At 43.7% G+C, this 247,898-nt stretch overlaps 6 protein-coding genes and 6 long non-coding RNA genes across 16 annotated transcripts; 11 read left to right on the plus strand and 1 right to left on the minus strand.

The window, feature by feature from the left end:
• Positions 1-38,003: 38,003 nt before the first annotated feature.
• On the plus strand, positions 38,004-65,261 carry LOC114431389 (NACHT, LRR and PYD domains-containing protein 12-like; the record flags this gene model as incomplete). The annotated part of the gene is made up of 18 exons (XM_028399015.1): positions 38,004-38,110; positions 42,380-42,518; positions 45,581-45,636; positions 48,428-48,493; positions 48,693-48,821; positions 48,994-49,072; positions 49,199-49,409; positions 49,571-51,016; positions 51,071-51,410; positions 51,907-52,083; positions 53,229-53,402; positions 55,536-55,709; positions 57,875-58,048; positions 60,598-60,771; positions 62,361-62,534; positions 64,576-64,749; positions 65,171-65,211; positions 65,251-65,261. Coding segments are annotated over exons 4-18 (3,486 nt in total), but the record flags the coding sequence as incomplete, so codon positions are not given.
• Positions 65,262-65,288: 27 nt separating this feature from the next.
• LOC114431387 (uncharacterized) lies at positions 65,289-65,803 on the plus strand. The gene is made up of 2 exons (XR_003670081.1): positions 65,289-65,344; positions 65,443-65,803. It is a non-coding gene; the product is annotated as an uncharacterized LOC114431387 (long non-coding RNA).
• Positions 65,804-79,115: 13,312 nt separating this feature from the next.
• Positions 79,116-95,707, plus strand: LOC114431379 (NACHT, LRR and PYD domains-containing protein 3-like). Its single transcript, XM_028399009.1, has 10 exons — positions 79,116-79,342; positions 79,470-79,592; positions 79,765-79,843; positions 79,970-80,180; positions 80,342-82,115; positions 82,601-82,777; positions 84,276-84,449; positions 90,469-90,642; positions 95,076-95,246; positions 95,350-95,707. Exons 1-10 carry the CDS (start codon positions 79,335-79,337, stop codon positions 95,357-95,359), a joined length of 2,901 nt encoding a protein of 966 aa, XP_028254810.1. The 5' UTR covers positions 79,116-79,334; the 3' UTR covers positions 95,360-95,707.
• Positions 95,708-106,558: 10,851 nt separating this feature from the next.
• LOC114431377 (NACHT, LRR and PYD domains-containing protein 3-like) lies at positions 106,559-221,218 on the plus strand. 2 transcript variants are annotated; one of them, XM_028399006.1, is made up of 15 exons: positions 106,559-106,863; positions 109,714-109,848; positions 180,945-181,073; positions 208,081-208,215; positions 210,198-210,326; positions 210,499-210,577; positions 210,704-210,914; positions 211,076-212,521; positions 212,576-212,915; positions 213,406-213,582; positions 216,664-216,837; positions 219,077-219,250; positions 219,989-220,162; positions 220,584-220,757; positions 220,858-221,218. In XM_028399006.1, the coding sequence occupies exons 1-15, from the start codon at positions 106,571-106,573 to the stop codon at positions 220,868-220,870; spliced, it is 3,783 nt and encodes a 1,260-aa protein (XP_028254807.1). In that variant the 5' UTR covers positions 106,559-106,570; the 3' UTR covers positions 220,871-221,218. The 2 variants fall into 2 exon arrangements, with proteins under 2 accessions (XP_028254807.1, XP_028254808.1); XM_028399007.1 differs by lacking the exons at positions 180,945-181,073; positions 208,081-208,215; positions 210,198-210,326; ... (5 more) ...; positions 216,664-216,837; positions 219,077-219,250 and adding exons at positions 129,002-129,124; positions 129,297-129,375; positions 152,185-152,395; ... (2 more) ...; positions 185,828-186,004; positions 189,080-189,253 and having other exon boundaries at positions 219,989-220,113; positions 220,709-220,757.
• Positions 119,694-120,185, plus strand: LOC114431388 (uncharacterized). The gene is made up of 2 exons (XR_003670082.1): positions 119,694-119,728; positions 119,829-120,185. It is a non-coding gene; the product is annotated as an uncharacterized LOC114431388 (long non-coding RNA).
• On the plus strand, positions 122,022-127,476 carry LOC114431382 (reticulon-1-A-like). Of its 3 annotated transcripts, none has more exons than XM_028399012.1 (4): positions 122,022-122,295; positions 126,089-126,227; positions 126,734-126,803; positions 126,924-127,476. In XM_028399012.1, exons 1-4 carry the CDS (start codon positions 122,102-122,104, stop codon positions 126,983-126,985), a joined length of 465 nt encoding a protein of 154 aa, XP_028254813.1. In that variant the 5' UTR covers positions 122,022-122,101; the 3' UTR covers positions 126,986-127,476. The 3 variants fall into 3 exon arrangements, 2 of the variants coding, with proteins under 2 accessions (XP_028254813.1, XP_028254814.1); XM_028399013.1 differs by having other exon boundaries at positions 122,095-122,295; positions 125,989-126,227; XR_003670076.1 differs by lacking the exon at positions 126,089-126,227 and having other exon boundaries at positions 122,103-122,295; positions 126,924-127,197.
• Positions 159,377-159,872, plus strand: LOC114431386 (uncharacterized). Its single transcript, XR_003670080.1, has 2 exons — positions 159,377-159,414; positions 159,515-159,872. It is a non-coding gene; the product is annotated as an uncharacterized LOC114431386 (long non-coding RNA).
• LOC114431380 (uncharacterized) lies at positions 163,291-165,952 on the minus strand. 2 transcript variants are annotated; one of them, XM_028399010.1, is made up of 5 exons: positions 165,735-165,952; positions 165,393-165,494; positions 164,449-164,548; positions 164,088-164,192; positions 163,291-163,826 (listed from the first exon to the last, which is right to left on the minus strand). In XM_028399010.1, the coding sequence occupies exons 1-5, from the start codon at positions 165,908-165,910 to the stop codon at positions 163,362-163,364; spliced, it is 948 nt and encodes a 315-aa protein (XP_028254811.1). In that variant the 5' UTR covers positions 165,911-165,952; the 3' UTR covers positions 163,291-163,361. The 2 variants fall into 2 exon arrangements, with proteins under 2 accessions (XP_028254811.1, XP_028254812.1); XM_028399011.1 differs by lacking the exon at positions 165,393-165,494.
• Positions 166,068-166,585, plus strand: LOC114431385 (uncharacterized). Its single transcript, XR_003670079.1, has 2 exons — positions 166,068-166,163; positions 166,474-166,585. It is a non-coding gene; the product is annotated as an uncharacterized LOC114431385 (long non-coding RNA).
• Positions 197,531-203,687, plus strand: LOC114431383 (uncharacterized). The gene is made up of 3 exons (XR_003670077.1): positions 197,531-197,639; positions 202,923-202,992; positions 203,113-203,687. It is a non-coding gene; the product is annotated as an uncharacterized LOC114431383 (long non-coding RNA).
• A 4,611-nt stretch (positions 221,219-225,829) lies between the features above and the next one.
• LOC114431384 (uncharacterized) lies at positions 225,830-231,315 on the plus strand. Its single transcript, XR_003670078.1, has 3 exons — positions 225,830-226,141; positions 230,490-230,559; positions 230,678-231,315. It is a non-coding gene; the product is annotated as an uncharacterized LOC114431384 (long non-coding RNA).
• A 3,033-nt stretch (positions 231,316-234,348) lies between these two features.
• On the plus strand, positions 234,349-246,431 carry LOC114431378 (NACHT, LRR and PYD domains-containing protein 12-like). Its single transcript, XM_028399008.1, has 12 exons — positions 234,349-234,775; positions 234,993-235,121; positions 235,294-235,372; positions 235,499-235,709; positions 235,871-237,316; positions 237,371-237,710; positions 238,201-238,377; positions 240,174-240,347; positions 242,231-242,404; positions 244,068-244,241; positions 245,896-246,069; positions 246,168-246,431. Exons 1-12 carry the CDS (start codon positions 234,768-234,770, stop codon positions 246,178-246,180), a joined length of 3,099 nt encoding a protein of 1,032 aa, XP_028254809.1. The 5' UTR covers positions 234,349-234,767; the 3' UTR covers positions 246,181-246,431.
• The last annotated feature ends 1,467 nt before the right edge of the window (positions 246,432-247,898 follow it).

Raw genomic sequence — 247,898 nt, forward strand, 5'->3', positions numbered from 1 at the left:
CTCAGAAATGGTCAAACTTTGAGGCCACGCCCCGGCCACACCGTCAGACTTTTGTAAGAGTTTTGGAATGCGTCTATTCCCTATGGTGTCCTGAGTGGGACACGGCGAATTTCAGCTCAATCCGATGACGTATGCGAGGCGTGAAAAGTTTGGCAGCAGGGTCACACATCGCCAAAAATGGCCACAAACCTTCAAATGGCGGACTTCCTGTTGGGTTTGGAGGGGGGGTCCAAGAGACTTTTTTGTGCGTCTTGAGGTGATACATATGTGTGCCAATTTTCATAATCCTGTGTCAAACCGGCCAGAGGGGCTACGCGTTGGGGGCGCTATAGAGCCATTTTTATATGTGCATTTCAAAAGTCAGCAAATTTCAAAATTTTTCGGGCGAATGAAGTTTTCTACCAAGTTTGGTGAGTTTTTGGGCATGTTAAGGCCCCCAAAAATGCGATCTCGGAGGGGGAAAAAAAAAAAAAAAAATTAAAACTGCAAGCAGCATTGCGGGCCCTCGCGCACCTTGCGATCCGCGGGGTCATCGCAGTCTTCTCTCCTATGCTCTCGTCTCCTATACTCTCCTGTCCTATGCTCTCCTCCTCTCATTTCCACAGATATACAACAAACACGTTTACAACCAAACTTTCCAGCTACCAGTAGGTGGCGTTATGACCATATCATCCTATTAGCATATATATCTGTTCAGACTCAGGTCCATAGCAGTACTGTAAGATTTTGTCCACATTGCATAAAGTATATGGGTAGTACTGCAGAAAACACAGCAAGTTCCTTTGTAATGGCGAATGGTCAACTTTGAGGCCACTCCCCTGCCACATGGTAATACTTTTGAAAGAGTTTTGGAATGCATCTATTCCCTATGGTGTCCTGAGTAGACACAGTGAATTTCAGCTCAATTGCATGAAGTATGTGAGGCGTGAAAAGTTTTGAAGCATGGGCAAAAATAGGCAAAAAATGGCCACAAAAGTCAAAATGGCGGACTTCCTGTTGGGTTTGGAGGCGGGGTCCAAGAGACTTTTTTGTGCGTCTTGGGGTGATACACATGTGTGCTAATTTTCATGAACCTGTGTCAAACTGGCCAGCGGGGCTACACATTAGGGCAAAAAATACAGGGAGCTCCTTTGTAATGGCGAATGGTCAACTTTGAGGCCACGCCCCCACCACACCGTAAGACTTTTGTAAGAGTTTTGGAATGCGTCTATTCCCTGTGGTGTCCTGAGTGGACACAGTGAATTTCAGCTCAATTGCATGAAGTATGTGAGGCGTGAAAAGTTTTGAAGCAGGGTTAAAATAGGCAAAAAATGGCCACAAAAGTCAAAATGGCGGACTTCCTGTTGGGTTTGGAGGGGGGGTCCAAGAGACTTTTTTGTGCGTCTTGGGGTGATACACATGTGTGCCAATTTTCATGATCCTGTGTCAAACTGGCCAGAGGGGCTACGCGTTAGGGCAAAAAATACAGGGAGTTCTTTTGTAATGGCGAATGGTCAACTTTGAGGCCACGCCCCCACCACACCGTAAGACTTTTGTAAGAGTTTTGGAATGCGTCTATTCCCTATAGTGTCCTGAGTGGACACACTGATTTTCAGCCTGATTGGATGAAGTATGCGAGGCGTGAAAAGTTTGTAGGAGGGTCACAAATCGCCAAAAATTAACAGAAATTTCAAAATTGCGGACTTCCTGTTGGGTTTGGAGGGGGGGGTCCAAGAGACTTTTTTGTGCATCTTGGGGTGATACACATGTGTACCAATTTTCATGACCCTACTCAAAACAGGCCAGGGGGGCAGGCAGAAAAACCTATGAAAACACAACATTTTGTGTAGCCAGTAGGTGGCGCTCTGTCAAAGCCTCAATATTGTTGTATAGATGTGTTTAGGGTCAGACTCTGATCATACATGTGACATTTGGTACAGATGGGACAGAAAACAAAGAAGTTATAGCGACTTCCTGTTTCCTCTGAAATGGTCAAACTTTGAGGCCACGCCCCGGCCACACCGTCAGACTTTTGTAAGAGTTTTGGAATGCGTCTATTCCCTATGGTGTCCTGAGTGGACACAGTGAGTTTCAGCTCAATTCTATGAAGTATGCGAGGCGTGAAAAGTTTGGCAGCAGGGTCACACATCGCCAAAAATGGCCACAAACCTTCAAATGGCGGACTTCCTGTTGGGTTTGGAGGGGGGGTCCAAGAGACTTTTTTGTGCGTCTTGAGGTGATACATATGTGTGCCAATTTTCATAATCCTGTGTCAAACTGGCCAGAGGGGCTACACGTTGGGGGCGCTATAGAGTCATTTTCCTATGTGCGTTTCAAACGTCAGCAAATTTCAAAATTTTTTCGGGCGAATGAATTTTTCTACCAAGTTTGGTGAGTTTTTGGGCATGTTAAGGCCCCCAAAAATGCGATCTAAGGGGGGGAAAGAAAAAAAAAAAAAAAAATTAAAGCTGCAAGCAGCATTGCGGGCCCTCGCGCACCTTGCGATCCGCGGGGTCATCGCAGTTTTTTCTCCTATGCTCTTGTCTCCTATACTCTCCTGTCCTATGCTCTCCTCTTATTTCCACAGAGATACAACGAACACACGTTTACAACCAAACTTTCCTGCTACCAGTAGGTGGCGCTATGACCGTATCATCCTATTAGCATATATATCTGTTCAGACTCAGGTCCATAGCAGTACTGTAAGATTTGTCCACATTGCATAAAGTATATGGGTAGTACTGCATAAAACACAGCGAGTTCCTTTGTAATGGCGAACGGTCAACTTTGAGGCCACTCCCCCGCCACACGGTAATACTTTTGAAAGAGTTTTGGAATGCATCTATTCCCTATGGTGTCCTGAGTAGACACAGTGAATTTCAGCTCAATTGCATGAAGTATGTGAGGCGTGAAAAGTTTTGAAGCAGGGTCAAAAATAGGCAAAAAATTGCCACAAAAGTCAAAATGGCGGACATCCTGTTGGGTTTGGAGGCGGGGTCCAAGAGACTTTTTTGTGCGTCTTGGGGTGATACACATGTGTGCTAATTTTCATGAACCTGTGTCAAACTGGCCAGCGGGGCTACGCATTAGGGCAATAAATACAGTGAGTTTCTTTGTAATGGCGAATGGTCAACTTTGAGGCCACGCCCCCGCCACACCGTCAGACTTTGTAAGAGTTTTTGAATGCGTCTATTCCCTATGGTGTCCTGAGTGGACACAGTGAGTTTTAGCTCATTTGGATGAAGTATGCGAGGCATGAAAAGTTTTGTAGGAGGGTCACAAATCGCCAAAAATTAACAGAAATTTCAAAATTGCGGACTTCCTGTTGGGTTTGGAGGGGGGGTCCAAGAGACTTTTTTGTGCATCTTGGGGTGATACACATGTGTACCAATTTTCATGCCCCTACTCAAAACAGGCCAGGGGGGCAGGCAGAAAAACCTATGAAAACACAACATTTTGTGTAGCCAGTAGGTGGCGCTCTGTCAAAGCCTCAATATTGTTGTATAGATGTGTTTAGGGTCAGACTCTGATCATACATGTGACATTTCGTACAGATCGGACAGAAAACGAAGAAGTTATAGAGACTTTCTGTGTCCTCAGAAATGGTCAAACTTTGAGGCCACGCCCCGGCCACACCGTCAGACTTTTGTAAGAGTTTTGGAATGCGTCTATTCCCTATGGTGTCCTGAGTGGACACGGCGAATTTCAGCTCAATCCGTTGAAGTATGCGAGGCGTGAAAAGTTTGGCAGCAGGGTCACACATCGCCAAAAATGGCCACAAACCTTCACATGGCGGACTTCCTGTTGGGTTTGGAGGGGGGGTCCAAGAGACTTTTTTGTGCGTCTTGAGGTGATACATATGTGTGCCAATTTTCATAATCCTGTGTCAAACCGGCCAGAGGGGCTACGCGTTGGGGGCGCTATAGAGCCATTTTTATATGTGCATTTCAAAAGTCAGCAAATTTCAAAATTTTTCGGGCGAATGAATTTTTCTACCAAGTTTGGTGAGTTTTTGGGCATGTTGAGGCCTCCAAAAATGCGATCTCGGAGGGGGAAAAAAAAAAAAAAAAAAAAAAATAATAATCCTAAGGGTTTCAATAGGTCTCTTGCACCATTCGGTGCTCGGGCCCTAATTAAAGCTGCAAGCAGCATTGCGGGCCCTCGCGCACCTTGCGATCCGCGGGGTCATCGCAGTCTTCTCTCCTATGCTCTTGTCTCCTATACTCTCCTGTCCTATGCTCTGTTTTCCTCCCATTTGCAGAGATGTACAACAAACACATGTTTACAACCAAACTTTCCTGCTACCAGTAGGTGGCGCTATGACCGTATCATCCTATTAGCATATATATCTGTTCAGACTCGGGTCCATAGCAGTAGTGTAAGATTTTGTCCACATTGCATGAAGTATATGGGTAGTACTACATAGAAAAGAGCAAGTTCCTTTGTAATGGCGAACGGTCAACTTTGAGGCCACTCCCCCGCCACACGGTAATACTTTTGAAAGAGTTTTGGAATGCATCTATTCCCTATGGTGTCCTGAGTAGACACAGTGAATTTCAGCTCAATTGCATGAAGTATGTGAGGCGTGAAAAGTTTTGAAGCAGGGTCACAAATAGGCAAAAAATGGCCACAAAAGTCAAAATGGCGGACTTCCTGTTGGGTTTGGAGGGGGGGTCCACGAGACTTTTTTGTGCGTCTTGGGGTGATACACATGTGTGCTAATTCTCATGATCCTGTGTCAACTGGCCAGCGGGGCTACACATTAGGGCAATAAATACAGTGAGTTCCTTTGTAATGGCGAATGGTCAACTTTGAGGCCACGCCCCCGCCACACCGTCAGACTTTTGTAAGAGTTTTTGAATGCGTCTATTCCCTATGGTGTCCTGAGTGGACACAGTGAGTTTTAGCTCATTTGGATGAAGTATGCGAGGCGTGAAAAGTTTTGTAGGAGGGTCACAAATCGCCAAAAATTAACAGAAATTTCAAAATTGCGGACTTCCTGTTGGGTTTGGAGGGGGGGTCCAAGAGACTTTTTTGTGCATCTTGGGGTGATACACATGTGTACCAATTTTCATGACCCTACTCAAAACAGGCCAGGGGGGCAGGCAGAAAAACCTATGAAAACACAACATTTTGTGTAGCCAGTAGGTGGCGCTCTGTCAAAGCCTCAATATTGTTTTATAGATGTGTTTAGGGTCAGACTCTGATCATACATGTGACATTTCGTACAGATCGGACAGAAAACGAAGAAGTTATAGAGACTTTCTGTGTCCTCAGAAATGGTCAAACTTTGAGGCCACGCCCGGCCACACCGTCAGACTTTTGTAAGAGTTTTGGAATGCGTCTATTCCCTATGGTGTCCTGAGTGGACACGGCGAATTTCAGCTCAATCCGATGACGTATGCGAGGCGTGAAAAGTTTGGCAGCAGGGTCACACATCGCCAAAAATGGCCACAAACCTTCAAATGGCGGACTTCCTGTTGGGTTTGGAGGGGGGGTCCAAGAGACTTTTTTGTGCGTCTTGAGGTGATACATATGTGTGCCAATTTTCATAATCCTGTGTCAAACTGGCCAGAGGGGCTACGCGTTGGGGGCGCTATAGAGCCATTTTTATATGTGCATTTCAAAAGTCAGCAAATTTCAAAATTTTTCGGGCGAATGAATTTTTCTACCAAGTTTGGTGAGTTTTTGGGCATGTTAAGGCCCCCAAAAATGCGATCTTAGGGGGGGAAGGAAAAAAAATGAAAAATAATAATCCTAAGGGTTTCAATAGGGCTCTTGCACCATTCGGTGCTCGGGCCCTAATAATAATCCTAAGGGTTTCAATAGGGCTCTTGCACCATTCGGTGCTCGGGCCCTAATTAAAGCTGCAAGCAGCATTGCGGTCCCTCGCGCACCTTGCGATCCGCGGGGTCATCGCAGTCTTCTCTCCTATGCTCTCGTCTCCTATACTCTCCTGTCCTATGCTCTCCTCTCATTTCCACAGATATACAACGAACACGTTTACAACCAAACTTTCCTGCTACCAGTAGGTGGCGTTATGACCATATCATCCTATTAGCATATATATCTGTTCAGACTCAGGTCCATAGCAGTACTGTAAGATTTTGTCCACATTGCATAAAGTATATGGGTAGTACTGCAGAAAACACAGCAAGTTCCTTTGTAATGGCGAATGGTCAACTTTGAGGCCACTCCCCTGCCACATGGTAATACTTTTGAAAGAGTTTTGGAATGCATCTATTCCCTATGGTGTCCTGAGTAGACACAGTGAATTTCAGCTCAATTGCATGAAGTATGTGAGGCGTGAAAAGTTTTGAAGCAGGGTCAAAAAAAAGCAAAAAATGGCCACAAAAGTCAAAATGGCGGACTTCCTGTTGGGTTTGGAGGGGGGGTCCAAGAGACTTTTTTGTGCGTCTTGGGGTGATACACATGTGTGCTAATTTTCATGAACCTGTGTCAAACTGGCCAGCGGGGCTACACATTAGGGCAAAAAATACAGGGAGTTCCTTTGTAATGGCGAATGGTCAACTTTGAGGCCACGCCCCCACCACACCGTAAGACTTTTGTAAGAGTTTTGGAATGCTTCTATTCCCTGTGGTGTCCTGAGTGGACACAGTGAATTTCAGCTCAATTGCATGAAGTATGTGAGGCGTGAAAAGTTTTGAAGCAGGGTCAAAAATAGGCAAAAAATGGCCACAAAAGTCAAAATGGCGGACTTCCTGTTGGGTTTGGAGGGGGGGTCCAAGAGACTTTTTTGTGCGTCTTGGGGTGATACACATGTGTGCTAATTCTCATGATCCTGTGTCAAACTGGCCAGCGGGGCTACGCATTAGGGCAATAAATACAGCGAGTTCCTTTGTAATGGCGAATGGTCAACTTTGAGGCCACGCCCCCACCACACCGTAAGACTTTTGTAAGAGTTTTGGAATGCGTCTATTCCCTATGGTGTCCTGAGTGGACACAGTGATTTTCAGCTTGATTGGATGAAGTATGCGAGGCGTGAAAAGTTTTGTAGCAGGGTCACAAATCGCCAAAAATTAACAGAAATTTCAAAATGGCGGACTTCCTGTTGGGTTTGGAGGGGGGGTCCAAGAGACTTTTTTTTGCATCTTGGGGTGATACACATGTGTGCCAATTTTCATGACCCTACTCAAATCAGGCCAGGGGGGCAGGCAGAAAAACCTATGAAAACACAACATTTTGTGTAGCCAGTAGGTGGCGCTCTGTCAAAGCCTCAATATTGTTGTATAGATGTGTTTAGGGTCAGACTCTGATCATACATGTGACATTTCGTACAGATCGGACAGAAAACGAAGAAGTTATTGAGACTTTCTGTGTCCTCAGAAATGGTCAAACTTTGAGGCCACGCCCCGGCCACACCGTCAGACTTTTGTAAGAGTTTTGGAATGCGTCTATTCCCTATGGTGTCCTGAGTGGACACGGCGAATTTCAGCTCAATCCAATGAAGTATGCGAGGCGTGAAAAGTTTGGCAGCAGGGTCACACATCGCCAAAAATGGCCACAAACCTTCAAATGGCGGACTTCCTGTTGGGTTTGGAGGGGGGGTCCAAGAGACTTTTTGTGCGTCTTGAGGTGATACATATGTGTGCCAATTTTCATAATCCTGTGTCAAACTGGCCAGAGGGGCTACACGTTGGGGGCGCTATAGAGTCATTTTCCTATGTGCGTTTCAAACGTCAGCAAATTTCAAAATTTTTCGGGCGAATGAATTTTTCTACCAAGTTTGGTGAGTTTTTGGGCATGTTAAGGCCCCCAAAAATGCGATCTAAGGGGGGGAAAGAAAAAAAAAAAAAATAATTAAAGCTGCAAGCAGCATTGCGGGCCCTCGCGCATCTTGCGATCCGCGGGGTCATCGCAGTCTTCTCTCCTATGCTCTCGTCTCCTATACTCTCCTGTGCTATGCTCTCCTCCTCTCATTTCCACAGATATACAACAAACACATGTTTACAACCAAACTTTCCTGCTACCAGTAGGTGGCGCTATGACCGTATCATCCTATTAGCATATATGTCTGTTCAGACTCGGGTCCATAGCAGTACTGTAAGATTTTGTCCACATTGCATAAAGTATATGGGTAGTACTGCATAAAACACAGCGAGTTCCTTTGTAATGGCGAACGGTCAACTTTGAGGCCACTCCCCCGCCACACGGTAATACTTTTGAAAGAGTTTTGGAATTCATCTATTCCCTATGGTGTCCTGAGTAGACACAGTGAATTTCAGCTCAATTGCATGAAGTATGTGAGGCGTGAAAAGTTTTGAAGCAGGGTCAAAAATAGGCAAACAATTGCCACAAAAGTCAAAATGGCGGACTTCCTGTTGGGTTTGGAGGCGGGGTCCAAGAGACTTTTTTGTGCGTCTTGGGGTGATACACGTGTGCTAATTTTCATGAACCTGTGTCAAACTGGCCAGCGGGGCTACACATTAGGGCAAAAAATACAGGGAGTTCCTTTGTAATGGCGAATGGTCAACTTTGAGGCCACGCCCCCACCACACCGTAAGACCTTTGTAAGAGTTTTGGAATGCGTCTATTCCCTGTGGTGTCCTGAGTGGACACAGTGAATTTCAGCTCAATTGCATGAAGTATGTGAGGCGTGAAAAGTTTTGAAGCAGGGTCACAAATAGGCAAAAAATGGCCAAAAAAGTCAAAATGGTGGACTTCCTGTTGGGTTTGGAGGGGGGGTCCAAGAGACTTTTTTATGCGTCTTGGGGTGATACACATGTGTGCTAATTCTCATGATCCTGTGTCAAACTGGCCAGCGGGGCTACACATTAGGGCAAAAAATACAGGGAGTTCCTTTGTAATGGCGAATGGTCAACTTTGAGGCCACGCCCCCACCACACCGTAAGACCTTTGTAAGAGTTTTGGAATGCGTCTATTCCCTGTGGTGTCCTGAGTGGACACAGTGAATTTCAGCTCAATTGCATGAAGTATGTGAGGCGTGAAAAGTTTTGAAGCAGGGTCACAAATAGGCAAAAAATGGCCACAAAAGTCAAAATGGTGGACTTCCTGTTGGGTTTGGAGGGGGGGTCCAAGAGACTTTTTTGTGCGTCTTGGGGTGATACACATGTGTGCTAATTCTCATGATCCTGTGTCAAACTGGCCAGCGGGGCTACGCATTAGGGCAATAAATACAGTGAGTTCCTTTGTAATGGCGAATGGTCAACTTTGAGGCCACGCCCCCGCCACACCGTCAGACTTTTGTAAGAGTTTTTGAATGCGTCTATTCCCTATGGTGTCCTGAGTGGACACAGTGAGTTTTAGCTCATTTGGATGAAGTATGCGAGGCGTGAAAAGTTTTGTAGGAGGGTCACAAATCGCCAAAAATTACCAGAAATTTCAAAATTGCGGACTTCCTGTTGGGTTTGGAGGGGTGGTCCAAGAGACTTTTTTGTGCATCTTGGGGTGATACACATGTGTTCCAATTTTCATGACCCTACTCAAAACAGGCCAGGGGGGCAGGCAGAAAAACCTATGAAAACACAACATTTTGTGTAGCCAGTAGGTGGCGCTCTGTCAAAGCCTCAATATTGTTGTATAGATGTGTTTAGGGTCAGACTCTGATCATACATGTGACATTTCGTACAGATCGGACAGAAAACGAAGAAGTTATAGAGACTTTCTGTGTCCTCAGAAATGGTCAAACTTTGAGGCCACGCCCCGGCCACACCGTCAGACTTTTGTAAGAGTTTTGGAATGCGTCTATTCCCTATGGTGTCCTGAGTGGACACGGCGAATTTCAGCTCAATCCGTTGAAGTATGCGAGGCGTGAAAAGTTTGGCAGCAGGGTCACACATCGCCAAAAATGGCCACAAACCTTCAAATGGCGGACTTCCTGTTGGGTTTGGAGGGGGGGTCCAAGAGACTTTTTTGTGCGTCTTGAGGTGATACATATGTGTGCCAATTTTCATAATCCTGTGTCAAACCGGCCAGAGGGGCTACGCGTTGGGGGCGCTATAGAGCCATTTTTATATGTGCATTTCAAAAGTCAGCAAATTTCAAAATTTTTCGGGCGAATGAATTTTTCTACCAAGTTTGGTGAGTTTTTGGGGATGTTAAGGCCTCCAAAAATGCGATCTCGGAGGGGGGAAAAAAAAAAAAAAAATTAAAGCTGCAAGCAGCATTGCGGGCCCTCGCGCACCTTGCGATCCGCGGGGCTATTGCTGTCTTCTCTCCTATGCTCTTGTCTCCTTTACTCTCCTGTCCTATGCTCTCTTTTCCTCTCATTTGCAGAGATGTACAACAAACACATGTTTACAACCAAACTTTCCTGCTACCAGTAGGTGGCGCTATGACCGTATCATCCTATTAGCATATATATCTGTTCAGACTCGGGTCCATAGCAGTACTGTAAGATTTTGTCCACATGGCATGAAGTATATGGGTAGTACTGCATAAAACACAGCGAGTTCCTTTGTAATGGCGAATGGTCAACTTTGAGGCCACTCCCCCACCACACAGTAATACTTTTGAAAGAGTTTTGGAATGCGTCTATTCCCTATGGTGTCCCGAGTGGACAAAGTGAATTTCAGCTCAATTGCATGAAGTATGCGAGGCATGAAAAGTTTTATAGCAGGGTCAGAAAACGGTAAAAATTACAAAAAAAAATCAAAATGGTGGACTTCCTGTTGGGTTTGGAGGGGGGGTCCAAGAGACTTTTTTGTGCGTCTTGGGGTGATACACATGTGTGCTAATTCTCATGATCCTGTGTCAAACTGGCCAGCGGGGCTACGCGTTAGGGCAATAAATACAGTGAGTTCCTTTGTAATGGCGAATGGTCAACTTTGAGGCCACGCCCCCGCCACACCGTCAGACTTTTGTAAGAGTTTTGGAATGCGTCTATTCCCTATGGTGTCCTGAGTGGACACAGTGAGTTTTAGGTCATTTGGATGAAGTATGCGAGGCGTGAAAAGTTTTGTAGGAGGGTCACAAATCGCCAAAAATTAACAGAAATTTCAAAATTGCGGACTTCCTGTTGGGTTTGGAGGGGGGGTCCAAGAGACTTTTTTGTGCATCTTGGGGTGATACACATGTGTACCAATTTTCATGACCCTACTCAAAACAGGCCAGGGGGGCAGGCAGAAAAACCTATGAAAACACAACATTTTGTGTAGCCAGTAGGTGGCGCTCTGTCAAAGCCTCAATATTGTTGTATAGATGTGTTTAGGGTCAGACTCTGATCATACATGTGACATTTCGTACAGATCGGACAGAAAACGAAGAAGTTATAGAGACTTTCTGTGTCCTCAGAAATGGTCAAACTTTGAGGCCACGCCCCGGCCACACCGTCAGACTTTTGTAAGAGTTTTGGAATGCGTCTATTCCCTATAGTGTCCTGAGTGGACACGGCGAATTTCAGCTCAATCCGATGACGTATGCGAGGCGTGAAAAGTTTGGCAGCAGGGTCACACATCGCCAAAAATGGCCACAAAAGGTAAAATGGCGGACTTCCTGTTGGGTTTGGAGGGGGGGTCCAAGAGACTTTTTTGTGCGTCTTGAGGTGATACATATGTGTGCTAATTTTCATAATCCTGTGTCAAACTGGCCAGAGGGGCTACGCGTTGGGGGCGCTATAGAGTCATTTTCCTATGTGCGTTTCAAACGTCAGCAAATTTCAAAATTTTTCGGGCGAATGAATTTTTCTACCAAGTTTGGTGAGTTTTTGGGCATGTTAAGGCCCCCAAAAATGCGATCTAAGGGGGGGAAGGAAGAAAAAAAAAAATTAAAGCTGCAAGCAGCATTGCGGGCCCTCGCGCACCTTGCGATCCGCGGGGTCATCGCAGTCTTCTCTCTTATGCTCTTGTCTCCTATACTCTCCTGTGCTATGCTCTCCTCCTCTCATTTCCACAGATATACAACAAACACATGTTTACAACCAAACTTTCCTGCTACCAGTAGGTGGCGCTATGACCGTATCATCCTATTAGCATATATATCTGTTTAGACTCGGCTCCATGGCAGTACTGTAAGATTTTGTCCACGTTGCATAAAGTATATGGGTAGTACTGCATAAAACACAGCGAGTTCCTTTGTAATGGCGAATGGTCAACTTTGAGGCCACTCCCCCACCACACGGTAATACTTTTGAAAGAGTTTTGGAATGCGTCTATTCCCTATGGTGTCCCGAGTGGACACAGTGAATTTCAGCTCAATTGCATGAAGTATGCGAGGCATGAAAAGTTTTATAGCAGGGTCAGAAAACGGTAAAAATTACAAAAAAAAATCAAAATGGTGGACTTCCTGTTGGGTTTGGAGGGGGGGTCCAAGAGACTTTTTTGTGCGTCTTGGGGTGATACACATGTGTGCTAATTGTCATGATCCTGTGTCAAACTGGCCAGCGGGGCTACGCATTAGGGCAATAAATACAGTGAGTTCCTTTGTAATGGCGAATGGTCAACTTTGAGGCCACGGCCCCTCCACACCGTCAGACTTTTGTAAGAGTTTTTGAATGCGTCTATTCCCTATGGTGTCCTGAGTGGACACAGTGAGTTTTAGCTCATTTGGATGAAGTATGCGAGGCGTGAAAAGTTTTGTAGGAGGGTCACAAATCGCCAAAAATTAACAGAAATTTCAAAATTGCGGACTTCCTGTTGGGTTTGGAGGGGGGGTCCAAGAGACTTTTTTGTGCATCTTGGGGTGATACACATGTGTATCAATTTTCATGACCCTACTCAAAACAGGCCAGGGGGGCAGGCAGAAAAACCTATGAAAACACAACATTTTGTGTAGCCAGTAGGTGGTGCTCTGTCAAAGCCTCAATATTGTTGTATAGATGTGTTTAGGGTCAGACTCTGATCATACATGTGACATTTTGTACAGATCGGACAGAAAACGAAGAAGTTATAGAGACTTTCTGTGTCCTCAGAAATGGTCAAACTTTGAGGCCACGCCCCGGCCACACCGTCAGACTTTTGTAAGAGTTTTGGAATGCGTCTATTCCCTATGGTGTCCTGAGTGGACACGGCGAATTTCAGCTCAATCCGTTGAAGTATGCGAGGCGTGAAAAGTTTGGCAGCAGGGTCACACATCGCCAAAAATGGCCACAAAAGGTAAAATGGCGGACTTCCTGTTGGGTTTGGAGGGGGGGTCCAAGAGACTTTTTTGTGCGTCTTGAGGTGATACATATGTGTGCCAATTTTCATAATCCTGTGTCAAAGCGGCCAGAGGGGCTACGCGTTGGGGGCGCTATAGAGCCATTTTTATATGTGCATTTCAAAAGTCAGCAAATTTCAAAATTTTTCGGGCGAATGAATTTTTCTACCAAGTTTGGTGAGTTTTTGGGCATGTTAAGGCCTCCAAAAATGCGATCTCGGAGGGGGAAAAAAAAAAAAAAAAAAAAAAATAATAATCCTAAGGGTTTCAATAGGGCTCTTGCACCATTCGGTGCTCGGGCCCTAAAAATGAAAAATAATAATCCTAAGGGTTTCAATAGGGCTCTTGCACCATTCGGTGCTCGGGCCCTAATTAAAGCTGCAAGCAGCATTGCGGGCCCTCGCGCACCTTGCGATCCGCGGGGCCATCGCTGTCTTCTCTCCTATGCTCTCGTCTCCTATACTCTCCTTTCCTATGCTCTCCTCCTCTTATTTCCACAGATATACAACGAACACATGTTTACAACCAAACTTTCCTGCTACCAGTAGGTGGCGCTATGACTGTATCATCCTATTAGCAGATATATCTGTTCAGACCCGGGTCCATAGCAGTACTGTAAGATTTTGTCCACATTGCATAAAGTATATGGGTAGTACTGCATAAAACACAGCGAGTTCCTTTGTAATGGCGAATGGTCAACTTTGAGGCCACTCCCCTGCCACACGGTAATACTTTTGAAAGAGTTTTGGAATGCGTCTATTCCCTATGGTGTCCTGAGTGGACACAGTGAATTTCAGCTCAATTGCATGAAGTATGTGAGGCGTGAAAAGTTTTGAAGCAGGGTCACAAATAGGCAAAAAATGGCCACAAAAGTCAAAATGGCGGACTTCCTGTTGGGTTTGGAGGGGGGGTCCAAGAGACTTTTTTGTGCGTCTTGGGGTGATACACATGTGTGCCAATTTTCATGATCCTGTGTCAAACTGGCCAGCGGGGCTACGCGTTAGGGCAACAAATACAGGGAGTTCCTTTGTAATGGCGAATGGTCAACTTTGAGGCCACGCCCCCACCACACCTTCAGACTTTTGTAAGAGTTTTGGAATGCGTCTATTCCCTATGGTGTCCTGAGTGGACACAGTGATTTTCAGCTTGATTGGATGAAGTATGCGAGGCGTGAAAAGTTTTGCAGCAGGGTCACAAATCGCCAAAAATTAACAGAAATTTAAAAATGGCGGACTTCCTGTTGGGTTTGGAGGGGGGGTCCAAGAGACTTTTTTGTGCATCTTGGGGTGATACACATGTGTGCCAATTTTCGTGACCCTACTCAAAACAGGCCACAGGGGCAGGCAGAAAAACCTATGAAAACACAACATTTTGTGTAGCCAGTAGGTGGCGCTCTGTCAAAGGCTCAATATTGTTGTATAGATGTGTTTAGGGTCAGACTCTGATCATACATGTGACATTTCGTACAGATCGGACAGAAAACAAAGAAGTTATAGAGACTTTCTGTGTCCTCAGAAATGGTCAAACTTTGAGGCCACGCCCCGGCCACACCGTCAGACTTTTGTAAGAGTTTTGGAATGCGTCTATTCCCTATGGTGTCCTGAGTGGACACGGCGAATTTTAGCTCAATCCGTTGAAGTATGCGAGGCGTGAAAAGTTTGGCAGCAGGGTCACACATCGCCAAAAATGGCCACAAACCTTCAAATGGCGGACTTCCTGTTGGGTTTGGAGGGGGGGTCCAAGAGACTTTTTTGTGCGTCTTGAGGTGATACATATGTGTGCCAATTTTCATAATCCTGTGTCAAACTGGCCAGAGGGGCTACGCGTTGGGGGCGCTATAGAGCCATTTTTATATGTGCATTTCAAAAGTCAGCAAATTTCAAAATTTTTCGGGCGAATGAATTTTTCTACCAAGTTTGGTGAGTTTTTGGGCATGTTAAGGCCTCCAAAAATGCGATCTCGGAGGGGGAAAAAAAAAAAAAAAAAATAATAATCCTAAGGGTTTCAATAGGGCTCTTGCACCATTCGGTGCTCGGGCCCTAATAATAATCCTAAGGGTTTCAATAGGGCTCTTGCACCATTCGGTGCTCGGGCCCTAATAAATAAATAAATAAATAAATAAATAAATAACAAAAAAATAAACATGCTACAAGCTACTGTTTGCTGGGGAGAATATGACTCAGCTGCCTAAGCATCAGGGTCAATGTCTATTTGAAGAGATCTGACATAGTCTAAAAAGGGTTGCCAGATTTTATGGAATTTCCATTCTGAGAAACGAAGGGAATATTTAATTTTCTCCAATCTCATAAAAGTGCATCCTTTATCCATTGAGAGTGAGAGGGTGGGCAAGAGCTTTTCCACCGCAACAGAATAGCACGCCTTGCTAACGTGAGAAAGGCAACAAGCTCGGCAAAATATGACGGCAGAGAGAGGCCAATGGGTAGAACCCCGAACAGGGCAGGTAATGGTGTGGGTTGAATGTGGGTAGATGTGATGGCTGAGAGGGAAACAAAAACTCCAGAAAGGAGAGAGGGTGGGGCAAGTCCAAAACATATGACTAAGATTGGCTGGTCCTTGATGACATTTATCACAGTTTGCATCAATGTCAGGGTAGATCCGAGCAAGTTTACTTTTAGACCAGTGAACTCTGTGAATAACTTTGCACTGTATAACCCCATGGCGAGCACACACAGACGATGAGTGGACCCATCTCAGGGCGTGTTGCCAGGCCGCTGGAGTGATATCCTCACCAAGCTCAGTAGACCAAGTGTTGCGCAAAGCATCAGAGGAGGTTGTCTGACCTTCATGAAGAGTGTTGTATAGTATTAAGATAGAACCTTTGAGGCCTGGGTTGACAGCAAGTATAGTATCTACGAGAGTGGGGGGAGGTGGGGCAGGGAAGCCAGGAAAATAATTACGCACAAAATCTCTGACTTGTAAATATCTAAAGAAATGAGTGGCTGGCAAGTCGAAAGCCCGGGTTAATTGGACAAAAGAGGCAAATGTGCCACTAATGTAAAGCTGCTTTATTGACACAATCCCTAGGTCTTTCCAAATCAAAAAAGCTTTGTCAATAACTGATGGAGAAAACAGAGGGTTAGAATATACTGGGGTCAAAATAGGTGTTACCTGTAGCCCAAAGTGCCGTCTGAACTGCTTCCAGATTTTAAGGCAATTTTTTACCACAACACTACTAGAGTGTGCAGTTGAGGGTGAAGTCAGGGGGAGGCACAACAGGGACAACAGAGAAGAAGGGCCACATGAGGCTTCCTCAACCTGCCGCCATGGTAAAGATTGGCTGTCAGTGTGGCACCAGTACAATAGTGTTCTAATGTTTGCAGCCCAATAATAAAGTAAAAAGTTAGGTAGAGCCATGCCGCCCATCTGTTTAGGTCTTTGTAAAATTTCTTTTTTGATTCTCGGGGTGCTTTTGTTCCAGATAAATTGTGAGATTAAACTATCAAGCGAATTAAAAAATGATTTAGAAAGAAAAATAGGGATACACTGAAAAAGATACAAGAACTTGGGCAGCACATTCATCTTAACACAATTTATCCGGCCGGCAAGAGACAGAGGCAAGAGCGACCACCGGTGAACGTCTTGGGATAGCCTGGTTAAGAGGGGGGAAAAGTTACATTTAAATAAATCTGAATAATTTTTAGTTACACAGATACCCAAATATTTAAAGTGCTCAGGAGAAGTTCTGAATGGTAATTTTGAAAGGGGGTAGGCTGTGGCCGCCGCATTAACTGGCATAAGTTCACTTTTATGCAGATTTAATTTGTACCCTGAGATGTGTCCAAATTCTTCCAACACACATACTACAAGGGGGATAGATTTATCTGGGCAGGAAAGGAAAATCAAGAGATCATCAGCATATAGAGATGGCTTGTGTTCCATACCACCTCTTGAAATGCCCTGCATCTGACTGGACCTGAGGGCTACCGCTAAAGGTTCAATAGCGATGGCAAATAGTAGAGGAGAGAGTGGGCAGCCCTGCCGGGTGCCACGTTTGAGGGAGAAATAGTCAGAGAAGTCATTATTTGTGCGGACACAAGCAAGTGGGGAAGTATACAAAAGCTTAATCCATGATATAAATGTATTGCCGAAGCCAAAACGTTTCAGCGTGTAAAACAGGTAGGGCCACTCCACGCGGTCAAATGCTTTTTCAGCATCCATGGAAATGACCAATTCAGGGTCATCAGAGGTTGTGGGTGAGTATAAAACATCAAACAGTCGTCTGACATTATGAAAAGAATGCCTGCTCTTTATAAACCCTGTTTGGTCTGTGTCAGTGACACTAGGAAGGATGCACTCCAGACGGTTGGCCAGCATTTTGGCCAGGATTTTAACATCTGAGCAAAGCAGAGAGATAGGACGATAATTACCACAAGACAGGGGGTCTCTATCCTTTTTCAAAATAAGAGAAATAGTAGCCTGACGTAACGTGAGAGGAAGTATGCCATGCTGCAGTGATTCATTAAACATGTTAAGTAGCAGTGGGGACAGTGAATCCGCAAATGTTTTATAAAATTCTGCTGGGAAACCGTCAGGGCCTGGGGATTTCCCATTCTGCATAAGCATTAAAGCATTCCTAAGGTCGTCCATTGTAAACGGCGCCTCCAGACTCGATGCCACTTCAGAGGTGATGGAAGGGATATCTAAAGAATTAAAAAAATTGTCGTATTGTATTTCACCATGTGGGCTCTCGGAGGAGTATAATGAAGCGTAAAAGTCCCTGAACTGATTGTTAATGGATTGTGGGTTAATGATCGTTCCAATATCTGTGTTAATCTGAGTAATATGCATTGATGAGGAAGACTGCCGAATCTGATGAGCGAGTAATTTGCTTGGTTTATCTCCAAACTCATAGTAATTATGACGTGTTTTTAAAAGGGACTCTGCCGTTTCGTTAGAGACCAAAATGTCATATTCTGCCTTCTTCGTAAGCAATTCTTTAAAAACATCAGCATCGGGTGCGTCCACACACTTTGACTGCAGCTCTGCAATATCCTTGGAGAGAGAAACTTTTTTTTCCTTATCGATCTTGTTGCGATAGGCAGAATAAGATATTATTTCACCTCTCAAATAAGCTTTACATGACTCCCATATAGTTGCTGCAGATACATCTGGATTGACATTGGTAGATATAAATAGATCAATACGACTGTTAATTGTACTAATAAAGTTAGTATCAGAAAGTAACAGTGAATTAAAGCGCCAGGGTGAACGGGAGAAAGACCTGCCTGGAAAGGAGATGTCCAAGATGACAGTAGCATGATCTGAAATTACAATGGGATTGTAAGAACACCACATGACCGAGGAAAGGAGCTTGTTATCGATGAGAAAGAAATCTATTCGTGAGAATGTGCCATGTACTGGAGAAAAGAATGAGAACTGCTTGGTGCTAGGATTAAAGAAACGCCAGGTGTCTGAGTCAGCATACTGTTCCATGAATAACTGGATAATTTTAGATGATTTCGATGGAGCTGAAGTCCTGTTAGAGGACCGGTCAAGAGAGTTATTGAGACAGCAGTTGAAGTCCCCGCCGAGGATGAGCTGATGAGAATTTAGGTCAGGAAGAGAGAAGAAAAATTTCTTAAAAAAGTCCTCATTATCCCAATTTGGGCCATACACATTTGCCAGTACCAGATTATTGGCTCCAATTCTGCCTGTAACAATCACAAAACGTCCATTAGGGTCTGAAACGACAGTGGACACTGAGAAGGGGATTGATTTATGAATAAGAATTGCCACCCCACGAGCCTTGCTTGAAAATGAGGAATTATAAAGTTGGCCCACCCAACCTCTGTGAAGTTTAACATGGTCCGATAGCTTAAGGTGAGTCTCTTGTAAAAAAGCTATTTTAGTATTAAGGGAGTTAAGATGGTTAAACACTTTATTACGTTTGACAGGAGAGTTCAGGCCTTTAACATTCCAACTGGTAAACCGAACGGCACCACTTGGTGCAGAGAAGGCTATGCTAGCCATTACACGATGAGACTGACTGTAAAAGTGAAAATGTTGTCTCTATGAGAGTCCCCATCCATCTCCAGCCACAGCTCAGTGGCAGGTGTAGGGAATAAAGCAGTAGTCTAGAACCAAGACTGTCAGTTAAAGCAGTAGCACAAACATAATAGAAAAAAATAACAAAAACAAAGACATTACTACTAACAAAACCCACAATAAAAAAAAACTTACAAATCAATGACAGACACATGTCATACTCCCCCCACATAAACCCCCCCCCAACACAGTCTCCCTCGCTGCCGCCAGGTACAGCAGCAGCATGAGACTCAACATTCTTTACTACTTCCTCAAATCTATCGCTCTGATCCCACGACTTAAACTTCAAAAAAAAAAAAAACATTGCATCTTTAAAGCCTCAGGAGAAACCTCAACTAGATCAATAGGCATTTGCAGACAATATTATGAACACAAAGTTATCGAAAATATACTTAAACTTAAACAGTGGAACATGAGTGTGTGCAGGAAACTCTAAAAAACTGTCTAATCCAGGTTAGCAGCATCACGTTTGGCTGTGTATAACTGGAGAGTGCACACCTCTTTTTCGAACACATATTAAAACTATTTAACGTTCAGTTTGCATAGTGTTATATAGGCTCGCTGGCTTACGTGTCTTGGTTCAGGTTCTGAATAAACTTATCAGCCTCTGGAGCAGACTGGAACCATGTCCTCTCGCCGCTGGGGAGGGTGACCCGGAGTCTGGCTGGATACAGGAGAGCCGGTTTGTATCCGCGCTTGTAAAGTTCCGCCATACATTGTTTGTACTCTGCTCGTTGCTTCAGGACGTCAGGACTGTAATCCTCCTAGAGTTGGATCTTGTGCTCATTGTAGAACCTCATACCGGAAGTCCCCAAATTGAAGGTAATATTAATCCATGTATAGATAGATATAATATTTATCTGAACAAAAAATGCCAGTTTATATGTTATTTTGATTTCAGTGTGCCGTCATTCATTTCCTCCATGTTGTAAACCTGAATTATGAAACACGTTAGTTCAGGGTCCGATATAAAAATATGTATTTTCAGAATAACAGCTTGTTTAATTATTTCTTTCACCTTGTTAATGTGAGTTCTGCTCTGGAACTTCACTGCACAGCGTATCGTATCCATTTCAGGGCTGTAAGACGTCACTTTGATTTTCACGAAGGACTGAGCTCTGATCTGTGAGGCTCGAGCGATGTTTACTTTTTTCATGATGGAAAACACCAGCTCGCACAAGTATGAGGATCAAAAGATCAACAGGACTCCAAATGCAAACTTTTCCGTGTTTATATAAGTATCGGGAATGTCATTCCATGTAGGCCGTCGAACACGAGTTTGTCCAGTGTCACAGGTGCTGCATACTATTACTATGAAAAAACTAAATGAATAAAATAAAATACATTTAAATTAAACGGCCATTATTTATTTACATTATTATTATTTTTTTCAAAAAATAAGCTTGCCCTGAGAGCCACAACAGAGGGATGAAAGAGCCCTCATGCGGTTCCGGAGCCGCAGGTTGCCGACCCCTGTCATAGATGATAACAATGGAAGTCCATTTTGTCTCAGACTGCACAGAGCACTGGTAGAGAAGGATCCACAGACAGTTTGACTGAAAGACCATCATCTTCTTCACACTGGTGTCCTTTGGACCTCTTCCTGTCCATTAACAGAAGCAGAATGATATATAAGTGAGAATATATGTGTGCACAGAGAGTGGTAGAAAAGGAGCCTGATGTAAAGGGATGGCAGAACAATCCTCCTCCTTTCTCCTCTCAGGTTTTAACAGCCTTTAAAACGTAGCTAGTGTCTGGAGTTCAGTACATACACTGTATAGAAATGATTCTAATGAAGTCCGGCCAGGACAGGCCTCTGAAATGCTCCTGTTAGTCAGGCCTGATTTATACGAATGTTTCACTGTCTGAATATCACATCAGAAGAAGAGCATGGTGCAGTTTCAGCCCCACCACACCTGAGTCTGCCTGGCACCCTGACAGAAACCTGGAGGAACTGGATTCAGGACTCTGTCTCTGTGCTGCCAGCAGTATGATGGAAAAGTCAGACAGTCCATCACAGGAGAAGAGCTGATCAGAGTTTGTAATAGTTTGATTTTGAGGACAACAAAAGAGATCAAAGAAAGGCGCTGAAGAGGACGTTTAAAGACTGATGTGGACCTGAAGAACCCAGCTCATATACAACACATGTTCTTCACCAGAGCCCAGAAACAGGAGGAAGCTCTCAGTGTTTACTGATTTAAAAGTAAAGATAAGGAGAGCTGGATGATTCTCATGACAGAACTGTATGTGTCATAACTAATGAGCAGGTGAGAGGCAGCAGATCTGACACCTGAGAAAGATGTTGATGTTTGATATCTGTCCAGATGAAGAACAACAAGTCAAAGCTGTGAGAGGAGAAGCAGAGGTGAAGAGGTCAGGAAGAGTCAGGACAGAAGATACCAAAAGTACAGCAGACACAGGAAAGACTGAACACCAAGAGGCAGCTCACAGCACATGTGGATTTAAGCCTGGAACAAACACTGTCCTGCAGGTGTTTCATGAGGACCAATGAAATCAGAGACATCAGACACACACTCAGTGCAGGCGCTCTGAAGCTGGATGAGGAGCAGTGAGAGCAGTGACACAGATACTCCCTCCACAGGAAGAACAGGAGCTGCTGAGGCTCATGGGTCTGATTCAGTAAGTCCATACCTAACATGTTGGACACCAGTGCAGCCTTAAGGACGCTGTTTGAAGGAGACACAGAGACACTGAGAGGAAGCACAGCTCCAACCCTGAAGTTACAACATCAACAAAGCAGACGTGTCATGTGTAGGTTTGAGCCCTGCCAGCACCTGTTGACCCTGTAGAGACAGACTGAGGTCAGCAGCATGTTATTGATCTGTGTGACATGGACAGGTGTGTGAATGTTGTGCTGCCATGTTGATGAGGACACAGTGATGTTGATCTGAACATCTCAAACATCTGATTGATCATCAATGATTTCATCTGTTTTTCTTTATTCAGATTGTGGAGATGCAGACTGTCAGAGATCAGCTGTGCTGCTCTTGCCTCAGCTCTGAAGTCCAACCCCTCCCATCTGACAGAGCTGGACCTGGGCTGGAACGACCTGCAGGATTCAGGAGTGGAGCAGCTGTGTGGGTTTCTGCAGAGTCCAGACTGCAGGCTGCAGACTCTGAGGTCAGTTCTCTGTTCCTGTTGTAGATGTTTGATGTTTAATGGATGTTCACACAGAGCTTCATCCATGAATCTGTAAATGATCTTTAGTTGTTCTAAATTCAGTCTGTGGTCACAAAGACCAGTGTTTGTTACAGAACATGTCCTCTGTTAGTCCTTAAAGGGAATGTTTGTCCTCTCTGATCCTCTGAACTCTGATTAGTTTCAGTGTTTACTTGATGAATACATGCAGCTGATTCAAGTATTGATCCAGTATTGACCCTGTAGAGACAGACTGAGGTCAGCAGCATGTTATTGATCTGTGTGACATGGACAGGTGTGTGAATGTTGTACTGACATGTTGATGAGGACACAGTGATGTTGATCTGAACACAGGGCTCTAGAGTGCGACCTAATTTCTCATGTTGCAACCAAAAAATATCTGAGGTGGCACCGGTGCGACCAGCTGTTAGAGGGAAACACATTCTCTGCGACTCTCTCCCTGTGGTCCAACAACAGACACACATCAGGCTCATATCGTGGTCTAAACCAATCAGAGACAGTGAAGGGTGGGACCCCCGTGTGTGTATGTTTGAAATTGTGTCTGCTGCAGTCAGACCGAGACCGCAGGAAATCCAGAGGAAGAAGACGAATCTCCGAAGAGCTGATGCTGTGTGCAGGTCTGAGGACAGTGTTATCTGACCTGTGTGGTTCATCCATGAAGGCTGATTCACTCTGACTGACAGCAGTCAGCTGGTTTTAAGGAGTTATACCATTTCAAAAGTATTGTTATTATCCTGCTATAGTGGACCATTGACTGCCAGGATGATATCTGCATAAAAGTGTTCCTCCTGTAACAGACAGAATGAAAAGGTTCTGTCAGCTGGAGCTCAGCTTTAGAAAGAGAGGAGACACTGAGGAAGAGGTGAGGAAGATGAGAGAGATACTGTAGCTACACTAGAAACGTGTTGAAGAAAACTAAATATATATCTCAATCACAAGTATGAAATAAATAAAGGTGTATATGATTTTAATATTATTTGAAGTCACAGTGGCAGATAGATAAGTGAGGAGCGACAGCCAGAAAATACAGAGAGAAAGCAAACAGTGAAATGAAGAGTGCTGTATGAACTCTTCTTCATCATGGATTTCTGACAGGCAGACTTGTTGGCTAGTTTGTCCATAATATGAATTATCAGTTTATTTATTTACTTATTTGTATTTTGCACAAGGTTTAGGTTTTTTCTCTTTCAAATTGCACACTGCTGTTCTTGTATATCATATCATTTCATCACTTCATACCAAATTGCACATTTTTGCTTCTGCACCTATGTTTATTTTTTACTTTGCTGTAAATAATGTTTATACTGTTTCATTTTTACCGTTAGAGGTATGTTTTTTAGTTTGCTTGAGTGACTGTATTTTGCTGCTGCAATAGTGAAATTTCCTGGCTTGGGATGAATAAAGTATTTTCTATTCTATTCTATTCTATTCTATTCTATTCTATTCTATTCTATTCTATTCCATTTAACTGTGTTCATTATACAAAGTCCAAATTCATTTTAGGATGATATGTATGGAGATCAATGTTTGGACCTCAGTGTTTCTAAAACTTTGGCTCCATCAGGTAAACAGTAGATATAGCTGTAGATGATGAGAGAAGAAAAGAACTTCTGTGTTAAGATAGATGTCAAGTTAAGGCCTGATCCATAAAATATATGGACAGAGATTGAAAAACAAACTACGATATTAAATGTGATGCGGTGCACCTAAGAAAAAAGTTAGTCTAGAGCCCTGGAACATCTCAAATAAAAAAAGAACATCTGATTGATCATCAATGATTTCATCTGTTTTTCTTTATTCAGATTGTGGTACTGCGGTCTGTCAGAGATCAGCTGTGCTGCTCTGGCCTCAGCTCTGAAGTCCAACCCCTCCCATCTGACAGAGCTGAACCTGGGAGGGAACAAGCTGCAGGATTCAGCAGTGGAGCAGCTGTGTGGGTTTCTGCAGAGTCCAGACTGCAGACTGCAGACTCTGGGGTCAGTTCTCTGTTCCTGTTGTAGATGTTTCATGTTTAATGGATGTTCACACAGAGCTTCATCCATGAATCTGTAAATGATCTTTAGTTGTTCTAAATTCAGTCTGTGGTCACAAAGACCAGTGTTTGTTACAGAACATGTCCTCTGTTAGTCCTTAAAGGGAATGTTTGTCCTCTCTGATCCTCTGAACTCTGATTAGTTTCAGTGTTTACTTGATGAATACATGCAGCTGATTCAAGTATTGATCCAGTATTGACCCTGTAGAGACAGACTGAGGTCAGCAGCATGTTATTGATCTGTGTGACATGGACAGGTGTGTGAATGTTGTGCTGACATGTTGATGAGGACACAGTGATGTTGATCTGAACACAGGGCTCTAGAGTGCGACCTAATTTCTCATGTTGCAACCAAAAAAGGGGAGACACATTCTCTGCGACTCTCTCCCTGTGGTCCAACAACAGACACACATCAGGCTCATATCGTGGTCTAAACCAATCAGAGACAGTGAGGGGTGGGACCCCTGTGTGTGTATGTTTGAAATTGTGTCTGCTGCAGTCAGACTGAGACCGCAGGAAATCCAGAAGAAGACAAATCTGCAAAGAGCTGATGCTGTGTGCTAAAGCTTGTTCCATACGCCACGAGAACAGAGAAATCTGTTGTGACGAGAACAAGAACAAAGAACAAAGTTCGTTTCGTCCCGGACTTTTTGAAACATGTGTGCAGAACTCATACGGCCCTCTGACTTCACCACACAGCAGCACACAGACAGACAGACAGACAGACAGGTATTAAAGATGTTTCACTGGTGAACAGCAGGAACCACAGTTCAGGTGAACATGTGGCGGAGGAGGAGGGTTTGTTGCTACTATGCTAATTTGCTGTTGACCTGAATGATGATAACGAGCCGGTCATGTTCAGGGAGGGGGCGTGACATGCTCGCAGCATTATGATAGAGTGAACAGCAGGTCTGAGGACAGTGTTATCTGACCTGTGTGGTTCATCCATGAAGGCTGATTCACTCTGACTGACAGCAGTCAGCTGGTTTTAAGGAGTTATACCATTTCAAAAGTATTGTTATTATCCTGCTATAGTGGACCATTGACTGCCAGGATGATATCTGCATAAAAGTGTTCCTCCTGTAACAGACAGAATGAAAAGGTTCTGTCAGCTGAAGCTCAGCTTTAGAAAGAGAGGAGACACTGAGGAAGAGGTGAGGAAGATGAGGAGAGATACTGTAGCTACACTAGAAACGTGTTGAAGAAAACTAAATATATATCTCAATCACAAGTATGAAATAAATAAAGGTGTATATGATTTGAATATTATTTGAAGTCACAGTGGCAGATAGATAAGTGAGGAGCGACAGCCAGAAAATACAGAGAGAAAGCAAACAGGGAAATGAAGAGTGCTGTATGAACTCTTCTTCATCATGGATTTCTGACAGGCAGACTTGTTGGCTAGTTTGTCCATAATATGAATTATCACTTTATTTATTTACTTATTTGTATTTTGCACAAGGTTTAGGTTTTTTCACTTTCAAATTGCACACTGCTGTTCTTGTATATCATATCATTTCATCACTTCATACCAAATTGCACATTTTTGCTTCTGCACCTATGTTTATTTTTTACTTTGCTGTAAATAATGTTTATACTGTTTCATTTTTACCGTTAGAGGTATGTTTTTTAGTTTGCTTGAGTGACTGTATTTTGCTGCTGTAATAGTGAAATTTCCTGGCTTGGGATGAATAAAGTATTTTCTATTCTATTCTATTCTATTCTATTCTATTCTATTCTATTTAACTGTGTTCATTATACAAAGTCCAAATTCATTTTAGGATGATTTGTATGGAGATCAATGTTTGGACCTCAGTGTTTCTAAAACTTTGGCTCCATCAGGTAAACAGTAGATATAGCTGTAGATGATGAGAGAAGAAAAGAACTTCTGTGTTAAGATAGATGTCAAGTTAAGGCCTGATCCATAAAATATATGGACAGAGATTGAAAAAACAAACTACGATATTAAATGTGATGCGGTGCACCTAAGAAAAAAGTTAGTCTAGAGCCCTGGAACATCTCAAATAAAGAAAGAACATCTGATTGATCATCAATGATTTCATCTGTTTTTCTTTATTCAGATTGTGGAGCTGCGGTCTGTCAGAGATCAACTGTGCTGCTCTGGTCTCAGCTCTGAAGTCCAACCCCTCCCATCTGACACAGCTGAACCTGAGCTGGAACAAGCTGCAGGATTCAGGAGTGGAGCAGCTGTGTGGGTTTCTGCAGAGTCCAGACTGCAGACTGCAGACTCTGGGGTCAGTTCTCTGTTTCTGTTGTAGATGTTTCATGTTTAATGGATGTTCACACAGAGCTTCATCCATGAATCTGTAAATGATCTTTAGTTGTTCTAAATTCAGTCTGTGGTCACAAAGACCAGTGTTTGTTACAGAACATGTCCTCTGTTAGTCCTTAAAGGGAATGTTTGTCCTCTCTGATCCTCTGAACTCTGATTAGTTTCAGTGTTTACTTGATGAATACATGCAGCTGATTCAAGTATTGATCCAGTATTGACCCTGTAGAGACAGACTGAGGTCAGCAGCATGTTATTGATCTGTGTGACATGGACAGGTGTGTGAATGTTGTGCTGACATGTTGATGAGGACACAGTGATGTTGATCTGAACACAGGGTTCTAGAGTGCGACCTAATTTCTCATGTGTTAGGGATGACCTTCTGGATCCTTTCGTTCATCTTCCCCGGTTCTTTGATTAAGAAGAAGTTGACAATATCTGGTCTCCTGTTTAAGGTTTAAGGATGAAGAATGCTGAACACCTATTGTCTATGATAGCCGCCTATCAGAAGTAGTTTTATATTTCTTGGCCATGGAGCTTTATTCTATAGCTTGATGTTTTGGATGAATGGCTAATGAAACATGTGGCACACATTTTTAGCCACTTAAACTATTCTGGTGTAAACTGTACATCAGCAACTACTCCTTCCCCAGCCACGAACAAATTATCTACTATGATGGACCAATTTCGTCCCTCTAGTAAGGAGGAGAACTCAGTAACCTCTCCTGGTAGAGAGATCCTCATGCCTGTCATAGAAGAGTGTAACATACAGAGGGTCTGTGGCAGCCTATAGGATCGGAGAGACGTTATCCAGGGTTTCCACTGCTGGAATAGACTTAGGAGACTGCCCCCTTGAGGAGACTCAGGCAGGAGGTGAGTCCAGTAGATATCTGCACAAGTCATCTGTATCTTAGTGGTGTCATCAGCCACTATCCAGTTACTCCAACACTCAGGGAGCATGCAAAGTTCTGTTCATCAGTGAATGTCACTGTTAGTCCGTCTGGGGAGCACATAATGGAGGTTCTAGTTTTGATCAACAAGTCTCTGCCCATCACATTCACTGGTGATGAGCTGGAGCAAATGAAACAATGTCTGTGCTGGTCTGCTAATGCAGTTTCACAAGTTCTGTGAATGGCAGATGTTGAAGTTCCCCAAAGAAGCCAACCGATGGAATGATGTGAGATATCACTGTGATCCTTGGATGCCATTTCCCTGGGGAGGATACCAGGGAGCCCCTTGTGGACAATGTAGGGGTTGCACTCTATAGGGACAGTCTCTTTCCCAGTGACCAGGTTCTCCACAAAAGTAACAGCTCCCAGACCTTCCCAACATGTTTCCACCCTGTCCACACCCCCCTCCCCATTCCACCCCTCTTCCTCCAGTTACCTCCTCTATTACTTTGGCACCACCCATCATGATAGTGGGGGGTTACCCAAGGTGGGGTTATATACATATCAGGATTTCCCACAACTGGGGACTGTGGCTGAGGTGGGGGAGCAGGCTGAGGCTGAACTGCCATCTGTGATGCAGGGGTGTATTTCTTCATTTTTCTCTGATATGCTGCTTCCTTTCTAGCTTGAGCTAACTGCAGCTTTAATAATTGTGTCTGCAACCCTTTCATCTCCATGGTCTCTTTGTCAGTGTTTTCTGTATGTAGATTCATATGGCTGTCTGTCTGTTACTTGTACCCTCCCATTAGTGATATCTATTATAGGGTACATCCCAGGAGGTGGGGTCTGAGTTGGGGCAGTGACCACAATGGAGGCGGGCGAATAGGAAGGCGGTATCTCCGCCTCCTGAGTTCCCTCGCTCTCCACTTCCTGTTCGTTGTCAGTTCTACTATCGGACTCCCTACAGTCCTCATCAAGAGAGCAAAAATATGCCTGGTACAAGGCTTGCTTCTTTCCTTCTGCTGCTTATGCTGCTTTCTTGAATTTATTTCTCTGGAATACTCCTGCTATCTTACTCTGTGTTTCCAACTCCTCTCGTTCCATCTTATATTTGCTCTCCGCTATTACAATTACACTCTTCAGCGGCTTCCTATCATATCCCTTAACTCCCTGTTCTGTCACCGCTTCACAAACTACTGCTTAAATTTTAGCAGCTGCCTTCTGCTTGTTGTCCGGACCTGCCTGTCCGCGACAATGGCTTAACATCCTACACATCTCTTCATCACTTGTCTTCAATTTAGACATGATTACCACTTGCAAATTCCCTCTATACGTTAAAATTTAACTTCCTATGTACCTTCTTCTGTCCCCCACTGTGGCTCTGGCAACAGAGTCACACACTTTCACATAGACACACTCTTACACAACCAACTTCCCACATACACTCCGCACAAACTCACTTCTCTACCGACGCAGAATCAGTTTTAAAAACAATAATTCTCTGACAGTGTGGAGTACATAAAACAACGAAGACAAGACCAACAAAAGAAAAAATAAGAATCCTGGAAAACAATTTTAGACAGTACTACAAGGCTTTACCCTTCATCTGTTTTTCTTCATTCAGGTTGAGGGACTGCGGTCTGTCAGAGATCAGCTGTGCTGCTCTGGCCTCAGCTCTGAAGTCCAACCCCTCCCATCTGAAACTGCTGGACCTGGGAGGGAACAAGCTGCAGGATTCAGGAGTGGAGCGGCTGTGTGGGTTTCTGCAGAGTCCAGACTGCAGACTGCAGACTCTGGGGTCAGTTCTCTGTTCCTGTTGTAGATGTTTGATGTTTAATGGATGTTCACACAGAGCTTCATCCATGAATCTGTAAATGATCTTTAGTTGTTCTAAATTCAGTCTGTGGTCACAAAGACCAGTGTTTGTTACAGAACATGTCCTCTGTTAGTCCTTAAAGGGAATGTTTGTCCTCTCTGATCCTCTGAACTCTGATTAGTTTCAGTGTTTACTTGATGAATACATGCAGCTGATTCAAGTATTGATCCAGTATTGACCCTGTAGAGACAGACTGAGGTCAGCAGCATGTTATTGATCTGTGTGACATGGACAGGTGTGTGAATGTTGTGCTGCCATGTTGATGAGGACACAGTGATGTTGATCTGAACACAGGGCTCTAGAGTGCGACCTAATTTCTCATGTTGCAACCAAAAAATATCTGAGGTGGCACCGGTGCGACCAGCTGTTAGAGGGAGACACATTCTCTGCGACTCTCTCCCTGTGGTCCAACAACAGACACACATCAGGCTCATATCGTGGTCTAAACCAATCAGAGACAGTGAAGGGTGGGACCCCCGTGTGTGTATGTTTGAAATTTCTTCAAACTGGCCATGTCCCACCATCCCTTAAAACTGCTCTTATCAGGCCTCACCTCAAAAAACCCACTCTAGACCCTGAGGTTCTTTCCAATTACAGACCAATCTCCAACCTTTCATTCCTTTCCAAGATCCTAGAAAAAGCTGTCTCTGCTCAATTACACAATCACCTCAAGACACAAAATTTATATGAAAAATTCCAATGTGGTTTTCGAACATCACACAGCACAGAAACTGCACTCATTAGAATCACTAATGATCTGTTAATGGCCTCTGACTCTGGACACCCATCTCTTCTCATCCTTCTCGACCTCACTGCTGCATTCGACACTGTCGACCACCACATCCTCCTCCACCGTCTCCAGCATTACATTGGACTCAATAACACAACTCTCAACTGGTTTCAATCATACCTCACAGGGCGGACTGAGTTTGTAGCCCTCGGGGCTGCAACATCCCGGCCCCACATTAAGACCAGTGGGGTCCCCCAGGGCTCAGTGCTCGGTCCGACCCTCTTCACGATATACATGCTCTCCCTTGGACGTGTCATCAGCAGGCATGGAATCTCATTCCACTGCTATGCTGATGACACACAGCTGTACATTAAGGTCACCCCCTCCACCCCATCTGCCAACACCACACGCCTCTCTTCCTGTCTGGAGGGGATAAAGGGGTGGATGAGTCAAAACTTCCTGCAGCTGAATAGCTCCAAAACCTCAGCCATTCAAATCAGCACCTCCCACCAACTTCGATCCTCCCCCATCACCTCCATATCAGTCTGTGGCCACTACATCCCCCTCAGCCCCTATGTCACAAACCTAGGAGTCAAATTTGATCCCCAGCTCACCTTTAAAACTCATATTAACCAAATATGCAAAACCTCCTTCTTCCACCTCCGTAATATCGCTACACTCCGCCCCTCCCTTTCACGCCCAGCTGCAGAGAGGCTTGTCCATGCCTTTGTCTCCTCCAGGCTGGACTACTGCAACGCACTCCTCATCGGGATTCCTGGCAAGAGCTTACAAAAGCTACAGTATGTACAAAACAGCGCTGCCAGGATCCTGATGAGGGTGCGAAAACATGAACACATTACCCCCGTTCTGCACACACTCCATTGGCTCACCGTTCACTCCCGTATAAAATACAAACTTCTCCTCCACACTCACCTCTGTCTCCACGCTAATGCCCCGGATTATCTCAGGGAACTCCTCACTCCACACACAAACCATAGAACCCGGTCAGGCAACAGTCACAGATTGCAGCCACCCAGGACTCATTTAAAAAATATGGGCAACAGGGCCTTTGCGGCTGCTGCTCCCCGTCCGTGGAACGCTCTGCCAGAACACCTTAGAGCTCCACAAATGGTGGATGCTTTTAAAAAAGGCTTAAAGACCTTCCTTTTCCTGGAAGCCTATTCCAGTTAGGACAGTTTTATGTTGGTTTTTATGCTGGTTTTCTTTCTGCTTTTTCTTCTTTTTTTCTTTTAACCCCTATTTATTGATTAGTTTTATAATTTTGCCTGCTAATTTTACTGACTAGTGTACACTGCTGCCTTGCTGATTTTATGTAGCACTTTGAGATTTGTTCACAAATGTAAAGTGCATTACAAATAAAATGTATTATTATTATTGACTGCCAGGATGATATCTGCATAAAAGTGTTCCTCCTGTAACAGACAGAATGAAAAGGTTCTGTCAGCTGGAGCTCAGCTTTAGAAAGAGAGGAGACACTGAGGAAGAGGTGAGGAAGATGAGGAGAGATACTGTAGCTACACTAGAAACGTGTTGAAGAAAACTAAATATATATCTCAATCACAAGTATGAAATAAATAAAGGTGTATATGATTTGAATATTATTTGAAGTCACAGTGGCAGATAGATAAGTGAGGAGCGACAGCCAGAAAATACAGAGAGAAAGCAAACAGGGAAATGAAGAGTGCTGTATGAACTCTTCTTCATCATGGATTTCTGACAGGCAGACTTGTTGGCTAGTTTGTCCATAATATGAATTATCAGTTTATTTATTTACTTATTTGTATTTTGCACAAGGTTTAGGTTTTTTCTCTTTCAAATTGCACACTGCTGTTCTTGTATATCATATCATTTCATCACTTCATACCAAATTGCACATTTTTGCTTCTGCACCTATGTTTATTTTTTACTTTGCTGTAAATAATGTTTATACTGTTTCATTTTTACCGTTAGAGGTATGTTTTTTAGTTTGCTTGAGTGACTGTATTTTGCTGCTGTAATAGTGAAATTTCCTGGCTTGGGATGAATAAAGTATTTTCTATTCTATTCTATTCTATTCTATTCTATTCTATTCTATTTAACTGTGTTCATTATACAAAGTCCAAATTCTTTTTAGGATGATATGTATGGAGATCAATTTTTGGACCTCAGTGTTTCTAAAACTTTGGCTCCATCAGGTAAACAGTAGATATAGCTGTAGATGATGAGAGAAGAAAAGAACTTCTGTGTTAAGATAGATGTCAAGTTAAGGCCTGATCCATAAAATATATGGACAGAGATTGAAAAACAAACTACGATATTAAATGTGATGCGGTGCACCTAAGAAAAAAGTTAGTCTAGAGCCCTGGAACATCTCAAATAAAAAAAAGAACATCTGATTGATCATCAATAATTTCATCTGTTTTTCTTTATTCAGATTGTTGGGCTGCGGTCTGTCAGAGATTAGCTGTGCTGCTCTGGCCTCAGCTCTGAAGTCCAACCCCTCCCATCTGACAGAGCTGAACCTGGGAGGGAACAAGCTGCAGGATTCAGGAGTGGAGCAGCTGTGTGGGTTTCTGCAGAGTCCAGACTGCAGACTGCAGACTCTGAGGTCAGTTCTCTGTTCCTGTTGTAGATGTTTGATGTTTAATGGATGTTCACACAGAGCTTCATCCATGAATCTGTAAATGATCTTTAGTTGTTCTAAATTCAGTCTGTGGTCACAAAGACCAGTGTTTGTTACAGAACATGTCCTCTGTTAGTCCTTAAAGGGAATGTTTGTCCTCTCTGATCCTCTGAACTCTGATTAGTTTCAGTGTTTACTTGATGAATACATGCAGCTGATTCAAGTATTGATCCAGTATTGACCCTGTAGAGACAGACTGAGGTCAGCAGCATGTTATTGATCTGTGTGACATGGACAGGTGTGTGAATGTTGTGCTGCCATGTTGATGAGGACACAGTGATGTTGATCTGAACACAGGGCTCTAGAGTGCGACCTAATTTCTCATGTTGCAACCAAGAAATATCTGAGGTGGCACCGGTGCGACCAGCTGTTAGAGGGAGACACATTCTCTGCGACTCTCTCCCTGTGGTCCAACAACAGACACACATCAGGCTCATATCGTGGTCTAAACCAATCAGAGACAGTGAAGGGTGGGACCCCCGTGTGTGTATGTTTCAAATTGTGTCTGCTGCAGTCAGACCGAGACCGCAGGAAATCCAGAAGAAGAAGACGAATCTGCGGAGAGCTGATGCTGTGTGCTAAAGCTTGTTCCATACGCCACGAGAACAGAGAAATCTGTTGTGATGAGAACAAGAACAAAGAACAAAGTTCGTTTCAGCCCGGACTTTTTGAAACGTGTGTGCAGAACTCATACGGGTTTGTTGCTACTATGCTAATTTGCTGTTGACCTGAATGATGATAAGGAGCCGGTCATGTTCAGGGAGGGGGCGTGACGTGCTCGCAGCATTATGATAGAGTGAACAGCAGGTCTGAGGACAGTGTTATCTGACCTGTGTGGTTCCATCCATGAAGGCTGATTCACTCTGACTGACAGCAGTCAGCTGGTTTTAAGGAGTTATACCATTTCAAAAGTATTGTTATTATCCTGCTATAGTGGACCATTGACTGCCAGGATGATATCTGCATAAAAGTGTTCCTCCTGTAACAGACAGAATGAAAAGGTTCTGTCAGCTGGAGCTCAGCTTTAGAAAGAGAGGAGACACTGAGGAAGAGGTGAGGAAGATGAGGAGAGATACTGTAGCTACACTAGAAACGTGTTGAAGAAAACTAAATATATATCTCAATCACAAGTATGAAATAAATAAAGGTGTATATGATTTGAATATTATTTGAAGTCACAGTGGCAGATAGATAAGTGAGGAGCGACAGCCAGAAAATACAGAGAGAAAGCAAACAGGGAAATGAAGAGTGCTGTATGAACTCTTCTTCATCATGGATTTCTGACAGGCAGACTTGTTGGCTAGTTTGTCCATAATATGAATTATCAGTTTATTTATTTACTTATTTGTATTTTGCGCAAGGTTTAGGTTTTTTCTCTTTCAAATTGCACACTGCTGTTCTTGTATATCATATCATTTCATCACTTCATACCAAATTGCACATTTTTGCTTCTTCACTTATGTTTATTTTTTACTTTGCTGTAAATAATGTTTATACTGTTTCATTTTTACCGTTAGAGGTATGTTTTTTAGTTTGCTTGAGTGACTGTATTTTGCTGCTGCAACAGTGAAATTCTATTCTATTCTATTCTATTCTATTCTATTCTATTCTATTCTATTCTATTTAACTGTGTTCATTATACAAAGTCCAAATTCATTTTAGGATGATATGTATGGAGATCAATGTTTGGACCTCAGTGTTTCTAAAACTTTGGCTCCATCAGGTAAACAGTAGATATAGCTGTAGATGATGAGAGAAGAAAAGAACTTCTGTGTTAAGATAGATGTCAAGTTAAGGCCTGATCCATAAAATATATGGACAGAGATTGAAAAACAAACTACGATATTAAATGTGATGCGGTGCACCTAAGAAAAAAGTTAGTCTAGAGCCCTGGAACATCTCAAATAAAGAAAGAACATCTGATTGATCATCAATGATTTCATCTGTTTTTCTTTATTCAGATTGTTGCGCTGCCGTCTGTCAGAGATTAGCTGTGCTGCTCTGGCCTCAGCTCTGAAGTCCAACCCCTCCCATCTGAGAGAGCTGGACCTGGAAGGGAACAACCTGCATGATTCAGGAGTGGAGCAGCTGTGTGGGTTTCTGCAGAGTCCAGACTGCAGACTGCAGACTCTGGGGTCAGTTCTCTGTTCCTGTTGTAGATGTTTGATGTTTAATGGATGTTCACACAGAGCTTCATCCATGAATCTGTAAATGATCTTTAGTTGTTCTAAATTCAGTCTGTGGTCACAAAGACCAGTGTTTGTTACAGAACATGTCCTCTGTTAGTCCTTAAAGGGAATGTTTGTCCTCTCTGATCCTCTGAATTCTGATTAGTTTCAGTGTTTACTTGATGAATACATGCAGCTGATTCAAGTATTGATCCAGTATTGACCCTGTAGAGACAGACTGAGGTCAGCAGCATGTTATTGATCTGTGTGACATGGACAGGTGTGTGAATGTTGTGCTGCCATGTTGATGAGGACACAGTGATGTTGATCTGAACATCTCAAACATCTGATTGATCATCAATGATTTCATCTGTTTTTCTTTATTCAGGTTGAGTTGGTGCAGACTGTCGGAGATCAGCTGTGCTGCTCTGGCCTCAGCTCTGAAGTCCAACCCCTCCCATCTGAGATATCTAGACCTGGGAGAAAACAACCTGCAGCGTTCAGGAGTGAAGCAGCTGCTGGATCTTGTGCAGAGTCCAGATTATAATCTGCAGACTGTGAGGTCAGTAGAAGGGTGGAGTCAGTCTGTGCTGCTTTGCTGCTGATGGAGTCTGTGTGAACACTCACTCACCTCCACACTGACTCTCTGATTCTCTCTGCAGGACATGAAGAGGACGGAGTGTGTGTCCCCATCCATTTTAATCTGATGGGAGTGGGACCAATCAGAAACCATTGGCAGGATGCTGGTGTGTTATGACCTTCAACTTTGAGGAAGGTTCCAGCTCCATCTCTCTTCCATCCTTCATTAGCTGCTCTGAGCTCATCAATCACAAGTTAATGATCTCTGAGCTCATGTCTGACATGATGTTTAATGTCCTGGACTGAATCAGCAGCATCTGTCTGTTTGAACACATGTTATTAAAGATTTGACAGCCATGTTTAAAGGTTTGCTCCTCTACTTATCATGCTGATGGTTTGTAGAACAGAAGTTCATCTGACCACCGTGGATCAGTGTTAGACAAACACAACCTCAGACCAACAACATGCAGCTTAGTGATGAAGGCAAAATGAATCAGAATATGTGTGGTCACAGGATCAGGAAGGAGATTGGTCAGATCTGTGAATTTATGTCCGGAACCTTTGTGTGTGAACCAATCGTCTGTGAGGTCAGAGGGGAAGAAGAAGAAGAGACTCGGTGGGAGACATATATAAAATAATGTCTTCCACATTGATGTTTCATCATATGTACAACATCAATGACTGTATCAATATTGATCATGTTCAGTATTGGGAAAGACACTGTGAAAAAGTCTTCAGTTACAGAACACAGATTAATGTCCTCAAATGTCATCTATAACTTATTCCGCAGATGGAGTAATGTACTCTGATTACTTGGATTACTCACACATTGAACTGCATTTGAAGTGAGTGAATGGCTCCATCAGAGCCTGCTGACTACAGAGGACGGTAAGAAACATCCAATACAACATGTCCAGACTGTTCCAGCTGACTGCATCACATTAGTGTTATTCTGAGGAGCTCACTTTATGGGCAGTCGTCTCTGTGGCTGGATAACAATCAGCACTTTACAGGGTGTACTGGCCCTTTAACAGCATTTCTATTGATAACATGACATATTACGGTTATTAAATTACAGCCTGTATTTAAATGAGGAAAGTCAGAGCAAGCACAGGACATGTTGTCCCCTTTATTCATACCCACATGAGTAAATATGATCAATAACAGCCTCTTCTGCTGCACAATACAAACATTTTATCAGACACAGCAGCCTCAGACAAACTGAAGCCTCCCAGCAGGACAAGCTGCAGCCTCTCCTGGACACTTGTGACCATTTCCGCTTCACAGACTTTACATTTCACAGAGTAACTGGTCTGCTATGACCGCAGACATGGAGCTACAGCATGAGTGCTGCAGGATGGATGAGACCAAGCAGCTGTAGCTCCGACTACAGACACTCGGAGAGGCAGCTTTAAGGCTTTAGGCTCACTTTTTGGCAGACGATGACTTTTTGGCACCACACCGGCCCAGCAGGAATCCTCCCGAATCTCCCGACAGCACTTAGGCGTTTTCATTCCTCCTGATAATAATGTGCTATAATCTGTGCTCAGTTTGATGTGATGTATAGTACATGTATATACATGGAGTGTCAGATTATATCTTGCATGTAATATGTGAGCAGTCTCTGAGCAGGTTGTCCCGCCTGTGCACCTGATGTCTTGTCTGATGTCTTGAAGACTTCACCTGTCTGCAGCTGAGAGTCCTGAGCACCAGGTATTAATGTCAGTGTCACAGTGTCAGATTTTGAACAACCACATTATTTCATGATGCCACTAAAATATCAGCTGCTGACAGAGCGTGCCCACGTGCAGCTGATGATTGATTCTGTTCTCCTCTTTGCTTTCTCCTCTGTGAGGACGTGGAAACTGAGCGACCCCTGAGTGACCCTGCAGCTGTTTAACTTTGAAGCTCTGTGTGGGACAAATGAAGGTTTCTTCATCTTAGAATCACGGTTATGATCTGTAACTGGACTTCATGCACAGCTCCACTTCTTCCTGAACAGAAACACACTCCTTCACTTCCTGTCTCATGATTGTCTGAATAACATGGATGCTGTTAACACTGAAAGCTGAAGATGCTGAAGGGTTTGGTTCCAGTAAATAAAAAGAAATATGATGTTCAATGTTTTCAAAGTCAGGGGACTTGTGTCTATTGTCCTGACCTACTGAACAGTGCAGTCAATGACGTGTCTGAACCAAAACAAGTGCTGAATGTACGTCCACAAAGCTCCAGGTGAAGTGGATCAGGTAGGTTGAGCACAAAAGTTATTTGTAATGATTGTGGACGTTTTGTGAGGTGTGTACTGTTACTGTGTTGTTTTGTGTTCAATGAGAAAGTATGAACGTTGTCATCAAGCGCTACATTTATGGGGAAAGTGGGGGCGGAACCTTTGTACACCTGTGAGTTGCCCCGGGGAACGATTAGGGGGGCGGAACGCCTGCTTCTCCTCAGGTGCGATCTGGAGCAGAGGGAAACATACAGACCTGCGTCCTCATTCCTCCTCTTTACCTGCTGAATACAGGTCGGTAACAGTGACTGTGCGCTGACATGTTAGTTCATATTGATTCAGAGTTGGAGCAGACAGTCGCTGCGCTGCTCTCATATGTTTTATCAACGTTTTCTATCATAACAATGGCTGTTAAGAGTTGGGCATGTTCCCGCGCAGATGCTGTTCTTTGTCCAGTGTGACGCCGGGTACACCTGTTGAAATGTTCCATGATGAAACTAAGTTCTGAATGTAACAAGCACTTTACCTCAGCACACATTTCAGTGCTCTTTGACATGAGCGGGACAAACACAGAGACAGAAGAGTGTTTGATGCACAAAGAGCAGAATGAAGATGCATGTTTGTAGCAGTTTACACTGAATGAGAGAGGGATGTATTTACAGGAGATGGTTGTGAATATGAACTATAGGAAAGATGCAGCTTGAAGATGAGATCAATTGTATTGTTGAAACTGAAGTATTGATTGAAGCCAGATGAGAGAATGAATTGTGGAAATGTGAACTTGTGCTATAGAAACCTGACATGAAGCAGGAACAGATGCTTTGTGCTTGTGTGACTGTTTGGACATATGTTCAGTCAATGAGTCAGATGTGATTAAGGATGGTCGTCTGACACCCGAGGCTCCGACACATGCGCGGTCGCTCATGAAGCAATTGTTTCGAACCACAGTGCCGAGTGACGTTTGAAGCACTTGAGTGACGTTTGAAGCACTTGAGTGACGTTTGAAGCACTTGAGTGACGTTTGAAGCAGTTGAGCGCTTCAAACGTTCGAGTCATGTGATCGGTTCGGTTTGTGAATCACTTGGTGGATCGAGTGTGTTCAGGGATTGGATTAATGTAGATTTATCAATATGAGGGGTGGGCGATATGGCAAAAATATTATATCATGATTTTTTAATGGCAAAAATTTTAACAGTAATGCAGGAGCTATTTTACCAATTTGTGTAGTTGAATAATTTGTTTATTTTTGGGTTAGATAATATTTAGCATGTTTATTTAATGTACATTCGTTATTGATTAGTTTACTTGGTTTAACTATTGTTGCCATTTAGCGTCACTAGGGGGCACCAAGGTTATTTAGGTAAGCACTTGACACAGGTAGACCAGCATGCACCTGGGTGGGTAAATGGTTTTTTACCAGCACAGGAGAGACAGCAGGGAAAAGGTTTGTCTGGTTGTCTGCCTGAACACGGACTAAATAAACCTGCCATCAAAATGATTTTTAAGAATAGTCACTACAAGTAAAGTTCATTTAGAACCAAACTATTCTCTGTGTAAAAACGTAACAAAATCAAGGCCAATATCTTCCTCAACAGATTTTAATGAACCGGCTTGTGCAAACATGTCAAGTAACATTTAAAAGAATGTAAACATACGTCTCTCAGTCTCCTCTTAAAAATGAACTGAACTTAGATTTAAAACAATACAACAACAAACAACACTCTTATAAATCTTCAGTTCACCTGGTTTTGGAGAGCTCAGTAATAGCAGCAAAGTGGAAAATAAAACAATTCTCAAACAGAATTTCAATGATGAAAGCCTGCTTCATGTAACACTCAATGCTTATTTAACAGTATATAAATAAAATAAATATGAAACGCTAAATGGCTTATTGAAAATGTCAAATCAAAATGTAAACTTAGCTACCTGAGGTTATCTCTTAAGGTGCATTTAGAACATTATCAATGTAAAAACCAGAAGAAAAACATCCAGCAGCTTTAGAACATATTTTTCATATACATATACATAATCTGGGCACTTTGATCTCTCCCTATGTAAAAATGAGACACAGTATGACAGATTAGAGTCACAGAGTTTTAGCTAGAAAAACCAACTTGTCACTTTATCTGGCTTGAGAGAAGCCCTTTGGCCTGTTACCATGTTGCCACTGGTGCTGAACACGCTCTGAGGGAGAACTTGTTGCTGGAATGCAGAGATACTTTGGAGCTAGTTGGCTAACCCTTGGAAAGTTTCCCTCATGGAGTCTCCACCATTCAAGAGGATCCATCTCACTGTCTGCATTTGGAGTGGACAGGTAGGCCTTCAGTTCCCCATCTGCTGCCTCTGAGAGATGGGGAAGCAGATGTGGCAGCTGCAGATACAGCACTTGAGATTTTTAGGAAGCTGGCCAGTGTTTTCTTTACTGTCTTTGCTGGGGTTTGTTCTTCTGCCTGAGGAGTCTGCGATGTGGATGGATGCTGACTGTGTGCTTGTGCTTTTAGCATGGACTCCAGCTCAGACGCACCTCTGGCGTGTACTGCCTCTTTCTTGTCACTGTCAATGTATTGGGGTTTGAACCTCGGATCAACAAGTGAAGCCACGTCCAGTAGGACTTCAGTGGCTGGATCCTGGTATTTTTCAGTGAGGTGGTTAAGGACAGTTGTCTTAATTGCTTTGGTTAGCTCACTGTCATCCTCATTCAGGTTAAGAAGGTTGGTTTTCAGCAGGTGCAGGACAGCTTGATATAAGACACACTCACATAGTCCTCCCCTGAAAGTCATCAGTGAAATCTCTCAATGGACCAAGGGCTTTCTTTAAGGATTCCATTACATCAAGATCTTGCCATGTTACCAAGTGCCTTGTCTTCTTGTCTGACTTCAGGACCTGAGAAATGGCCTTTTCTTGGTCCAACAGTCTCTCAATCATTGCAAGTTTTGGACCCCCATGGTGTTGGTGATGAGCTTTTGTTGTGGTAGTTTCATTTCTGTTTGAGCTTGACACAAATCCCTCTTCTTCCAGCTGAAGGGGAAAGCACTCACCACTTTCTTGCAGACAGATATTGTGCACGAGGGTCTTTGCCACTTTTTTTCTGTAAGAGGAAGAGCAGGATATATTAACCAGATTTAATAATTAAATTTGACCAAATCCAATCAGCACAAGGTAAATTTGAATCATTAATTGTGAATTATTGAGAGAAAAAATATTATTGGGGTGTATTCTTTATAAAATGACTTAATGAGATTATTCTGGAATCATTTTATTAAGAAAATTCTATAATAAATAAATTATAAATGATCATAAAATGATTTATGTTAGTCCCACTGTCTGTGGTCATGCAGGTCATGTGATCCTCTTTGAGTCCCCAGCATTCAAAGCGTCCCTCAGACCTTGCGCTATGAGTTCACCTGTGTGATCTTGTGGGAAGTATGTAGTTTGAAGTGTGGCACTGCAGAGCTTCCAGTTGTCAATATAACGAATTGTCAAAGTTAAATAAGGCTCTGAAGTTCGGCTGGACCACGAATGGCAGAGCTGGAGAAATATTTGCAGCTGGGCAGCTCGTACCACGGATCAATTTGAGCCGTCTTTTGAAACCGTAGTTTTCCACTGTTTTGCTAGGTAAAAAGTGACTGCGTCAGTCACCTCTTTCCACTGTTTGCTACTCCTTTCATATGCAGTGCTTTTATCAAAGGCTTGTGTTATAGTTGGCTGTTTCTGTGTCTTTTTTCGCCGTTACCACTGGCTGCTGTGTGGTTGGCCTCACTGTTTGGCCCTCAGCAAATAGTTTGGGATGCTGCCTCAGGTGCATCAGGTGGTTAAATAGGTTTGTTGTGTTGCCGTCCGAAGTACGAACCTTCTCTGTGCAAACTTTGCAAATTACAGTTGTTTGCACTTTGTCATGTGGAGAAAACCCAAACCAACTTTTAAAATTCATATCATAACACAAATTCATATAATTCATTGCGGACGGCCATTCATTTTTCTGCGGGCCGCCATTGGCCCACGGGACATTGAGAACCTATGGTCTACATTGTGGTGTTTTTAGATTTCACTGCAGCTGTCTGCAGCGGTCCGTGTTCTACGAGTGAAGTTCTCTGGCTTCTTACTGGTTGTAAAGGTTTAGCTAATTTCACTCAGTGTCAGATATGGACTGGAAACTCTGCAGAGGATTCAAATGGAGCCTCTTTAGGCTACAGTCTTAATACTCAGTCACTGTGTGGATGTGAGGAAGCAGCAGGAGGAAACTCTCTGCTTCTGTTTTCTGAAAACCAGTTTTTAAAGCTCTTCATTCAGTGATCAGAATGCTGCTCTGTGTTTTTGACACACACATCGTCAGCGTTCTGGTGGAAAGACCGTCGAGTTGTAACAGGAACATGGGTTAGATGAAGGTTGCTAGGCAACAGGAGCAGTGTGTAGAGATGCACCTTTAATAGCTAAAGTGCTAGCATGCTGAAGCTAACAGGTGGAGGTGTGACATGATGTTCCAGCACACCTGGACCCTGAACAGGCCGGACCTGCTCCACCCTCTGCTCAGACCTTTCTGTGTGTGTCTGTGTGTCCTCGCAGGCAGTACCTGGACCATGAGGTGGCGCTGTCTGAGGACATGGTCCACAAGAACAGTGACATGACCCTGGCCAAAATCAACAAGACCATCTGTGAATTAAGGCGCCTGTTCCTGGTCCAGGACCTGGTGGACTCCATCAAGGTGAGAGCTCCAGCTCAGATATTCACACACACACACACACACACACACACACACACACCTGCCACGGCCATGTTTTTATGTGGAGCTGCAGGCTGAACTCAGACCGACCTTTGATCCACAGGTGACTGATTTATTCTCTGGGACTCTCAGTATGTGGTGGATGAATCTCAGACACACACAGTCTGAGTGTGTTTTTACTGAGCGTGAAAGGGTTAAATGTTTTGCTGTGTGTCACTGACGTAATGAAACATGATCAGAACATGATGCTGTGTAATCAATAATCCACCATCATCATAACTCTGAAACAAACATGAGCAGTTGAAACGAACCTGAGTTTATGATCAATCAGCCTGATCAATAAGTTGATCATTAAATCAGTGTCAGGTGAGTCTGATGGTCACAGCTCCATCACTTTGAGCTTTCCAATGATAAATCAATGATACATTTTGCGTCTGTCTGTGATTTGTGGTCGTTCAGGGTGACGTCTGTTTGACTTTTTCTTCTTCTGTGGTGTCTGTGCAGTTCGCCGTGTTGATGTGGATTCTGACCTACGTCGGCGCCTTGTTCAACGTGTAACACTCGACCATCATTTTACAGCAAGGGTCTCAAAGTAGCGGCCCGTGGGCCATTTGCGGCCCGCGAGCCGATATTTTGTGGCCCCCCCACTTGACATCAAAGTTTAGTGTTAGTGCGGCCCGCACATTTTTCTCACACGCACTTATTTACTGAGGCTTGTCCTGTGCATTTCATTTTTATTATTAATTGCCCGTCAGTATTTCTCTGATATTTAGTTTGAATTTTTATGAGGAGTGGCAGCCTCCGTTCTGCTCAGTGTGTCGTTTCTGTCTCTGTATACTCGCACATTTCTCCGCTGCAGAGGAGTTCCGCCCCCCGACACACACACAGGCGTGCGCACACACATGTGAGCGTACTGCGCCGGAGGAATGAGAGCGCGCATTGAAAACTGTGTCAAGCGACCCGCTGTCTGTTGGACAGTTCTCAGCAGCCTATAGCCATGCTGGTATGTTGACGGTGTGTGTTTTCAGGTGCGGCGTGATCTCAGTGCGCATGTAGCAGTGCTCCGTCAGAATATAGTCCCAGAATGGATCAAAGTAGGAGACTGCCGTGTGATAATCTGCGTTTTCATTTGTGCTCGCTGTGAATACTCAGCTCACATGAAGTACTTGGAGTTTCTTTCTTTCTTTTTAATCAGGATGCTAGTTGAATGGACACATGTTCTCAGTAGCTGCCCTCACTGTAAACAAGCTGCACACACGCCTGACTCCTGACATGTGTCTGTGTGAGGAGCCAGTGAACAACTTCTTTCATGTTAAAGCAGCTGACATGTTTTATTTAATTTCTATTCACAATAGATTTTGTTTCTCTACATAAATGTCATTGTCTGTACTGTATCCCCAAAGGTACAGCAAATCACTCATTAAGGAATATGACATGCAGTTTATTTAGTAAACAATGTTTAGATTTTAGTCTTAGTGAAACTGAGGGAAATTCAGGCCCAGGAAAATCACCTCTTATCAATTCGATCGATAAGGTCATTCAATAACGATTATTGAATTAATCAATAATTTGCATCCCTATTCTGAGCTGTTATTAATAAAGACTGAGACGATTGGACCAGTTGTACTTTTTTTTAATGCGGCCTTAATGCGGCCCAGCCTCAACCAGGCTATACCCCCAGCGGCCCCCCGGGTAAGTTGACTTTGAGACCCCTGTTTTACAGTCAACGTTACCACAAAAAACAAACTATGGACGTTACCAATTTCAATTGTTTAATAAAAGGAAAATACCAACTTGGATAACTTAAATCTCACTGTGAACCACAGTGTCCTGTTAAAGGGCTTGCCCCGCAAAACAATACACTCCCCAAAGGAAACAAAGGTTTTTTCCAATCTAAGTATTTCTCACCCAACCAAAATTCCACCCCTTTCCCCCAAAACTTTCCCCACAACAGGCAGTCCAAAAGGAGGTCGGGGGGGGGGTGGGGGGGGGGGGGGGTGGGGGTGAAGGAAGGCTGGGGGGGGGGGGTGGGGGTGAAGGAAGGCTGGGGGGGGGGGGGGGTGGGGGTGAAGGAAGGCTGGGGGGGGGGGGGTGGTTCCGGCGTGGACGCGGCCCCTCTGTAACTGTCTGAATAATAAAAGTCAAAGTCAATAAAGTCAGAATTCCTTTTTGTGTTTTCTGGAAGGTTCCGTTCTGAGTGTTTGTTTCTGTTCGTCCTCGCACAAAAACACGTTTTTACTCCCCTCCCCCCGCCCAGTGCATTGTGGGAGGCTGGGTGTGTTTGATTTCTATCTTTCCCTGCCTGCCTTCGCCTCGAGCGGAGCAGCTCGTGTCCTTCGTCTTGTTGCTGCTGTTGACGAAGACGAGCGGCCCTCGCCTGTTTTTTCTTTTGTTGTTTTCGGTCTGATCCAGATCCTAGCTGCATTCTGTCTCTGTCAGGTCCCCGCTGGATGAAAATATGTCCTCAGAGACGATGGACTCACAAACTCTGCTGCTGCTTCCTGTGTGGATGACTCAGCACAGGGTTGATGCAGGGGTCCTGTGGTTAATCTCAATACCTTTTTAAGACTGTTTAAAACCTTTCAAAAAATGTTATAAAAATATTTTCGCCTCTTTAAGCTGTTGTTAGCAACAGATCTTTAACAGCAAATTGCAATTTAACAGAAATGAGTTCAGCTGAGAAGGAAGCTCGAAAGAACACATTAAAGTCAACACAGGTTTATCACCTGGCAATAAGGAATTCTACGTTCTGATTGGCTGAGAAATTCTGTTTTCTGATTGGTCAGCTATAGGAGTGCAAGTCAGCCTCTGACTCGTGTATATGTGAACCTGTTGACATGTGTGTCTCACTCTCAGTGCGTCAGACTCGAGAGCCCTGCAGCCGCCACTTAAGTGAAGAGAGATTCAAGAGGCGACGCTAAAAACGCAGTGATTTACGTAGGCCCGCCTCTCATGTGGGAGACAGAGAAGAGACGTTAAGACGTTTCAATACTTTTTAAGAGCCTTAATTTTCCCACATTTGATCAACTTTTAACACTTTTTAGGACCCTGCAGACACCCTGCAGCAGGAAGAGGAAGAAGAACAGGTCTGACTGCTCAGGTGAGTCTGATCAAAGTTTACTTTCACTTTGTCCTCTGGTTGTGGCGCAGCGTCTTTGTCTCTGTGACGGTGAGTCTGTCTGTGTGTCTCTGTGAGGACTCTTTGTCTTTCTGTGTGTCTCTGTGAGGACTCTCTGTCTGTGTCTCTGTGAGGACTCTGTATGTCTGTGTGTCTCTGTGAGGACTCTTTGTCTGTCTGCCTGTCTCTGTGAGGACTCTTGTCTCTGACTGTCTCTGTGTGGACGGTCAGCTCAGTGAGGTGGAACTTTTGTCCAGCAGCTCCCTGCTGCAGCCTGAATGAAGTCTGTCCTCTGTCTCGTCCCTCAGGTGTTGAAGTGTCCTTCATGTCTTCGTATTGATTTCTGTTTGAACTAAATTGATGACTTCATGGTGTCGGCAGCATTTCTGTGATTGTTGGAACCATGGGCGTAGCAGCCGCGGGGGATGTGGGGGATGTAACACCCACACTTTTTCTAAAATCACATTTCATCCTCAGTTTTTGGAGACGCAACAAAACTAAACAGTGGATGTGCACAGAATGACGTCTGTGAAAGAGAAGGAACGATCCCACAGAGCGGTAGAGAAGACTGTCTCTGTCTGATCCTACACACATAGGAGGCAACACATTGGTCAAGTTAGCTTGACTGTCAGACCTTACAGCCAATCATTGTGAACCAGCCAGTTAGCGGGTTAAGGGGCAAATGAATCGCTATGCTAACAGATTAGATATGTTATCTGTGAAGGAGCTAAAGTCTGAAGGTGAGGCAGTAAATGTGAAGAACGCTGCATCACAGTGAAGCCAGTCTCTCTGTCACAGTGGAAGTTAGATAGGGTATCCACATACCCTATCTAAATCCACATTCAGCACAGAGATCGGCCTATATGAGGCGCAGTCTTCAGAGCATTTCCCTTTTTGAGCATTAGTGAAATATTGGCTTCCCTTAGTGATGGTGGGAGGGTGCCACATTCAAAAGAATGATTAAACATATTCATCATAGGCTCCAATCAAATATTTAGAAATTCCTTCTAGAACTCACTACCAGCACCATCACTGCCTGGTGCTTTGCCTGATTCAATAAGCTGAACGGCCTCACGCAGGTCAGACACTGAGATCGGGGCATTTCATTTAGATTTCTGATCTTGTGATATAGTTGGAGATTAAGTTTGGAGAAAAAAGCTTCCATTAGAGTTTTAGCATTGTCGGAAATGGCGGTAATTTCCTTCAGCTTAGCTGCTGTAGGTTTCTTAATATATTCCCTTTGTGATAGACTGAACCTTTTTTCTACCAAGATTTGTTGTTCCATATTTTTCCGTCTTTTGGCAGCCGTATAGCACATGATCAACCCCCTGGCAGAAGCCTCGGAGGTTTCCCAGAGCAGGGACGAGTCGGTAGCCGAGGGAGAGTTAGTGGTGAAAACATGCTTGAATTCTGTAGTTAAAATATGATATGAATTTTTGATCTTTTAGAATTGAGGGGTCCATTCTCCAACTTGTGGGTCTCCTAAGGATTCTTTAATGTTAACATTCATATACACTGCTGCATGGTCTGATGTTATTATGCTTCCAACTGAACAGGAAACAGCTCATTCTGTCAGCTGTTTGGAGCAAAAAGTCAGTTCTTGTATGGCAATTATGAGGATTAGAAAAGAAGCTGGATTCCTTATCTGCTGGGTGAAGTGTCCTATAAACATCCACAGAACCAAAGTCCTCACAAAGACCAATGATCTGTTTTGACTGTTTTGATAGGGCCAAAGCACCAAGAGGAAACCTGTCCATCAGAGGGTTCACAAGGCAATTAAAGCCACTTGGCAAAAGCCTCTGTCAAAAAGTTAAGGGGATGACATGGAGGGCAGCAGACACTTAAGAGAGCAAAGTCCTCCCCGTGTAAGGAGGCAGAGATAAGGACAAACCGTCCATGTTTATCTTTATTGCATTTGGACTCTTGAACTGGTCCATTTCTCCTAATGAGTATTGCCACCCCTCTGCTTTTGGTGGAGAAAGATGAGAAATAAACTGGATCACAGCCGCACTGCTGCAGCTTTACATGTTCCTTATCATTCACATGTGTTTCTGGCATCGTAGCAATATCAATCATTTCTTTTTTAAATATGACAATATTTAATATGACAATCCCACTGTGTCCACTGTCTCACAGGTGTGTTCAGCCGCAGCAATCCTATTCTCTGCCTCAGTGCTTTTCTCCTCCATCTTTTTCAGCTGCTGGCCGTGTGCTTGTATCCTTTGGGATAAGGCCCGAGCTTTTCATCAATCACCGAGTTATATTTGCTGTTATTTCCTGAATAGTTTGAGGAACAGCCGGGTCAAGGACAGCCTCGGTGTCAGCTTGTGGGTGTTGCTGCTCCTCTTCCTCTGGAACAGATTCAGGCATGTTAGCAGTAGCTTCTGTCTCGCACGTCCTGGCCGGATTTCAAACTTCTTTTAGAGCTATCTTGTCCCGGGATCATGCTTGCAGAACATTTTCTATACATACTGCTGTTTTACATTTGGGAATGGTACGGGTGGAGGATCTCTCTAATAAGGGATCAATTACACAATTGCAGTCTCCAGCTAGTGTTAGTTGATGGGTGTCTGAATATGGGATGGTATGAATTTATGCTCATCCCAACTCTGTGGCTTTTCAGTCCTTTGTGTTGTTTTTGGCCTCTGAAATAAGTTTAGTAGATGCTTGTAGTTTTTATTGTGACGCCCTCTCTTATGTCACATGACCAGCGCAGCAAAGCGGCCATTTTGTGTCACAAACTGCAGCCTTTGTGTTGTGTTGTCCTCTGCAGGGCTCTGTGAGAATAAAGAGAGGAAGAAGCACATCTGTCACTGCAGCTGCTCAGCAACATGAACAGGTAACACACACACACACACAATAACACATACACATTAACTCACACACATAGTAACACACACAAACACAGTAACACACACACAGTAACACACACACACAGTAACACACACAGTAACACATGGCTCCTTTCTTCTGGTAGCTGCTTCTTCCTCCTGCAGTCACTGTGAAACATCAGCTGATGATTTTTATCTCTGTACCAGGAACAAGAAGAGACCAGACTCACCAGGACCAGGACCAGGACCAGGACCCAGCTGTGTGTCTCTGAGGAGTGATTGGTCAAAGGATGCCATCATTAACTTTAAAGGAGAAGTCCGGTCTTCCTTGAAGCAGTAAGATCTGAGTTGCTTCAAACAGCTGCAGGTTCAGAGCTGACGGCCTGTTTCAGAGCACAGCCGTGTGTGTTCAGCACAGAACACACACTCTGGAAGCAGCTGCTGTTTCTGCATGTGTGCTGACATCATGTGACATCATGTGGGCTAACTGTTCCTGATTGGTCCACAGAGTCCACCAGCAGAGCTCAGAGACTCCCGGTGGTCCGTCTGCCCAGCAGCATCAGACACAGCTGGACTCCATATTTCAGGTGTGTACATGTAGAACAGCTGCTGGTCCATGTGTTGTGTTGTTGTGTCTCCATGCTGCACTTTGTAGACCAGTGGACTGTCAGTCTGTCCAACATGGACCTGATGTTTGTGTCTCTCTGTTCCAGCTGCTGGAGGACAACATCCTCACTTTTGTGAAGGCCGAGCTGAAGAAGATCCAGAAGCTTCTGAGTCCAGATTACCCAGAATGCTGTGAGAGCCAGAGGGAGGATGAGGAGGATGAAGAGCGGAGGAGGAGCAGAGAGTCCTTTGTGCAGATCACGGTGGACTTCCTGAGGAGGATGGAGCAGGAGGAGCTGGCTGAGCGTCTGCAGAGCAGTAAGAGGATTTAAGAGCTTTAACATGATGGAAAGAGGAAATGAAGTTTACATCTACACACTCTGCTGTTAACATGATGCAGACATCTGCAGCACATCTGTCACTTCTGACTGAAGACTGTCAGGAAGTTCAGTCACTCATCACATTTACTGTTTGTTCAGGATCTGCAGCTGCAGAGTGTGGACGTAAACTCAAGTCTAATCTGAAGCAGAAGTTCCAGTGTGTGTTTGAGGGCATCGCTAAAGCAGGAGAGCCGACCCTTCTGAACCAAATCTACACAGAGCTCTACATCACAGAGGGGGGGACTGCAGGGGTCAACGAGGACCATGAGGTCAGACAGATTGAAGCAGCATCTAGGAAAGCACACAGACCAGAAACCCCCATCAGACCAGCAGACCTCTTCAAAGGCTCACCTGGAAGACAGGAACCAATCAGAACAGTGATGACACAGGGAGTGGCTGGCATCGGGAAAACAGTCCTAACACAGAAGTTCAGTCTGGACTGGGCTGAAGACAAAGACCACCAGGACGTCCACTTCACATTTCCATTCACTTTCAGAGAGCTGAATGTGCTGAGAGAGAAACGGTTCAGCTTGGTGGAGCTTGTTCATCACTTCTTCCCTGAAACCAAAGAGGCAGGAATCTGCAGCTTCCAGCACCTCCAGGTGCTCTTCATCTTTGACGGTCTGGATGAGTGTCGACTTCCTCTGGACTTCCACAACACTCGGGTCCTGACTGATGTCACAGAGTCCACCTCAGTGCATGTGCTGCTGACAAACCTCATCAGGGGGAAGCTGCTTCCCTCTGCTCGCCTCTGGATCACCACAAGACCTGCAGCAGCCAATCAGATCCCTCCTGACTGTGTGGACATGGCGACAGAGGTCAGAGGGTTCACCGACCCACAGAAGGAGGATTACTTTAGGAGGAGGTTCAGAGAGGAGGAGCGAGCCAGCAGGATCATCTCCCATGTCAAGACATCACGGAGCCTCCACATCATGTGCCACATCCCGGTCTTCTGCTGGATCACTGCTACAGTTCTGGAGGACATGTTGGAGAGCAGAGAGGGAGGAGAGCTGCCCAGGACCCTGACTGAGATGTACATCCACCTCCTGGTGGTTCAGGCCAAAGTGAAGAGGGTCAAGTATGAAGGAGGAGCTGAGACAGATCCACACTGGAATCCAGAGAGCAGGGAGATGATCCGGTCTCTGGGGAAACTGGCTTTTGAGCAGCTGCAGAAAGGAAACCTGATCTTCTATGAATCAGACCTGACAGAGTGTGGCATCGATATCAGAGCAGCCTCAGTGTGCTCAGGACTGTTCACACAGATCTTTAAAGAGGAGAGAGGCCTGTACCACGACAAGGTGTTCTGCTTCATCCATCTGAGTGTTCAGGAGTTTCTGGCTGCTCTCCACCTGATCCTCTGTTACACCAACAGGACCACCGAGGGGCTGAAGGACTTCCTGGGAGACGACTACAGACACTCCTCTCTGGATGACTTCCTGAAGAGAGTCATGGAGAAATCTCTGCAGAGTAAACATGGCCACCTGGACCTGGTGGTTCGCTTCCTTCATGGCCTCTCTCTGCAGTCCAACCAGAGGCTCTTAGGAGGCCTGCTGGCTCAGAGAGAGAACAGACCAGGAATCATCCAGAAACTCTTCAGAGGCCTGCTGGGTCAGACAGAGAACAGACCAGAAACCATCCAGAGAGCCATCAACAACCTGAAGAAGATGAACACTGATGAAATCTCTCCTGACAGAAGCATCAACATCTTCCACTGTCTGATGGAGATGAACGAGCTCTCAGTCCATCAGGAGATCCAAGAGTTCCTGCAGTCAGGGACCAGATCAGAGAAGAGACTCTCTGAGGTCCACTGCTCAGCGCTGGCCTACATGCTGCAGATGTCAGAGGAGGTCCTGGAGGAGCTGGACCTGAGCAAGTACAACACATCAGAGGAGGGACGACGGAGACTGATTACAGCTGTGAGGAACTGCAGGAAGGCTCGGTGAGTCCAGATGTGATGATGATTGTGAATCAGTGTAGATTAGTGTTTCAGGTTTTCACAGATCCACACTGTGTGGTTCTTCAGAGGTCCATGTGTCAGCTGGGCCTTTGTCTCAGATGTTCTTCAGCTGTGTTTATGTGTTTATGTTGAAGGTTTATTAAATCTCTGAACACCATGATCAGCCTCAGTGTGTAACTGTAGCTGCAGTGTTACAGTGATGACATCATGTTGATGATGTCACAGTGATCTGCTTTCACACGGACAGAATCATCCAGAATATCTACAGAACTCCATGTTCTCTGCTCCATCTGCAGATTACAGCACAGATTAACAGTCTGATGAGGATTATTGTTTCATGTCAAACAGTCAGATCAGACAGGCTGAACCACTGATGTGAAGAGCAACATGTGGACAGGACGTGTCCACCTGTCTTCAAATAAGGTCCACATTAAGTGTCTTCTTTAACAACATGTTTTCTGTTTTTGGTGTTTGACAGACTTTCTAACTGTGGACTCTCAGAGACTCACTGTGAAGTCGTGGCCTCAGCTCTGAAGTCCAACCCCTCCCATCTGACCGAACTGGACCTGAGTGAGAACAAGAACCTGCACGATTCAGGAGTGGAGCAGCTGTGTGTTGGACTGCAGAGTCCTCACTGCAGACTGCAGACTCTGAGGTCAGTTGTCATTATTATCATAGATGATAACAATGGAAGTCCATTTTGTCTCAGACTGCACAGAGCACTGGTAGAGAAGGATCCACAGACAGTTTGACTGAAGGACCATCATCTTCTTCACACTGGTGTCCTTTGGACGTCTTCCTGTCCAACAACAGAAGCAGAATGATATATAAGTGAGAATATATGTGTGCACAGAGAGTGAGCTGATCAAAGTTTGTAATAGTTTGATTTTGAGGACAACAAAAGAGATCGAAGAGAGGCGCTGAAGAGGACGTTTAAAGACTGATGTGGACCTGAAGAACCCAGCTCATATACAACACATGTTCTTCACCAGAGCCCAGAAACAGGAGGAAGCTCTCGGTGTTTACTGATTTAAAAACAAAGATAAGGAGAGCTGGATGATTCTCATGACAGAACTGTATGTGTCATAAGTAATGAGCAGGTGAGAGGCAGCAGATCTGACACCTGAGAAAGATGTTGATGTTTGATATCTGTCCAGATGAAGAACAACAAGTCAAAGCTGTGAGAGAAGAAGCAGAGGTGAAGAGGTCAGGAAGAGTCAGGACAGAAGATACCAAAAGTACAGCAGACACAGGAAAGACTGAACACCAAGAGGCAGCTCACAGCACATGTGGATTTAAGCCTGGAACAAACACTGTCCTGCAGGTGTTTCATGAGGACCAATGAAATCAGAGACATCAGACACACACTCAGTGCAGGCGCTCTGAAGCTGGATGAGGAGCAGTGAGAGCAGTGACACAGATACTCCCTCCACAGGAAGAACGGGAGCTGCTGAGGCTCATGGGTCTGATTCAGTAAGTCCATACCTAACATGTTGGACACCAGTGCAGCCTTAAGGACGCTGTTTGAAGGAGACAGAGAGGCACTGAGAGGAAGCACAGCTCCAACCCTGAAGTTACAACATCAACAAAGCAGACGTGTCATGTGTAGGTTTGAGCCCTGCCAGCACCTGTTGACCCTGTAGAGACAGACTGAGGTCAGCAGCATGTTATTGATCTGTGTGACATGGACAGGTGTGTGAATGTTGTGCTGACATGTTGATGAGGACACAGTGATGTTGATCTGAACATCTCAAACATCTGATTGATCATCAATGATTTCATCTGTTTTTCTTTATTCAGATTGATGTACTGCGGTCTGTCAGAGATCAGCTGTGCTGCTCTGGCCTCAGCTCTGAAGTCCAACCCCTCCCATCTGACAGAGCTGGACCTGGGCTGGAACAAGCTGCAGGATTCAGGAGTGGAGCAGCTGTGTGGGTTTCTGCAGAGTCCAGACTGCAGACTGCAGACTCTGAGGTCAGTTCTCTGTTCCTGTTGTAGATGTTTGATGTTTAATGGATGTTCACACAGAGCTTCATCCATGAATCTGTAAATGATCTTTAGTTGTTCTAAATTCAGTCTGTGGTCACAAAGACCAGTGTTTGTTACAGAACATGTCCTCTGTTAGTCCTTAAAGGGAATGTTTGTCCTCTCTGATCCTCTGAACTCTGATTAGTTTCAGTGTTTACTTGATGAATACATGCAGCTGATTCAAGTATTGATCCAGTATTGACCCTGTAGAGACAGACTGAGGTCAGCAGCATGTTATTGATCTGTGTGACATGGACAGGTGTGTGAATGTTGTGCTGACATGTTGATGAGGACACAGTGATGTTGATCTGAACACAGGGCTGTAGAGTGCGACCTAATTTCTCATGTTGCAACCAAGAAATATCTGAGGTTGCACCGGTGCGACCAGCTGTTAGAGGGAGACACATTCTCTGCGACTCTCTCCCTGTGGTCCAACAACAGACACACATCAGGCTCATATCGTGGTCTAAACCAATTAGAGACAGTGAAGGGTGGGACCCCCGTGTGTGTATGTTTGAAATTGTGTCTGCTGCAGTCAGACCGAGACCACAGGAAATCCAGAAGAAGAAGACGAATCTGTGAAGAGCTGATGCTGTGTGCTAAAGCTTGTTCCATACGCCACGAGTACAGAGAAATCTGTTGTGACGAGAACAAAGAACAAAGACAGACAGACAGACAGACAGACAGGCAGACAGACAGACAGACAGACAGACAGACAGGTATTAAAGATGTTTCACTGGTGAACAGCAGGAACCACAGTTCAGGTGAACATGTAGCGGAGGAGGAGGGTTTGTTGCTACTATGCTAATTTGCTGTTGACCTGAATGATGATAAGGAGCCGGTCATGTTCAGGGAGGGGGCGTGACGTGCTCGCAGCATTATGATAGAGTGAACAGCAGGTCTGAGGACAGTGTTATCTGACCTGTGTGGTTCATCCATGAAGGCTGATTCACTCTGACTGACAGCAGTCAGCTGGTTTTAAGGAGTTATACCATTTCAAAAGTATTGTTATTATCCTGCTATAGTGGACCATTGACTGCCAGGATGATATCTGCATAAAAGTGTTCCTCCTGTAACAGACAGAATGAAAAGGTTCTGTCAGCTGGAGCTCAGCTTTAGAAAGAGAGGAGACACTGAGGAAGAGGTGAGGAAGATGAGAGAGATACTGTAGCTACACTAGAAACGTGTTGAAGAAAACTAAATATATATCTCAATCACAAGTATGAAATAAATAAAGGTGTATATGATTTTAATATTATTTGAAGTCACAGTGGCAGATAGATAAGTGAGGAGCGACAGCCAGAAAATACAGAGAGAAAGCAAACAGTGAAATGAAGAGTGCTGTATGAACTCTTCTTCATCATGGATTTCTGACAGGCAGACTTGTTGGCTAGTTTGTCCATAATATGAATTATCAGTTTATTTATTTACTTATTTGTATTTTGCACAAGGTTTAGGTTTTTTCACTTTCAAATTGCCCACTGCTGTTCTTGTATATCATATCATTTCATCACTTCATACCAAATTGCACATTTTTGCTTCTGCACCTATGTTTATTTTTTACTTTGCTGTAAATAATGTTTATACTGTTTAATTTTTACCGTTAGAGGTATGTTTTTTAGTTTGCTTGAGTGACTGTATTTTGCTGCTGCAATAGTGAAATTTCCTGGCTTGGGATGAATAAAGTATTTTCTATTCTATTCTATTCTATTCTATTCTATTCTATTCTATTCTATTCCATTTAACTGTGTTCATTATACAAAGTCCAAATTCATTTTAGGATGATATGTATGGAGATCAATTTTTGGACCTCAGTGTTTCTAAAACTTTGGCTCCATCAGGTAAACAGTAGATATAGCTGTAGATGATGAGAGAAGAAAAGAACTTCTGTGTTAAGATAGATGTCAAGTTAAGGCCTGATCCATAAAATATATGGACAGAGATTGAAAAACAAACTACGATATTAAATGTGATGCGGTGCACCTAAGAAAAAAGTTAGTCTAGAGCCCTGGAACATCTCAAATAAAAAAAGAACATCTGATTGATCATCAATGATTTCATCTGTTTTTCTTTATTCAGATTGTGGTACTGCGGTCTGTCAGAGATCAGCTGTGCTGCTCTGGCCTCAGCTCTGAAGTCCAACCCCTCCCATCTGACAGAGCTGGACCTGGGAGGGAACAACCTGCAGGATTCAGGAGTGGAGCAGCTGTGTGGGTTTCTGCAGAGTCCAGACTGCAGACTGCAGACTCTGGGGTCAGTTCTCTGTTCCTGTTGTAGATGTTTGATGTTTAATGGATGTTCACACAGAGCTTCATCCATGAATCTGTAAATGATCTTTAGTTGTTCTAAATTCAGTCTGTGGTCACAAAGACCAGTGTTTGTTACAGAACATGTCCTCTGTTAGTCCTTAAAGGGAATGTTTGTCCTCTCTGATCCTCTGAACTCTGATTAGTTTCAGTGTTTACTTGATGAATACATGCAGCTGATTCAAGTATTGATCCAGTATTGACCCTGTAGAGACAGACTGAGGTCAGCAGCATGTTATTGATCTGTGTGACATGGACAGGTGTGTGAATGTTGTGCTGCCATGTTGATGAGGACACAGTGATGTTGATCTGAACACAGGGCTCTAGAGTGCGACCTAATTTCTCATGTTGCAACCAAAAAAGGGGAGACACATTCTCTGCGACTCTCTCCCTGTGGTCCAACAACAGACACACATCAGGCTCATATCGTGGTCTAAACCAATCAGAGACAGTGAGGGGTGGGACCCCTGTGTGTGTATGTTTGAAATTGTGTCTGCTGCAGTCAGACTGAGACCGCAGGAAATCCAGAAGAAGACAAATCTGCAAAGAGCTGATGCTGTGTGCTAAAGCTTGTTCCATACGCCACGAGAACAGAGAAATCTGTTGTGACGAGAACAAGAACAAAGAACAAAGTTCGTTTCGTCCCGGACTTTTTGAAACATGTGTGCAGAACTCATACGGCCCTCTGACTGCACCACACAGCAGCACACAGACAGACAGACAGACAGACAGACAGGTATTAAAGATGTTTCACTGGTGAACAGCAGGAACCACAGTTCAGGTGAACATGTGGCGGAGGAGGAGGGTTTGTTGCTACTATGCTAATTTGCTGTTGACCTGAATGATGATAACGAGCCGGTCATGTTCAGGGAGGGGGCGTGACGTGCTCGCAGCATTATGATAGAGTGAACAGCAGGTCTGAGGACAGTGTTATCTGACCTGTGTGGTTCATCCATGAAGGCTGATTCACTCTGACTGACAGCAGTCAGCTGGTTTTAAGGAGTTATACCATTTCAAAAGTATTGTTATTATCCTGCTATAGTGGACCATTGACTGCCAGGATGATATCTGCATAAAAGTGTTCCTCCTGTAACAGACAGAATGAAAAGGTTCTGTCAGCTGGAGCTCAGCTTTAGAAAGAGAGGAGACACTGAGGAAGAGGTGAGGAAGATGAGGAGAGATACTGTAGCTACACTAGAAACGTGTTGAAGAAAACTAAATATATATCTCAATCACAAGTATGAAATAAATAAAGGTGTATATGATTTGAATATTATTTGAAGTCACAGTGGCAGATAGATAAGTGAGGAGCGACAGCCAGAAAATACAGAGAGAAAGCAAACAGGGAAATGAAGAGTGCTGTATGAACTCTTCTTCATCATGGATTTCTGACAGGCAGACTTGTTGGCTAGTTTGTCCATAATATGAATGATCAGTTTATTTATTTACTTATTTGTATTTTGCACAAGGTTTAGGTTTTTTCACTTTCAAATTGCACACTGCTGTTCTTGTATATCATATCATTTCATCACTTCATACCAAATTGCACATTTTTGCTTCTGCACCTATGTTTATTTTTTACTTTGCTGTAAATAATGTTTATACTGTTTCATTTTTACCGTTAGAGGTATGTTTTTTAGTTTGCTTGAGTGACTGTATTTTGCTGCTGCAATAGAGAAATTTCCTGGCTTGGGATGAATAAAGTATTTTCTATTCTATTCTATTCTATTCTATTCTATTCTATTCTATTCTATTCTATTCTATTCTGTTCTATTTAACTGTGTTCATTATACAAAGTCCAAATTCATTTTAGGATGATATGTATGGAGATCAATGTTTGGACCTCAGTGTTTCTAAAACTTTGGCTCCATCAGGTAAACAGTAGATATAGCTGTAGATGATGAGAGAAGAAAAGAACTTCTGTGTTAAGATAGATGTCAAGTTAAGGCCTGATCCATAAAATATATGGACAGAGATTGAAAAACAAACTACGATATTAAATGTGATGCGGTGCACCTAAGAAAAAAGTTAGTCTAGAGCCCTGGAACATCTCAAATAAAGAAAGAACATCTGATTGATCATCAATGATTTCATCTGTTTTTCTTTATTCAGATTGTGGCGCTGCGGTCTGTCAGAGATCAACTGTGCTGCTCTGGTCTCAGCTCTGAAGTCCAACCCCTCCCATCTGACAGAGCTGGACCTGAGAGGGAACGACCTGCAGGATTCAGGAGTGGAGCAGCTGTGTGGGTTTCTGCAGAGTCCAGACTGCAGACTGCAGACTCTGAGGTCAGTTCTCTGTTTCTGTTGTAGATGTTTCATGTTTAATGGATGTTCACACAGAGCTTCATCCATGAATCTGTAAATGATCTTTAGTTGTTCTAAATTCAGTCTGTGGTCACAAAGACCAGTGTTTGTTACAGAACATGTCCTCTGTTAGTCCTTAAAGGGAATGTTTGTCCTCTCTGATCCTCTGAACTCTGATTAGTTTCAGTGTTTACTTGATGAATACATGCAGCTGATTCAAGTATTGATCCAGTATTGACCCTGTAGAGACAGACTGAGGTCAGCAGCATGTTATTGATCTGTGTGACATGGACAGGTGTGTGAATGTTGTGCTGCCATGTTGATGAGGACACAGTGATGTTGATCTGAACACAGGGCTCTAGAGTGCGACCTAATTTCTCATGTGTTAGGGATGACCTTCTGGATCCTTTCGTTCATCTTCCCCGGTTCTTTGATTAAGAAGAAGTTGACAATATCTGGTCTCCTGTTTAAGGTTTAAGGATGAAGAATGCTGAACACCTATTGTCTATGATAGCCGCCTATCAGAAGTAGTTTTATATTTCTTGGCCATGGAGCTTTATTCTATAGCTTGATGTTTTGGATGAATGGCTAATGAAACATGTGGCACACATTTTTAGCCACTTAAACTATTCTGGTGTAAACTGTACATCAGCAACTACTCCTTCCCCAGCCACGAACAAATTATCTACTATGATGGACCAATTTCGTCCCTCTAGTAAGGAGGAGAACTCAGTAACCTCTCCTGGTAGAGAGATCCTCATGCCTGTCATAGAAGAGTGTAACATACAGAGGGTCTGTGGCAGCCTATAGGATCGGAGAGACGTTATCCAGGGTTTCCACTGCTGGAATAGACTTAGGAGACTGCCCCCTTGAGGAGACTCAGGCAGGAGGTGAGTCCAGTAGATATCTGCACAAGTCATCTGTATCTTAGTGGTGTCATCAGCCACTATCCAGTTACTCCAACACTCAGGGAGCATGCAAAGTTCTGTTCATCAGTGAATGTCACTGTTAGTCCGTCTGGGGAGCACATAATGGAGGTTCTAGTTTTGATCAACAAGTCTCTGCCCATCACATTCACTGGTGATGAGCTGGAGCAAATGAAACAATGTCTGTGCTGGTCTGCTAATGCAGTTTCACAAGTTCTGTGAATGGCAGATGTTGAAGTTCCCCAAAGAAGCCAACCGATGGAATGATGTGAGATATCAGTGTGATCCTTGGATGCCATTTCCCTGGGGAGGATACCAGGGAGCCCCTTGTGGACAATGTAGGGGTTGCACTCTATAGGGACAGTCTCTTTCCCAGTGACCAGGTTCTCCACAAAAGTAACAGCTCCCAGACCTTCCCAACATGTTTCCACCCTGTCCACACCCCCCTCCCCATTCCACCCCTCTTCCTCCAGTTACCTCCTCTATTACTTTGGCACCACCCATCATGATAGTGGGGGGTTACCCAAGGTGGGGTTATATACATATCAGGATTTCCCACAACTGGGGACTGTGGCTGCGGTGGGGGAGCAGGCTGAGGCTGAACTGCCATCTGTGATGCAGGGGTGTATTTCTTCATTTTTCTCTGATATGCTGCTTCCTTTCTAGCTTGAGCTAACTGCAGCTTTAATAATTGTGTCTGCAACCCTTTCATCTCCATGGTCTCTTTGTCAGTGTTTTCTGTATGTAGATTCATATGGCTGTCTGTCTGTTACTTGTACCCTCCCATTAGTGATATCTATTATAGGGTACATCCCAGGAGGTGGGGTCTGAGTTGGGGCAGTGACCACAATGGAGGCGGGCGAATAGGAAGGCGGTATCTCCGCCTCCTGAGTTCCCTCGCTCTCCACTTCCTGTTCGTTGTCAGTTCTACTATCGGACTCCCTACAGTCCTCATCAAGAGAGCAAAAATATGCCTGGTACAAGGCTTGCTTCTTTCCTTCTGCTGCTTATGCTGCTTTCTTGAATTTATTTCTCTGGAATACTCCTGCTATCTTACTCTGTGTTTCCAACTCCTCTCGTTCCATCTTATATTTGCTCTCCGCTATTACAATTACACTCTTCAGCGGCTTCCTATCATATCCCTTAACTCCCTGTTCTGTCACCGCTTCACAAACTACTGCTTAAATTTTAGCAGCTGCCTTCTGCTTGTTGTCCGGACCTGCCTGTCCGCGACAATGGCTTAACATCCTACACATCTCTTCATCACTTGTCTTCAATTTAGACATGATTACCACTTGCAAATTCCCTCTATACGTTAAAATTTAACTTCCTATGTACCTTCTTCTGTCCCCCACTGTGGCTCTGGCAACAGAGTCACACACTTTCACATAGACACACTCTTACACAACCAACTGCCCACATACACTCCGCACAAACTCACTTCTCTACCGACGCAGAATCAGTTTTAAAAACAATAATTCTCTGACAGTGTGGAGTACATAAAACAACGAAGACAAGACCAACAAAAGAAAAAATAAGAATCCTGGAAAACAATTTTAGACAGTACTACAAGGTTTTACCCTTCATCTGTTTTTCTTCATTCAGGTTGAGGGACTGCGGTCTGTCAGAGATCAGCTGTGCTGCTCTGGCCTCAGCTCTGAAGTCCAACCCCTCCCATCTGAAACTGCTGGACCTGGAAGGGAACAAGCTGCAGGATTCAGGAGTGGAGCGGCTGTGTGGGTTTCTGCAGAGTCCAGACTGCAGACTGCAGACTCTGAGGTCAGTTCTCTGTTCCTGTTGTAGATGTTTGATGTTTAATGGATGTTCACACAGAGCTTCATCCATGAATCTGTAAATGATCTTTAGTTGTTGTAATAACCCTGGTCCAACAACAGACACACATCAGGCTCATATCATGGTCTAAACCAATCAGAGACAGTGAAGGGTGGGACCCCCGTGTGTGTATGTTTGAAATTGTGTCTGCTGCAGTCAGACCGAGACCGCAGGAAATCCAGAAGAAGACGAATCTGCGAAGAGCTGATCCTGTGTGCTAAAGCTTGTTCCATACGCCACGAGAACAGAGAAATCTGTTGTGACGAGAACAAGAACAAAGAATCAAGTTCGATTCAGCCCGGACTTTTTGAAACGTGTGCAGAACTCATACGGCCCTCTGACTGCACCACGCAGCAGCACACAGACAGACAGACAGACAGACGTGCTCGCAGCATTATGATAGAGTGAACAGCAGGTCTGAGGACAGTGTTATCTGACCTGTGTGGTTCATCCATGAAGGCTGATTCACTCTGACTGACAGCAGTCAGCTGGTTTTAAGGAGTTATACCATTTCAAAAGTATTGTTATTATCCTGCTATAGTGGACCATTGACTGCCAGGATGATATCTGCATAAAAGTGTTCCTCCTGTAACAGACAGAATGAAAAGGTTCTGTCAGCTGGAGCTCAGCTTTAGAAAGAGAGGAGACACTGAGGAAGAGGTGAGGAAGATGAGGAGAGATACTGTAGCTACACTAGAAACATGTTGAAGAAAACTAAATATATATCTCAATCACAAGTATGAAATAAATAAAGGTGTATATGATTTGAATATTATTTGAAGTCACAGTGGCAGATAGATAAGTGAGGAGCGACAGCCAGAAGATACAGAGAGAAAGCAAACAGGGAAATGAAGAGTGCTGTATGAACTCTTCTTCATCATGGATTTCTGACAGGCAGACTTGTTGGCTAGTTTGTCCATAATATGAATTATCACTTTATTTATTGACTTATTTGTATTTTGCACAAGGTTTAGGTTTTTTCTCTTTCAAATTGCACACTGCTGTTCTTGTATATCATATCATTTCATCACTTCATACCAAATTGCACATTTTTGCTTCTGCACCTATGTTTATTTTTTACTTTGCTGTAAATAATGTTTATACTGTTTCATTTTTACCGTTAGAGGTATGTTTTTTAGTTTGCTTGAGTGACTGTATTTTGCTGCTGCAATAGTGAAATTTCCTGGCTTGGGATGAATAAAGTATTTTCTATTCTATTCTATTCTATTCTATTCTATTCTATTCTATTCTATTCAACTGTGTTCATTATACAAAGTCCAAATTCATTTTAGGATGATATGTATGGAGATCAATGTTTGGACCTCAGTGTTTCTAAAACTTTGGCTCCATCAGGTAAACAGTAGATATAGCTGTAGATGATGAGAGAAGAAAAGAACTTCTGTGTTAAGATAGATGTCAAGTTAAGGCCTGATCCATAAAATATATGGACAGAGATTGAAAACATCTCAACATCTCAAATAAAAAAAGAACATCTGATTGATCATCAATGATTTCATCTGTTTTTCTTTATTCAGATTGAGGGGCTGCAGTCTGTCAGAGATCAGCTGTGCTGCTCTGGCCTCAGCTCTGAAGTCCAACCCCTCCCATCTGACACAGCTGGACCTGGAAGGGAACAAGCTGCAGGATTCAGGAGTGGAGCAGCTGTGTGGGTTTCTGCAGAGTCCAGACTGCAGACTGTGGACTCTGAGGTCAGTTCTCTGTTCCTGTTGTAGATGTTTGATGTTTAATGGATGTTCACACAGAGCTTCATCCATGAATCTGTAAATGATCTTTAGTTGTTCTAAATTCAGTCTGTGGTCACAAAGACCAGTGTTTGTTACAGAACATGTCCTCTGTTAGTCCTTAAAGGGAATGTTTGTCCTCTCTGATCCTCTGAACTCTGATTAGTTTCAGTGTTTACTTGATGAATACATGCAGCTGATTCAAGTATTGATCCAGTATTGACCCTGTAGAGACAGACTGAGGTCAGCAGCATGTTATTGATCTGTGTGACATGGACAGGTGTGTGAATGTTGTGCTGACATGTTGATGAGGACACAGTGATGTTGATCTGAACACAGGGCTCTAGAGTGCGACCTAATTTCTCATGGTGCAACCAAAAAATATCTGAGGTTGCACCGGTGCGACCAGCTGTTAGAGGGAGACACATTCTCTGCGACTCTCTCCCTGTGGTCCAACAACAGACACACATCAGGCTCATATCGTGGTCTAAACCAATCAGAGACAGTGAGGGGTGGGACCCCTGTGTGTGTATGTTTGAAATTGTGTCTGCTGCAGTCAGACTGAGACCGCAGGAAATCCAGAAGAAGACAAATCTGCAAAGAGCTGATGCTGTGTGCTAAAGCTTGTTCCATACGCCACGAGAACAGAGAAATCTGTTGTGACGAGAACAAGAACAAAGAACAAAGTTCGTTTCGTCCCGGACTTTTTGAAACATGTGTGCAGAACTCATACGGCCCTCTGACTGCACCACGCAGCAGCACACAGACAGACAGACAGACAGACGTGCTCGCAGCATTATGATAGAGTGAACAGCAGGTCTGAGGACAGTGTTATCTGACCTGTGTGGTTCATCCATGAAGGCTGATTCACTCTGACTGACAGCAGTCAGCTGGTTTTAAGGAGTTATACCATTTCAAAAGTATTGTTATTATCCTGCTATAGTGGACCATTGACTGCCAGGATGATATCTGCATAAAAGTGTTCCTCCTGTAACAGACAGAATGAAAAGGTTCTGTCAGCTGGAGCTCAGCTTTAGAAAGAGAGGAGACACTGAGGAAGAGGTGAGGAAGATGAGGAGAGATACTGTAGCTACACTAGAAACGTGTTGAAGAAAACTAAATATATATCTCAATCACAAGTATGAAATAAATAAAGGTGTATATGATTTGTATATTATTTGAAGTCACAGTGGCAGATAGATAAGTGAGGAGCTACAGCCAGAAGATACAGAGAGAAAGCAAACAGGGAAATGAAGAGTGCTGTATGAACTCTTCTTCATCATGGATTTCTGACAGGCAGACTTGTTGGCTAGTTTGTCCATAATATGAATTATCACTTTATTTATTGACTTATTTGTATTTTGCACAAGGTTTAGGTTTTTTCACTTTCAAATTGCACACTGCTGTTCTTGTATTTCATATCTTTTCATCACTTCATACCAAATTGCACATTTTTGCTTCTGCACCTATGTTTATTTTTTACTTTGCTGTAAATAATGTTTATACTGTTTCATTTTTACCGTTAGAGGTATGTTTTTTAGTTTTCTTGAGTGACTGTATTTTGCTGCTGCAATAGTGAAATTTCCTGGCTTGGGATGAATAAAGTATTTTCTATTCTATTCTATTCTATTCTATTCTATTCTATTCTATTCTATTCTATTCTATTCTATTTAACTGTGTTCATTATACAAAGTCCAAATTCATTTTAGGATGATATGTATGGAGATCACTGTTTGGACCTCAGTGTTTCTAAAACTTTGGCTCCATCAGGTAAACAGTAGATATAGCTGTAGATGATGAGAGAAGAAAAGAACTTCTGTGTTAAGATAGATGTCAAGTTAAGGCCTGATACATAAAATATATGGACAGAGATTGAAAAACAAACTACGATATTAAATGTGATGCGGTGCACCTAAGAAAAAAGTTAGTCTAGAGCCCTGGAACATCTCAAATAAAAAAAGAACATCTGATTGATCATCAATGATTTCATCTGTTTTTCTTTATTCAGATTGAAGGACTGCAGTCTGTCAGAGATCAGCTGTGCTGCTCTGGTCTCAGCTCTGAAGTCCAACCCCTCCTATCTGAAACTGCTGGACCTGGAAGGGAACAAGCTGCAGGATTCAGGAGTGGAGCAGCTGTGTGGGTTTCTGCAGAGTCCAGACTGCAGACTGCGGACTCTGAGGTCAGTTCTCTGTTCCTGTTGTAGATGTTTGATGTTTAATGGATGTTCACACAGAGCTTCATCCATGAATCTGTAAATGATCTTTAGTTGTTCTAAATTCAGTCTGTGGTCACAAAGACCAGTGTTTGTTACAGAACATGTCCTCTGTTAGTCCTTAAAGGGAATGTTTGTCCTCTCTGATCCTCTGAACTCTGATTAGTTTCAGTGTTTACTTGATGAATACATGCAGCTGATTCAAGTATTGATCCAGTATTGACCCTGTAGAGACAGACTGAGGTCAGCAGCATGTTATTGATCTGTGTGACATGGACAGGTGTGTGAATGTTGTGCTGACATGTTGATGAGGACACAGTGATGTTGATCTGAACACCTCAAACATCTGATTGATCATCAATGATTTTATCTGTTTTTCTTTATTCAGATTGAGGAGCTGCGGTCTGTCAGAGATCAGCTGTGCTGCTCTGGCCTCAGCTCTGAAGTCCAACCCCTCCCATCTGACAGTGCTGGACCTGGAAGGAAACAACCTGCAGGATTCAGGAGTGGAGCAGCTGCTGGATCTTGTGCAGAGTCCAGATTATAAACTGCAGACTGTGAGGTCAGTAGAGGGGTGGAGTCAGTCTGTGCTGCTTTGCTGCTGATGGAGTCTGTGTGAACACTCACTCACCTCCACACTGACTCTGATTCTCTTTGCAGGTGGAGGAGATGAAGAGGACGGAGTGTGTGTCCCCATCCATTTGAATCTGATGGGAGTGGGACCAATCAGAAACCATCGGCAGGATGCTGGTGTGTTATGACCTTCACCTTTGAGGAAGACCAAAGGACATCAGTCTGATCACACAGTATGGGTCGATGATCAATACTGTATCTGACTGCACTGATGATGGTTCCAGCTCCATCTCTCTCCTCCATCCTTCATTAGCTGCTCTGAGCTCATCAATCATAAGTTAATGATCTCTGAGCTCATGTCTGACATGATGTTTAATGTCCTGGACTGAATCAGCAGCATCTGTCTGTTTGAACACATGTTATTAAAGATTTGACAGCCATGTTTAAAGGTTTGCTCCTCTTCTTATCATGCTGATGGTTTGTAGAACAGAAGTTCATCTGACCACCGTGGATCAGTGTTAGACAAACACAACCTCAGACCAACAACATGCAGCTTATTGAAGAAGGTAAAATGAACCAGAATATGTGTGGTCACAGGATCAGGAAGGAGATTGGTCAGATCTCTGAATTTATGTCCGGAACCTTTGTGTGTGAACCAATCGTCTGTGAGGTCAGAGGGGAAGAAGAAGAAGAAGAGACTCAGTGGGACACATATATATAAAATAATGTCTTCCACATTGATGTTTCATCATATGTACAACATCAGTGACTGCATCAATATTGATCATGTTCAGTATTGGGAAGGACACTATGAAAACGTCTTCAGTTACAGAACACAGATTAATGTCCTCAAATGTCATCTGTAACAGATTCCTCAGATGGAGTAATGTACTCTGATTACTTGGATTACTCACACATTGAACTGCATTTGAAGTGAGTGAATGGCTCCATCAGAGCCTGCTGACTACAGAGGACGGTAAGAAACATCCAATACAACATGTCCAGACTGTTCCAGCTGACTGCATCACATCAGTGTTATTCTGAGGAGCTCACTTTATGGGCAGTCGCCTCTGTGGCTGGATAACAATCAGCACTTTACAGGGTGTTCTGGCCCTTTAACAGCATTTCTATTGATAACATGACATATTACGGTTATTAAATTACAGCCTGTGTTTAAATGAGGAGAGTCAGAGCGACCACAGGACATGTTGTCCCCTTTATTCATACCCACATGAGTAAATATGATCAATAACAGCCTCTTCTGCTGCACAATACAAACATGTTATCAGACACAGCAGCCTCAGACAAACTGAAGCCTCCCAGCAGGACAAGCTGCAGCCTCTCCTGGACACTTGTGACCATTTCCGCTTCACAGACTTTACATTTCACAGAGTAACTGGTCTGCTATGACCGCAGACATGGAGCTACAGCATGAGTGCTGCAGGATGGATGAGACCAAACAGCTGAAGCTCCGACTACAGACACTCGAAGAGGCAGCTTTAAGGCTTTAGGCTCACTTTTTGGCAGACAATGACTTTTTGGCACAACCCAGCAGGAATCCTCCCGAATCTCCCAACAGACAGCACTTAGACGTTTTCAATCCTCCTGATAATAATGTGCTATAATCTGTGCTCAGTCTGATGTGATGTATAGTACATGTATATACATGGAGTGTCAGATTATAACTTGCATGTAATATGTGAGCAGTCTCTGAGCAGGTTGTCCCACCTGTGCACCTGATGTCTTGTCTGATGTCTTGAAGACTTCACCTGTCTGCAGCTGAGAGTCCTGAGCACCAGGTATTAATGTCAGTGTCAGATTTTGAACAACCACATTATTTCATGATGCCACTAAAATATCAGCTGCTGACAGAGCGTGCCCACGTGCAGCTGATGATTGGTTCTGTTCTCCTCTTTGCTTTCTCCTCTGTGAGGACGTGGAAACTGAGCGACCCCTGAGTGACCCTGCAGCAGCAGACAGAAGACCAAAGAGCAGCTCCTCCAGTGCTGTTCACCTTATCGTGGAGAAGGGAGACGCCATGGACACATGTGTGATTCTCAAATGGTGATTTTCTGTGCCTGTGTATTCATTTGAATTTTACATAAACCTGCTGTGATAGAACAGAACAACTGTTGATGACATGTTGCCGTCCAACAAAGGAGCAGAAGATTTGTGTTCAGCTTTTATTAACTTCACAACACATTGGTAAGTACAGGGAGCATTCATAAATAAGAAGAACTTAATAACACAAACCTTTGGTCCTTTGTTGGACGGCAACATGTGATAAACATTTGTACTGTTGGTGATTAAAAAGCAAATTAAAATCAGAAACATCAGTGAAGCCTCCATGAAACAGCTGCTCTATAATTGAGAATAATCCCAGAACTTCTGAGATTAAACTAGCAATAAAAAAACCTCAGATATTCTCAGACATTATGAAGTCGCGTCATCATCGCTGCATGCCACTGGCTGGGCGAATGCCCAAATCTGAGTCTGAATTACCCACTGATGTAGCCATGATGGATAGCCCTGCACAGTGTTGCTGGAAGTAGTGCCCCCTGGTGGCGAAGCTTTAAACCGTCATGACAATAATATTCTATAAATATCTTTGTTTGTGTTTCTGTTCCACATCATGTTTTATGTCTGTGTTTGAGCTCTTTAATGAATGATGTCATGGTCCTGTGCTGCAGCGTTAGTTCCAATATTAATCGTGCTCGCTCTCCGTTCAGGTTCATGGAAACGATGGGAGCGACTGGAGCGGCCCTCAGTCTTCATGGAGGCCCTGTGTCGGTCCCCGGGGTTCCCCTGTCAGATGAAGAGGCTGCAGGAGTTTCTGTCACTGATGCACTCAGATCATGTAGAGACTGTTTCATGCACGTTCCATCAAGAATCACAGCAGACTGATGTCCAACCATGCTGTGATTTAGCATCTTAGAACAAGCAGGCATGAAGTGAAGAAGAAGAAAGAAAGCTGTTTAACTTTGAAGCTCTGTGTGGGACAAATGAAGGTTTCTTCATCTTAGAATCACTGTTATGATCTGTAACTGGACTTCATGCACAGCTCCACTTCTTCCTGAACAGAAACACACTCCTTCACTTCCTGTCTCATGATTGTCTGAATAACATGGATGCTGTTAACACTGAAAGCTGAAGATGCTGAAGGGTTTGGTTCCAGTAAATGAAAGAAATATGATGTTCAATGTTTTCAAAGTCAGGGGACTTGTGTCTATTGTCCTGACCTACTGAACAGTGCAGTCAATGACGTGTCTGAACCAAAACAAGTGCTGAATGTACGTCCACAAAGCTCCAGGTGAAGTGGATCAGGTAGGTTGAGCACAAAAGTTATTTGTAATGATTGTGGACATTTTGTGAGGTGTGTACTGTTACTGTGTTGTTTTGTGTTCAATGAGAAAGTATGAACGTTGTCATCAAGCGCTACATTTATGGGGAAAGTGGGGGCGGAACCTTTGTACACCTGTGAGTTGCCCCGGGGAACGATTAGGGGGGCGGAACGCCTGCTTCTCCTCAGGTGCGATCTGGAGCAGAGGGAAACATACAGACCTGCGTCCTCATTCCTCCTCTTTACCTGCTGAATACAGGTCGGTAACAGTGACTGTGCGCTGACATGTTAGTTCATATTGATTCAGAGTTGGAGCAGACAGTCGCTGCGCTGCTCTCATATGTTTTATCAACGTTTTCTATCATAACAATGGCTGTTAAGAGTTGGGCATGTTCCCGCGCAGATGCTGTTCTTTGTCCAGTGTGACGCCGGGTACACCTGTTGAAATGTTCCATGATGAAACTAAGTTCTGAATGTAACAAGCACTTTACCTCAGCACACATTTCAGTGCTCTTTGACATGAGCGGGACAAACACAGAGACAGAAGAGTGTTTGATGCACAAAGAGCAGAATGAAGATGCATGTTTGTAGCAGTTTACACTGAATGAGAGAGGGATGTATTTACAGGAGATGGTTGTGAATATGAACTATAGGAAAGATGCAGCTTGAAGATGAGATCAATTGTATTGTTGAAACTGAAGTATTGATTGAAGCCAGATGAGAGAATGAATTGTGGAAATGTGAACTTGTGCTATAGAAACCTGACATGAAGCAGGAACAGATGCTTTGTGCTTGTGTGACTGTTTGGACATATGTTCAGTCAATGAGTCAGATGTGATTAAGGATGGTCGTCTGACACCCGAGGCTCCGACACATGCGCGGTCGCTCATGAAGCAATTGTTTGGAACCACAGTGCCGAGTGACGTTTGAAGCACTTGAGTGACGTTTGAAGCACTTGAGTGACGTTTGAACCACTCGAGTGACGTTTGAAGCAGTTGAGCGCTTCGAACGTTCGAGTCATGTGATCGGTTCGGTTTGTGAATCACTTGGTGGATCGAGTGTGTTCAGGGATTGGATTAATGTAGATTTATCAATATTAGGGGTGGGCGATATGGCAAAAATATTATATCATGATTTTTTAATGGCAAAATCCCGATTTTATCACGATTCATTCTAACAGTAATGCAGGAGCTATTTTAGCAATTTGTGTATTTGAATAATTAGTTTATTTTTGGGTTAGTTATTATTTAGCATGTTTATTTAATGTACATTTGTTATTGATTAGTTTACTTGGTTTAACTATTGTTGCCATTTAGCGTCACTAGGGGGCACCAAGGTTATTTAGGTAAGACCTTGACACAGGTAGACCAGCATGCACCTGGGTGGGTAAATGGTTTTTTACCAGCACAGGAGAGACAGCAGGGAAAAGGTTTGTCTGGTTGTCTGCCTGAACACGGACTAAATAAACCTGCCATCAAAATGATTTTTAAGAATAGTCACTACAAGTGAAGTTCATTTAGAACCAAACTATTCTCTGTGTAAAAACGTAACAAAATCAAGGCCAATATCTTCCTCAACAGATTTTAATGAACCGGCTTGTGCAAACGTGTCAAGTAACATTTGAAAGAATGTAAACATAAGTCTCTCAGTCTCCTCTTAAAAATGAACTGAACTTAGATTTAAAACAATACAACAACAAACAACACTCTTATAAATCTTCAGTTCACCTGGTTTTGGAGAGCTCAGTAATAGCAGCAAAGTGAAAAATAAAACAATTCTCAAACAGAATTTCAATGATGAAAGCCTGCTTCATGTAACACTCAATGCGTATTTAAAAGTATATAAATAAAATAAATATGAAACGCTAAATGGCTTATTGAAAATGTCAAATCAAAATGTAAACTTACCTGAGGTTATCTCTTAAGGTGCATTTAGAACATTATCAATGTAAAAACCAGAAGAAAAAAACATATTTTTCATATACATAATCTGGGAATTTTGATCTCTCCCTATCTAAAAATGAGACACAGTATGACAGATTAGAGTCACAGATTTTTAGCTAGAAAAACCAACTTGTCACTTTATCTGGCTTGAGAGAAGCCCTTTGGCCTGTTACCATGTTGCCACTGGTGCTGAACACGCTCTGAGGGAGAACTTGTTGCTGGAATGCAGAGATACTTTGGAGCTAGTTGGCTGACCCTTGGAAAGTTTCCCTCATGGAGTCTCCACCATTCAAGAGGATCCATCTCACTGTCTGCATTTGGAGTGGACAGGTAGGCCTTCAGTTCCCCATCTACTGCCTCTGAGAGATGGGGAAGCAGATGTGGCAGCTGCAGATACAGCACTTGAGATTTTTAGGAAGCTGGCCAGTGTTTTCTTTACTTTCTTTGCTGGGGTTTGTTCTTCTGCCTGAGGAGTCTGCGATGTGGATGGATGCTGACTGTGTGCTTGTGCTTTTAGCATGGACTCCAGCTCAGACGCACCTCTGGTGTGTACTGCCTCTTTCTTGTCACTGTCAATGTATTGGGTTTTGAACCTAGGATCAACAAGTGAAGCCACGTCCAGTAGGACATCAGTGGCTGGATCCTGGTATTTTTCAGTGAGGTGGTTAAGGACAGTTGTCTTAATTGCTTTGGTTAGCTCACTGTCATCCTCATTCAGGTTAAGAAGGTTGGTTTTCAGCAGGTGCAGGACAGCTTGATATAAGACACACTCACATAGTCCTCCCCTGAAAGTCATCAGTGAAATCTCTCAATGGACCAAGGGCTTTCTTTAAGGATTCCATTACATCAAGATCTTGCCATGTTAGTACCAAGTGCCTTGTCTTCTTGTCTGACTTCAGGACCTGAGAAATGGCCTTTTCTTGGTCCAACAGTCTCTCAATCATTGCAAGTTTTGGACCCCCATGGTGTTGGTGATGAGCTTTTGTTGTGGTAGTTTCATTTCTGTTTGAGCTTGACACAAATCCCTCTTCTTCTCCCAGCTGAAGGAGAATGCACTCACCACTTTCTTGCAGACAGATATTGTGCACGAGGGTCTTTGCCACTTTTTTTCTGTAAGAGGAAGAGCAGGATATATTAACCAGATTTAATAATTAAATTTGACCAAATCCAATCAGCACAAGGTAAATTTGAATCAGTAATTGTGAATTATTGAGAGAAAAAATATTATTGGGGTGTATTCTTTATAAAATGACTGAATGAGATTATTCTGGAATCATTTTATTAAGTTAATTTATTAAGAAAATTATATAATAAATAAAATATAAATGATCATAAAATGATTTATGTTAGTCCCACTGTCTGTGGTCATGCAGGTCATGTGATCCTCTTTGAGTCCTCAGCATTCAAAGCGTCCCTCAGACCTTGCGCTATGAGTTCACCTGTGTGATCTTGTGGGAAGTATGTAGTTTGAAGTGTGGCACTGCAGAGCTTCCAGTTGTCAATATATTGAATTGTCAAAGTTAAATAAGGCTCTGAAGTTCGGCTGGACCACGAATGGCAGAGCTGGAGAAATATTTGCAGCTGGGCAGCTCGTACCGCGGATCAATTTGAGCCGTCTTTTGAAACCGTAGTTTTCCACTGTTTTGCTAGGTAAAAAGTGACTGCGTCAGTCACCTCTTTCCACTGTTTGCTACTCCTTTCATATGCAGTACTTTTATCAAAGGCTTGTGTTATAGTTGGCTGTTTCTGTGTCTTTTTTCGCCGTTACCACTGGCTGCTGTGTGGTTGTCCTCACTGTTTGGCCCTCAGCAAATAGTTTGGGATGCTGCCTCAGGTGCATCAGGTGGTTAAATAGGTTTGTTGTGTTGCCATCCGAAGTACGAACCTTCTCTGTGCAAACTTTGCAAATTACAGTTGTTTGCGCTTTGTCATGTGGAGAAAACCCAAACCAACTTTTAAAATTCATATCATAACACAAATTCATATAATTCATTGCGGACAGCCATTCATTTTTCTGCGGGCCGCCATTGGCCCACGGGCCGCACATTGAGTACCTATGGTCTACATGGTGGAGTTTTTAAATTTCACTGCAGCTGTCTGCAGCGGTCCGTGTTCTACGAGTGAAGTTCTCTGGCTTCTTAATGGATGTAAAGGTTTAGCTAATTTCACTCAGTGTCAGATATGGACTGGAAACTCTGCAGAGGATTCAAATGGAGCCTCTTTAGGCTACAGTCTTAATACTCAGTCACTGTGTGGATGTGAGGAAGCCGCAGGAGGAAACTCTCTGCTTCTGTTTTCTGAAAACCAGTTTTTAAAGCTCTTCATTCAGTGATCAGAATGCTGCTCTGTGTTTTTGACACACACATCGTCAGCGTTCTGGTGGAAAGACCGTCGAGTTGTAACAGGAACATGGGTTAGATGAAGGTTGCTAGGCAACAGGAGCAGTGTGTAGAGAGATGCACCTTTAATAGCTAAAGTGCTAGCATGCTGCAGCTAACAGGTGGAGGTGTGACGTGATGTTCCAGCACACCTGGACCCTGAACAGGCCGGACCTGCTCCACCCTCTGCTCAGACCTTTCTGTGTGTGTCTGTGTGTCCTCGCAGGCAGTACCTGGACCATGAGGTGGCGCTGTCTGAGGACATGGTCCACAAGTACAGTGACATGATCCTGGCCAAAATCAACAAGACCATCTGTGAATTAAGGCCCCTGTTCCTGGTCCAGGACTTGGTGGACTCCATCAAGGTGAGAGCTCCAGCTCAGATATTCACACACCACCCCACGGGCAGCTTTATTCTGCATTATCTGGAGTTTATCTGGAGTCAATATGAGAAATAATTACATGTTGTACGACAAGCCTAGTCATATCAGCAGGCAGAGATTGCCTGCTTCTTCTCAGTATAGACAAACCTCTGCCCATCTTCTTTATAACTGCTTCAGTGTGTCTTGACCAAGATAGTTACACTCAACAAAAATATAAACGCAACACTTTTGTTTTTGCTCCCATGTTTCATGAGATGGACTTGAAGATCTAAACTTCATTCCAGATACACAATATTACCATTCCTCTCAAACATTGTTCACAAATCTGTCTAAATGTGTGATAGTGAGCACTTCTGCTTTGCTGAGATAATCCATCCCACCTCACAGGTGTGCCACATCAAGATGCTGATCTGACATCATGATTAGTGCACAGGTGTACCTTAAACTGCCCACAATAAAAGGCCACCCTGAAATGTGCATTTTGTTTCTGCTTTATTGGCGGTCTGGGGACTCAGAACCAGTCAGTATCTGGTGTGACCACCATTTGCCTCATGCAGTGCAACACATCTTCTTCGCATAGAGTTTATCAGATTGTCTATTGTGGCCTGTGGAATGTTGGTCCACTCCTCTTCAACGGCTGTGCGAAGTTGCTGGATATTAGTGGGAACTGGTGCACGCTGTCGTATACGCCGGTCAAGCACATCCCAAACATGTTCAATGGGTGACATGTCCGGTGAGTATGCTGGCCATGCAAGAACTGGGACATTTTCAGCTTCCAAGAATTGTGTACAGATCCTTGCAACATGGGGCCGTGCATTATCTTGCTGAAACATGAGGTGATGTTCATGGATGTATGGCACAACAATGGGCCTCAGGATCTCATCACGGTATCTCTGTGCATTCAAAATGCCATCAATAAAATGCACCTGTGTTCTTCGTCCATAACAGATGCCTGCCCATACCATGACCCCACCACCACCATGGGCCACTCGATCCACAACATTGACATCAGCAAAGCGCTCACCCACACGACGCCACACGCTGTCTGCCATCTGCCCTGAACAATGTAAACCGAGATTCATCCGTGAAGAGAACACCTCTCCAACGTGCTAGACGCCATCGAATGTGAGCATTTGCCCACTCAAGTCTGTTACGGCGACGATCTGGAGTCAGGTTAAGACCCCGATGAGGACGACGAGCATGCAGTTGAGCTTCCCTGAGACGGTTTCTGACAGTTTGTGCAGAAATTGTTTGGTTATGCAAACCAATTGTTTCAGCAGCTGTCTGAGTGGCTGGTCTCAGACGATCTCGGAGGTGAACCTGCTGGATGTGGAGGTCCTGGGCTGGTGTGGTTACTCGTGGTCTGCGGTTGTGAGGCCGGTTGGATGTACTGCCATATTCTCTGAAACGCCTTTGGAGACGGCTTATGGTGGAGAAATGAACATTCAATGCACGAGCAACAGATCTGGTTGACATTCCTGCTGTCAGCATGCCAATTGCACGCTCCCTCAATGCTTGTGGCATCTGTGGCATTTTGCTGTGAGACAAAACTGCACATTTCAGGGTGGCCTTTTATTGTGGGCAGTTTGAGGTACACCTGTGCACTAATCATGATGTCAGATCAGCATCTTGATGTGGCACACCTGTGAGGTGGGATGGATTATCTCAGCAAAGCAGAAGTGCTCACTATCACACATTTAGACAGATTTGTGAACAATGTTTGAGAGGAATGGTAATATTGTGTATCTGGAATGAAGTTTAGATCTTCAAGTCCATCTCATGAAACATGGGAGCAAAAACAAAAGTGTTGCGTTTATATTTTTGTTGAGTGTATTTGTCCAGATAGACACCAAGAAGTTTGACCTCTTTTACCTGCTCAATGAGTGTTATTAATAAACAGATTTAACTTTGGGTCATTCTTAACAGCCTTGTTTGAACCAAGTACTAAAGATTTTGTTTTTGAAATATTCAGCACTAATTTATTATCTAAAACCCACTGACCTACAATTTTTAAACCATTGTTTAAAATGATGATGTTGATTGTTGATGATTGTTGTTGATGTTGATTTTGCGGCTGCATAAATAGTTGTATCATCTGCATACATTGTTAATTTTGCGTGTTTTAGTCCTACTGTTAGATCATTTGTGAAGATCACATACAAGAGTGGATCTAGGCAGCTTCCTTGTGGAATTCCACTGTCTACTGATGCTCTCTTAGAGAAACTACCTAAAATTAAAATTCACACTGTATATCAATATATTGATTTCTGTCATTTCGGTACAAACTGTATCCTTGTATTCTTGGTTCTTCATCATCAAAAGATCTAAATGAGTTTCTGATAGAGCTAGGACATTAATGTTATTAGTATACAAAATATTTTTCTATTTCATATACTTTATTTCTCAAGCAACATGTTTATGTGAGTAACTTTGAAGCTTTTTCTTGGAAAATGGGCCATGCTTTGCATTTTTAGCAGCCATGATGTTCAAGCTGACGATGTTCTCTAATCACTGGTTTTTGTGTATAATTAGCCTATCAAACCTTAAACAGGCAATGTCCCCCCTTTCTGTGGCAGCTTTCACCTGTGGGATCAGTTCTTTTCTTTTCTGGCGGACAGAGTCAGGAGAGTCTTCATTTATGAAGCAGCTGGTTCCTTTCAGCTTCTTTGAGCTGCGTCGCACTGTGTCTCTGTCCTTGAACCTTAAAAGTTTTACCATCACAGGTCGAGGTCGGGGTTTTGTGTCTGCCCTTTTATCTGGTTTTCCAAGACGCTGTACCTTTCCGATGCCTATGCTGGTGGGATCCAAATCCAGATTTTCTTTAAAGAAAGCCAGCACTTTATTTTCAGTCTTGTAGTTTTTCACTCTCATCTTCTGGTATGCCGTCAATTATGACGTTTTATATTCTGGCTTGAGCGTCCAAAGCATCTATCTTTCCATCTAGAATGATCATTGATTCAGCCAGCTTATGTATGTCATCTTGTGTAGATTTACAGTCAGAAGACAATGTTGTATTATGAGCCTCCAGATCATCTACTTCTTTTTGTGTGTACTGTAGATTAATATTTAATTCCTGTAGATCTCTCAGAACAGCTTCTACTCTGCAATTTGTACTGTCAATCAAAGTGCTCACACAAGCTTTGAAATGACTTTCTTGCTGCTGTAGCCTTTCTTTATAAAATGCGTTCTGTTGCTCCAATAATTCACTAACCTGGCCATATCAGATGTAATGTGTGTTTGTTAGCCATTATAGCAGATTTAATAAAGAGTAGTGTAGTGCCAGTACTCCTGGAGTGTGGTGCTGCTGAAGTGTGGTGGTTTCTTCTGTGGCTCAGCTCGCAGGTCAGGCTAAGCCTGGAGGCTGCTGGAGGTCCTGTTCTCAATCCACCGAAAATCTAGTTTTTTCAGTGGGAGGGTCGTATGAGGAGTTCTGCACATGTTTCTAGTGAAGTATGTCGGCCCCAAATGAACTTTGTTCTTGTGGAGTGTGTAACAAGCTTTAGCGCTCTCTGCGCAGACCGTCCATGTTCTTCTTCTTCAAGATTTCAGGTGGCGCCGCGTTGCATCGCAGTAAATTCCTCTGCTAGTGTACATGTACTCATAAGAAACTTAATAGCTTTGTCTTAGACATTCTTTTATTTAAATAAAGCAAGTTCACATTCAAAATACATGAATGAAAGAATACATACTGAACATATGCAATATACAGATGACAAATGTTCTCCTGTTGACTGCTCTGCCACAAGAAAGAACAAGGAATGCTCTTTTACTTGAGGAATGTCTTCCTGTGACACTATCCTGACAGAGAGCTGCTCCTTAAGACTCAGATCAGGGGTGCAGTCTAAAATGATGGAGAAATATTTGGAGATTTTGATCTCTGTCACAACGTGTTCTATTATTTTAGAACTGATGGACTCTATCAGTTCACTTTGGATTGTTTTGCCAAGATAATGTACATGGCTGCCAGCTCCACTTTCCACTACTGGAGCAACAGAAGGTCCACTTGATGCTGCTGCATCAGTGCTGGGTGGTGCTGCTGAGGTGGAGGTGACAGGAGGAGTGGTTGAAGCTGCTGCATCAGTGCTGGGTGGTGCTGGGTGGTGCTGCTCAGCAGTGCCTCTGAAGACAGAAGAGCAGTGTGTGACAGCAGTCTAATAATAAACACATGATGTCAAGAATAAAACAACATGAAATAATATAAATGACAAACCTGGAGATACATGCATGATGCAGACTGTACTGTATAATACACAGTGTACTTTATCTGATTTACAAATTATATTAGTAACAATGTCAATTTTAACAGTGAAATGCTAATTAGCAGAATGCAAAGACTCAGTAAGCTGCAGTATAATGCAGCATGAGGGAATGCTAAGTTATGCTCTGACATTAATGATGTGCACTTTAACACTGATGTAAAGTTTAACATGATAAACGCACTTTAGACTATAGGAACTAACACAACAAACAGCTAGACTCACAACTATGTAGAACATTCTGATTGACTACAACAAGCTGGGAAACATCAGATAACCATGTAAATTAACTGTATAACACCCGCTGAATAGATCTCATGTTACATGTTTGCCTGAGGAGGGAGTGACAGGGAGTTACATGACTTTCCATAACAACTAGGCTCGTCCATAACATGAGCTGATGTAAAACTAACAGATAGCGCTGGCTGTTCATTGATTAGCAAACCATGTTATGCTAATTGTTAATAACATTATTAATTAATCATCGTTCTGCAACAGCAAAATAATATAATTGACATAATCTTTACAGTCACATTACCTCTGTCTTTGTGGAGTTTTTCCTCCTCTGCTTTGCTTGTTTCCTCCTCTGGGCACCGCACCAGACAGTTGGGGAAGTTTTGACATGTTGTGTCTTGTTGAACAATCAACACACCATGTAGCAAAGTCCATTATTCAGAGGAGGAGGGGCGTCTTCAGAAAGTAGGCTACATTATTATTATTGTTCTTATTACTATTACTACTCAGTAGGCTTTGCTATGCAGTTAAATTAATGTGAGGTTAATCTTTTCTGAAGACATTATACCAACTAGTTTTAAGAAGAGTGGAAGCTGCTTTTTTTTCTTCCTCCATTTCTGGCGCCCCCTGGATGTACCGCCCTTAGCGTTTGCCGATACTGCCTATGCCCACGGGAGAACAGGTCTGACTGCTCGGGTGAATCTGATCAAAGTTTACTTTCACTTTGTCCTCTGGTTGTGGCGCAGCGTCTTTTTCTCTGTGTGACGGTGAGTCTGTCTGTGTGTCTCTGTGAGGACTCTGTCTGTCTGTGTGTCTCTGTGAGGACTCTGTCTGTCTGTGTGTCTCTGTGAGGACTCTCTGTCTGTCTGTGTGTCTCTGTGAGGACTCTTTGTCTGTCTGTGTGTCTCTGTGAGGACTCTCTGTCTGTCTGTGTGTCTCTGTGAGGACTCTTGTCTCTGACTGTCTCTGTGTGGACGGTCAGCTCAGTGAGGTGGAGCTTTTGTCCAGCAGCTCCCTGCTGCAGCCTGAATGAAGTCTGTCCTCTGTCTCGTCCCTCAGGTGTTGAAGTGTCCTTCATGTCTTTGTATTGATTTCTGTTTGAACTATATTGATGACTTCATGGTGTCGGCAGCATTTCTGTGATTGTTGGAACATTTCCTGTAAAAGCTCCTTTGTCCACATGGACGTTGTAAACTTTGCTGTGTGTTGATTGTTGCTCACTCTGTGAGGCTTTTCAGTCCTTTGTGTTCTGTTGGCCTCTAAAATAAGTTTAGTAGACGCTTGTAGTTTTTATTATGACGCCCTCTCTTATGTCACATGACCAGTGCAGCAAAGCAGCCATTTTGTGTCACAAACTGCAGCCTTTGTGTTGTGTTGTCCTCTGCAGGGCTCTGTGAGAATAAAGAGAGGAAGAAGCACATCTGTCACTGCAGCTGCTCAGCAACATGAACAGGTAACACACACACACAGTAACACACACACACACACACACACAGTAACACATGGCTCCTTCTGGTAGCTGCTTCTTCCTCCTGCAGTCACTGTGAAACATCAGCTGATGATTTTTATCTCTGTACCAGGAACAAGAAGAGACCAGACTCACCAGGACCAGGACCAGGACCCAGCTGTGTGTCTCTGAGGAGTGATCGGTCAAAGGGTGGTCTCATTGACTTTAAAGGAGAAAGCCAGTCTTCCTTGAAGCAGTAAGATCTGAGTTGCTTCAAACAGCTGCAGGTTCAGAGCTGACGGCCTGTTTCAGAGCACAGCCGTGTGTGTTCAGCACAGAACACACACTCTGGAAGCAGCTGCTGTTTCTGCATGTGTGCTGACATCATGTGACATCATGTGGGCTAACTGTTCCTGATTGGTCCACAGAGTCCACCAGCAGAGCTCAGAGACTCCCGGTGGTCCGTCTGCCCAGCAGCATCAGACACAGCTGGACTCCATATTTCAGGTGTGTACATGTAGAACAGCTGCTGGTCCATGTGTTGTGTTGTTGTGTCTCCATGCTGCACTTTGTAGACCAGCGGACTGTCAGTCTGTCCAACATGGACCTGATGCTTGTGTCTCTCTGTTCCAGCTGCTGGAGGACAACATCCTCACTTTTGTGAAGGACGAGCTGAAGAAGATCCAGAAGCTTCTGAGTCCAGATTACCCAGAATGCTGTGAGAGCCAGAGGGAGGATGAGGAGGATGAAGAGCAGAGGAGGAGCAGAGAGTCCTTTGTGCAGATCACGGTGGACTTCCTGAGGAGGATGGAGCAGGAGGAGCTGGCTGAGCGTCTGCAGAACAGTAAGAGGATTTAAGAGCTTTAACATGATGGAAAGAGGAAATGAAGTTTACATCTACACACTCTGCTGTTAACATGATGCAGACATCTGCAGCACATCTGTCACTTCTGACTGAAGACTGTCAGGAAGTTCAGTCACTCATCACATTTACTGTTTGTTCAGGATCTGCAAGACCTAAACTCAAGTCTAACCTGAAGCAGAAGTTCCAGTGTGTGTTTGAGGGCATCGCTAAAGCAGGAGAGCCGACCCTTCTGAACCAGATCTACACAGAGCTCTACATCACAGAGGGGGGGACTGCAGGGGTCAACGAGGACCATGAGGTCAGACAGATTGAAGCAGCATCCAGGAAAGCACACAGACCAGAAACCCCCATCAGACCAGCAGACTTCTTCAAAGGACCACCTGGAAGACAGGAACCAATCAGAACAGTGATGACACAGGGAGTGGCTGGCATCGGGAAAACAGTCCTAACACAGAAGTTCAGTCTGGACTGGGCTGAAGACAAAGACCACCAGGACGTCCACTTCACATTTCCATTCACTTTCAGGGAGCTGAATGTGCTGAGAGAGAAACAGTTCAGCTTGGTGGAGCTTGTTCATCACTTCTTCCCTGAAACCAAAGACGCAGGAATCTGCAGCTTCCAGCACCTCCAGGTGCTCTTCATCTTTGACGGTCTGGATGAGTGTCGACTTCCTCTGGACTTCCACAACACTCAGGTCCTGACTGATGTCACAGCGTCCACCTCAGTGCATGTGCTGCTGACAAACCTCATCAGGGGGAAGCTGCTTCCCTCTGCTCGCCTCTGGATCACCACAAGACCTGCAGCAGCCAATCAGATCCCTCCTGACTGTGTGGACATGGTGACAGAGGTCAGAGGGTTCACCGACCCACAGAAGGAGGAGTTCTTCAGGAGGAGGTTTAGAGAGGGGGAGCAGGCCAGCAGGATCATCTCCCACATCAAGACATCACAAAGCCTCCACATCATGTGCCACATCCCGGTCTTCTGCTGGATCACTGCTACAGTTCTGGAGGACATGTTGGAGAGCAGAGAGGGAGGAGAGCTGCCCAGGACCCTGACTGAGATGTACATCCACCTCCTGGTGGTTCAGGCCAAAGTGAAGAGGGTCAAGTATGAAGGAGGAGCTGAGACAGATCCACACTGGAATAAAAAGAGCAGGAAGATGATCCGGTCTCTGGGGAAACTGGCTTTTGAGCAGCTGCAGAAAGGAAACCTGATCTTCTATGAATCAGACCTGAAAGAGTGTGGCATCGATATCAGAGCAGCCTCAGTGTGCTCAGGATTGTTCACACAGATCTTTAAAGAGGAGAGAGGCCTGTACCACGACAAGGTGTTCTGCTTCATCCATCTGAGTGTTCAGGAGTTTCTGGCTGCTCTCCACCTGCTCCTCTGTTACACCAACAGGACCACCAAGGGGCTGGAGGACTTCCTGGGAGACGACTACAGACACTCCTCTCTGGATGACTTCCTGAAGAGAGTCATGGAGAAATCTCTGCAGAGTAAACATGGCCACTTGGACCTGGTGGTTCGCTTCCTTCATGGCCTCTCTCTGCAGTCCAACCAGAGGCTCTTAGGACGCCTGCTAGGTCAGACAGAGAACAGTCCAGAAACCATCCAGAGAGCCATCAACAACCTGAAGGAGATGAAAACTGATGAAATCTCTCCTGACAGAAGCATCAACATCTTCCACTGTCTGATGGAGATGAACGAGCTCTCAGTCCATCAGGAGATCCAAGAGTTCCTGCAGTCAGGGACCAGATCAGGGAAGAGACTCTCTGAAGTCCACTGCTCAGCTCTGGCCTACATGCTGCAGATGTCAGAGGAGGTTCTGGAGCAGCTGGACCTGAGCAAGTACAACACAACAAAGGAGGGACGACTGAGACTGATTCCAGCTGTGAGGAACTGCAGGAAGTTTCTGTGAGTCCAGATGTGATGATGATGATCAGTGTAGATTAGTGGTTCAGGTCTTCACAGATCCACAGTGTGGTTCTTCAGAGGTCCACGTGTCAGCTGTGTCTTTGTCTCAGATGTTCTTCAGTTGTGTTGTTTGTGTTGAAGGTTGTTAAATCTCTGAACACCATGATCGGCCTCAGTGTGTAACTGTAGCTGCAGCGTTACAGTGAGGACATCATGTTGATGATGTCACAGTGATCTGCTTTCACATGGACAGAATCATCCAGAATATTTACAGAACTCCATGTTCTCTGCTCCATCTGCAGATTACAGCACAGATTAACAGTCTGATGAGGATTATTGATTCATGTCAAACAGTCAGATCAGACAGACTGAACCACTGATGTGAAGAGCAACATGTCCAACATGACGTGTCTACCTGTCTTCAAATAAGGTCCACATTAAGTGTCTTCTTTAATAACATGTTTTCTGTTTTTGGTGTTTGACAGACTTTCTAACTGTGGACTCTCAGAGACTCACTGTGAAGTCGTGGCCTCAGCTCTGAAGTCCAACCCCTCCCATCTGACAGAACTGGACCTGAGCTGGAACAAGAACCTGCAGGATTCAGGAGTGGAGCAGCTGTGTGTTGGACTGCAGAGTCCTCACTGCAGACTGCAGGCTCTGAGGTCAGTTGTCATTATTATCATAGATGATAACAATGGAAGTCCATTTTGTCTCAGACTGCACAGAGCACTGGTAGAGAAGGATCCACAGACAGTTTGACTGAAGGACCATCATCTTCTTCACACTGGTGTCCTTTGGACGTCTTCCTGTCCAACAACAGAAGCAGACTGATATATAAGTGAGAATATATGTGTGCACAGAGAGTGGTAGAAAAGGAGGCTGATGTAAAGGGATGGCAGAACAATCCTCCTCCTTCCTCCTCTCAGGTTTTAACAGTCTTTAAAATGTAGCTAGTGGCTGGAGTTCAGTACATACACTGTGTAGGAATGATTCTAATCAAGTCCGGCCAGGACAGGCCTCTGAAATACTCCTGTTAGTCAGGCCTGATGTATACGAATGTTTCACTGAATATCACATCAGAAGAAGAGCATGGTGCAGTTTCAGCCCCACCACACCTGAGTCTGCATGGCACCCTGACAGAAACCTGGAGGAACTGGATTCAGGGCTCTGTCTCTGTGCTGCCATTAGTATGATGGAAAAGTCAGAGACAGTCCATCACAGGAGAAGAGCTAATCAAAGTTTGTAATTGTTTGATTTTCTGGACAACAAAAGAGATCAAAGAGAGGCGCTGAAGAGGACATTTAAAGACTGATGTGGACCTGAAGAACCCAGCTCATATACAACACATGTTCTTCACCAGAGCCCAGAAACAGGAGGAAGCTCTCAGTGTTTACTGATTTAAAAATAAAGATAAGGAGCGCTGGATGATTCTCATGACAGAACTGTATGTGTCAAAACTAATGAGCAGGTGAGAGGAAGCAGATCTGACACCTGAGAAAGATGATGTTTGATATCTGTCAAGATGAAGAACAACAAGTCAAAGCTGTGAGAGAAGAAGCAGAGGTGAAGAGGTCAGGAAGAGTCAGGACAGAAGATACCAAAAGTACAGCAGACACAGGAAAGACTGAACACCAAGAGGCAGCTCACGGCACATGTGGATTTAAGCCTGGAACAAACACTGTCCTGCAGGTGTTTCATGAGGACCAATGAAATCAGAGACATCAGACACACACTCAGTGCAGGTGCTCTGAAGCTGGATGAGGAGCAGGGAGAGCAGTGACACAGATACTCCCTCCACAGGAAGAACAGGAGCTGCTGAGGCTCATGGGTCTGATTCAGTAAGTCCATACCTAACATGTTGGACACCAGTGCAGCCTTAAGGACGCTGTTTGAAGGAGACACAGAGACACTGAGAGGAAGCACAGCTCCAACCCTGAAGTTACAACGTCAAAAAAGCAGACGTGTCATGTGTAGGTTTGAGCCCTGCCAGCACCTGTTGACCCTGTAGAGACAGACTGAGGTCAGCAGCATGTTATTGATCTGTGTGACATGGACAGGTGTGTGAATGTTGTGCTGACATGTTGATGAGGACACAGTGATGTTGATCTGAACATCTCAAACATCTGATTGATCATCAATGATTTGTTTTTCTTTATTCAGATTGTGGGACTGCGGTCTGTCAGAGAACAGCTGTGCTGCTCTGGCCTCAGCTCTGAAGTCCAACCCCTCCCATCTGACAGAGCTGGACCTGAGTTTGAACTACCTGCAGGATTCAGGAGTGGAGCAGCTGTGTGGGTTTCTGCAGAGTCCAGACTGCAGACTGCAGACTCTGAGGTCAGTTCTCTGTTCCTGTTGTAGATGTTTGATGTTTAATGGATGTTCACACAGAGCTTCATCCATGAATCTGTAAATGATCTTTAGTTGTTCTAACTTCAGCCTGTGGTCACAAAGACCAGTGTTTGTTACAGAACATGTCCTCTGTTAGTCCTTAAAGGGAATGTTTGTCCTCTCTGATCCTCTGAACTCTGATTAGTTTCAATGTTTACTTGATGAATACATGCAGCTGATTCAAGTATTGATCCAGTATTGACCCTGTAGTGACAGACTGAGGTCAGCAGCATGTTATCGATCTGTGTGACATGGACAGGTGTGTGAATGTGAATGAAAGTGTGCTGCCATGTTGATGAGGACACAGTGATGTTGATCTGAACACAGGGCTCTAGAGTGCGACCTAATTTCTCATGTTGCAACCAAAAAATATCTGAGGTCTCACCGGTGCGACCAGCTGTTAGAGGGAGACACATTCTCTGCGACTCTCTCCCTGTACCTTGAGCAGGACCCGTCAAATTAAGGGGGAACCAGTCCTGATGCTAGTTGGCCGGGTAGAGGAGGAGAAGAAGAGGGAGACAGGACAGAGAGGATGAAGGAGAGAGAGAGAGAGAGAGAGAGGAGCAAACATGATACAAACATGATACAGATACAGTTTACAGTACAGAGCAAGCATGACAGCAAGATGAAACAGTGATTATATTATAATGGATATCTATATATCGTCAGTCCATAAGTAGTAATAGTAATTTGATAGTAATCAAAGCAACGATGAGCACAGGAGAGATCAGGGGCCGGACTGCAGGTCAGTATGCAGGTCTTGAGACCTGCAAAGAGAGAGAGCGAGAGCGAGGCACAAAACTACGAGGAAGACAGTAAACACAGATTATGAGACGATATTATCAGTATGAGCCAGACTAAGGAGAGTAGAGGAGAGGTCAGAGGGTGAGTTGGAAACTTCTCAATGGGTCATGTTTGTACCCCCCGACAACGTAGGGCAAGAGAGACTTCAGGGGCCGGACTGCAGGTCAGGATGCAGGTCTTGAGACCAGTGTGAGCCAGACTAAGGAGAGTAGAGGAGAGGTTAGAGGGTGAGAGGGAAACTGCTCAGTGGATCATGTTTGTGCCCCCCGACAACGTAGGCCTAGAGCAGCATAGCTGTGCTACACACTAGGTCTAAGGCTAACTGTACGCCTTACTAAACAAAAAAGTTTTAAGTCTAGTCTTAAAGGTGGAGGCAGTGTCTGCCTCTCGGACCCAGATTGGTAACTGGTTCCATAATAGCGGTGCCTGATAGCTGAAAGCTCGTCCTCCCATTCTACTTCTATGAATCCTAGGAACTACAAGTAAACCTGCACCCAGAGATCTGAGTGTCCTATTAGGAACATATGGTACAATCAGGTCCTGCAGATACAATGGAGCAAGAGATATGATCCCTTTGGCTGCTTCCTGTCAGAACTCTAGCTGCTGCGTTCTGGATCAGCTGCAGACTGTTGATGGAGTAATGTGGACATCCTGACAATAAAGAGTTGCAGTAGCCCAGTCTTGAAGTGACAAAAGCATGGATGAGCTTTTCAGCATCACTCTGAGAGAGGATGCTCCTGATCTTAGTAATATTACGCAGGTGAAAGAAAGCGGTCTTGGAGACCTGCTTAATATGAGAGACAAATGACATGTCTTGGTCAAAGATGACTCCAAGGTTCCTCACAGTCGTAGTGGAGGACAGAGTAATTCCATCCAGAGACAAAGTATTATCTGATAAACTAGTTCTGAGATGTTTAGGTCCAAAAACAATGACCTCAGTCTTGTCCGAGTTTAATAGTAAAAAGTTGGAGGACATCCATCCCTTATGTCCTTTAGACACGCCTGTAGTCTGACTAGCGGCTCCGTTTATTCAGGCTTCATGGATAAATACAGCTGGGTATCATCAGCATAACAATGAAAGTTTATGCCGTGCTTCTGGATGATGTTTCCTAGAGGGAGCATGTAGAGGGTGAACAGGATCGGTCCGAGCACAGAACCCTGTGGAACACCGTGATTAACCCTTGTACCTGTGGAAGAAACATCATTAGCATGAACAAAGTGAAATCTGTCAGATAAATATGATTTAAACCAGCGCAGTGTTGTTCCTGTAATCCTGATCTCGTGTTCTAATCTGTGTAGCAGGATGCGATGATCTACTGTGTCGAAGGCAGCACTGAGATCCAATAGAACGAGTACAGAGACGAGTCCATGGTCTGATGCCATGAGGAGGTCATTAGTGACTTTAAGCAGTGCTGTTTCTGTGCTGTGATGGGCTCTGAATCCAGACTGGAAAGCATCGAGCAGACTGTTCCTATGCAGGTGGTCGTTTAGCTGACTTACAACAGCTCTTTCGAGTATTTTGGAGATAAAGGTGAGGTTGGAGATCGGTCTGTAGTTTCCTAAGACGTCCGGGTCCAGTGAAGGTTTTTTAAGTATCGGAATGATCACAGCAGTTTTAAAAGCCTGTGGTACTGTTGCGGACATAAAAATCTTCTGGATCCTTTCGTTCATCTTCCCCGGTTCTTTGATTAAGAGTGATGTTCATGGATGTATGGCACAACAATGGGCCTCAGGATCTCATCACGGTATCTCTGTGCATTCAAAATGCCATCAATAAAATGCACCTGTGTTCTTCGTCCATAACAGATGCCTGCCCATACCATGACCCCACCACCACCATGGGCCACTCGATCCACAACATTGACATCAGCAAAGCGCTCACCCACACGACGCCACACACGCTGTCTGCCATCTGCCCTGAACAATGTAAACCGAGATTCATCCGTGAAGAGAACACCTCTCCAACGTGCTAGACGCCATCGAATGTGAGCATTTGCCCACTCAAGTCTGTTACGGCGACGATCTGGAGTCAGGTTAAGACCCCGATGAGGACGACGAGCATGCAGTTGAGCTTCCCTGAGACGGTTTCTGACAGTTTGTGCAGAAATTGTTTGGTTATGCAAACCAATTGTTTCAGCAGCTGTCTGAGTGGCTGGTCTCAGACGATCTCGGAGGTGAACCTGCTGGATGTGGAGGTCCCGGGCTGGTGTGGTTACTCGTGGTCTGCGGTTGTGAGGCCGGTTGGATGTACTGCCATATTCTCTGAAACGCCTTTGGAGACGGCTTATGGTGGAGAAATGAACATTCAATGCACGAGCAACAGATCTGGTTGACATTCCTGCTGTCAGCATGCCAATTGCACGCTCCCTCAATGCTTGTGGCATCTGTGGCATTTTGCTGTGAGACAAAACTGCACATTTCAGGGTGGCCTTTTATTGTGGGCAGTTTGAGGTACACCTGTGCACTAATCATGATGTCAGATCAGCATCTTGATGTGGCACACCTGTGAGGTGGGATGGATTATCTCAGCAAAGCAGAAGTGCTCACTATCACACATTTAGACAGATTTGTGAACAATGTTTGAGAGGAATGGTAATATTGTGTATCTGGAATGAAGTTTAGATCTTCAAGTCCATCTCATGAAACATGGGAGCAAAAACAAAAGTGTTGCGTTTATATTTTTGTTGAGTGTATTTATTCTAACAGTAAAGAAGCAAATTCTGAGTCACACAAACAGAGGCCTCTGTGGTTGCCTGGCCTCACAGCCAGAGAACAACATGCCATTCTTGTAAACACCTTTTATCCTATCTTGAGATCCCATAAAATCATGTCCTTCCCTAACTCTGCACCAATGGGGTCAGCTCAACTGATATTTAGTTTACCTTATTTGGTAATGGTTAAACCTTAGAGTCAGGAGAAAACAGAAAGGAAATGGCAGGGGGTCCCCTTTTGTCAATCATAAACCTAAGTTGAAGATAAGTTCTCCACAACAACGATCACTGTCCCATACGAGCCCCATAAAAGCTTACACCTCTTCCCCCATGTAAGTTCACTTTAAGTCCTAACATCTCATAGGCTGTGGGTCAGATCTGAAGGTGACCAGGAAGACAAACTCACAGGAAGGGTAGGTCGTAAAATTGGGTCACAGAGGTGAACACATCCTTTCTGTCAAGATCTGGATTTACAACCTTAGCTTGATATCAACCAGAGCTGTCTCCAAAGAGCAGACAACAACTAACAGAGGAAATGAATTACAAAAGTCTATGAGAAGTAGGGAAAGTACACACTTCTCAATACATTCAGTATACCTGTCTTCCTTTGATCTTCTGTAAAACTTACTTAACACATAAGTACTTATAAAACACATTACAGTAATATGCATACAGTAATAAACACAGAAATGAAAACTTCTTGTTAGGGACACACTTCTAGATATGTGGACCCACACCACATAACAACATCATGCAAAATAAAATCTTTCACCTAACAGTACATATCCTGTTTCCAGAGAGTGGTCAGCTCAGGGAGGCCGATGGGCACAAAGCAGTCCAGAGTTAGATCAGGATCCGTTTCCAGAAGGGGCGGTATATCCTCAGCGGTCACAGAGAGATTGTGGTTGATTTGTCCTCTAATAGTGGTGATTTTATCGGTGAAGAAGCTCATGAAGTCTTCACTACTAAGAGCTGCAGGCAGTAATGCGAGGCTCTACAGAGCTGTGGCTTTTTGTCAGCCTGGCTACAGCGTTAAAGAGAAAGCGTGGGTTGTTATTGTTTTCTTCTTAGTGATGAATTCTCACCCTCCTTATTTAAGCCTTGTGTTTTCCTTTGTCTTCGTCGGATCATTGTGTTTGTCATCCCTGTGTGCTGTACTCCGTTGTTCCTCCATGCTCCTCTGGTTTACCCTTCATCTCCTGGTTAGTTTTGAGTTATTTTTCCCTGGTATTTACTTTGCACTTTATGAACTCTAGTTTGCATTTGGACTTGGCTTCTGTTTTCGAAGCTCACCTTTTGTTCACCCGCTCTCCTCATCAGTATTTAGTTGTTTTTCTTGAATAAAGCTCCCTTTTGTCCACTTTGATTTTGTCTGTGTTTGGGTCCTAAAACACTCCACATGACAGATATCTGCATAAAAGTGTTCCTCCTGTAACAGACAGAATGAAAAGGTTCTGTCAGCTGGAGCTCAGCTTTAGAAAGAGAGGAGACACTGAGGAAGAGGTGAGGAAGATGAGGAGAGATACTGTAGCTACACTAGAAACGTGTTGAAGAAAACTAAATATATATCTCAATCACAAGTATGAAATAAATAAAGGTTATGATTTTAATATATGATTTTAATATTATTTGAAGTCACAGTGGCAGATAGATAAGTGAGGAGCGACAGCCAGAAAATACAGAGAGAAAGCAAACAGGGAAATGAAGAGTGCTGTATGAACTCTTCTTCATCATGGATTTCTGACAGGCAGACTTGTTGGCTAGTTTGTCCATAATATGAATTATCACTTTATTTATTTACTTATTTGTATTTTGCACAAGGTTTAGGTTTTTTCACTTTCAAATTGCACACTGCTGTTCTTGTATATCATATCATTTCATCACTTCATACCAAATTGCACATTTTTGCTTCTGCACCTATATTTATTTTTTACTTTGCTGTAAATAATGTTTATACTGTTTCATTTTTACCATTAGAGGTATGTTTTTTAGTTTGCTTGAGTGACTGTATTTTGCTGCTGCAATAGTGAAATTTCCTGGCTTGGGATGAATAAAGTATTTTCTATTCTATTCTATTCTATTCTATTCTATTCTATCCTATTCTATTCTGTTTAACTGTGTTCATTATACAAAGTCCAAATTCATTTTAGGATGATATGTATGGAGATCAATGTTTGGACCTCAGTGTTTCTAAAACTTTGGCTCCATCAGGTAAACAGTAGATATAGCTGTAGATGATGAGAGAAGAAAAGAACTTCTGTGTTAAGATAGATGTCAAGTTAAGGCCTGATCCATAAAATATATGAACAGCGTTTGGAAAAACAAACTACGATATTAAATGTGATGCGGTGCACCTAAGAAAAAAGTTAGTCTAGAGCCCTGGAACATCTCAAATAAAGAAAGAACATCTGATTGATCATCAATGATTTCATCTGTTTTTCTTTATTCAGATTGTTTGACTGTGGTCTGTCAGAGATCAGCTGTGCTGTTCTGGCCTCAGCTCTGAAGTCCAACCCCTCCCATCTGACATTGCTGGACCTGAGAGAGAACGACCTGCTGGATTCAGGAGTGGAGCAGCTGTGTGGGTTTCTGCAGAGTCCAGACTGCAGACTGCAGACTCTGGGGTCAGTTCTGTGTTCCTGTTGTAGATGTTTGATGTTTAATGGATGTTCACACAGAGCTTCATCCATGAATCTGTAAATGATCTTTAGTTGTTCTAAATTCAGTCTGTGGTCACAAAGACCAGTGTTTGTTACAGAACATGTCCTCTGTTAGTCCTTAAAGGGAATGTTTGTCCTCTCTGATCCTCTGAACTCTGATTAGTTTCAGTGTTTACTTGATGAATACATGCACCTGATTCAAGTATTGATCCAGTATTGACCCTGTAGAGACCTGTGAGGTCAGCAGCATGTTATTGATCTGTGTGTAATGGACAGGTGTGTGAATGTTGTGCTGCCATGTTGATGAGGACACAGTGATGTTGATCTGACCAAGGGCTCTAGAGTGCGACCTAATTTCTCATGTTGCAACCAAAAATATCTGAGGTTGCACCGGTGCGACCAGCTGTTAGAGGGAGACACATTCTCTACGACTCTCTCCCTGTGGTCCAACAACAGACACACATCAGGCTCATATCGTGGTCTAAACCAATCAGAGACAGTGAAGGGTGGGACCCCCGTGTGTGTATGTTTGAAATTGTGTCTGCTGCAGTCAGACCGAGACCGCAGGAAATCCAGAAGAAGAAGACGAATCTGCGAAGAGCTGATGCTGTGTGCTAAAGCTTGTTCCATACGCCACGAGAACAAAGAAATCTGTTGTGATGAGAACAAGAACAAAGAACAAAGTTCGTTTAGTTCGGACTTTATGAAACGTGTGTGCAGAACTCATACGGCCCTCTGACTGCACCACGCAGCAACACACAGACAGACAGACAGACAGACAGACAGGTATTAAAGATGTTTCACTGGTGAACAGCAGGAACCACAGTTCAGCTGAACATGTAGCGGAGGAGGAGGGTTTGTTGCTACTATGCTGATTTGCTGTTGACCTGAATGATGATAAGGAGCCGGTCATGTTCAGGGAGGGGGCGTGACGTGCTCGCAGCATTATGATAGAGTGAACAGCAGGTCTGAGGACAGTGTTATCTGACCTGTGTGGTTCATCCATGAAGGCTGATTCACTCTGACTGACAGCAGTCAGCTGGTTTTAAGGAGTTATACCATTTAAAAAGTATTGTTATTATCCTGCTATAGTGGACCATTGACTGCCAGGATGATATCTGCATAAAAGTGTTCCTCCTGTAACAGACAGAATGAAAAGGTTCTGTCAGCTGGAGCTCAGCTTTAGAAAGAGAGGAGACACTGAGGAAGAGGTGAGGAAGATGAGGAGAGATACTGTAGCTACACTAGAAACATGTTGAAGAAAACTAAATATATATCTCAATCACAAGTATGAAATAAATAAAGGTGTATATGATTTGAATATTATTTGAAGTCACAGTGGCAGATAGATAAGTGAGGAGCGACAGCCAGAAAATACAGAGAGAAAGCAAACAGGGAAATGAAGAGTGCTGTATGAACTCTTCTTCATCATGGATTTCTGACAGGCAGACTTGTTGGCTAGTTTGTCCATAATATGAATTATCAGTTTATTTATTTACTTATTTGTATTTTGCACAAGGTTTAGGTTTTTTCACTTTCAAATTGCACACTGCTGTTCTTGTATATCATATCATTTCATCACTTCATACCAAATTGCACATTTTTGCTTCTTCACCTATGTTTATTTTTTACTTTGCTGTAAATAATGTTTATACTGTTTCATTTTTACCGTTAGAGGTATGTTTTTTAGTTTGCTTGAGTGACTGTATTTTGCTGCTGCAATAGTGAAATTTGGCTACAACTTTGGCTACATCAGGTAAACAGTAGATATAGCTGTAGATGATGAGAGAAGAAAAGAACTTCTGTGTTAAGATAGATGTCAAGTTAAGGCCTGATCCATAAAATATATGGACAGAGATTGAAAAACAAACTACGATATTAAATGTGATGCGGTGCACCTAAGAAAAAAGTTAGTCTAGAGCCCTGGAACATCTCAAATAAAAAAAGAACATCTGATTGATCATCAATGATTTCATCTGTTTTTCTTTATTCAGATTGAGCGACTGCAGTCTGTCAGAAATCAGCTGTGCTGCTCTGGCCTCAGCTCTGAAGTCCAACCCCTCCCATCTGACAGAGCTGGACCTGAGAGAGAACGACCTGCAGGATTCAGGAGTGGAGCAGCTGTGTGGGTTTCTGCAGAGTCCAGACTGCAGACTGCAGACTCTGAGGTCAGTTCTCTGTTCCTGTTGTAGATGTTTGATGTTTAATGGATGTTCACACAGAGCTTCATCCATGAATCTGTAAATGATCTTTAGTTGTTCTAAATTCAGTCTGTGGTCACAAAGACCAGTGTTTGTTACAGAACATGTCCTCTGTTAGTCCTTAAAGGGAATGTTTGTCCTCTCTGATCCTCTGAACTCTGATTAGTTTCAGTGTTTACTTGATGAATACATGCAGCTGATTCAAGTATTGATCCAGTATTGACCCTGTAGAGACAGACTGAGGTCAGCAGCATGTTATTGATCTGTGTGACATGGACAGGTGTGTGAATGTTGTGCTGCCATGTTGATGAGGACACAGTGATGTTGATCTGAACACAGGGCTCTAGAGTGCGACCTAATTTCTCATGTTGCAACCAAAAAATATCTGAGGTGGCACCGGTGCGACCAGCTGTTAGAGGGAGACACATCTTCTGCGACTCTCTCCCTGTGGTCCAACAACAGACACACATCAGGCTCATATCATGGTCTAAACCAATCAGAGACAGTGAAGGGTGGGACCCCCTTGTGTGTGTATGTTTGAAATTGTGTCTGCTGCAGTCAGACCGAGACCGCAGGAAATCCAGAAGAAGAAGACGAATCTGCGAAGAGCTGATGCTGTGTGCTAAAGCTTGTTCCATATGCCACGAGAACAGAGAAATCTGTTGTGACGAGAACAAGAACAAAGTTCGTTTTGGCCTGGACTTTTTGAAACGTGTGTGCAGAACTCATACGGCCCTCTGACTGCACCACGCAGCAACACACAGACAGACAGGCAGACAGATATTAAAGATGTTTCACTGGTGAACAGCAGGAACCACAGTTGTAGGCCAACTGTGTTTATTATACAAAGTCCAAATTCATTTTAGGATGATATGTATGGAGATCAATTTTTGGACCTCAGTGTTTCTAAAACTTTGGCTACATCAGGTAAACAGTAGATATAGCTGTAGATGATGAGAGAAGAAAAGAACTTCTGTGTTAAGATAGATGTCAAGTTAAGGCCTGATCCATAAATTATATGGACAGAGATTGAAAAACAAACTACGATATTAAATGTGATGCGGTGCACCTAAGAAAAAAGTTAGTCTAGAGCCCTGGAACATCTCAAATAAAGAAAGAACATCTGATTGATCATCAATGATTTCATCTGTTTTTCTTTATTCAGATTGATGGGCTGCGGTCTGTCAGAGATCAGCTGTGCTGCTCTGGCCTCAGCTCTGAAGTCCAACCCCTCCCATCTGACAGAGCTGGACCTGGAAGGGAACAACCTGCAGGATTCAGGAGTGGAGCAGCTGTGTGGGTTTCTGCAGAGTCCAGACTGCAGACTGCAGACTCTGAGGTCAGTTCTCTGTTCCTGTTGTAGATGTTTGATGTTTAATGGATGTTCACACAGAGCTTCATCCATGAATCTGTAAATGATCTTTAGTTGTTCTAAATTCAGTCTGTGGTCACAAAGACCAGTGTTTGTTACAGAACATGTCCTCTGTTAGTCCTTAAAGGGAATGTTTGTCCTCTCTGATCCTCTGAACTCTGATTAGTTTCAGTGTTTACTTGATGAATACATGCAGCTGATTCAAGTATTGATCAAGTATTGACCCTGTAGTGACAGACTGAGGTCAGCAGCATGTTATTGATCTGTGTGACATGGACAGGTGTGTGAATGTTGTGCTGACATGTTGATGAGGACACAGTGACGTTGATCTGAACACAGGGCTCTAGAGTGCCACCTAATTTCTCATGTTGCAACCAAGAAATATCTGAGGTCGCACCGGTGCGACCAGCTGTTAGAGGGAGACACATTCTCTGCGACTCTCTCCCTGTGGTCCAACAGACACACATCAGGCTCATATCGTGGTCTAAACCAATCAGAGACAGTGAAGGGTGGGACCCCCTTGTGTCTGCTGCAGTCAGACCAAGACCGCAGGAAATCCAGAAGAAGAAGACAAATCTGCGAAGAGCTGATGCTGTGTGCCAAAGCTTGTTCCATACGCCACGAGAACAAAGAAATCTGTTGTGACGAGAACAAGAACAAAGAACAAAGTTCGTTTCATTCTGACTTTTTGAAACGTGTGTGCAGAACTCATACAGAAGAACTCATACCTAAGAAAAAAGTTAGTCTAGAGCCCTGGAACATCTCAAATAAAAGAAGAACATCTGATTGATCATCAATGATTTTATCTATTTTTCTTTATTCAGGTTGAAGAGCTGCGGTCTGTCAGAGATCAGCTGTGCTGCTCTGGCCTCAGCTCTGAAGTCCAACCCCTCCCATCTGACAGAGCTGGAGCTGAGAGGAAACGACCTGCAGTATTCAGAAGTGGAGCAGCTGCTGGATCTTGAGCAGAGTCCAGATTATAATCTGCAGACTGTGTGGTCAGTAGAGGGGTGGAGTCAGTCTGTGCTGCTTTGCTGCTGATGGAGTCTGTGTGAACACTCACTCACCTCCACACTGACTCTCTGATTCTCTCTGCAGGTGGACATGAAGAGGACAGAGTGTGTGTCCCCATCCATTTTAATCTGATGGGAGTGGGACCAATCAGAAACCATCGGCAGGATGCTGGTGTGTTATGACCTTCAACTTTGAGGAAGACCAAAGGACATCAGTCTGATCACACAGTATGGATCGATGATCAATACGGTATCTGACTGCACTGATGATGGTTCCAGCTCCATCTCTCTCCTCCATCCTTCATTAGCTGCTCTGAGCTCATCAATCATAAGTTAATGATCTCTGAGCTCATGTCTGACATGATGTTTAATGTCCTGGACTGAATCAGCAGCATCTGTCTGTTTGAACACATGTTATTAAAGATTTGACAGCCATGTTTAAAGGTTTGCTCCTCTTCTTATCATGCTGATGGTTTGTAGAACAGAAGTTCATCTGACCACCGTGGATCAGTGTTAGACAAACACAACCTCAGACCAACAACATGCAGCTTAGTGATGAAGGCAAAATGAATCAGAATATGTGTGGTCACAGGATCAGGAAGGAGATTGGTCAGATCTGTGAATTTATGTCCGGAACCTTTGTGTGTGAACCAATCGTCTGTGAGGTCAGAGGGGAAGAAGTCAGGGGACTTGTGTCTATTGTCCTGACCTACTGAACAGTGCAGTCAATGACGTGTCTGAACCAAAACAAGTGCTGAATGTACGTCCACAAAGCTCCAGGTGAAGTGGATCAGGTAGGTTGAGCACAAAAGTTATTTGTAATGATTGTGGACATTTTGTGAGGTGTGTACTGTTACTGTGTTGTTTTGTGTTCAATGAGAAAGTATGAACGTTGTCATCAAGCGCTACATTTATGGGGAAAGTGGGGGCGGAACCTTTGTACACCTGTGAGTTGCCCCGGGGAACGATTAGGGGGGCGGAACGCCTGCTTCTCCTCAGGTGCGATCTGGAGCAGAGGGAAACATACAGACCTGCGTCCTCATTCCTCCTCTTTACCTGCTGAATACAGGTCGGTAACAGTGACTGTGCGCTGACATGTTAGTTCATATTGATTCAGAGTTGGAGCAGACAGTCGCTGCGCTGCTCTCATATGTTTTATCAACGTTTTCTATCATAACAATGGCTGTTAAGAGTTGGGCATGTTCCCGCGCAGATGCTGTTCTTTGTCCAGTGTGACGCCGGGTACACCTGTTGAAATGTTCCATGATGAAACTAAGTTCTGAATGTAACAAGCACTTTACCTCAGCACACATTTCAGTGCTCTTTGACATGAGCGGGACAAACACAGAGACAGAAGAGTGTTTGATGCACAAAGAGCAGAATGAAGATGCATGTTTGTAGCAGTTTACACTGAATGAGAGAGGGATGTATTTACAGGAGATGGTTGTGAATATGAACTATAGGAAAGATGCAGCTTGAAGATGAGATCAATTGTATTGTTGAAACTGAAGTATTGATTGAAGCCAGATGAGAGAATGAATTGTGGAAATGTGAACTTGTGCTATAGAAACCTGACATGAAGCAGGAACAGATGCTTTGTGCTTGTGTGACTGTTTGGACATATGTTCAGTCAATGAGTCAGATGTGATTAAGGATGGTCGTCTGACACCCGAGGCTCCGACACATGCGCGGTCGCTCATGAAGCAATTGTTTCGAACCACAGTGCCGAGTGACGTTTGAAGCACTTGAGTGACGTTTGAAGCAGTTGAGTGACGTTTGAAGCACTTGAGTGACGTTTGAAGCACTTGAGTGACGTTTGAAGCAGTTGAGTGCTTCAAACGTTCGAGTCATGTGATCGGTTCGGTTTGTGAATCACTTGGTGGATCGAGTGTGTTCAGGGATTGGATTAATGTAGATTTATCAATATGAGGGGTGGGCGATATGGCAAAAATATTATATCACGATTTTATCACGATTCATTCTAACAGTAATGCAGGAGCTATTTTACCAATTTGTGTATTTGAATAATTAGTTTATTTTTGGGTTAGTTATTATTTAGCATGTTTATTTAATGTACATTTGTTATTGATTAGTTTACTTGGTTTAACTATTGTTGCCATTTAGTGTCACTAGGGGGCACCAAGGTTATTTAGGTAAGACCTTGACACAGGTAGACCAGCATGCACCTGGGTGGGTAAATGTTTTTTACCAGCACAGGAGAGACAGCAGGGAAAAGGTTTGTCTGGTTGTCTGCCTGAACACGGACTAAATAAACCTGCCATCAAAATGATTTTTAAGAATAGTCACTACAAGTAAAGTTCATTTAGAACCAAACTATTCTCTGTGTAAAAACGTAACAAAATCAAGGCCAATATCTTCCTCAACAGATTTTAATGAACCGGCTTGTGCAAACGTGTCAAGTAACATTTGAAAGAATGTAAACATAAGTCTCTCAGTCTCCTCTTAAAAATGAACTGAACTTAGATTTAAAACAATACAACAACAAACAACACTCTTATAAATCTTCAGTTCACCTGGTTTTGGAGAGCTCAGTAATAGCAGCAAAGTGGAAAATAAAACAATTCTCAAACAGAATTTCAATGATGAAAGCCTGCTTCATGTAACACTCAATGCTTATTTAAAAGTATATAAATAAAATAAATATGAAACGCTCAATGGCTTATTGAAAATGTCAAATCAAAATGTAAACTTACCTGAGGTTATCTCTTAAGGTGCATTTAGAACATTATCAATGTAAAAACCAGAACAAAAACATCCAGCAGCTTTAGAACATATTTTTCATATACATATACATAATCTGGGAACTTTGATCTCTCCCTATGTAAAAATGAGACACAGTATGACAGATTAGAGTCACAGATTTTTAGCTAGAAAAACCAACTTGTCACTTTATCTGGCTTGAGAGAAGCCCTTTGGCCTGTTACCATGTTGCCACTGGTGCTGAACACGCTCTGAGGGAGAACTTGTTGCTGGAATGCAGAGATACTTTGGAGCTAGTTGGCTGACCCTTGGAAAGTTTCCCTCATGGAGTCTCCACCATTCAAGAGGATCCATCTCACTGTCTGCGTTTGGAGTGGACAGGTAGGCCTTCAGTTCCCCATCTACTGCCTCTGAGAGATGGGGAAGCAGATGTGGCAGCTGCAGATACAGCACTTGAGATTTTTAGGAAGCTGGCCAGTGTTTTCTTTACTTTCTTTGCTGGGGTTTGTTCTTCTGCCTGAGGAGTCTGCGATGTGGATGGATGCTGACTGTGTGCTTGTGCTTTTAGCATGGACTCCAGCTCAGACGCACCTCTGGCGTGTGCTGCCTCTTTCTTGTCACTGTCAATGTATTGGGGTTTGAACCTCGGATCAACAAGTGAAGCCACGTCCAGTAGGACATCAGTGGCTGGATCCTGGTATTTTTCAGTGAGGTGGTTAAGGACAGTTGTCTTAATTGCTTTGGTTAGCTCACTGTCATCCTCATTCAGGTTAAGAAGGTTGGTTTTCAGCAGGTGCAGGACAGCTTGATATAAGACACGCTCACATAGTCCTCCCCTGAAAGTCATCAGTGAAATCTCTCAATGGACCAAGGGCTTTCTTTAAGGATTCCGTTACATCAAGATCTTGCCATGTTACCAAGTGCCTTGTCTTCTTGTCTGACTTCAGGACCTGAGAAATGGCCTTTTCTTGGTCCAACAGTCTCTCAATCATTGCAAGTTTTGGACCCCATGGTGTTGGTGATGAGCTTTTGTTGTGGTAGTTTCATTTCTGTTTGAGCTCGACACAAATCCCTCTTCTTCTTCCAGCTGACGGAGAATGCACTCACCACTTTCTTGCAGACAGATATTGTGCACGAGGGTCTTTGCCACTTTTTTCTGTAAGAGGAAGAGCAGGATATATTAACCAGATTTAATCATTAAATTTGACTAAATCCAATCAGCACAAGGTAAATTTGAATCAGTAATTGTGAATTATTGAGAGAAAAAAAATATTATTGGGGTGTATTCTTTATAAAATGACTGAATGAGATTATTCTGGAATCATTTTATTAAGTCAATTTATTAAGAAAATTATATAATAAATAAAATATATTATAAATGATAATAAAATGATTTATTTATGTTCACTCACCAATGGCTAGATGCAGTCTATGCCCAAAGCAGGGCAGACGAGTCACCATGTTAGTCCCACTGTCTGTGGTCATGCAGGTCATGTGATCCTCTTTGAGTCCCCAGCATTCAAAGCGTCCCTCAGACCTTGCGCTATGAGTTGGGGAAAGTGTGTAGTTTTAAGTGTGGCACTGCAGAGCTTCCAGTTGTCAATATAATGAATTGTCAAAGTTAAATAAGGCTCTGAAGTTCGGCTGGACCACGAATGGCAGCGCTAGAGAAATATTTGCAGCTGGGCAGCTCGTACCGCGGCTCAATTTGAGTGTAGTGTTCCACTGTTTTGATAGGAGTCATATGTTTTTCTAGGTAAAAAGTGACTGCGTCAGTCACCTCTTTCCACCGTTTGCTTCTCCTTTCATATGCAGTGCTTTTATCAAAGGCTTGTGTTATAGTTGGCTGTTTCTGTGTCTTTTTTCACCGTTACCACTGGCTGCTGTGTGGTTGGCCTCACTGTTTGGCCCTCAGCAAATAGTTTGGGATGCTGCCTCAGGTGCATCACGTGGTTAAATAGGTTTGTTGTGTTGCCATCCGAAGTACGAACCTTCTCTGTGCAAACTTTGCAAGTTGTTTGTGCTTTGTCATGTGGAGAAAACCCAAACCAATTTTAAAAGACATTTTAGGTCTTTTAAAATTCATATCATAACACAAATTCATATAATTCATTGCGGACGACCATACATTTTTCTGCGGGCCGCACATTGAGAACCTATGGTCTACATGGTGGCGTTTCACTGCAGCTGTCTGCAGCGGCCCATGTTCTACGAGTGAAGTTCTCTGGCTTCTTACTGGTTGTAAAGGTTTAGCTAATTTCACTCATATAGGGATGCACGATAACTGTTTTTTACAACCAATAACAATAACCATAACTTCCTGCTTCTTGTACCCGATATCGATAACAAACAACAATAGTTCCAATTCTTCAAATGAACCTTTATTGTTATTTCAAGTTAGTAAAACTCTGTTAACAATAAAATAAAGGGTTCTACAGAACCAAAAGCCTATGGCTGCTTTAAATGCACAATAGGCCAAGGATTTCCAGTTACTTTTCAGTTACTTCTCTGAAATCAAAATGAAATGTGTGACTGTCAAATCAGTGTTAACCCAGTCATATTAACAAGTGCATGATATAATACAAAAATAAAGCTTTCAGACATAAATGTAATGCACTAAAATCAAACATGTAATTGATAAATTTCGGTTTCTTTTATCATCAATCACATGTGCAGCAGCAGAAAACAAGCGCTCGTTGTCAACGCCAGTGCAAGGGGCAGAGAGGTATTTACGTGCAAGATGGGCAGGGGTTGGAAAACGGGACTTGTTGCTTCTCCAGTCTGGGCTCATGGGAAGCGTGGGCCCAGCGGTCTTGTCTCTAGTCAGCTGTTCACACGGATCGACTAGTGTCCATTGGTTTGCGCTCAGAGTTGCAGGTAGCTGATAATCTACTCCATAGACTGCAATCGCTCGCTTTCGGTGCTCCTCAGCATGTAAAACGTGCTGTTCCATCGCGTGGATATGTCTGGCTGCAGCCGTGCTGTTTTCACTCCCAGTCGTGTCTGCAACTCCGCCAGACGGGGGGTAGCGACTTGGGAGAGGTTTTTTCGGCCAATTGACACACACTCAGATATACTCCTTTGACTCAGCAAAGCCTCGTTTACAGCCAGCTGTAAACTTCCGCAGAACAACAATTTGCACAAATTGCAAATGCATCGTCTCTCTCTGAAACAGTGAAAAAGTCCGTTTGTTACCAAACCGCTATAAAAACAAAGAAGAAGAAGAGGGCCGAGGTTAAAAGGGCAACAGCCAATGGCAACAGCCCTTTTCTTCTTCTTCTTTGTTTTTATGGTGGTTGGCCATGCAACAGCAGCATGTATCGTGTACTATGTGCGAAATTAGTATTACTATTTTTCGTTCTATTTTATCGGTGAAAATTTTAATTATCGGAGTTATCTGAATGACGTCATTTTTTTCAATACCGGACTGATAATTATCGGTGGCGATAGTTATTGTGCATCCCTAGTGTCAGATATGGACTGGAAACTCTGCAGAGGATTCAAATGGAGCCTCTTTAGGCTACAGTCTTAATACTCAGTCACTGTGTGGATGTGAGGAAGCAGCAGGAGGAAACTCTCTGCTTCTGTTTTCTGAAAACCAGTTTTTAAAGCTCTTCATTCAGTGATCAGAATGCTGCTCTGTGTTTTTGACACACACATCGTCAGCGTTCTGGTGGAAGACCGTTGAGTTGTAACAGGAACATGGTTAGATGAAGGTTGCTAGGCAACAGGAGCAGTGTGTAGAGAGATGCACCTTTAATAGCTAAAGTGCTAGCATGCTGCAGCTAACAGGTGGAGGTGTGACGTGATGTTCCAGCACACCTGGACCCTGAACAGGCCGGACCTGCTCCACCCTCTGCTCAGACCTTTCTGTGTGTGTCTGTGTGTCCTCGCAGGCAGTACCTGGACCATGAGGTGGCGCTGTCTGAGGACATGGTCCACAAGTACAGTGACCTGATCCTGGCCAAAATCAACAAGACCATCTGTGAATTAAGACACCTGTTCCTGGTCCAGGACCTGGTGGACTCCATCAAGGTGAGAGCTCCAGCTCAGATATTCAGACACACACACACACACACACACACACACACCTGCCACGGCCATGTTTTTCTGTGGAGCTGCAGGCTGAACTCAGACCGACCTTTGATCCACAGGTGACTGATTTATTCTCTGGGACTCTCAGTATGTGGTGGATGAATCTCAGACACACACAGTCTGAGTGTGTTTTTACTGGCAGTGAAAGGGTTAAATGTTTTGCTGTGTGTCACTGACGTAATGAAACATGATCAGAATATGATGCTGTGTAATCAATAATCCACCATCATCATAACTCTGAAACAAACATGACCAGTTGAAACGAACCTGAGTTTATGATCAATCAGCCTGATCAATAAGTTGATCATTAAATCAGTGTCAGGTGAGTCTGATGGTCACAGCTCAGAGAAACAGAGAAAGGGATTAAAGGTCATTAATAACCATGCTGTCTGTGGAGCTGATGTCTGCATCAAGTTACAACTCGCTGTGACTTTGGGAAACTTTGAGCATTTGTTTGTTCTGCAAGTATAATTGTGAATGATAAACTTCATACTTCAGTTGTGACGATAAAATGCTCCCAGCTGGAGCCGTGTTTGTGGAATGCATCGTGAAATGTAAACAATGATCAATAAAGCTTCTAGACGAAGAAAGCCCCGCCTCCTCGTCTGTCTGCTAACTCTGTTAGCTTCTGTTTGCTAATGTATGGAAACCTGTCAGTGCCCGGATTCATGAGGAGAACCATGAGTTCTGTAGATTGAGTTTTAGTGTTTGGTTTCTTCTGGGAGAAAGATCAAAGGACTGATCAGCTCTGATACATAATCAATACTCTGTCTGACCACATGAACCAGTGTTTCAGCTGCTTTGTCTTCTGTGAGCTTTGATGTTTGCTGCATGTCTCTTCCTGTCTGTCCTGTCCTCCTCCTGTCCTCCCTCAGGAGGACGGTCCCTCTTATGAGCCGGGTCCTGCTCAGGGTTTCTTCCTGTTAAAGCAGAGTGTTTCTGGACTCTGTCCGCTTCTAAGGTCTCACTCAGGGTTCAGGCTCTGGGCCTGCAGAGCGCCCTCTACAGGACAGGCCCACAGTAACAGGAAGTGGACAGACTCTACTCCAGAACCAGTTTCTAAGATAGTGTCCCACTTCCTGTTCATGCCAGTGGACTGAAGTGGTCTTTTTCCCCAGAGGACACCGACAGTGCTGAAGTGAATGGAGCCAAGAGAATGAGCAGCAGGGGGCGCTAACAGCTGGCAACAGGTCAGAGCTCTGTGTGAACTCTGAAGTGTGTCAGTGACTTTAAACTGTCCTCTGATCCAGATCCTAGCTGCATTCTGTCTCTGTCAGGTCCCCGCTGGATGAAAATATGTCCTCAGAGACAATGGACTCAAACTCTGCTGCTGCTTCTTGTGTGGATGAGTCAGAGTCAGCAGGAAGAGAAAGAAGAACTGACTGCTCGGTGAGTCTGGTCAAACTTTACTTTCACTTTGTCCTCTGCTTGTGGCGCAGCGTCTTTTTCTCTGTGTGACGGTGAGTCTGTCTGTGTGTCTCTGTGAGGACCCTTTGTGTCTCTGTGAGGACTCTTGTGTCTGTCTGTGTGTCTCTGTGAGGACTCTTGTGTCTGTCTGTGTGTCTCTGTGAGGACTCTTGTCTCTGACTGTCTCTGTGTGGACAGTCAGCTCAGTGAGGTGGAGCTTTTGTCCAGCAGCTCCCTGCTGCAGCCTGAATGAAGTCTGTCCTCTGTCTCGTCCCTCAGGTGTTGAAGTGTCCTTCATGTCTTCGTATTGATTTCTGTTTGAACTATATTGATGACTTCATGGTGTCGGCAGCATTTCTGTGATTGTTGGAACATTTCCTGTAAAAGCTCCTTTGTCCACATGGACGTTGTAAACTTTGCTGTGTGTTGATTGTTGCTCACTCTGTGAGGCTTTTCAGTCCTTTGTGTTGTTTTGGCCTCTAAAATAAGTTTAGTAGACGCTTGTAGTTTTTATTGTGACGCCCTCTCTTATGTCACATGACCAGCGCAGCAAAGCGGCCATTTTGTGTCACAAACTGCAGCCTTTGTGTTGTGTTGTCCTCTGCAGGGCTCTGTGAGAATAAAGAGAGGAAGAAGCACATCTGTCACTGCAGCTGCTCAGCAACATGAACAGGTAACACACACACACACACAGCAACACACACACACAGACACACACAGTAACACACAGACACATTAACTCACACACACCATAACACACACACACACACAGACACACACAGTAACACACACACATTAACTCACACACACCATAACACACACACAGTAACACACACCAGTGTTAATTGGCAGCAATTTCTGATTTTGTTTTTATTTTAGTCTTGTGACTAAAATGTCATTTGATTGTAGTCACATTTTAGTCATTGACATTTTTTAACTTTTAGTCTATTTTTAGTTGACTAAATATCAAAGAGTTTTGTGATGATCAGTCGTAATTACACATGTGTACCACTAGGATGCACTACTTACCTGTCACAATGTATGTGATGTAGAAAAGGAACTAATGAAGAAGTATGTGTGACTGTTCCCATGTGTTATGGCTAACGAGTTGGAAGCAGTAGGTAAATAAAAGAGACCAAAAAGGAAACCCTGCTTTCTTCTTTACGAAGCATAAACACAACAAGTTTTAAAATTCTATGATGTATATTTTTTCATGAAATAATTAAGGTTTGATTGTGCAATAAAAACAGGCACAGCTTTAACTTGTGTTATTTGAATCAATCCTTCTTCATGAATCCTCCATAACTACAGCAAAATACTTCAGTGACAACTCAGAAACAGTCACATGCTGTAAAACCATCAGCAGCGGTGTCTTCATTTGGCTCTCTGCCGCCGTCTCCTGATTGGTCCCTCCCTTCCACAAACAAAATTTGCTCTGATTGGATCTCGTCTCCATCAATAATTTCATCTTCGTTTCTGGCACCGTGCGTTAGTTTTTATTTAGTTATCGTCTCATTTTTATCAGCAAAAAAAGGTTGTTAACGAAAACTATGACGAAAATGATTCGTCAACAAAATTAACACTGGAAGGAGGAAGAGGAAGAAGAACTGACTGCTCGGTGAGTCTGATCAAACTTTACTTTCACTTTGTCCTCCGCTTGTGGCGCAGCTTCTTTTTCTCTGTGTGACGGTGAGTCTGTCTGTGTGTCTCTGTGAGGACTCTGTCTGTCTGTGTGTCTCTGTGAGGACTCTGTCTGTCTGTGTGTCTCTGTGAGGACTCTTGTCTCTGACTGTCTCTGTGTGGACCAGGGGTGGCCAAACTTTTTTCGGGAAGGGCCAGATTCAATAATGCGAAAGTCTCCGAGGGCCAACAATCCCCGATGTCATTATTTTAAACAATAAAAAATGTGTATGCTGTTTTGTAATATGTTACATCTTACACAGCAAACAAAATAACATCTTATCATTCAGATGAACAGATCAGAAAATGTTATGTGAATATACAGCATAAATTTAAAACATTCAGAAACTGCGTGATTGTGATAACAGAGCAACAGGCAAGTTATTGACTCTGCTGTGCAGGTGAGATCTGATCCTATGTGGCAGGTCTGGTTTAGGAGCAGCAGACATCAGTAAAATGTCAGGTAGACTAGGTGGGAGTCATTTAGTGCTGATCTCAAAGGGTCTGTAATTTAATGTTTACATAGGTTTGCAGTGCATGTCAACGAGACGTAAAAACGTGATGACGTGCCTTACGACAGACGCGTACTGAATGACGGAGTCTTTTTGAGAGAAGTGCCGCGTCTCATTGTACAGCTGACAAGCAAAGACGGACTGCTCTGCTGCACCAGTAAAACATCACAGTTTATAACAGACAGTCTGCTCACATGACAAACTAAATCATGGTTTACAAATGTTGATGAAGATTCTCAGTCATCCAGGTCATCATACGTAGAGAAGATTGAAGCAAGGCGTCTGGACTTGTAGAGTTTTCTAGAAGACGTTTCGCTGCTCATCCAAGCAGCTTCATCAGTTCTAACTGTTTGGTGGGGAAACATGGTTTATATGTGGTTACAGACCTCAGTGGGTGGGTCTGGGTAAAACTTAAAAAACTTTCCATACTTACCTGTGATGTTCTGGCTGACTGGGCCAGGTGTGTCTAACGACTGGCTAACGACTATGAAACTGCCGGAGGGGGACTGGTTGACAGCCCTTTGTTCTTGCTGTGAGTATGTGCAAACTTCCTGGGAATGGATGGAATCACTGCATTGTATGTGGTAGAAAGATGATGTCTGAGGCCACCACCTCTGTTAAGGGAAGGTTTTTCCAGCTTAACATAGATGGCTTCCTTGACTCCTCTTTCATACCACCTTTCCTCCCTGTCTAAAATGTGGACATTGTTGTCCTCAAAGGAGTGTCCTTTGTCTTTGAGGTGGAGGTGAACAGCTGAGTCTGGTCCTGAGGAGGTGGCTCTCCTGTGCTGAGCCATTCTTCTGTGGAGTGGTTGTTTAGTTTCTCCAATGTACAGATCAGAGCATTCCTCACTGCACTGGACTGCATATATAGGTTTGAAATTTCAAACCTATGACAACACTGAGACAGAGACTGGCTCACCCGAAGGACAAGATTCCCACATACACACACACAGTAACACACACAGTAACACATGGCTCCTTTCTTCTGGTAGCTGCTTCTTCCTCCTGCACTCACTGTGAAACATCAGCTGATGATTTTTATCTCTGTACCAGGAACAAGAAGAGACCAGACTCACCAGAACCAGGACCAGGACCAGGACCCAGCTGTGTGTCTCTGAGGAGTGATCAGTCAAAGGATATCATCACTGAATTTAAAGGAGAAGTCCGGTCTTCCTTGAAGCGGTAAGATCTGAGTTGCTTCAAACAGCTGCAGGTTCAGAGCTGACGGCCTGTTTCAGAGCACTTTACAGTTTTTTACGATTTCTTAGGCACGATTTTAAAAACAAGGCTCATTTTGTCAAAACTCTGCACACGATCCACACATCTACACACAAGGAGCAGAGCATCTCAGATCTTTTCCAAAACAAAACACTTAATTCAAACTGTACAATAATTCACCAAAAGCCCATTTTGGTGCCACATGGTTCATTTGAGCCACTGACACACTGCTGCACTGGATCTGAAACACTTGTCACATTTCTGCCTTTCTAATGATGCAGTCTGGGTCTGATTATTTTTCGAGATATTGTTAAAGAACATGAACCTTCCACCGCCGTGCTGAAAAGAACTCCTCCATGGGGTGTAGGAAGGGGGAGTATGGTGGAAGGTACTGAACTGTGAATTATGGGTGTTGATGAAACCAGTTTCTGCTGCACAGTAAAATGACATGTACTGTACAAAGGTTGTGTGCAGCACACAATGCTACACTTAGTGAACACAACATACCAACACATGTTCACGCCGCAGGACTTTCACCTGCCTGAATTTCTTTCAAACGGCACTTTATACAGTTGTTTCATCACAACTGGATGTTTTTAAAGGACACGGCCTGTTGGACATTATTGAAAATTTTTTGATCATTGACAACATGGGCTTGAATTTCTCCAAGTCTGATGCATTATTGAACTTGCCTGTTGCCTTTTTATAGTGCTTAAACCTGATCGGTGTGTCTACAATTAAGCACCAGTGTGTGTGCACACCTGCTGGCTGTGGTTAACCAATTGGTTCATGAGGTGTCAAATTCATACTAGGACATTCACGAATACTGAATTTTAATATTCATCGAATTCTTAATAATATTAGCCAGAAGTTTTTTTTAAATCTATGCGCCACCGATGCTGCCATTGGTGGTCATTGGATGGCGGTTCAAAACCTCTGAATGTGCCTCAGACTGTTTGAAATACAAGATCAACAACGGATAAAAAGTTGATACCAATAAACATAAATGTCCAGCGTTACATTAAGTTTACAGTTGTAATTTATTTCTCACCACAGCGCAACGTGTTGGGTGAAAGAATTTATTCTGCATGGTGTTAACATGCAGTTTGTTTAGATATATAAGTATTCATGTTTATATGTGTTTAGCGCTTAATAATGTGATTTTCATAAGTGTTTATGTGTTAGGAAATTTTATAGAAAATCAAAGTAATTCGAGGATACTGAATGTATTAATAAGTAATTTCATAGTGTGTCATATAACTTTGTTTTCTGCAGTTCAGGCTGTGGCAGATGAGATCAGTTGTTTTTCTGCTCTCTGGAGCTCCGGTTGGTACGAGATGGTCATAAATTCAGACTAAGGACAGCAGCACCTTTGACCTGATAAAAGCCAGATTCTAAAGGAATGTGTTTTTCTCCTGAGTGCCCCATGTTATGGTCACCCCCAGATTGGACTCACAACCTATGAGATTTGAGGAATTGAAGTTTTACCTTATTTGGCAGTAAACACTAATGGTCTAGTTGCTGTATGAACCAGGGTCTGCAGGGGGGCGGTAGATGCCCCTGTGGGCCGGCAGGCAGGAACGCCCATGTGGTATATCAATGTGTGAATCCCATGTCCAGTTGTTGTTGCATTGTTCGTTGTTGCTGTGTGGTTGTTTGTTCTTGTTGGTTGTCCTGTTCTTGTGTTGTTCTTGTTTGGTTCTTTGTGTGCAACAACCCAGAGCTCTGCGACTCAGAATTTGCCTCATTGTTTAATAAATTATAATTTTGAGACCAGAATTTATCCGCTCCTTCCTTACAAACTAATTCAGGGGGTGATCAGAAGGAAACAAGGGGATTTTCACCCCGACAATTGCCATAAGGAAAGTGTAAGAAAAAAACATTTTCCAGTGAGCTACAAACAGTTATTTGGTCAAAGACCTCCTCTTTAATAATCCTATTCTTGTGCTCCTGGTCTGTGTTCAAGAAAACAAGGGCGTCCACATGAGCTGGGTGTCAGCTTGCTCTCTGAGGGGTGATCGTGTTCCCAGCCAAGGAGGAAACTCTCTCACTTTAGGTGCTGGTAGCTGGGATAGATGGTGAAGTCTTTGATTGTTGTTTGGTGTTGGTGGTTCTCTCTGCTGCTGGAGCAACTAGCCATGACGGGGTGTAGCTTCAAATGGTTATGCATTGTAGTGGTACTGCCATGGTACTTTAGGACAGCCTCGCATATATTGCAACTAACGGCTTTCTCTGTTTTGGTGAAGTATTTCCACACTGTGGATACTTGTGTTTGTCCAGCCGTCTCATCCATGTTCGTCTCCTTTTTGCTGCTTCGCACACACACACACACACACACACACACACACTACAGCCTCACACAGCGCCCCCAGCTGGATATCTGCTGTAGATCATTAATGGATGCCGTTCCATCACTTTATTACAGCGCCAGGCTTTTGAAAAAATAAAAACAAGAAAAGGACGAATACTCTACTGTGACACACAGCGTGGATTAGTATTGTGATGATCCAATATTCAAATAGTCGACTATTTATTTTAGTGTGTTGCAAAAAGTGTGAAGCTGACAATGTGCGTACAGTTATGCACCTCTAGGCCAGTGTTTGCTCCTTGAGTGTGAGGTTTTGTTAATTGTGGGAAAGTTTTAATTTTAGTGTGTAAGCAATTGGAAAAAAACTGTAACACACACACACACACACAGTAACACACACAGTAACACACACACACAGTAACACATGGCTCCTTTCTTCTGGTAGCTGCTTCTTCCTCCTGCAGTCACTGTGAAACATCAGCTGATGATTTTTATCTCTGTACCAGGAACAAGAAGAGACCAGACTCACCAGGACCAGGACCAGGACCAGGACCAGGACCCAGCTGTGTGTCTCTGAGGAGTGATCAGTCAAAGGATAACATCACTGAATTTAAAGGAGAAATCCGGTCTTCCTTGAAGCAGTAAGATCTGAGTTGCTTCAAACAGCTGCAGGTTCAGAGCTGACGGCCTGTTTCAGAGCACAGCCGTGTGTGTTCAGCACAGAACACACACTCTGGAAACAGCTGCTGTTTCTGCATGTGTGCTGACATCATGTGACATCATGTGGGCTAACTGTTCCTGATTGGTCCACAGAGTCCACCAGCAGACCTCAGAGACTCCCGGTGGTCCGTCTGCCCAGCAGCATCAGACACAGCTGGACTCCATATTTCAGGTGTGTACATGTAGAACAGCTGCTGGTCCATGTGTTGTGTTGTTGTGTCTCCATGCTGCACTTTGTAGACCAGCGGACTGTCAGTCTGTCCAACATGGACCTGATGTTTGTGTCTCTCTGTTCCAGCTGCTGGAGGACAACATCCTCACTTTTGTGAAGGACGAGCTGAAGAAGATCCAGAAGCTTCTGAGTCTAGATTACCCAGAATGCTGTGAGAGCCAGAGGGAGGATGAGGAGGATGAAGAGCAGAGGAGGAGCAGAGAGTCCTTTGTGCAGATCACGGTGGACTTCCTGAGGAGGATGGAGCAGGAGGAGCTGGCTGAGCGTCTGCAAAGCAGTAAGAGGATTTAAGAGCTTTAACATGATGGAAAGAGGAAATGAAGTTTCCATCTACACACTCTGCTGTTAACATGATGCAGACATCTGCAGCACATCTGTCACTTCTGACTGAAGACTGTCAGGAAGTTCAGTCACTCATCACATTTACTGTTTGTTCAGGATCTGCAGGACCTAAACTCAAGTCTAACCTGAAGGAGAAGTTCCAGTGTGTGTTTGAGGGCATCGCTAAAGCAGGAGAGCCGACCCTTCTGAACCAGATCTACACAGAGCTCTACATCACAGAGGGGGGGACTGCAGGGGTCAACCAGGACCATGAGGTCAGACAGGTTGAAGCAGCATCCAGGAAAGCACACAGACCAGAAACCCCCATCAGACCAGCAGACCTCTTTAAAGGCTCACCTGGAAGACAGGAACATATCAGAACAGTGATGACACAGGGAGTGGCTGGCATCGGGAAAACAGTCCTAACACAGAAGTTCAGTCTGGACTGGGCTGAAGACAAAGACCACCAGGACGTCCACTTCACATTTCCATTCACTTTCAGAGAGCTGAATGTGCTGAGAGAGAAACGGTTCAGCTTGGTGGAGCTTGTTCATCACTTCTTCCCTGAAACCAAAGAGGCAGGAATCTGCAGCTTCCAGCACCTCCAGGTGCTCTTCATCTTTGACGGTCTGGATGAGTGTCGACTTCCTCTGGACTTCCACAACACTCAGGTCCTGACTGATGTCACAGAGTCCACCTCAGTGCATGTGCTGCTGACAAACCTCATCAGGGGGAAGCTGCTTCCCTCTGCTCGCCTCTGGATCACCACAAGACCTGCAGCAGCCAATCAGATCCCTCCTGACTGTGTGGACATGGTGACAGAGGTCAGAGGGTTCACCCACCCACAGAAGGAGGAGTACTTCAGGAGGAGGTTCAGAGAGGAGGAGCAGGCCAGCAGGATCGTCTCCCACATCAAGACATCACGGAGCCTCCACATCATGTGCCACATCCCGGTCTTCTGCTGGATCACTGCCACAGTTCTGGAGGACATGTTGGAGACCAGAGAGGGAGGAGAGCTGCCCAGGACCCTGACTGAGATGTACATCCACCTCCTGGTGGTTCAGGCCAAAGTAAAGAGGGTCAAGTATGAAGGAGGAGCTGAGACAGATCCACACTGGAGTCCAGAGAGCAGGAAGATGATCCGGTCTCTGGGGAAACTGGCTTTTGAGCAGCTGCAGAAAGGAAACCTGATCTTCTATGAATCAGACCTGACAGAGTGTGGCATCGATATCAGAGCAGCCTCAGTGTGCTCAGGACTGTTCACACAGATCTTTAAAGAGGAGAGAGGCCTGTACCAGGACAAGGTGTTCTGCTTCATCCATCTGAGTGTTCAGGAGTTTCTGGCTGCTCTCCACCTGATCCTCTGTTACACCAACAGGACCACCGAGGGGCTGGAGGACTTCCTGGGAGACAACTACAGACACTCCTCTCTGGATGACTTCCTGAAGAGAGTCATGGAGAAATCTCTGCAGAGTAAACATGGCCACATGGACCTGGTGGTTCGCTTCCTTCATGGCCTCTCTCTGCAGTCCAACCAGAGGCTCTTAGGAGGCCTGCTGGGTCAGACAGAGACCAGACCAGGAATCATCCAGAAACTCTTCAGAGGCCTGCTGGGTCAGACAGAGAACAGACCAGAAACCATCCAGAGAGCCATCAACAACCTGAAGAAGATGAACACTGATAAAATCTCTCCTGACAGAAGCATCAACATCTTCCACTGTCTGATGGAGATGAACGAGCTCTCAGTCCATCAGGAGATCCAAGAGTTCCTGCAGTCAGGGACCAGATCAGAGAAGGAACTCTCTGAGGTCCACTGCTCAGCTCTGGCCTACATGCTGCAGATGTCAGAGGAGGTCCTGGAGGAGCTGGACCTGAGCAAGTACAACACATCAGAGGAGGGACGACAGAGACTGATTCCAGCTGTGAGGAACTGCAGGAAGGCTCAGTGAGTCCAGATGTGATGATGATTGTGAATCAGTGTAGATTAGTGGTTCAGGTCTTCACAGATCCACACTGTGTGGTTCTTCAGAGGTCCACGTGTCAGCTTTGTCTTTGTCTCAGATGTTCTTCAGCTGTGTTGTTTGTGTTGAAGGCTGTTAAATCTCTGAACACCATGATCGGCCTCAGTGTGTAGCTTTAGCTGCAGCGTTACAGTGATGACATCATGTTGATGATGTCACAGTGATCTGCTTTCACACGGACAGAATCATCCAGAATATTTACAGAACTCCATGTTCTCTGCTTCATCTGCACAGATTAACATTCTAATGAGGATTATTGTTTCATGTCAAACAGTCAGATCAGACAGGTTCAACCACTGATGTGCAGAGCAACATGTCCAACAGGACGTGTCCACCTGTCTTCAAATAAGGTCCACATTAAGTGTCTTCTTTAATAACATGTTTTCTGTTTTTGGTGTTTGACAGACTTTCTGTCTGTGGACTCTCAGAGACTCACTGTGAAGTTGTGGCCTCAGCTCTGAAGTCCAACCCCCATCTGACAGAACTGGACCTGAGTGAGAACTTCCACCTGCAGGATTCAGGAGTGGAGCAGCTGTGTGTTGGACTGCAGAGTCCTCACTGCAGACTGCAGGCTCTGAGGTCAGTTGTCATTATTATCATAGATGATAACAATGGAAGTCCATTTTGTCTCAGACTGCACAGAGCACTGGTAGAGAAGGATCCACAGACAGTTTGATTGAAGGACCATCATCTTCTTCACACTGGTGTCCTTTGGACGTCTTCCTGTCCATCAACAGAAGCAGACTGATATATAAGTGAGAATATATGTGTGCACAGAGAGTGGTAGAAAAGGAGGCTGATGTAAAGGGATGGCAGAACAATCCTCCTCCTTCCTCCTCTCAGGTTTTAACAGCCTTTAAAACGTAGCTAGTGTCTGGGGTTCAGTACATACACTGTATAGAAATGATTCTAATGAAGTCCGGCCAGGACAGGTCTCTGAAATGCTCCTGTTAGTCAGGCCTGGTTTATATGAATGTTTCACTGTCTGAATATCACATCAGAAGAAGAGCATGGTGCAGTTTCAGCCCCCACCACACCTGAGTCTGCATGGCACCCTGACAGAAACCTGGAGGACCTGGATTCAGGGCTCTGTCTCTGTGCTGCCAGCAGTATGATGGAAAATTCAGAGACAGTCCATCACAGGAGAAGAGCTGATCAGAGTTTGTAATAGTTTGATTTTGAGGACAACAAAAGAGATCAAAGAGAGGCGCTGAAGAGGACGTTTAAAGAGTGATGTGGACCTGAAGAACCCAGCTCATATACAACACATGTTCTTCACAAGAGCCCAGAAACAGGAGGAAGCTCTCAGTGTTTAGTGATTTAAAAATAAAGATAAGGAGAGCTGGATGATTCTCATGACAGAACTGTATGTGTCATAACTAATGAGCAGGTGAGAGGCAGCAGATCTGACACCTGAGAAAGATGTTGATGTTTGATATCTGTCCAGATGAAGAACAACAAGTCAAAGCTGTGAGAGAAGAAGCAGAGGTGAAGATGTCAGGAAGAGTCAGGACAAAAGATACCAAAAGTACAGCAGACACAGGAAAGACTGAACACCAAGAGGCAGCTCACAGCACATGTGGATTTAAGCCTGGAACAAACACTGTCCTGCAGGTGTTTCATGAGGACCAATGAAATCAGAGTCATCATACACACACACAGTGCAGGCGCTCTGAAGCTGGATGAGGAGCAGTGAGAGCAGTGACACAGATACTCCCTCCACAGGAAGAACAGGAGCTGCTGAGGCTCATGGGTCTGATTCAGTAAGTCCATACCTAACATGTTGGACACCAGTGCAGCCTTAAGGACGCTGTTGGAAGGAGACACAGAGAGACACTGAGAGGAAGCACAGCTCCAACCCTGAAGTTACAACGTCAACAAAGCAGACGTGTCATGTGTAGGTTTGAGCCCTGCCAGCACCTGTTGACCCTGTAGAGACAGACTGAGGTCAGCAGCATGTTATTGATCTGTGTGACATGGACAGGTGTGTGAATGTTGTGCTGACATGTTGATGAGGACACAGTGATGTTGATCTGAACATCTCAAACATCTGATTGATCATCAATGATTTCATCTGTTTTTCTTTATTCAGATTATGTCGCTGCAGTCTGTCAGAGATCAGCTGTGCTGCTCTGGCCTCAGCTCTGAAGTCCAACCCCTCCCATCTGACAGAGCTGAACCTGGGAGGAAACAACCTGCAGGATTCAGGAGTGGAGCAGCTGTGTGGGTTTCTGCAGAGTCCAGACTGCAGACTGCAGACTCTGGGGTCAGTTCTCTGTTCCTGTTGTAGATGTTTGATGTTTAATGGATGTTCACACAGAGCTTCATCCATGAATCTGTAAATGATCTTTAGTTGTTCTAAATTCAGTCTGTGGTCACAAAGACCAGTGTTTGTTACAGAACATGTCCTCTGTTAGTCCTTAAAGGGAATGTTTGTCCTCTCTGATCCTCTGAACTCTGATTAGTTTCAGTGTTTACTTGATGAATACATGCAGCTGATTCAAGTATTGATCCAGTATTGACCCTGTAGAGACAGACTGAGGTCAGCAGCATGTTATTGATCTGTGTGACATGGACAGGTGTGTGAATGTTGTGCTGACATGTTGATGAGGACACAGTGATGTTGATCTGAACACAGGGCTCTAGAGTGCGACCTAATTTCTCATGTTGCAACCAAGAAATATCTGAGGTTGCACCGGTGCGACCAGCTGTTAGAGGGAGACACATTCTCTGCGACTCTCTCCCTGTGGTCCAACAACAGACACACATCAGGCTCATATCGTGGTCTAAACCAATCAGAGGTAGTGGAGGAGGAGGGTTTGTTGCTACTATGCTAATTAGCTGTTGACCTGAATGACGGATGATAACGAGCCGGTCATGTTCAGGGAGGGGGCGTGACGTGCTCGCAGCATTATGATAGAGTGAACAGCAGGTCTGAGGACAGTGTTATCTGACCTGTGTGGTTCATCCATGAAGGCTGATTCACTCTGACTGACAGCAGTCAGCTGGTTTTAAGGAGTTATACCATTTCAAAAGTATTGTTATTATCCTACTATAGTGGACCATTGACTGCCAGGATGATATCTGCATAAAAGTGTTCCTCCTGTAACAGACAGAATGAAAAGGTTCTGTCAGCTGGAGCTCAGCTTTAGAAAGAGAGGAGACACTGAGGAAGAGGTGAGGAAGATGAGGAGAGATACTGTAGCTACACTAGAAACGTGTTGAAGAAAACTAAATATATATCTCAATCACAAGTATGAAATAAATAAAGGTGTATATGATTTGTATATTATTTGAAGTCACAGTGGCAGATAGATAAGTGAGGAGCGACAGCCAGAAAATACAGAGAGAAAGCAAACAGGGAAATGAAGAGTGCTGTATGAACTCTTCTTCATCATGGATTTCTGACAGGCAGACTTGTTGGCTAGTTTGTCCATAATATGAATTATCACTTTATTTATTTACTTATTTGTATTTTGCACAAGGTTTAGGTTTTTTCTCTTTCAAATTGCACACTGCTGTTCTTGTATATCATATCATTTCATCACTTCATACCAAATTGCACATTTTTGCTTCTGCACCTATGTTTATTTTTTACTTTGCTGTAAATAATGTTTATACTGTTTAATTTTTACTGTTAGAGGTATGTTTTTTAGTTTGCTTGAGTGACTGTATTTTGCTGCTGCAACAGTGAAATTCTATTCTATTCTATTCTATTCTATTCTATTCTATTCTATTCTATTCTATTCTATGTAACTGTGTTCATTATACAAAGTCCAAATTCATTTTAGGATGATATGTATGGAGATCAATGTTTGGACCTCAGTGTTTCTAAAACTTTGGCTCCATCAGGTAAACAGTAGATATAGCTGTAGATGATGAGAGAAGAAAAGAACTTCTGTGTTAAGATAGATGTCAAGTTAAGGCCTGATCCATAAAATATATGGACAGAGATTGAAAAACAAACTACGATATTAAATGTGATGCGGTGCACCTAAGAAAAAAGTTAGTCTAGAGCCCTGGAACATCTCAAATAAAAAAAGAACATCTGATTGATCATCAATGATTTCATCTGTTTTTCTTTATTCAGATTGTTTGACAGCTTTCTGTCAGAGATCAGCTGTGCTGCTCTGGTCTCAGCTCTGAAGTCCAACCCCTCCCATCTGACAGAGCTGGACCTGGGAGGGAACTACGACCTGCAGGATTCAGGAGTGGAGCAGCTTTGTGGGTTTCTGCAGAGTCCAGACTGCAGACTGCAGACTCTGGGGTCAGTTCTCTGTTCCTGTTGTAGATGTTTGATGTTTAATGGATGTTCACACAGAGCTTCATCCATGAATCTGTAAATGATCTTTAGTTGTTCTAAATTCAGTCTGTGGTCACAAAGACCAGTGTTTGTTACAGAACATGTCCTCTGTTAGTCCTTAAAGGGAATGTTTGTCCTCTCTGATCCTCTGAACTCTGATTAGTTTCAGTGTTTACTTGATGAATACATGCAGCTGATTCAAGTATTGATCCAGTATTGACCCTGTAGAGACAGACTGAGGTCAGCAGCATGTTATTGATCTGTGTGACATGGACAGGTGTGTGAATGTTGTGCTGACATGTTGATGAAGACACAGTGATGTTGATCTGAACACAGGGCTCAAGAGTGCGACCTAATTTCTCATGTTGCAACCAAAAAATATCTGAGGTTGCACCGGTGCGACCAGCTGTTAGAGGGAGACACATTCTCTGCGACTCTCTCCCTGTGGTCCAACAACAGACACACATCAGGCTCATATCGTGTTCTAAACCAATCAGAGACAGTGAAGGGTGGGACCCCGTGTGTGTATGTTTGAAATTGTGTCTGCTGCAGTCAGACCGAGACCGCAGGAAATCCAGAAGAAGAAGACGAATCTGAGAAGAGCTGATGCTTTGTGCTAAAGCTTGTTCCATACGCCACGAGAACAGAGAAATCTGTTGTGACGAGAACAAGAACAAAGAACAAAGTTAGTTTCGTTCGGACTTTTTGAAACATGTGTGCAGAACTCATACGGCCCTCTGACTGCACCACACAGCAGCACACAGACAGACAGACAGACAGGCAGACAGACAGACAGACAGGTATTAAAGATGTTTCACTGGTGAACAGCAGGAACCACAGTTCAGGTGAACATGTAGCGGAGGAGGAGGGTTTGTTGCTACTATGCTAATTTGCTGTTGACCTGAATGATGATAACGAGCCGGTCATGTTCAGGGAGGGGGCGTGACGTGCTCGCAGCATTATGATAGAGTGAACAGCAGGTCTGAGGACAGTGTTATCTGACCTGTGTGGTTCATCCATGAAGGCTGATTCACTCTGACTGACAGCAGTCAGCTGGTTTTAAGGAGTTATACCATTTAAAAAGTATTGTTATTATCCTGCTATAGTGGACCATTGACTGCCAGGATGATATCTGCATAAAAGTGTTCCTCCTGTAACAGACAGAATGAAAAGGTTCTGTCAGCTGGAGCTCAGCTTTAGAAAGAGAGGAGACACTGAGGAAGAGGTGAGGAAGATGAGGAGAGATACTGTAGCTACACTAGAAATGTGTTGAAGAAAACTAAATATATATCTCAATCACAAGTATGAAATAAATAAAGGTGTATATGATTTGAATATTATTTGAAGTCACAGTGGCAGATAGATAAGTGAGGAGCGACAGCCAGAAAATACAGAGAGAAAGCAAACAGGAAATGAAGAGTGCTGTATGAACTCTTCTTCATCATGGATTTCTGACAGGCAGACTTGTTGGCTAGTTTGTCCATAATATGAATTATCAGTTTATTTATTGACTTATTTGTATTTTGCACAAGGTTTAGGTTTTTTCACTTTCAAATTGCACACTGCTGTTCTTGTATATCATATCATTTCATCACTTCATACCAAATTGCACATTTTTGCTTCTTCACTTATGTTTATTTTTTACTTTGCTGTAAATAATGTTTATACTGTTTAATTTTTACCGTTAGAGGTATGTTTTTTAGTTTGCTTGAGTGACTGTATTTTGCTGCTGCAATAGTGAAATTTCCTGGCTTGGGATGAATAAAGTATTTTCTATTCTATTCTATTCTATTCTATTCTATTCTATTCTATTCTATTTAACTGTGTTCATTATACAAAGTCCAAATTCATTTTAGGATGATTTGTATGGAGATCAATGTTTGGACCTCAGTGTTTCTAAAACTTTGGCTCCATCAGGTAAACAGTAGATATAGCTGTAGATGATGAGAGAAGAAAAGAACTTCTGTGTTAAGATAGATGTCAAGTTAAGGCCTGATCCATAAAATATATGGACAGAGATTGAAAAACAAACTACGATATTAAATGTGATGCGGTGCACCTAAGAAAAAAGTTAGTCTAGAGCCCTGGAACATCTCAAATAAAAAAAGAACATCTGATTGATCATCAATGATTTCATCTGTTTTTCTTTATTCAGATTGTGGGACTGTGGTCTGTCAGAGATCAGCTGTGCTGCTCTGGCCTCAGCTCTGAAGTCCAACCCCTCCCATCTGACAGAGCTGAGCCTGAGCTGGAACAAGCTGCAGGATTCAGGAGTGGAGCAGCTGTGTGGGTTTCTGCAGAGTCCAGACTGCAGACTGCAGACTCTGAGGTCAGTTCTCTGTTCCTGTTGTAGATGTTTGATGTTTAATGGATGTTCACACAGAGCTTCATCCATGAATCTGTAAATGATCTTTAGTTGTTCTAAATTCAGTCTGTGGTCACAAAGACCAGTGTTTGTTACAGAACATGTCCTCTGTTAGTCCTTAAAGGGAATGTTTGTCCTCTCTGATCCTCTGAACTCTGATTAGTTTCAGTGTTTACTTGATTAATACATGCAGCTGATTCAAGTATTGATCCAGTATTGACCCTGTAGAGACAGACTGAGGTCAGCAGCATGTTATTGATCTGTGTGACATGGACAGGTGTGTGAATGTTGTGCTGACATGTTGATGAGGACACAGTGATGTTGATCTGAACATCTCAAACATCTGATTGATCATCAATGATTTCATCTGTTTTTCTTTATTCAGATTGATTGACTGCAGTCTGTCAGAGATCAGCTGTGCTGCTCTGTCCTCAGCTCTGAAGTCCAACCCCTCCCATCTGACAGAGCTGGACCTGAGAGGAAACAACCTGCAGGATTCAGGAGTGAAGCAGCTGCTGGATCTTGTGCAGAGTCCAGATTATAATCTGCAGACTGTGAGGTCAGTAGAGGGGTGGAGTCAGTCTGTGCTGCTTTGTTGCTGATGGAGTCTGTGTGAACACTCACTCACCTCCACACTGAATCTCTGATTCTCTCTGCAGGTGGGAGTCATGAAGAGGACAGAGTGTGTGTCCCCATCCATTTGAATCTGATGGGAGTGGGACCAATCAGAAACCATCGGCAGGATGCTGGTGTGTTATGACCTTCAACTTTGAGGAAGACCAAAGGACATCAGTCTGATCACACAGTATGGATCGATGATCAATACTGTATCTGACTGCACTGATGATGGTTCCAGCTCCATCTCTCTCCTCCATCCTTCATTAGCTGCTCTGAGCTCATCAATCATAAGTTAATGATCTCTGAGCTCATGTCTGACATGATGTTTAATGTTCTGCACTGAATCAGCAGCATCTGTCTGTTTGAACACATGTTATTAAAGATTTGACAGCCATGTTTAAAGGTTTGCTCCTCTTCTTATCATGCTGATGGTTTGTAGAACAGAAGTTCATCTGACCACCGCGGATCAGTGTTAGACAAACACAACCTCAGACCAACAACATGTAGCTTATTGATGAAGGCAAAATGAATCAGAATATGTGTGGTCACAGGATCAGGAAGGAGATTGGTCAGATCTGTGAATTTATGTCCGGAACCTTTGTGTGTGAACGTCTGTGAAGTCAGAGGGGAAGAAGAAGAAGAAGAAGAAGAAGAAGAAGAAGAAGAAGAAGAAGAAGAAGAAGAAGAAGAAGAAGAAGAAGAAGAAGAAGAAGAAGAAGAAGAAGAAGAAGAGACTCAGTGGGAGACATATATAAAATAATGTCTTCCACATTGATGTTTCATCATATGTACAACATCAATGACTGTATCAATATTGATCATGTTCAGTATTGGGAAGGACACTGTGAAAAAGTCTTCAGTTACAGAACACAGATTAATGTCCTCAAATGTCATCTGTAACGTATTCCTCAGATGGAGTAATGTACTCTGATTACTTGGATTACTCACACATTGAACTGCATTTGAAGTGAGTGAATGGCTCCATCAGAGCCTGCTGACTACAGAGGACGGTAAGAAACATCCAATACAACATGTCCAGACTGTTCCAGCTGACTGCATCACATCAGTGTTATTCTGAGGAGCTCACTTTATGGGCAGTCGTCTCTGTGGCTGGATAACAATCAGCACTTTACAGGGTGTACTGGCCCTTTAACAGCATTTCTACTGATAACATGACATATTACGGTTATTAAATTACAGCCTGTGTTTAAATGAGGAGAGTCAGAGCAAGCACAGGACATGTTGTCCCCTTTATTCATACCCACATGAGTAAATATGATCAATAACAGCCTCTTCTGCTGCACAATACAAACATGTTATCAGACACAGCAGCCTCAGACAAACTGAAGCCTCCCAGCAGGACAAGCTGCAGCCTCTCCTGGACACTTGTGACCATTTCCGCTTCACAGACTTTACATTTCACAGAGTAACTGGTCTGCTATGACCGCAGACATGGAGCTACAGCATGAGTGCTGCAGGATGGATGAGACCAAGCAGCTGTAGCTCCGACTACAGACACTCGGAGAGGCAGCTTTAAGGCTTTAGGCTCACTTTTTGTGAGTATATACACGGAATGTCAGATTATATCTTGCATGTAATATGTGAGCAGTCTCTGAGCAGGTTGTCCCGCCTGTGCACCTGATGTCTTGTCTGATGTCTTGAAGACTTCACCTGTCTGCAGCTGAGAGTCCTGAGCACCAGGTATTAATGTCAGTGTCACAGTGTCAGATTTTGAACAACCACATTATTTCATGATGCCACTAAAATATCAGCTGCTGACAGAGCGTGCCCACGTGCAGCTGATGATTGATTCTGTTCTCCTCTTTGCTTTCTCCTCTGTGAGGACGTGGAAACTGAGCGACCCCTGAGTGACCCTGCAGCTGTTTAACTTTGAAGCTCTGTGTGGGACAAATGAAGGTTTCTTCATCTTAGAATCACGGTTATGATCTGTAACTGGACTTCATGCACAGCTCCACTTCTTCCTGAACAGAAACACACTCCTTCACTTCCTGTCTCATGATTGTCTGAATAACATGGATGCTGTTAACACTGAAAGCTGAAGATGCTGAAGGGTTTGGTTCCAGTAAATGAAAGAAATATGATGTTCAATGTTTTCAAAGTCAGGGGACTTGTGTCTATTGTCCTGACCTACTGAACAGTGCAGTCAATGACGTGTCTGAACCAAAACAAGTGCTGAATGTACGTCCACAAAGCTCCAGGTGAAGTGGATCAGGTAGGTTGAGCACAAAAGTTATTTGTAATGATTGTGGACATTTTGTGAGGTGTGTACTGTTACTGTGTTGTTTTGTGTTCAATGAGAAAGTATGAACGTTGTCATCAAGCGCTACATTTATGGGGAAAGTGGGGGCGGAACCTTTGTACACCTGTGAGTTGCCCCGGGGAACGATTAGGGGGGCGGAACGCCTGCTTCTCCTCAGGTGCGATCTGGAGCAGAGGGAAACATACAGACCTGCGTCCTCATTCCTCCTCTTTACCTGCTGAATACAGGTCGGTAACAGTGACTGTGCGCTGACATGTTAGTTCATATTGATTCAGAGTTGGAGCAGACAGTCGCTGCGCTGCTCTCATATGTTTTATCAACGTTTTCTATCATAACAATGGCTGTTAAGAGTTGGGCATGTTCCCGCGCAGATGCTGTTCTTTGTCCAGTGTGACGCCGGGTACACCTGTTGAAATGTTCCATGATGAAACTAAGTTCTGAATGTAACAAGCACTTTACCTCAGCACACATTTCAGTGCTCTTTGACATGAGCGGGACAAACACAGAGACAGAAGAGTGTTTGATGCACAAAGAGCAGAATGAAGATGGGTCATTGACAAATCAAGCTTCTAAAAGGCTATTTTTAAAAAGTATTTTTTTAAATAACGTAATGCATATTTTTGAGTCCAGAATAATGTGTTTAAACAAATCTCATTTATTAAATAACATTTCTATCTGTTTTAACTCATATTTTAACAGTTTTTTTCAACGTCACAAGCAAGAAATGTCAGGTGGCGCAACCAAATATTTATAAATATATATATATATTCCTAATATTTATTTCAAGATAAATCTTTGGCAAGTATCCATTAGGGTGTGTACACTAGGTAACACATTATTATTTGGTAGTTTTGTTTTGTTTATGCAATAATTTAAGATTTTTCCCTTTTGTAGGTCAGGTTTTAACTATCGTTAGCATCCAATTTTGTATTTAAAGACAGAAAAAATATTTAAAAAAATACACAAATTCATATATTCAGTAAAATAAGTACACAGATTACATTTAGAAACCATTTGGTCACTTTAAGCTATTATTTATTAGTTTAAATTGGTTGCACCACCTGACGGTTATTAGTTGTACCACCTGACAACATTAGTAATGACATGAAATATGCTCAAAAAATGCATTTCATTTCAAATATTTACATGTGTTTTAGTAAATAGTCTGTATTTAAATTTTTTTAAGTAAAATAAATCTTTTTTTTCAAGAATGCGAGTAGTAAACATCTCATCAAAACCACTTAATACAACATTACATTTGATACAACCCTATACTAAATGATAATTTAAAAAAGGGCATTTCATGAAGAAAATGCAAGTTTGATTGCTGCAGCTGAAGCATTGCTTTGAAGGCTGATGTGAAGGATTGCTCTGAATTGCTGGAGAATCAGAGCAATTCAGAGCTTTGTATGCCTCTGTGTGTCAGCCTGTCACCATGGTAACAGCAGAGTACTCCAACTTTGAGAGCCTGGTGTGCAGAAACAATTCAGAATTAGAAAATGCTGAATACAAGTTTGATAGAGCAGCATCTAATGAGCGTTTTAAGACTAAAATGGAGTCTGTAGCTTGAAATTTGTAGGAGGAGAAGCATTTGGCAGATGACCCTCGTTGAAGGGCTCTCTCATAGACTCCCATGTTAAAAATGACATCGAAATTGCTTAATATTTAAAAAATTATCATTTTTTTTGAGAAAAACTTAAAGTTGACCCGGAATGTCCTCTGTGAGATGAACATTTTTATAGTTGAATGGCTGAAATCGGTCAATGTATGCTGAAGATACGCTGCACCAAATAATGTACGGAAGAATAAGAAAGAAAGAAAGAAAGAGGGTGAAGAACACAAGTTTGATTGCCTAGCAGCAATCAAACTAACACTAAAGGGAAGTTTTAACAAAATTAAACCATTTTCAAATATGGAGTAATATTTGTACAGACCTACGGAGCCCCACTGATGACATGGTAAAAAAAAAAAAAATTTGTAGGCCACGAAATATGTATAATGCGCGCACGAAATACTAATTCATGGCCACTTAGTATTTCGTAGGAACTAATTAGTATTTCGTGGCCACGAATTAGTATTTCGTGCGCGCATTATACATATTTCGTGGCCTACAAATTATTTTTTTTTTTACCATGTCATCAGAGGGGCTCCGTACAGACCTTCTCAGGTCTGTGTAATAAAGAATTCCCAGTGTGAATGCATTAGCCATGTGTGCCATGAATTGAGAGGCTCTGGTTCTGATATCACTCTGAGAACTTCAGCTGAGTAGAAAAAAATGACGTCAGCACTGTGGGGCCAAGTGAAAGCATTTTTTCCTCCCAGTTACTTTATGCAGCTCACCTGAATCTCTTCACCAACTACTTGAAGAACTTGCCCTACAAAGCGGCATCTAAAATGTACATATTATTATGTAAAAATGTGTAATATCTTTGATTAAAACTAGTAAACATTTTAAACATGTCACAGATATATTTAGAGCTTTTAATAACATTATATAGTGATATTCCTTGCAGTTGTGCCACCTGACTAACTGGTTGCACCACCTGACTTTTCCAACTTATCTTAAAATAAATAGGCTTATGTTTGGATGCTAGTATTAGCGTCTACCCATGTCATCATATTCATATAGATCAATTTTTATAAATAAAGTGTTTTATGATAAAATTTATTTTTTCTAGTTTTCCATTGGTTGTACCACCTGACATAGAAAGTGTACCAGTCTGTATATGAATTGAAAGTAGTTGTTTTTATCAATATTTAAGAGAGAGCTACAAATCTTTTAGCTTAATCCCAAGGGTCCCTTGGGGTCCTCTGGCTGATACAACATCCTGTTTATGGCTATTGTCTATTCACTTTAAAATAAAAGCCCATTGTTTATGGTTGCACCACCCTGACATTAAGTAAATGTAAATTGCGGGACAAATGTTTTTCAGTTATCTCAACAGCTTTAAAACTGTTGATATGAGAAAAAAATAGATTATACAAAAGACTATAAACATAAAAGTATGCCAGAGCATTTAATTTTGAATGTATTGTTATTAAAAGAGCATTTTTAATAGGTTTTTTAGTCTGAGCATTTGCTCGGACAGGTGCTCCACCTGACATTTTAGGGGTTTGAGAAGCCAAAACAGAAAAGAATATAATTATTTGAATGTACTGAAAAATGTATCAAAATAAATAAGTTTTATAGATAAAAGTGACCAATGTTATGAAAAGATTACATTATTTTGAAAGAAAATAGTGGACTCGGACTCAAAAATATGCATGTCATGTCATTGACCCAGATGCATGTTTGTAGCAGTTTACACTGAATGAGAGAGGGATGTATTTACAGGAGATGGTTGTGAATATGAACTATAGGAAAGATGCAGCTTGAAGATGAGATCAATTGTATTGTTGAAACTGAAGTATTGATTGAAGCCAGATGAGAGAATGAATTGTGGAAATGTGAACTTGTGCTATAGAAACCTGACATGAAGCAGGAACAGATGCTTTGTGCTTGTGTGACTGTTTGGACATATGTTCAGTCAATGAGTCAGATGTGATCTGGAGAGGGAAACATACAGACCTGCGTCCTCATTCCTCCTCTTGACCTGCTGAATACAGCTCTTATATTTGTCACTGTGCTCTCCCATCCCTGGGACCGTAACACTAGCTCTGCATCCATCCATTATCTGGCAGCGATTTGTCTTGACTTGATGGGCAGGGTGACCAATCAGGTGCTAGGATCCGCCCATCTGACTTTGATGGGCGAGTTTGACAGATGAAAGGAATTCATGAACCGCTGCAACACAGGACCATGAAATACCTCAGAATGATTTGATGGTGTATTTATTTAATACGTTATAATGAAAGTTATGATTACTTTGCATTTTCTGCATCTGCACGGTTTTATAACACACTTAATTCTGATGTTCCAGGCTGCAGAGTTTCTGTTCCAGCACACCTGGACCCTGAACAGGCCGGACCCGCTCCACCCTCTGCTCAGACCTTTCTGTGTGTGTCTGTGTGTCCTCGCAGGCAGTACCTGGACCATGAGGTGGCGCTGTCTGAGGACATGGTCCACAAGTACAGTGACATGATCCTGGCCAAAATCAACAAGACCGTCTGTGAATTAGGGCCCCTGTTCCTGGTCCAGGACCTGGCGGACTCCATCAAGGTGAGAGCTCCAGCTCAGATATTCAGACACACACACACACACCTGCCACGGCCATGTTTTTCTGTGGAGCTGCAGGCTGAACTCAGACCGACCTTTGATCCACAGGTGACTGATTTATTCTCTGGGACTCTCAGTATGTGGTGGATGAATCTCAGACACACACAGTCTGAGTGTGTTTTTACTGGCAGTGAAAGGGTTAAATGTTTTGCTGTGTGTCACTGACGTAATGAAACATGATCAGAACATGATGCTGTGTAATCAATAATCCACCATCATCATAACTCTGAAACAAACATGACCAGTTGAAACGAACCTGAGTTTATGATCAATCAGCCTGATCAATAAGTTGATCATTAAATCAGTGTCAGGTGAGTCTGATGGTCACAGCTCCATCACTGTGAGCTTTCCAATGATAAATCAATGATACATTTTGCGTCTGTCTGTGATTTGTGGTCGTTCAGGGTGACGTCTGTTTGACTTTTTCTTCTTCTGTGGTGTCTGTGCAGTTCGCCGTGTTGATGTGGATTCTGACCTACGTCGGCGCCTTGTTCAACGGGCTCACTCTCCTTATTCTGGGTGAGGGACGCTCACATTTCCCATCATGCACGGGGGCTGTAACTGTGTGTGACAGCATCAGCTCCCCCTGCTGGTGAGACCAGGGAACATGTTTTCTGATGAAGCTCTGCTCCTCCTCAGGTCTGGTTGGAGTGTTCAGCTGCCCGATTGTCTATGAGAAGCACCAGGTATGTAAACACTGACTGTGGAGAGCTGAACATGTTCCAGGTGTTCTCCGTCACAGCCGGTCCAAAGCAGCTTCCAGCAGAGTCTCAGAGGACAGACCGTCCTCCTGTCCTCAGACGGCGAGAGAGGAAGACCTGATCACAGCTCAGATCAGGAGGGGACATTATTTCATGTCACAAGGACCACACTGACTTCATAAAGAAAGCAAAGTTTCATTTAAAAACCTTCATGGCTTCTGAGTAACTTTAGCTAGAGACATCTAGAGAACCTTTGCCAGACCAAACACGAGTCGTACTTTCATGTCATTGCAGCTGTTTAGTGAGAAGCTCTGGAAGGAAGACGTTTACATTCATACATCAGAAACAGAGAAAGGGATTAAAGGTCATTAATAACCATGCTGTCTGTGGAGCTGATGTCTGCATCAAGTTACAACTCGCTGTGACTTTGGGAAACTTTGAGCATTTGTTTGTTCTGCAGTATAATTGTGAATGATAAACTTCATACTTCAGTTGTGATGATAAAAAGCTCCCAGCTGGAGCCGTGTTTGTGGAATGCATCGTGAAATGTAAACAATGATCAATAAAGCTTGTAGACGAAGAAAGCCCCGCCTCCTCGTCTGTCTGCTAACTCTGTTAGCTTCTGTTTGCTAATGTATGGAAACCTGTCAGTGCCCGGATTCATGAGGAGAACCATGAGTTTTGTAGATTGAGTTTTAGTGTTTGGTTTCTTCTGGGAGAAAGATCAAAGGACCGATCAGCTCTGATACATAATCAATACTCTGTCTGACCACATGAACCAGTGTTTCAGCTGCTTTGTCTTCTGTGAGCTTTGATGGTTGCTGCATGTCTCTTCCTGTCTGTCCTGTCCTCCTCCTCTCCTCCCTCAGGAGGACGGTCCCCTGACGCAGGTCAGAGCTCTGTGTGAACTCTGAAGTCTGTCAGTGACTTTAAACTGTCCTCTGATCCAGATCCTAGCTGCATTCTGTCTCTGTCCCGGTCCCCGCTGTCTCGGTCCCCGCTGGATGAAAATATGTCCTCAGAGACGTTGAAGTCAGTCAAACTCTGCTGCTGCTTCCTGTGTGGATGACTCAGCAGGAAGAGGAAGAAGAACAGCTCTGACTGCTCAGGTGAGTCTGATCAAAGTTCACTTTCACTTTGTCCTCCGCTTGTGGCGCAGCGTCTTTTTCTCTGTAGGAAGGTGAGTCTGTGTGTCTCTGTGAGGACTCTTTGTCTGTCTGTATGTCTCTGTGAGGACTCTTGTGTCTGTCTGTGTGTCTCTGTGAGGACTCTCTGTCTGTCTGTGTGTCTCTGTGAGGACTCTTGTCTCTGACTGTCTCTGTGTGGACGGTCAGCTCAGTGAGGTGGAGCTTTTGTCCAGCAGCTCCCTGCTGCAGCCTGAATGAAGTCTGTCCTCTGTCTCGTCCCTCAGGTGTTAAAGTGTCCTTCATGTCTTCGTATTGATTTCTGTTTGAACTATATTGATGACTTCATGGTGTCGGCAGCATTTCTGTGATTGTTGGAACATTTCCTGTAAAAGCTCCTTTGTCCACATGGACGTTGTAAACTTTGCTGTGTGTTGATTGTTGCTCACTCTGTGAGGCTTTTCAGTCCTTTGTGTTGTGTTGGCCTCTAAAATAAGTTTATTAGACGCTTGTAGTTTTTGTGTCACAAACTGCAGCCTTTGTGTTGTGTTGTCCTCTGCAGGGCTCTGTGAGAATAAAGAGAGGAAGAAGCACATCTGTCACTGCAGCTGCTCAGCAACATGAACAGGTAACACACACACACAGTAACACACACAGTAACACACACACACAGTAACACACACAGTAACACACACAGTAACACACACACACAGTAACACACACAGTAACACACACAGTAACACACACACACAGTAACACACACAGTAACACACACAGTAACACATCCTTTGTGTTACTGCTCCCAAACCCACAGCTCCTTTCTTCTGGTAGCTGCTTCTTCCTCCTGCAGTCACTGTGAAACATCAGCTGATGATTTTTATCTCTGTACCAGGAACAAGAAGAGACCAGACTCACCAGGACCAGGACCAGGACCCAGCTGTGTGTCTCTGAGGAGTGATCAGTCAAAGGGTGTCATTGTTGAATTTAAAGGAGAAGTCCGGTCTTCCTTGAAGCAGTAAGATCTGAGTTTCTTCAAACAGCTGCAGGTTCAGAGCTGACGGCCTGTTTCAGAGCACAGCCGTGTGTGTTCAGCACAGAACACACACTCTGCAAGCAGCTGCTGTTTCTGCATGTGTGCTGACATCATGTGACATCATGTGTGCTAACTGTTCCTGATTGGTCCACAGAGTCCACCAGCAGAGCTCAGAGACTCCCGGTGGTCCGTCTGCCCAGCAGCATCAGACACAGCTGGACTCCATATTTCTGGTGTGTACATGTAGAACAGCTGCTGGTCCATGAGTTGTGTTGTTGTGTCTCCATGCTGCACTTTGTAGACCAGCGGACTGTCAGTCTGTCCAACATGGACCTGATGTTTGTGTCTCTCTGTTCCAGCTGCTGGAGGACAACATCCTCACTTTTGTGAAGGACGAGCTGAAGAAGATCCAGAAGCTTCTGAGTCCAGATTACCCAGAATGCTCCCAGAGGGACGATGAGGAGGATGAAGAGCAGAGGAGGAGCAGAGAGTCCTTTGTGCAGATCACGGTGGACTTCCTGAGGAGGATGGAGCAGGAGGAGCTGGCTGAGCGTCTGCAGAGCAGTAAGAGGATTTAAGAGCTTTAACATGATGGAAAGAGGAAATGAAGTTTCCATCTACACACTCTGCTGTTAACATGATGCAGACATCTGCAGCACATCTGTCACTTCTGACTGAAGACTGTCAGGAAGTTCAGTCACTCATCACATTTACTGTTTGTTCAGGATCTGCAGCTGCAGAGTGTGGACGTAAACTCAAGTCTAACCTGAAGGAGAAGTTCCAGTGTGTGTTTGAGGGCATCGCTAAAGCAGGAGAGCCGACCCTTCTGAACCAGATCTACACAGAGCTCTACATCACAGAGGGGGGGACTGCAGGGGTCAACGAGGACCATGAGGTCAGACAGGTTGAAGCAGCATCCAGGAAAGCACACAGACCAGAAACCCCCATCAGACCAGCAGACCTCTTCAAAGGCTCGCCTGGAAGACAGAAACCAATCAGAACAGTGATGACACAGGGAGTGGCTGGCATTGGGAAAACAGTCCTAACACAGAAGTTCAGTCTGGACTGGGCTGAAGACAAAGACCACCAGGACGTCCACTTCACATTTCCATTCACTTTCAGAGAGCTGAATGTGCTGAGAGAGAAACGGTTCAGCTTGGTGGAGCTTGTTCATCACTTCTTCCCTGAAACCAAAGAGGCAGGAATCTGCAGCTTCCAGCACCTCCAGGTGCTCTTCATCTTTGACGGTCTGGATGAGTGTCGACTTCCTCTGGACTTCCACAACACTCAGGTCCTGACTGATGTCACAGAGTCCACCTCAGTGCATGTGCTGCTGACAAACCTCATCAGGGGGAAGCTGCTTCCCTCTGCTCGCCTCTGGATCACCACAAGACCTGCAGCAGCCAATCAGATCCCTCCTGACTGTGTGGACATGGTGACAGAGGTCAGAGGGTTCACCGACCCACAGAAGGAGGATTACTTTAGGAGGAGGTTCAGAGAGGAGGAGCAGGCCAGCAGGATCATCTCCCACATCAAGACATCATGTGCCACATCCCGGTCTTCTGCTGGATCACTGCTACAGTTCTGGAGGACATGTTGGAGAGCAGAGAGGGAGGAGAGCTGCCCAGGACCCTGACTGAGATGTACATCCACCTCCTGGTGGTTCAGGCCAAAGTGAAGAGGGTCAAGTATGAAGGAGGAGCTGAGACAGATCTACACTGGAGTCCAGAGAGCAGGGAGATGATCCGGTCTCTGGGGAAACTGGCTTTTGAGCAGCTGCAGAAAGGAAACCTGATCTTCTATGAATCAGACCTGACAGAGTGTGGCATCGATATCAGAGCAGCCTCAGTGTGCTCAGGACTGTTCACACAGATCTTTAAAGAGGAGAGAGGCCTGTACCAGGACAAGGTGTTCTGCTTCATCCATCTGAGTGTTCAGGAGTTTCTGGCTGCTCTCCACCTGGTCCTCTGTTACACCAACAGGACCACCGAGGGGCTGGAGGACTTCCTGGGAAAACACTACAAACACTCCTCTCTGGATGACTTCCTGAAGAGAGTCATGGAGAAATCTCTGCAGAGTAAACATGGACACCTGGACCTGGTGGTTCGCTTCCTTCATGGCCTCTCTCTGCAGTCCAACCAGAGGCTCTTAGGAGGCCTGCTGGCTCAGACAGAAAACATATCAGGGATCATCCAGAGAGCCATAAGATGCCTGCTGGGTCAGACAGACAACAGACCAGAAACCATCCAGAGAGCCATCAACAACCTGAAGGAGATGAACACTGATGAAATCTCTCCTGACAGAAGCATCAACATCTTCCACTGTCTGATGGAGATGAACGAGCTCTCAGTCCATCAGGAGATCCAAGAGTTCCTTCATTCAGGGACCAGATCAGAGAAGAGACTCTCTGAGGTCCACTGCTCAGCTCTGGCCTACATGCTGCAGATGTCAGAGGAGGTCCTGGAGGAGCTGGACCTGAACAACTTCAACACATCAGAGGAGGGACGACGGAGACTGATTCCAGCTGTGAGGAACTTCAGGAAGGCTCGGTGAGTCCAGATGTGATGATGATTGTAAATCAGTGTAGATTAGTGGTTCAGGTCTTCACAGATCCACACTGTGTGGTTCTTCAGAGGTCCACGTGTCAGCTGTGTCTTTGTCTCAGATGTTCTTCAGCTGTGTTGTTTGTGTTGAAGGCTGTTAAATCTCTGAACACCATGATCGGCCTCAGTGTGTAACTGTAGCTGCAGCGTTACAGTGATGACATCATGTTGATGATGTCACAGTGATCTGCTTTCACACGGACAGAATCATCCAGAATATTTACAGAACTCCATGTTCTCTGCTCCATCTGCAGATTACAGCACAGATTAACAGTCTGATGAGGATTATTGTTTCATTTCAAACAGTCAGATCAGACAGGCTGAACCACTGATGTGAAGAGCAACATGTCCAACAGGACGTGTCCACCTGTCTTCAAATAAGGTCCACATTAAGTGTCTTCTTTAATAACATGTTTTCTGTGTTTGACAGACTTTCTAACTGTGGACTCTCAGAGACTCACTGTGAAGTCGTGGCCTCAGCTCTGAAGTCCAACCCCTCCCATCTGACAGAACTGGACCTGAGCAGCAACAAGAACCTGCAGGATTCAGGAGTGGAGCAGCTGTGTGTTGGACTGCAGAGTCCTCACTGCAGACTGCAGACTCTGAGGTCAGTTGTCATTATTATCATAGATGATAACAATGGAAGTCCATTTTGTCTCAGACTGCACAGAGCACTGGTAGAGAAGGATCCACAGACAGTTTGACTGAAGGACCATCATCTTCTTCATACTGGTGTCCTTTGGACGTCTTCCTGTCCAACAACAGAAGCAGAATGATATATAAGTGAGAATATATGTGTGCACAGAGAGTGGTAGAAAAGGAGCCTGATGTAAAGGGATGGCAGAACAATCCTCCTCCTTCCTCCTGTCAGGTTTTAACAGCCTTTAAAACGTAGCTAGTGGCTGGAGTTCAGTACATACACTGTATAGAAATGATTCTAATGAAGTCCGGCCAGGACAGGCCTCTGAAATGCTCCTGTTAGTCAGGCCTGGTTTATACGAATGTTTCACTGTCTGAATGTCACATCAGAAGAAGAGCATGGTGCAGTTTCAGCCCCACCACACCTGAGTCTGCATGGCACCCTGACAGAAACCTGGAGGACCTGGATTCAGGGCTCTGTCTCTATGCTGCCAGCAGTATGATGGAAAAGTCAGAGACAGTCCATCACAGGAGAAGAGCTGAAATCAGAGACATCAGACACACACTCAGTGCAGGTGCTCTGAAGCTGGATGAGGAGCAGTGAGAGCAGTGACACAGATACTCCCTCCACAGGAAGAACAGGAGCTGCTGAGGCTCATGGGTCTGATTCAATAAGTCCATACCTAACATGTTGGACACCAGTGCAGCCTTAAGGACACTGTTTGAAGGAGACAGAGACACTGAGAGGAAGCACAGCTCCAACCCTGAAGTTACAACGTCAACAAAGCAGACGTGTCATGTGTAGGTTTGAGCCCTGCCAGCACCTGTTGACCCTGTAGAGACAGACTGAGGTCAGCAGCATGTTATTGATCTGTGTGACATGGACAGGTGTGTGAATGTTGTGCTGACATGATGATGAGGACACAGCGATGTTGATCTGAACATCTCAAACATCTGATTGATCATCAATGATTTCATCTGTTTTTCTTTATTCAGGTTGAGGGACTGCGGTCTGTCAGAGATCAGCTGCGCTGCTCTGGCCTCAGCTCTGAAGTCCAACCCCTCCCATCTGACAAAGCTGGAGCTGGGAGGGAACAATCTGCAGGATTCAGGAGTGGAGCAGCTGTGTGGGTTTCTGCAGAGTCCAGACTGCAGACTGTGGATTCTGAGGTCAGTTCTCTGTTCCTGTTGTGTTTGTCCTCTCTGATCTTCTGAACTCTGATTATTTTCAGTGTACTTGATGAATACCTGCAGCTGATTCAAGTGTTGATCCAGTATTGACCCTGTAGAGACAGACTGAGGTCAGCAGCATGTTATTGATCTGTGTGACATGGACAGGTGTGTGAATGTTGTGCTGACATGTTGATGAGGACACAGTGATGTTGATCTGAACACAGGGTTCTAGAGTGCGACCTAATTTCTCATGTTGCAAACAAGAAATATCTGAGGTTGCACCGGTGCGACCAACTGTTAGAGGGAGACACATTCTCTGCGACTCTCTCCCTGTGGTCCAACAACAGACACACATCAGGCTCATATCATGGTCTAAACCAATCAGAGACAGTGAAGGGTGGGACCCCCGTGTGTGTATGTTTGAAATTGTGTCTGCTGCAGTCAGACCGAGACCGCAGGAAATCCAGAAGAAGAAGACGAATCTGCGAAGAGCTGATGCTGTGTGCTAAAGCTTGTTCCATACGCCACGAGAACAGAGAAATCTGTTGTGACGAGAACAAGAACAAAGAACAAAGTTCGTTTCGGCCCGGACTTTTTGAAACATGTGTGCAGAACTCATACGGCCCTCTGACTGCACCACGCAGACAGACAGACAGACAGACAGACAGACAGACAGGTATTAAAGATGTTTCACTGGTGAACAGCAGGATCCACAGTTCAGGTGAACATGTAGCGGAGGAGGAGGGTTTGTTGCTACTATGCTAATTTGCTGTTGACCTGAATGATGATAAGGAGCCGGTCATGTTCAGGGAGGGGGCGTGACGTGCTCGCAGCATTATGATAGAGTGAACAGCAGGTCTGAGGACAGTGTTATCTGACCTGTGTGGTTCATCCATGAAGGCTGATTCACTCTGACTGACAGCAGTCAGCTGGTTTTAAGGAGTTATACCATTTCAAAAGTATTGTTATTATCCTGCTATAGTGGACCATTGACTGCCAGGATGATATCTGCATAAAAGTGTTCCTCCTGTAACAGACAGAATGAAAAGGTTCTGTCAGCTGGAGCTCAGCTTTAGAAAGAGAGGAGACGCTGAGGAAGAGGTGAGGAAGATGAGGAGAGATACTGTAGCTACACTAGAAACATGTTGAAGAAAACTAAATATATATCTCAATCACAAGTATGAAATAAATAAAGGTGTATATGATTTTAATATTATTTGAAGTCACAGTGGCAGATAGATAAGTGAGGAGCGACAGCCAGAAAATACAGAGAGAAAGCAAACAGGGAAATGAAGAGTGCTGTATGAACTCTTCTTCATCATGGATTTCTGACAGGCAGACTTGTTGGCTAGTTTGTCCATAATATGAATTATCAGTTTATTTATTTACTTATTTGTATTTTGCACAAGGTTTAGGTTTTTTCTCTTTCAAACTGCACACTGCTGTTCTTGTATATCATATCATTTCATCACTTCATACCAAATTGCACATTTGTGCATCTGCACCTATGTTTATTTTTTACTTTGCTGTAAATAATGTTTATACTGTTTCATTTTTACCGTTAGAGGTATGTTTTTTAGTTTGCTTGAGTGACTGTATTTTGCTGCTGCAATCGAGAAATTTCCTGGCTTGGGATGAATAAAGTATTTTCTATTCTATTCTATTCTATTCTATTCTATTCTATTTAACTGTGTTCATTATACAAAGTCCAAATTCATTTTAGGATGATATGTATGGAGATCAATTTTTGGACCTCAGTGTTTCTAAAACTTTGGCTCTATCAGGTAAACAGTAGATATAGCTGTAGATGATGAGAGAAGAAAAGAACTTCTGTGTTAAGATAGATGTCAAGTTAAGGTCTGATCCATAAAATATATGGACAGAGATTGAAAAACAAACTACGATATTAAATGTGATGTGGTGCACCTAAGAAAAAAGTTAGTCTAGAGCCCTGGAACATCTCAAATAAAAAAAGAACATCTGATTGATCATCAATGATTTCATCTGTTTTTCTTTATTCAGATTGATGGACTGCGGTCTGTCAGAGATCAGCTGTGCTGCTCTGGCCTCAGCTCTGAAGTCCAACCCCTCCCATCTGACAGAGCTGGACCTGAGTGAGAACAACCTGCAGGATTCAGGAGTGAAGCAGCTGCTGGATCTTGTGCAGAGTCCAGATTATAATCTGCAGACTGTGAGGTCAGTAGAGGGGTGGAGTCAGTCTGTGCTGCTTTGCTGCTGATGGAGTCTGTGTGAACACTCACTCACCTCCACACTGACTCTCTGATTCTCTCTGCAGGTGGAGGCTATGAAGAGGACGGAGTGTGTGTCCCCATCCATTTGAATCTGATGGGAGTGGGACCAATCAGAAACCATCGGCAGGATGCTGGTGTGTTATGACCTTCAACTTTGAGGAAGACCAAAGGACATCAGTCTGATCACACAGTATGGATCGATGATCAATACTGTATCTGACTGCACTGATGATGGTTCCAGCTCCATCTCTCTCCTCCATCCTTCATTAGCTGCTCTGAGCTCATCAATCATAAGTTAATGATCTGAGCTCATGTCTGACATGATGTTTAATGTCCTGGACTGAATCAGCAGCATCTGTCTGTTTGAACACATGTTATTAAAGATTTGACAGCCATGTTTAAAGGTTTGCTCCTCTTCTTATCATGCTGATGGTTTGTAGAACAGAAGTTCATCTGACCACCACGGATCAGTGTTAGACAAACACAACCTCAGACCAACAACATGCAGCTTAGTGATGAAGGGGAAAATGAATTAGAATATGTGTGGTCACAGGATCAGGAAGGAGATTGGTCAGATCTGTGAATTTATGTCCTTTACCTTTGTGTGTGAACCGATCGTCTGTGAGGTCAGAGGGGAGGAAGAAGAAAAAACGGTGGGAGACATATGTGGCCAGGTGAGTTAATTCCTCTCAGCTGCTGCGGTCATTATCTTGTCTTGGCGTGCTGATTGGTGGCGCCGTAACTATTTAAACAGGCAGGTGGCTGCACTCCTGTCTCTCCTCATCCTGTGTGGCAGAAGCTCGCAGCAGTAGCCTGCAACAGTGGATACGGGGCTATGGTGCCTTTGCACCCAGGTATGCTCAGTGCGTTATGTTTGGTTACCGGGATGAACTGAATTAAATGCCGCATGTCTTTTTGTAGAGTGTGTGGCGGCAGCGTGTGTGCGGCAGGGTTGCGGTCGTCTTTTGCCTTGGTTCCACCTGTGGTCTTGGCGCGGTGAGTTGTCACACCCCTGTAATTAATGATATCTCCCTGTGCTGACGGTGCTCTCTGATCTGCTGCAGTGGTGGTGGCCAGACTGGTGCACCAGAGATCAGTGTGGCCGCACAGCGCGGTGTGGATTTCCTCCCCCTCTGTTTCATCCTTGCACCAACGGGTGCTGCTGTTCTGGTCCTGATCTGCATTGTCGGAGCTTATTGGTCCTCGTCGTGGATTCGTGCAAGATTGAACATAGCTGTTGGAGCCATTGTGGTTGACCTCTGTCTGGTTTAAAATGTGTCAATTTCCTGTTTGACCAGAAGGTGGAGCATGTGGTGTTGTGAAGATATAAGGTGTGCAGGAAGTAATCATTTCAGGGTTGCACACGGTTTTTTGACCTCAGGTAGCGTGTCATGATAAATTTGATTTTTATTTCAGCATGTAACTTAACTAGTGGTTCTCGTTAATTATATGTCGATCAATGATCAAATATCTGAGTGGACATGACGGTATCAGAATAAAAATGCACTTATTAATAATATAGAAGTTTGGACTGTGATTTATGACACGCTGGACAGGAGACGTGTCAGGAAGAAACCACCGGCATAACAGCACGCAGTGACTGATTTATTTTTTGTTGTTAGGTTAGGGTAACTCAAGTCATTACAATAGCCGCATCCACACTTCTGAGTTCTGAGTAACACCAGGAAAATGGACCACATCACACCGGTCAGGATACATTTCAAAACTTTACTCCTGGTCTACAAAGCACTGAATGGTCTTGGACCAAAATACATCCTGGACTTAGTTGTTAGTTGGTCCCCTATGAACCATCCAGACGCCTGAGATCATCAGGGACAGGCCTACTGTGTGTACCCAGGGTCAGAACCAGACGGAGTGAAGCAGGATTCAGTTATTCTGCCCCTCACCTGTGGAACAGCCTTCCTGAGGTCTGCTCAGACAGTCACTTCATTTAAGTCAGGCCTGAAAACTCATTTGTTTACTGCAGCGTTCTCCTAATTTCTTGACTGCACTCTTCTCATTTAATCATCCTGATTCTATTTGATGTTTTTTATGATTTTATTCTTTTTATTATTTTAATTTCCTTCTTAATTTAATGTTTTAAAATGTTTATATTCTGTGATTTCATCTTATGTAAAGCACTCTGTATTGCCTTGTGTATGAATGGTGCTATATAAATAAAGCTTGCCTTGCCTTGCCTTACAGGAGCTGTGGCCCAGCGGTGGTGGTCCCCCTTCCCTGGTGGTGGGTTTTCTTCACGATTTTTCATTTGGAGTGTAGTGCCACAGGTGTGAAGTTTGATCCCTTATTGATTTGTTCCTCTGCCCCTGGTGAGCCACAGCCTTGTCAGTTTTTGTTTTATTTTTCTCATTTGCTGAACTGGCAACATATTTTATAATTAAAACAACATGGACTATGGATCTTACTCTTGATTTCTGTAATTAAACAAATCGTTTTTTTTGTGGTACCCGATCCTTGCCCTGCGTGTGATTCGAACCTGTGTGTCCTTTTATTTCCTGGGTTGAGGCCCTTGCCTCCCCGGGTGGCGTTGTTGGCACCCTAAATAGTTTTCCCCTTCCCTCCTGAGCTCCGTCACACATATATATATATATATAAAATAATGTCTTCCACTGTAGGACACAGAGTGTAGGTTTGTTGTTGAAAGTTGTGGGACAGATAAACAGTTTGTCAGTGACTGTGTGTGTGTGACGGCCACAAAAGTGTCACATTTGTGTTTTGGGAGTAACAAATTTGTAATGTATTGTTTGTTTTTAGAATAGGTATATACTTGAGAAACGTAAAATGTGTGTTTTGTAAGGGTTTTCCTTTAAAAAAAAATGGGTATGTAATAACGACTCCAGAACAGCAGGGGGCAGCGTCGAGTGCTGGGTTTCTCTGCGCTACAGGTGGATTTTCCTCATTACTGCAGAGAACGCACTGAGAACTAACACGCTGTCGCCCTGCCTCATCAGCGAGCTCCGTATAAGTTTGCTCCCACTTGGTTATGAGTTGTTTTGCCAAATGAGGTGTGGATAAAATGTTTAGGATTGAATATGAGTAAGACAGAGTTAAGTAAAGAGTTGTTAACCTTGGTTTGATGGGTCTTTGCAGTATGGTGATTACAGTGAATGAGTTATACTCATCAAAAGACAGTTTATATTAAAGACTGTTAGTAGAAGTTTGTAAAAACATTTTGAATAGCTTAATATTACAATAGTCCATATATTTTGAGTATAAAGAGTAAGAAAAGACATTTTTGGAAATGTGTTTTATTTTGAGATGGACTGAAATGTATTGATGTTGATTTATGATTGATTCATGTTGAAAGGACATTCGATATTGCACGTACATTGGACATAATGAGTCTGAACAATAAGAGTTATTGTTATAAGTATTTTCTGAAATGTCCAAATAAATTACTGCAGAGAACGCACTGTGAACTGACACGCTGTCGCCCTGCCTCATCATTTCTTTCCTGAATTTCAGGAGTTTATCTGGCAGCCCGGTGCCGTTGCTACGGTACCCGTTACATGTGCAGCTGCAGAGACTCTGAATCACATTTGCAGTGCGTTGTGGCTACTGTGTGCTAACGCACCACGTGCAGCTGATGATTGATTCTGTTCTCCTCTTTGCTTTCTCCTCTGTGAGGACGTGGAAACTGAGCGACCCCTGAGTGACCCTGCAGCAGCAGACAGAAGACCAAAGAGCAGCTCCTCCAGTGCTGTTCACCTTATCGTGGAGAAGGGAGACGCCATGGACACATGTGTGATTCTCAAATGGTGATTTTCTGGGCCTGTGTATTCATTTGAATTTTACATAAACCTGCTGTGATAGAACAGAACAACTGTTGATGACATGTTGCCGTCCAACAAAGGAGCAGAAGATTTGTGTTCAGCTTTTATTAACTTCACAACACATTGGTAAGTACAGGGAGCATTCATAAATAAGAAGAACTTAATAACACAAACCTTTGGTCCTTTGTTGGACGGCAACATGTGATAAACATTTGTACTGTTGGTGATTAAAAAGCAAATTAAAATCAGAAACATCAGTGAAGCCTCCATGAAACAGCTGCTCTATAATTCCTGTCATCTTTAGGTGACTCAATGAATGAATCAGCGAGTTTATTCTGAGAATAATCCCAGAACTTCTGAGATTAAAGTAGCAATAAAAAAACCTCAGATATTCTCAGACATTATGAAGTCACGTCATCATCGCTGCATGCCACTGGCTGGGCGAATGCCCAAATCTGAGTCTGAATTACCCACTGATGTAGCCATGATGGATAGCCCTGCACAGTGTCGCTGGAAGTAGCGCCCCCTGGTGGCGAAGCTTTAAACCGTCATGACAATAATATTCTATAAATATCTTTGTTTGTGTTTCTGTTCCACATCATGTTTTATGTCTGTGTTTGAGCTCTTTAATGAATGATGTCATGGTCCTGTGCTGCAGCGTTAGTTCCAATATTAATCGTGCTCGCTCTCCGTTCAGGTTCATGGAAACGATGGGAGCGACTGGAGCGGCCCTCAGTCTTCATGGAGGCCCTGTGTCGGTCCCCGGGGTTCCCCTGTCAGATGAAGAGGCTGCAGGAGTTTCTGTCACTGATGCACTCAGATCATGTAGAGACTGTTTCATGCACGTTCCATCAAGAATCACAGCAGACTGATGTCCAACCATGCTGTGATTTAGCATCTTAGAACAAGCAGGCATGAAGTGAAGAAGAAGAAAGAAAGCTGTTTAACTTTGAAGCTCTGTGTGGGACAAATGAAGGTTTCTTCATCTTAGAATCACTGTTATGATCTGTAACTGGACTTCATGCACAGCTCCACTTCTTCCTGAACAGAAACACACTCCTTCACTTCCTGTCTCATGATTGTCTGAATAACATGGATGCTGTTAACACTGAAAGCTGAAGATGCTGAAGGGTTTGGTTCCAGTAAATGAAAGAAATATGATGTTCAATGTTTTCAAAGTCAGGGGACTTGTGTCTATTGTCCTGACCTACTGAACAGTGCAGTCAATGACGTGTCTGAACCAAAACAAGTGCTGAATGTACGTCCACAAAGCTCCAGGTGAAGTGGATCAGGTAGGTTGAGCACAAAAGTTATTTGTAATGATTGTGGACATTTTGTGAGGTGTGTACTGTTACTGTGTTGTTTTGTGTTCAATGAGAAAGTATGAACGTTGTCATCAAGCGCTACATTTATGGGGAAAGTGGGGGCGGAACCTTTGTACACCTGTGAGTTGCCCCGGGGAACGATTAGGGGGGCGGAACGCCTGCTTCTCCTCAGGTGCGATCTGGAGCAGAGGGAAACATACAGACCTGCGTCCTCATTCCTCCTCTTTACCTGCTGAATACAGGTCGGTAACAGTGACTGTGCGCTGACATGTTAGTTCATATTGATTCAGAGTTGGAGCAGACAGTCGCTGCGCTGCTCTCATATGTTTTATCAACGTTTTCTATCATAACAATGGCTGTTAAGAGTTGGGCATGTTCCCGCGCAGATGCTGTTCTTTGTCCAGTGTGACGCCGGGTACACCTGTTGAAATGTTCCATGATGAAACTAAGTTCTGAATGTAACAAGCACTTTACCTCAGCACACATTTCAGTGCTCTTTGACATGAGCGGGACAAACACAGAGACAGAAGAGTGTTTGATGCACAAAGAGCAGAATGAGATGCATGTTTGTAGCAGTTTACACTGAATGAGAGAGGGATGTATTTACAGGAGATGGTTGTGAATATGAACTATAGGAAAGATGCAGCTTGAAGATGAGATCAATTGTATTGTTGAAACTGAAGTATTGATTGAAGCCAGATGAGAGAATGAATTGTGGAAATGTGAACTTGTGCTATAGAAACCTGACATGAAGCAGGAACAGATGCTTTGTGCTTGTGTGACTGTTTGGACATATGTTCAGTCAATGAGTCAGATGTGATTAAGGATGGTCGTCTGACACCCGAGGCTCCGACACATGCGCGGTCGCTCATGAAGCAATTGTTTCGAACCACAGTGCCGAGTGACGTTTGAAGCACTTGAGTGACGTTTGAAGCACTTGAGTGACGTTTGAAGCAGTTGAGTGACGTTTGAAGCACTTGAGTGACGTTTGAAGCACTTGAGTGACGTGTGAAGCAGTTCAGAGCTTCGAACGTTCGAGTCATGTGATCGGTTCGGTTTGTGAATCACTTGGTGGATCGAGTGTGTTCAGGGATTGGATTAATGTAGATTTATCAATATGAGGGGTGGGCGATATGGCAAAAATATTATATCATGATTTTATCACGATTCATTCTAACAGTAATGCAGGAGCTATTTTACCAATTTGTGTATTTGAATAATTTTTTTATTTTTGGGTTAGTTATTATTTAGCATGTTTATTTAATGTACATTTGTTATTGATTAGTTTACTTGGTTTAACTATTGTTGCCATTTAGCGTCACTAGGGGGCACCAAGGTTATTTAGGTAAGCACTTGACACAGGTAGACCAGCATGCACCTGGGTGGGTAAATGTTTTTTACCAGCACAGGAGAGACAGCAGGGAAAAGGTTTGTCTGGTTGTCTGCCTGAACACGGACTAAATAAACCTGCCATCAAAATGATTTTTAAGAATAGTCACTACAAGTAAAGTTCATTTAGAACCAAACTATTCTCTGTGTAAAAACGTAACAAAATCAATGCCAATATCTTCCTCAACAGATTTTAATGAACCGGCTTGTGCAAACGTGTCAAGTAACATTTGAAAGAATGTAAACATAAGTCTCTCAGTCTCCTCTTAAAAATGAACTGAACTTAGATTTAAAACAATACAACAACAAACAACACTCTTATAAATCTGCAGTTCACCTGGTTTTGGAGAGCTCAGTAATAGCAGCACAGTGGAAAATAAAACAATTCTCAAACAGAATTTCAATGATGAAAGCCTGCTTCATGTAACACTCAATGCTTATTTAAAAGTATATAAATAAAATAAATATGAAACGCTAAATGGCTTATTGAAAATGTCAAATCAAAATGTAAACTTACCTGAGGTTATCTCTTAAGGTGCATTTAGAACATTATCAATGTAAAAACCAGAAGAAAAAAATCCAGCAGCTTTAGAACATATTTTTCATATACATATACATAATCTGGGAACTTTGATCTCTCCCTATGTAAAAATGAGACACAGTATGACAGATTAGAGTCACAGATTTTTAGCTAGAAAAACCAACTTGTCACTTTATCTGGCTTGAGAGAAGCCCTTTGGCCTGTTACCATGTTGCCACTGGTGCTGAACACGCTCTGAGGGAGAACTTGTTGCTGGAATGCAGAGATACTTTGGAGCTAGTTGGCTAACCCTTGGAAAGTTTCCCTCATGGAGTCTCCACCATTCAAGAGGATCCATCTCACTGTCTGCATTTGGAGTGGACAGGTAGGCCTTCAGTTCCCCATCTGCTGCCTCTGAGAGATGGGGAAGCAGATGTGGCAGCTGCAGATACAGCACTTGAGATTTTTAGGAAGCTGGCCAGTGTTTTCTTTACTGTCTTTGCTGGGGTTTGTTCTTCTGCCTGAGGAGTCTGCGATGTGGATGGATGCTGACTGTGTGCTTGTGCTTTTAGCATGGACTCCAGCTCAGACGCACCTCTGGCGTGTACTGCCTCTTTCTTGTCACTGTCAATGTATTGGGGTTTGAACCTTGGATCAACAAGTGAAGCCACGTCCAGTAGGACATCAGTGGCTGGATCCTGGTATTTTTCAGTGAGGTGGTTAAGGACAGTTGTCTTAATTGCTTTGGTTAGCTCACTGTCATCCTCATTCAGGTTAAGAAGGTTGGTTTTCAGCAGGTGCAGGACAGCTTGATATAAGACACACTCGCATAGTCCTCCCCTGAAAGTCATCAGTGAAATCTCTCAATGGACCAAGGGCTTTCTTTAAGGATTCCGTTACATCAAGATCTTGCCATGTTAGTACCAAGTGCCTTGTCTTCTTGTCTGACTTCAGGACCTGAGAAATGGCCTTTTCTTGGTCCAACAGTCTCTCAATCATTGCAAGTTTTGGACCCCATGGTGTTGGTGATGAGCTTTTCTTGTGGTAGTTTCATTTCTGTTTGAGCTTGACACAAATCCCTCTTCTTCCAGCTGAAGGGGAATGCACTCACCACTTTCTTGCAGACAGATATTGTGCACGAGGGTCTTTGCCACTTTTTTCTGTAAGAGGAAGAGCAGGATATATTAACCAGATTTAATAATTAAATTTGACTAAATCCAATCAGCACAAGGTAAATTTTAATCAGTAATTGTGAATTATTGAGAGAAAAAAATATTATTGGGGTGTATTCTTTATAAAATGACTTAATGAGATTATTCTGGAATCATTTTATTAAGTTAATTTATTAAGAAAATTATATAATAAATAAAATATCTTATACGTGATAATAAAATGATTTATTTATGTTCACTCACCAATGGCTAGATGCAGTCTATGCCCAAAGCAGGGCAGACGAGTCCAGTTGTTAAGTTCCAAGGCCTTCACCATGTTAGTCCCACTGTCTGTGGTCATGCAGGTCATGTGATCCTCTTTGAGTCCCCAGCATTCAAAGCGTCCCTCAGACCTTGCGCTATGAGTTCACCTGTGTGATCTTGTGGGAAGTATGTAGTTTGAAGTGTGGCACTGCAGAGCTTCCAGTTGTCAATATAATGAATTGTCAAAGTTCCTCACTGTTTGGCCCTCAGCAAATAGTTTGGGATGCTGCCTCAGGTGCATCAGGTGGTTAAATAGGTTTGTTGTGTTGCCGTCCGAAGTACGAACCTTCTCTGTGCAAGCTTTGGAAATTACAGTTGTTTGTGCTTTGTCATGTGGACAAAACCCAAACCAATTTTAAAAGACATTTTAGGTCTTTTAAAATTCATATAACACAAATTCATATAATTCATTGTTGACGGCCATACATTTTTCTGCAGGCCGCCATTGGCCCACGGGCCGCACATTGAGAACCTATGGTCTACATTGTGGTGTTTTTAAATTTCACTGCAGCTGTCTGCAGCGGTCCGTGTTCTACGAGTGAAGTTCTCTGGCTTCTTACTGGTTGTAAAGGTTTAGCTAATTTCACTCAGTGTCAGATATGGACTGGAAATTCTGCAGAGGATTCAAATGGAGCCTCTTTAGGCTACAGTCTTAATACTCAGTCACTGTGTGGATGTGAGGAAGCAGCAGGAGGAAACTCTCTGGTTCTGTTTTCTGAAAACCAGTTTTTAAAGCTCTTCATTCAGTGATCAGAATGCTGCTCTGTGTTTTTGACACACACATCGTCAGCGTTCAAGGTGAGAGCTCCAGCTCAGATATTCAGACACACACACACACACACACACCTGCCACGGCCATGTTTTTCTGTGGAGCTGCAGGCTGAACTCAGACCGACCTTTGATCCACAGGTGACTGATTTATTCTCTGGGACTCTCAGTATGTGGTGGATGAATCTCAGACACACACAGTCTGAGTGTGTTTTTACTGGCAGTGAAAGGGTTAAATGTTTTGCTGTGTGTCACTGACGTAATGAAACATGATCAGAATATGATGTGTGTTCTCCGTCACAGCCGGTCCAAAGCAGCTTCCAGCAGAGTCTCAGAGGACAGACCGTCCTCCTGTCCTCAGACGGCGAGAGAGGAAGACCTGATCACAGCTCAGATCAGGAGGGGACATTATTTCATGTCACAAGGACCACACTGACTTCCATAAAGAAAGCAAAGTTTCATTTAAAAACCTTCATGGCTTCTGAGTAACTTTAGCTAGAGACATCTAGAGAACCTTTGCCAGACCAAACACGAGTCGTACTTTCATGTCATTGCAGCTGTTTAGTGAGAAGCTCTGGAAGGAAGACGTTTACATTCATACATCAGAAACAGAGAAAGGGATTAAAGGTCATTAATAACCATGCTGTCTGTGGAGCTGATGTCTGCATCAAGTTACAACTCGCTGTGACTTTGGGAAACTTTGAGCATTTGTTTGTTCTGCAAGTATAATTGTGAATGATAAACTTCATACTTCAGTTGTGACGATAAAAAGCTCCCAGCTGGAGCCGTGTTTGTGGAATGCATCGTGAAATGTAAACAATGATCAATAAAGCTTCTAGACCAAAAAACCCCGCCTCCTCGTCTGTCTGCTAACTCTGTTAGCTTCTGTTTGCTAATGTATGGAAACCTGTCAGTGCCCGGATTCATGAGGAGAACCATGAGTTCTGTAGATTGAGTTTTAGTGTTTGGTTTCTTCTGGGAGAAAGATCAAAGGACTGATCAGCTCTGATACATACTTTAAACTGTCCTCTGATCCAGATCCTAGCTGCATTCTGTCTCTGTCAGGTCCCCGCTGGATGAAAATATGTCTTCAGAGACGATGGACTCAGTCAAACTCTGCTGCTGCTTCCTGTGTGGATGACTCAGCAGGAAGAGGAAGAAGAACTGACTGCTCAGGTGAGTCTGATCAAAGTTCACTTTGTCCTCTGGTTGTGGCGCAGTGTCTTTTTCTCTGTGGGAAGGTGAGTCTGTGTGTGTGTCTCTGTGAGGACTCTCTGTCTGTCTGTGTGTCTCTGTGAGGACTCTCTGTCTGTGTGTCTCTGTGAGGACTCTTGTCTCTGACTGTCTCTGTGTGGACGGTCAGCTCAGTGAGGTGGAGCTTTTGTCCAGCAGCTCCCTGCTGCAGCCTGAATGAAGTCTGTCCTCTGTCTCGTCCCTCAGGTGTTGAAGTGTCCTTCATGTCTTCGTATTGATTTCTGTTTGAACTATATTGATGACTTCATGGTGTCGGCAGCATTTCTGTGACTGTTGGAACCATGGGCGTAGCAGCCGCGGGGGATGTGGGGGATGTAACACCCACACTTTTTCTAAAATCACATTTCATCCTCCACAGTTTTTGGAGACGCAACAAAACTAAACAGTCGATGTGCACAGAATGACGTCTGTGAAAGAGAAGGAACGACCCACAGAGCGGTAGAGAAGACTGTCTCTGTCTGATCCTACACACATAGGAGGCAACACATTGGTCAAGTTAGCTTGACTGACAGACCTTACAGCCAATCATTGTGAAGCAGCCAGTTAGCGGGTTAAGGGGCAAACAAATCGCTACGCTAACAGATTAGATATGTTATCTGTGAAGGAGCTAAAGTCTGAAGGTGAGGCAGTAAATGTGAAGAACGCTGCATCACAGTGAAGCCAGTCTCTCTGTCACAGTGGAAGTTAGATAGGGTATCCACAGACCCTATCTAAATCCACATTCAGCACAGAGATCGGCCTATATGAGGCGCAGTCTTCAGAGCATTTCCCTTTTTTGAGCATTAGTGAAATACTGGCTTCCCTTAGTGATGGTGGGAGGGTGCCACATTCAAAAGAATGATTAAACATATTCATCATAGGCTCCAATCAAATATTTAGAAATTCCTTCTAGAACTCACTACCAGCACCGTCACTGCCTGGTGCTTTGCCTGATTCAATAAGCTGAACGGCCTCACACAGGTCAGACACTGAGATCGGGGCATTTCATTTAGATTTCTGATCTTGTGATATAGTTGGAGATCAAGTTTGGAGAAAAAAGCTTCCATCAGAGTTTTAGCATTGTCGGCTTGTTCTGACTGATGTAAGTAAAAATCTCCCCGGTTTGTCCCCATGTTCAAATAACCTTTGTTTTGCATATCCGAATTTTCCCCCAACCTTTTTTGTGAACAAGGAGTCTAATGTGGAGCGAATGGCGGTAATTTCCTTCAGCTTAGCTGCTGTAGGTTTCTTAATATATTCCCTTTGTGATAGACTGAACCTTTTTTCTACCAAGATTTGTTGTTCCATATTTTTCCGTCTTTTGGCAGCCGTATAGGACATGATCAACCCCCTGGCAGAAGCCTCGGAGGTTTCCCAGAGCAGGGACGAGTTGGTAGCCGAGGGAGAGTTAGTGGTGAAAACATGCTTGAATTCTGTAGTTAAAATATGATATGAATTTTTGATCTTTTAGAATTGAGGGGTCCATTCTCCAACTCGTGGGTTTCTAAGGATTCTTTTAATGTTAACATTCATATACACTGCTGCATGGTCTGATGTTATTATGCTTCCAATTGAACAGGAAACAGCTCATTCTGTCAGCTGTTTGGAGCAAAAAGTCAGTTCTTGTATGGCAATTATGAGGATTAGAAAAGAAGCTGGATTCCTTATCTGCTGGGTGAAGTGTCCTATAAACATCCACAGAACCAAAGTCCTCACAAAGACCAATGATCTGTTTGGACTGTTTTGATAGGGCCAAAGCACCAAGAGGAAACCTGTCCATCAGAGGGTTCACAAGGCAATTAAAGTCACTTGGCAAAAGCCTCTGTCAAAAAGTTAAGGGGATGACATGGAGGGCAGCAGACATTTAAGAGAGCAAAGTCCTCCCTGTGTAAGGAGGCCGAGATAAGGACAAACCGTCCATGTTTATCTTTAATGCATTTGGACTCTTGAACTGGTCCATTTCTCCTAATGAGTATTGCCACCCCTCTGCTTTTGGTGGAGAAAGATGAGAAATAAACTGGATCACAGCCGCACTGCTGCAGCTTTACATGTTCCTTATCATTCAAATGTGTTTCTGGCATCGTAGCAATATCAATCATTTCTTTTTTAAATATGACAATATTTAATATGACAATCCCACTGTGTCCACTGTCTCACAGGTGTGTTCAGCCGCAGCAATCCTATTCTCTGCCTCAGTGCTTTTCTCCTCCATCTTTTTCAGCTGCTGGGCGTGTGCTTGTATCCTTTGGGATAAGGCCCGAGCTTTTCATCAATCACCCGAGTTATATTTGCTGTTATTTCCTGAATAGTTTGAGGAACAGCCGGGTCAAGGACAGCCTCGGTGTCAGCTTGTGGGTGTTGCTGCTCTTCTTCCTCTGGAACAGATTCAGGCATGTTAGCAGTAGCTTCTGTCTCGCACGTCCTGGCCGGATTTCAAACTTCTTTTAGAGCTATCTGGTCCCGGGATCATGCTTGCAGAACATTTTCTATACATACTGCTGTTTTAGATTTGTGAATGGTACGGGTGGAGGATCTATGTAATAAGGGATCAATTACACAATTGCAGTCTCCAGCTAGTGTTAGTTGATGGGTGTCTGAATATGGGATGGTATGAATTTATGCTCATCCCAACTCTGTGGCTTTTCAGTCCTTTGTGTTGTTTTTGGCCTCTGAAATAAGTTTAGTAGACGCTTGTAGTTTTTATTATGACGCCCTCTCTTATGTCACATGACCAGCGCAGCAAAGCGGCCATTTTGTGTCACAAACTGCAGCCTTTGTGTTGTGTTGTCCTCTGCAGGGCTCTGTGAGAATAAAGAGAGGAAGAAGCACATCTGTCACTGCAGCTGCTCAGCAACATGAACAGGTAACACACACACACACAATAACACATACACACACACACAGCAACACACACACATTAACTCACACACATAGTAACACACACAAACACAGTAACACACACACAGTAACACACACAGCATCAAAGGTACCAACGTGGACATTGTGGACAGCTACAAATACCTGGGTGTCCACATTGACCACAAACTGGACTGGTCCACAAACACAGAGGCAATATACAGGAAGGGACAGAGTCGCCTGTATCTACTGAGGAGACTCAGGTCCTTTAACGTCTGCCAGACCATGCTGCAGATGTTTTACCACTCGGTGGTCTCCAGCGTCATCTTCTACGCTGTAGTGTGCTGGGGCAGCAGGATGAAGACGGCCGACACCAACAGACTCAACAAGCTCATTAGGAAGGCTGGCTCGGTGCTGGGAGTGGAGCTGGAGTCTGTGGTGGAGGTGACAGAGAGGAGGATAGTGAGGAAACTCCTCAGTATTCGTAACAACACGTCTCACCCCCTGCACGACACACTGCTGTCCTACAGGAGCACATTCAGCGGTAGACTGAGACTACGAGGAGCAGCACAGAACGCCACAGGAGGTCCTTCCTGCCAGTGGCCATCAGACTGTATAACTCCTCCCCTTTCTGTAGGGAGAAGCGCTAGATAATCATGTCAGGCATCACTGTCATTCCCTCCACTTGTCTATATTATGTTTACTTAGCACCTTACATCTCCATATTGTATCCATGTATCATATATTGTGCTCATACTGCGTACTGTACTCTTATTTTGGATTATAGTGACACTTATACTTATACTCTGTACTTAACTGCATTTAATGTAACTTGATACCTCTGGCACAAGAATTTGCTTCGGGATTAATAAAGTTTTATCTTATCTTATCTTATCTTATCTTATCTTATCTTATCTTATCTTATCTTATCTTATCTTATCTTATCTTATCTGATCTTATCTGATCTTATCTTATCTTATCTTATCTTATCTTATCTTATCTTATCTTATCTTATCTTACACACACAGTAACACACACAGTAACACATGGCTCCTTTCTTCTGGTAGCTGCTTCTTCCTCCTGCAGTCACTGTGAAACATCAGCTGATGATTTTTATCTCTGTACCAGGAACAAGAAGAGACCAGACTCACCAGGACCAGAACCAGGACCAGGACCCAGCTGTGTGTCTCTGAGGAGTGATGGGTCAAAGGATGTCATTGTTGACTTTAAAGGGGAAATCCGGTCTTCCTTAAAGCAGTAAGATCTGAGTTGCTTCAAACAGCTGCAGGTTCAGAGCTGACGGCCTGTTTCAGAGGATTTAACAGGCACAATTTTAAAAACAAAACTCTACACACGATTCAAACATCTACACACAAGGAGCAGAGCATCTCAGATCTTTTGCAAAAATTATGGGTGTTGTTGATGAAACCAGTTTTGGAGCAGAGCAGAATGATGGAAAGCTGCATTGTCCCAGACGACAGTGTGTTGCATCTGGTCCCTTTGGTTTGCTGCTGTGATCATATTGTGTAATCTGTCTAAACATGTTGTAAGGACCCAGGGTGGCGGTGGAGGACCCATTCTGTGTAATGGCAGCACAAAGGGTGATGTTACGCCCACGGTGCCCTGGTACATTGACCACAGCCCTGTGGCCACTGATGCTTCTGCCCCTTCTTCTCTCTGTTGTCAGGTTGAATCCAGCCTCATCAATGATATAAACTCATGCAGGACTTCTTCCACATCCATTTGCAAAACTCTGTGAAATACAGTAAAATATCACATTGTGTAATCAATATACTGTAGGTCTGCTGCACAGTAAAATGACATGTACTGTACAAAGGTTGTGTGCAGCACACAATGCTACACTTAGTGAACACAACATACCAACACATGTTCACGCCGCAGGACTTTCACCTGCCTGAATTTCTTTCAAACGGCACTTTATACAGTTGTTTCATCACAACTGGATGTTTTTAAAGGACACGGCCTGTTGGACGTTATTGAAAACTTGTTGATCATGGACAACATGGGCTTGAATTTCTCCAAGTCTGATGCATTATTGAACTTGCCTGTTGCCTTTTTATAGTGCTTAAACCTGATCGCTGTGTCTACAATTAAGCACCAGTGTGTGCACACCTGCTGGCTGTGGGTAACCAATTGGTTCATGGGGTGTCAAATTCATACAAGTGTGTTTAATGTTTTGCAAAAAGTGTGAAGCTGATAATGTGCTGACAGTTGTACAAATCTAAGCCAGTGTTGTTTTTTTGTGGGAAAGTTTTAATTTTAGTGTGTAAGCGATTGGGAAAAAAAACAGCAACACACACACAGTAACACACACACAGTAACACACACAGTAACACACACACAGACACACACAGTAACACACACAGTAACACACACAGTAACACACACACACACACACAGTAACACATGGCTCCTTTCTTCTGGTAGCTGCTTCTTCCTCCTGCAGTCACTGTGAAACATCAGCTGATGATTTTTATCTCTGTACCAGGAACAAGAAGAGACCAGACTCACCAGAACCAGGACCAGGACCAGGACCCAGCTGTGTGTCTCTGAGGAGTGATTGGTCAAAGGATGCCATCATTAACTTTAAAGGAGAAGTCCGGTCTTCCTTGAAGCAGTAAGATCTGAGTTGCTTCAAACAGCTGCAGGTTCAGAGCTGACGGCCTGTTTCAGAGCACAGCCGTGTGTGTTCAGCACAGAACACACACTCTGGAAGCAGCTGCTGTTTCTGCATGTGTGCTGACATCATGTGACATCATGTGGGCTAACTGTTCCTGATTGGTCCACAGAGTCCACCAGCAGAGCTCAGAGACTCCCGGTGGTCCGTCTGCCCAGCAGCATCAGACACAGCTGGACTCCATATTTCTGGTGTGTACATGTAGAACAGCTGCTGGTCCATGTGTTGTGTTGTTGTGTCTCCATGCTGCACTTTGTAGACCAGCAGACTGTCAGTCTGTCCAACATGGACCTGATGTTTGTGTCTCTCTGTTCCAGCTGCTGGAGGACAACATCCTCACTTTTGTGAAGGCCGAGCTGAAGAAGATCCAGAAGCTTCTGAGTCCAGATTACCCAGAATGCTGTGAGAGCCAGAGGGAGGATGAGGAGGATGAAGAGCGGAGGAGGAGCAGAGAGTCCTTTGTGCAGATCACGGTGGACTTCCTGAGGAGGATGGAGCAGGAGGAGCTGGCTGAGCGTCTGCAGAGCAGTAAGAGGATTTAAGAGCTTTAACATGATGGAAAGAGGAAATGAAGTTTACATCTACACACTCTGCTGTTAACATGATGCAGACATCTGCAGCACATCTGTCACTTCTGACTGAAGACTGTCAGGAAGTTCAGTCACTCATCACATTTACTGTTTGTTCAGGATCTGCAGCTGCAGAGTGTGGACGTAAACTCAAGTCTAACCTGAAGGAGAAGTTCCAGTGTGTGTTTGAGGGCATCGCTAAAGCAGGAGAGCCGACCCTTCTGAACCAAATCTACACAGAGCTCTACATCACAGAGGGGGGGACTGCAGGGGTCAACGAGGACCATGAGGTCAGACAGATTGAAGCAGCATCTAGGAAAGCACACAGACCAGAAACCCCCATCAGACCAGCAGACCTCTTCAAAGGCCCACCTGGAAGACAGGAACCAATCAGAACAGTGATGACACAGGGAGTGGCTGGCATCGGGAAAACAGTCCTAACACAGAAGTTCAGTCTGGACTGGGCTGAAGACAAAGACCACCAGGACGTCCACTTCACATTTCCATTCACTTTCAGAGAGCTGAATGTGCTGAGAGAGAAACGGTTCAGCTTGGTGGAGCTTGTTCATCACTTCTTCCCTGAAACCAAAGAGGCAGGAATCTGCAGCTTCCAGCACCTCCAGGTGCTCTTCATCTTTGACGGTCTGGATGAGTGTCGACTTCCTCTGGACTTCCACAACACTCAGGTCCTGACTGATGCCAAAGAGTCCACCTCAGTGCATGTGCTGCTGACAAACCTCATCAGGGGGAAGCTGCTTCCCTCTGCTCGCCTCTGGATCACCACAAGACCTGCAGCAGCCAATCAGATCCCTCCTGACTATGTGGACATGGCGACAGAGGTCAGAGGGTTCACCGACCCACAGAAGGAGGATTACTTTAGGAGGAGGTTCAGAGAGGAGGAGCGAGCCAGCAGGATCATCTCCCATGTCAAGACATCACGGAGCCTCCACATCATGTGCCACATCCCGGTCTTCTGCTGGATCACTGCTACAGTTCTGGAGGACATGTTGGAGAGCAGAGAGGGAGGAGAGCTGCCCAGGACCCTGACTGAGATGTACATCCACCTCCTGGTGGTTCAGGCCAAAGTGAAGAGGGTCAAGTATGAAGGAGGAGCTGAGACAGATCCACACTGGAATCCAGAGAGCAGGGAGATGATCCGGTCTCTGGGGAAACTGGCTTTTGAGCAGCTGCAGAAAGGAAACCTGATCTTCTATGAATCAGACCTGACAGAGTGTGGCATCGATATCAGAGCAGCCTCAGTGTGCTCAGGACTGTTCACACAGATCTTTAAAGAGGAGAGAGGCCTGTACCACGACAAGGTGTTCTGCTTCATCCATCTGAGTGTTCAGGAGTTTCTGGCTGCTCTCCACCTGATCCTCTGTTACACCAACAGGACCACCGAGGGCCTGGAGGACTTCCTGGGAGACGACTACAGACACTCCTCTCTGGATGACTTCCTAAAGAGAGTCATGGAGAAATCTCTGCAGAGTAAACATGGCCACCTGGACCTGGTGGTTCGCTTCCTTCATGGCCTCTCTCTGCAGTCCAACCAGAGGCTCTTAGGAGGCCTGCTGGCTCAGAGAGAGAACAGACCAGGAATCATCCAGAAACTCTTCAGAGGCCTGCAGAGTCAGACAGAGAACAGTCCAGAAACCATCCAGAGAGCCATCAACAACCTGAAGGAGATGAACACTGATGAAATCTCTCCTGACAGAAGCATCAACATCTTCCACTGTCTGATGGAGATGAACGAGCTCTCAGTCCATCAGGAGATCCAAGAGTTCCTGCAGTCAGGGACCAGATCAGAGAAGAAACTCTCTGAGGTCCACTGCTCAGCGCTGGCCTACATGCTGCAGATGTCAGAGGAGGTTCTGGAAGAGCTGGACCTGAACAAGTACAATACAACAAAGGAGGGACGACGGAGACTGATTTCAGCTGTGAGGAACTGCAGGAAGGCTCGGTGAGTCCAGATGTGATGATGATTGTGAATCAGTGTAGATTAGTGGTTCAGGTCTTCACAGATCCACACTGTGTGGTTCTTTAGAGGTCCACGTGTCAGCTGTGTCTTTGTCTCAGATGTTCTTCAGCTGTGTTGTTTGTGTTGAAGGCTGTTAAATCTCTGAACACCATGATCGGCCTCAGTGTGTAGCTGTAGCTGCAGCGTTACAGTGATGACATCATGTTGATGATGTCACAGTGATCTGCTGACACACGGACAGAATCATCCAGAATATCTACAGAACTCCATGTTCTCTACTCCATCTGCAGATTACAGCACAGATTAACAGTCTGATGAGGATTATGGTTTCATGTCAAACAGTCAGATCAGACAGGCTGAACCACTGATGTGAAGAGCAACATGTCCAACAGGACGTGTCCACCTGTCTTCAAATAAGGTCCACATTAAGTGTCTTCTTTAATAACATGTTTTCTGTTTTGGTGTTTGACAGACTTTCTAACTGTGGACTCTCAGAGACTCACTGTGAAGTCGTGGCCTCAGCTCTGAAGTCCAACCCCTCCCATCTGACAGAACTGGACCTGAGCAGGAACAAGAACCTGCAGGATTCAGGAGTGGAGCAGCTGTGTGTTGGACTGCAGAGTCCTCACTGCAGACTGCAGACTCTGAGGTCAGTTGTCATTATTATCATAGATGATAACAATGGAAGTCCATTTTGTCTCAGACTGCACAGAGCACTGGTAGAGAAGGATCCACAGACAGTTTGACTGAAGGACCATCATCTTCTTCACACTGGTGTCCTTTGGACGTCTTCCTGTCCAACAACAGAAGCAGAATGATATATAAGTGAGAATATATGTGTGCACAGAGAGTGGTAGAAAAGGAGCCTGATGTAAAGGGATGGCAGAACAATCCTCCTCCTTCCTCCTGTCAGGTTTTAACAGCCTTTAAAACGTAGCTAGTGTCTGGAGTTCAGTACATACACTGTATAGAAATGATTCTAATGAAGTCCGGCCAGGACAGGCCTCTGAAATGCTCCTGTTAGTCAGGCCTGATTTATACCAATGTTTCACTGTCTGAATATCACATCAGAGGAAGAGCATGGTGCTGTTTCAGCCCCCACCACACCTGAGTCTGCATGGCACCCTGACAGAAACCTGGAGGAACTGGATTCAGGGCTCTGTCTCTGTGCTGCCAGCAGTATGATGGAAAAGTCAGAGACAGTCCATCACAGCAGAAGAGCTGATCAAAGTTTGTAATAGTTTGATTTTGAGGACAACAAAAGAGATCAAAGAGAGGCGCTGAAGAGGACGTTTAAAGAGTGATGTGGACCTGAAGAACCCAGCTCATATACAACACATGTTCTTCACCAGAGCCCAGAAACAGGAGGAAGCTCTCAGTGTTTACTGATTTAAAAGTAAAGATAAGGAGAGCTGGATGATTCTCATGACAGAACTGTATGTGTCATAACTAATGAGCAGGTGAGAGGCAGCAGATCTGACACCTGAGAAAGATGTTGATGTTTGATATCTGTCCAGATGAAGAACAACAAGTCAACGCTGTGAGAGAAGAAGCAGAGGTGAAGAGGTCAGGAAGAGTCAGGACAGAAGATACCAAAAGTACAGCAGACACAGGAAAGACTGAACACCAAGAGGCAGCTCACAGCACATGTGGATTTAAGCCTGGAACAAACACTGTCCTGCAGGTGTTTCATGAGGACCAATGAAATCAGAGACATCAGACACACACTCAGTGCAGGCGCTCTGAAGCTGGATGAGGAGCAGTGAGAGCAGTGACACAGATACTCCCTCCACAGGAAGAACAGGAGCTGCTGAGGCTCATGGGTCTGATTCAGTAAGTCCATACCTAACATGTTGGACACCAGTGCAGCCTTAAGGATGCTGTTTAAAGGAGACACAGAGACACTGAGAGGAAGCACAGCTCCAACTCTGAAGTTACAACATCAACAAAGCAGACGTGTCATGTGTAGGTTTGAGCCCTGCCAGCACCTGTTGACCCTGTAGAGACAGACTGAGGTCAGCAGCATGTTATTGATCAAGGAAATCCAGAAGAAGAAGACGAATCTGCGAAGAGCAGATTCTATTCTATTCTATTCAATTCTATTCTATTTAACTGTGTTCATTATACAAAGTCCAAATTCATTTTAGGATGATATGTATGGAGATCAATTTTTGGACCTCAGTGTTTCTAAAACTTTGGCTCCTTCAGGTAAACAGTAGATATAGCTGTAGATGATGAGAGAAGAAAAGAACTTCTGTGTTAAGATAGATGTCAAGTTAAGGCCTGATCCATAAATTATATGGACAGAGATTGAAAAACAAACTACGATATTAAATGTGATGCGGTGCACCTAAGAAAAAAGTTAGTCTAGAGCCCTGGAACATCTCAAATAAAAAAAGAACATCTGATTGATCATCAATGATTTCATCTGTGTTTCTTTATTCAGATTGAGGGACTGCAGTCTGTCAGAGATCAGCTGTGCTGCTCTGGTCTCAGCTCCGAAGTCCAACCCCTCCCATCTGACAGTGTTGGACCTGGGAGAGAACAAGCTGCAGGATTCAGGAGTGGAGCAGCTGTGTGGGTTACTGCAGAGTCCAGACTGCAGACTGCAGACTCTGAGGTCAGTTCTCTGTTCCTGTTGTAGATGTTTGATGTTTAATGGATGTTCACACAGAGCTTCATCCATGAATCTGTAAATGATCTTTAGTTGTTCTAAATTCAGTCTGTGGTCACAAAGACCAGTGTTTGTTACAGAACATGTCCTCTGTTAGTCCTTAAAGGGAATGTTTGTCCTCTCTGATCCTCTGAACTCTGATTAGTTTCAGTGTTTACTTGATGAATACATGCAGCTGATTCAAGTATTGATCCAGTATTGACCCTGTAGAGTCAGACTGAGGTCAGCAGCATGTTATTGATCTGTGTGACATGGACAGGTGTGTGAATGTTGTGCTGCCATGTTGATGAGGACACAGTGATGTTGATCTGAACACAGGGCTCTAGAGTGCGACCTAATTTCTCATGTTGCAACCAAAAAATATCTGAGGTTGCACCGGTGCAACCAGCTGTTAGAGGGAGACACATTCTCTGCGACTCTCTCCCTGTGGTCCAACAACAGACACACATCAGGCTCATATCGTGGTCTAAACCAATCAGAGACAGTGAAGGGTGGGACCCCCGTGTGTGTATGTTTGAAATTGTGTCTGCTGCAGTCAGACCGAGACCGCAGGAAATCCAGAAGACGAAGACGAATCTGTGAAGTGCTGATGCTGTGTGCTAAAGCTTGTTCCATACGCCACGAGAACAGAGAAATCTGTTGTGACGAGAACAAGAACAAAGAACAAAGTTTGTTTCAGCCCGGACTTTTTAAAACGTGTGTGCAGAACTCATACGGCCCTCTGACTGCACCACACAGCAGCACACAGACAGACAGACAGACAGACAGACAGACAGACAGACAGACAGACAGACAGGTATTAAAGATGTGTCACTGGTGAACAGCAGGAACCACAGTTCAGGTGAACATGTAGCGGAGGAGGAGGGTTTGTTGCTACTATGCTAATTAGCTGTTGAGCTGAATGATGATAAGGAGCCGGTCATGTTCAGGGAGGGGGCGTGACGTGCTCGCAGCATTATGATAGAGTGAACAGCAGGTCTGAGGACAGTGTTATCTGACCTGTGTGGTTCATCCATGAAGGCTGATTCACTCTGACTGACAGCAGTCAGCTGGTTTTAAGGAGTTATACCATTTCAAAAGTATTGTTATTATCCTGCTATAGTGGACCATTGACTGCCAGGATGATATCTGCATAAAAGTGTTCCTCCTGTAACAGACAGAATGAAAAGGTTCTGTCAGCTGGAGCTCAGCTTTAGAAAGAGAGGAGACACTGAGGAAGAGGTGAGGAAGATGAGGAGAGATACTGTAGCTACACTAGAAACGTGTTGAAGAAAACTAAATATATATCTCAATCACAAGTATGAAATAAATAAAGCTGTATATGATTTTAATATTATTTGAAGTCACAGTGGCAGATAGATAAGTGAGGAGCGACAGCCAGAAAATACAGAGAGAAAGCAAACAGGGAAATGAAGAGTGCTGTATGAACTCTTCTTCATCATGGATTTCTGACAGGCAGACTTGTTGGCTAGTTTGTCCATAATATGAATTATCACTTTATTTATTGACTTATTTGTATTTTGCACAAGGTTTAGGTTTTTTCTCTTTCAAATTGCACACTGCTGTTCTTGTATATCATATCATTTCATCACTTCATACCAAATTGCACATTTTTGCTTCTGCACCTATGTTTATTTTTTACTTTGCTGTAAATAATGTTTATACTGTTTCATTTTTACCGTTAGAGGTATGTTTTTTAGTTTGCTTTAGTGACTGTATTTTGCTGCTGCAATACTGAAATTTCCTGGCTTGGGATGAATAAAGTATTTTCTATTCTATTCTATTCTATTCTATTCTATTCTATTCTATTCTATTTCACTGTGTTCATTATACAAAGTCCAGATTCATTTTAGGATGATATGTATGGAGATCAATGTTTGGACCTCAGTGTTTCTAAAACGTTGGCTCCATCAGGTAAACAGTAGATATAGCTGTAGATGATGAGAGAAGAAAAGAACTTCTGTGTTAAGATAGATGTCAAGTTAAGGCCTGATCCATAAAATATATGGACAGAGATTGAAAAACAAACTACGATATTAAATGTGATGCGGTGCACCTAAGAAAAAAGTTAGTCTAGAGCCCTGGAACATCTCAAATAAAAAAAGAACATCTGATTGATCATCAATGATTTCATCTGTTTTTCTTTATTCAGATTGAGGGGCTGCGGTCTGTCAGAGATCAGCTGTGCTGCTCTGGCCTCAGCTCTGAAGTCCAACCCCTCCCATCTGACAGAGCTGGAGCTGAGAGGAAACAATCTGCAGGATTCAGGAGTGGAGCAGCTGCTGGATCTTGAGCAGAGTCCAGATTATAATCTGCAGACTGTGAGGTCAGTAGAGGGGTGGAGTCAGTCTGTGCTGCTTTGCTGCTGATGGAGTCTGTGTGAACACTCACTCACCTCCACACCGACTCTCTGATTCTCTCTGCAGGTTGACATGAAGAGGATGGAGTGTGTGTCCCCATCCATTTTAATCTGATGGGAGTGGGACCAATCAGAAACCATCAGCAGGATGCTGGTGTGTTATGACCTTCAACTTTGAGGAAGACCAAAGGACATCAGTCTGATCACACAGTATGGATCGATGATCAATACTGTATCTGACTGCACTGATGATGGTTCCAGCTCCATCTCTCTCCTCCATCCTTCATTAGCTGCTCTGAGCTCATCAATCATAAGTTAATGATCTCTGAGCTCATGTCTGACATGATGTTTAATGTCCTGGACTGAATCAGCAGCATCTGTCTGTTTGAACACATGTTATTAAAGATTTGACAGCCATGTTTAAAGGTTTGCTCCTCTTCTTATCATGCTGATGGTTTATAGAACAGAAGTTCATCTGACCACCATGGATCAGTGTTAGACAAACAACCTCAGTCCAACAACATGCAGCTTATTGATGAATAATAAGCTGCAATGGGCTGGGAGTGGAGAAGGGGGTGGCTGCTCCTCGGGTCCTCTGGCCATTTGTACTACCATGGCTCCTGCCCACTGCAGAAGATGATTTTAGCATTATGAAAAGCATCAGAGCTGATCAGAAATACTTTATTGATCCCCGGGGGGAAATTGTTTATTTTGTTAGCAGACTACAGACTGATTGGAAAGGGTCTCTTCAGATTTACACTGATGGAGCTAAGGACCCTGAGAGTGCTGGAACTGGCTTTGCTTTGTACATCCCACAGTATGATATAGTAAAGCTCATCCAAATGTCTGAGGGGGTTTCAGTCTATACAACAGAGCTGACTGCTGTTGGGCTTTAAAATGGGTGGAGGAGGTCCTGTCAACAAGACTGGTTATTTGTTCTGATTCAGCTTCAGTGTTAGAAGTGTTGAAGAAGGGTAGTCTGATATCCCGGCCAGATGTTTATTATTATTACTGATATTTAATTATTGAATGACTAATAATGCTGTATAGAATTGAGAAGGCGAGAGTATCAGTGGGGTTTTTCTGGGTGCCTGCACATGTGGGAGTGGATGGTAATGAGGCAGTTGATAAAGCAGCCAAAATGACCTTAAGAATGAAGGCTAATGTATCAGTGAGTATGGGTGTGAGTGAGTGGGGGTCAGTCATTAAAGAATATTCCACAGCGCTGTGGCAGAAGAAGTGGGAGGCTGAGGAGAAGGGGCAGCATTATTTCTCTATTCATGACCGAAAGACCAGGACATCACCATCTTAACAGTAGACAAAGGAAGATGTACTGTAGTCCTCAACACACAGGACTACCACTCCAAAGTGACAGATCTCCTCAGTGACACAGCCACATATGAGACACTGAAGAGGGACCCCAACCAACTCCTGACACCACTGGTGGGCAACACACCACATCACATCCACAACTCTCAGGACTTTGGTGGAGAAGATCCGAATGGACCCAGAGGACACCATGGTCTCATTTGATGTCACTTCCCTGTTCACCTGCATCCCTGCCTCAGAAGCCACAGAGATGGTAAGGACGTGCCGTAGTGGACAACAACATCAAGTTCACTCGGGAGGACACCAGCTACCCCAAGTGGGCACTCATCAAAGTCTCAAAAACAAGACCCCCCAACAACAAGAAGAAGGACAACAACCAGCGCAGAAAGAACATCTCCATTCCATATGTGTCAGGAGTATCTGAGAATCTGCGCAGGATCTTCAACAACCATGACATCCCGGTCCATTTCAAACCGGTGACAACACTGAGACAGAGACTGGTTCAACCGAAGGACAAGATTCCCAGGGAGAAACACAGCAATGTGACATATGCAGTCCAGGACAGTGAGGAATGCTCTGATCTGTACATTGGAGAAATTAAACAACCACTCCACAGAAGAATGGCTCGGCACAGCACCTCCTTAGGACAAGACTCAGCTGTTCTCCTCCATCTCAGGAAAGAAAGGACACTGCTTTGAGGACAACAATGTCCACATCCTAGACAGAGAGGAAAGGTGGTTTGAAAGAGGAGTTAAGGAAGCCATCTATGTTAAGCTGGAAGAACCTTCCCTTAACAGAGGTGGTGGCCTCAGACATCATCTTTCTACCACATACAAAGCAGTGATTCCATCCATTCCCAGGAAGTTTGCACAGACTCACAGTAAGAACAAAGGGCTGTCAACCAGTCCCCCTCCGGCAGTTTCATAGTCATTAGACACACCTGGCCCAGTCAGCCAGATCATCACAGGTAATTATGGAAACATTTAGTGCTATTGTTTTTAAGTTTTACCCAGACCCACCCACATAGGTCTGCAACCACATATAAACCATGTTTCCCCACCAAACAGTTAGAACTGATGAAGCTGCTTGGATGAGCAGCAAAACGCCTTCAAAAAACTCTACAAGTCCAGACGCCTTGCTTCAATCTTCTCTACGTATGATGACCTGGATGACTGAGAATCTTCATCAACATATTAAAGACAAAGTAAATACAAAACCATGTTATCTTGGTCAAGGAAGAAGACAATCTGGGATTATGACAAGACTCAGATTAGAGCATTGTGGTTTGGCATAAGATTGGAAAACATGAAGATGGTCTTTGCAGAGTCTGTAATAAATTCCAGGTTGTTGGTCATGTACTGGTGGACTGCTGGATACATAAAGATCAGAGAGAAATTATTGTGTTTTATTGGACTCTGGAATTAGCAGAATATCACTGTGATGCATGTTAAATCCATCTGAAAACCAGTCTCAGATTGTGAAAGCAGTTTTGGATTTTATCACAGCAACAGGAGTCCTCTCCATTTGAAATGGATATGCACACATCAAGTCATTACTACAGGTAATGTGGCTTAAGGCTAAGGGGAGTTCAGGTAGAATTGGATTTTGTATTGCCAGAGTCCTCTTACATAATGACTCAGGCAGCTAAGAAGATGTGGCAGAATTCATGGGGCAAGGAAAGCAAAGGGAGGAAACACTTTATTTGAATGGGTGTGCATAAGGCTGACATGACGCTGCCATAATCATGACATGACACCTGTCATGAACATCAATGAATGCTTATGACAGTTGTCATAAGGTGTCAATCGGTAAATTATGTCACTTTTGATGCAAAGTTGACATTGTTTCAGATGTCTTTGTTATGACAACTTGACATTAACCAAGACAACATAACCTGTCATAAATATGACATAGCAGACCTAATTGTCAAACTGTAAGAAAGTATTGTTTTATATCTTTAACATGACATTAAGCTATCATATATGGTTGGTTTTGATATTGGCTGTCATGACACCATTATAATTGTGTCATGAATCTTGTCCTTTTCATTAAGATGTCATAAAGTGTAATTACAAGGTCAAATCAGTTTATAACAGTGTCATGACTGTTTTCTGTGAATTCAAGTAAAGTGGAACAATTTTGCATTTTCATTAAGATGTCATAAAGTGTAATTACAAGGTCAAATCAGTTTATAACAGTGTCATGACTGTTTTCTGTGAATTCAAGTAAAGTGGAACAATTTTGCACTTTTCACTAAGATGTCTACGAAGTGCACTACACTATCAAATAACCGAAATGCCTTAACAAAAACAATACACAAGTCAAGAGATAGTTTTCCTTGCTGTATTTGAACACAAACATTTGAACAAAAGGAACTGTTAAGTTATTTGTCCACAAGCAGAGGGTTCCAGAGCAGATAATTTTATTTAAAGCAACATATATCTGAGAGTTCATGCAACACAAGCAAGAATTTAGTCAGAAGAGAAATTGTATAATTGCAATATAGGTGCCCTAAGGAAAAGTTTGTGTCAACAGGACAGACAGGACAGATGCCAGCAGACAGTGCACAGAGTCAGATTTGATGTTCACTTGATTTGTTTTTTTACATCATGGAAAAGTCTGCCCAAGACACCATTGTAATGGCGTACACCTAACCAGTGGTGCCACTCTATCATCTTGAGATGAAGCTTCAGTGACTCAGGAGTACGATTACCTCTCTGGCGCCATACTTCCAGCTTGTAGTTTTGCCATGCACGCTCAATATGGTGAGTATGAGCACCAGTCTCCTGGTTAACAAAGTTTTTTTTATGGCAGACAGAATACTGACCATATCCATACTTTGCAAGTTGCCCCTTGTAGGCACGCCACTCATCAGTGAGGATGGATGTTCTGGGTCTGATATGGCGTCTAATTTTGCCTATAAGGGTTTGCCTTGTGCGATCCCGGACAAGTCTCAGAATGGGTCTTCTAGAATTCCCATCAACCTCCAGCATCCCAAAGACCCACTGCCGCTCACGGTGCCAAGTGTTGCCGCATCGACCACGATGGTACTGAAAGTAAAAAAGAAATGACAAATATTTTAATAAGGTTTGGGCTGTATCACATTTTTTAATTGTGTCCTTGCCACAGGCACTATAGCAAGGCAAGAGGGTGTGCTGCACAATCCACATGTAAAGCTTATTCAATCAACTGTCTGATTCCTCATGTCATTCAAATCATAGACACTTATGTCAATGTTAACCATCTTTATTGCACCACTGCCCCTTGCCATAAAAATCTTGATCTAAACATAGAACAGATATTCAGCTGACCTTTTGCTTGTGGGCAAATTTGCTCTCGTCGATAACAACAAAACGATGATGACCACCAATCCTCATTCCTCTTTTCCTCAGTCGCTTGAGGGCAGCGATGCAAACCTTCAAATGTAGAATTAAAACATCATCAAGTTGAGTGGTAACAAAGCCTTAGTATGGAATTTGACAAATATTTATGCACACGTTTAGAAAAAAAGTTTGTGCTTTGCAATGTACAGTATATGCATTGCATGTGTCACTGAGTGTGTGTATTGTGTAGCAATGTTAAATCCAACAATCTATGGTGATTTATAAAGCATATATTTAACTTAATTAATTATAGTACTTATAATTAGAGACCAGTATGTGATGTGACAACCTTTCTGAGTACTTTTGCCATTCTTGTTAATGTCCTGGAGCTTGCAGCTATCCCCTCAGTGATCATGTCAAGTTGCTTCAACCGCAAACCTTGTGCAAACCTGAAGAAAGGAAAAAATAATTAAGAAACCCAAATGGCATATTATCTTGTCATTTAATTGTGCTGACATGAAACTAAAATTAAACTGTACTATGTAACACAAGACTACATATCTCTGCACAGTATATTGCACATATACATTTGCATATATACACTACCGTTCAAAAGTTTGGGGTCACCAGGCCAGTTCTACAGCTTCTCTGATCAGCATAACAGTTCTGCTGTGCTAACATAATTTCACAGGAGTTTTCTAATCATCAATTAGCCTTTTTAACACGATTAGCTAACACAATGTACCATTAGAATACAGGAGTGATGGTTGCTGGAAAAGTGCCTCTGTATACCTTTGTATATATTCCATTAAAACTAGAATAGTCATTTACCACATTAACAATGTCTAGACTGTATGTCTGATTACTTTAATGTTATCTATGTTTTTTTTTATAAAAATAAAGACATTTCCAACTGACCCCAAACTTTTGAACGGTAGTGTAAATTTGTACAAGTGTTGTCAAGCCTGACAAGTACATTCACTCATCCACTGTATCCTCAATAAACTAGAATTTTCACTTTTTTGACAATGTCACCAAAAATCTATTTAATTTATGTAAGAGCTGTTGTATTGGACTGCATTAGATTGCACAAGTGTGCCTAATGTAGTGGCTGGTGAGTGTAGGTGTTATTTTATAGTTAGATATAGTTATTTTATAGGACATTAATAGCTCCAGTGCTAAGAATTAGACACGCTGAGTTACAAGTAAGGAATCCTACATCAAATATATCTATAAATCACACTGCTAAATATATTACTAACATTTTATTTCTTTAATATTTTAATACTGTACCTGTGCATGAACTCCAGCCATTTTATCAAAGTAATGTGAGACTTGTTGAATATTGAGCCATTGCGTACAGACCGTGGGGAACTTTTATGATGCTTACAGACCCTAAGAAAAGGAAGGCAAAATGCTGAGAAGTAGGCTACCCCATATAAAATATCAAACAGCATGTTATACATGTTATAACTAGAATATACTATAGAGGTTTCCAAAAGTTTTATAATGTTACAGTAAGATAATGCCCAAACGTTTTCTACTTCCTGCTATGTTGTCCACCTTGATGGCTAATAACTTCTCTTACCAAACTATAATAGCTAAATTAGCAAGTAAGAGTTAGCTTCTGCTTACCACCACAGCCCATCCTTGACGTGACATGTCACCAGGTGCATGCAACGATTGCATTTAGCGCACTTCATCGTTCTCCTCAGGATACCATGTTTCTGCATCCATCTAACTGTTCTTCTTCTGTTCTTCTTTGTATCTGAAAGCCTAATATTTTTTAGAAGTCCTTCCATTAGTGCCATTGCATTGACAACTGGTCCGGTCGCGTGTCGCGTGTGTCGCGGTGTTGCAGTCGCGCCTCTTTGCAGTGGAAGCAACATCAGGGAGTACGTCACTTCTTCCTCATTGCTGGAATGCGCGCGTAAGCGGTAGCGTCACCATCACCTGACCGTCCAGAGACAGTTATCGATCAACACAGACAGGAGTGCAACTGTGCAACGTAAATAAGGAAACAACACCAAGGAAACAAAGTACCCTCAAAGTTTGCCATCTGAGGTAAGCTAAGCTAAAGGGAAACATGTAATTTGGATTTTATTTGGGGGAGACTTAATAACATTTATGTCAGTCTTTGCTGTTTTAGGTAAAGTCAAGGCAGCCGGTTATAACATGAGTAGTATTCCCTCCAATTTTCATCTTGCTAATTCTAAACAACTGCAATATTGCATTTGCCAAAGTTTAGCCTTTCAGTACTAAGAGTGCGTTGAACTGCACTGAAAAAAGTATATTCTTATATTTTTGAGCTTTGTTTTCTTATACACTTTGTTTTCTTATACTTGTCCATCTCCCCCCACCCCCCTCCTCACAGGCTCTGGAAAGACTGCTCTGGAACCTGCTTCATCTTCAACTTCGACATCCCCCTGTCCTTCCTCAGACTCCAGCTTCTCATCATCCTCAGAAGAAGAGGAAAAGAAGAAAAAGAAAAAGAAAAAGAAGAAGACCAATAAGTCCAAAAAACACCCTGATTCTCATAGCCGTTCAAGGAGTAAGTTCAGGCATTGATCATCTTTTTAATCAAATGCTTTTCAACTGTAAAGTTGACGATTACTTAACTGCCCTCATATTTGTTATAATAGCAATTACTCAGCAATTACAGAGAGATGTACAGCTTTTTAATTCTCCGCAGGTTATTATGTGCTCTAATCTGGTTTTGTTAGATATTTAACCTCTGAAACGAATAAGAAAAAATCTACTTACTGTACCATTAGGTTCACAGTGCAAGGTGGTTATGTTTTGTACAGCTTCAGAGGCAGGTAAGCGAGGACATTACTTGTTGGGCATCCTTCTTCCATGCTGGTCATGGCAAATATTGCTAGCTACAGAGGCAGGTACAAAAGGAGCTAAATCTAATAGAACAAGCCTAGAAGGAGGATGCACGTTAAACCAGCAGTAGGATAAGTGGGATTATTTCTCATTTGATAGTATTACAGTACCTTTAGGGTGCCCAATCAGCAATGCCAATGCATGTCTGAATTAAGATGCCTTTTTTGTTTGTTTTTGTGACCAGTGACCACAACGGATGGAGTTATCCGCCGCTACAAGAATGTCCTGTCCATATTCAATAAGCATGGATCCATGAAAAAGGCCTTCGCCAAAATTAACGTCGACCGCAACACAATTGCGAGAACAGCTGTGATTGCTGAACTAGCAATCACATTTCCAGACACCTTCAAGGACCTGCTTCCACGAGATGAAGCTAATGAGAAGATGTCTGCATTTGCAGAGCGTTGCAGGGGAGCTATAACACAGGAGATGGCTGAAATTATCACAGCAAAGAAAAAAAGTGGAAAACTCCTCCCAATAGTGTATAAATACACTTAAGAGTGTTCATTTATGTTGATGTTAAATGACACTGTTTATGTAACAACAGTTCCTTTTGTTCAAATGTTTGTGTTCAAATACAGCAAGGAAAACTATCTCTTGACTTGTGTATTGTTTTTGTTAAGGCATTTCGGTTATTTGATAGTGTAGTGCACTTCGTAGACATCTTAGTGAAAAGTGCAAAATTGTTCCACTTTACTTGAATTCACAGAAAACAGTCATGACACTGTTATAAACTGATTTGACCTTGTAATTACACTTTATGACATCTTAATGAAAATGCAAAATTGTTCCACTTTACTTGAATTCACAGAAAACAGTCATGACACTGTTATAAACTGATTTGACCTTGTAATTACACTTTATGACATCTTAATGAAAATGCAAAATTGTTCCACTTTACTTGAATTCACAGAAAACAGTCATGACACTGTTATAAACTGATTTGACCTTGTAATTACACTTTATGACATCTTAATGAAAAGGACAAGATTCATGACACAATTATAATGGTGTCATGACAGCCAATATCAAAACCAACCATATATGATAGCTTAATGTCATGTTAAAGATATAAAACAATACTTTCTTACAGTTTGACAATTAGGTCTGCTATGTCATATTTATGACAGGTTATGTTGTCTTGGTTAATGTCAAGTTGTCATAACAAAGACATCTGAAACAATGTCAACTTTGCATCAAAAGTGACATAATTTACCGATTGACACCTTATGACAACTGTCATAAGCATTCATTGATGTTCATGACAGGTGTCATGTCATGATTATGGCAGCGTCATGTCAGCCTTATGCACACCCATTCAAATAAAGTGTTACCGGAAATTCTATAGCATACATATGTCATGATTAGTTTTTTGTGGGTTTGGTTAGTTTCCTGTTTTGTCATCTAGTTCTTGGTATCATTGTTATTTTTGCACTTTGTGAAGTTACTGGACCTGGAAGTTACTGTTTTATTTCCCCTGTGTTCCTGCTTTTTGTAATTGTTTGCCCCGCCTGACCCAGATGGACCTCCAGTTCTGGCTTCCTGTCCTGACCCTGGAGGGTCCCCAGCTCTGGGTTTAATCCCTGACCCGGAGGGACCTCCAGCTCTGATTTCCTGCTCCGGCCCTGGAGGGTCTGTGTCCCCGTCTCCAGTGGCCCTCTGCCCGGACCCTGGAGAGTTCACGACCCCATCTCCAGTGGCCCTCTGCCCGGACCCTGGAAGGTTCGCGACCCCCGTCTCTGGTGGGTTTCCACCCGGACCCAGGAGGGTTAGCGCTTTGGACTTTATGGTCTGTTTGACTCTTTTAAGACTATTAATATGGGCTCCCTGTGTTTTCTTTTGTTTGTGATTGCCCCGTGTGTTTTACTTCCCCAGTGTTCCCACCTTTTTTAATTGTTTTCCCCGCCCTAATGTGTTTCACCTGTGTCTGTGCCAGATCATCTTGTCACCTTCCCTGTTGCCTTTCGTTTCTCCTGAGTTTAAGTAAGTTTGGGATTGCTTCTTATTTGGGGTTTCATTGGTTTAGTTTTACATTTTTTGGGGTTGTGTTGTTTTTTTGTTTTACAATAAATTCACCTGGTGATACCCCATCGCAACGGCTGCCCAGGTCTGCCTCTGCTATGAAAGGCATGTGCAAAGCCCTCGGCCTAGTGGACATATGGCGATAGTTTAACCCTTCCTCTAGAGACTACACTTTCTGTTCCTGTCCTCACAATGTGTTGTCTAGAATACATTACTTTTTTATTTCAATTATGCATTTATTATCTGCTCTTCAATTCAATTCAGTTCAATTTAGTTTTATTTATATAGCGCATATTACAATCAGAAATTGTCTCAAAGCGCTTCACAGAAACTCAGAGCGTGAGACCCAGAACCCGAACCCCCCTAAGAGCACTGTGGCAAGGAAAAACTCCCTTTAAGAGGAAGAAACCTTGAACAGGACCCATCAACTTAAGGGGGAACCAGTCCTGCTGCTAGTCAGGACAGAGAGGTTAAGGAGAGAGAGAGAGAGAGAGAGAGAGGAGCAAAAATGATACAAACATGATACAGTACAGAGCAAACATGACAGCAAGATGAAACAGTGATTATATTGTAATAGATATCTATATATATCGTCAGTCCATAAGTAGGAATAGTAATTTGATAGTAATCAAAGCAAAGATGAGCAGCAGGGGCTAGTCGATGAGCACAGGAGAGATCAGGGGCCGGACTGCAGGTCAGCATGCAGGTCTTGAGACCTGCAAAGAGAGAGAGCGAGGCACAAAACTACGAGGAAGACAGTAAACACAGATTATGAGATGATATTGCCCAGTATGTGTCAGGGGTTGTGAGATGGCGGACACAAATGCAGACTTAGCCGGAGGTGAAAACAAACTCAGTTCCTTTAATATAAGCCAGGGTTCGGTACACGGGTGATCAGTCAACGTGGCAGAGGTATCCAAAAGGCAAAGGCAAAAAGCAGTAGTCAAATCCAAAAAAACACGTCACACACAAGAGAATCCAAAACTTACTCGAAAACACGTAGGGAAAAAACACAAGAATCCAAAACTTACTCGAGAACACGTTGTCATGGTTTCATCCAGGTCTTTTATTTTGTAGTTCATTTTCTGTTTGTATTAGTTCTAGTTTTACTAGTCACTTCCTGTTTTATTTTGAAACTCGATCTTCCCCTGGTGTTTCAGTTCTGTTTACTTCCCCTTCCTCATGTGTGCTCCCTTCCCCCACCTGTGATTACCTGCTCCGCCCTAATGTGCTTCACCTGTGTCCAATTGTCTTCCCGCCCTCCTGTGTATAAAGCCTGTGTGTGTTTCCTGCCCCTTGTTGCCAGTTCATCTTGTGAGTTATCCTGCGACACAGCCGTCCAAGTAGCCTTCCGCTCTTGTGATTTCCCCAGTGAGTTTTCCGAGTGAGTTTTGGAGTTTCTGAGTGAGTTTTGGAGTCCCTTGTGAATGAACTATTTTGGATCTGACTACTGTTCGTTGCCTTCGCCCCTTTGTGATACCTTTGCCTCATGGACTGTACTCCTGTGTACTGATTACTGCTTTGGACTTTGACCACTGGTTTTTGCCTGTGCCCTTTTGGATACCTCTGCCTCGCGGACTGAACTTCTGTGTACCGAACCTTGCCTGTATTAAAACACTGAGAATTGCCTGATACTTCCGGCTCAGCTGCATTTGTGTCCTCCACCTTATATTAACCCTGACATTACGAACTGGCCATAACTGGACGCAGCAGACTGAGCAGCTATGGAGGATCCAGTGGAGGTAATATTTTTATGGGAAGGAATTTCTGAAGAGAAAGCCCAGCTCCAACAGGCTGTGGACTGCATAGACCACATGTCCAGATGATCTCCAGATGACGTCGCCTTCTCCTGCACCACCCGAGGGTGGGTGTTTCTGTGCTGCCCCCAAGGATTTATCTGCTGAGCTTGTGGATTTTTTATTCTTTGGTGTGTTTGCGGCACTGACACTGACTGTGGGGGTGCCTTTCCTCAACACTAGAGGGTCTTCGACCCTGGGTTCCAGCCCAGGCCCTGATGAACCCTCAGCTCCGGGTCCCAGTCCTGATCCTAGTGGGGTTCCGTCTCCGAGTTCCACTCCTCATGGGGTTCCGTCCCCAGTCTCCTGTCCTAGTCCTGGTGGGGTTCCGTCCCCAGCTTCCTGTCCTGACCTTAGGGGTCCACCGCTCCCAAGCCTCAGCTCCGGTCCTGGTGGGCCTCCTCTCTTGAGCCCTCGTCCTGACCCCGGTGGTCCACCGCTCCCGAGTCCCTGTTCCGACCCCGGTGGTCCATCGCTCCCGAGCCCCAGTCCCGACGCCGATGGTCCTTCGCCTCTGGTCTTCAGTCCCGACGCCGGTGGTCCTTCGCCTCTGGTCTTCAGTCCCGACGCCGGTGGTCCTTCGCCTCTGGTCTTCAGTTCCGACGCCGGTGGTCCCTCGCCTCTGGTCTCCAGCCCTGACCCCGGTGGTCCACCGCTCCCGAGCTCCTGTCCGGACCCCGGAGGGTCCTCGGCTCTGGTTTCCTGTCCGGACCCCGGAGGGTCCTCGGCTCTGGTTTCCTGTCCGGACCCCGGAGGGTCCTCGGCTCTGGTTTCCTGTCCGGACCCCGGAGGGTCCTCGGCTCTGGTTTCCTGTCGGGACCCAGGAGGGTCCCCTGCTCTGGCTTCCAGTCTGGACCCTGGAGGGTCTTCTGCCTCGTCTTCGGTTCTGGCTTCCAGTCTGGACCCTGGAGGGTCTTCTGCCTCGTCTTCGGCTCTGGCTTCCAGTCTGGACCCTGGAGGGTCTTCTGCCTCGTCTTCGGCTCTGGCTTCCAGTCCGGACCCTGGAGGGTCTTCTGCCTCGTCTTCGGCTCTGGCTTCCAGTCTGGACCCTGGAGGGTCTTCTGCCTCGTCTTCGGCTCTGGCTTCCAGTCTGGACCCTGGAGGGTCTTCTGCTCCAGCGCCGGTCTCCAGTCTGGACCCTGGAGGGTCTTCTGCTCTAGCGCCGGTTTCCAGTCTGGACCCTGGAGGGTCTTCTGTCTCGTCCTCGCCGGCGTTCTGCCCGGACCCTGGAGGGTCCGCAGCCTCGTCTCCGCCGACCTTCTGCCCTGACCCTGGTGGGTCAGCCTCATCGTCTCCGCCGACCTTCTGCCCTGACCCTGGTGGGTCAGCCTCATCGTCTCCGCCGACCTTCTGCCCTGACCCTGGTGGGTCAGCCTCATCGTCTCCGCTGACCTTCTGCCCGGACCCGGGAGGGTCCACAGCCTCGTCTCCGCCAACCTTCTGCCCTGACCCTGGAGGGTCAGCCTCCTCGTCTGGTGGGTCGGCCTCCTCGTCGCCGCTGACCGTCTGCCCTGGACCTGGTGGGTCAGCCCCATCGTCTTCGTCGGTCTTCTGCCCGGACCCAGGAGGGTCCGTCTCGCCTTCCTCGCTGGTCTTCTGCCCGGACCCAGGAGGGTCCGTCGTCTCGCCTTCCTCGCTGGTCTTCAGCCCGGACCCAGGAGGGTCCGTCGTCTCGCCTTCCTCGGTCTTCTGCCCGGACCCAGGAGGGTCCGTCTCGCCTTCCTCGCTGGTCTTCTACCCGGACCCAGGAGGGTCCGTCGTCTTGCCTTCCTCGCTGGTTTTCAGCCCGGACCCAGGAGGGTCTGTCGTCTCGTCCTCGCTGGTGGTCTTCCGCCCGGACCCTGGAGGGTCCGCGTCTCCATCGCTGGTGGTCTTCCGCCCGGACCCTGGTGGGTCCGCGTCTCTGTCTCTGTTGTTTTTCCCTGGAGGGGCCGTGTCTCTATCTCTGTTGTTCTTCCGCCCAGACCCTGGAGGGTCTGCAACCTCGTCTCTGGTGTTCCCCTGCAGTTTCTCTCGACCCTGGGAAATCTCGGCCTTCTCAGCCTCTGGCCTTGCTCTCTGAGCCCCCCCAGACTTCGTCACGCTGGGTCTCTACCCAGTTTTCTGAGTTTTTGTTTTCTGGACTCTTATTAGACTGATTTTTTTTTTTTTTTTTTTTTTTGCTCCCTGTATTTTTGTTCAGACTGGTGGTTTCTAGTGGAACGTCTGGGAGCCGTTCCTTGAGGGGGGGGTACTGTCATGGTTTCATCCAGGTCTTTTATTTTGTAGTTCATTTTCTGTTTGTATTAGTTCTAGTTTTACTAGTCACTTCCTGTTTTATTTTGAAACTCGATCTTCCCCTGGTGTTTCAGTTCTGTTTACTTCCCCTTCCTCATGTGTGCTCCCTTCCCCCACCTGTGATTACCTGCTCCGCCCTAATGTGCTTCACCTGTGTCCAATTGTCTTCCCGCCCTCCTGTGTATAAAGCCTGTGTGTGTTTCCTGCCCCTTGTTGCCAGTTCGTCTTGTGAGTTATCCTGCGACACAGCCGTCCAAGTAGCCTTCCGCTCTTGTGATTTCCCCAGTGAGTTTTCCGAGTGAGTTTTGGAGTTTCTGAGTGAGTTTTGGAGTCCCTTGTGAATGAACTATTTTGGATCTGACTACTGTTCGTTGCCTTCGCCCCTTTGTGATACCTTTGCCTCATGGACTGTACTCCTGTGTACTGATTACTGCTTTGGACTTTGACCACTGGTTTTTGCCTGTGCCCTTTTGGATACCTCTGCCTCGCGGACTGAACTTCTGTGTACCGAACCTTGCCTGTATTAAAACACTGAGAATTGCCTGATACTTCCGGCTCAGCTGCATTTGTGTCCTCCACCTTATATTAACCCTGACACACGTAGGGAAAAATCACAAGAGCAGAAAGGCTACTTGGACGCATGGAACTGGACTCGCATGGAAGACTCACAAAAACGAACTGGCAACAAGGGGCAGGAAACACACAGGCTTTATACACAGGAGGGCGGGAAGACAATTGGACACAGGTGAAGCACATTAGGGCGGAGCAGGTAATCACAGGAGGGGGAAGGGAGCACACATGAGGAAGGGGAAGTAAACAGAACTGAAACACAAGAGGAAGATCGAGTTTCAAAATAAAACAGGAAGTGACTAGTAAAACTAAACCTAATACAAACAGAAAATGAACTACAAAATAAAAGACCTGGCTGAAACCATGACAGTATGAGCCAGACTAAGGAGAGTAGAGGAGAGGTCAGAGGGTGAGGGGGAAACTGCTCAGAGGATCATGTTTGTGCCCCCCGACAACGTAGGCCTAGAGCAGCATAGCTGTGCTAAAAGTTACGATTTTATCGGCCCTATGACACCTGTTCTACCTGTGGCTGAGACTGTTACTATACCTACAAGCTCTACACACTAGGTCTAAGGCTAACTATACGCCTTACTAAACAGAAAAGCTTTAAGTCTAGTCTTAAAGGTGGAGGCAGTGTCTGCCTCTCGGACCCAGATTGGTAACTGGTTCCATAGTAGCGGTGCCTGATAGCTGAAAGCTCGTCCTCCCATTCTACTTCTATGAATCCTAGGAACTACAAGTAAACCTGCAAGTACATGAAGAGCATTGTAGGTTAGAAGAAGGATCTTGAAGTGTATTCTTGAGTCCTCTGGGAGCCAGTGAAGAGGCGCTAGAACAGGAGAGATATCACCCCCCCCCCCCCCCCTGCTTCCTGTCAGAAATCTAGCTGCTGCGTTCTGGATCAGCTGCAGGCTGTTGATGGAGTAATGTGGACATCCTGACAATAAAGAGCTGCAGTAGTCCAGTCTTGAAGTAACAAAAGCATGGATGAGCTTTTCAGCATCACTCTGAGAGAGGATGCTCCTGATCTTAGTAATATTACGCAGGTGAAAGAAAGCGGTCTTGGAGACCTGCTTAATATGAGAGACAAACGACATGTGTTCACACAAGCTTTGAAATTTCTTTCTTGCTGCTGTAGCATTTCTTTGTAAAATGTTTTCTGTTGCTCCAATAATTCACTAACCTGGCCATATCAGATGCAATGTGTGTTGTCTTTATGCTTTTTGTTAGCCATTATAGCAGATTTAATGAAGAGTAGTGTAGTGCCGGTACACCTGGAGTGTGGTGCTGGACACACCCCCAGTGTGGTGCTCCTGGAGTGTGGTGGTTTCTTCTGTGGCTCAGCTTGCAGGTCAGGCTAAGCCTGGAGGCTGCTGGAGCACAGAGCCCCTGTTCTCAATCCACCGAAAATCTTGTTCGTCGTAATCAATTTAACTAAATTCAACCACTCCTTGGAATCTTCCACAACTATATTACAGACTTTTCTCAGTTTGGTGTATGGTTATTTTCCAAAATTGAAACGGAAAGTAGTTAAAAAATTGACATCTGTCAGCTCAGCTGCAGTCACTCCCGTGCCAGTAACTGTACTGTCAGACCTGTTGTTATCATGAAGATACGCGTCCTCCTCTCTGGACATCGCTTGTTATCATCCCTCATTCAGGTCAACAGATATTTGGGCAAACATGCAAAACTGTGAAATCTCCAACAGTAACATAATGCTGCTGCTGCTGAGCTTCAAACATGTTCACTAAACTGTTTCTGCTGACGTTCAGCAGTGAAACGTCTTCAACCTGTGTCCTTACTTGTGTGTGTGTGTGTGCTGCGGTGGGAGGGTCGTATGAGGAGTTCTGCACATGTTTCTAGTGAAGTATGTCGGCCCCAAACGAACATTGTTCTTGTTACCTGGATTCTCGTGGAGTGTGTAACAAGCTTTAGCACACAGCATCAGCTCTCTGCGCAGACCGTCCATGTTCTTCTTCTTCTGGGTTTCCATTAGAGGATTTTCACTTCCGTCCAGGCCCGGCCCGAACCAATTTGGAGCCCTAGGCAAGATTTCAGGTGGCGCCCCGTTGCATCGCAGTAAATTCCTCTGCTAGTGTACATGTACTCATAAGAAACTTAATAGTTTGTCTTAGACATTCTTTTATTTAAATAAAGCAAGTTCACATTCAAAATACTTAGAATGAAAGAAATACATACTGAACATAAGCAATATAGAGATGACAAATGTTCTCCTGTTGACTGCTCTGCCAATAGAAAGAACAGGGAATGCTCTTTTACTTGAGGAATGTCTTCCTGTGACACTATCCTGACAGAGAGCTGCTCCTTAAGACTCAGATCAGGGGTGCAGTCTAAAATGATGGAGAAATATTTGGAGATTTTGATGGTTCTATTATTTTAGAACTGATGGACTCTATCAGTTCACTTTGGATTGTTTTGCCAAGATAATGTACATGGCTGCCAGCTGCACTTCCCTCTACTGGAGAAACAGAAGGTCCACTTGATGCTGCTGCATCAGTGCTGGGTGGTGCTGCTGAGGTGGAGGTGACAGGAGTGGTTGAAGCTGCTGCATCAGTGCTGGGTGGTGCTGCTGAGGTGGAGGTGACAGGAGTGGTTGAAGCTGCTGCATCAGTGCTGGGTGGTGCTGCTGAGGTGGAGGTGACAGGAGTGGTTGAAGCTGCTGCATCAGTGCTGGGTGGTGCTGCTGAGGTGGAGGTGACAGGAGTGGTTGAAGCTGCTGCATCAGTGCTGGGTGGTGCTGGGTGGTGCTGCTCAGCAGTGCCTCTGAAGACAGAAGAGCAGTGTGTGACAGCAGTCTAATAATAAACACATGATGTCAAGAATAAAACAACATGAAATAATATAAATGACAAACCTAGAGATACATGCATGATGCAGACTGTACTGTATAATACACAGTGTACTTTATCTGATTTACAAATTATATTAGTAACAAAGTCAATTTTAACAGTGAAATGCTAATTAGCAGAATGCAAAGACTCAGTAAGCTGCAGTATAATGCAGCATGAGGGAATGCTAAGTTATGCTCTGACATTAATGATGTGCACTTTAACACTGATGTAAAGTTTAACATGATAAACGCACTTTAGACTATAGGAACTAACACAACAAACAGCTAGACTCACAACTATGTAGAACATTCTGATTGACTACAACAAGCTGGGAAACATCAGATAACCATGTAAATTAACTGTATAACACCCGCTGAATAGATCTCATGTTACACGTTTGCCTGAGGAAGGAGTGACGGGGAGTTACATGACTGTTTCCATAACAACTAGGCTCGTCCATAACATGAGCTGATGTAAAACTAACAGATAGCGCTGGCTGTTCATTGATTAGCAAACCATGTTATGCTAATTGTTAATAACATTATTAATTAATCATCGTTCTGCAACAGCAAAATAATATAATTGACATAATCTTTACAGTCACATTACCTCTGTCTTTGTGGAGTGTTTCCTCCTCTGCTTTGCTTGTTTCCTCCCCTGGGCACCGCACCAGACAGTTGGGGAAGTTTTGACATGTTGTGTCTTGTTGAACAATCAACACACCATGTAGCAAAGTCCATTATTCAGAGGAGGAGGGGCGTCTTCAGAAAGTAGGCTACATTATTATTATTGTTCTTATTACTATTACTTCTCAGTAGACTTTGCTATGCAGTTAAATTAATGTGAGGTTAATCTTTTCTGAAGACATTATACCAACTAGTTTTAAGAAGAGTGGAAGCTGCTTTTTTTTTCTTCCTCCATTTCTGGTGCCCCCTGGATGTACGAAGCCCTTAGCGTTTGCCTATACTGCCTATGCCCACGGGAGAACAGCTCTGACTGCTCGGGTGAGTCTGATCAAAGTTTACTTTCACTTTGTCCTCTGGTTGTGGTGCAGCGTCTTTTTCTCTGTGTGACGGTGAGTCTGTCTGTGTGTCTCTGTGAGGACTCTCTGTCTGTGTGTCTCTGTGAGGACTCTTTGTCTGTCTGTGTGTCTCTGTGAGGACTCTCTGTCTGTCTGTGTGTCTCTGTGAGGACTCTTGTCTCTGACTGTCTCTGTGTGGACGGTCAGCTCAGTGAGGTGGAGCTTTTGTCCAGCAGCTCCCTGCTGCAGCCTGAATGAAGTCTGTCCTCTGTCTCGTCCCTCAGGTGTTGAAGTGTCCTTCATGTCTTCGTCTTGATTTCTGTTTGAACTATATTGATGACGTCATGGTGTCGGCAGCATTTCTGTGATTGTTGGAACATTTCCTGTAAAAGCTCCTTTGTCCACATGGACGTTGTAAACTTTGCTGTGTGTTGATTGTTGCTCACTCTGTGACGCTTTTCAGTCCTTTGTGTTGTTTTGGCCTCTAAAATAAGTTTAGTAGATGCTTGTAGTTTTTATTATGACGCCCTCTCTTATGTCACATGACCAGCGCAGCAAAGCGGCCATTTTGTGTCACAAACTGCAGCCTTTGTGTTGTGTTGTCCTCTGCAGGGCTCTGTGAGAATAAAGAGAGGAAGAAGCACATCTGTCACTGCAGCTGCTCAGCAACATGAACAGGTAACACACACACAGACACACACACACACAGTAACACACACACACAGTAACACACACACACAGACACACACACACACAGTAACACACACACACAGTAACACACACACACAGCAACACACACACACAGTAACACACACAGTAACACACACACACAGTAACGCACACACACACACAGACACACACAGTAACACACACACACATTAACTCACACACACCATAACACACACACAGACACACAGTAACACACACCAGTGTTAATTGGCAGCAATTTCTGATTTTGTTTTTATTTTAGTCTTGTGACTAAAATGTCATTTGATTGTAGTCACATTTTAGTCATTGACATTTTTTAACTTTTAGTCTATTTTTAGTTGACTAAATATCAAAGAATTTTGTGATGATCAGTCGTAATTACACATGTGTACCACTAGGATGCACTACTTACCTGTCACAATGTATGTGATGTAGAAAAGGAACTAATGAAGAAGTATGTGTGACTGTTCCCATGTGTTATGGCTAACGAGTTGGAAGCAGGAGGTAAATAAAAGAGACCAAAAAGGAAACCCTGCTTTCTTCTTTACGAAGCATAAACACAACAAGTTTTAAAATTCTATGATGTATATTTTTTCATGAAATAATTAAGGTTTGATTGTGCAATAAAAACAGGCACAGCTTTAACTTGTGTTATTTGAATCAATCCTTCTTCATGAATCCTCCATAACTACAGCAAAACACTTCAGTGACTTAGAAACAGTCACATGCTGTAAAACCATCAGCAGCGGTGTCTTCATTTGGCTCTCTGCCGCCGTCTCCTGATTGGTCCCTCCCTTCCACAAACAAAATTTGCTCTGATTGGATCTCGTCTCCATCAATAATTTCATCTTCGTTTCTGGCACCGTGCGTTAGTTTTATTTAGTCATCGTCTCATTTTTATCAGCAAAAAAAGGTCGTTAACGAAAACTATGACGAAAATGATTCGTCAACAAAATTAACACTGGAAGGAGGAAGAGGAAGAAGAACTGACTGCTCGGTGAGTCTGATCAAACTTTACTTTCACTTTGTCCTCCGCTTGTGGCGCAGCTTCTTTTTCTCTGTGTGACGGTGAGTCTGTCTGTGTGTCTCTGTGAGGACTCTGTCTGTCTGTGTGTCTCTGTGAGGACTCTTGTCTCTGACTGTCTCTGTGTGGACCAGGGGTGGCCAAACTTTTTTCGGGAAGGGCCAGATTCAATAATGCGAAAGTCTCAGAGGGCCAACAGTCCCCGATGTCATTATTTTAAATAATAAAAAACTGTGTATGCTGTTTTGTAATATGTTACATCTTACACAACAAACAAAATAACATCTTAGCATTCAGATGAACAGATCAGAAAATGTTATGTGAATATACAGCATAAATTTAAAACATTCAGAAACTGTGTGGTTGTGATAACAGAGCAACAGGCAAGTTATTGACTCTGCTGTGAAGGTGAGATCTGATCCTATGTGGCAGGTCTGGTTTAGGAGCAGCAGACATCAGTAAAATGTCAGGTAGACTAGGTGGGAGTCATTTAGTGCTGATCTCAAAGGGTCTGTAATTTAATGTTTACACAGGTTTGCAGTGCATGGCAACGAGACGTAAAAACGTGATGACGTGCCTTACGACAGACGCGTACTGAATGACGGAGTCTTTTTGAGAGAAGTGCCGCGTCTCATTGTACAGCTGACAAGCAAAGACGGACTGCTCTGCTGCACCAGTAAAACATCACAGTTTATAACAGACAGTCTGCTCACATGACAAACTAACTCATGGTTTACAAATGTTGATGAAGATTCTCAGTCATCCAGGTCATCATACGTAGAGAAGATTGAAGCAAGGCGTCTGGACTTGTAGAGTTTTCTAGAAGACGTTTCGCTGCTCATCCAAGCAGCTTCATCAGTTCTAACTGTTTGGTGGGGAAACATGGTTTATATGTGGTTACAGACCTCAGTGGGTGGGTCTGGGTAAAACTTTCCATACTTACCTGTGATGTTCTGGCTGACTGGGCCAGGTGTGTCTAACGACTGGCTAACGACTATGAAACTGCCGGAGGGGGACTGGTTGACAGCCCTTTGTTCTTGCTGTGAGTATGTGTAAACTTCCTGGGAATGGATGGAATCACTGCATTGTATGTGGTAGAAAGATGATGTCTGAGGCCACCACCTCTGTTAAGGGAAGGTTTTTCCAGCTTAACATAGATGCTTCCTTGACTCCTCTTTCAAACCACCTTTCCTCCCTGTCTAAAATGTGAACATTGTTGTCCTCAAAGGAGTGTCCTTTGTCTTTGAGGTGGAGGTGAACAACTGAGTCTTGTCCTGAGGAGGTGGCTCTCCTGTGCTGAGCCATTCTTCTGTGGAGTGGTTGTTTAGTTTCTCCAATGTACAGATCAGAGCATTCCTCACTGCACTGGACTGCATATATAGGTTTGAAATTTCAAACCTATGACAACACTGAGACAGAGACTGGTTCACCTGAAGGACAAGATTCCCACATACACACACAGACACATACACACACACACACACACACACAGTAACACACACAGTAACACACACACTCACACACACACACAGTAACACACACACACACACAGTAACACACACAGTAACACACACACACACACACAGTAACACACACAGTAACACATGGCTCCTTTCTTCTGGTAGCTGCTTCTTCCTCCTGCAGTCACTGTGAAACATCAGCTGATGATTTTTATCTCTGTACCAGGAACAAGAAGAGACCAGACTCACCAGGACCAGGACCAGGACCAGGACCCAGCTGTGTGTCTCTGAGGAGTGATCAGTCAAAGGATGACTGCATGAACTTTAAAGGAGAAGTCCGGTCTTCTTTGAAGCAGTAAGATCTGAGTTTCTTCAAACAGCTGCAGGTTCAGAGCTGACGGCCTGTTTCAGAGCACTTTACAGTTTTTTACGATTTCTTAGGCACGGTTTTAAAAACAAGGCTCATTTTGTCAAAACTCTACACACGATCCACACATCTACACACAAGGAGCAGAGCATCTCAGATCTTTTCCAAAATGAAACACTTAATTCAAACTGTACAATAATTCACCAAAAGCCCATTTTGGTGCCACATGGTTCATTTGAACCACTGACACACTGCTGCACTGGATCTGAAACACTTGGAACATTTCTGCCTTTCTAATGATGCAGTCTGGGTCTGATTATTTTTCTCTTTTTGAGATATTGTTAAAGAACATGACCCTTCCACCGCCGTGCTGAAAAGAACTCCTCCATGGGGTTTAGGAAGGGGGAGTATGGTGGAAGGTACTGAACTGTGAATTATGGGTGTTGATGAAACCAGTTTCTGCTGTACAGTAAAATGACATGTACTGTACAAAGGTTGTGTGCAGCACACAATGCTACACTTAGTGAACACAACATACCAACACATGTTCATGCCGCAGGACTTTCACCTGCCTGAATTTCTTTCAAACGGCACTTTATACAGTTGTTTCATCACAGCTGGATGTTTTTAAAGGACACGGCCTGTTGGACATTATTGAAAATTTGTTGATCATTGACAACATGGGCTTGAATTTCTCCAAGTCTGATGCATTATTGAACTTGCCTGTTGCCTTTTTATAGTGCTTAAACCTGATCGGTGTGTCTACAATTAAGCACCAGTGTGTGCACACCTGCTGGCTGTGGGTAACCAATTGGTTCATGAGGTGTCAAATTCATACTAGGACATTCACGAATACTGAATTTTAATATTCATCGAATTCTTACTAAAAGTCGACGAATAGTCGAATATTAGCCAGAAGTTTTTTTAAATCTATGCGCCACCGATGCTGCCAGTGGTGGTCATTGGATGGAGGTTCAAAACCTCTGAATGTGCCTCAGACTGTTTGAAATACAAGATCAACAACGGATAAAAAGTTGATACCAATAAACATAAATGTCCAGCGTTACATTAAGTTTACAGATGTAATTTATTTCTCACCACAGTGCAACGCCATAAGGAAAGTGAAAGAAAAAAACATTTTCCAGTGAGCTACAAACAGTTATTTGGTCAAAGACCTCCTCTTTAATAATCCTATTCTTGCGCTCCTGGTCTGCGTTGTTGTTGTTGTTTGGTGTTGGCGGTTCTCTCTGCTGCTGCAGCAGCTAGCCATGACAGGGTGTAGCTTCAAATGGTTATGTATTGTAGTGGTACTGCCATGGTACTTTAGGACAGCCTCGCATATATTGCAACTAACGGTTTTCTCTGTTTTGGTGAAGTATTTCCACACTGTGGATACTTGCTTTTGTCCAGCCGTCTCATCCATGTTCGTCTCCTGTTTGCTGCTTACACGGCTCCTTTCTTCTGGTAGCTGCTTCTTCCTCCTGCAGTCACTGAAACATCAGCTGATGATTTCTATCTCTGTACCAGGAACAAGAAGAGACCAGACTCACCAGAACCAGGTCCAGGACCAGGACCCAGCTGTGTGTCTCTGAGGAGTGATCGGTCAAAGGGTGCCTTCATTAACTTTAAAGGAGAAAGCCGGTCTTCCTTGAAGCAGTAAGATCTGAGTTGCTTCAAACAGCTGCAGGTTCAGAGCTGACGGCCTGTTTCAGAGCACAGCCGTGTGTGTTCAGCACAGAACACACACTCTGGAAGCAGCTGCTGTTTCTGCATGTGTGCTGACATCATGTGACATCATGTGGGCTAACTGTTCCTGATTGGTCCACAGAGTCCACCAGCAGAGCTCAGAGACTCCCGGTGGTCCGTCTGCCCAGCAGCATCAGACACAGCTGGACTCCATATTTCTGGTGTGTACATGTAGAACAGCTGCTGGTCCATGTGTTGTGTTGTTGTGTCTCCATGCTGCACTTTGTAGACCAGCGGACTGTCAGTCTGTCCAACATGGACCTGATGTTTGTGTCTCTCTGTTCCAGCTGCTGGAGGACAACATCCTCACTTTTGTGAAGAACGAGCTGAAGAAGATCCAGAAGCTTCTGAGTCTAGATTACCCAGAATGCTGTGAGAGCCAGAGGGAGGATGAGGAGGATGAAGAGCAGAGGAGGAGCAGAGAGTCCTTTGTGCAGATCACGGTGGACTTCCTGAGGAGGATGGAGCAGGAGGAGCTGGCTGAGCGTCTGCAGATCAGTAAGAGGATTTAAGAGCTTTAACATGATGGAAAGAGGAAATGAAGTTTACATCTACAAACTCTGCTGTTAACATGATGCAGACATCTGCAGCACATCTGTCACTTCTGACTGAAGACTGTCAGGAAGTTCAGTCACTCATCACATTTACTGTTTGTTCAGGATCTGCAGCTGCAGAGTGTGGACGTAAACTCAAGTCTAACCTGAAGGAGAGGTTCCAGTGTGTGTTTGAGGGCATCGCTAAAGCAGGAGAGCCGACCCTTCTGAACCAGATCTACACAGAGCTCTACATCACAGAGGGGGGGACTGCAGGGGTCAATGAGGACCATGAGGTCAGACAGATTGAAGCAGCATCCAGGAAAGCACACAGACCAGAAACCCCCATCAGACCAGCAGACCTCTTCAAAGGCTCACCTGGAAGACAGGAACCAATCAGAACAGTGATGACACAGGGAGTGGCTGGCATCGGGAAAACAGTCCTAACACAGAAGTTCAGTCTGGACTGGGCTGAAGACAAAGACCACCAGGACGTCCACTTCACATTTCCATTCACTTTCAGAGAGCTGAATGTGCTGAGAGAGAAACGGTTCAGCTTGGTGGAGCTTGTTCATCACTTCTTCCCTGAAACCAAAGAGGCAGGAATCTGCAGCTTCCAGCACCTCCAGGTGCTCTTCATCTTTGACGGTCTGGATGAGTGTCGACTTCCTCTGGACTTCCACAACACTCGGGTCCTGACTGATGTCAAAGAATCTACCTCAGTGCATGTGCTGCTGACAAACCTCATCAGGGGGAAGCTGCTTCCCTCTGCTCGCCTCTGGATCACCACAAGACCTGCAGCAGCCAATCAGATCCCTCCTGACTGTGTGGACATGGTGACAGAGGTCAGAGGGTTCACCGACCCACAGAAGGAGGAGTACTTAAGGAGGAGGTTCAGAGAGGAGGAGCAGGCCAGCAGGATCATCTCCCACATCGAGACATCACGAAGCCTCCACATCATGTGCCACATCCCGGTCTTCTGCTGGATCACTGCTACAGTTCTGGAGGACATGTTGGAGAGCAGAGAGGGAAGAGAGCTGCCCAGGACCCTGACTGAGATGTACATCCACCTCCTGGTGGTTCAGGCCAAAGTGAAGAGGGTCAAGTATGAAGGAGGAGCTGAGACAGATCCACACTGGAATCCAGAGAGCAGGGAGATGATCCGGTCTCTGGGGAAACTGGCTTTTGAGCAGCTGCAGAAAGGAAACCTGATCTTCTATGAATCAGACCTGACAGAGTGTGGCATCGATATCAGAGCAGCCTCAGTGTGCTCAGGACTGTTCACACAGATCTTTAGAGAGGAGAGAGGCCTGTACCAGGACAAGGTGTTCTGCTTCATCCATCTGAGTGTTCAGGAGTTTCTGGCTGCTCTCCACCTGATCCTCTGTTACACCAACAGGACCACCGAGGGACTGAAGGACTTCCTGGGAGACGACTACAGACACTCCTCTCTTGATGACTTCCTGAAGAGAGTCATGGAGAAATCTCTGCAGAGTAAACATGGCCACCTGGACCTGGTGGTTCGCTTCCTTCATGGCCTCTCTCTGCAGTCCAACCAGAGGCTCTTAGGAGGCCTGCTGGCTCAGAGAGAGAACAGACCAGGAATCATCCAGAAACTCTTCAGAGGCCTGCTGGGTCAGACAGAGAACAGACCAGAAACCATCCAGAGAGCCATCAACAACCTGAAGGAGATGAACACTGATGAAATCTCTCCTGACAGAAGCATCAACATCTTCCACTGTCTGATGGAGATGAACGACCTCTCAGTCCATCAGGAGATCCAAGAGTTCCTGCAGTCAGGGACCAGATCAGAGAAGAGACTCTCTGAGGTCCACTGCTCAGCTCTGGCCTACATGCTGCAGATGTCAGAGGAGGTTCTGAAGGAGCTGGACCTGAGCAAGTACAACACATCAGAGGAGGGACGACGGAGACTGATTCCAGCTGTGAGGAACTGCAGGAAGGCTCAGTGAGTCCAGATGTGATGATGATTGAGAATCAGTGTAGATTAGCGTTTCAGGTTTTCACAGATCCACACTGTGTGGTTCTTCAGAGGTCCATGTGTCAGCTGGGTCTTTGTCTCAGATGTTCTTCAGCTGTGTTTATGTGTTTATGTTGAAGGTTTATTAAATCTCTGAACACCATGATCAGCCTCAGTGTGTAACTGTAGCTGCAGTGTTACAGTGATGACATCATGTTGATGATGTCACATTGATCTGCTTTCACACGGTCAGAATCATCCAGAATATTTACAGAACTCCATGTTCTCTGCTCCATCTGCAGATTACAGCACAGATTAACAGTCTGATGAGGATTATTGTTTCATGTCAAACAGTCAGATCAGACAGGCTGAACCACTGATGTGAAGAGCAACATGTCCAACAGGACGTGTCCACCTGTCTTCAAATAAGGTCCACATTAAGTGTCTTCTTTAATAACATGTTTTCTGTTTTTGGTGTTTGACAGACTTTCTTACTGTGGACTCTCAGAGACTCACTGTGAAGTGGTGGCCTCAGCTCTGAAGTCCAACCCCTCCCATCTCACAGAACTGGACCTGAGCAGCAACAAGAACCTGCAGGATTCAGGAGTGGAGCAGCTGTGTGTTGGACTGCAGAGTCCTCACTGCAGACTGCAGGCTCTGAGGTCAGTTGTCATTATTATCATAGATCAGGGGTGTCAAAACTACGGCCCGCAGGCCAACTGCGGCCCGTGGTCGGATTTTCTATGGCCCGCGGCTTCTATCTTAAAATGTGTTATTTTTGGCCCGCCAGCCAAACAGAGTAAATCATACAAAATAAACAGGCAATTCTTGTTTTTGTTTTTAACTCATTGTGTAACGTTTGCTGGATAAAAGCAACTCTCCATGTAATGTGCCATGTAAGCAGACTGTTATAAACTGTGATGTTTTATTGGAGCAGCAGAGCAGTCCGTCTTTGCTTGTTAACATTCTCTGTTGTTAAAATGTCAGCTGTACAGTGAGGCGCGGCACTCCTCTCAAAAAGACTACGTCATTGAGTACGCGCCTGTCGTAAGGCACGTCATTACGTTTTTACGTCTCGTTGGCATGCACTGCAAACCTGTGTAAACATTAAATTACAAGACCCTTTGAGATCAGCACTAAATGACTCCCACCTAGTCTACCTGACATCTAAACCAGACCTGCCACATATGATCAGATCTCACCTTCACAGTAGAGTCAATAACTTGCCTGTACATGAAACGTGCATATAGACACGTTTGGTTTTATCTTCATCTGTCTTGAACAGGTTAGTCTTCAAAATCATGTGTTCAAAAGGTAAAATAGAGGTTTAGCTGAAAATATTAGAAACATCCAAACATGTTCAGTGTATATGCTGCACTAATCTCAAACATTCCGTTTAGAAAGAAACGAATGCATCTTCATTTCACAGTCACACATGTAACCAACTTCACCTCATAACTTGATATAAGCGTGCTTACTCTCTGGTTATGAGTCTAGCTTTAACTTAAAACAGATAACTTGAAATTAGCGTCTGTTAGCAACATGCTATTACATGTTTTTCTTGTTTTGTGAACATTCGTAAAACATAAACAAATCTACCAACACTGTCTGAATCATACAAGGCCACAGTTAAAAGAGTTTCTTTACCTGAAAAGGGAAGACCTGTCAATAATAACCCTGACACTCGATTCTTCCTGTCTGGCAGCTTTATGCAGAATGAAGAATCCGCCAGTGAGCTCCCCTTTCCTGCTTCTGCAGGCATAAGTAATCCATCATGAGCAGGCTACGTGAGCAGGTTATAGATCAGTGGTTTAGGTTAAACCCCATCTTAGATATTCACAGCTTATTTAGTGTTTTTAACCCTTTTATAGCCTTTTTACTCTTTCCTTAGCAGTCCACATGAATTACAGTTTTTTTTATAAAACCTTCTCAATGTTTCAACATCCGTTAGATTCCACATGAATTACATGAATCAAGAAAAATCAATCTATCACAATCGCACTTGACGGATACACATTGGCCATTACAGCCCATATTAGTATATTGTTTTCCTTTTAAAGAAATATTCTTCCAGAATAAAGTAAATAAAATTACATAAACGTGACATTTTTTATGTTCGTCACAATGGCACCCTGACAGAAACCTGGAGGACCTGGATTCAGGACTCTGTCTCTGTGCTGCCAGCAGTATGATGGAAAAGTCAGAGACAGTCCATCAGAGGAGAAGAGCTGATCAGAGTTTGTAATAGTTTGATTTTGAGGAAAACAAAAGAGATCAAAGAGAGGCGCTGAAGAGGACGTTTAAAGACTGATGTGGACCTGAAGAACCCAGCTCATATACAACACATGTTCTTCACCGGAGCCCAGAAACAGGAGGAAGCTCTCAGTGTTTACTGATTTAAAGTAAAGATAAGGAGAGCTGGATGATTCTCATGACAGAACTGTATGTGTCAACTAATGAGCAGGTGAGAGGCAGCAGATCTGACACCTGAGAAAGATGTTGATGTTGATATCTGTCCAGATGAAGAACAACAAGTCAAAGCTGTGAGAGAAGAAGCAGAGGTGAAGAGGTCAGGAAGAGTCAGGACAGAAGATACCAAAAGTACAGCAGACACAGGAAAGACTGAACACCAAGAGGCAGCTCACAGCACATGTGGATTTAAGCCTGGAACAAACACTGTCCTGCAGGTGTTTCATGAGGACCAATGAAATCAGAGACATCAGACACACTCAGTGCAGGCGCTCTGAAGCTGGATGAGGAGCAGTGAGAGCAGTGACACAGATACTCCCTCCACAGGAAGAACAGGAGCTGCTGAGGCTCATGGGTCTGATTCAGTAAGTCCATACCTAACATGTTGGACACCAGTGCAGCCTTAAGGACGCTGTTTGAAGGAGACACAGAGACACTGAGAGGAAGCACAGCTCCAACCCTGAAGGTACAACGTCAACAAAGCAGACGTGTCATGTATAGGTGCCAGTGTAGTGGGGTGTGTACTTTCTTCTGCGCTGTGTAATTAAAAACCAACTTCTCTCTTTGCTCAGCACGCCATTTATTAGTGCCACACTGGAAACACAGGAAAACATCTTGTATCCCGAGTTTTAACAAGCTCCACAGTGACACACTGGAAAATAAACCAAAATTTAGCATATAGCACCGTACTACAAGACAGCACTGCATTTAAGCTAGCAGCTAACATTTTGTAAACCGGACTGCTTAATTTACAACACTTAACCCAACGTTAAAAGGAAACTTATCGTTGTATCGTCGTATGCCTAACAAGATATAACAATACGAGTGTGGACGTATGACAGCAAAACAACAAAGTAAAATACTTATTTGTGTGGAGCTTACTAGACTCAGACTTACCACGCGGACAGCACATTTACACTGGTGAAAAGGGTGGAGTATCCCTTGCCAAGTCTGCAAAGACCCTCTAGAGGGCACCAAAACCCCACTGTCTACTGGAAATACCATACAATCAACATAATACATGAAAATAATAATAACTCATTGGTAAGGGGAATCAAAAATAAATGAAGGAGTTATTACCTCCTTACACCAGCACCTGTTGACCCTGTAGTAACAGACTGAGGACAGCAGCATGTTATTGATCTGTGTGACATGGACAGGTGTGTGAATGTTGTGCTGACATGTTGATGAGGACACAGTGATGTTGATCTGAACATCTCAAACATCTGATTGATCATCAATGATTTTATCTGTTTTTCTTTATTCAGATTGATGTACTGCGGTCTGTCAGAGATCAGCTGTGCTGCTCTGGCCTCAGCTCTGAAGTCCAACCCCTCCCATCTGACAAAGCTGGACCTGGGAGGGAACAATCTGCAGGATTCAGGAGTGGAGCAGCTGTGTGGGTTTCTGCAGAGTCCAGACTGCAGACTGCAGACTCTGAGGTCAGTTCTCTGTTCCTGTTGTAGATGTTTGATGTTTAATGGATGTTCACACAGAGCTTCATCCATGAATCTGTAAATGATCTTTAGTTGTTCTAAATTCAGTCTGTGGTCACAAAGACCAGTGTTTGTTACAGAACATGTCCTCTGTTAGTCCTTAAAGGGAATGTTTGTCCTCTCTGATCCTCTGAACTCTGATTAGTTTCAGTGTTTACTTGATGAATACATGCAGCTGATTCAAGTATTGATCCAGTATTGACCCTGTAGAGACAGACTGAGATCAGCAGCATGTTATTGATCTGTGTGACATGGACAGGTGTGTGAATGTTGTGCTGCCATGTTGATGAGGACACAGTGATGTTGATCTGAACACAGGGCTCTAGAGTGCGACCTAATTTCTCATGTTGCAACCAAAAAACATCTGAGGTTGCACCGGTGTGACCAGCTGTTAGAGGGAGACACATTCTCTGCGACTCTCTCCCTGTGGTCCAACAACAGACACACATCAGGCTCATATCATGGTCTAAACCAATCAGAGACAGTGAAGGGTGGGACCCCCGTGTGTGTGTATGTTTGAAATCGTGTCTGCTGCAGTCAGACCGAGACCGCAGGAAATCCAGAAGAAGAAGACGAATCTGTGAAGAGCTGATGCTGTGTGCTAAAGCTTGTTCCATACGCCACGAGAACAGAGAAATCTGTTGTGACGAGAACAAGAACAAAGAACAAAGTTCGTTTCGTCCCGGACCTTTTGAAACGTGTGTAGAGAACTCATACGGCCCTCTGACTGCACCACGCAGCAGCACACAGACAGACAGACAGACAGACGTGCTCGCAGCATTATGATAGAGTGAACAGCAGGTCTGAGGACAGTGTTATCTGACCTGTGTGGTTCATCCATGAAGGCTGATTCACTCTGACTGACAGCAGTCAGCTGGTTTTAAGGAGTTATACCATTTCAAAAGTATTGTTATTATCCTGCTATAGTGGACCATTGACTGCCAGGATGATATCTGCATAAAAGTGTTCCTCCTGTAACAGACAGAATGAAAAGGTTCTGTCAGCTGGAGGTCAGCTTTAGAAAGAGAGGAGACACTGAGGAAGAGGTGAGGAAGATGAGGAGAGATACTGTAGCTACACTAGAAACGTGTTGAAGAAAACTAAATATATATCTCAATCACAAGTATGAAATAAATAAAGGTGTATATGATTTGAATATTATTTGAAGTCACAGTGGCAGATAGATAAGTGAGGAGCGACAGCCAGAAAATACAGAGAGAAAGCAAACAGGGAAATGAAGAGTGCTGTATGAACTCTTCTTCATCATGGATTTCTGACAGGCAGACTTGTTGGCTAGTTTGTCCATAATATGAATTATCACTTTATTTATTGACTTATTTGTATTTTGCACAAGGTTTAGGTTTTTTCACTTTCAAATTGCACACTGCTGTTCTTGTATATCATATCATTTCATCACTTCATACCAAATTGCACATTTTTGCTTCTGCACCTATGTTTATTTTTTACTTTGCTGTAAATAATGTTTATACTGTTTAATTTTTACTGTTAGAGGTATGTTTTTTAGTTTGCTTGAGTGACTGTATTTTGCTGCTGCAATAGTGAAATTTCCTGGCTTGGGATGAATAAAGTATTTTCTATTCTATTCTATTCTATTCTATTCTATTCTATTCTATTCTATTTAACTGTGTTCATTATACAATGTCCAAATTCATTTTAGGGTGATATGTATGGAGATCAATGTTTGGACCTCAGTGTTTCTAAAACTTTGGCTCCATCAGGTAAACAGTAGATATAGCTGTAGATGATGAGAGAAGAAAAGAACTTCTGTGTTAAGATAGATGTCAAGTTAAGGTCTGATCCATAAAATATATGGACAGAGATTGAAAAACAAACTACGATATTAAATGTGATGCGGTGCACCTAAGAAAAAAGTTAGTCTAGAGCCCTGGAACATCTCAAATAAAGAAAGAACATCTGATTGATCATCAATGATTTCATCTGTTTTTCTTTATTCAGATTGATGGGCTGCGGTCTGTCAGAGATCAGCTGTGCTGCTCTGGTCTCAGCTCTGAAGTCCAACCTCTCCCATCTGACAGAACTGGACCTGGGCGGGAACAACCTGCAGGATTCAGGAGTGGAGCAGCTGTGTGGGTTTCTGCAGAGTCCAGACTGCAGACTGCAGACTCTGGGGTCAGTTCTCTGTTCCTGTTGTAGATGTTTGATGTTTAATGGATGTTAACACAGAGCTTCATCCATGAATCTGTAAATGATCTTTAGTTGTTCTAAATTCAGTCTGTGGTCACAAAGACCAGTGTTTGTTACAGAACATGTCCTCTGTTAGTCCTTAAAGGGAATGTTTGTCCTCTCTGATCCTCTGAACTCTGATTAGTTTCAGTGTTTACTTGATGAATACAAGCAGCTGATTCAAGTATTGATCCAGTATTGACCCTGTAGAGACAGACTGAGGTCAGCAGCATGTTATTGATCTGTGTGACATGGACAGGTGTGTGAATGTTGTGCTGACATGTTGATGAGGACACAGTGATGTTGATCTGAACACAGGGCTCTAGAGTGCGACCTAATTTCTCATGTTGCAACCAAAAAATATCTGAGGTGGCACCGGTGCGACCAGCTGTTAGAGGGAGACACATTCTCTGCGACTCTCTCCCTGTGGTCCAACAACAGACACACATCAGGCTCATATCGTGGTCTAAACCAATCAGAGACAGTGAAGGGTGGGACCCCCGTGTGTGTATGTTTGAAATTGTGTCTGCTGCAGTCAGACCGACACCGCAGGAAATCCAGAAGAAGAAGACGAATCTGTGAAGAGCTGATGCTGTGTGCTAAAGCTTGTTCCATACACCACGAGAACAGAGAAATCTGTTGTGACGAGAACAAGAACAAAGAACAAAGTTCGTTTCAGCCCGGACTTTTGAAACGTGTGCAGAACTCATACGGCCCTCTGACTGCACCACGCAGCAGCACACAGACAGACAGACAGACAGACGTGCTCGCAGCATTATGATAGAGTGAACAGCAGGTCTGAGGACAGTGTTATCTGACCTGTGTGGTTCATCCATGAAGGCTGATTCACTCTGACTGACAGCAGTCAGCTGGTTTTAAGGAGTTATACCATTTCAAAAGTATTGTTATTATCCTGCTATAGTGGACCATTGACTGCCAGGATGATATCTGCATAAAAGTGTTCCTCCTGTAACAGACAGAATGAAAAGGTTCTGTCAGCTGGAGGTCAGCTTTAGAAAGAGAGGAGACACTGAGGAAGAGGTGAGGAAGATGAGGAGAGATACTGTAGCTACACTAGAAACGTGTTGAAGAAAACTAAATATATATCTCAATCACAAGTATGAAATAAATAAAGGTGTATATGATTTGAATATTATTTGAAGTCACAGTGGCAGATAGATAAGTGAGGAGCGACAGCCAGAAAATACAGAGAGAAAGCAAACAGGGAAATGAAGAGTGCTGTATGAACTCTTCTTCATCATGGATTTCTGACAGGCAGACTTGTTGGCTAGTTTGTCCATAATATGAATTATCACTTTATTTATTGACTTATTTGTATTTTGCACAAGGTTTAGGTTTTTTCACTTTCAAATTGCACACTGCTGTTCTTGTATATCATATCATTTCATCACTTCATACCAAATTGCACATTTTTGCTTCTGCACCTATGTTTATTTTTTACTTTGCTGTAAATAATGTTTATACTGTTTCATTTTTACCGTTAGAGGTATGTTTTTTAGTTTGCTTGAGTGACTGTATTTTGCTGCTGCAATAGAGAAATTTCCTGGCTTGGGATGAATAAAGTATTTTCTATTCTATTCTATTCTATTCTATTCTATTCTATTCTATTCTATTCTATTCTATTCTATTCTATTCTATTTAACTGTGTTCATTATACAATGTCCAAATTCATTTTAGGGTGATATGTATGGAGATCAATGTTTGGACCTCAGTGTTTCTAAAACTTTGGCTCCATCAGGTAAACAGTAGATATAGCTGTAGATGATGAGAGAAGAAAAGAACTTCTGTGTTAAGATAGATGTCAAGTTAAGGCCTGATCCATAAAATATATGGACAGAGATTGAAAAACAAACTACGATATTAAATGTGATGCGGTGCACCTAAGAAAAAAGTTAGTCTAGAGCCCTGGAACATTTCAAATAAAGAAAGAACATCTGATTGATCATCAATGATTTCATCTGTTTTTCTTTATTCAGATTGTGGAGCTGCGGTCTGTCAGAGATCAGCTGTGCTGCTCTGGTCTCAGCTCTGAAGTCCAACCTCTCCCATCTGACAGAACTGGACCTGGGCGGGAACAACCTGCAGGATTCAGGAGTGGAGCAGCTGTGTGGGTTTCTGCAGAGTCCAGACTGCAGACTGCAGACTCTGAGGTCAGTTCTCTGTTCCTGTTGTAGATGTTTGATGTTTAATGGATGTTCACACAGAGCTTCATCCATGAATCTGTAAATGATCTTTAGTTGTTCTAATAACCCTGGTCCAACAACAGACACACATCAGGCTCATATCGTGGTCTAAACCAATCAGAGACAGTGAAGGGTGGGACCCCCATGTGTGTATGTTTGAAATTGTGTCTGCTGCAGTCAGACCGAGACCGCAGGAAATCCAGAAGAAGACGAATCTGCGAAGAGCTGATCCTGTGTGCTAAAGCTTGTTCCATACGCCACGAGAACAGAGAAATCTGTTGTGACGAGAACAAGAACAAAGAATCAAGTTCGTTTCAGCCCGGACTTTTGAAACGTGTGCAGAACTCATACGGGCCTCTGACTGCACCACGCAGCAGCACACAGACAGACAGACAGACAGACGTGCTCGCAGCATTATGATAGAGTGAACAGCAGGTCTGAGGACAGTGTTATCTGACCTGTGTGGTTCATCCATGAAGGCTGATTCACTCTGACTGACAGCAGTCAGCTGGTTTTAAGGAGTTATACCATTTCAAAAGTATTGTTATTATCCTGCTATAGTGGACCATTGACTGCCAGGATGATATCTGCATAAAAGTGTTCCTCCTGTAACAGACAGAATGAAAAGGTTCTGTCAGCTGGAGCTCAGCTTTAGAAAGAGAGGAGACACTGAGGAAGAGGTGAGGAAGATGAGGAGAGATACTGTAGCTACACTAGAAACGTGTTGAAGAAAACTAAATATATATCTCAATCACAAGTATGAAATAAATAAAGGTGTATATGATTTTAATATTATTTGAAGTCACAGTGGCAGATAGATAAGTGAGGAGCGACAGCCAGAAAATACAGAGAGAAAGCAAACAGGGAAATGAAGAGTGCTGTATGAACTCTTCTTCATCATGGATTTCTGACAGGCAGACTTGTTGGCTAGTTTGTCCATAATATGAATTATCACTTTATTTATTTACTTATTTGTATTTTGCACAAGGTTTAGGTTTTTTCTCTTTCAAATTGCACACTGCTGTTCTTGTATATCATATCATTTCATCACTTCATACCAAATTGCACATTTTTGCTTCTGCACCTATGTTTATTTTTTACTTTGCTGTAAATAATGTTTATACTGTTTCATTTTTACCGTTAGAGGTATGTTTTTTAGTTTTCTTGAGTGACTGTATTTTGCTGCTGCAATAGTGAAATTTCCTGGCTTGGGATGAATAAAGTATTTTCTATTCTATTCTATTCTATTCTATTCTATTCTATTCTATTCTATTCTATTCTATTTAACTGTGTTCATTATACAAAGTCCAAATTCATTTTAGGATGATATGTATGGAGATCAATGTTTGGACCTCAGTGTTTCTAAAACTTTGGCTCCATCTGGTAAACAGTAGATATAGCTGTAGATGATGAGAGAAGAAAAGAACTTCTGTGTTAAGATAGATGTCAAGTTAAAGCCTGATCCATAAAATATATGGACAGAGATTGAAAACATCTCAACATCTCAAATAAAAAAAGAACATCTGATTGATCATCAATGATTTCATCTGTTTTTCTTTATTCAGATTGAAGAGCTGCGGTCTGTCAGAGATCAACTGTGCTGCTCTGGCCTCAGCTCTGAAGTCCAGCCCCTCCCATCTGACAGAGCTGGACCTCACTTTGAACAAGCTGCAGGATTCAGGAGTGGAGCAGCTGTGTGGGTTTCTGCAGAGTCCAGACTGCAGACTGCAGACTCTGAGGTCAGTTCTCTGTTCCTGTTGTAGATGTTTGATGTTTAATGGATGTTCACACAGAGCTTCATCCATGAATCTGTAAATGATCTTTAGTTGTTCTAAATTCAGTCTGTGGTCACAAAGACCAGTGTTTGTTACAGAACATGTCCTCTGTGGGTCCTTAAAGGGAATGTTTGTCCTCTCTGATCCTCTGAACTCTGATTAGTTTCAGTGTTTACTTGATGAATACATGCAGCTGATTCAAGTATTGATCCAGTATTGACCCTGTAGAGACAGACTGAGGTCAGCAGGAGGTTATTGATCTGTGTGACATGGACAGGTGTGTGAATGTTGTGCTGACATGTTGATGAGGACACAGTGATGTTGATATGAACACCTCAAACATCTGATTGATCATCAATGATTTCATCTGTTTTTCTTTATTCAGATTGTGGGGCTGCGGTCTGTCAGAGATCAGCTGTGCTGCTCTGGCCTCAGCTCTGAAGTCCAACCCCTCCCATCTGACAGAGCTGGACCTGAGAGGAAACAACCTGCAGGATTCAGGAGTGAAGCAGCTGCTGGATCTTGAGCAGAGTCCAGATTATAATCTGCAGACTGTGAGGTCAGTAGAGGGGTGGAGTCAGTCTGTGCTGCTTTGCTGCTGATGGAGTCTGTGTGAACACTCACTCACCTCCACACTGACTCTCTGATTCTCTCTGCAGGTGGAGATGAAGAGGACGGAGTGTGTGTCCCCATCCATTTTAATCTGATGGGAGTGGGACCAATCAGAAACCATCGGCAGGATGCTGCTGTGTTATGACCTTCAACTTTGAGGAAGACCAAAGGACATCAGTCTGATCACACAGTATGGATCGATGATCAATACTGTATCTGACTGCACTGATGATGGTTCCAGCTCCATCTCTCTCCTCCATCCTTCATTAGCTGCTCTGAGCTCATCAATCATATGTTAATGATCTCTGAGCTCATGTCTGACATGATGTTTAATGTTCTGGACTGAATCAGCAGCATCTGTCTGTCTGAACACATGTTATTAAAGATTTGACAGCCATGTTTAAAGGTTTGCTCCTCTTCTTATCATGCTGATGGTTTGTAGAACAGAAGTTCATCTGACCACCGTGGATCAGTGTTAGACAAACACAACCTCAGACCAACAACATGTAGCTTATGGATGAAGGCAAAATGAATCAGAATATGTGTGGTCACAGGATCAGGAAGGAGATTGGTCAGATCTGTGAATTTATGTCCGGAACCTTTGTGTGTGAACCAATCGTCTGTGAGGTCAGAGGGGAAGAAGAAGAAGCACGGCAACATGTGATAAACATTTGTACTGTTGGTGATTAAAAAGCAAATTAAAATCAGAAACATCAGTGAAGCCTCCATGAAACAGCTGCTCTATAATTCCTGTCATTTTTAGGTGACTCAATAAATGAATCAGCGAGTTTATTCTGAGAATAATCCCAGAACTTCTGAGATTAAAGTAGCAATAAAAAAACCTCAGATATTCTCAGACATTATGAAGTCACGTCATCATCGCTGCATGCCACTGGCTGGGCGAATGCCCAAATCTGAGTCTGAATTACCCACTGATGTAGCCATGATGGATAGCCCTGCACAGTGTTGCTGGAAGTAGCGCCCCTTGGTGGCGAAGCTTTAAACCGTCATGACATTAATATTCTATAAATCTTTGTTTCTGTTCCACATCATGTTTTATGTCTGTGTTTGAGCTGTGGGATGAAGAGTATGGAGGACTGAAAGTGACACAATGAAACAGATAAATACACCATGAAATAATTCATTAAACACGTCATGAATATATGAACACTGGAATTAAATAAATATTATTATTGTGACGTGTCTGAACCAAAACAAGTGCTGAATGTACGTCCACAAAGCTCCAGGTGAAGTGGATCAGGTAGGTTGAGCACAAAAGTTATTTGTAATGATTGTGGACATTTTGTGAGGTGTGTACTGTTACTGTGTTGTTTTGTGTTCAATGAGAAAGTATGAACGTTGTCATCAAGCGCTACATTTATGGGGAAAGTGGGGGCGGAACCTTTGTACACCTGTGAGTTGCCCCGGGGAACGATTAGGGGGGCGGAACGCCTGCTTCTCCTCAGGTGCGATCTGGAGCAGAGGGAAACATACAGACCTGCGTCCTCATTCCTCCTCTTTACCTGCTGAATACAGGTCGGTAACAGTGACTGTGCGCTGACATGTTAGTTCATATTGATTCAGAGTTGGAGCAGACAGTCGCTGCGCTGCTCTCATATGTTTTATCAACGTTTTCTATCATAACAATGGCTGTTAAGAGTTGGGCATGTTCCCGCGCAGATGCTGTTCTTTGTCCAGTGTGACGCCGGGTACACCTGTTGAAATGTTCCATGATGAAACTAAGTTCTGAATGTAACAAGCACTTTACCTCAGCACACATTTCAGTGCTCTTTGACATGAGCGGGACAAACACAGAGACAGAAGAGTGTTTGATGCACAAAGAGCAGAATGAAGATGCATGTTTGTAGCAGTTTACACTGAATGAGAGAGGGATGTATTTACAGGAGATGGTTGTGAATATGAACTATAGGAAAGATGCAGCTTGAAGATGAGATCAATTGTATTGTTGAAACTGAAGTATTGATTGAAGCCAGATGAGAGAATGAATTGTGGAAATGTGAACTTGTGCTATAGAAACCTGACATGAAGCAGGAACAGATGCTTTGTGCTTGTGTGACTGTTTGGACATATGTTCAGTCAATGAGTCAGATGTGATTAAGGATGGTCGTCTGACACCCGAGGCTCCGACACATGCGCGGTCGCTCATGAAGCAATTGTTTCGAACCACAGTGCCGAGTGACGTTTGAAGCACTTGAGTGACGTTTGAAGCACTTGAGTGACGTTTGAAGCACTTGAGTGACGTTTGAAGCACTTGAGTGACGTTTGAAGCAGTTGAGTGACGTTTGAAGCAGTTCAGAGCTTCGAACGTACGAGTCATGTGATCGGTTCAGTTTGTGAATCGCTTGGTGGATCGAGTGTGTTTAGGGATTGGATTAATGTCGATTTATCAATATTAGGGGTGGGCGATGTGGCAAAAATATTATATCACGATTTTTTAATGGCAAAATCACGATTTTATCACGATTCATTCTAACAGTAATGCAGGAGCTATTTTACCAATTTGTGTATTTGAATAATTAGTTTATTTTTGGGTTAGTTATTATTTAGCATGTTTATTTAATGTACATTTGTTATTGATTAGTTTACTTGGTTTAACTATTGTTGCCATTTAGCGTCACTAGGGGGCACCAAGGTTATTTAGGTAAGCACTTGACACAGGTAGACCAGCATGCACCTGGGTGGGTAAATGTTTTTTACCAGCACAGGAGAGACAGCAGGGAAAAGGTTTGTCTGGTTGTCTGCCTGAACACGGACTAAATAAACCTGCCATCAAAATGATTTTTAAGAATAGTCACTACAAGTAAAGTTCATTTAGAACCAAACTATTCTCTGTGTAAAAACGTAACAAAATCAAGGCCAATATCTTCCTCAACAGATTTTAATGAACCGGCTTGTGCAAACGTGTCAAGTAACATTTGAAAGAATGTAAACATAAGTCTCTCAGTCTCCTCTTAAAAATGAACTGAACTTAGATTTAAAACAATACAACAACAAACAACACTCTTATAAATCTTCAGTTCACCTGGTTTTGGAGAGCTCAGTAATAGCAGCAAAGTGGAAAATAAAACAATTCTCAAACAGAATTTCAATGATGAAAGCCTGCTTCATGTAACACTCAATGCCTATTTAAAAGTATATAAATAAAATAAATATGAAACGCTAAATGGCTTATTGAAAATGTCAAATCAAAATGTAAACTTACCTGAGGTTATCTCTTAAGGTGCATTTAGAACATTATCAATGTAAAAACCAGAAGAAAAAAATCCAGCAGCTTTAGAACATATTTTTCATATATATATATACTAGGGCTGAACGATTTTAAGAATAAATTGAATTGCGATTTTTTTCTGGCAAATATTGCGATTTCGATTTCATCCACGATTTTTTTCAAATCATGTCAAACATGTTTCTGTGTAAATGACTTCAGGTAGCTACTCTGTCACTTCTCAAAAACTATCAGTAGATCTAAAAGTAAACTCTGATAACGTGCACTCAGTATTAGTTTTAATAAACATGAAAATTTAAATAACAATTACAGAACAAAATCAAGTTTTATTTCAAATAGGTTAAAAAGAAGACTAATGTAGTTCTGTAAAGTATTATTCAACAGTCATTTAAACAGACTGAAGTGTGCCTCCTAAGGTTAAACAATAAATACAGTATGGAGACTTAAGTAACTCTTAAAGTTCAATGTGATTTAGACCAAATGATCAAACTTTCATGGGAATCATGTCTAAGGACAAACGGAGCTGCTGCTGTCAGCTCTGTCCACCGTTTACTAGAGTCCTCATGGAGCCTCTTCATCAAATGCCTGCGTTATTGTTTGGTGACGTCATGTTGCCTCTGTCTGCATCTGATGTACACACACACACACGCGACGCAGACACACACACGCGACACACACACACACACGCGACACACACACACACGCGACACAGACACACACACACGCGACGCAGACACACACACACGCGACGCAGACACACACACGCGACACACACACACACGCGACACACACACACACGCGACACACACACACACACGCGACACACACACAGGTGTAGAAGAGCTGCTGACGGCACAACAGCAGCGAACCTGAATATAAGGAGCTGGTAATGTTCAGAGAGGTGGGCACGTACGTGCTCGTAGCATTTACACGCGGCCCTTCCACTGCGACTCACGTCGCGCGCGCACACAGACACACACACACAGGCTTAGAAGACGCGCCGCTGCTGCCGGCAGAAACAGCACCGAACATAAAGGTGGAGTTCGTTTTAGGGACCAGTTCCTCCGTTTTCTTTTCGTTTTCTTTTCGTTTTCAGCCATAGCATTTGACAAAACAAAACCTGATTCAGTTAGGAGCAGTGCAAAAAATCGCGGCTTTGACGATCTCAAAATCGCGTCATCTGAGATCGCGATTTTCGGTCTAAAACGATAGATCGTTCAGCCCTAATATATACTAAACATGAGACACAGTATGACAGATTAGAGTCACAGATTTTTAGCTAGAAAAACCAACTTGTCACTTTATCTGGCTTGAGAGAAGCCCTTTGGCCTGTTACCATGTTGCCACTGGTGCTGAACACGCTCTGAGGGAGAACTTGTTGCTGGAATGCAGAGATACTTTGGAGCTAGTTGGCTAACCCTTGGAAAGTTTCCCTCATGGAGTCTCCACCATACAAGAGGATCCATCTCACTGTCTGCATTTGGAGTGGACAGGTAGGCCTTCAGTTCCGCATCTACTGCCTCTGAGAGATGGGGAAGCAGATGTGGCAGCTGCAGATACAGCACTTGAGATTTTTAGGAAGCTGGCCAGTGTTTTCTTTACTTTCTTTGCTGGTATTTTTCAGTGAGGTGGTTAAGGACAGTTGTCTTAATTGCTTTGGTTAGCTCACTGTCATCCTCATTCAGGTTAAGAAGGTTGGTTTTCAGCAGGTGCAGGACAGCTTGATATAAGACACACTCACATAGTCCTCCCCTGAAAGTCATCAGTGAAATCTCTCAATGGACCAAGGGCTTTCTTTAAGGATTCCGTTACATCAAGATCTTGCCATGTTACCAAGTGCCTTGTCTTCTTGTCTGACTTCAGGACCTGAGAAATGGCCTTTTCTTGGTCCAACAGTCTCTCAATCATTGCAAGTTTTGGACCCCCATGGTGTTGGTGATGAGCTTTTGTTGTGGTAGTTTCATTTCTGTTTGAGCTCGACACAAATCCCTCTTCTTCCAGCTGAAGGGGAATGCACTCACCACTTTCTTGCAGACAGATATTGTGCACGAGGGTCTTTGCCACTTTTTTCTGTAAGAGGAAGAGCAGGATTTATTAACCAGATTTAATAATTAAATTTGACTAAATCCAATCAGCACAAGGTAAATTTTAATCAGTAATTGTGAATTATTGAGAGAAAAAAATATTATTGGGGTGTATTCTTTATAAAATGACTTAATGAGATTATTCTGGAATCATTTTATTAAGTCAATTTATTAAGAAAATTCTATAACAAATAAAATATATTATAAATGATAATAACATGATTTATGTTTATGTTCACTCACCAATGGCTAGATGCAGTCTATGCCCAAAGCAGGGCAGACGAGTCCAGTTGTTAAGTTCCAAGGCCTTCACCATGTTAGTCCCACTGTCTGTGGTCATGCAGGTCATGTGATCCTCTTTGAGTCCCCAGCATTCAAAGTGTCCCTCAGACCTTGCGCTATGAGTTCACCTGTGTGATCTTGTGGGAAGTATGTAGTTTGAAGTGTGGCACTGCAGAGCTTCCAGTTGTCAATATAATGAATTGTCAAAGTTAAATAAGGCTCTGAAGTTCGGCTGGACCACGAATGGCAGAGCTGGAGAAATATTTGCAGCTGGGCAGCTCGTACCGCGGATCAATTTGAGCCGTCTTTTGAAACTGTAGTGTTCCACTGTTTTGATAGGAGTCATATCTTTTGCTAGGTAAAAAGTGACTGCGTCAGTCACCTCTTTCCACCGTTTGCTACTCCTTTCATATGCAGTGCTTTTATCAAAGGCTTGTGTTATAGTTGGCTGTTTCTGTGTCTTTTTTCGCCGTTACCACTGGCTGCTGTGTGGTTGGCCTCACTGTTTGGCCCTCAGCAAATAGTTTGGGATGCTGCCTCAGGTGCATCACGTGGTTAAAAAGGTTTGTTGTGTTGCCATCCGAAGTACGAACCTTCTCTGTGCAAGCTTTGGAAATTACAGTTGTTGGCACTTTGTCATGTGGTGAAAACCCAAACCAGATATTTTAGGTCTTTTAAAATTCATATCATAACACAAATTCATATAATTCATTGCGGACGGCCATACGTTTTTCTGCGGTCCGTCATTGGCCCACGGGCCGCACATTGAGAACCTATGGTCTACATGGTGGAGTTTTTAAATTTAACTGCAGCTGTCTGCAGCGGTCCTTGTTCTACGAGTGAAGTTCTCTGGTTTCTTACTGGTTGTAAAGGTTTAGCTAATTTCACTCAGTGTCAGATATGGACTGGAAACTCTGCAGAGGATTCAAATGGAGCCTCTTTAGGCTACAGTCTTAATACTCAGTCACTGTGTGGATGTGAGGAAGCAGCAGGAGGAAACTCTCTGCTTCTGTTTTCTGAAAACCAGTACTACTTACTTACTTACTAAAGTATCTAAAATAAATCAGTGCCAGGTGAGTCTGATGGTCACAGCTCCATCACTGTGAGCTTTGATAAATCAATGATACATTTTGCGGCTTTCTGTGATTTGTGGCCGTTCAGGGTGACGTCTGTTTGACTTTTTCTTCTTCTGTGGTGTCTGTGCAGTTCGCCGTGTTGATGTGGATTCTGACCTACGTCGGCGCCTTGTTCAACGGGCTCACTCTCCTTATTCTGGGTGAGGGACGCTCACATTTCCCATCATGCACGGGGGCTGTAACTGTGTGTGACAGCATCAGCTCCCCCTGCTGGTGAGACCAGGGAACATGTTTTCTGATGAAGCTCTGCTCCTCCTCAGGTCTGGTTGGAGTGTTCAGCTGCCCGATTGTCTATGAGAAGCACCAGGTATGTAAACACTGACTGTGGAGAGCTGGACATGTTCCAGGTGTTCTCCATCACAGCCGGTCCATAGCAGCTTCCAGCAGAGTCTCAGAGGACAGACCGTCCTCCTGTCCTCAGACGGCGAGAGAGGAAGACCTGATCACAGCTCAGATCAGGAGGGGACATTATTTCATGTCACAAGGACCACACTGACTTCCATAAAGAAAGCAAAGTTTCATTTAAAAACCTTCATGGCTTCTGAGTAACTTTAGCTAGAAACATCTAGAGAACCTTTGCCAGACCAAACACGAGTCGTACTTTCATGTCATTGCAGCTGTTTAGTGAGAAGCTCTGGAAGGAAGACGTTTACATTCATACATCAGAAACAGAGAAAGGGATTAGAGGTCATTAATAACCATGCTGTCTGTGGAGCTGATGTCTGCATCAAGTTACAACTCGCTGTGACTTTGGGAAACTTTGAGCATTTGTTTGTTCTGCAAGTATAATTGTGAATGATAAACTTCATACTTCAGTTGTGACGATAAAAAGCTCCCAGCTGGATCCGTGTTTGTGGAATGCATCGTGAAATGTAAACAATGATCAATAAAGCTTGTAGACGAAGAAAGCCCCGCCTCCTCGTCTGTCTGCTAACTCTGTTAGCTTCTGTTTGCTAATGTATGGAAACCTGTCAGTGCCCGGATTCATGAGGAGAACCATGAGTTCTGTAGATTGAGTTTTAGTGTTTGGTTTCTTCTGGGAGAAAGATCAAAGGAGCGATCAGCTCTGATACATAATCAATACTCTGTCTGACCACATGAACCAGTGTTTCAGCTGCTTTGTCTTCTGTGAGCTTTGATGTTTGCTGCATGTCTCTTCCTGTCTGTCCTGTCCTCCTCCTGTCCTCCCTCAGGAGGACGGTCCCTCTTATGAGCCGGGTCCTGCTCAGGGTTTCTTCCTGTTAAAGCAGAGTGTTTCTGGACTCTGTCCGCTTCTAAGGTCTCACTCAGGGTTCAGGCTCTGGGCCTGCAGAGCGCCCTCTACAGGACAGGCCCACAGTAACAGGAAGTGGACAGACTACTCCAGAACCAGTTTCTAGGATAGTGTCCCACTTCCTGTTCATGCCAGTGGACTGAAGTGGTCTTTTTCCCTGAAGGACACCGACAGTGCTGAATAAATAGAAGTGAATGGAGCCAAGAGAATGAGCAGCAGGGGGCGCTAACAGCTGGCAACAGGTCAGAGCTCTGTGTGAACTCTGAAGTGTGTCAGTGACTTTAAACTGTCCTCTGATCCAGATCCTAGCTGCATTCTGTCTCTGTCAGGTCCCCGCTGGATGAAAATATGTCCTCAGAGACAATGGACTCAAACTCTGCTGCTGCTTCCTGTGTGGATGAGTCAGAGTCAGCAGGAAGAGAAAGAAGAACAGACTGTTCGGGTGAGTCTGGTCAAAGTTTACTTTCACTTTGTCCTCCGCTTGTGGCGCAGCGTCTTTTTCTCTGTGTGACGGTGAGTCTGTCTGTGTGTCTCTGTGAGGACTCTTTGTCTGTCTGTGTGTCTCTGTGAGGACTCTTTGTCTGTCTGTGTGTCTCTGTGAGGACTCTTTGTCTGTCTGTGTGTCTCTGTGAGGACTCTCTGTCTGTCTGTCTCTGTGTGGACGGTCAGCTCAGTGAGGTGGAGCTTTTGTCCAGCAGCTCCCTGCTGCAGCCTGAATGAAGTCTGTCCTCTGTCTCGTCCCTCAGGTGTTGAAGTGTCCTTCATGTCTTCGTATTGATTTCTGTTTGAACTATATTGATGACTTCATGGTGTCGTCAGCATTTCTGTGATTGTTGGAACATTTCCTGTAAAAGCTCCTTTGTCCACATGGACGTTGTAAACTTTGCTGTGTGTTGATTGTTGCTCACTCTGTGAGGCTTTTCAGTCCTTTGTGTTGTGTTGGCCTCTAAAATAAGTTTAGTAGACGCTTGTAGTTTTTATTATGACGCCCTCTCTTATGTCACATGACCAGCGCAGCAAAGCGGCCATTTTGTGTCACAAACTGCAGCCTTTGTGTTGTGTTGTCCTCTGCAGGGCTCTGTGAGAATAAAGAGAGGAAGAAGCACATCTGTCACTGCAGCTGCTCAGCAACATGAACAGGTAACACACACACAGACACACACACACACACAGTAACACACACACACACACACAGACACACACAGTAACACACAGACACATTAACTCACACACACCATAACACACACACACACACAGACACACACAGTAACACACACACACACACAGTAACACACACAGTAACGCACAGTAACACACACCAGTGTTAATTGGCAGCAATTTCTGATTTAGTTTTTGTTTTAGTCTTGTGACTAAAATGTCATTTGATTGTAGTCACATTTTAGTCATTGACATTGTTTTAACTTTTAGTCTATTTTTAGTTGACTAAATATCAAAGAGTTTTGTGATGATCAGTCGTAATTACACATGTGTACCACTAGGATGCACTACTTACCTGTCACAATGTATGTGATGTAGAAAAGGAACTAATGAAGAAGTATGTGTGACTGTTCCCATGTGTTATGGCTAACGAGTTGGAAGCAGGAGGTAAATAAAAGAGACCAAAAAGGAAACCCTGCTTTCTTCTTTACGAAGCATAAACACAACAAGTTTTAGTTGACTAAATCTGCCGTGGATTTAGTCAACTAAAATTCTATGATATATATTTTTTTCATGAAATAATCAAGGTTTGATTGTGCAATAAAAACAGGCACAGCTTTAACTTGTGTTATTTGAATCAATCCTTCTTCATGAATCCTCCATAACTACAGCAAAACACTTCAGTGACAACTCAGAAACAGGTCGCATGCTGTAAAACCATCAGCAGCGGTGTCTTCATTTATAGATTGAATAGGTATTGTATAGGTGAATTTTTTTACAACCCACTCGTTTCAATTGTATTCGGACTTAAAATTACGCCTAATTATGGGTGTTGCTGCTTGAGTGACAGACACTTGACGTATCACAACGTGAGTTTCCTGCTTCCACGATCGCCGGCCCCCCTAAACCCCGCTCGTGCTCCCCCTCTTTGTCCATATTTGGAGTTTTGGTGGACGTGACGCTGCCAATTGATTGGATCTCATCCCCATCAATAATTTCGTCTTCGTTTCTGGCACCGTGCGTTAGTTTTTATTTAGTCATCGTCTCATTTTTATCAGCAAAAAAAGGTCGTTAACGAAAACTATGACGAAAATGATTCGTCAACAAAATTAACACTGGAAGGAGGAAGAGGAAGAAGAACTGACTGCTCGGTGAGTCTGATCAAACTTTACTTTCACTTTGTCCTCCGCTTGTGGCGCAGCTTCTTTTTCTCTGTGTGACGGTGAGTCTGTCTGTGTGTCTCTGTGAGGACTCTGTCTGTCTGTGTGTCTCTGTGAGGACTCTTGTCTCTGAATGTCTCTGTGTGGACCAGGGGTGGCCAAACTTTTTTCAGGGAGGGCCAGATTCGGAGGGCCAACAGTCCCCGATGTCATTATTTTAAATAATAAAAAACTGTGTATGCTGTTTTGTAATATGTTACATCTTACACAGCAAAAATAAAATCTTAGCATTCAGATGAACAGATCAGAAAATGTTATTTGAATTTACAGCATAAACTTAAAACATTCAGAAACTGTGTGGTTGTGATAACAGAGCAACAGGCAAGTTATTGACTCTGCTGTGAAGGTGAGATCAGATCCTATGTGGCAGGTCTGGTTTAGGAGCAGCAGACATCAGTAAAATGTCAGGTAGACTAGGTGGGAGTCATTTAGTGCTGATCTCAAAGGGTCTGTAATTTAATGTTTACACAGGTTTGCAGTGCATGTCAACGAGACGTAAAAACGTGAAGACGTGCCTTACAACGCGTACTGAATGACGGAGTCTTTTTGAGAGAAGTGCCGCGTCTCATTGTACAGCTGACAAGCAAAGACGGACTGCTCTGCTGCACCAGTAAAACATCACAGTTTATAACAGACAGTCTGCTCACACGACAAACTAAATCATGGTTTACAAATGTTGATGAAGATTCTCAGTCATCCAGGTCATCATACGTAGAGAAGATTGAAGCAAGGCGTCTGGACTTGTAGAGTTTTCTTGAAGACGTTTCGCTGCTCATCCAAGCAGCTTCATCAGTTCTAACTGTTTGGTGGGGAAACATGGTTTATATGTGGTTACAGACCTCAGTGGGTAGGTCTGGGTAAAACTTAAAAAACTTAAAATCAATATCACTAAATGTTTCCATACTTACCTGTGATGATCTGGCTGACTGGGCCAGGTGTGTCTAACGACTATGAGACTGCCGGAGGGGGACTGGTGGACAGCCCTTTGTTCTTGCTGTGAGTATGTGCAAACTTCCTGGGAATGGATGGAATCACTGCATTGTATGTGGTAGAAAGATGATGTCTGAGGCCACCACCTCTGTTAAGGGAAGGTTTTTCCAGCTTAACATAGATGGCTTCCTTGACTCCTCTTTCATACCACCTTTCCTCCCTGTCTAAAATGTGAACATTGTTGTCCTCAAAGGAGTGTCCTTTGTCTCTGAGGTGGAGGTGAACAGCTGAGTCTTGTCCTGAGGAGGTGGCTCTCCTGTGCTGAGCCATTCTTCTGTGGGGTGGTTGTTTAGTTTCTCCAATGTACAGATCAGAGCATTCCTCACTGCACTGGACTGCATATATAGGTTTGAAATTTCAAACCTATGACAACACTGAGACAGAGACTGGTTCACCCGAAGGACAAGATTCCCACATACACACACACACACACAGTAACACACACAGACACATACACACACACAGTAACACACACACACACACACAGTAACACACACAGTAACACATGGCTCCTTTCTTCTGGTAGCTGCTTCTTCCTCCTGCAGTCACTGTGAAACATCAGCTGATGATTTTTATCTCTGTACCAGGAACAAGAAGAGACCAGACTCACCAGAACCAGGACCAGGACCAGGACCAGGACCCAGCTGTGTGTCTCTGAGGAGTGATCAGTCAAAGGATATCATCTTTGACTTTAAAGGAGAAGTCCGGTCTTCCTTGAAGCAGTAAGATCTGAGTTGCTTCAAACAGCTGCAGGTTCAGAGCTGACGGCCTGTTTCAGAGCACTTTACAGTTTTTTACGATTTCTTAGGCACGATTTTAAAAACAAGGCTCATTTTGTCAAAACTCTACACACGATCCACACATCTACACACAAGGAGCAGAGCATCTCAGATCTTTTCCAAAATGAAACACTTAATTCAAACTGTACAATAATTCACCAAAAGCCCATTTTGGTGCCACATGGTTCATTTGAGCCACTGACACACTGCTGCACTGGATCTGAAACACTTGTCACATTTCTGCCTTTCTAATGATGCAGTCTGGGTCTGATTATTTTTCTCTTTTTGAGATATTGTTAAAGAACATGACCCTTCCACCGCCATGCTGAAAAGAACTCCTCCATGGGGTTTAGGAACGGGGAGTATGGTGGAAGGTACTGAACTGTGAATATTGGGTGTTGATGAAACCAGTTTCTGCTGCAGAGTAAAATGACATGTACTGTACAAAGGTTGTGTGCAGCACACAATGCTACACTTAGTGAACACAACATACCAACACATGTTCATGCCGCAGGACTTTCACCTGCCTGAATTTCCTTCAAACAGCACTTTATACAGTTGTTTCATCACAACTGGATGTTTTTAAAGGACACGGCCTGTTGGACATTATTGAAAATTTTTTTATCATTGACAACATGGGCTTGAATTTCTCCAAGTCTGATGCATTATTGAACTTGCCTGTTGCCTTTTTATAGTGCTTAAACCTGATCGGTGTGTCTGCAATTAAGCACCAGTGTGTGCACACCTGCTGGCTGTGGGTAACCAATTGGTTCATGAGGTGTCAAATTCATACTAGGACATTCACGAATACTGAATTTTAATATTCATCGAATTCTTACTAAAAGTCGACGAATAGGCGAATATTAGCCAGAAGTTTTTTTAAATCTACGCGCCACCGATGCTGCCAGTGGTGGTCATTGGATGGCGGTTCAAAAACTCTGAATGTGCCTCAGACTGTTTGAAATACAAGATCAACAACAGATAAAAAGTTGATACCAATAAACATAAATGTCCAGCGTTACATTAAGTTTACAGATGTAATTTATTTCTCACCACAGTGCAACGCCATAAGGAAAGTGTAAGAAAAAAGCATTTTCCAGTGAGCTACAAACAGTTATTTGGTCAAAGACCTCCTCTTTAATAATCCTATTCTTGCGCTCCTGGTCTGTGTTGTTGTTGTTGTTTGGTGTTGGCGGTTCTCTCTGCTGCTGCAGCAGCTAGCCGTGACGGGGTGTAGCTTCAAATGGTTATGCATTGTAGTGGTACTGCCATGGTACTTTAGGACAGCCTCGCATATATTGCAACTAACGGCTTTCTCTGTTTTGGTGAAGTATTTCCACACTGTGGATACTTGCGTTTGTCCAGCCGTCTCATCCATGTTCGTCTCCTGTTTGCTGCTTCGCACACACACACACACACACACACACACACACACACACACACACACACACACACACACACACACACACACACACACTACAGCCTCACACAGCGCCCCCAGCTGGATATCTGCTGTAGATCATTAATGGATGCCGTTCCATCACTTTATTACAGCGCCAGGCTTTTGAAAAAATAACAACAAGAAAAGGACGAATACTCTACTGTGACACACAGCGTCGATTAGTATTGTGATGATCCAATATTCAAATAGTCGACTATTCGGTGAAGCCCCTGATGCATACACGTGTTTAGTGTGTTGCAAAAAGTGTGAAGCTGACAATGTGCATACAGTTATGCACCTCTAGGCCAGTGTTTGCTCCTTGAGTGTGAGGTTTTGTTAATTGTGGGAAAGTTTTAATTTTAGTGTGTAAGCAAAAACTGTAACACACACACACAGTAACACATGGCTCATTTCTTCTGGTAGCTGCTTCTTCCTCCTGCAGTCACTGTGAAACGTCAGCTGATGATTTCTATCTCTGTACCAGGAACAAGAAGAGACCAGACTCACCAGAACCAGGACCAGGACCAGGACCCAGCTGTGTGTCTCTGAGGAGTGATCAGTCAAAGGATATCATCACTGAATTTAAAGCAGAAGTCCGGTCTTCCTTGAAGCAGTAAGATCTGAGTTGCTTCAAACAGCTGCAGGTTCAGAGCTGACGGCCTGTTTCAGAGCACAGCCGTGTGTGTTCAGCACAGAACACACACTCTGGAAGCAGCTGCTGTTTCTGCATGTGTGCTGACATCATGTGACATCATGTGGGCTAACTGTTCCTGATTGGTCCACAGAGTCCACCAGCAGAGCTCAGAGACTCCCGGTGGTCCGTCTGCCCAGCAGCATCAGACACAGCTGGACTCCATATTTCAGGTGTGTACATGTAGAACAGCTGCTGGTCCATGTGTTGTGTTGTTGTGTCTCCATGCTGCACTTTGTAGACCAGCGGACTGTCAGTCTGTCCAACATGGACCTGATGTTTGTGTCTCTCTGTTCCAGCTGCTGGAGGACAACATCCTCGCTTTTGTGAAGGACGAGCTGAAGAAGATCCAGAAGCTTCTGAGTCCAGATTACCCAGAATGCTGTGAGAGCCAAAGGGAGGATGAGGAGGATGAAGAGCAGAGGAGGAGCAGAGAGTCCTTTGTGCAGATCACGGTGGACTTCCTGAGGAGGATGGAGCAGGAGGAGCTGGCTGAGCGTCTGCAGAGCAGTAAGAGGATTTAAGAGCTTTAACATGATGGAAAGAGGAAATGAAGTTTCCATCTACACACTCTGCTGTTAACATGATGCAGACATCTGCAGCACATCTGTCACTTCTGACTGAAGACTGTCAGGAAGTTCAGTCACTCATCACATTTACTGTTTGTTCAGGATCTGCAGCTCCAGAGTGTGGACGTAAACTCAAGTCTAACCTGAAGCAGAAGTTCCAGTGTGTGTTTGAGGGCATCGCTAAAGCAGGAGAGCCGACCCTTCTGAACCAGATCTACACAGAGCTCTACATCACAGAGGGGGGGACTGCAGGGGTCAACGAGGACCATGAGGTCAGACAGATTGAAGCAGCATCCAGGAAAGCACACAGACCAGAAACCCCCATCAGACCAGCAGACCTCTTCAAAGGCCGACCTGGAAGACAGAAACCAATCAGAACAGTGATGACACAGGGAGTGGCTGGCATCGGGAAAACAGTCCTAACACAGAAGTTCAGTCTGGACTGGGCTGAAGACAAAGACCACCAGGACGTCCACTTCACATTTCCATTCACTTTCAGAGAGCTGAATGTGCTGAGAGAGAAACGGTTCAGCTTGGTGGAGCTTGTTCATCACTTCTTCCCTGAAACCAAAGAGGCAGGAATCTGCAGCTTCCAGCACCTCCAGGTGCTCTTCATCTTTGACGGTCTGGATGAGTGTCGACTTCCTCTGGACTTCCACAACACTCGGGTCCTGACTGATGTCACAGAGTCCACCTCAGTGCATGTGCTGCTGACAAACCTCATCAGGGGGAAGCTGCTTCCCTCTGCTCGCCTCTGGATCACCACAAGACCTGCAGCAGCCAATCAGATCCCTCCTGACTGTGTGGACATGGTGACAGAGGTCAGAGGGTTCACCCACCCACAGAAGGAGGAGTACTTCAGGAGGAGGTTCAGAGAGGAGGAGCAGGCCAGCAGGATCATCTCCCACATCAAGGCATCACGAAGCCTCCACATCATGTGCCACATCCCGGTCTTCTGCTGGATCACTGCTACAGTTCTGGAGGACATGTTGGAGAGCAGAGAGGGAGGAGAGCTGCCCAGGACCCTGACTGAGATGTACATCCACCTCCTGGTGGTTCAGGCCAAAGTGAAGAGGGTCAAGTATGAAGGAGGAGCTGAGACAGATCCACACTGGAGTCCAGAGAGCAGGGACATGATCCAGTCTCTGGGGAAACTGGCTTTTGAGCAGCTGCAGAAAGGAAACCTGATCTTCTATGAATCAGACCTGACAGAGTGTGGCATCGATATCAGAGCAGCTTCAGTGTGCTCAGGACTGTTCACACAGATCTTTAGAGAGGAGAGAGGCCTGTACCAGGACAAGGTGTTCTGCTTCATCCATCTGAGTGTTCAGGAGTTTCTGGCTGCTCTCCACCTGATCCTCTGTTACACCAACAGGACCACCGAGGGGCTGGAGGACTTCCTGGGAGACGACTGCAGACACTCCTCTCTGGATGACTTCCTGAAGAGAGTCATGGAGAAATCCCTGCAGAGTAAACATGGCCACCTGGACCTGGTGGTTCGCTTCCTTCATGGCCTCTCTTTGCAGTCCAACCAGAGGCTCCTAGGAGGCCTGCTGGCTCAGAGAGAGAACGGACCAGGAATCATCCAGAAACTCTTCAGAGGCCTGCTGGGTCAGACAGAGAACAGACCAGAAACCATCCAGAGAGCCATCAACAACCTGAAGGAGATGAACACTGATAAGATCTCTCCTGACAGAAGCATCAACATCTTCCACTGTCTGATGGAGATGAACGAGCTCTCAGTCCATCAGGAGATCCAAGAGTTCCTGCAGTCAGGGACCAGATCAGAGAAGGAACTCTCTGAGGTCCACTGCTCAGCTCTGGCCTACATGCTGCAGATGTCAGAGGAGGTTCTGAAGGAGCTGGACCTGAGCAAGTACAACACAACAGAGGAGGGACGACGGAGACTGATTCCAGCTGTGAGGAACTGCAGGAAGGCTCGGTGAGTCCAGATGTGATGATGATTGTGAATCAGTGTAGATTAGTGGTTCAGGTCTTCACAGATCCACACTGTGTGGTTCCTCAGAGGTCCACGTGTCAGCTGTGTCTTTGTCTCAGATGTTCTTCAGCTGTGTTGTTTGTGTTGAAGGCTGTTAAATCTCTGAACACCATGATCGGCCTCAGTGTGTAACTGTAGCTGCAGCGTTACAGTGATGACATCATGTTGTGATGTCACAGTGATCTGCTTTCACACGGACAGAATCATCCAGAATATTTACAGAACTCCATGTTCTCTGCTCCATCTGCAGATTACAGCACAGATTAACAGTCTGATGAGGATTATTGTTTCATGTCAAACAGTCAGATCAGACAGGCTGAACCACTGATGTGAAGAGCAACATGTCCAACAGGACGTGTCCACCTGTCTTCAAATAAGGTCCACATTAAGTGTCTTCTTTAATAACATGTTTTCTGTTTTTGGTGTTTGACAGACTTTCTTACTGTGGACTCTCAGAGACTCACTGTGAAGTTGTGGCCTCAGCTCTGAAGTCCAACCCCTCCCATCTGACAGAACTGGACCTGAACAGCAACAAGAACCTGCAGGATTCAGGAGTGGAGCAGCTGTGTGTTGGACTGCAGAGTCCTCACTGCAGACTGCAGGCTCTGAGGTCAGTTGTCATTATTATCATAGATCAGGGGTGTCAAAACTACGGCCCGCAGGCCAACTGCGGCCCGTGGTCGGATTTTCTATGGCCCGCGGCTTCTATCTTAAAATGTGTTATTTTTGGCCCGCCAGCCAAACAGAGTAAATCATACAAAATAAACAGGCAATTCTTGTTTTTGTTTTTAACTCATTGTGTAACGTTTGCTGGATAAAAGCAACTCTCCATGTAATGTGCCATGTAAGCAGACTGTTATAAACTGTGATGTTTTATTGGAGCAGCAGAGCAGTCCGTCTTTGCTTGTTAACATTCTCTGTTGTTAAACTGTCAGCTGTACAGTGAGGCGCGGCACTCCTCTCAAAAAGACTACGTCATTGAGTACGCGCCTGTCGTAAGGCACGTCATTACGTTTTTACGTCTCGTTGGCATGCACTGCAAACCTGTGTAAACATTAAATTACAAGACCCTTTGAGATCAGCACTAAATGACTCCCACCTAGTCTACCTGACATCTAAACCAGACCTGCCACATATGATCAGATCTCACCTTCACAGTAGAGTCAATAACTTGCCTGTACATGAAACGTGCATATAGACACGTTTGGTTTTATCTTCATCTGTCTTGAACAGGTTAGTCTTCAAAATCATGTGTTCAAAAGGTAAAATAGAGGTTTAGCTGAAAATATTAGAAACATCCAAACATGTTCAGTGTATATGCTGCACTAATCTCAAACATTCCGTTTAGAAAGAAACTAATGCATCTTCATTTCACAGTCACACATGTAACCAACTTCACCTCATAACTTGATATAAGCGTGCTTACTCTCTGGTTATGAGTCTAGCTTTAACTTAAAACAGATAACTTGAAATTAGCGTCTGTTAGCAACATGCTATTACGTGTTTTTCTTGTTTTGTGAACATTCGTAAAACATAAACAAATCTACCAACACTGTCTGAATCATACAAGGCCACAGTTAAAAGAGTTTCTTTACCTGAAAAGGGAAGACCTGTCAATAATAACCCTGACACTCGATTCTTCCTGTCTGGCAGCTTTATGCAGAATGAAGAATCCGCCAGTGAGCTCCCCTTTCCTGCTTCTGCAGGCATAAGTAATCCATCATGAGCAGGCTACGTGAGCAGGTTATAGATCAGTGGTTTAGGTTAAACCCCATCTTAGATATTCACAGCTTATTTAGTGTTTTTAACCCTTTTATAGCCTTTTTACTCTTTCCTTAGCAGTCCACATGAATTACAGTTTTTTTTATAAAACCTTCTCAATGTTTCAACATCCGTTAGATTCCACATGAATTACATGAATCAAGAAAAATCAATCTATCACAATCGCACTTGACGGATACACATTGGCCATTACAGTCCATATTAGTATATTGTTTTCCTTTTAAAGAAATATTCTTCCAGAATAAAGTAAATAAAATTACATAAACGTGACATTTTTTATGTTCGTCACAATGGCACCCTGACAGAAACCTGGAGGACCTGGATTCAGGACTCTGTCTCTGTGCTGCCAGCAGTATGATGGAAAAGTCAGAGACAGTCCATCACAGGAGAAGAGCTGATCAGAGTTTGTAATAGTTTGATTTTGAGGAAAACAAAAGAGATCAAAGAGAGGCGCTGAAGAGGACGTTTAAAGACTGATGTGGACCTGAAGAACCCAGCTCATATACAACACATGTTCTTCACCAGAGCCCAGAAACAGGAGGAAGCTCTCGGTGTTTACTGATTTAAAAACAAAGATAAGGAGAGCTGGATGATTCTCATGACAGAACTGTATGTGTCATAACTAATGAGCAGGTGAGAGGCAGCAGATCTGACACCTGAGAAAGATGTTGATGTTTGATATCTGTCCAGATGAAGAACAACAAGTCAAAGCTGTGAGAGAAGAAGCAGAGGTGAAGAGGTCAGGAAGAGTCAGGACAGAAGATACCAAAAGTACAGCAGACACAGGAAAGACTGAACACCAAGAGGCAGCTCACAGCACATGTGGATTTAAGCCTGGAACAAACACTGTCCTGCAGGTGTTTCATGAGGACCAATGAAATCAGAGACATCAGACACACACTCAGTGCAGGCACTCTGAAGCTGGATGAGGAGCAGTGAGAGCAGTGACACAGATACTCCCTCCACAGGAAGAACAGGAGCTGCTGAGGCTCATGGGTCTGATTCAGTAAGTCCATACCTAACATGTTGGACACCAGTGCAGCCTTAAGGACGCTGTTTGAAGGAGACACAGAGACACTGAGAGGAAGCACAGCTCCAACCCTGAAGGTACAACGTCAACAAAGCAGACGTGTCATGTATAGGTGCCAGTGTAGTGGGGTGTGTACTTTCTTCTGCGCTGTGTAATTAAAAACCAACTTCTCTCTTTGCTCAGCACGCCATTTATTAGTGCCACACTGGAAACACAGGAAAACATCTTGTATCCCGAGTTTTAACAAGCTCCACAGTGACACACTGGAAAATAAACCAAAATTTAGCATATAGCACCGTACTACAAGACAGCACTGCATTTAAGCTAGCAGCTAACATTTTGTAAACCGGACTGCTTAATTTACAACACTTAACCCAACGTTAAAAGGAAACTTATCGTTGTATCGTCGTATGCCTAACAAGATATAACAATACGAGTGTGGACGTATGACAGCAAAACAACGAAGTAAAATACTTATTTGTGTGGAGCTTACTAGACTCAGACTTACCACGCGGACAGCACATTTACACTGGTGAAAAGGGTGGAGTATCCCTTGCCAAGTCTGCAAAGACCCTCTAGAGGGCACCAAAACCCCACTGTCTACTGGAAATACCATACAATCAACATAATACATGAAAATAATAATAACTCATTGGCAAGGGGGATCAAAAATAAATGAAGGAGTTATTACCTCCTTACACCAGCACCTGTTGACCCTGTAGTAACAGACTGAGGACAGCAGCATGTTATTGATCTGTGTGACATGGACAGGTGTGTGAATGTTGTGCTGACATGTTGATGAGGACACAGTGATGTTGATCTGAACATCTCAAACATCTGATTGATCATCAATGATTTCATCTGTTTTTCTTTATTCAGATTGAGGAACTGTGGTCTGTCAGAGATCAGCTGTGCTGCTCTGGCCTCAGCTCTGAAGTCCAACCCCTCCCATCTGACAGAGCTGGACCTGGGCTGGAACAAGCTGCAGGATTCAGGAGTGGAGCAGCTGTGTGGGTTTCTGCAGAGTCCAGACTGCAGACTGCAGACTCTGAGGTCAGTTCTCTGTTCCTGTTGTAGATGTTTCATGTTTAATGGATGTTCACACAGAGCTTCATCCATGAATCTGTAAATGATCTTTAGTTGTTCTAAATTCAGTCTGTGGTCACAAAGACCAGTGTTTGTTACAGAACATGTCCTCTGTTAGTCCTTAAAGGGAATGTTTGTCCTCTCTGATCCTCTGAACTCTGATTAGTTTCAGTGTTTACTTGATGAATACATGCAGCTGATTCAAGTATTGATCCAGTATTGACCCTGTAGAGACAGACTGAGGTCAGCAGCATGTTATTGATCTGTGTGACATTGACAGGTGTGTGAATGTTGTACTGACATGTTGATGAGGACACAGTGATGTTGATCTGAACACAGGGCTCTAGAGTGCTACCTAATTTCTCATGGTGCAACCAAAAAATATCTGAGGTTGCACCGGTGCAACCAGCTGTTAGAGGGAGACACATTCTCTGCGACTCTCTTCCTGTGGTCCAACAACAGACACACATCAGGCTCATATCGTGGTCTAAACCAATCAGAGACAGTGAAGGGTGGGACCCCCGTGTGTGTGTGTTTGAAATTGTGTCTGCTGCAGTCAGACTGAGACCGCAGGAAATCCAGAAGAAGAAGACGAATCTGCGAAGAGCTGATGCTGTGTGCTAAAGCTTGTTCCATACGCCACGAGAACAGAGAAATCTGTTGTGACGAGAACAAGAACAAAGAACAAAGTTCGTTTCGTCCCGGACCTTTTGAAACGTGTGTGCAGAACTCATACGGCCCTCTGACTTCACCACACAGCAGCACACAGACAGACAGACAGACAGACAGACAGACAGACAGACAGACAGACAGACAGACAGACAGACAGGTATTAAAGATGTTTCACTGGTGAACAGCAGGAACCACAGTTCAGGTGAACATGTAGCGGAGGAGGAGGGTTTGTTGCTACTATGCTAATTAGCTGTTGACCTGAATGATGATAACGAGCCGGTCATGTTCAGGGAGGGGGCGTGACGTGCTCGCAGCATTATGATAGAGTGAACAGCAGGTCTGAGGACAGTGTTATCTGACCTGTGTGGTTCATCCATGAAGGCTGATTCACTCTGACTGACAGCAGTCAGCTGGTTTTAAGGAGTTATACCATTTCAAAAGTATTGTTATTATCCTGCTATAGTGGACCATTGACTGCCAGGATGATATCTGCATAAAAGTGTTCCTCCTGTAACAGACAGAATGAAAAGGTTCTGTCAGCTGGAGCTCAGCTTTAGAAAGAGAGGAGACACTGAGGAAGAGGTGAGGAAGATGAGGAGAGATACTGTAGCTACACTAGAAACGTGTTGAAGAAAACTAAATATATATCTCAATCACAAGTATGAAATAAATAAAGGTGTATATGATTTGAATATTATTTGAAGTCACAGTGGCAGATAGATAAGTGAGGAGCGACAGCCAGAAAATACAGAGAGAAAGCAAACAGGGAAATGAAGAGTGCTGTATGAACTCTTCTTCATCATGGATTTCTGACAGGCAGACTTGTTGGCTAGTTTGTCCATAATATGAATTATCACTTTATTTATTGACTTATTTGTATTTTGCACAAGGTTTAGGTTTTTTCTCTTTCAAATTGCACACTGCTGTTCTTGTATATCACATCATTTCATCACTTCATACCAAATTGCACATTTTTGCTTCTGCACCTATGTTTATTTTTTACTTTGCTGTAAATAATGTTTATACTGTTTCATTTTTACCGTTACAGGTATGTTTTTTAGTTTGCTTGAGTGACTGTATTTTGCTGCTGCAATAGTGAAATTTCCTGGCTTGGGATGAATAAAGTATTTTCTATTCTATTCTATTCTATTCTATTCTATTCTATTCTATTCTATTCTATTCTATTCTATTTCTATTTAACTGCGTTCATTATACAAAGTCCAAATTCATTTTAGGATGATATGTATGGAGATCAATGTTTGGACCTCAGTGTTTCTAAAACTTTGGCTCCATCAGGTAAACAGTAGATATAGCTGTAGATGATGAGAGAAGAAAAGAACTTCTGTGTTAAGATAGATGTCAAGTTAAGGCCTGATCCATAAAATATATGGACAGAGATTGAAAAACAAACTACGATATTAAATGTGATGCGGTGCACCTAAGAAAAAAGTTAGTCTAGAGCCCTGGAACATCTCAAATAAAAAAAGAACATCTGATTGATCATCAATGATTTCATCTGTTTTTCTTTATTCAGATTGTTTGACTGCGGTCTGTCAGAGATCAGCTGTGCTGCTCTGGCCTCAGCTCTGAAGTCCAACCCCTCCCATCTGACAGAGCTGGACCTGGGAGGGAACAAGCTGCAGGATTCAGGAGTGGAGCAGCTGTGTGGGTTTCTGCAGAGTCCAGACTGCAGACTGCAGACTCTGAGGTCAGTTCTCTGTTCCTGTTGTAGATGTTTGATGTTTAATGGATGTTCACACAGAGCTTCATCCATGAATCTGTAAATGATCTTTAGTTGTTCTAAATTCAGTCTGTGGTCACAAAGACCAGTGTTTGTTACAGAACATGTCCTCTGTTAGTCCTTAAAGGGAATGTTTGTTGCACACTGCTGTTCTTGTGTATCATATCATTTCATCACTTCATACCAAATTGCACATTTTTGCTTCTGCACCTATGTTTATTTTTTACTTTGCTGTAAATAATGTTTATACTGTTTCATTTTTACCGTTAGAGGTATGTTTTTTAGTTTGCTTGAGTGACTGTATTTTGCTGCTGCAATAGTGAAATTTCCTGGCTTGGGATGAATAAAGTATTTTCTATTCTATTCTATTCTATTCTATTCTATTCTATTCTATTCTATTCTATTCTATTCTATTCTATTCTATTAACTGTGTTCATTATACAAAGTCCAAATTCATTTTAGGATGATATGTATGGAGATCAATGTTTGGACCTCAGTGTTTCTAAAACTTTGGCTCCATCAGGTAAACAGTAGATATAGCTGTAGATGATGAGAGAAGAAAAGAACTTCTGTGTTAAGATAGATGTCAAGTTAAGGCCTGATCCATAAAATATATGGACAGAGATTGAAAACATCTCAACATCTCAAATAAAAAAAGAACATCTGATTGATCATCAATGATTTCATCTGTTTTTCTTTATTCAGATTGTTGAGCTGTGGTCTGTCAGAGATCAGCTGTGCTGCTCTGGCCTCAGCTCTGAAGTCCAACCCCTCCTATCTGAAACTGCTGGACCTGGAAGGGAACAAGCTGCAGGATTCAGGAGTGGAGCAGCTGTGTGGGTTTCTGCAGAGTCCAGACTGCAGACTGCAGACTCTGAGGTCAGTTCTCTGTTCCTGTTGTAGATGTTTGATGTTTAATGGATGTTCACACAGAGCTTCATCCATGAATCTGTAAATGATCTTTAGTTGTTCTAAATTCAGTCTGTGGTCACAAAGACCAGTGTTTGTTACAGAACATGTCCTCTGTTAGTCCTTAAAGGGAATGTTTGTCCTCTCTGATCCTCTGAACTCTGATTAGTTTCAGTGTTTACTTGATGAATACATGCAGCTGATTCAAGTATTGATCCAGTATTGACCCTGTAGAGACAGACTGAGGTCAGCAGCATGTTATTGATCTGTGTGACATGGACAGGTGTGTGAATGTTGTGCTGACATGTTGATGAGGACACAGTGATGTTGATCTGAACATCTCAAATATCTGATTGATCATCAATGATTTCATCTGTTTTTATTTATTCAGATTGTGGGACTGCGGTCTGTCAGAGATCAGCTGTGCTGCTCTGGCCTCAGCTCTGAAGTCCAACCCCTCCCATCTGACAGTGCTGAGCCTGGGAGGAAACGACCTGCGGGATTCAGGAGTGAAGCAGCTGCTGGATCTTGTGCAGAGTCCAGATTATAATCTGCAGAGTGTGTGGTCAGTAGAGGGGTGGAGTCAGTCTGTGCTGCTTTGCTGCTGATGGAGTCTGTGTGAACACTCACTCACCTCCACACTGACTCTCTGATTCTCTCTGCAGGTGGAGGCCATGAAGAGGACGGAGTGTGTGTCCCCATCCATTTGAATCTGATGGGAGTGGGACCAATCAGAAACCATCGGCAGGATGCTGGTGTGTTATGACCTTCAACTTTGAGGAAGACCAAAGGACATCAGTCTGATCACACAGTATGGATCGATGATCAATACTGTATCTGACTGCACTGATGATGGTTCCAGCTCCATCTCTCTCCTCCATCCTTCATTAGCTGCTCTGAGCTCATCAATCATAAGTTAATGATCTCTGAGCTCATGTCTGACATGATGTTTAATGTCCTGGACTGAATCAGCAGCATCTGTCTGTTTGAACACATGTTATTAAAGATTTGACAGCCATGTTTAAAGGTTTGCTCCTCTTCTTATCATGCTGATGGTTTGTAGAACAGAAGTTCATCTGACCACCGTGGATCAGTGTTAGACAAACACAACCTCAGACCAACAACATGCAGCTTAGTGATGAAGGCAAAATGAATCAGAATATGTGTGGTCACAGGATCAGGAAGGAGATTGGTCAGATCTGTGAATTTATGTCCTTTGCCTTTGTGTGTGAACCGATCGTCTGTGAGGTCAGAGGGGAAGAAGAAGAAACTCGGTGGGAGACATATGTGGCCAGGTGAGTTAATTCCTCTCAGCTGCTGCGGTCATTATCTTGTCTTGGCGTGCTGATTGGTGGCGCTGTAACTATTTAAACAGGCAGGTGGCTGCACTCCTGTCTCTCCTCATCCTGTGTGGCAGAAGCCCGCAGCAGTAGCCTGCAATGGTGGATACGGGGCTATGGTGCCTTTGCACCCAGGTATGCTCAGTGCGTTGTTTGGTTACCGGGATGAACTGAATTAAATGCCGCATGTCTTTTTGTAGAGTGTGTGCGGCAGGGTTGCGGTCCTCTTTTGCCTTGGTTCCACCTGTGGCATTGGCGCGGTGAGTTGTCACACCCCTGTAATTAATGAGATCTCCCTGTGCTGACGGTGCTCTCTGATCTGCTGCAGTGGTGGTGGCCGGACTGGCGCATCAGAGATCAGTGTGGCCGCACAGCGCGGTGTGGATTTCCTCCCCCTCTGTTTCATCCTTGCACCGACGGGTGCTGCTGTTCTGGTCCTGATCTGCATTGTCGGAGCTTATTGGTCCTCGTCGTGGATTCGTGCAAGATTGAACATAGCTGTTGGAGCCATTGTGGTTGACCTCTGTCTGGTTTAAAATGTGTCAATTTCCTGTTTGACCAGAAGGTGGAGCATGTGGTGTGAAGATATAAGGTGTGCAGGAAGTAATCATTTCAGGGTTGCACACGGTTTTTTGACCGTCAGGTAGCGTGTCATGATAAATTTGATTTTTATTTCAGCATGTAACTTAACTAGTGGTTCTCGTTAATTATATGTCGATCAATGATCAAATATCTGAGTGGACATGACGGTATCAGAATAAAAATGCACTTATTAATAATATAGAAGTTTGGACTGTGATTTATGACACGCTGGACAGGAGACGCGTCAGGAAGAAACCACCGGCATAACAGCACGCAGTGACTGATTTATTTTTTGTTGTTAGGTTAGGGTAACTCAAGTCATTACAATAGCCGCATCCACACTTCTGAGTTCTGAGTAACACCAGGAAAATGGACCACATCACACCGGTCAGGATACATTTCAAAACTTTACTCCTGGTCTACAAAGCACTGAATGGTCTTGGACCAAAATACATCCTGGACTTATTGGTCCCCTATGAACCATCCAGACGCCTGAGATCATCAGGGACAGGCCTACTGTGTGGACCCAGGCTCAGAACCAGACGGAGTGAAGCAGGATTCAGTTATTCTGCCCCTCACCTGTGGAACAGCCTTCCTGAGGTCTGCTCAGACAGTCACTTCATTTAAGTCAGGCCTGAAAACTCATTTGTTTACTGCAGCGTTCTCCTAATTTCTTGACTGCACTCTTCTCATTTAATCATCCTGATTCTATTTGATGTTTTTTATGATTTTATTCTTTTTATTATTTTAATTTCCTTCTTAATTTAATGTTTTAAAATGTTTATATTCTGTGATTTCATCTTATGTAAAGCACTCTGTATTGCTTTGTGTATGAATGGTGCTATATAAATAAAGCTTGCCTTGCCTTGCCTTACAGGAGCTGTGGCCCAGCGGTGGTGGTCCCCCTTCCCTGGTGGTGGGTTTTCTTCACGATTTTTCATTTGGAGTGTAGTGCCACAGGTGTGAAGTTTTATCCCTTATTGATTTGTTCCTCTGCCCCTGGTGAGCCACAGCCTTGTCAGTTTTTGTTTTATTTTTCTCATTTGCTGAACTGGCAACATATTTTATAATTAAAACAACATGGACTATGGATCTTACTCTTGATTTCTGTAATTAAACAAATCGTTTTTTTTGTGGTACCCGATCCTTGCCCTGCGTGTGATTCGAACCTGTGTGTCCTTTTATTTCCTGGGTTGAGGCCCTTGCCTCCCCGGGTGGCGTTGTTAGCACCCTAAATAGTTTCCTTCCCTCCTGAGCTCCGTCACACACATATATATATATAAAATAATGTCTTCCACTGTAGGACACAGAGTGTAGGTTTGTTGTTGAAAGTTGTGGGACAGATAAACAGTTTGTCAGTGACTGTGTGTGTGTGACGGCCACAAAAGTGTCACATTTGTGTTTTGGGAGTAACAAATTTGTAATGTATTGTTTGTTTTTGGAATAGGTATATACTTGAGAAACGTAAAATGTGTGTTTTGTAAGGGTTTTCCTTTAAAAAAAAAAATGGGTATGTAATAACCACTCCAGAACAGCAGGGGGCAGCGTCGAGTGCTGGGTTTCTCTGCGCTACAGGTGGATTTTCCTCATTACTGCAGAGAACGCACTGAGAACTAACACGCTGTCGCCCTGCCTCATCAGTGAGCTCCGTATAAGTTTGCTCCCACTTGGTTATGAGTTGTTTTGCCAAATGAGGTGTGGATAAAATGTTTAGGATTGAATATGAGTAAGACAGAGTTAAGTAAAGAGTTGTTAACCTTGGTTTGATGGGTCTTTGCAGTATGGTGATTACAGTGAATGAGTTATACTCATCAAAAGACAGTTTATATTAAAGACTGTTAGTAGAAGTTTGTAAAAACATTTTGAATAGCTTAATATTACAATAGTCCATATATTTTGAGTATAAAGAGTAAGAAAAGACATTTTTGGAAATGTGTTTTATTTTGAGATGGACTGAAATTTATTGATGTTGATTTATGATTGATTCATGTTGAAAGGACATTCGATATTGCACGTACATTGGACATAATGAGTCTGAACAATAAGAGTTATTGTTATAAGTATTTTCTGAAATGTCCAAATAAATTACTGCAGAGAACGCACTGTGAACTGACACGCTGTCGCCCTGCCTCATCATTTCTTTCCTGAATTTCAGGAGTTTATCTGGCAGCCCGGTGCCGTTGCTACGGTACCCGTTACATGTGCAGCTGCAGAGACTCTGAATCACATTTGCAGTGCGTTGTGGCTACTGTGTGCTAACGCACCACGTGCAGCTGATGATTGATTCTGTCCTCCTCTTTGCTTTCTCCTCTGTGAGGACGTGGAAACTGAGCGACCCCTGAGTGACCCTGCAGCAGCAGACAGAAGACCAAAGAGCAGCTCCTCCAGTGCTGTTCACCTTATCGTGGAGAAGGGAGACGCCATGGACACATGTGTGATTCTCAAATGGTGATTTTCTGTGCCTGTGTATTCATTTGAATTTTACATAAACCTGCTGTGATAGAACAGAACAACTGTTGATGACATGTTGCCATCCAACAAAGGAGCAGAAGATTTGTGTTCAGCTTTTATTAACTTCACAACACATTGGTAAGTACAGGGAGCATTCATAAATAAGAAGAACTTAATAACACAAACCTTTGGTCCTTTGTTGGACGGCAACATGTGATAAACATTTGTACTGTTGGTGATTAAAAAGCAAATTAAAATCAGAAACATCAGTGAAGCCTCCATGAAACAGCTGCTCTATAATTCCTGTCATCTTTAGGTGACTCAATGAATGAATCAGCGAGTTTATTCTGAGAATAATCCCAGAACTTCTGAGATTAAAGTAGCAATAAAAAAACCTCAGATATTCTCAGACATTATGAAGTCACGTCATCATCGCTGCATGCCACTGGCTGGGCGAATGCCCAAATCTGAGTCTGAATTACCCACTGATGTAGCCATGATGGATAGCCCTGCACAGTGTCGCTGGAAGTAGCGCCCCCTGGTGGCGAAGCTTTAAACCGTCATGACAATAATATTCTATAAATATCTTTGTTTGTGTTTCTGTTCCACATCATGTTTTATGTCTGTGTTTGAGCTCTTTAAGGAATGATGTCATGGTCCTGTGCTGCAGCGTTAGTTCCAATATTAATCGTCCTCGCTCTCCGTTCAGGTTCATGGAAACGATGGGAGCGACTGGAGCGGCCCTCAGTCTTCATGGAGGCCCTGTGTCGGTCCCCGGGGTTCCCCTGTCAGATGAAGAGGCTGCAGGAGTTTCTGTCACTGATGCACTCAGATCATGTAGAGACTGTTTCATGCACGTTCCAAGAATCACAGCAGACTGATGTCCAACCATGCTGTGATTTAGCATCTTAGAACAAGCAGGCATGAAGTGAAGAAGAAGAAAGAAAGCTGTTTAACTTTGAAGCTCTGTGTGGGACAAATGAAGGTTTCTTCATCTTAGAATCACTGTTATGATCTGTAACTGGACTTCATGCACAGCTCCACTTCTTCCTGAACAGAAACACACTCCTTCACTTCCTGTCTCATGACTGTCTGAATAACATGGATGCTGTTAACACTGAAAGCTGAAGATGCTGAAGGGTTTGGTTCCAGTAAATGAAAGAAATATGATGTTCAATGTTTTCAAAGTCAGGGGACTTGTGTCTATTGTCCTGACCTACTGAACAGTGCAGTCAATGACGTGTCTGAACCAAAACAAGTGCTGAATGTACGTCCACAAAGCTCCAGGTGAAGTGGATCAGGTAGGTTGAGCACAAAAGTTATTTGTAATGATTGTGGACATTTTGTGAGGTGTGTACTGTTACTGTGTTGTTTTGTGTTCAATGAGAAAGTATGAACGTTGTCATCAAGCGCTACATTTATGGGGAAAGTGGGGGCGGAACCTTTGTACACCTGTGAGTTGCCCCGGGGAACGATTAGGGGGGCGGAACGCCTGCTTCTCCTCAGGTGCGATCTGGAGCAGAGGGAAACATACAGACCTGCGTCCTCATTCCTCCTCTTTACCTGCTGAATACAGGTCGGTAACAGTGACTGTGCGCTGACATGTTAGTTCATATTGATTCAGAGTTGGAGCAGACAGTCGCTGCGCTGCTCTCATATGTTTTATCAACGTTTTCTATCATAACAATGGCTGTTAAGAGTTGGGCATGTTCCCGCGCAGATGCTGTTCTTTGTCCAGTGTGACGCCGGGTACACCTGTTGAAATGTTCCATGATGAAACTAAGTTCTGAATGTAACAAGCACTTTACCTCAGCACACATTTCAGTGCTCTTTGACATGAGCGGGACAAACACAGAGACAGAAGAGTGTTTGATGCACAAAGAGCAGAATGAAGATGCATGTTTGTAGCAGTTTACACTGAATGAGAGAGGGATGTATTTACAGGAGATGGTTGTGAATATGAACTATAGGAAAGATGCAGCTTGAAGATGAGATCAATTGTATTGTTGAAACTGAAGTATTGATTGAAGCCAGATGAGAGAATGAATTGTGGAAATGTGAACTTGTGCTATAGAAACCTGACATGAAGCAGGAACAGATGCTTTGTGCTTGTGTGACTGTTTGGACATATGTTCAGTCAATGAGTCAGATGTGATTAAGGATGGTCGTCTGACACCCGAGGCTCCGACACATGCGCGGTCGCTCATGAAGCAATTGTTTCGAACCACAGTGCCGAGTGACGTTTGAAGCACTTGAGTGACGTTTGAAGCACTTGAGTGACGTTTGAAGCAGTTGAGTGACGTGTGAAGCAGTTGAGTGACGTTTGAAGCAGTTCAGAGCTTCGAACGTACGAGTCATGTGATCGGTTCAGTTTGTGAATCACTTGGTGGATCGAGTGTGTTCAGGGATTGGATTAATGTAGATTTATCAATATTAGGGGTGGGCGATGTGGCAAAAATATTATATCACGATTTTTTAATGGCAAAATCACGATTTTATCACGATTCATTCTAACAGTAATGCAGGAGCTATTTTACCAATTTGTGTATTTGAATAATTAGTTTATTTTTGGGTTAGTTATTATTTAGCATGTTTATTTAATGTACATTTGTTTTTGATTAGTTTACTTGGTTTAACTATTGTTGCCATTTAGCGTCACTAGGGGGCACCAAGGTTATTTAGGTAAGCACTTGACACAGGTAGACCAGCATGCACCTGGGTGGGTAAATGTTTTTTACCAGCACAGGAGAGACAGCAGGGAAAAGGTTTGTCTGGTTGTCTGCCTGAACACGGACTAAATAAACCTGCCATCAAAATGATTTTTAAGAATAGTCACTACAAGTAAAGTTCATTTAGAACCAAACTATTCTCTGTGTAAAAACGTAACAAAATCAAGGCCAATATCTTCCTCAACAGATTTTAATGAACCGGCTTGTGCAAACGTGTCAAGTAACATTTTAAAAGAATGTAAACATAAGTCTCTCAGTCTCCTCTTAAAAATGAACTGAACTTAGATTTAAAACAATACAACAACAAACAACACTCTTATAAATCTTCAGTTCACCTGGTTTTGGAGAGCTCAGTAATAGCAGCAAAGTGGAAAATAAAACAATTCTCAAACAGAATTTCAATGATGAAAGCTTGCTTCATGTAACACTCAATGCTTATTTAAAAGTATATAAATAAAATAAATATGAAACGCTAAATGGCTTATTGAAAATGTCAAATCAAAATGTAAACTTAGCTACCTGAGGTTATCTCTTAAGGTGCATTTAGAACATTATCAATGTAAAAACCAGAACAAAAACATCCAGCAGCTTTAGAACATATTTTTCATATACATATATATAATCTGGGAACTTTGATCTCTCCCTATGTAAAAATGAGACACAGTATGACAGATTAGAGTCACAGATCTTTAGCTAGAAAAACCAACTTGTCACTTTATCTGGCTTGAGAGAAGCCCTTTGGCCTGTTACCATGTTGCCACTGGTGCTGAACACGCTCTGAGGGAGAACTTGTTGCTGGAATGCAGAGATACTTTGGAGCTAGTTGGCTAACCCTTGGAAAGTTTCCCTCATGGAGTCTCCACCATTCAAGAGGATCCATCTCACTGTCTGCATTTGGAGTGGACAGGTAGGCCTTCAGTTCCCCATCTACTGCCTCTGAGAGATGGGGAAGCAGATGTGGCAGCTGCAGATACAGCACTTGAGATTTTTAGGAAGCTGGCCAGTGTTTTCTTTACTTTCTTTGCTGGGGTTTGTTCTTCTGCCTGAGGAGTCTGCGATGTGGATGGATGCTGACTGTGTGCTTGTGCTTTTAGCATGGACTCCAGCTCAGACGCACCTCTGGCGTGTGCTGCCTCTTTCTTGTCACTGTCAATGTATTGGGTTTTGAACCTCGGATCAACAAGTGAAGCCACGTCCAGTAGGACATCAGTGGCTGGATCCTGGTATTTTTCAGTGAGGTGGTTAAGGACAGTTGTCTTAATTGCTTTGGTTAGCTCACTGTCATCCTCATTCAGGTTAAGAAGGTTGGTTTTCAGCAGGTGCAGGACAGCTTGATATAAGACACGCTCACATAGTCCTCCCCTGAAAGTCATCAGTGAAATCTCTCAATGGACCAAGGGCTTTCTTTAAGGATTCCGTTACATCAAGATCTTGCCATGTTAGTACCAAGTGCCTTGTCTTCTTGTCTGACTTCAGGACCTGAGAAATGGCCTTTTCTTGGTCCAACAGTCTCTCAATCATTGCAAGTTTTGGACCCCCATGGTGTTGGTGATGAGCTTTTGTTGTGGTAGTTTCATTTCTGTTTGAGCTCGACACAAATCCCTCTTCTTCTTCCAGCTGAAGGAGAAAGCACTCACCACTTTCTTGCAGACAGATATTGTGCACGAGGGTCTTTGCCACTTTTTTTCTGTAAGAGGAAGAGCAGGATATATTAACCAGATTTAATAATTAAATTTGACTAAATCCAATCAGCACAAAACAAATTTGAATCAGTAATTGTGAATTATTGAGAGAAAAAAATATTATTGGGGTGTATTCTTTATAAAATGACTTAATGAGATTATTCTGGAATAATTTTATTAAGTCAATTTATTAAGAAAATTATATAATAATAAAATATATTATAAATGATAATAACATGATTTATTTATCTTCACTCACCAATGGCTAGATGCAGTCTATGCCCAAAGCAGGGCAGACGAGTCCAGTTGTTAAGTTCCAAGGCCTTCACCATGTTAGTCCCACTGTCTGTGGTCATGCAGGTCATGTGATCCTCTTTGAGTCCCCAGCATTCAAAGCGTCCGTCAGACCTTGCGCTATGAGTTCACCTGTGTGATCTTGTGGGAAGTATGTAGTTTGAAGTGTGGCACTGCAGAGCTTCCAGTTGTCAATATAATGAATTGTCAAAGTTAAATAAGGCTCTGAAGTTCGGCTGGACCACGAATGGCAGAGCTGGAGAAATATTTGCAGCTGGGCAGCTCGTACCGCGGATCAATTTGAGCCGTCTTTTGAAACCGTAGTTTTCCACTGTTTTGATAGGAGTCATATCTTTTGCTAGGTAAAAAGTGACTGCGTCAGTCACCTCTTTCCACCGTTTGCTACTCCTTTCATATGCAGTGCTTTTATCAAAGGCTTGTGTTATAGTTGGCTGTTTCTGTGTCTTTTTTCGCCGTTACCACTGGCTGCTGTGTGGTTGGCCTCACTGTTTGGCCCTCAGCAAATAGTTTGGGATGCTGCCTCAGGTGCATCACGTGGTTAAAAAGGTTTGTTGTGTTGCCATCCGAAGTACGAACCTTCTCTGTGCAAACTTTGCAAATTACAGTTGTTGGCACTTTGTCATGTGGAGAAAACCCAAACCAATTTTAAAAGACATTTTAGGTCTTTTAAAATTCATATCATAACACAAATTCATATAATTCATTGCGGACGGCCATACGTTTTTCTGCGGTCCGTCATTGGCCCACGGGCCGCACATTGAGAACCTATGGTCTACATGGTGGAGTTTTTAAATTTAACTGCAGCTGTCCGCAGTGGTCCGTGTTCTACGAGTGAAGTTCTCTGGCTTCTTAATGGATGTAAAGGTTTAGCTAATTTCACTCAGTGTCAGATATGGACTGGAAACTCTGCAGAGGATTCAAATGGAGCCTCTTTAGGCTACAGTCTTAATACTCAGTCACTGTGTGGATGTGAGGAAGCAGCAGGAGGAAACTCTCTGGTTCTGTTTTCTGAAAACCAGTACTACTTACTTACTTACTAAAGTATCTAAAATAAATCAGTGTCAGGTGAGTCTGATGGTCACAGCTCCATCACTGTGAGCTTTGATAAATCAATGATACATTTTGCGGCTGTCTGTGATTTGTGGTCGTTCAGGGTGACGTCTGTTTGACTTTTTCTTCTTCTGTGGTGTCTGTGCAGTTCGCCGTGTTGATGTGGATTCTGACCTACGTCGGCACCTTGTTCAACGGGCTCACTCTCCTTATTCTGGGTGAGGGACGCTCACATTTCCCATCATGCACGGGGGCTGTAACTGTGTAACAGCATCAGCTCCCCCTGCTGGTGAGACCAGGGAACATGTTTTCTGATGAAGCTCTGCTCCTCCTCAGGTCTGGTTGGAGTGTTCAGCTGCCCGATTGTCTATGAGAAGCACCAGGTATGTAAACACTGACTGTGGAGAGCTGAACATGTTCCAGGTGTTCTCCGTCACAGCCGGTCCAAAGCAGCTTCCAGCAGAGTCTCAGAGGACAGACCGTCCTCCTGTCCTCAGACGGCGAGAGAGGAAGACCTGATCACAGCTCAGATCAGGAGGGGACATTATTTCATGTCACAAAGACCACACTGACTTCATAAAGAAAGCAAAGTTTCATTTAAAAACCTTCATGGCTTCTGAGTAACTTTAGCTAGAAACATCTACAGAACCTTTGCCAGACCAAACACGAGTCGTACTTTCATGTCATTGCAGCTGTTTAGTGAGAAGCTCTGGAAGGAAGACGTTTACATTCATACATCAGAAACAGAAAAAGGGATTAGAGGTCATTAATAACCATGCTGTCTGTGGAGCTGATGTCTGCATCAAGTTACAACTCGCTGTGACTTTGGGAAACTTTGAGCATTTGTTTGTTCTGCAAGTATAATTGTGAATGATAAACTTCATACTTCAGTTGTGACGATAAAAAGCTCCCAGCTGGAGCCGTGTTTGTGGAATGCATCGTGAAATGTAAACAATGATCAATAAAGCTTCTAGACCAAGAAAGCCCCGCCTCCTCGTCTGTCTGCTAACTCTGTTAGCTTCTGTTTGCTAATGTATGGAAACCTGTCAGTGCCCGGATTCATGAGGAGAACCATGAGTTCTGTAGATTGAGTTTTAGTGTTTGGTTTCTTCTGGGAGAAAGATCAAAGGACTGATCAGCTCTGATACATAATCAATACTCTGTCTGACCACATGAACCAGTGTTTCAGCTGCTTTGTCTTCTGTGAGCCTTGATGTTTGCTGCATGTCTCTTCCTGTCTGTCCTGTCCTCCTCCTCTCCTCCCTCAGGAGGACGGTCCCCTGACGCAGGTCAGAGCTCTGTGTGAACTCTGAAGTCTGTCAGTGACTTTAAACTGTCCTCTGATCCAGATCGTAGCTGCGTTCTGTCTCTGTCAGGTCCCCGCTGGATGAAAATATGTCTTCAGAGACGATGGACTCAGTCAAACTCTGCTGCTGCTTCCTGTGTGGATGACTCAGCAGGAAGAGGAAGAAGAACAGCTCTGACTGTTCAGGTGAGTCTGATCAAAGTTCACTTTCACTTTGTCCTCTGGTTGTGGCGCAGCGTCTTTTTCTCTGTGAAGGTGAGTCTGTCTGTGTGTCTCTGTGAGGACTCTGTCTGTCTGTGTGTCTCTGTGAGGACTCTGTCTGTGGGGACTCTCTGTCTGTGTGTCTGTGAGGACTCTTGTCTCTGACTGTCTCTGTGTGGACGGTCAGCTCAGTGAGGTGGAGCTTTTGTCCAGCAGCTCCCTGCTGCAGCCTGAATGAAGTCTGTCCTCTGTCTCGTCCCTCAGGTGTTGAAGTGTCCTTCATGTCTTTGTATTGATTTCTGTTTGAACTATATTGATGACTTCATGGTGTTGGCAGCATTTCTGTGATTGTTGGAACCATGGGCGTAGCAGCCGCGGGGGATGTGGGGGATGTAACACCCACACTTTTTCTAAAATCACATTTCATCCTCCACAGTTTTTGGAGACGCAACATAACTAAACAGTGGATGTGCACAGAATGACGTCTGTGAAAGAGAAGGAACGATCCCACAGAGCGGTAGAGAAGACTGTCTCTGTCTGATCCTACACACATAGGAGGCAGCACATTGGTCAAGTTAGCTTGACTGACAGACCTTACAGCCAATCATTGTGAACCAGCCAGTTAGCGGGTCAAGGGGCAAACAAATCGCTACGCTAACAGATTAGAGACAGATTGTTATCTGTGAAGGAGCTAAAGTCTGAAGGTGAGGCAGTAAATGTGAAGAACGCTGCATCACAGTGAAGCCAGTCTCTCTGTCACAGTGGAAGTTAGATAGGGTATCCACAGACCCTATCTAAATCCACATTCAGCACAGAGATCGGCCTATATGAGGCGCAGTCTTCAGAGCATTTCCCTTTTTGAGCATTGGTGAAATATTGGCTTCCCTTAGTGATGGTGGGAGGGTGCCACATTCAAAAGAATGATTAAACATATTCATCATAGGCTCCAATCAAATATTTAGAAATTCCTTCTAGAACTCACTACCAGCACCGTCACTGCCTGGTGCTTTGCCTGATTCAATAAGCTGAGCGGCCTCACGCAGGTCAGACACTGAGATCGGGGCATTTCATTTAGATTTCTGATCTTGTGATATAGTTGGAGATCAAGTTTGGAGAAAAAAGCTTCCATCAGAGTTTTAGCATTGTCGGCTTGTTCCGACTGATGTAAGTAAAAATCTCCCCGGTTTGTCCCCATGTTCAAATAACCTTTGTTTTGCATATCCGAATTTTCCCCCAACCTTTTTGTGAACAAGGAGTCTAATGTGGAGCGAATGGCGGTAATTTCCTTCAGCTTAGCTGCTGTAGGTTTCTTAATATATTCCCTTTGTGATAGACTGAACCTTTTTTCTACCAAGATTTGTTGTTCCATATTGTTCCGTCTTTTGGCAGCTGTATAGCACATGATCAACCCCCTGGCAGAAGCCTCGGAGGTTTCCCAGAGCAGGGACGAGTCGGTAGCCGAGGGAGAGTTAGTGGTGAAAACATGCTTGAATTCTGTAGTTAAAATATGATATGAATTTTTGATCTTTTAGAATTGAGGGGTCCATTCTCCAACTCGTGGGTTTCTAAGGATTCTTTAATGTTAACATTCATATACACTGCTGCATGGTCTGATGTTATTATGCTTCCAATTGAACAGGAAACAGCTCATTCTGTCAGCTGTTTGGAGCAAAAAGTCATCAGTTCTTGTATGGCAATTATGAGGATTAGAAAAGAAGCTGGATTCCTTATCTGCTGGGTGAAGTGTCCTATAAACATCCACAGAACCAAAGTCCTCACAAAGACCAATGATCTGTTTGGACTGTTTTGATAGGGCCAAAGCACCAAGAGGAAACCTGTCCATCAGAGGGTTCACAAGGCAATTAAAGTCACTTGGCAAAAGCCTCTGTCAAAAAGTTAAGGGGATGACATGGAGGGCAGTAGCCATTTAAGAGAGCAAAGTCCTCCCCGTGTAAGGAGGCCGAGATAAGGACAAACCGTCCATGTTTATCTTTAATGCATTTGGACTCTTGAACTGGTCCATTTCTCCTAATGAGTATTGCCACCCCTCTGCTTTTGGTGGAGAAAGATGAGAAATAAACTGGATCACAGCCGCACTGCTGCAGCTTTACATGTTCCTTATCATTCAAATGTGTTTCTGGCATCGTAGCAATATCAATCATTTCTTTTTTAAATATTACAATATTTAATATGACAATCCCACTGTGTCCACTGTCTCACAGGTGTGTTCAGCCGCAGCAATCCTATTCTCTGCCTCAGTGCTTTTCTCCTCCATCTTTTTCAGCTGCTGGCCGTGTGCTTGTATCCTTTGGGATAAGGCCCGAGCTTTTCATCAATCACCCGAGTTATATTTGCTGTTATTTCCTGAATAGTTTGAGGAACAGCCGGGTCAAGGACAGCCTCGGTGTCAGCTTGTGGGTGTTGCTGCTCTTCTTCCTCTGGAACAGATTCAGACATGTTAGCAGTAGCTTCTGTCTCGCACGTCCTGGCCGGATTTCAAACTTCTTTTAGAGCTATCTTGTCCCGGGATCATGCTTGCAGAACATTTTCTATACATACTGCTGTTTTAGATTTGTGAATGGTACGGGTGGAGGATCTCTCTAATAAGGGATCAATTACACAATTGCAGTCTCCAGCTAGTGTTAGTTGATGGGTGTCTGAATATGGGATGGTATGAATTTATGCTCATCCCAACTCTGTGAGGCTTTTCAGTCCTTTGTGTTGTTTTGGCCTCTAAAATAAGTTTAGTAGACGCTTGTAGTTTTTATTATGACGCCCTCTCTTATGTCACATGACCAGCGCAGCAAAGCGGCCATTTTGTGTCACAAACTGCAGCCTTTGTGTTGCGTTGTCCTCTGCAGGGCTCTGTGAGAATAAAGAGAGGAAGAAGCACATCTGTCACTGCAGCTGCTCAGCAACATGAACAGGTAACACACACACACACACAATAACACATACACACACACACAGCAACACACACACATTAACTCACACACATAGTAACACACACAAACACAGTAACACACACACACAGACACACACAGTAACACACACAGTAACACATGGCTCCTTTCTTCTGGTAGCTGCTTCTTCCTCCTGCAGTCACTGTGAAACATCAGCTGATGATTTTTATCTCTGTACCAGGAACAAGAAGAGACCAGACTCACCAGAACCAGGACCAGGACCAGGGCCCAGCTCTGTGTCTCTGAGGAGTGATGGGTCAAAGGATGTCATTGTTGACTTTAAAGGAGAAGTCCGGTCTTCCTTGAAGCAGTAAGATCTGAGTTGCTTCAAACAGCTGCAGGTTCAGAGCTGACGGCCTGTTTCAGAGCACAGCCGTGTGTGTTCAGCACAGAACACACACTCTGGAAGCAGCTGCTGTTTCTGCATGTGTGCTGACATCATGTGACATCATGTGGGCTAACTGTTCCTGATTGGTCCACAGAGTCCACCAGCAGAGCTCAGAGACTCCCGGTGGTCCGTCTGCCCAGCAGCATCAGACACAGCTGGACTCCATATTTCTGGTGTGTACATGTAGAACAGCTGCTGGTCCATGTGTTGTGTTGTTGTGTCTCCATGCTGCACTTTGTAGACCAGCGGACTGTCAGTCTGTCCAACATGGACCTGATGCTTGTGTCTCTCTGTTCCAGCTGCTGGAGGACAACATCCTCACTTTTGTGAAGGCCGAGCTGAAGAAGATCCAGAAGCTTCTGAGTCCAGATTACCCAGAATGCTGTGAGAGCCAGAGGGAGGATGAGGAGGATGAAGAGCAGAGGAGGAGCAGAGAGTCCTTTGTGCAGATCACGGTGGACTTCCTGAGGAGGATGGAGCAGGAGGAGCTGGCTGAGCGTCTGCAGAGCAGTAAGAGGATTTAAGAGCTTTAACATGATGGAAAGAGGAAATGAAGTTTCCATCTACACACTCTGCTGTTAACATGATGCAGACATCTGCAGCACATCTGTCACTTCTGACTGAAGACTGTCAGGAAGTTCAGTCACTCATCACATTTACTGTTTGTTCAGGATCTGCAGCTGCAGAGTGTGGACGTAAACTCAAGTCTAACCTGAAGCAGAAGTTCCAGTGTGTGTTTGAGGGCATCGCTAAAGCAGGAGAGCCGACCCTTCTGAACCAGATCTACACAGAGCTCTACATCACAGAGGGGGGGACTGCAGGGGTCAACGAGGACCATGAGGTCAGACAGATTGAAGCAGCATCTAGGAAAGCACACAGACCAGAAACCCCCATCAGACCAGCAGACCTCTTCAAAGGCTCACCTGGAAGACAGGAACCAATCAGAACAGTGATGACACAGGGAGTGGCTGGCATCGGGAAAACAGTCCTAACACAGAAGTTCAGTCTGGACTGGGCTGAAGACAAAGACCACCAGGACGTCCACTTCACATTTCCATTCACTTTCAGAGAGCTGAATGTGCTGAGAGAGAAACGGTTCAGCTTGGTGGAGCTTGTTCATCACTTCTTCCCTGAAACCAAAGAGGCAGGAATCTGCAGCTTCCAGCACCTCCAGGTGCTCTTCATCTTTGACGGTCTGGATGAGTGTCGACTTCCTCTGGACTTCCACAACACTCGGGTCCTGACTGATGTCACAGAGTCCACCTCAGTGCATGTGCTGCTGACAAACCTCATCAGGGGGAAGCTGCTTCCCTCTGCTCGCCTCTGGATCACCACAAGACCTGCAGCAGCCAATCAGATCCCTCCTGACTATGTGGACATGGCGACAGAGGTCAGAGGGTTCACCGACCCACAGAAGGAGGAGTACTTCAGGAGGAGGTTCAGAGAGGAGGAGCAGGCCAGCAGGATCATCTCCCATGTCAAGACATCACGGAGCCTCCACATCATGTGCCACATCCCGGTCTTCTGCTGGATCACTGCTACAGTTCTGGAGGACATGTTGGAGAGCAAAGAGGGAAGAGAGCTGCCCAGGACCCTGACTGAGATGTACATCCACCTCCTGGTGGTTCAGGCCAAAGTGAAGAGGGTCAAGTATGAAGGAGGAGCTGAGACAGATCCACACTGGAATCCAGAGAGCAGGGAGATGATCCGGTCTCTGGGGAAACTGGCTTTTGAGCAGCTGCAGAAAGGAAACCTGATCTTCTATGAATCAGACCTGACAGAGTGTGGCATCGATATCAGAGCAGCCTCAGTGTGCTCAGGACTGTTCACACAGATCTTTAAAGAGGAGAGAGGCCTGTACCACGACAAGGTGTTCTGCTTCATCCATCTGAGTGTTCAGGAGTTTCTGGCTGCTCTCCACCTGATCCTCTGTTACACCAACAGGACCACCAAGGGGCTGAAGGACTTCCTGGGAGACGACTACAGACACTCCTCTCTGGATGACTTCCTGAAGAGAGTCATGGAGAAATCTCTGCAGAGTAAACATGGCCACCTGGACCTGGTGGTTCGCTTCCTTCATGGCCTCTCTCTGCAGTCCAACCAGAGGCTCTTAGGAGGCCTGCTGGGTCAGACAGAGACCAGACCAGGAATCATCCAGAAACTCTTCAGAGGCCTGCTGGGTCAGACAGAGAACAGACCAGAAACCATCCAGAGAGCCATCAACAACCTGAAGGAGATGAACACTGATGAAATCTCTCCTGACAGAAGCATCAACATCTTCCACTGTCTGATGGAGATGAACGAGCTCTCAGTCCATCAGGAGATCCAAGAGTTCCTGCAGTCAGGGACCAGATCAGAGAAGAAACTCTCTGAGGTCCACTGCTCAGCGCTGGCCTACATGCTGCAGATGTCAGAGGAGGTTCTGGAAGAGCTGGACCTGAACAAGTACAATACAACAAAGGAGGGACGACGGAGACTGATTTCAGCTGTGAGGAACTGCAGGAAGGCTCAGTGAGTCCAGATGTGATGATGATTGTGAATCAGTGTAGATTAGTGGTTCAGGTTTTCACAGATCCACACTGTGTGGTTCTTTAGAGGTCCACGTGTCAGCTGTGTCTTTGTCTCAGATGTTCTTCAGCTGTGTTGTTTGTGTTGAAGGCTGTTAAATCTCTGAACACCATGATCGGCCTCAGTGTGTAGCTGTAGCTGCAGCGTTACAGTGATGACATCATGTTGATGATGTCACAGTGATCTGCTGACACACGGACAGAATCATCCAGAATATTTACAGAACTCCATGTTCTCTACTCCATCTGCAGATTACAGCACAGATTAACAGTCTGATGAGGATTATGGTTTCATGTCAAACAGTCAGATCAGACAGGCTGAACCACTGATGTGAAGAGCAACATGTCCAACAGGACGTGTCCACCTGTCTTCAAATAAGGTCCATATTAAGTGTCTTCTTTAATAACAGGTTTTCTGTTTTGGTGTTTGACAGACTTTCTAACTGTGGACTCTCAGAGACTCACTGTGAAGTCGTGGCCTCAGCTCTGAAGTCCAACCCCTCCCATCTCACAGAACTGGACCTGAGTGAGAACTTCCACCTGCAGGATTCAGGAGTGGAGCAGCTGTGTGTTGGACTGCAGAGTCCTCACTGCAGACTGCAGACTCTGAGGTCAGTTGTCATTATTATCATAGATGATAACAATGGAAGTCCATTTTGTCTCAGACTGCACAGAGCACTGGTAGAGAAGGATCCACAGACAGTTTGACTGAAGGACCATCATCTTCTTCACACTGGTGTCCTTTGGACGTCTTCCTGTCCAACAACAGAAGCAGAATGATATATAAGTGAGAATATATGTGTGCACAGAGAGTGGTAGAAAAGGAGCCTGATGTAAAGGGATGGCAGAACAATCCTCCTCCTTCCTCCTCTCAGGTTTTAACAGCCTTTGAAACGTAGCTAGTGGCTGGAGTTCAGTACATACACTGTATAGAAATGATTCTAATGAAGTCCGGCCAGGACAGGCCTCTGAAATGCTCCTGTTAGTCAGGCCTGATTTATACCAATGTTTCACTGTCTGAATATCACATCAGAGGAAGAGCATGGTGCAGTTTCAGCCCCACCACACCTGAGTCTGCATGGCACCCTGACAGAAACCTGGAGGAACTGGATTCAGGGCTCTGTCTCTGTGCTGCCAGCAGTATGATGGAAAAGTCAGAGACAGTCCATCACAGCAGAAGAGCTGATCAAAGTTTGTAATAGTTTGATTTTGAGGACAACAAAAGAGATCAAAGTGAGGCGCTGAAGAGGACGTTTAAAGAGTGATGTGGATCTGAAGAACCCAGCTCATATACAACACATGTTCTTCACCAGAGCCCAGAAACAGGAGGAAGCTCTCAGTGTTTACTGATTTAAAAGTAAAGATAAGGAGAGCTGGATGATTCTCATGACAGAACTGTATGTGTCATAACTAATGAGCAGGTGAGAGGCAGCAGATCTGACACCTGAGAAAGATGTTGATGTTTGATATCTGTCCAGATGAAGAACAACAAGTCAAAGCTGTGAGAGAAGAAGCAGAGGTGAAGAGGCCAGGAAGAGTCAGGACAGAAGATACCAAAAGTACAGCAGACACAGGAAAGACTGAACACCAAGAGGCAGCTCACAGCACATGTGGATTTAAGCCTGGAACAAACACTGTCCTGCAGGTGTTTAATGAGGACCAATGAAATCAGAGACATCAGACACACACTCAGTGCAGGCGCTCTGAAGCTGGATGAGGAGCAGTGAGAGCAGTGACACAGATACTCCCTCCACAGGAAGAACAGGAGCTGCTGAGGCTCATGGGTCTGATTCAGTACGTCCATACCTAACATGTTGGACACCAGTGCAGCCTTAAGGACGCTGTTTAAAGGAGACACAGAGACACTGAGAGGAAGCACAGCACCAACTCTGAAGTTACAACATCAACAAAGCAGACGTGTCATGTGTAGGTTTGAGCCCTGCCAGCACCTGTTGACCCTGTAGAGACAGACTGAGGTCAGCAGCATGTTATTGATCAAGGAAATCCAGAAGAAGAAGACGAATCTGCGAAGAGCAGATTCTATTCTATTCTATTCAATTCTATTCCATTTAACTGTGTTCATTATACAAAGTCCAAATTCATTTTAGGATGATATGTATGGAGATCAATTTTTGGACCTCAGTGTTTCTAAAACTTTGGCTCCATCAGGTAAACAGTAGATATAGCTGTAGATGATGAGAGAAGAAAAGAACTTCTGTGTTAAGATAGATGTCAAGTTAAGGCCTGATCCATAAAATATATGGACAGAGATTGAAAAACAAACTACGATATTAAATGTGATGCGGTGCACCTAAGAAAAAGGTTAGTCTAGAGCCCTGGAACATCTCAAATAAAAAAAGAACATCTGATTGATCATCAATGATTTCATCTGTTTTTCTTTATTCAGATTGAGTCACTGCGGTCTGTCAGAGATCAGCTGTGCTGCTCTGGCCTCAGCTCTGAAGTCCAACCTCTCCCATCTGACAGAGCTGGACCTGAGAGGGAACAACCTGCAGGATTCAGGAGTGGAGCAGCTGTGTGGGTTTCTGCAGAGTCCAGACTGCAGACTGCAGACTCTGAGGTCAGTTCTCTGTTCCTGTTGTAGATGTTTGATGTTTAATGGATGTTCACACAGAGCTTCATCCATGAATCTGTAAATGATCTTTAGTTGTTCTAAATTCAGTCTGTGGTCACAAAGACCAGTGTTTGTTACAGAACATGTCCTCTGTTAGTCCTTAAAGGGAATGTTTGTCCTCTCTGATCCTCTGAACTCTGATTAGTTTCAGTGTTTACTTGATGAATACATGCAGCTGATTAAAGTATTGATCCAGTATTGACCCTGTAGAGACAGACTGAGGTCAGCAGGAGGTTATTGATCTGTGTGACATGGACAGGTGTGTGAATGTTGTGCTGCCATGTTGATGAGGACACAGTGATGTTGATCTGAACACAGGGCTCTAGAGTGCGACCTAATTTCTCATGTTGCAACCAAAAAATATCTGAGGTTGCACCGGTGCGACCAGCTGTTAGAGGGAGACACATTCTCTGTGACTCTCGCCCTGTGGTCCAACAACAGACAGACAGACAGACAGACAGACAGACAGACAGGTATTAAAGATGTTTCACTGGTGAACAGCAGGAACCACAGTTCAGGTGAACATGTAGCGGAGGAGGAGGGTTTGTTGCTACTATGCTAATTTGCTGTTGACCTGAATGATGATAAGGAGCCGGTCATGTTCAGGGAGGGGGCGTGACGTGCTCGCAGCATTATGATAGAGTGAACAGCAGGTCTGAGGACAGTGTTATCTGACCTGTGTGGTTCATCCATGAAGGCTGATTCACTCTGACTGACAGCAGTCAGCTGGTTTTAAGGAGTTATACCATTTCAAAAGTATTGTTATTATCCTGCTATAGTGGACCATTGACTGCCAGGATGATATCTGCATAAAAGTGTTCCTCCTGTAACAGACAGAATGAAAAGGTTCTGTCAGCTGGAGCTCAGCTTTAGAAAGAGAGGAGACACTGAGGAAGAGGTGAGGAAGATGAGGAGAGATACTGTAGCTACACTAGAAATGTGTTGAAGAAAACTAAATATATATCTCAATCACAAGTATGAAATAAATAAAGGTGTATATGATTTGAATATTATTTGAAGTCACAGTGGCAGATAGATAAGTGAGGAGCGACAGCCAGAAAATACAGAGAGAAAGCAAACAGGGAAATGAAGAGTGCTGTATGAACTCTTCTTCATCATGGATTTCTGACAGGCAGACTTGTTGGCTAGTTTGTCCGTAATATGAATTATCACTTTATTTATTGACTTATTTGTATTTTGCACAAGGTTTAGGTTTTTTCACTTTCAAATTGCACACTGCTGTTCTTGTATATCATATCATTTCATCACTTCATACCAAATTGCACATTTTTGCTTCTGCACCTATGTTTATTTTTTACTTTGCTGTAAATAATGTTTATACTGTTTCATTTTTACCGTTAGAGGTATGTTTTTTAGTTTGCTTGAGTGACTGTATTTTGCTGCTGCAATAGAGAAATTTCCTGGCTTGGGATGAATAAAGTATTTTCTATTCTATTCTATTCTATTCTATTCTATTCTATTCTATTCTATTTAACTGTGTTCATTATTCAAAGTCCAAATTCATTTTAGGATGATATGTATGGAGATCAATGTTTGGACCTCAGTGTTTCTAAAACTTTGGCTCCATCAGGTAAACAGTAGATATAGCTGTAGATGATGAGAGAAGAAAAGAACTTCTGTGTTAAGATAGATGTCAAGTTAAGGCCTGATCCATAAAATATATGGACAGAGATTGAAAAACAAGCTACGATATTAAATGTGATGCGGTGCACCTAAGAAAAAAGTTAGTCTAGAGCCCTGGAACATCTCAAATAAAAAAAGAACATCTGATTGATCATCAATGATTTCATCTGTTTTTCTTTATTCAGATTGAGTCACTGCGGTCTGTCAGAGATCAGCTGTGCTGCTCTGGTCTCAGCTCTGAAGTCCAACCCCTCCCATCTGACAGAGCTGAGCCTGGGAGGGACCAAGCTACAGGATTCAGGAGTGGAGCAGCTGTGTGGGTTTCTGCAGAGTCCAGACTGCAGACTGCAGACTCTGGGGTCAGTTCTCTGTTCCTGTTGTAGATGTTTCATGTTTAATGGATGTTCACACAGAGCTTCATCCATGAATCTGTAAATGATCTTTAGTTGTTCTAAATTCAGTCTGTGGTCACAAAGACCAGTGTTTGTTACAGAGCATGTCCTCTGTTAGTCCTTAAAGGGAATGTTTGTCCTCTCTGATCCTCTGAACTCTGATTAGTTTCAGTGTTTACTTGATGAATACATGCAGCTGATTCAAGTATTGATCCAGTATTGACCCTGTAGAGACAGACTGAGGACAGCAGCATGTTATTGATCTGTGTGACATGGACAGGTGTGTGAATGTTGTGCTGACATGTTGATGAGGACACAGTGATGTTGATCTGAACACAGGGCTCTAGAGTGCGACCTAATTTCTCATGTTGCAACCAAGAAATATCTGAGGTTGCACCGGTGCGACCAGCTGTTAGATGGAGACACATTCTCTGCGACTCTCTCCCTGTGGTCCAACAACAGACACACATCAGGCTCATATCGTGGACAGGCAGGCAGAAGGCTGATTCACTCTGACTGACAGCAGTCAGCTGGTTTTAAGGAGTTATACCATTTCAAAAGTATTGTTATTATCCTGCTATAGTGGACCATTGACTGCCAGGATGATATCTGCATAAAAGTGTTCCTCCTGTAACAGACAGAATGAAAGGTTCTGTCAGCTGGAGCTCAGCTTTAGAAAGAGAGGAGACACTGAGGAAGAGGTGAGGAAGATGAGGAGAGATACTGTAGCTACACTAGAAACGTGTTGAAGAAAACTAAACATATATCTCAATCACAAGTATGAAATAAATAAAGGTGTATATGATTTTAATATTATTTGAAGTCACAGTGGCAGATAGATAAGTGAGGAGCGACAGCCAGAAAATACAGAGAGAAAGCAAACAGGGAAATGAAGAGTGCTGTATGAACTCTTCTTCATCATGGATTTCTGACAGGCAGACTTGTTGGCTAGTTTGTCCATAATATGAATTATCACTTTATTTATTTACTTATTTGTATTTTGCACAAGGTTTAGGTTTTTTCACTTTCAAATTGCACACTGCTGTTCTTGTATATCATATCATTTCATCACTTCATACCAAATTGCACATTTTTGCTTCTGCACCTATGTTTATTTTTTACTTTGCTGTAAATAATGTTTATACTGTTTCATTTTTACCGTTAGAGGTATGTTTTTAGTTTGCTTGAGTGACTGTATTTGCTGCTGCAATACTGAAATTTCCTGGCTTGGGATGAATAAAGTATTTTCTATTCTATTCTATTCTATTCTATTCTATTCTATTCTATTCTATTTAACTGCGTTCATTATGCAAAGTCCAAATTCATTTTAGGATGATATGTATGGAGATCAATGTTTGGACCTCAGTGTTTCTAAAACTTTGGCTCCATCAGGTAAACAGTAGATATAGCTGTAGATGATGAGAGAAGAAAAGAACTTCTGTGTTAAGATAGATGTCAAGTTAAGGCCTGATCCATAAAATATATGGACAGAGATTGAAAAACAAGCTACGATATTAAATGTGATGCGGTGCACCTAAGAAAAAAGTTAGTCTAGAGCCCTGGAACATCTCAAATAAAAAAAGAACATCTGATTGATCATCAATGATTTCATCTGTTTTTCTTTATTCAGATTGAGTCACTGCGGTCTGTCAGAGATCAGCTGTGCTGCTCTGGCCTCAGCTCTGAAGTCCAACCCCTCCCATCTGACAGAGCTGGACCTGAGAGGGAACAATCTGCTGGATTCAGGAGTGGAGCAGCTGTGTGGGTTTCTGCAGAGTCCAGACTGCAGACTGCAGACTCTGAGGTCAGTTCTCTGTTCCTGTTGTAGATGTTTCATGTTTAATGGATGTTCACACAGAGCTTCATCCATGAATCTGTAAATGATCTTTAGTTGTTCTAAATTCAGTCTGTGGTCACAAAGACCGGTGTTTGTTACAGAACATGTCCTCTGTTAGTCCTTAAAGGGAATGTTTGTCCTCTCTGATCCTCTGAACTCTGATTAGTTTCAGTGTTTACTTGATGAATACATGCAGCTGATTCAAGTATTGATCCAGTATTGACCCTGTAGAGACAGACTGAGGACAGCAGCATGTTATTGATCTGTGTGACATGGACAGGTGTGTGAATGTTGTGCTGACATGTTGATGAGGACACAGTGATGTTGATCTGAACACAGGGCTCTAGAGTGCGACCTAATTTCTCATGTTGCAACCAAGAAATATCTGAGGTTGCACCGGTGCGACCAGCTGTTAGATGGAGACACATTCTCTGCGACTCTCTCCCTGTGGTCCAACAACAGACACACATCAGGCTCATATCGTGGACAGGCAGGCAGAAGGCTGATTCACTCTGACTGACAGCAGTCAGCTGGTTTTAAGGAGTTATACCATTTCAAAAGTATTGTTATTATCCTGCTATAGTGGACCATTGACTGCCAGGATGATATCTGCATAAAAGTGTTCCTCCTGTAACAGACAGAATGAAAAGGTTCTGTCAGCTGGAGCTCAGCTTTAGAAAGAGAGGAGACACTGAGGAAGAGGTGAGGAAGATGAGGAGAGATACTGTAGCTACACTAGAAACGTGTTGAAGAAAACTAAACATATATCTCAATCACAAGTATGAAATAAATAAAGGTGTATATGATTTGAATATTATTTGAAGTCACAGTGGCAGATAGATAAGTGAGGAGTGACAGCCAGAAAATACAGAGAGAAAGCAAACAGGGAAATGAAGAGTGCTGTATGAACTCTTCTTCATCATGGATTTCTGACAGGCAGACTTGTTGGCTAGTTTGTCCATAATATGAATTATCACTTTATTTATTTACTTATTTGTATTTTGCACAAGGTTTAGGTTTTTCACTTTCAAATTGCACACTGCTGTTCTTGTATATCATATCATTTCATCACTTCATACCAAATTGCACATTTTTGCTTCTGCACCTATGTTTATTTTTTACTTTGCTGTAAATAATGTTTATACTGTTTCATTTTTACCGTTAGAGGTATGTTTTTTAGTTTGCTTGAGTGACTGTATTTTGCTGCTGCAATACTGAAATTTCCTGGCTTGGGATGAATAAAGTATTTTCTATTCTATTCTATTCTATTCTATTCTATTCTATTAACTGTGTTCATTATACAAAGTCCAAATTCATTTTAGGATGATATGTATGGAGATCAATGTTTGGACCTCAGTGTTTCTAAAACTTTGGCTCCATCAGGTAAACAGTAGATATAGCTGTAGATGATGAGAGAAGAAAAGAACTTCTGTGTTAAGATAGATGTCAAGTTAAGGCCTGATCCATAAAATATATGGACAGAGATTGAAAAACAAACTACGATATTAAATGTGATGCGGTGCACCTAAGAAAAAAGTTAGTCTAGAGCCCTGGAACATCTCAAATAAAGAAAGAACATCTGATTGATCATCAATGATTTCATCTGTTTTTCTTTATTCAGATTGTTTGACTGCGGTCTGTCAGAGATCAGCTGTGCTGCTCTGGCCTCAGCTCTGAAGTCCAACCCCTCCCATCTGACAGTGCTGAGCCTGGGACGGAACTGGCTGCAGGATTCAGGAGTGAAGCAGCTGCTGAATCTTGTGCAGAGCCCAGATTATAATCTGCAGACTGTGTGGTCAGTAGAGGGGTGGAGTCAGTCTGTGCTGCTTTGCTGCTGATGGAGTCTGTGTGAACACTCACTCACCTCCACACCGACTCTGATTCTCTTTGCAGGTGGAGGCCATGAAGAGGACGGAGTGTGTGTCCCCATCCATTTTAATCTGATGGGAGTGGGACCAATCAGAAACCATCGGCAGGATGCTGCTGTGTTATGACCTTCAACTTTGAGGAAGACCAAAGGACATCAGTCTGATCACACAGTATGGATCGATGATCAATACTGTATCTGACTGCACTGATGATGGTTCCAGCTCCATCTCTCTCCTCCATCCTTCATTAGCTGCTCTGAGCTCATCAATCATAAGTTAATGATCTCTGAGCTCACGTCTGACATGATGTTTAATGTCCTGGACTGAATCAGCAGCATCTGTCTGTTTGAACACATGTTATTAAAAGATTTGACAGCCATGTTTAAAGGTTGCTCCTCTTCTTATCATGCTGATGGTTTGTAGAACAGAAGTTCATCTGACCACCGCGGATCAGTGTTAGACAAACACAACCTCAGACCAACAACATGCAGCTTATTGATGAAGGCAAAATGAATCAGAATATGTGTGGTCACAGGATCAGAAAGGAGATTGGTCAGATCTGTGAATTTATGTCTGGAACCTTTGTGTGTGAACTAATCATCTGTGAGGTCAGAGGGGAAGAAGAAGAAGAAGAGACTCAGTGGGAGACATATGTAAAATAATGTCTTCCACATTCATGTTTCATCATATGTACAACATCAATGACTATCAATATTGATCATGTTCAGTATTGACTGTGAAAAAGTCTTCAGTTACAGAACACAGATTAATGTCCTCAAATGTCATCTGTAACAGATTCCTCAGATGGAGTAATGTACTCTGATTACTCACACACAGAGCCTGCTGACTACAGAGGACGGTAAGGAACATCCAATACAACATGTCCAGACTGTTCCAGCTGACTGCATCACATCAGTGTTATTCTGAGAGCTCACTTTATGGGCAGGTCGTCTCTGTGGCTGGATAACAATCAGCACTTTATAGGGTGTACTGGCCCTTTAACAGCATTTCTAGTTGATAACATGACATATTACGTTATTAAATTACAGCCTGTGTTAAATGAGGAGAGTCAGAGCAACCACAGGACATGTTGTCCCCGTTATTCATCCCACATGAGTAAATAGATCAATAACCAGCCTCTTCTGCTGCCAATACAAACATTTATCAGACACAGCAGCCTCAGACAAACGAAGCCTCCCAGCAGGACAAGCTGCAGCCTCTCCTGGACACTTGTGACCATTTTCCGCTTCACAGACTTTACATTTCACAGAGTGACTGGTCTGCTAGGACCGCAGACATGGAGCTACAGCATGAGTGGCTGCAGGATGGATGAGACCAAGCAGCTGTAGCTCCAACTACAGACACTCGGAGAGGCAGCTTTAAGGCTTTAGGCTCACTTTTTGGCAGACAATCACTTTTTGGCACCACACCGGCCCAGCAGGAATCCTCCCGAATCTCCCGACAGCACTTAGGCGTTTTCATTCCTCCTGATAATAATGTGCTATAATCTGTGCTCAGTTTGATGTGATGTATAGTACATGTATATACATGGAGTGTCAGATTATAACTTGCATGTAATATGTGAGCAGTCTCTGAGCAGGTTTTCCCGCCTGTGCACCTGATGTCTTGTCTGATGTCTTGAAGACTTCACCTGTCTGCAGCTGAGAGTCCTGAGCACCAGGTATTAATGTCAGTGTCACAGATTTTGAACAACCACATTATTTCATGATGCCACTAAAATATCAGCTGCTGATAG

Source organism: Parambassis ranga, unplaced genomic scaffold, assembly GCF_900634625.1.
Source record: "Parambassis ranga unplaced genomic scaffold, fParRan2.1 scaffold_73_arrow_ctg1, whole genome shotgun sequence".
In the NCBI taxonomy this organism is placed as follows: Eukaryota; Metazoa; Chordata; class Actinopteri; family Ambassidae; genus Parambassis; species Parambassis ranga.

What these genes read in the sequence shown, in the direction of transcription:
- LOC114431380 (XM_028399010.1), bottom strand. Translation starts at nt 165,910, where the DNA reads ATGGCACTAATGGAAGGACTTCTAAAAAATATTAGGCTTTCAGATACA. An exon ending in TGGCTGGAGTTCATGCACAG is followed by an intron (nt 164,549 to 165,392) that starts GTACAGTATTAA and finishes TCCTTTCTTCAG; the next exon opens with GTTTGCACAAGGTTTGCGGT. An exon ending in TGGCAAAAGTACTCAGAAAG is followed by an intron (nt 164,193 to 164,448) that starts GTTGTCACATCA and finishes CTACATTTGAAG; the next exon opens with GTTTGCATCGCTGCCCTCAA.
- LOC114431378 (XM_028399008.1), top strand. An exon ending in GTCCGGTCTTCCTTGAAGCA is followed by an intron (nt 235,122 to 235,293) that starts GTAAGATCTGAG and finishes ATTGGTCCACAG; the next exon opens with AGTCCACCAGCAGAGCTCAG. An exon ending in TGCAGACTGCAGACTCTGAG is followed by an intron (nt 238,378 to 240,173) that starts GTCAGTTGTCAT and finishes TTCTTTATTCAG; the next exon opens with ATTGAGTCACTGCGGTCTGT.
- LOC114431377 (XM_028399006.1), top strand. Translation starts at nt 106,571, where the DNA reads ATGACAACACTGAGACAGAGACTGGCTCACCCGAAGGACAAGATTCCC. An exon ending in GTCCGGTCTTCTTTGAAGCA is followed by an intron (nt 181,074 to 208,080) that starts GTAAGATCTGAG and finishes TCTCTGTACCAG; the next exon opens with GAACAAGAAGAGACCAGACT. An exon ending in GTCCGGTCTTCCTTGAAGCA is followed by an intron (nt 210,327 to 210,498) that starts GTAAGATCTGAG and finishes ATTGGTCCACAG; the next exon opens with AGTCCACCAGCAGAGCTCAG.
- LOC114431382 (XM_028399012.1), top strand. Translation starts at nt 122,102, where the DNA reads ATGAGAAAGTATGAACGTTGTCATCAAGCGCTACATTTATGGGGAAAG. An exon ending in TCTTTACCTGCTGAATACAG is followed by an intron (nt 122,296 to 126,088) that starts GTCGGTAACAGT and finishes GTGTCCTCGCAG; the next exon opens with GCAGTACCTGGACCATGAGG. An exon ending in ACCTGGCGGACTCCATCAAG is followed by an intron (nt 126,228 to 126,733) that starts GTGAGAGCTCCA and finishes GTGTCTGTGCAG; the next exon opens with TTCGCCGTGTTGATGTGGAT.
- LOC114431379 (XM_028399009.1), top strand. An exon ending in AGGAACTGCAGGAAGTTTCT is followed by an intron (nt 82,116 to 82,600) that starts GTGAGTCCAGAT and finishes GGTGTTTGACAG; the next exon opens with ACTTTCTAACTGTGGACTCT. An exon ending in TGCAGACTGCAGACTCTGGG is followed by an intron (nt 90,643 to 95,075) that starts GTCAGTTCTGTG and finishes TTCTTTATTCAG; the next exon opens with GTTGAAGAGCTGCGGTCTGT.